The sequence below is a fragment of the Acipenser ruthenus genome, chromosome 23, assembly GCF_902713425.1.
Source record: "Acipenser ruthenus chromosome 23, fAciRut3.2 maternal haplotype, whole genome shotgun sequence".
NCBI classification, from domain to species: Eukaryota; Metazoa; Chordata; class Actinopteri; order Acipenseriformes; family Acipenseridae; genus Acipenser; species Acipenser ruthenus.
Window position 1 is genome coordinate 9,402,463 of NC_081211.1, and position 281,179 is coordinate 9,683,641.

Genomic DNA, 281,179 nt, shown 5'->3' on the forward strand with positions numbered 1-281,179 from the left:
TAAGATCTGCTTTCCATCTCTCTCTTGATTTCTGTTTGCTTTGTTATTCATCAGTAGAACTCATGTGGACTCTCATGTTTCAATTCAATTAAATTCTCTAAATTTGCCAGCTCGTTTTACACCTCTGTAAATTAAACTACAGATGAAAGAGAGCAGTTACCTACCCTTCACTACCTTAGAAAACAATGAAGATCTCTGTTGTAATTTGTCCACTGTTGAGTACACCATGTAATCCACGCTAACTGGGATCAGAGGGAGTTATTAAAATCAGCTTGCTCAGACAACCTAGTTATTACTGTAAAATATTAATAGGACATGCCCAATTAATAATAACATACAATAGGAGGCTAAATATAAGATACTGCAGGTTCAGAATAATTCCAACACAGATATTTACTGCTTCTACTGAATGTTGGAACACAAAGAATTCCTGTCATTGAGGCATTTACTAAAATCAGACAGAATGATCCAGTGGGATAAATGTGCAGATCGAAGCGGATAGGAAGAGACTGATGCAGGCAGGTCTGCACACAAACAGCCAGGGCAGAGACTTCAGTATGAACAGTTACAGACGCTGATAGCACCACTCACCTCAGTATGAACAGTTACAGACGCTGATAGCACCACTCACCTCAGTATGAACAGTTACAGGCTATGATAGCACCACTGGAGAGATTCATCTCATTTGGACAGCTCTTTCCACCCACTCGGAGGATGTGGAGGGTCATCAATTCAATTTGCATCTCATGCAAATCATCAAGCTGCAGTGGCGTCCCTGACAGCGTGCATGGAAATGAACCTGCGCAGGGCTCCGGATTTGCATGCTCAGGTGCAGCAAGCGGAAGCTTCACTTCAATGACTCTCCCAAAGTCTATCGCAAATACCATGGGCTCCATTTACATGATCTCAGCAGAGTGTGATCGCAAATACCATGGGCTCCATTTACATGATCTCAACAGAGTGTGATCACAAATACCATGGGCTCCATTTACATTATCTCAACAGAGTGTGATCACAAATACCATGGGCTCCACTGACATGATCTCAGCAGAGTGTGATCACAAATACCATGGGCTCCACTGACATGATCTCAACAGAGTGTGATCACAAATACCATGGGCTCCACTGACATGATCTCAGCAGAGTGTGATCACAAATACCATGGGCTCCACTGACATGATCTCAGCAGAGTGTGATCACAAATACCATGGGCTCCACTGACATGATCTCAACAGAGTGTGATCACAAATACCATGGGCTCCACTGACATGATCTCAACAGAGTGATCACAAATACCATGGGCTCCATTTACATGATCTCAACAGAGTGATCACAAATACCATGGGCTCCATTTACATTATCTCAACAGAGTGTGATCACAAATACCATGGGCTCCATTTACATTATCTCAACAGAGTGTGATCACAAATACCATGGGCTCCACTGACATGATCTCAACAGAGTGTAATCACAAATACCATGGGCTCCACTGACATGATCTCAGCAGAGTGTGATCACAAATACCATGGGCTCCACTGACATGATCTCAGCAGAGTGTGATCACAAATACCATGGGCTCCATTTACATGATCTCAACAGAGTGTGATCACAAATACCATGGGCTCCATTTACATTATCTCAACAGAGTGTGATCACAAATACCATGGGCTCCACTGACATGATCTCAACAGAGTGTGATCACAAATACCATGGGCTCCACTGACATTATCTCAGCAGAGTGTGATCACAAATACCATGGGCTCCACTGACATGATCTCAACAGAGTGTGATAACAAATACCATGGGCTCCACTGACATGATCTCAACAGAGTGTGATCACAAATACCATGGGCTCCACTGACAGGATCTCAACAGAATGTGATCACAAATACCATGGGCTCCACTGACATGATCTCAACAGAGTGTGATCACAAATACCATGGGCTCCACTGACAGGATCTCAACAGAGTGTGATCACAAATACCATGGGCTCCACTGACATGATCTCAACAGAGTGTGATCACAAATACCATGGGCTCCACTGACATGATCTCAACAGAGTGTGATCATTTATGTTTTATGTGGTGTGTTATTGTTGGTGTGTATGTATTGGTGCACAGGGTATAATGTGGGCTATGTAACACGAGTAATTTAAAAGTGATTAGCAATCGAGTCTCGATACAGCTGCATAAAAGAGTGAGTATTTCACGCACACAGGGTTGTGTGTTCGCAGTGGAGAACGAGAGAGAGAGAGAGAGAGAGAGAGAGAGAGAGGCAAATTAATTAAAATCTAAAGAAATAAACAATTGCTACTCGTGCTGGAAGGACCAGCACGATACTTGTTTGGGGTCTGTTTGTTTTGGCCAACGTGCCGTTTGCTTTGTATAAAGTGTTTCTGTTTTGTTTAAACTTTTTATTTATTAATAAACACGCCGCAGCGCTTTCATACCCCCTTGCTGTCCGAGTGTCAATTTCCTGCCTGGTCTGACATCACCACATGAGCCATCAGGTCACAGATGAATATTAAGAATCTACAGTACAAAGCAAGGCTGACAATAGAGAGATGCACCCTGCATTCCCTCAGCAATCCCCTTACACTACAGAAAGAAATCAGCACAACATCTTATTCATTGACAAAGATTTTTCATTGAAACGCTTGCTCATTTTACAACCCTTTCTTCTCAGTGTTGATATGATTGAGTGTTCAACGCTCCACATGTATCTGCACTACAGAACAGCAACAGTAAATTCAGGCTGAGGAAACACGCAGACAAGGACAGCCGTAATAAACGACTACAGAGACACAAACAAGAAACCCGCTGTTGTAATAAATAGTCTTAATAGTAATACGAAGTCTTTATCAAGGTCTACTTCGTGTTGCCAATTGGAACCCAATTTACGACTTTTGTTTTTAGTACAGTATTACCACTGTATATCTCATGAGCAAGCACTCTGAATGCTGGCTACTGAAACTGGGGCTGTGCTGAAGTGGACAGGTCCCCCGATCACCTTACAGCATCCCTAGGAGTGGTTTAATTGGTCTGCATCCAGTGAAGGCAAGTGTGCTGGCTCTTAATTGGATGTTTTATGATCAAAACCAAGAAAGGTGCCACGAGCAGCATTCTGTGGTTGTCATAGAAACTATGGCTCTGTAGCGGGAGGCAGGGGGCAGTGTTAACCCTTACTGGACCGCACTGGTTTAATGAAGGGTTCTTCACTGCTGAACATGTTTAAACCTTACTCACTGCATTTGAAGTATAGCTGAAACTATAAAGGGGAATTATTATACATCTAACACTGCCGATTTATACTCCACCTTCATCTTGAGAAACGATATGCAGATCAAAGCTGAAGAGCACCTCTTTGATTGTCGTCTTTAAAATCATAAATGGTATAGATACAGTTAACCCAAGACAGGACTTCAAATTTAGCACAGAGAGAAGAACAAGAGGGTGTAAGTGGAAGCTGAGTGAAAGTGAGTTTAGAAAGGAAGGTAGGATCTCAAACACTGGAACATTTAAAAGACTAGATTCTGTCGTATTACATTAGAGATCCTGCCGTATTACATTAGATCCCGCACCAGCGACCCCTACAGGCCTGCCTGTGTGCAATTCAGAACTGTGAGGTCCTCCGACGCTATAGTTCTATAACGGCTTCACGGCGGACTCGCAAAAAAGTGGATGGCTGACGGTACACGTTTCAGAAGACGCGAGTGCTCGTCTTCGTCGCCCATGAGTTAGTGCGGGGGTTGCAGCGGTGAGCTGGGTTGAACAATTGGGCATTCCAAATTGGGAGAAAATCAGGGGTAAAATAACTGGTGATTCCAAATTTATAAAAAAAAAAAAAAAAAGGATTCATTACACTGATGTAAACCAACCCTTTAATAGCTGTGATTTGAGCTCAAATGGTTCAGGAGACACAGCATTCACCAGGAGGGAGGGAAGGGGCTAATCTCCCAAACTTCAGCAGGGATGGAAATAAGACTCCCATTGCATAGCAGTTTGATCCATTCCTGATGAATTTAGAAGGCTTGATAACTATACATTGTGGCTAATCAAGTTCATAGTAACACCTGGAATAAGTGAAACTGCTATGCAATAGGAGCCTTATTTCCATCCCTGTTCAAGGACGTGTATATCATCAAACCACAGGGCTGAGAGAGCTCAAACTGTGGCTCCTTCTAATCCTCATGGGCACCATTCTGAACAAGTACATTCTGAGACATGCCTGTTCCACTGGATTTCAACCCACTGATAGATGGAACGAGCCTGTTAACTGTTGAAGCAGCTAGCGAGACTCTTTCAACCATTCCCTCCCACGTTGCTAAAACACAAACAGTTTTGATGTGGCTGTCTGACTGAACTCTCCATATGGACACCACCACCAGGTGCTTGGAAATGCAGCAAAGAAAAGTTGCTTGAAAGTTTGAGTTTCCTGTGCTTTACAGTACTTGGTCCGTCCTAAGCCTGGAACAGCCAGCCAGTCCTGGGAGGGTTAAACCTGCCTCTCTCTCACACACTGGTTCAGGGGACGTGCTCCTCAGCTAACGCAGCCAGTCCTGGGAGGGTCAAGCCTGCCTCTCTCTCTCACACTGGTTCAGGGGACGCACTCCTCAGCTACTCTCTCTAAGAGTCTTTGTCCCAGCCCCACAACACAGACACTCCATTCATCACAGAAATACAATAAACCTTCCCACTCTGACAGAGTCAAACTCCTCACAAACAAGAGTCAGCGGCTCAGCTTTAATTGAGTTTGGGTCATAAGATCCTGCAGATCAAAAGAGCTGGTGCCACGCAATGAGATCCACATGGTGGGAAGGGAGAGGGGGAGGGAGGGAGGCAGGAAGGGGTGAACCCTCAGTCTCCAGGGTACACCATTGTGTCGTTATTGCTGTTACCTTGGCATGCGACAGCTTTGATACCTGTGGCACACACGCAGAGGTGTCAAATGCACTCCCATCAGCTCTCACTAGATGGCAGTATCAAGTATTGTGGCTCCCACTGATCTAGTCTGGTCTAGTGGACAAAAGCTGTGTTTGGTAGTGCACGTTTCCAGCCCTAATTGTTATATGGGAAATAATCTACCTGTTACTGTCACAATCAATTAGAATCAAAACGCAAGTGACATGTTTGCAACCCCAATGATGAAATACACAACTTCACGAGCAGGACGAAAGTACAGGAAGCAGAAATTCTTTCTCCTTGCAAGCACTGCTGCCAACAAACAAAACCCTTCCCTTCCCACTCCACAAGCACTTCAGACAGGACTGAGGCTTCAGAGACACCTCCCTGTTTAATAGCAGGAGAGGAGACTGAGCTGGAATGCATTAGATGTGGCGACAGACCCTCACACAAGCCGGGGATGTAGGGCACAGATGGAGAACTCCATGTGGAGTCTGGAGCTCCTCCTCCGAGCGTCTTACTGATGTGGTCAGAGAAAATCAATTCGGATCTTGCTTGTACTCCCTATGTTGCAGGTTCTGAAAGACGTCACTCGCTTTATATATGGAAATACACACGTTTTTTGTACATGGTGTAGTAACATGAATGCTCAAAAAGGAAGGGGGTGGTGAACTATATTAGATATTATCCGATTACTTGGGATGACAACATTCTTGTGAAAATCCTCTTTTTTTAAATCGCTACTTTCCTGTTTGTTTTGTCATATGTGATGGTAACACTTTCACATTGTGGCCTTGGTCAAAGAAACAAAAAAGCTAGCTTATCAGCCACTCAGCTTCACCTGTCACTGCTTCCAAGCGCTTGTCACAGCTTCCAAACTATTTCTATGTGCTCTCTTCATGTGGATACGTTTTAAAATTACATTTTGGTGAAAAACATATGTTTCTAAAAATACCCTGTTAAAATTGCTCCAAGCCTAGTACACACTCGTAAAACAGTGCATTTGTAAAATGTACCAATGCTAATTTGAATCCCAGTGCACCACTACAATCTTACTCTGCTAGGCAAATGTTATTATTACTAATGTGATTAAATACAGTCATATGTTTTGGCCATAACTGTATTTAATTTATTTTTTAAGAATTGTTATGTTTTATGTAAATTTTACCACAGATTTCCGTGGGGACTAATAAATGTGATATACAGTATGTAGGGCCCATGACCAACAGACAATAGCCTTTCCACAATATACACCCACTGCCCTCATCCGTGTTTGTGAAATCGGGAGCAGTATTCACCTGAACAGCCTCCGAGAAGTCAAACTGTCTGCAGAGCTTCCCTCTGAGGCCACCACAACTAACCATATTCAAAATGCCAGCAGGAATAATTCAGGCAGTCCACCGCGGACCAGGGACATGCAAGGTGTCACTCATATCAACTGCATATGAAATGCTGCTTATATAGACTGCTCCAGTGGGGTGACGAGAGAGCGAGAGAGAGACAGAGCGCGTGAGAGACAGAGACAGAGGCAGAGTTAGAGAGAGAGACAGAGAGAGAGAGAGAGAGCAAGAGAGAGAGACAGAGAGAGAGACAGAGAGAGAGAGACAGAGAAAGACAGACAGACAGAGACAGAGACAGAGTTTCCAAGCTTGACATGACAAGCTATTCGTTCCAAGCGCTGAAATCTAATCATGTATTTTGAACGGTTCTGGAAATGGGTATTTGGGATCTCAGTGGGTTTAAAACTGGCCAGTAATGCTCAGAGGATGCAGACATTTAAAAATAAAACATTAGCCATAAAATGAAGAAATAATCTAAGACACTTAAAGTTCAATGACAAACATTTTGAGTAGAAGATTTTCTCATGTCTTCATTATCATTTTGGCTTCATCAATCAACACTACTTCTTGTGAATACCACGGCTTTAGTTTAAAATGTGCTGTTTTACCGTGGATTTACAATAGGAAAACATCACTGGTTCACTGTCAGTATCACTAAAGATCTGTGTGTTTACTGGCTTTTCTCTTTATATTAAAATTAGAGATATTCAGCAGCTTTTGTTCAAATACAACTCAATGGGTTTAGAGTTTAAACCACTTCTTCCAGGTAGCTTGTCACTTCAACAGCACTTGGACGCTGAGGGATTGGCCTGTTTCAGATTGTGAACGCTAAGCAGTGAGTGGAAGAGGGAGGGAGGGAATCACGTTGAAATGAGTCCCTCAATCACGGTTTTAGCAGAATTCTAAAACTAAGCCTTTTAAGATTTCATTTCCAATGTCTCGACGCCTCGAAGTCTTGCTGTCATTATTATTTCAGCACGCCTGCAGTTAATCTGTGGGAAGCCAGGAGTCGTCAATCTCACAGCCTCTCCAACAGAGATAGTGAGAAGTGCAGAGCAGGGTCTAATCTCATGAAGTGACACAGGAATGTAATCCTGTGTGTGTGAGAGTCAGGCAGCTTCCAATGGGCAGCATTCACAGAGACTGTGTACAGCATCGCCCCCTCAAGCAGCTTCTAGGATTCCTCAGCTTCTTCAACAACATTTCTTACATTACTCACAAGCCCATGCTCTCTACCGCCGGGCTTCATTGACTGTGCAGTTTGTTTACACTCTCTAATCTACCTGCATATCACTCACTCACAGTCACAGGGGCGGTGCAGGTGTCCTCACAACATTGGATTCTGAGATGCTTGAAAATAGGATTTAATAAGAACATAAGAAAGTTTACAAACGAGAGGAGACCATTCAGCCCATCTTGCTCGTTTGGTTGTTAGTAGCTTATTGATCCCAGAATCTCATCAAGCAGCTTCTTGAAGGATCCCAGGGTGTCAGCTTCAACAACATTACTGGGGAGTTGGTTCCAGACCCTCACAATTATCTGTTTAAAAAAGTGCCTCCTATTTTCTGTTCTGAGTGCCCCTTTATCTAATCTCCATTTGTGACCCCTGGTCCTAGTTTCTTTTTTCAGGTATCGACCTTGTCAATAATAAATCTGCTTTGCTTCAAATTCGCTGCCCTGCTCTTCTTCATATGAAATGGTTTGTGTTCACTCTGCACAGTGCACATGGGGGCTGATTAAGATCAGAATCACTCCACATCTTGATCCCTCGATTTAGGGAATGGGGGCGGGGGTGGGGGTCCAAGAACCAAGCACTGGACAGCTAGCCCCCAGTCCCAGCACAGTCTCACTACATTCATACATTCAATCAGAGAGCGCTTCCCTCCCTGAGGCAACAACTTCAACTAGGCAACCCCCTGACAATACCAGACAAGTAATGAGACCCAACCGGGCTCACAACTAATACTCTCACTGGGAGGGGAGGGACTGAATCCACACTCGCTTGGAATGAGGTAGTACTGAACACAGACTTTAAAAGGAATATTGAACGACTAGAACGATCTAAAGAGCTCGATTCTGTGGGAGCTAGTTATACTGGCACATTTACACTTATCTGAGACAAATTATTACACTGAATAAACGAGAACAGTGATTTGCAGTGACTCCCAGGGAGAGTTTATGAAGATTGAAGACGTACTTATAAGTAAACAAATATAATCATATAACATATCTAATCATGTGTGTACATTAACATCTGTACATGAACTGAATATTTAACTGGGAAATTCAAAACATCGTGCATGAACAAATACTTCATAATCACTTGCTTATATAGGAAAGCAACACAAAAGCATCCCCCAAGCAGCGTTGCTACCACTACTGTACAATGCTAGTACATTACCAGAAGAATATCATTACCGCACCATTTCAATAACCCTGCAGTACACTGAAATGAACTGGAATACATGGGCATTATGGTACTTTTATCGGTCAATACTAATGTTCTATTCAGAAAGTAATGGATTAGCGGGCTTTGTAAATCACATATACTGTATCAATCTAGGACATACGGCACACACACTGAGATGTGACATCCACAATACTGAGACAAGACTGATCAGAAAGGCATTGTATACAGAGAGAGAGAGAGAGCGAGAGAGAGAGAGAGAGAGAGAGAGAGAGAGCGAGAGAGAGCGAGAGAGAGAGAGAGAGAGAGAGAGAGAGAGAGCCCCAGCTCTCCGGGTTTTATAGTTAATACATAAACAGTTGATAAATACCCAGGAGGGTAAATTGGTTAACCAGACTGGAACCTAGGAGTCCCGTGAGGTTCCAACGTGATTTCCCACGGCGTGTCGGCGTGTGATAACACACAACGCTACGATAAGCCAGGATGAGGTCCCACCAGTACTGAAAGTGTGAACGGAGTGCAGGGGGGCTCCAGACCATTGCTGTAGTCTGTACTGCACAATGCTGTTGTGTTTACCATTTCAATTAAACTCCTAATTAAAGCCCCACAGCAGACCACGCTGTTTGAGCACCTATGCTGTATGAACTGATCCGTGTTTCAAGCCAGCCTCAGATTCACAGGGTCACTGAGGTCTGAATTCATGCTGGTGTGCGCAGGAGTTATCCACAATTAATTAAGCTCTCATAGTTCACACTATTTATATATCTTTCTCTCCAAGGAAAATGTCAAGTGTTCCATACTGGGCTATATTTGCATCCACACAATGAATGTATTATAATTGGATGTGAAGGGGAGTGTAGCCAGAATGAATTCAACCCAAAGGAGTGTTTCACAATGAAGTAAGACAACAAACCAGTATGCCTCTCATGAGGAAATGTTTAATAAATCAAAACACAGAAGTCATTTCAACTGGCAGAACAGTCCAAGGGCTTGGCTAAACTAAATGCATCTATCATGAACACCCAGTGATGCCGTCGGGGGGGGGGGGGGGGGGGCAACAAGGACAATGTAATATTGTCAAAACACTTGTCCTTTGAAGTTGTTCACTCATTTCTAACTCTACAGTATGATTCTGTCTGCATTAAAATCATACCCTAAATTTAAATTAAACGTCTTTTTTCGTTTTGAGTGACCTTCGTACTGTTGATTTGATGGACATCAACACCTGTGCCTTCTGCCAGTTCTGTTGTCAATTCAACGCTTGTCTTCTTTCTATTCCAAGGATATTATCTTCAAGTATTGCTCATCCTTGTTCGGCAGCTTTTTGGGTCTTCCAGTCCTGGTTTTGTCAATTACAGATGATGTTTCTTTGTACTTGTTGATTATGCTTCAGATACCACACCTTGAAAATCAAGTGATGCGAGCTATTTCACTCAATGTTTTTTCACAGTGCTCGTATGTTCCAGTGAATAGTATTCAAAATGTTTTTTTTTCTTCCAGTAAAAAAGCGGCAATTTCCACAATTCATTACGTACGTAATTCGAGTAAAACATTCCTTCTCTGAGGGTATTTCGTTTCCGGACTTAAGTTTCCATGGAATCGCGATGGACCAATCAGTTTTGAGCTTACAAGCGATGTTGGTGATGAAGGCCGAACTGTACAATCATATACCCGAGTCAGTAACCGTACAGCAAGAGTTATGAAATTGTATAAGTCCATTTTTTAAAAACAACCAACCTACGTTTTCTGTGTAAGATCGTCTTTTTTTTTTTACTCAAAGTGTACGCAATACACATACATGCCAACAGTCCCTATATGGTCGGGACAGTCCCAATGTCCTAGCAAATGTCTCGCATCCCGATGCATAGGAAGAAAGTCCCGATATTTACCCATAGAAAAAAAAAAATCATTTATTCTGCACAGTAGAGTTAGTGAAAACCACACGCTGTGCTCTGCATGCGGCTGACACATCTGCTGATCACTAACTTACACAAAGGTAAGAATGCATCATTATGTCTATTTTTACTGTCATGATGGTCGTGTCGTGCTGAGTTGGGGGGATACGTCTATTACATGAGACGAGCGTCCCGCTGAGCAGTTTCCAAACGTTGGCAATATGAATACAGCGAGTATGTGTTATAGAATTGTAAAATGTCGTATGCACTGACTTAGAAGATCGATCGGAAACCTAGCATGTACAACTAATTCAGGAAACGATATTTGCATTGCGCAATTAATGAATATGACGATTTTATTTTTATGCGCTTTGTTTTGCGATTCAGTCTTTATTAAAACGCAAAATATCACTATATGAGATACAAGATGTACCGGTCAGATCTTTTGCTGCATAATCACAAAATGTACACTACCGGTCAAAAGTTTTAGAACACCCCCATTTTTCCAGTTTTTATTGAAATTTAAGCAGTTCAAGTCCAGTGTAAACTGCCAGAGATTAAAAAAAAAGTTTAGGTTACCAAAAACTGAAAAATAATGTACATTTCAGAGTTATACAAAAAGGCCTTTTTCAAGGAACAAGTAATGGGTTAACAACTTACAGCTGTTCTGCAGCAATGGAAGTAAATTAAGCCTTGAAAGTTGATGCTAACAATTCTTACAGGTGTCCCAACTTTTGTTGATTACTTACAAACCCTCTGTCTGTATAAAAGCAGTGTTGGAACAGACTGTGTTACTACACCCTCTTAAGCATTATTTGGGCAGTATTGTACTGCAGGAAGTAGTATATTGCTCTCATAATGGCGAGAAAATGGCAATTAACAAAGGAAGACAGACAGACCATTATAACCCTTAAAAGTGTAGGTCTTTCCTTTAGAGAAATTGCAAAGAAAGCCAAGGTGTCAGTGAGTACAGTTTCCTACACCATCAAAAGGCACTTGGAAACTGGAGGAAACTCTGACAGGAAGAGGTCTGGCAGACCCAAAGCCACAACAGAATCAGAAGACAAGTTTCTGAGAGTCAACAGCTTGCGTGATAGGCGGCTCACAAGACAACAGCTTCAAGCACAGCTTAACACTGGTCGAAGTAAGCAAGTCTCAGTTTCAACTGTGAAGAGAAGACTTCGAGCTGCAGGTTTGACAGGTCAAGTGGCAGTAAGAAAGCCATTGCTAAGATGGCAAAATAAGAAAAAGAGGCTTGCCTGGGCCATGAAGCACCGCCAGTGGACTACTGAAGACTGGAAGAAGGTCTTATGGACCAATGAATCAAAATTTGAAATCTTCGGTTCATCACGCAGAGTTTTTGTACGCCGTCGAGTAGGCGAAAGGATGGTTCCTCGGTGTGTGACACCAACTGTCAAACATGGAGGAGGAAGTGTGATGGTCTGGGGCTCTTTTGCTGGATCCAGATTCGGTGACTTGCACAGAGTGGCACCCTAAACCAAAACTGCTACCACAGCATTTTGCAGCGCCATGCAATACCCTCTGGTATACACCTAGTTGGTCAGGGGTTCATCCTACAGCAAGATAATGACCCAAAACATACCTCCAGGCTATGTCAGAACTACCTCAGAACAAAAGAACAAGAAGGTAGGCTTCAAATCATGGAATGGCCAGCACAGTCTCCAGACTTAAACCCCATCGAGCTGGTTTGGGATGAACTGGACAGAAGGGTGAAAGCAAAGCAACCTACAAGTGCAACACATTTGTGGGAACTTCTGCAACAGTGTTGGGAAGAACTTTCCGAACAATATTTGATTTCCATTGTAGAAAGAATGCCACGAGTGTGTTCGGCTGTTATATCTGCAAAAGGTGGCTACTTTAGATTAAATTTTGTTAAACAAAACGATTCCATGATTTCTTTTTTATCTCCAATTGTTTATTTGTTCTATGCTTTAATTTCAGAGTACATTGAGACATTAAACTGCGTAAAATTCAATAAAAACTGGAAAAATGGAGGTGTTCTAAAACTTTTGACTAGTAGTGTATATACAGATAAAAAGTACACCCACACACACACACACACACACAAACAAACTCGCACGTACAAATACACATAAACACACACTGTGATTATCTATCTATGTTTAAATAGGCATGTTACTAAAGATGAAGGTTCTTTATTTTAGAAGACTATCATAATTCCCTTTTAAAGAAGTTCAAATGGAAATTTATGTTCAAACTCATGTACAGTACGAATCTCTTCTATCTCTGTCTCCACTGTCTACTGCGCGTCAAAACAAAAAAAGTGAATTGACGCGAAACGCTGGTGTGTCCGGCCTTTACTAGGGTGCTAAAAGGCAGGGTTCTTCAAGCTAGATACACAGTAGAAATGCCGGCATTAATGAATGAGTTAACTCTCGTGGCCTCTCGTGGCGACACGTTCTGGCAAAATTGAGCTACAAGGGTATGACACCTGCACCCGCGCTGAGGGAGGATCCCCACACCCCCATACCCCCCTGCACCCGCGCTGAGGGAGGATCCCCACACCCCCATACCCCCCTGCACCCGCGCTGAGGGAGGATCCCCACACCCCCATACCCCCCTGCACCCGCGCTGGGGGAGGATCCCCACACCCCCATACCCCCCTGCACCCGCGCTGGGGGAGGATCCCCACACCCTCCTGCACCCCGCGCTGGGGGAGGATCCCCACACCCCCCTGCACCCCACGCTGAGGGAGGATCCCCACACCCCCATACCCCCCTGCACCCGCGCTGGGGGAGGATCCCCACACCCTCCTGCACCCCGCGCTGGGGGAGGATCCCCACACCCCCCTGCACCCGCACTGGGGGAGGATCCCCACACCCTCCTGCACCCCGCGCTGAGGGAGGATCCCCACACCCCCATACCCCCCTGCACCCGCGCTGGGGGAGGATCCCCACACCCCCATACCCCCCTGCACCCGCGCTGAGGGAGGATCCCCACACCCCCATACCCCCCTGCACCCGCGCTGAGGGAGGATCCCCACACCCCCATACCCCCCTGCACCCGCGCTGGGGGAGGATCCCCACACCCCCATACCCCCCTGCACCCGCGCTGGGGGAGGATCCCCACACCCCCATACCCCCCTGCACCCGCGCTGGGGGAGGATCCCCACACCCCCATACCCCCCTGCACCCGCGCTGAGGGAGGATCCCCACACCCCCATACCCCCCTGCACCCGCGCTGGGGGAGGATCCCCACACCCCCATACCCCCCTGCACCCGCGCTGGGGGAGGATCCCCACACCCTCCTGCACCCCGCGCTGGGGGAGGATCCCCACACCCCCCTGCACCCCACGCTGAGGGAGGATCCCCACACCCCCATACCCCCCTGCACCCGCGCTGGGGGAGGATCCCCACACCCTCCTGCACCCCGCGCTGGGGGAGGATCCCCACACCCCCCTGCACCCGCACTGGGGGAGGATCCCCACACCCTCCTGCACCCCGCGCTGAGGGAGGATCCCCACACCCCCATACCCCCCTGCACCCGCGCTGGGGGAGGATCCCCACACCCCCATACCCCCCTGCACCCGCGCTGGGGGAGGATCCCCACACCCCCATACCCCCCTGCACCCGCGCTGAGGGAGGATCCCCACACCCCCATACCCCCCTGCACCCGCGCTGGGGGAGGATCCCCACACCCCCATACCCCCCTGCACCCGCGCTGGGGGAGGATCCCCACACCCCCATACCCCCCTGCACCCGCGCTGGGGGAGGATCCCCACACCCCCATACCCCCCTGCACCCGCGCTGGGGGAGGATCCCCACACCCTCCTGCACCCCGCGCTGGGGGAGGATCCCCACACCCCCCTGCACCCCACGCTGAGGGAGGATCCCCACACCCCCATACCCCCCTGCACCCGCGCTGGGGGAGGATCCCCACACCCCCATACCCCCCTGCACCCGCGCTGGGGGAGGATCCCCACACCCTCCTGCACCCCGCGCTGGGGGAGGATCCCCACACCCCCCTGCACCCCACGCTGAGGGAGGATCCCCACACCCCCATACCCCCCTGCACCCGCGCTGGGGGAGGATCCCCACACCCTCCTGCACCCCGCGCTGGGGGAGGATCCCCACACCCCCCTGCACCCGCACTGGGGGAGGATCCCCACACCCTCCTGCACCCCGCGCTGAGGGAGGATCCCCACACCCCCCTGCACCCGCGCTGGGGGAGGATCCCCACACCCCCCACACCCTCCTGCACCCCGCGCTGGGGGAGGATCCCCACACCCCCCACACCCTCCTGCACCCCGCGCTGGGGGAGGATCCCCACACCCCCCACACCCTCCTGCACCCCGCGCTGGGGGAGGATCCCCACACCCCCCTGCACCCGCGCTGGGGGAGGATCCCCTGCACCCGCGCTGGGGGAGGATCCCCACACCCCCCACACCCTCCTGCACCCCGCGCTGGGGGAGGATCCCTACACCCCCCACACCCTCCTGCACCCCGCGCTGGGGGAGGATACCCACACCCTCCTGCACCCCGCGCTGGGGGAGGATCCCCACACCCCCCTGCACCCCACGCTGAGGGAGGATCCCCACACCCCCATACCCCCCTGCACCCGCGCTGGGGGAGGATCCCCACACCCTCCTGCACCCCGCGCTGGGGGAGGATCCCCACACCCCCCTGCACCCGCACTGGGGGAGGATCCCCACACCCTCCTGCACCCCGCGCTGAGGGAGGATCCCCACACCCCCATACCCCCGCGCTGGGGGAGGATCCCCACACCCCCCACACCCTCCTGCACCCCGCGCTGGGGGAGGATCCCCACACCCCCCACACCCTCCTGCACCCCGCGCTGGGGGAGGATCCCCACACCCCCCTGCACCCGCGCTGGGGGAGGATCCCCTGCACCCGCGCTGGGGGAGGATCCCCACACCCCCCACACCCTCCTGCACCCCGCGCTGGGGGAGGATCCCTACACCCCCCACACCCTCCTGCACCCCGCGCTGGGGGAGGATACCCACACCCCCCTGCACCCCGCACTGGGGGAAGATACCCATACCCCCCATCCCCACCTGCACCCCGCGCTGGGGGAGGACCCCCACACCCCCACACCACCCTGCACCCGCGCTGGGGGAGGATCCCCATACCCCCCTGCACCCGCGCTGGGGGAGGACCCCCACACCCCCCATCCCCCCTGCACCCCGCGCTGGGGGAGGACCCCCCTGCACCCGCGCTGGGGGAGGATCCCCGGACCCCCCTGCACCCGCGCTGGGGGAGGACCCCCCTGCACCCGCGCTGGGGGAGGACCCCCTGCACCCGCGCTGGGGGAGGACCCCCCGCACCCCCTGCACCCCGCGCTGGGGGAGGATCCCCATACCCCCACACCCCCACACCCCCTGCACCTGCGCTGGGGGAGGATCCCCACACCCCCCTGCACCCTGTGCTGGGGGAGGATACCCACACCCCCACACCCCCCTGCACCCCGCGCTGGGGGAGGACCCCCACACCCCCACACCCCCCACACCCCCCTGCACCCCGCGCTGGGGGAGGATACCCACACCCCCCTGCACCCCGCGCTGGGGGAAGATACCCACACCCCCCTGCACCCCGCGCTGGGGGAGGATACCCACACCCCCCTGCACCCCGCGCTGGGGGAGGATCCCCACACCCCCCATACCCCCCTACACCCACACTGGGGGAGGATCCCCACACTCCCCCACACTCCCCACACTCCCCACACCCCGCGCTGGGGGAGGATCCCCACACTCCCCCCACACTCCCCACAGGGGGAGGATCCCCACACCCCTCATACCCCCCTGCACGCCGCGCTGGGGGAGGACCCCCACACCCCTCATACCCCCCTGCACCCCACACTGGGGGAGGATACCCACACCCCCCACACCCCCCTGCACCCCGCGCTGGGGGAGGATCCCCACACCCCCCATACCCCCCTACACCCACACTGGGGGAGGATCCCCACACTCCCCCACACTCCCCACACTCCCCACACCCCGCGCTGGGGGAGGATCCCCACACTCCCCCACACTCCCCACAGGGGGAGGATCCCCACACCCCTCATACCCCCCTGCACCCCGCGCTGGGGGAGGATCCCCACACCCCTCATACCCCCCTGCACCCCACACTGGGGGAGGATACCCACACCCCCCACACCCCCCTGCACCCCGCGCTGGGGGAGGATCCCCACACCCCCCATACCCCCCTACACCCACACTAGGGGAGGATCCCCACACTCCCCACACCCCGCGCTGGGGGAGGATCCCCACACTCCCCCACACTCCCCACATCCCGCGCTGGGGGAGGATCCCCACACCCCTCATACCCCCCTGCACCCTACGCTGGGGGAGGATACCCACACCCCCCACACCCCCCTGCACCCCGCGCTGGGGGAGGATCCCCACACCCCTCATACCCCCCTGCACCCCACGCTGGGGGAGGATACCCACACCCCCCTGCACCCCGCGCTGGGGGAGGATCCCCACACCCCCCATACCCCCCTACACCCACACTGGGGGAGGATCCCCACACCCCCCACACCCTGCGCTGGGGGAGGATCCCCACACTCCCCCACACTCCCCACACCCCACGCTGGGGGAGGATACCCACAGCCCCCATACCCCCCTGCACCCCGCGCTGGGGGAGGATCCCCACACCCCCCATACCCCCCTACACCCACACTGGGGGAGGATCCCCACACCCCCCACACCCTGCGCTGGGGGAGGATCCCCACACTCCCCCACACTCCCCACACCCCGCGCTGGGGGAGGATACCCACAGCCCCCATACCCCCCTGCACCCCACGCTGGGGGAGGATATCCATACCGCCTTCTTAGGATTTGTAGCCTCTTACTTTAAATGAAAATGAAAAGACTGCTACAGAACTAACACATTTTGCTTCATAAAGTCGAATGAAACCTGCTGAATAATGTTAAGGTACCGTATTGAATTACATACCGCTTTGTAGTTTTCCACAGACAATGAAAAATGGAAAAATGTGACAATTCGAAATCTAACATGAAATACTATACTAGTATTATGGCTTCCAGTAGACTTTTGCGATATCATTTTGTAGTTTCTTTGATTACATGATGTTAAATAAAAATATCTAAATTATGTTTATAGTTATTTTTGTTTAATTATGTCTCAATCCTAAAATTCTAATGATGAAAAACTTTTGGCTAGTGCTGTATATAACGGAACGTATGATGAATGTTTACAGTATATATAAATCATTAGGAAATGTATGATTCAGATAGGATTCCTGTATTTTACCAAGCTGAACAGCTATCTTCTTCAGTTCGGGTTTTCTTAACATGCAAAACAAACTAGAAAGGTGTTTATAGGGCAAACCCTGGCAGAGCGCGCTCGCTGGATTAAGAGGGGGCCCTTTTTAAAGGACCTGTCCCGGGCTCCAGCATTCCTGCCTGCGGGTCTCTGAATATCGTATGTTGCCGTGCTGAGATGTGAGCGCGCTATACAGAACAGTAAGCACGTACACATAACGCTATACCAAATCACCCGTATTCTTCCTAGCCGCACATGCCTGCCCTATTGCAACCTGATCAATGTTTTTCACTCGCTCTGTCATGACATCCGAATGCCGATATCCTGCCCTGCCCCCTTTCTTTGAGAAGTCCCGTTCGCGTTTGGGACCCCAGGGACCGCGCAGGGAGCGGGTAAGTGTTTCAGGCTGCTGTAGTGTAAACATCCCCGAGGTACACTCCCGCACGTCGGCATGGAAATCAGCGGAGAGGAGGAGGAGGAGCAGCAAACCACTCCGGGTCTGCTCATGCTAGCGTTTTCAACACAGCTTCAAAAAAGGAATCAAAGCCACTCGGTCCGACAGAACGTACAGATCATCGCGTGCAGTGTGCTCTGTGCAAACCTGGTCACAATAAAGCACATCCGATAACGACTGAAAAACCAAACAAGCACCGATTCCTTCAAAAGAGTCATTAAATTCCGGTATTTTACACATGCACTTGAGTTTTACAATAAGATCAACACTAGCACGCCGACTGCAAGTGCTACAGATTAGGATTTTTTGGTTTAAAATAATGGATACATAAAATAAAAATAAAATAATACAACTGGTATTGTCACTTACCGATGCGACGTCGCTCAAAGCCAGTACAATGGACCCGACCGCAATCCAGCACGGAAGCTTCATGGTGCTCGTGTGTAAGGCAGCAGTCAAATTAAGCCTATTAGCCCGTGTTCGTTGTTTTATGATTGTATCGGTATGGGTATTTAGCGTATAACTTACAAAACAAAGCCCCGCTAAATAAACGAACAGTGCACCGTCCTCAACAGCGCTGATCCCAGGCAGTGTTATTATTGCAACACAGTTTCTCCTTTCCACTCCGTTTTCCACTCGAGTTTTCTTGTGTGTTTTACTAGAGGCGTCCCCTCGTGTGTGGTGTAAAGATGTAGGCTTCTCTCTTTCTATCTCCGCCTAAAGCTCGCTGTCAGCGTTGCAAGCTAGCTGCCTTGCCCCTCTCTCTCTCTCTCTCTCTCTCTCTCTCTCTCTCTCTCTCTCTCTCTCTCTGTGTGTTTAGGGAATGCTGGTCCGCCTCCATTGATTCGATGGAAGTGAAGACGCTGCAGCTCCACAGTCCAGCAGTGCGCTGATAGGAGGAGAGCGAGCGCCCCCTGCTGCACTGTTTACTGGCAGTGCGTTGAGTTCGGTCGGCTAATTTGCAGCTCGCTGCTGCTTGTCAAATTCGATTGTATTCCTTGTAATAATATTCAGCATGATTAATCTAACCACTCCACTGGAAAGTGTGTTACAGTCAAGGGCAGCTTTATTCTTTTTTATTTTTATTTTTTTAATGTACTTGTATTTCGGCTATTTTGTTTTTTGGTCCAAAATGTTTTACCTGCTCGTAAAACTCGTAAAAACTTCACATTCGGCACTAAAATACTCACATCACCTATTGTAAATGTCACAAGCAATTTAAACTGCAGTTTTTCACGCGCTCCTGTTGCAAAAGTCACTGAGTGTCGCCTCAAACCATTCAGCAGTCATGGAGAGGATCTTGGAGATTGGAGGGCTGGCCAGTGGGAGACAGATTATGAGGGCCACTGATCAGCCTGTTTATACTCCCGAATGCAGTGTTAACTCAGCTACCCTTTAGCCCTCCCATACCAGTAAAAGCACGAGGATAGACTTGCAGGTTCAAAGCAAGAGATGACACGAGGACTGAGTTCAGAATATCACTGTGGGGTCAGCTGGGTCTGATGGAGTGAAGCATGCAGGTTCGTGACCTCAATACCTGCAGAGACCGTGGCTGCCATCGCTATGCCTCATTGCTTTAGCTCCACCCTCATTTTGGTTTAATCAGGCCTGTATTCAAACAAGCACGTCAATTCATTAAGGTCCTTTTTCTTTTAAGGGCAGTAGATGTAACAGGCAGTGTTGTGTGATGCACATCCACGGTCTCAGAGAGGCTCTGTGTTTCATTATAGAACTAGGGTGCCAGAGCTCATCAGAAAACTGAGCTGTCGTCCTTTATTCGAAATGTGCCCTATAAACGAAAGTCATTTTGAATTAGTTACAGCACCTGGGAGGATTATGAAATTCACAGTTATTTCAACAGGGTGATTAAAATATAAAGACAATCAACCAATTTGAGCTGCAGCTGCTGTGGAAATAAACACCTCTTACCACAAAGAAGCAACTCCACTACTGTAACACTGTCCCATAGCTAGTGTGGGGGTCAGCTCCACTACTGTAACACTGTCCCATAGCTAGTGTAGGGGTCAGCTCCACTACTGTAACACTGTCCCATAGCTAGTGTAGGGGTCAGCTCCACTACTGTAACACTGTCCCATAGCTAGTGTAGGGGTCAGCTCCACTACTGTAACACTGTCCCATAGCTAGTGTAGGGGTCAGCTCCACTACTGTAACACTGTCCCATAGCTAGTGTAGGGGTCAGCTCCACTACTGTAACACTGTCCCATAGCTAGTGTAGGGGTCAGCTCCACTACTGTAACACTGTCCCATAGCTAGTGTAGGGGTCAGCTCCACTACTGTAACACTGTCCCATAGCTAGTGTAGGGGTCAGCTCCACTACTGTAACACTGTCCCATAGCTAGTGTAGGGGTCAGCTCCACTACTGTAACACTGTCCCATAGCTAGTGTAGGGGTCAACTCCACTACTGTAACACTGTCCCATAGCTAGTGTAGGGGTCCGCTCCACTACTGTAACACTGTCCCATAGCTAGTGTAGGGGTCCGCTCCACTACTGTAACACTGTCCCATAGCTAGTGTAGGGGTCAGCTCCACTACTGTAACACTGTCCCATAGCTAGTGTAGGGGTCAGCTCCACTACTGTAACACTGTCCCATAGCTAGTGTAGGGGTCAGCTGCACTACTGTAACACTGTCCCATAGCTAGTGTAGGGGTCAGCTCCACTACTGTAACACTGTCCCATAGCTAGTGTAGGGGTCAGCTCCACTACTGTAACACTGTCCCATAGCTAGTGTAGGGGTCAGCTCCACTACTGTAACACTGTCCCATAGCTAGTGTAGGGGTCAGCTCCACTACTGTAACACTGTCCCATAGCTAGTGTAGGGGTCAGCTCCACTACTGTAACACTGTCCCTTAGCTAGTGTAGGGGTCAGCTCCACTACTGTAACACTGTCCCATAGCTAGTGTAGGGGTCCGCTCCACTACTGTAACACTGTCCCATAGCTAGTGTAGGGGTCAGCTCCACTACTGTAACACTGTCCCATAGCTAGTGTAGGGGTCCGCTCCACTACTGTAACACTGTCCCATAGCTAGTGTAGGGGTCCGCTCCACTACTGTAACACTGTCCCATAGCTAGTGTAGGGGTCAGCTCCACTACTGTAACACTGTCCCATAGCTAGTGTGGGGGTCAGCTCCACTACTGTAACACTGTCCCATAGCTAGTGTAGGGGTCCGCTCCACTACTGTAACACTGTCCCATAGCTAGTGTAGGGGTCAGCTCCACTACTGTAACACTGTCCCATAGCTAGTGTAGGGGTCAGCTCCACTACTGTAACACTGTCCCATAGCTAGTGTAGGGGTCAGCTCCACTACTGTAACACTGTCCCATAGCTAGTGTAGGGGTCAACTCCACTACTGTAACACTGTCCCATAGCTAGTGTAGGGGTCAGCTCCACTACTGTAACACTGTCCCATAGCTAGTGTAGGGGTCAGCTCCACTACTGTAACACTGTCCCATAGCTAGTGTAGGGGTCAGCTCCACTACTGTAACACTGTCCCATAGCTAGTGTAGGGGTCAGCTCCACTACTGTAACACTGTCCCATAGCTAGTGTAGGGGTCAACTCCACTACTGTAACACTGTCCCATAGCTAGTGTAGGGGTCAGCTGCACTACTGTAACACTGTCCCATAGCTAGTGTAGGGGTCAGCTCCACTACTGTAACACTGTCCCATAGCTAGTGTAGGGGTCAGCTCCACTACTGTAACACTGTCCCATAGCTAGTGTAGGGGTCCGCTCCACTACTGTAACACTGTCCCATAGCTAGTGTAGGGGTCAGCTCCACTACTGTAACACTGTCCCATAGCTAGTGTGGGGGTCAGCTCCACTACTGTAACACTGTCCCATAGCTAGTGTAGGGGTCCGCTCCACTACTGTAACACTGTCCCATAGCTAGTGTAGGGGTCAGCTCCACTACTGTAACACTGTCCCATAGCTAGTGTAGGGGTCAGCTCCACTACTGTAACACTGTCCCATAGCTAGTGTAGGGGTCAGCTCCACTACTGTAACACTGTCCCATAGCTAGTGTAGGGGTCAGCTGCACTACTGTAACACTGTCCCATAGCTAGTGTAGGGGTCAGCTCCACTACTGTAACACTGTCCCATAGCTAGTGTAGGGGTCAGCTCCACTACTGTAACACTGTCCCATAGCTAGTGTAGGGGTCAACTCCACTACTGTAACACTGTCCCATAGCTAGTGTAGGGGTCAGCTCCACTACTGTAACACTGTCCCATAGCTAGTGTAGGGGTCAACTCCACTACTGTAACACTGTCCCATAGCTAGTGTAGGGGTCAGCTCCACTACCTTAACACTGTCCCATAGCTAGTGTAGGGGTCAGCTCCACTACTGTAACACTGTCCCATAGCCAGTGTAGGGGTCAGCTCCACTACTGTAACACTGTCCCATAGCTAGTGTAGGGGTCAGCTCCACTACTGTAACACTGTCCCATAGCTAGTGTAGGGGTCAGCTCCACTACTGTAACACTGTCCCATAGCTAGTGTAGGGGTCAGCTCCACTACTGTAACACTGTCCCATAGCTAGTGTAGGGGTCTGCTCCACCACTGTAACACATTGAAAGAAAGTATGAACAACAAAAATCATCTACCAAGTTAAGGCTTTCTGATCTAGTCATGTTTCAACAACCCACCATACACATTTTGGTGACAATAGGATGATCAAGGGTACATTTAGAGCTTTTTTTTGTAATTTCCACAATTTCCATGTTTTCCATGCGTAGTTTTATTATTTAAACCAATTTTTACAGAAACTGCACCACACTGGCACAGTACAACAGAGCTAATCTTGAGCTGTAGAAAGTAGCTATAAAATGATACACATTGTAGCCGTGTGGCTTAAGGGTCCATTCAAATCCTTATAAACCCTTTTCCGGGTTATCTGCTCACTTATATAGTGAAGGCCGCAGAAAGAGCAGAATGCATGTTTTTCATTCTCTACTGCGCAGAATGAAGGAATATGTTTCACTGCAGAATGAATGAATGTGTTTCGCTGCAGAATGACAGGATATGTTTAGAACATAAGAACATAAGAAAGTTTACAAACGAGAGGAGGCCATTCAGCCCATCTTGCTTGTTTGGTTGTTAGTAGCTTATTGATCCCAGACTCTCATCAAGCAGCTTCTTGAAGGATCTCAGGGTGTCAGCTTCAACAACATTACTGGGGAGTTGGTTCCAGACCCTCACAATTCTCTGTGTAGAAAAGTGCCTCCTGTTTTCTGTTCTGAATGCCCCTTTATCTAATCTCCATTTGTGACCCCTGGTCCTTGTTTCTTTTTTCAGGTCAAAGAAGTCCCCTGGGTCGACATTGTCTATACCTTTTAGGATTTTGAATGTTTGAATCAGATCGCCACATAGTCTTCTTTGTTCAAGACTGAACAGATTCAATTCTTTTAGCCTGTCTGCAGAATTAATGAATGTGTTTCACTGCAGATTGAATGAATGTGTTTCACTGCAGAATGAATTAATGTTTCACTGCAGAATGAATGAATGTGTTTCACTGCAGAATGAATGAATGTGTTTCACTGCAGATTGAATGAATGTGTTTCACTGCAGATTGAATGAATGTGTTTCACTGCAGATTGAATGAATGTGTTTCACTGCAGAATGAATGAATGTGTTTCACTGCAGAATGAATGTGTTTCACTGCAGATTGAATGAATGTGTTTCACTGCAGATTGAATGAATGTGTTTCACTGCAGAATGAATGAATGTGTTTCACTGCAGAATGAATTAATGTGTTTCACTGCAGATTGAATGAATGTGTTTCACTGCAGAATGAATGAATGTTTCACTGCAGAATGAATGAATGTGTTTCACTGCAGAATGAATGAATGTGTTTCACTGCAGAATGAATGAATGTGTTTCACTGCAGATTGAATGAATGTGTTTCACTGCAGATTGAATGAATGTGTTTCACTGCAGAATGAATGAATGTGTTTCACTGCAGTCCCTGGTAAACGAGTACTTTCTTTTTGTTGTGATAGATGTCATTTTCATCTGCGGGACTCACAGGCTGACTTCATTTCAATAAAATTATTTAGAAAGCATTTTCTTGAAACTCCAAATATTTGTTTATTTTTTCATTTTAATGCATGTCTGTGGCAATGTGGTTTGCAGTGCTCAGGTGTACAGGTGATGCAGGTGCTCCAGACAAAGGACAAACACAAAATTCACAGTTCAGGTTCTTTAATCTCCTTGAACAAAGGTTTTAAATAATAAAGCTGGCTCTACCCAGCAATGGGTATTGCCAGCGCCAAAACAAGGGGTTGCAGTCCCGAAATAATAATGCGAACACAAAACACGTAACACAAACACATAATATCTCAGAACAGTGATCAATGAATGCTGTATGTAAATGAAGGGTGTGGCTAACTCAGTCCTTCATGTTCCATTGGCTCCCACATTATACTCATAACCATGCACATCAAATCATATTGCAGCAGCAGTGAGGAAACAAAATGCTTCTGCAATATGACTAGTACGGTGTCCATATTAGGACATCTTCGTACATCAGGCAAAAAGGAGTCATTATGTGCTCCCTCCTCTGTAACTCCCTCTTCCCTCCTCTGAAACTCCCTTCTGAGAGCTGAAGTGGAGGAGGGAGTTTTAGAGGAGGGAGTTTTAGAGGAGGGAGGAGGGAGTTTTAGAGGAGGGAGGGAGGAGGGAGGAGAGAGTTTCAGAGGAAGGAGGAGGGAGATTCAGAGGAGGAGGGAGAGTTTTAGAGGAGGGAGGGAGGAGTTTTAGAGGAGGGAGGAGGGAGTTTTAGAGGAGGGAGGGAGGAGTTTCAGAGGAGGGAGTATTAGAGGAGGGAGGAGGGAGATTTAGAGAAGGGAAGAGGGAGTTTCAGAGGAGGGAGGGAGGAGTTTTAGAGGAGGGAGGAGGGAGTTTTAGAGGAGGGAGTTTTAGAGGAGGGAGGAGGGAGATTCAGAGGAGGGAAGAGGGAGTTTCAGAGGAGGGGGTTTTAGAGGAGGGAGGAGGGAGATTCAGAGGAGGGAAGAGGGAGTTTCAGAGGAGGGAGGGAGGAGTTTTAGAGGAGGGAGGAGGGAGATTCAGAGGAGGGAAGAGGGAGTTTCAGAGGAGGGAGTTTTAGAGGAGGGAGGAGGGAGATTCAGAGGAGGGAAGAGGGAGTTTCAGAGGAGGGAGTTTTAGAGGAGGGAGGAGGGAGATTCAGAGGAGGGAAGAGGGAGTTTCAGAGGAGGGAGGGAGGAGTTTTAGAGGAGGGAGGAGGGAGATTCAGAGGAGGGAAGAGGGAGTTTCAGAGGAGGGAGGGAGGAGTTTTAGAGGAGGGAGGAGGGAGATTCAGAGGAGGGAAGAGGGAGTTTCAGAGGAGGGAGGGAGGAGTTTTAGAGGAGGGAGGAGGGAGTTTTAGAGGAGGGAGGGAGGAGTTTCAGAGGAGGGAGGGAGGAGTTTTAGAGGAGGGAGGAGAGAGTTAGGGAGGAGGGAGTTTTAGAGGAGGGAGGGAGGAGTTTCAGGAGGGATTATTAGAGGAGGGAGGAGGGAGATTTAGAGGAGGGAGGAGGGAGATTTAGAGAAGGGAGGAGGGAGTTTCAGAGGAGGGAGTTTTAGAGGAGGGAGGAGGGAGATTCAGAGGAGGGAAGAGGGAGTTTCAGAGGAGGGAGTTTTAGAGGAGGGAGGAGGGAGATTCAGAGGAGGGAAGAGGGAGTTTCAGAGGAGGGAGGGAGGAGTTTTAGAGGAGGGAGGAGGGAGATTCAGAGGAGGGAAGAGGGAGTTTCAGAGGAGGGAGGGAGGAGTTTTAGAGGAGGGAGGAGGGAGTTTTAGAGGAGGGAGGGAGGAGTTTCAGAGGAGGGAGGGAGGAGTTTTAGAGGAGGGAGGAGAGAGTTAGGGAGGAGGGAGTTTTAGAGGAGGGAGGGAGGAGTTTCAGGAGGGATTATTAGAGGAGGGAGGAGGGAGATTCAGAGGAGGGAGGAGGGAGATTTAGAGGAGGGAGGAGGGAGATTTAGAGGAGGGAGGAGGGAGATTCAGAGGAGGGAGGAGAGAGATTCAGAGGAGGGAGGGAGATTCAGAGGGGGGGTTTGGAGGAGGGAGGGAGGAGTTTCAGGAGGGATTATTAGAGGAGGGAGGAGGGAGATTCAGAGGAGGGAGGAGGGAGATTTAGAGGAGGGAGGAGGGAGATTCAGAGGAGGGAGGAGAGAGATTCAGAGGAGGGAGGGAGATTCAGAGGGGGGGTTTGGAGGAGGGAGGGAGATTCAGAGGGGGGAGTTTCAGAGGAGGGAGGAGGGAGATTCAGAGGAGGGAGGGGGGAGATTCAGAGGGGGGAGTTTTGGAGGAGGGAGGGAGGAGAGAGATTCAGAGGAGGAGGGAGTTTCAGAGGAGGGAGATTCAGAGGAGGGAGGGAGGATGGAGGAGGGTTTTAGAGGAGGGAGGAGGGAGTTTCAAAGGAGAGTGGGAGGAGGGAGTTACAGAAGAGGGAGTTTCAGAGGAGGGAGGAGGGAGATTCAGAGGAGGGAGGAGGGAGATTTAGAGGAGGGAGGAGGGAGATTCAGAGGGGGGAGTTTTGGAGGAGGGAGGGAGGAGAGAGATCAGAGGAGGGAGTTTCAGAGGAGGGAGGGAGGATGGAGGAGGGAGTTACAGAGGAGGGAGGAGAGAGATTCAGAGGAGGGAGCACATAATGACTCCTTTTTGCCTGATGTACGAAGATGTCCTAATATGGACACAGTAGACTGAACATGACATAGGGCTGCTACGATTAAACTGAAAATTGATTTTTCATTCGATCCCATTCCTCATTGAATACATCGATATAAATACTGGATAATCGGTTCAATAATTACTGGAACACAACGGGGGGGGGGGGGGGGGGGGGGGGGGGGGGGGGTTACTATCCTCCCTGCCTAAAAACATGAGTTCATTGTTTTTGTTTAATTGTTTTATTATGAATTACCCCCTGCACCTGCCGATCATTGTAAATTAGAGCCAGGTGCAGGGTATTTAAAGAAAGCAGCCAGTCTGTTCTGGTCTGCTGTGTGAAGAGCCCAACTGTGTGTCGTTGTAAGGAAGGAAGGCAGGCAGGCAGGCAGGCAGGCAGGCACACTGCCTTGAATCCAGAGCAGGACGGCAGGCTTGTATTCCTGGCAAACAGCATATAAATAAATTGTGCACATTGAAGAAAACTGACTGTATATAGTTGGCGCTTCTTTGGAGTTTCAAAATGAACTGTTAAATCTGTGAATAATATGTTGTTTTTTTTACAATGTATTTTTCAAAGCGGGCTGTGTGCTCCGTCTGCATTTCCTGATTGATGACCACATCTATTCAATGCTAGTACAATCAGTGCCGCCCACAGCTGATAAAATATTTTTATGCCAGTAGTATAGCAGTGGTTTTCAAACCCCGTCCTGGGGGACCCCCTGTGTCTGCTAGTTTTCATTCCAACCGAACTCTCAATTACTTGACTAGACCCTTAATTGAACTGATCATTTGCTTAATTAGACATTATTACTTGTTTTCAGCTCTCAAACAGTTGTGGAGTTCAAGTTATTTATATAATGTTATGTGAGAGCTCAGTTGGAATGAAAACCAGCAGACACAGGGGGTCCCCAGGACCGGGGTTGAAAACCACTGTCCTATAGTACCACGCACATAGCTAGAGTACAGTTAATTACCCCTCGCATTCCATTGCTGTGCACAAGCTTTTACTGAACAGCAATATTAAAGTAGTCACGTCGGTGGGACGGGGGAGGGTGCGAAAATTTCTGTGGGCGGTACAATCATCGATATTTTTTGAACAATTATATTTTGTGTGACCAATTAATAGATTGCTTTTTGGAGGCTTAACTGACAGCCCTAATATGACATATGCAAATAAATTGAGAACTGGTCATGTGAACACAATCCCTGCCAGGCAGGCATGAGGGTCAGCAGCCGCTAGAGAGAAAAAACAAAACAGTACTGGCTCGAGAGCAAACGCCCTAGAGCTGGAAATCTCTTTCTTCCTATGCATCAGGACACAGGATATTGGGACATCGGGACTGCCCCGACCATAGAGGCACTGCAGGCATGGATGCATCTCATAACAGTAAACCACTGAACATGTTTACAGATGGCACTCTCATTAAAAATAATGGAGGCTTGGTGGTCCAGTGGTTAAAGAAGGGCTTGTTACCAGAAGGTTCCAGGTTCAAATCCCGACTCAGCCACTGACTCCCTGTGTGTGACCCTGAGCAAGTCACTTAACCTCCTTGTGCTCCGTCCTTCGGATGAGACATAAAACTGAGGTCCTATTGTAAGTGACTCTGCAGCAGCAGTTGTAATGCACAGTTCAACCCCTAGTCTCTGTGAGTCACTTAGGATAGAAGCGTCTGCTGAATAATAGTGCTCCGCGTGGAGTGTAGGATGCGCCCTATAGCCTGGAGGTCGCCGGTTCGAGTCCAGGCTATTCCACTGCCGACTGTGGACGGGAGCTTCCAGGGGGCGGCACACAATTGGCTGAGCGCCGCCCAGCGGGGGTTGGGTTTAGGTCGGCCAGGGTGTCCTTGACCCACTGCACACCAGCGACCCCTGTAGTCTGGCCGGGCACCCTTTTGAATGTCTGTGCATCAAGTAAATAAAAAAAAACTATAAATCAGTTGCATTCGCCTTGTCCCAATTATTATTTGTTTATTTAGCAGACACCTTTTCCAAGGCAACTTACAGAGACTAGAGCGTGTGAACTATGCATCAGCTGCAGAGTCACTTACAATTACATCTCACCCAAAAGATGGAGCACAAGGAGGTTAAGTGACACAATGAGTCAGTGGCTGAGGTGGGATTTGAACCGGGGCCCACCTGGTTACAAGCCCATTTCTTTAACCACTGGACCACACAGCCTCCTAGACCAATGCCAGTGAAACTTTGTTACTGTCTTTAGCAAACTTTTCCAATGTCTACTCATTTAATCCACTGGGGGGCACTACTTGTGTAACCCAGGTCCTTGTATTAAACCCTAATCCATTTTAGCATCTGTCCCTTTTGGTGCTTAGAAATCCTTCAGTAACACTTATCATTATCCACAAGATGGCAGTATTCCCCATATTTGACCCATGGAGGCGGCCACTTGTCAGTCTACGCCTTTTTCTGCTCTCTTGTGCTCCCCCCTTCCACTCTGTACCTAAACTCCATACTAACCCTCGGTTTGTCACTTTCTCTGGATTTGGGTACAATTTAGAAGGCATTTCAGTATCCAGTCCATCTCTATGTCTGCACCAACTGATGCCAATCTTTTGTTCCCACTCTCACTTGGACTCTGCCTTTTGTAAGTGGTACAGAAACAGAGCTAAATCCCTTAACCCTTTAAAGGACCAAGTGTTTTTCAGTGGGATGCGCCCCCAGGACTAGGGAGTTTTTGGCTGTATTTGACTCTTTTTCTATAAAAATTCAGAACACTCTGGGGAACATTATAAATTACTTCAGAAACCATACAAACGTTAGGTTATTATCATAACCCCGGTTCCGTGAAATAGAAATGTAACCATTACCGAATGGGTATTTACCTCCTAAAGACCGTGAGACATCTGTATCAAAGCAGCTCGGAGGAGCCTGTGCAGTCACAGCCCGCCCGTCCCCAAGGACATAAAGGGACTGCGCACACAGATCTCATCAGCATTTGTGCTTCAAGCCTGCTGCAATCATGGATGCAGTGACCTTGAAGGTTAATGGTTACATTTCTATTTCAGGCAGCCAGGGTTGTGATAATAACCTAACATTCCCTTTCAAGTATGAAATGTAACCATTACCGCATGGGTAAGTGTACCAAAGCCATCGCAAGGGCAAGATTGCAGAACGACTGGAATGCTACAAGGCTAAGCCGAGAGGCTGCCCTGTGCTTTACCATTAGGAGCCCCAGTAACAAGTAGCTAGGACTAAAAAACTGAGGGAGAAACTCACCTCTACGCCTGTGTTGTAAAGGCCAACTAAGAAGCTGCCCTTTACACTCTAGTTCCAAAAGCAGGGTTTTGAGGATCCACGACATTAAGTCTGTAGAACCTAGTGAAGGTATGGGGAGTAGCCGACACCGCTGAATAGCAAATGCCCTTGACAGATGCACCCTGGAATAAAGCCCACGAAGTTGCCATGCCCCTGGTGGAATGGGCAGTGAGCTTTTCTGGAGGGGGCAAGTTGGCCAACTCATAGCCACTCCTGACTGTATCTGCTATCCATTTGGACAGCCTGTTTAGACAGGGCTTGACCATGGGACTTTGCCCCAAGCAGACAAAAAATGGTTCAGACTGTCTCCAACTTTTCGTCCTGTCAACATAATATGCTAATGCCTGCACAGGGCCGAGCGTGTGCAGCTGTCTCTCTCTGTCAGACTAGAAAGGAGGTGGATGGAAAGCCTCCAATTCCACAGAGTGGTTGACATGGAATGCCGAGATAGTCTTCGGCAAAAAAGCAGGATTGGTACGGATCGTAACCTTTGTCCTGGCTTCTGTAAAAATGAAGCAGGCTTTTGTAATGGAGAATGCCTGCATCTAACTCACCCGCTTTGCGGAGGCGATAGCTTTGTGCTATAAATATTTCAGCTCAGCTGAATGCATGGGCTCAGACGGAGGCTTCATGAGTGCATTAAGCACCCTGTTTAACCTCCAGTGAGGAACAATGTCCTTCATAGGTGACCAAAGCCACCGAGCCCCTTTAAAAAATTGCTCCGCCGAGAAGCTGGAGTCAATTTTGACATGGCAAACTTAAATAGCTGTCAGATAGACCTTTAATGTAGAGTGGGATTTCCCCTCGTCAAACAGGTCCTGCAAAATTGCAGTATTATTGCCATGAGACAGACACCACGTCTGAAAGACCTCCACTTGTACCCGTTCTGGGAAGGTGTGGACGGTGCTCTGGCATTCTGCAGGGCATCAATCACCCTATTAGAAAGCACCAGGCGGCTCAAATGCAGCTGTTCAGGGGTGAGACCCAGAGCTGCAGACTTGAGGGGTCGGAATGCCATAAGGTCCCCCGTGCCTGACTGAGCAGCTCACGGCACTTGGACAGTCTCCATGGCTGGCCACTCAGGAGCTACATCTGAGTTTAAAACCCAAGTCTCCTGAGCCAATAAGGGGCTACTAGGAGCCTGTTCTCCTCCAGACACAGCGGGAGCAGGGCGAGCGGTGGGAAGGCATATAACAGTTGCCTTGGCCACTGTCAGAGGGTCCCAGTCTCCTATTATGGAGAACCAGAGGGGAAAGTGGGTTGATACCTGGGAGGCAAAGAGAGCTATCTCTGCTCTCCCGAATAAGGTTCACCACTTTTGGGTGAGCCTCCACCCTAAGGGGCTGGGAACTCTCCTTGAGAGGAGGTCTGCCGCCCAGTTTGTCAACTGGGGCAGTAAGGGTTCTCGTGTGCCCAGAGCAAAAGCTTGCAGGCCACACGATGGAGATTGTGCGACCTGAGGCCGCCCTGGTGGTTGATGTAAGCCACCACTGTTGTGTTGTCCGTACGGATAAGCACGTCTTCCTTGAACCTTCTACAAAAAATGCTGCAAGGCCAGGTAAACTGTCTGCAGCTCTAAAACATTTATGTTATGTACACCCCAGTCATTCCACACAGCGCCTCAGCCCAGGCTGGACTCGTCCGTGGTGACAACCTCTCCTGGGGACACTGCCTAGCGCTATCATAGATGGGCCGGCTGTTTCCACCAAGCGAGTGCCTTTAGACAGTGATGAGACACTGTCAACAAACAGCCACGGTTCAACGCGGGCTGAAAAACCCTGCCGTTGAACCAGACCTGCAGAGGGCGCATACGCAGAAGTCCCAAAAGAAGAGTCTGGGAAGCTGCTGCCATCAGCCCAGAAGTTTCTGGAACATCACTACCATGAGCGCTCTGTTGAGCTATTCTCTGGACCTGGAGTCCAAAGACACTCCTAGATAGGAGGTTGTCTGAGAAGGCATGAGCTGGCTGTTCACATGATTCACTGTAAGACCCAACCGTAGGTGGCCGATGACAAATTTCGTGTAGGGCTCTGCCTATGCTGGAGACTGGGTACAAATTAAAATACGCGTCCTTGAAGTCCCACGTGGTGAAGCAGTCACCTTTCCTGATTGACTGTAGCATGCTCAACATTTTGAACCTCTGTCGACTCAGATACAGGTTGACCTGCCTGAGGTCGAGGATTGGTCTGAGGGCACCATTCCGCTTGGGTACCAGGAAGATATTTATTATCAAGAAATGAGTGGATATAAGCACATGTTTCATGAACTAGATTTATCAGGTACTTTTTTTTTTCCTTATTACTGATAATGAAATGAAACTTTTTTTATATATTTATTTTGAGAAAATAATACACAAGTGTCCATTATTGCTTATAAAGACCCCGAGAATAAATGTTTTACGGCATTGCCATCACTCAGACGAAACAATATTTTTCAACAAAACTTTTAGGAAGTATTGTAAGGTCCCTCTGGTCATAGAATAATACGTTTTATACATGTATTTCTAAGCAGAATACATAATAAAAACAAAATACTTAACATTTAAAAAAAATAAAAAGGGAAGTGTTGGAAAAAAAGCTACAAGTTCCCTTTCAAGTACAAAATGTAACCATTACCGAATGGGTATTTACCTCCTAAAGACCGGGAAACCTGAATAATATGTATCAAAGCAGCTCGGATGAGCCTGTGCAGTCACAGCCTGCCCGCCTGTCCCCGAGGACATAAAGGGACTGCGCGCACACCCTTTCAAGATCTGACCTGACAGTACTTGTTGCTTATGACTAATTTTCGCTAATTATTGTGCTATAAATAATTTATGCAATATTTTATTTACACTAATAGTTTTTTTTTTATTATTATTAATTACGTGTATGTTGTGCACTAGTCTGTTGTTTGTTGCATCCTGCAGCAGCCTTGTGCCCCACGTAAAGCCAGTGGCTTGTCGCTCCTTCCCAGGGATAAAGCAACATAACTCAGCTGACTTGTGCTCTCCGGCTGGGGTTTAATTAAAAGTCTCATTTTTAGTTATAAGACATTTATTTCCTGTCAAGTACGAAATGCAACCATTACCAAATGGGAGTTTTTCTAAGCACACACTGGAAAAACGTGTCTCTCGCAGCTCTGCAGAGCGCGGTGTCCTTTTCACTTGGGCAGGGCTCTCCCCCATGGTCTGTTAAAGACATGGCTGTGTCCTCTCCAGATGGCTCTGTGCCAAAGGAGAGTAGAAAAATTGCCTGAGGTAAGAGCCCAGGTAAAAGCCGTTTCTACAGTCTTCATTCTCCTCTGCTTCCCCTTCTCCTAAGTTTTATAAGCCCTGGCAACCCTTTTTAGCACATGTCAATCAACCTAATCATCACTTCCTATAAACCTTATAAGCAACATAAACCTCATTTTTAACTTTCTTTCAATCATTCATGTGATGTATTGTTTGATTGACATCTAAAAAACAAAAAAAACAAAAAAAAAAAGTGGCCAGTGTAATACTGAACATTTTTGGTGTATTCTCCGATATCCCAAAATGATCTTTGATGTTTGAAAACATTGCAAACAGGTGCCTTAAGGAGTTGAGAACGACTCAATACTGCTGTAGCGTATACAGTTTCTGAGGCTTGTTGTAGAACGGCTCATGGAGTGATGTGATCAGATGCCCAAATCAAGGCACATTGATCTCCGGAGCATAGAAATCCATCAAGGAGAACTTCAGAGTTCAAAACGAAACACGCACGTTCTGATAAAATGTACCTTGTGTTTTTAAGAAACAAAGCCATAACATTCATGCTAGAAGCACTATATCTTCCACTGGCATGGGCTCCATATTTGCCAGGTTGTAAACAAATGCAGTGTATGGTGGGATACTGTCATAGTAAGCCCGACAGTCCATTGTGCTGCTAGGAACTGTAACCAGACTTTTAATAGCGTTTGTATGCATTAAGCCCGACAAAACATGAAATGGTACTTCAGTGTGGGCGCTCGGAGCTGCATTAACTAGAACGTTTGAGTATGGTTCTCAAGATTGGTTATGTAGTGTGGACAGGGCCTAAAACCAAAAAAGGGGTAAACAAATGTCGAAGCAATGGACAATTTGGGCATTTATGGCAAATTTCAGTATAGCCCTCACACACGATTCTCAAACCCGGCTAGTACTTTGTTTAAACGTATGCTAAAAAATTCTCTAAAACAAATCATAATTGAATAAGTGGTTCTCCTAGATGTTTGTAAAAATGTAAGTGTGACACACATTCCTGTACATGTGCACATGAAAATAAATACAAAAAATAAACTAATGCAAAAAAATCAGTGTTCTCCATACCAAGAAAAGACCACACATCAAACTCACACAAATTTGAAATTTTGGGTGTTTTTTTTGTTGTTTTGTTTCAAAATAAAGATCACACATTGTTTAGAGACAATCTACAACAAGTTACAAAAAATAGTTGCCCAGGCAGAAGCATACACAGGATTGTGTTAACTATACACAGAGTTACAAGTGTGCTTGCAAAAAAGTTCATTGGAAATATACACAAGGCTTTCATAAATGTACACTGAGTAGTGTTACAATTCTGTATTTCAACAAGGAAAAAAATCGACAGTATGTTACAATCACTTACAAGTAGACAAAAAAAATGCAAAATACAGTTCATCTTCTGTACAAAAAGTGGGAAAGATGTAACCCACAGAGTAAGATGTAAAGGGGCCTAAACTAAAGGATTTTGTATCCATGTCATAGTTTGTTTTTCCTTTAACTGCCACAAAAAGCAAAACCATTACATTTTTTAAAAGATCTTAAAAAAAAAAAACAACTCTACTTGATCAGGATGTTGATTTTCCATAACATTTAAAATAAATCTTTTTTTTAAAACTATGTAACAGGTTAAAATCATGAAGCATTGTTTTTCTGTGTTTTCTTTACAAGTACTATGCTGTATATAAAGAAGGGCTTTTCAAAAACAAAACAAATATTTGATAGATATTACAATTTACAATATACAACAACTATATATGCCACGACCAAAAAAAAAAAAAAAGTGTGAATATACACTGAAATGCACAGGTCTAATATTTTTTGTATTTTTCTTTATACCAAAAAGGGTTGTACAGTTGATTCCAAGTTCTCCACATTTACATTACAGAAGGTTTACAAATGTACAATTATACAATCAAAAGTATGTGTTCACTACTAGGGTACATTATAGTTACAGATTGAACATCAAAAAAAACTACAAATGTAATTTTATATATATATATATGCAAAAGTCTACACCAAGTATACACTATCTATTTATACAAGCAAGACCACAATTATTTTTTAAACTTTTCTCCCGTGCTAAATAATCAAAAAGTCTGCTTTTATGTTAGCAAAAGAAGAATGAGAGAAAGACACAGGAAATGCATCACACCAACCCCTTTCTCTATGATTTATAGGGCGATTAAATTTACTTAATTAAATCTGCAAGCATTAAGTTTTCAATACTATACAAAAAAAATTAATGAAACTTTATAAAAAAAAAAACAAAAAAAAAAACAACTATTTTTGCACTATAGCAGTAAGCACAGCAAAATATTAAATGCGATTTAAGCAAAATATCAAAAGAAAGTAAATTCCTTCTCAGGGTGTGGAGACAGTTGCAGTTCACGGTGGAAACAAATCCAAGCAGCTGTCCTGCAGTGACCACAATGATTACAGACACAACACACTGCCCCACACATGGACGTTTCTCTCTTTAGACCTATGTACAGTAATTCTATACACCAGTGATACAGATTTTTTATTTATTTTTTAAAGAAAAAATAAATAAAACAGGACAGTTGGCTTTACTCTCAATCTTTTTTTTTTTTTACAATAAAAAAAAAAAACTACCAAGTTAGCAGTATATGCATAAACAAATTTAAAATAAATTTACAAAGGCTTCTCGTAAAATAAATTAGCAACCTTACAAAAAAACGAAATGAAATGAAAGCAAGCAAGCCCACTCAGTTTAGAATCACAACGGAATCCGGAAGGTTGCTGGTAGAGCGTGTGGGCCTGGCGCTGCTTCTGGTTGGGCGTTGGTGTGTGTCTGTGTGCGAGAGTGTGAGGAAGGACACAGAGTTGGTGGTGAGACACAGAGTGCGTCATTTACATGATACCGTTGGGTGGTCCACACATGGGTCCCAGGTCCACACCATTCTTCATATAGTACTTCTCCAGTTTGGCCAGAATGTGCTTGCCATAGGTGTACTTGCGCAAGGTGGCGATGTGGGGCCGGATCTGCAATGGAATTCAATAGGGGGTTTAGAGGGGACAGGTGGAGCTTCCAAAATGAGCAGTTTTATTTCTCCTATTAGTTTTCAACTCGCAAAGCTATTAGTTAATACAGTGTCTAGCAGTCAACAGTTAAAAAAACTACTGCCCTCTGACATCATGGGTTTAATTAAAACGATATTGTTTGGAATTTTCACACTATTAGGTCAAAAAAGTGACTTACAGGGGGCAATAAAACCCACAACTCTTGGGGCAATAGTTTTCCACTAGACCTCAGCTCCAGTCAATATGTATGTATTACTATGCTGTGAGCTTTAATGTCACTCAAGTACTTGTACTGTCAGCAACAGCAAGGGAAACAGTCACCAACTCAGGCAAATGCAAATTTCATATTATATGGTTTCATTTTGTAAAAACTATTAATTTACACATCAGATATGTGAGATGTGAGTTATTTCCAGGAGCATACTCAGTGATTCACATAACTGGTACGCCAGTACACATGTGGACTGATTAATAGAAAATGCAGGTTGTTTTGTTTTTTTGTGTGCAAAGGAATGACGTTGATCTGGGGTCAATGAAGCACGAATATACAAGATTTTTTTTTTTGTATTTTATTTATAAGACCATTCCAATTGGTGCATCTTCTAAACCCTGTTTAGAAATGTGCACTTATTATGTTGCATACCAATAATGCCTACTTGTGCTCATGCGAGAACCTAATGGTACAAGTTATGTGAACCAGTGGACAGAACTGCAGTGCATAGCACAAGAGCAGCCACCCCATGTCCCCTCACACTTTCATGCATCTACTGGTACACATCTGCACCTCATCTTTTCTGTATTTCAAACCTTGTACAACACACCAGAAAAAGAAAAGGTTACTTCTATCAGTGCAAACACGTAAAACATCTTCCTAAACCAGGTGGAAATGCATATATGAGAGTTCACCACAACCCTAAAAACACTTAAAAGATCATGAGTTATCCAGTTTGTGATTAGCATGAACCATATCTTATTAGCATTGACCCCAAAGAAAAATCTGCATTTTGGCAAAAGTGGTAGTGCTTTTACTAGCAGAGCCACTAGGGCTCTTCCGCATGCAACTAAACCCAAGTAGGTTCTGCACTTCTCCCACGGATATGCCTCGCTGCGCAACAGTAACAGAGCTGACAGTTTGTGGTTTCGACTGGTTCATCTTTCCACTAAAGACCTTTACCCAGTTTTAAAGCCTCTGTGCAAGTGCAGATCATTACCTGGGTGCAATAAAGAGCCTGTGGACCTGTACTACACAGAGGCTTGGGTTCAAAGCAATACAGCTAGACATAGCAATGGGAATAGTCGGGAACAGATTTAAAACTAAGACATTCCAAAAGACTGGAACTTTTCAATTTTTTCTCTTAGGGTTATCCTCCCATATACATGACTCAAAAGCATAAATACAAACACTGGATGTAGATAAATAAAGAAAACAATACAAAAGCTTTAGAACGGCTGTGACCGGAGGGACTGCTAACTTGCCTGTTCATTCCTCCAGCAGCCTACCTTGTGCATGACAATCTTGCGCTGGGTTGGCTCAGCAACGTCGATCATTTTCTGCACCACGTAGTTAGCATACTGATCCTTCATCATGGTGTATAAGGCACTGTGAGGGCCATCGTTCATGCTGCACACCTCGTCAATCAGCATGGCTCGCTCTGAGCGAGAGGCGTGGGTCACACACTTCTCCACCACATTGCTGTATCCAAGGAAGAAACACAGTCAATACCAACACCAGCAACTAACACTACGGACAGTGAGACACTCAGGACACAATAGCAGCCATATCACAGGAGGTAGCTCTACATACAATTATGTGTAGGTCCTGATGGCCTATGCTTTATGTGTAAGAATATAAATGGAATAAAGGACTGTTCCGTTAAAACTTAGAGATAGAGGGGAGAGCAAGTATTCATGCCAAATGTAAATCACATTCTTCATTGAAGAACCATTTGGTAGTTAGTAGTGCTTTTTCACAACACACTATTTATTCACTGAGAATTGTTTCAATGAATTGTTCAAACACCAACTCTCTACTCCTCTCAAATACCATAACACACAGGGTGAACTGTACACATTAACCGAACACACTGATTCCAGTACCTGGCAAACTTGTGCTGGCTCAGAACCAGGACATTGCCTCGGATTTCAGCCACTATCTTACTCTTGTCCTCTGCACGCCCATGCTCCAGAACATGTTGAATCACATAGTTTCCATACTGGTCCTGAAAACAGACAAAAAAATACCACACATCAGTATGAATTTACGCAAAGCTTAACCAGCTACACAACAAACTACTGCAGCTGATGCAATGTACCGCTCTTCCGCTTTCTGAGCATTTCTCAGAATCCACTGGAGACTACTAGATGAGATTTCTGTTTGAAGATTGAGTCTGCCACGGCAGAATATATAGCAACTTTATAGTAGCCAGAACACACAAAAGGAGCATATAGTTAAATTGCACAGGCAATTGTTTTAACAAACAGCAAATGGTAACATTTAGGAACAGTTTGGTATATAAAACACAGGACGCAGTAGCCGGAGGTGATTTTAACATGACTTCCACAAGTCTATTTCACCAGACAGTCAGGTTGCTCTGGGTGTAAACAGGTTTGTAATGGTTTCGGTGAGCAGCTCAGGTGTTTGTTTAGCAGCTTTGCTTTCCTGGCCTGGGAGCAGATAAGTGATTTATTACAGGCAGATGGCTGGTTACATACAGATTGTTGAACCAACTGTAAGCCTCGTGGTATTGAAAGTCTGCTTCAGAACGTAAGGGCTTTATCAGTGTAGTGACAATTTTCATGCAATGGTCTCTAAATATAATAGTTGGCTCAGTCCATTTAGGCATGTGGTGCAATCGGCAACCTCATTTCTTAATCTATTATCATATACATTAACAGCGAATGGATGCAATCAACATTTTATTTTTCAAAATCAAGAACATTAACCCTTAGCGGTCCATTTATTTAGCGCGTCAGGTCCAATTTATTTTCACACACGCAGTTTATTTTAGATACGCTGTTTAGAAGTATTTTTTTCACAGTAAAACAGGTTTAAAAGGCACTGCATATCAACAGGATACTCACTACTGCATCTAAAGCCCCGCCCAACCCCTTGTTCGCTATATTTTTCACATATCGCTTCATAGTCGTGCATACTGAAAAATCATCTCCTGATCACTCATTTTATCACCAAACTACTCAATAATGCGATCCAAGTCATTATTTTATTACCGTAACATCTCAAAAAGCTCTGCAAATGTCTGTGATATTCTCTGAGCGTTGGATGCAGAAGCAGCTATCTTGTTTGTTTATGTCCGTGTTATCTCTGTGGTGCCCGGGCTATGTGTATTGCTCAGATCCGCCCCCCCCTTTTTTTTTTCAGCTTCTCTCAATTCCTATCGGTCTCACTCAGCCATTGAATGGTTTTCTCTGCTTTTTCCAGAGAAAAAACGACTAGAGATCTGTGTTTTACGTCTTTTTGATGATGTCGGATAGGGTCCGACATTGGACCAGAAAGGGAAAATTTTAAATGTCGGACCTGGTACGACATAGGACCACAAAGGGTTAAGATTTTTAAATCAGAAGACCCAATAACTAAAAATGCAGCTGTGCATAATAGTTCAACAGCAAGGTACAGCTTGCATTCAAATGAGAACACTTGATAAAATAAGTAAAAAAAATCTGAAGGACTTGAGTTCAATTAACTGAAGAGTATGCGTGCATCCGCAGAATATGTCATGTATATAAAACATGCTTGTTAAATTAACATTACTATTACCACTGTCAAAACCATTTACCATCCACACGAAATCCACTAAATTGACAAACAGCTTTTCCATCCCTTTTTACCCCAAAAAATTACTAATATTCATGTCCGATTTTTCCTTTAAAAATAAAATTGTGCAGCTTTAGTTTTTAAATCAGCAAAATGTAAATAAAATATTCTTAACTGATGTGTCCAACGCGAAGCCAGAGGCCGGAAGTTGGTATCCTAGCAACACGCTAATGCTGCTACCTACCGTATTATCACTAATATAAGCACATAACTATATAATTAGGGGTGCCGGTTTTCGATAAAAAAAGATTTTTGCCGATAAATACCTGCCAGATTTAATGTTCAAGTTACCAGCATTTATTTTATGAAACTGATAAAACCAGAATCTCCACTGGTTTTTATTCCATTTCCCAACATCCCCTGCTGAGAAAGAATGCTCGTGAGAAGGCTTCCCGCGTCCGTTTGTATCTGGGTGGTTGTTGTTGCACACTCCTTACATTTTGTGTAATGTCCAGAACGATCCTCAACGTCCGCGTCCAGCTTGGAAATACGTGTGCATTTACTACAATCAAAGCAGACCCATTTTAAAACTGTGCTGACGAAAAGGGAGTTTTGATGTTTATAAAAGTTGGACGTTTCTTTAAGTTGGACGTACAGAGTTCATGTGCAGTGCAGCACTTGTTTTCCACAATGTCTTTATTTGGCCTGGCTTTGGTTTCAGGCGAGTAAATGCCTTCTACTAGTGCCACAAGCTGCGAATATAACAGGTTTTGTTTCATTGATGTTAGTACGGTCCATATTACATTACTGTTTAAGTTGTTGATGTATACTGCTGTTTACCAGTTTCCATTGTGGAATATGGGTAGGAGGGTTGTTTTAACATGTTTTTACCTGTTGCATGGACCTGAAAATAAGCAGCGATAAGTACCTGCTGATTTTTACTTTTTTTTTTTTAAAAACACCAAAAACCAGAAGCCCTGTATATAAAATCGACATTGTAATGCAAGCTGGCAACGGGAAACTTTACAGGCTCTAATTAGATGCATCAATTTATCAATATGTAATCTAAATTAAAGGACAGATGATCAATAATTGATCAAACATCTCTAGTGAAAACTTATTTAAATTTTAGGACAAAAGCAAAAAACATTACAGCTACCAGAAAATTACGTCTGAGAGGGCCGGTTCTATTCAGCATGCTGGATTGCTTGCAACTCGTGGTCAAGACTCAGGACATGGTGGTCCTCAACTACACATTACCTGCTGTTAAGAGTCTGGGATACCCAGCCGTACACCTGCAGCCACCATGATAAATATCGCAGTCTGTCAAAGTGCAACATCACGTGGTTCAGTCTCATGGCAGAGCATACTAAACACTTCCTAATGGTTCCCTGTCTGTCAATAAAAGTGTGTGTGTGTACAACAGCAAGCACTAACAGGGTACAATCCAGGAATTAGCAGCAGGACAGCTACTCTGAGCTCTAGCATGGCTAAGGAACCAGTGCTGTGCAGTCCACACATCACAGGCAGGGTTAGCTAGAAACTCACACTAGCCCTGGGTGTCAGAACTACCCTTAATTGAGGACATTATTTAAATGTTCAAGGGGCATGTGTTTGTGAAAATGAGACCCTGGTTGGCAGGGTGCTGTGATGCCTATGCTCAGGGCAGTGGGAGGTGTCTGGTTGGCAGGGTGTTGTGATGCCTATGCTCAGGGTAGTGGGAGGTGTCTGGTTGGCAGGGTGTTGTGATGCCTGTGCTCAGGGCAGTGGGAGGTGTCTGGTTGGCAGGGTGTTGTGATGCCTGTGCTCAGGGCAGTGGGAGGTGTCTGGTTGCTCATGAAGCAGGGTGCTGTGATGCCTATGCTCAGGGCAGTGGGAAGAGGATCTCTGGTGTGGGGCTGGTTGTTTCTACCTGCACTAGCTGCTCGGTGTGCTGGTGCAGCTCCTCCAGGATGGACAGGGTCTGCTCAGGCAGGCAGTGCTCCAGGATTCGCTGGATCACACGGCAGCCGTACGGGTGGGTGGACAGGGCAAACACCTGCAGACAGATAAGTCAGTCAGTCAGTCAGTCTATCAGGGCTCCATGTATTTGCACTCAAGAGAAAAAGCCCTGGTCAGCATACTTTAACTGGATGCCATTTGGATGAGAGCACTTCTGTATTTGAACAGCCCACTCAGCTGAATGAGCGCAGCGTCCTGCAGTGGGCCTCACCTGGCTCTTGAAAGCGTCGATGATGAACTGTAAGGAGTGAGGCTGCACGCACTCTATGCACTTCTGCACCACATGGTTACCGTTTTGGTCTTTCACACACTTCAGCACGTGGCCGTCCAGCTCTCGTACCATCTCGCTCTGAAAACAGGAGAGAAAAAGGAGTACTGTAAACTCTAGACTGGGATACAACCAACAAAACGGGAGGATTTAGTAACTAGGTTTGTGTACTTCCTTATGCAGTGCATTACTTTTTGAATTCAAGTCGGAATTGTTGTCAAAACATTTGACCATTACACTGCTCTTTTTAAATAAACATTGAATTGCTATTTTTTTTTTTATTCTAAGCTTACTGGCATGCTGTTGGTGTCTGAAATTACAAAAGCTGTTCTTTGCAACAGGCTACACACATCTGAAGGAAAATGAAGCCACCTTGTAGATTAACAAAAGGCTATAGTCTACAACAGTTAAATGAGCTTCATTCACGTACACCAAACTCTTAATCCATCACACACTTATTAATGTAAAGTGTTTAGCCAGAATACAAGTTGATTGCTAACAGTAGTCAATTTTCATTATAAAATGCACATTAAAATAAATTGAATGCATTACACTGCTGCGGAGTGATATGAACCCCTTCGCTGCTAAGGGTTTTTCCACGCCCCCAGTGTTAGAGGTTTTTCTTGAATTTGGGACAATTGTTTACAAGTCAAATTTCTCTCTGATCTCTAAAGGAAACATAGGAAACCTATATATTTTTTTTCCAGCACAATCTGAACTTTGATATAGTTTACTTGGGCATATCTACTCAATTGATTGAGATATTGCAGATTAAACGGGGGAAAAAAATGTAAAATTACAATTTTTGTGCCACTTTAAAACCCTAAAAAAGTAAATGTCCTAACATGGTAATTAGACAAATGTGTCTTGCACTGCTAATGTGTTAACTATCTATGGAGTGAAAAAAATAGGAGTTAGTATGTTTCTGTCATGGCTGCGTCAACATTTATATTAATAAATAATAATAAACATTTAAAACAGATTGTCGGGTCAATATGTAAACTATACATATTTTTAGATGTAGACAAAAACTAAATTCAAAATATAATTTCGAAAGACTAAACCCCCCTACATATGTTCTAAAATTTTGTAAGCGATTACTCACTCGCAGCCTTTAGGGCACCGACATATTTTAGAATATTATTACTGTGGATGGTGCAGCATAGCCTGGGAGAGTATACAGCAATCATAACGATTGATTAGTCTTGAAAATAACTGTTGAAAATAAAATAAAATGACAAAAATGCTATCTCCTGTGGGTCTACTAAATGTTGTAGCCATCAGGATTTGCTCAAATCAAACCACGACCCGAAATAGAAAACACTTCAGTTTGTTTATTTGACTTGCTGGATTCCAGACTGAACATGGAGAAATCCTATTAGGCCAGTTTAGGCATACATCATTCACCGTTTAATTGACGTGATCAATCCACTATTCACGTTTTGAGAGACTAAACCCTCCCACACATATCCTAAATTGTCAGAAGCGATTGGTCAAACACAGTGTGCCCAAGCACCGAGTTACTACTGCATATGCTATGGTACAACAGAGACAGTAATCAATAACGATCAATCATTTCTGAAAATAACTTCTGAAAGTAAGATTAAGTTTGTTAAAAATAGGTCCTTGGATCCCCTAAAAATGTTGTATCCATCAAAAGCTGTGCCAATCAAAGCACTATAAAAAATATAACCAACCTTTTTGTTTGCTTGTTTGACTACGGCCCCTAACACTGAAGGGGTTAATCAATTGTGTATCTACATAATTCTGAATTAGCTGTTTGCGCATAATTTCTAATTAAACTATCAATTTATACAATCATATGATTGCAAGTTGTATTGATTAAGGGATAACTAGCATTAGAGAATTCAACTGATTAAATCGTAAATCATTTCTTCTAGATTGCAGCCATGATCAGCAGGTTCATTTTTCTGCTTGACTAAAGTTTTCTAGTTGAATGTCTTCAGTCTGGGGTAAACTGCTTAATGAGATCCAACCAATCCCTAACGGAAATAATGTATATATTTTGATGCTGTGGACACACTTTTTTACAGAAGTTACTCTTCTCCTCCTTCACTTATTTCAGTGCAACAGGGATCTTATGATCTTCCTGATGTATCTCAAATCAGTTCAAGCCCTCTCCTCTCCCCTGCTCTCCCTCGTGTTATTGCATGGCCAGACAAGACTCATCTCAAGCTCTAGTTCCAATCAGTTTTTATGCTACTGTTACGTTTTTGTATGCTTTGTTTTCTTCAAACACTTTTAGTACACAAACGCTACGGAGCACAGATTAAAAAGACTAAAATAAAAAAAAAAGAAATAGGGACCGCACTACAAATACTAGAGAACGACAGAGTAGATGTGTAAAGACAACAGTAGAAGTAGTATTAAAATGTGCTCTGAAACTTACAATAACCTGCTGGTCCGAGGGAATGAACTCGAGAGCTTTCTGGATCACCCGGCAGCCATACATCTGCAGAGCGAGCGACAGAACGTGCCCGCGGATTCGCTCCGCCAGAGCCAGCTTCTGGTCCAGGCTGCCGAACTGCGGAGGAGAAAACACAACGCATGAGTCTATCTGAGGAGGCATGGCCCTGCAGCGCGGGCAAACTAACATGTGTGCTCATAACCAACACCCCCTGCCACAGCTGGAAATACCTACTAGTGTTTATTTCACAGTACTCAAATTAACATTCATTAACCCTCCACAATACCTGAAAATCTAAAATTGCAGGAGACCATAAATCTCAAAAAACCCTCCAGAGCTAGGGAACGCCCATTCCAAGTCAATACAATTGGATGGTTCGAGTGATACGTGACACACACATCTCCACCTATCTACAAGGACAGAAGCCTCCGTTTCACAGCAGTTTGCAAAACCCTATAACATACACGATTTGCTAATGTTACAAAACTAGTAACAAAAAAATGAATATGCACATTTACTAGTATTCAACAGGGGGGGAAAAAAGTTGTTCTGGTAAACTGAGACCCGCGTGCCAGAAGACAGGTGGTCAAAGAAACACTCACCTCAAAGAACTTCTGGATGACGTAGTTTCCAAAGACATCCACCATGAGCTGGTAGGCAGCCTGCAGGATCTCGTTGAAGACCAGCTGCCGCTCAGCAGGTGTGGCTCTCTCCAGCTTCAGCTGAATGAACCTGGACAGAGAAACAAACATGCATTAGCAATACGGCAGGGATACATGCTCATTCCAGTCTCACAGCCAGAAGAGAATATCCAGTTCAGAAGACTTTAAAATAAGTAAACAAGAAATGTTGCATTTATTTTATTTTTTTGCATTACAAACCAACAACAAAAAATGTACACAGTACTACTGTGACAATACCACTTTGAGTATTGCCGGTTACAAATCTGAACGTGCTCACCCCCGTGCCAGTGATTACTGTAACAGAATATAGATGCACATTTAATATCCACGAGAAAGAAAGTTTTTCTTTTGGTATTTGACTAAATAAATGAACAGACCTCAAGCTGGTCTCCCTCCCCTACCTGGAGCCGTGCTGGTCCTGGGAGAACTCCATGATGTGCCCTGCGATCTCGCGCAGCTGCAGGTTGGGGTAGCGGTTGTTGCGGAAGTCCTCGAGCAGGCGGCTGCGTCCCGAGGGCATGACGTCGGACATGCCATAGCGGAGCCGTGAGGATGGGAAGAGCTGGCTGCTGGGGCTGAACAGGCTGGAGCCGCTGCTAGCGCTGCGGTACTTCGCCTCCGCCCCTGGCGCCGCCGAGATGTAGCGCCCGCTCCCATTGGTCAGACCACCTACCGAAAATCAGACAAAACGCAGGGGTCATAATTACATACCTATAACAGTCTTATAGTAAATGTATTCCTTTTCAGCAGTATTATGACACGCACTGTAAATTAACCTGGAAGTTATTTATTTTGCTATATAGTTGGAATAAATACACACTTTGCTATCCCATTTATTTTGTCTGAAATGCACGTGTGCAGAAGACAGTATACAGGACAACTGTATGAGGTCACCATGAAGCCTTATTAAAAAAAACAACAAAATATACTTGCAAATAAAAACCAGTATAACTATTGAAGTTATTCCCCTACTAACATGATATGCGTTTATTAGGCCTACAATAACAAGTGGGGTCCGACAATCTGACCATTGGGGTTTATTATGGAATGATCTAGTTATCCGTTGACTGCTTGTGGCTGTCTAATCACATTTCGAAGCTGTAACTCCGGCATGTGGCCCGTCCTCGCTCACCCAAGTTGAGGCTGGTTGAAGACCCGTGTGTGGACAGCGAGGGGGGTGGAGTCAGCGAGTGGCTGGGTCCCTGGTTGGGCAGTGGCATGCCCACCGGCCCCGGGGAAGAGGAGAAGCCCAGCCCGTTGTAGAAGCTGTGGCCGATGGGGGTCAGGCTGTTCGAGGCCCGCTTGTAGAGATCTGAGCTGCTGGTCAGGGAGTCCCGACGAGAGCCACTGCTGGTGTTTGAGTTCGGAACTGCAATGAGACAGCAGACATGGAAAATAAAACAAACAGAAAGAAAATGGAAGAGAGCAAAAGAAAGATGCCAAAACCGTTCTGGGGTACTTTTCAAACTGCAGTGCTTCCTCTATTTGACTTGCAGATATTGAAAAATGAATTTATAGGGCCCTTACACTAAAGTATAGTGCATCGCAATTTACTGTTGAACAAGAGAGCACTGGAAATGCACTGTAAAGGAAAGCTTACTAATTTTTCTTGCTTTCTACTTACTATACCTGAAGAACATGGATAATGGAAAGCTTAACTTAGTAGCAGATTAATTCAAAATTCAACATACTAGGCAATGTTCAGCAGGTGTGTCAACCAGCTATTAATTGTAAAACAAACTTTGCAGCAGCACAAGCAGCCCAGGGGCATAAGGACAACATGGGTCACAGTTTTGATACGAGCGCTGCTGTACAGATAGGCATGCTATGAAATGACAGCATCTCAACGCAGTAAAGAGAAATCTCCTATGTTTGATTCCTCTATATTGCCACCTGCATCACCACATTACGTTACTGAAATAACCAGGTGCCAGCAGTCCTGCTAAATCTACTCTAAACTGATCGCACTTCTGAATAAGTGACACTCAAGCCTGTAGCTTTACTCTTAGGAGTTTTAAGGGAGGAATAAACTATTTAACAGGAATCTGATGATTCCACAAACTCCTGGCTCCTGATCATTTAAATGATATACTTCATTAAGGGTAGTTCTGAAACCCAGGACTGGGTGCAGCAGGGCTAGTTGCAGTTTCTATCCTGCCCTGCTCCCACATACCTGCCGTACCAAAGCCCCCCAGTGTGGATCCCAGCGTGGCCCCAAGAGAGCTGCTGCCCCCGAAGCCCAGCGAGTTGTTCCCCGGCTGGCCGGAGCCCTGTGAGAAGAGGGAGCTGCTCTGGGAGCTGGTGTTCAGAGAGCTGTTCCCGTAGAAGGAGCTAGAGGCCAGGTTGCTGCCTGGCTGTTGCTGGGGCTGCGGCTGCTGGTTACCCAGGGTCCGGAAGGGCCCGCTGGCTCCTCCAGCCAGACCTCCATTTGCACCGCTGGCAGAGGCTGCTGCCGCCGCTGCTGCCACCGCTGTGGAGAGGGGGAGGGAGTTTCAAATGAACTATATTAACATGGAGTGCAGACACTAGGGCCATATTTCCCAAAACATTACAAATGGTCAACGTTTTAATCTACAAAGTATACTCATCAGGATGGCTGCCAAATCAAAACTTTGACCATGAAGTTGTTGCATCACTTTTCTTTCATAACAAAACTATATTCTTCCCTATCCCTAAATCCTAAAGAAAACATGTTTTTTTGGTAATGTGAATGCTACTGTTTTTTAAAAGTAAACTATTGCTTTGACATCTAAGCAGATCTGGGTACAAGAACTCCTGTCCCCCCCACAAAAAGGTCAGGTTGGTTACATACCATTTTACTAGGTCCTGATTTACTGGTACTTGTGAATGAGTAAATCAATTGGGCAGCAGTTTTGGCACCCATTTTGTTTTGGGGACATTAAAACACTTTTTTCTGAACCATTCAAAAAAATATGGACAATGGCACTAATCGTCTTGGGCTGCCTTACCTAAGTTAATCAAGGTCTGTGAAACTGGCAGACACCACCACCAACCGCTCTTTCATTTGAAAGTACCACTGTTTTCAGCCACACTGGCGCGTGCTCTTACCTGCCTGTGCAGCTGTAGGACTGATGAGGAGCGGTGCTGGGCCCATAAGCCGAACCGGGCCCCCCAGTCCACTCCGCGCCCCTGCATTCACCACCAGGGCTCCCGTTTGGTCATAATAGGCAGCTGGCGCCAGAACTGGATAGCCTAGAAACAAGGGCAACATCTCTGAATCAGAGGAGCACAACCTTCAACTGTAGGAAATGAGTGGGGTATGAACCTGACTGACCTTGGAACACCCCTGACACAGAGAAACTAAGCTAGCAAAAACAAGGTTTAGCTTCACACACAATTAGGCAAGATATACAAGACAGGCATTTGAGTGCATTTAGAAGCATTCAAAATCCTCTGATACACACACTAGCACCATGTCCGATGCCCTCCCAGAAACTGGTGACATATCATGGCTTAATTTTTGATAATAAGTAGTGGCTTCATTATTGTGTCTAATGATAAAACTGTAAGTGTAACTTTTGAGTATTGGAATCAATAAAGGAAACTTATTAACACATCAATTGGTATTGTGCACACATTTACAGACATATTAGATTCCTAACATAACTGTGGCAACAAAGGGATTAAGCAGTTCCTATCACAGACTTAATCAACTAAATAGGACAGCTACAAATAAAATTGTTTTGGATCGCATTATTGAGGAGTTTGGTGATAAAACGAGTGATCAAGAGATGATTGATCGGTATGTACTATTATTACGAGTTATTTGAAAAATATCGAACGAGGGGAGGGGCGGTGCTGGATATGCAGTACTGAGTGTCCTGTTGATATGCAGTGCCTTTTAAACCTGTTTTACTGTGGAAAAAAATACTTTTAAACAGTGTGTCTAAAATAAACCGGACCTGACGAGCCTGACACGCGCTGAATAAATGGACCACAAAGGGTTAACATCCTTCCCTGCCGGCTGTTCTCACCTGGCACTCCAGCCGCCAGCCCCTGTCCAAAGGCAAGAGCGGAGTTCACAGCGGCAGCCGCTACCAGCTGATCGTTCTGCTGCCCCTGCTGACTCTGGTTCGGGGTCAAAGGCCGCTGGTTGCCCCCTGCACGGAGAACCTAAGAAACAACAAGCAGCAAAGGTCACTCGGGCCAAAGATCAGTCTGCTCCACCCACCTTCAACGTAAAACTGACAAACATTGGTTAATCAAATCTGGAAACTGCAAGGTAGGAAGACTGGTAAAACTATAACCCAGTGCATGCATGTAATAACAACATACCTGAACAGTTAGAAAGGAGTTAATCCGATTACAGCCAAATGCAATCTGAAACTACTATGAGGCTAGGAGTGTATGATAAAAGCTTGGTGAAGACTGGTGCAAAATCAAGGCAGCTATTGGGTTGCTAATGTAGTTTGTGAGAGACTGACAGACTGACGCAATCAGCGCATAAGTGTCCACATTTTTTGAACCCTAAAAAGGAAGACTGGTTACTATAACAGTCAAAGATATTTTGTTTGGATGTTTTTAAAAGTCCAGTTTTTAGAAGGGCACTCGAGTGCTGTTCAATTCCAGATAGTCTTATATTTACTGTATATTAGGTTGACTGTCAGGTTTGAAAAACCTTTAGCACTCTACTAACAGATAAGGTTAAGGCCCACTCGGTATTGCCTGACAGTTGATACCTTCACAAAATCCCCAAATCCTTGGGTCCAGTCAGGTATTTGTCTCCTGAATGTATAGGACAGGGGCAATGTGATTTTACACAACAGCACAGATATGAATACACCTCACATTACAAAACTGCATTCTCAGTGAGTGCCACTATTGCCAGGCTAACATGTCAAAGCCCATCAATGCACCTTACTAAAGAGAACCTGTCCCCACAGCAGCAGAGCCACAGTCCACAGGGTCCTAGTGCCACCCACAAATATGCACGATGGGTTGCCAAGTATTTAAAACATTAGCTTGGTCCAGCAAACTAAGGATGCTTCCCATTCATCGTTCCATGAAGTAATTGAGCTGTAAGCATGCTTGAATTGGCTAGATGAGGCTTGAGGGTTATGTCAAACGTAAATAAAAGTAGTGCTAGGACAAACATGGAATTTTCACGTTCGGACTTCTGGAAGATTGACAAGTATTTGAATATTTGTTCATTTGCAAAAGGTTATCAAAGCCATTATATGTAATATTGTATTAGTTTAAAAATGTCCCATAAGTAAGAATAGGTTGCGACGGCCATACTTCACCCCACTGAATTAACTACAAAACATAAAGGATGCCATGCAGTAGTTCATTAAAAATAATACATTGTGTATTTCAAGTAAAAACAGTATAGAAAGTACACCCTGCATTTATTTTTCAAACAAAAGTGGCCAGACATTCATAAAGTAACATTACTTTTTAACTTCATTAAACTTTTCAGATAAAATACACCTGGAACTGTTACTTCCGTTACTGCATTCTACATAAAAACTAGGTTCGCAACATGAAAGAAAAACAAAAAACATCTTGCATTGTGATCAACATTTCCTTTGCAAGTTGGGCCAGTGTTGCAAAACGTAAGCATTTTGGAGTGACGTACCTGATCTGTATCACATGGCAGACAGAAACGGACCCAAACTGCCTCACAATGTAAAGATCACTATTTGGCAGCTGGTGTTGCATGCACATGCTAATCTGGACTTTACAATGCTGAAGTTTGATAGCCAGAGTAAATAGGAGGCCTATTTTTTTTTTATATATATAAACTCAATTTTAGAAACTGACGCACATATTCTGACAAGGTGGTAAGTCGTGCAAGGCAAAACACGTCCTGATGTATAATCGTGTAATTTCTGGCAGAAACAAATGTTTTTTTTACCATCAAAAGACACGTAAGAGAGTCACACACACACACACACACACACACATAATGTGTGTTCGGATATTTGTCCCAGCATTTAAAATAAACACTTTTTCCCCTAGATCACTGCAAAAATATCCAATTGCAAAAAAACAAAACAAAAACGCAGTGCAACCAGCCCCCACCTCCCAGAGAGAATACATCAGATTACCAGAGCTTCTGAATAAAGCTGCTTGTAAAACACATTACACTGAAATGTTTCAGCGAGTGAAGATAAAGATGTCCCTGAAGATATTTTTTAGCACACTAAAATGAAGGTTACATAAAACACACAAGCAGTCTCTGCTGAATGTATGCACTACACTGCATGCACAACAAGCAAATACACATACTGGATATCAGACAAACAACATACCTGCTGCTGTCCCTGCTGATTCTGGGATGCTGCTTGTTGATTGGCAGAGTTGGTTGCCGCGGCAGCAGCTGCAGCCTGCTGTTGAAAGAGGTTGGCTGGATATACTCCCCAGGGGGTGACTCCATAGTACTGGTGGGGGACCACTGCTGGGCCTGCCAGGCAACAAAGAGGAAGGGCGTTGAGAGGAAGCAGAGACGACAAGCAAGCTGCCCACACAGGGACAGTGCACAGCCAGCGGGAGCCTGAGGCAAGCAGGCTGACCGTAACAAAGGATTGTGTGGAGTAGGAAGCGGTTAAGAAACCAACCCCATTGTAACTCAAACTTGTTTGGGATATTGCTCTGCTAGTTGCCTAGAACTTCTTTCCCCAGTAACCAGTCCTGTGTTTGATAACTACATTGTTGAAATGTGTTACTAAAGGACTTTTCCAACAAGCAGGCCTAGGCCTAGAGTCCGGTAAATTGTTCAAATGTCTTTCCCTCAATAGATCTAATCCTGCAGGTAGTCAGATGAAGACCTGCACTGTCGGAAGCTAATCACTGCTCAGGCTGGATTTCATTATGCAGAAAGCAATGGACCAACTACCAGACAACTGTATCTTTTTTAGATTTTACACCCCTCCCCCTCACAGTATACCGCAGTTATCATGCGGTGCAGCTTGAAGTGTAAAACCAATACCTTCTTTTTCCAGCAGAGTGCGCGGGAGAGCTTTTCAGAATTTACTAAGTTGTATACGGTTGCTCTTTAACAAGATGATTTCTGCTTTATTGTTTCTCTCTGCAGGGGTATCATGTGAGCACTGTATTAAACACACTGGGCAGCAAAAGGGTTCAAATGAATTTGTTGGATTGAGAAAATACTAAAGGAAAAAAAAAAACAGAGAATTCTGCCCATACAAATGCAATTTAAATGTAAAAGTTCAGGGGATTTTTTATTACAATTTTGTTTTTTAATCAATGTGTTATATATCTGAAAAACGTTACCGTACTTCATACCATTTTTGCAAGTATTCAAATCAATAGATGCAATTGTTTTGGCCAAGTTTCATACAATGCGTTACTTCAAGGTTTCTACAAGACCAGATGGTTGAGTGGATTAAATTGTTGTTTATTCACGTAATCCCATGCAAGCAAGTAAACAGATTTAATCTCCAGTTAAAACTCTACAGCCCCACATGGTTTCTATAGGTCACATGTTTAAATGGGTGCCACTTACATGCCCATTTCACTTACACTGTTTCCTGTAAAATGCTGCTGTTACAAGTTTGTAATAACTATTATTATTTACATACTGTTGGAAATGCACTTTTTACAATGTTGTATTTAATGACTCTGTAGTTTCAAATCGTTGTTTATATTATTTTAGATTGCAGGGTTGTGTGATTTTGAACAATAATCTTGCTTGTTAATGTTGTGCAGTTCACTAAAATGATCTCATTTGGAGGGGGGAGGGGCAATCAATCAATCTAGAATGAATGGTATGAAAGTCAGACAGCAGTCTGAAACATGAAATAAAGCTTTGATAATTAAAACCTAAGTGATAATTAAATAAAACACAAAATAAAGCTTTGATAATTAAAACCCTAAGTGATAATAATTCAATAATCTTCTTTACTGAAGTATTACTTCTTGTTCTACGCTAACATAGCCTGACCTCACGACAGGCATTGTAACAAAAGTAGGGTGTTACAATAATAAATATTCATTTTGTTTCAAACATTTGTAAAAAAAATAAAAATAAAATAATAATAATTATAATAATAATAATAATAATAATAATAATAATAATAATAATAACAACAACAACAACAACATTCCAGTTGTCACCATTTTATGTTTCTAGCCAAAGACAATCTAATGTTGCTTTTAGGTTTTATATAATTGTCACTTATCTCCTATCTATCTATCCATCCAACTGCATCTGGTGTAAAGAAAAACGTGCCACTTGCCAGTTCTTCAGGGGATTTTCTACAAATTGAATTGACATGATTTATAAAAATAAAAACACTGCCTGGCGGTGCAGTATCAGCCAGCGCTCCTACCACAGTATTGGGGACATGTTCCATGGAAGCCACTGGTTCCCTTTCACAGTGTGGGGAGTGTGGAGGGGTTTTGTTTATTTATATATTTGTAAATATTAAGGGATTTAGAAATTGTATTGTAGATTGGTTGAATAGTCCATAAGGCACTTCAACACTTATTCAACAGGCTTCCACAAGAGGGTCCAGTGAGAGTCAAGGACAGTAGCTTTGACAGTTTTGTAGAACAGCTGTCAATTATCATTCAATGTCTTTTGTAATACATACACAGAGTGAAATTACAGAATCATGAACTACATTTTGGTACATCCCAGGGATGGAAACAAGACTCCTATTGCATAGCAGTTGCTCCCATTCCAGGTTTTAATCGGTAAATATTTGACCCGGGTAGAAATATCTTCCAATCAAAATGTTTCCATAGGGAAGAAGTCAGGGGCTACACATGCTCGAGAAGCCCCAGTGTCTAGGTAACAAGCTCAGGTGTGTCATTAAACTCATAGTAAACCAGGAGTGGATTAAACTGCTATGCAAGGAGAGCCCTGCATATGAACTTGTAGACAGTTGTTTGTACGTTTGTTTTATTTTCTATCACTCAAGCCTCAAATGGAAGAGCAGAGGGTGTGAGGATCTTCTCTTACCTAGCGTGGCGGCCGCAGCGAGCCCTGCTGCGTAGGGGTCCGTTCCTGGGGGGGCTGCACTGATGATGTACGGGTTTTGAACAAAAGCGGTGGGAGCAAGACCTGCTGAAAACACACCTGTCAGTAAAAACAGACTTCAATAGGATGGCAGTCCCACACATCCCTTAAACTACAGTCTCCACACATCTCTATAAAGCACCTGGCTGTCAGAAGTGACTCGTACACACATCTCATTTAGGGGGGTTCTTGATTTTTTTTTTTTGTATGTGCATTACCTGCTCAGACACTGACCACCCAACATCTTCTCACCTGATGTGTACTTGAACCATCTTGACACTGAACTAGACATGACAATGCAATATCCTTCTCCCAAACAGTAAGGCTATATTGGGTCTGCAAAGACCTTGCCTGCAGGGGACTGAACCTTTCAACAAACATCTGGGAGGACGAAACTACAACCATGAAGAATGCCCCCTTCCCAACCCCACCCCCCCACAAAATCCTAACCTTAACTTTCCTGACTACACAAGTTAATAAATGTAAAGTACATTTGTCTGCAAAGGTTATGTGTCATCCCAGCTAGTCATCAAAATGTAATAGACTTTCCAAGCAGAACGACTCATTCAGATATTCAAATCAGAGGTGTCACAGGTCTGTGTACCCTCATTGTCCTGTGCATATGAAAAAATATTATAAGTGAGCATGCATATGCAATATATATATATATATATATATATATATATATATATATATATATATATATATATATATATATATATATACACACACACACACACACACAGTACTGTGCAAAAGTTTTAGGCAGGTGTGAAAAAAATGCTGTAAAGTAAGAATGCTTTCAAAAATAGACATGTTAATAGATTATATTTATCAATTAACAAAATGCAAAGTGAGTGAACAGAAGAAAAATCTAAATCAAATCCATATTTGGTGTGACCACCCTTTGCCTTCAAAACAGCATCAATTCTTCTAGGTACACTTGCACACAGTTTTTGAAGGAACTCGGCAGGTAGGTTGGCCCAAACATCTTGGAGAACTAACCACAGTTCTTCTGTGGATTTAGGCAGCCTCAGTTGCTTCTCTCTTTTTAAACAGCGCGTCTAAAATTAACTGCGCGTGTGAAAATAAATTAGACCTGGCGTGCCTGACGCGCATTTAATAAATGGACCGCAAAAGGTTAAAAGCAAGCCAGGGATGTTTCTGTGACCAGCCTAATTACCGGTTTCCCCAGATCTGTGCTGTATTTAAAACAAGGTTTCCTATCTCCTGTTTCCATCCACAGTCGTTTCCAGGGCAACGGTCAACTCACCTAGGGACCCTTCACTCCTCAGGGCTAAGTGAAGAAATCATGTCAATTCTCCCTATTAGTTATGTTGTACCAACCAGAGAAAAAGGGACCAGTTATATTTTCAGAAAATCCTGACAGCACAGCACATGAAGAAAAAAAAAAAAAAAAAAGAAAAAACCCAGCTCCAGTGCATTAGTGCCCACCCCCTGAAGGGGGTACATTAACATTAAAAACATGACTTGGCACAGTATGACTGCCCTTATTGTCAAGGACATTGGTTTACACTGGCTTCTTAGCAAAGGGCTCTAAAAAAAACACCTCTGCAGGCTGCACAGGCTGATCATGTGGTAGAGAATTCTAAGCCGAGAATCCTATAGCCCCAGTCCCTCCACCTCCAACTGTGAAACACTCCGGAACTCCCCTGAGATCCCGCTATCTGAATGCAGTCACCATAGAAACAGGGGAACAGAAGAAGAAATGAATCTTCCAAAGAAAATGCAATGTGTCAAGCTGCTCTTGTTGGGTTCATTACTGCACAGATCAGTGGGCGCCTGGAATTGGGTGGGGAGGGTGAATGGGAGCTCAGCTGGTTACAGTGAGTGCATATGGATTCCTACATGAAGAAGCATCCCATTTAAATAAATACAGCTGGCTGACATTGCTGATACATTGATATTCATTAGTAGGAGGTAGCAAAAGTTAACCTTATACAGCTTCACAACCCAGGTGTGCTACCGAGAACAAGAACACAGCATTGAGAACAATACTGATAGAAATGTAATGAGACAGTACAGTGGTCTGAACCTGAGGGGGGTAGAATTCAGACAACTCCACAAACAAGGAAGCAGAGCAAGGTTAGCATGGGGCAGTGCAGGATGAGGCAGAAGCATAGTCCTAGAGAAACAGCATTAGTGGGGATATATATTTGGGGATAAATATTTTTAGTCAGCTGTGCATAGTAGATTATGCACAGCTGACTAAGAACTAAGCCTTCGCATTGCTTACAAATAACTCGCAGCACTCTTAAGAGGTTGACTGGTACCCCTACAATACATATGGGTATTAGTTATGTTGCTACAAAATAAAGCTACATTCAAGGGGAATGTTTATATATAAAAACAAAACAAAGCCAATGAAGACAAGTAATAGTTGGCTAGAGATCAGGCTAAAGCGGAGACTCACAGAACATGCCGACTGCATTGTACGTTAAGTGTTTTGTGGCTACCTTTAGTTCAAGTTGTGCACCTGTTGCTGTGTCAGGTGTCATTCACAGAGTTGCAAGAAATACACATACAAGTCATCAAAACAATAATAAAACGAAGAGCGGATAGGTTTATATCGAACATGATGTGGTTTAAACATTTCAAATGCTTTATCATTGACACAGAGTGCAGATCTACACTCTCACTGAAATCACAAGTGCAGTTGCTGCTCATAGGTTCCATTGGGGGCATATAAAGCAGCTTTACAGTGGGAGTTCTCTATTTAGAGAAGTAGAATGGCACACTAGCTAAATACTGCTCATATATTGTGTAATCTTTATTAAATGGAAAAATAAACAAGCCGTGCATCAGTGTGGGTGGAGTGTTAACAGGCCTTCATTAGAGAGGTGAAATGAGTGAGGTGTGTAGCAGCGTTACAGAGAGTGATAGAGAGCAGAGATCCAGAGAGTGAGACAGGAATGCTGGTCTGTTATCACAGACCCCATTAGAGCACAGGGGAATGAGGGTGGGGAATTATACAGTCCCATTCCAGGACAGAAGGTGGGGGTATTGAGCATTGCAAAGACACACACACCCATGTTTGTGCACTACAGCAGTGGATTCCTCGAAAGCTCTTACCTATGTGAGGTTGCTGGGCAGCTGCTAAGGCATATTGCTGCTGCTGTGCTGCTGTCAGCTGCTGGACTGTCAGGGCGTTGGGTCTCTGGAACAGCTGTAGGCAAACAGGGCACAGAAGCACAGTTAGAATGATTTTAGGGCAGCAACATTTAACTTGTCATGGAACCAAACTGGTATGAACACCCACCCCACCCCCCAATCTCATCTTCCATATTTACAAAAAATGGAAAGGACTTAAAGGAAAGGAGACTGCATTTGTCATGCTTTACACAATATCCTTTTGATTCAGTGAATAATAAAACTACACAAAACAAGGGTATTCGAGTATACCTTTGTATGAACAGTTGAATATTTTGTCACATGCATTATGATCTTCACTGTGAACTGCAGCACCCCTGCCACACCTGTCTCGTCCCCGCCTCTCACCTGCTGCTGGGAGTTGTAGTCAAACAGCCCCACAGTGGCTGCTGTGGCGGAGTCCATGGGAAGCTGGTTCCCGGAGTAGTCGAACTGCAGGGGCTCCATGCCCACAGACTCCATGTGGTCCAGCGGCATGTTATGGGACTCCACGCTGTGGAAGTCCTCCACCTGTTTGGCTCCGTTGCTGTTGGCCAGCTGAGCCAGGCCCTCCAAGCCGTTCTGACTGGGGCCCAGGAGGTCCACCTCACTGCCGGAGGGCGGGCAGTTCCCTGGCGTGCGGCTGGAGGGCACAGAGGGAGGCAGGAGGGCACAAGAGTGTTAGCCAGTCTGGAACTACTGCTTTGTGTTTATTGTGGCTACTTGTAATGATGCTCAGTGTAACAGATTAAATATATGTTGAGTTTTTCATTTGTTTTGTTTAGATTGAATGTGTTGTGGTTAAGAAATCCTTAAAAAAAAAAAAAACTTAAATTCAATGACAAACATTTTGATTAGAATTCTTCTTCAGTGTCATCTTGTGCTTTAAACGTCTAGAATGCTGTGTGATATTCTGCATGTGAGATCTACGCTGTCATAAGAACATAAGAAAGTTTACAAACGAGAGGAGGCCATTCAGCCCATCTTGCTCGTTTGGTTGTTAGTAGCTTATTGATCCCAGAATCTCATCAAGCAGCTTCTTGAAGGATCCCAGGGTGTCAGCTTCAACAACATTGGTTTGAAGGTGTCAGCTTCAACAACGAAGTCTTAAGCGTAGTTGCTGCCAATAAGTGCTAATGGGGACGGGACTTGTAATTCTTTTTTTTAAATTTGCAGTCCAGGACGACAGCAGCAGTTACATACAAATTTTTGTTTGTACTTGTTGGTCTTTGCATTTTAAAATAGCCAACCATGGGCTCCCGAGTGGGGCATCCAGTAAAAGCGCTCCGCTTGGAGTGCAGGATGCGCCCTATATTTCTTATATAAATTAAGAAATGACGTAGATTAACAGAGAAAAAGCATACGTACTCCAAAATGCGTAAGGTGCAAAGTACAAAAAATTAAATGTTGACCAATTTTGTTTTGGGTTAAATATATATTTGCGGAGCACATTAAGTGTGCTAGTGCTTCCTCCTTTTGAATGAAGTATTTCTTTTTCAGTCTGTTTTCTGTGGTACACTGCTCACAATCTATGTATTTGTTTTTCTTTTTAACCCTTTGCGGTCCATTGTCGGACCTGGTCCGACATTGCAATTATTCCTATCCGGTCCATTGTCAGACCCTGTCCGACATCATCAAAAAACAGGTTTCTAGTCGTTTTTTCTCCGGAAAAAGCCAAGAAAACCATTCAATGGCCGAGTGGGAGCGACAGGAGCCGAGACAAGATGATAAAAATAAAAAATAAAAAAAAAAGGCGTCATACTTGCCCCTGGCATCCCATATGGGCGTCATAAGGAAACAAGCTGGCTGTTACTGTATCAGCGCACAGATACTATCACGGACATTTGCAGAGCTTTTTTGAGATGTTATACTAATAAAATAAAAGACTTGGATTGCACTATTGAGGAGTGATAAAACGAGTGATCAGGAGATGATTGATCGGTATGTACGACTATTATTATTATTATTATTATTATTTATTTCTTAGCATATGTGAAAGCGATAGCGAACGAAAGGGTGGGGCGGGGCTGGAGATGCCTAGTGAGTGCTTTGTTGATATGCAGGGCCTTTTAAACCTGTTTGACTGTGAAAAAAAAAAAACTTAAACAGCGCGTCTAAAATTAACTGCGCGTGTGAAAATAAATTGGACCTGCAAAGGGTTAAATAAAGGCTACTTATTTGATGTTTTTGGTAAGAAACAATATCTGCGCAATAACTGTAGATAAAGCAATCCGTATTGGAAGTCACACGGTTATTATTATTAATGGATATCACGGACATAAAGCCAACAGGATGTTGTTTTCTTTCTGATTTAGTTCCTGAGAAGACTAGCTGCCCCAGTTATTCTTATTGAGGTGTACTTGCAGCTGTGTGTTATTGTTTTCTGTAAAACCTTGCTATCCTGTCAGTTAAGAAAAGGCTTAATGCAAAGCTGATAACGTTGTCTTTATTACGCCGGCCAGAGCCATGCGTACAACTGCATTGTCATATTTTCTACATTTCCTTTAAATTCTCAAATTAATAAATCGATACCCGGGTTGGGTAATTTATATCCTGACAGGTACCTGGGTTTTTGGGTACCCGTGTCGGCCTCTAGTTTAAATATAAATAAATGATGCTTTGCCTGACACTGAAGATAATAGCCTTAACACAAGTCATGATGGCAAATCTGTCTCTACTTTTCTTCTGCTCTTTGTGGTGCTTTTTCTATTTTTTGCCGACATGTGGCGAGTTGTATCACGTTTGTGTTTTTGCTGCGAGAATCCACCTGTATAAAGCTGTTTTAAATGTATTTTCATCGTTTATACGGGAGCCATGAGGAATATTGTCATGATATAAAAGGAGAGACCAGGGTAAAATGCTACCCGGGGTACCGATTGGGGTCTCATATCCACATTTTTCTACCTGAAATCCTTCACGTCCACGTCAATGCCATTCTGCACCGGCAGTCCGTTTTGTTTCTCCATGCCGTCGCCCTCCACTTCCTTCAAGTCTCCCAGTTTATCCCCGTCGTAAGTAGTCTTGGTCTTTTTCTCTCTCTTTTCATGTTCCTCTTCCGGGTCTCGAGGCCCCTAGACACAAATCAGTACATTTTAGTGGATCGCTGTGGAAGATTCTGCTGCTCTCTTCTGGTTAATCTATAAAGCGTATCCAAGCAGTCACCAAATTGACTTAATGTACAAAACGTAAAATCTAAATAATGGGTTTTGGTTTAATACGATAACCCACGTTACAGTTACAGCTAATAACTGGCTATTGAAGGAATCGCCAACACACAGTCAGACCAAGTGATTCTGTCTCAATTTCCAGCAAACACTAGAGAAATCCAAACAGAATATAGCTCATGTAATATGAATGTTTCTTTTCTGCATGTGAAGAACATTACATTTGAATCAATGTAGTACAGCCCGGTAAAAGAGTGGATGGTCTCACATTTTACAGGTTTTAATGCAGGAGGGAGCAGTTTCTAAAACACCTGATTGATAACATCTAAAGCAGGGGTGTCCAATCCTGGTCCTGGAGGGCCGGTGTCCCTCCTGGTTTTTGTCTGTGTCCTAAATTATTAATTGGACCAATTACTACCAATTATTGTTTTAAGTAAGTAATTGAGGGCACAGTTGGAACAAAAACCATGAGGGACACCAGTCCTCCAGGACCAGGATTGGACACCCCTGATCTAAAGGGATTATCATCCCACAGCCCAGGGATGAAGTATTTCAGCCGTACAGCCCCATTGCTTACCCGTCTTTGGGCAAGTATTAGCATGGTTTGCAAAAAACTAATTTTAAAACACTAAGTATTCACCTCCCAGACCCAAAGAGAAAACATACCCAACCCTGCCTAATTATCCGTCCCCCTGGTAACCACACACAAGACTGTCTGCTTAAATGAAGGAGGTTAAATGGAGGTGCACAACAAAATATGGCTCCTGAGTTTCTACACTTAGCTACTTGCTCCAACAGCCTTGGTGCTTGTTTACGCACCTTTTATCTTTTGCTGGTGTTTGAAGGTTGTTATTTATACTATGAACATAATTGGAGTAGTGATAAGTAAATCAACTGCTCCGCAACAATATCTTGGATCACTGCCTCTTTCATTTCTTTATCTCGATCATTTCAAGGGGAGTTCTGAAACCTAGGTCACCAAGATGAAAAGGATAATGAACTACTGGTGACAGAGAAAGAATGAATCTTGATTATAAATCTCCCTCTCGACCTGTGAGGGAACTGTGTAAAGGGAACAGTGGTCTGACAATTCATTCCAGGGAAAGGTGGAAGTCGGCCATCTAGAAAGGGGGCGGAGCCACAGTACACCAAGTCATCGTCCCAGACAGGAAGCGATGTGGCAATCGGATTGGAGGAAAAGCAATTGCACTCGCTAACCAAGGGGGCGTGGCTGAAGGTACAAAAGGGGATGTGGCCAAGCGAACTGCCCCTTTGTTATGGTTGCGAGAGAACCGCTGAAGGATTGTAATAAAAGAACCTGAGTGTTTAGTGTTTGTACTTGTTTGTTCTTGTTAGATGGCTAACACTTACTGGGATCTGTCGCTTAAGGCCAGCACCAACATTGCTGTGTATTGCCTCGGATTATTATTTGCGATCGCCAACACGACTTGAATTACAAACAAAACAAATAAAGAATTGCTTGAACCGTGAACTTTGTTGTTTGTCATCTGTTTACACACTGCATCACCTCTACACCTGCACACTGCAAACCACTTTGCCACAACTGCACATAAAAAAAAAAATGAAGTGAATGATAAATTAGTTGCAAGACGGATCAATGTGTGCAAGTGTTTGACACTATACATCATGCTTAAAATCAGGAGATCATGAGACTAAAGGCTGCTACCCACCGGAAGCGATGCGACAAAATGAATAGAACATATACTTCTGATAAGCATCGCGGGAGCGACACCAGGTCGACACAAAATAATTAGGATTGAGTCCTATTTTTTGCGATTTGTCATGCGACTAGGGAATTAACCAATCAGAGAATAGCGTCAATGCATGTGGTCCAGCAGGGTGAAGCAGTATCCAGAATGACAGAGAAAAAAACACCCAGAGCTTTGACAAGGGCCATCGCAAATACAAAGACACAGAATTGAAAGACAATATATGCGAGTCCATTTCGAAGGAATTGGATAAGCCTGGTATGTATGATTTATTTACAGCTAGAACATGTGCACAATTCTCTGAACTTTTCATCAAAGCACTTGTTTCCTGTGGCATTTCAAATTCTACCAACTGTAAGGATATATTAACAGGCCTATTACAATTCAGAAACGTTAAATGTGCCAGCATTATTTGGGGAGCAGCTATAAAGCAGACAATGAGCATGTGGCAGTAAACCCTACAGGAAGCGTACAATGGAACTGAAAGCATTCTGTGCATTACTAAGATGCATACTTTCCATGGCATGCATCCTGTATGCGCTTACATTTCACACGGCAGGAGATGCAAGGCCAGGGACAGGCAGGGTTCTCCACACACTCCACGTCAGGGAAACAGAAAGCTGCATCTGCTGTGTTCAGTCACACATTGCAAGCAGTGCCGATGGCAGTAATAGGAGTGCTCATTCACGACAGGAGACCGATTAGTCTGTAGAGCCAATGATTTTCCCTTTAGAAAATTACTGTTTTCCATTTAACAAAACAGTAATTTCAGTTTTCTATTGATTACTTGCCATTAGTACTTGAACTTTCAAGCTATGTTGTTCAAGTGAAGGCCAATACATGTATTGTTGTTTGTGTTTATTTTAATCACAGCTCATATAGAAGTGAAATATACTAAATACACAAGTTAAAAATATAAACAGTGAATGTCAGCTAATACTAAAACAGCATTTTTAATGCTTTAACCACGTTAACACCATGATGTACCGTATTTGTATCCAATTGCGTGTCATGTAGCGATTCCAATCTACCTGTGGGCGTTTAGACCTTTGCAGTCCATTTATTAAGTGCACGTCAGGCACGTCAGGTCTAATTAATTTTCACACGCGCAGTTAATTTTAGACGCACTGTTTAAAAGTATTTTTTCCCCCACAGTCAAACGGGTTTAAATAGCCCTGCATATCAACAAAGCACTCACTAGGCATCTCCAGCCCCGCCCCACCCTTTCGTTTGCTATCGCTTTCACCTATGTAAGAAATAAGTAATAATAATAATAATAATAGTCGTACATACCGATCAATCATCTCCAGATCACTCGTTTTATCACCAAACTCAATAATGCGATCAAAGTCATTATTTTATTACTATAACATCTGAAAAAAGCTCTGCAAATGTCCATGATAGTCTCTGTGCGTTGACGCACTCAGCCAGCTTGTTTACTATGACCGCCCCGTTATCTGATACCAGGGCCATATGTATGACTATTCATGAGATACGCCTTTTTTTTTTTTTTTTCTTCTTTTCAACTAGTCTCGGCTCCTGTCGCTACCACTCGGCAATTGAATGGCTTTCTCGGCTTTTTCCGGAGAAAAAACGACTAGAAAACCGTATTTTGCGTTGCTATAATGATGTCGGACCCAGTCCGACAAAGCACCCGAGAGGAATAATTGCAATGTCGGACCCAGTCCGACAATGGACCGCAAAGGGTTAGAAGACAGATATATTGCGGGAAGCCATTCAACTTTTACAAATATAATATAATAATAGTGTTTTAAATAATTTGTTTTATTTAGTTTTACTTGTTTAGTTGTAGTTTACATAGTTTACAACGAAAGCTAAACATGGCAATGTATGTGGTCTTTCTATAATGAGCAACAGGAGTGAAGTTGGTTACCAAGATTGATACCAGCGACAGTGATGCTAACTTATCACTTAGCGATGATGATGAAGCGGATGTGGAGCCAATAACAGTACAAACAAAAGAGCATGCAGCTACTTTACAGGTAAACCAGCTGCAAACAGGAAGCTCTTTGGTCTTGAAATGGCAGTGCTGTGACAAAAAAAAAATACTATCAAAACACAGCACTGGGTACAGGCAATAAAGTAGGCGTCTGCAGCAGCCAGATCCATCACGATGCCTGCGCAAAGTAGCCCTGTACACGCATTTGTGACCATCCCTCCAACACAAGGGAAGCAGAGACCGCAAAAAAGATGCAGGGTCTGCTACAAAAATGAAAACAAAAGAAAAGACACAAGAAAAATGTGCAGTGGTTGGAAGGCAACCCCAGGTTCTGTTGTATTGAACACTTAAATAAATGGCACAGAGCAAGTCAATAATGGCACACTTTTTGATGTACTATTTACTGATTATTGTCATTAACGTTATTAGCAGCATTTTTGTTTTCATTGTTCAAAAAAAAAAAAAAAAGTGCATGTGGGGTGTAGTTTTCCAAAAATAAAAATACAAATCTTGACAAAGTAGTCCAATGCTTTAGTACAAAAGGGCAAACACACACTGGTTTATCAAGAGGAATATCTGCCATGGTGCACATTTTAACAAAGCCGAGAAGCTTCTCACATCTTTAGACTAACATACCAAGCGGTACCCGAGGCAGCGCTGTACCCTGGTCTCTCTCGTTCAGTTTACGTATTCCTCAATGCTCCTGCATAATCGATTGTCACAGCGAAAACAAAAACGTAATACAACACGCCTGGCACCAAGAAAATAGAAAAAGCCAGCAGAGAGCAAAAGAAAAGCCTGTATATCTTGAGTCATCATAACTTGTGTAAAAAAGCTATTATCTTCACGGTCTTCATTTTTTCATATTTAAAATGTCAACTTGATTTTATTATAATGATGCCTAACAAAAGCTACTGTAATACAACACGTTATTGGCTTATTCACAGCTCTACTGAATGCAATAGTCAGTTAATTTTAATCTAGAGTGAATGATTACAGTAGTTTGATAATGGTTTTGGGGAAACTGTTAGTGACAGAATTTATTATTAGCAATACAGACAAGCGACTGCACTGGGATAGCCAACTTATTCTCAAAGTGGTTTTGTTTCAACAAGTTTTAGGTAAGTGAAGACTTTTTTTTTTTGTACACACTCTAGATGTGTATAATTTGTAACACTGGAAGGTTACTGGTGCAATGCCAAGTGTCAAACAAATAATTTGATAGAGACGGCAGATTAGCACAGGGTACAAGTTGATTTTAAAATGTTATTTTCTAGCTGCCACTGAAATGCAATATCAAGCACTGACTAGGGTTGGAACAAATATCATAAAAATTATCGATCATCATCGGTTACCCAATGATACGCTTGTGTGCAACAGTAACTGCATTGAATCAGTTAGCAGCACTGAACTGTCTGCGTGAGGCGTAAGACGTGATCTGTGCACACTGTGTAGTGGGAAGTTGTAACAAGTGCAGTAAGCCTTACTGAGTAAGGCGAATGTTTGAAGCTAATGGTGATGGCAGCTGCAGAAAACCCTGAACCGGTTGAACATATTTTTCAATTTGATTTATTTCTTTATTTTTATTTTCAATCAGCACATGACAATGCCATGCAAAGACAATACCACTAATCTCTTCACCCATCTAAAGGTCGCCATCCAGATTCATATTCACGTGAACATGTACACCTGTAGTATTATTTAAGTTAAAACTAGACATAGCTATATATTAGTAATTTGACAGAATGCAATGCAATTACATAAAAAGACCTCTTAGGCCTAACAAAGTATGCAGCTAAAAACAGCAAACTGTGGGTCCAGGAATATAAGTAGCAAACCTCCTAACAAAGAGCTTCACTTGTCACACATACTTTTACAGCTTGTCTTCTGTGTACATGCCTTAAGTTAATAACAGTATCTGTTTATTTTGAGAGAATACAAGACTGATCACGTAACATGGACCCAGCATGTATCCGACTGCAAGGTGAAAAAGCCTGACCTGAAGACAATATAGTGCGATTTGATTCCCTGCTGGCTGCTCCGAAAAAGCAAGCGAAATGTAATGTTGAATCTGATTATTTTACATATTTTATTTATTCAGCCGATAATCAATTAGTGATAATTTACAGCTGATAATCGATAACAAAGTCATTATCGTCCAACCCTAACAAAGGCAATATTGGGATAAAGTATAATCCAATTTACTATGGTTTTTCAAAGGGTCAAATAAGCAAATTCTATAAAAACATTTCCAACAAGGAATTCTATTTCAGCATGCCAGTTCCGTTACTTCAGCGGAAATTCCATTATCGTGGAAAATCATTGGCCCCAAGTCTGTTCCGAGGCCCACCCTGTAAAAAGCAGTGGCACAAGATATCAAACAGAGCGAGAGACTTACATAAGCTCCCTTCCTGAGGCAGGAGTCAAGCTTCTCCCCTGGGGACGAGCTCAGGACGTACTCCACCATGCTGACCCCCAGCCCTCCACTCTCTGACCGCGGAGACAGCACAGAGCCCACCTCACTGCTGCCATGGAAACCCTGGCCAGGCCGCCGCTGCACCATGATTGGCTGAGAGACCGAATGATCTGCACACAGAGGGAGGAGAGCACTCAGTGTCACACTACAGGGGGAAAGAAAGCTTCATAGCGCATTCAATTACCATACAAATCACAGACAATATATTGGAAATTCATTAGCACAGAATATCTACTAATCCAGGGATGGAAGCAAGACTCCCATCGCACAGCAGTTTGATCCATTCCTGGTTTTACTACGATCCACCTGAGCTTGTTACCTTTACACTGCGGCTAATCAAGTTCCTATTAAAACCTGGAATGGATGAAAGTCCTATGGAATAGGAGTATTACTTCCGACCTTGCAATCTAGAAGTCTTTATATTTATATTTATTTATATATAAAAAAAATCCTAATAGTAAAGTAGATAAAATCAACTGTACTAAAACCAAATGGGTTAGATATTGGCCCAGGCTTCTATAAAGATGCGGTCGTTGATAGGTGCAAGTGAGTCAGTGAAGACTGTTAACACAATTCTACTTCTGCTCTGATCTTAGCTTGCAGGTGCCATCAAGCACTTTATCTTAACCTACTGATCAAAAGGCATATAGTGTGACTTCAGGGGAGTCGTTTCACCCTTAATTACATGCTACAGCAGCATATCATACACAATTAAATCTATATCAGTTTGTTAGAAGTAAATACAGGGTAGACTGGGAATCAATACGAGTAATGTTTGATTTTGTACTGCCTTCCCTAGAATAAGGAAAAAGGTAAGCTAAGGCTAGTGTTTCTTACCCGAGGCCCCCCATGCACAGTCCCTCCACTGGTCAAGAAATATCCCTTTTGGTCCGTCTTTACTTGAATCGTCTGACTCCCAGAACTTCTTGCCTGGCAAAAGTTGCTGCACGGGACAAGAAAAGGAGATGTTAGCTGCATTAAAAAAGCATTTATTTATTAGTGCACTTGACAACAATATAGGTTATGGTAATGTGTTTTGTTCTTAATACAAGTACTGTAAAAGCACAGGAGTGCACTGTACAGGAAAAGGAAAGGCAGCTAGATATAGATGTTTATGCTCTGCAGCTGCCTTCAGGAAAAGCTTACAAGAAATACCATGGGCTAAACCATGAGTTTACAGCCAGCTGTAACATGCTGGTGTTTCCCACCAAGCTTTCAAAATTACAAAATATGCAGCATTCATTTATTACTGAATTTCACACTTTACTGGCAACAACTTGTTTTAAGGCAAAATACTAATGGAAGATAATTTGAAAAACCTACAAAATCAAGGCATTGCTAGTGGCGGTATCGATGGACAAGCAGAACTCTCTCAACTCATGGTTTGTGTAGTACCACGTCCCACATTCCCTCCCAAAGAAATAGAGATAAAAGACCTGGAAATATCTGGGCACTGCGGGGGACACTAAGCAGATGAAAGCAGGTGCAATGCATCTGTCCTTGAGATTGCAGGCACAGGCGATTTTGTAGTCAGAGATCACTCTGCTAAACAGGGTTTCCCCTGGGTTCTAGATTTTTGTAGTCACTAGTGACTAATCATTTCTAAAAACATTAGTCACTCCAGATATTCAGTAGTCACTACTGGCGCACAGCTCAAGTTTTCAAGGGTGTTATGAGGCCTGTTTTTATTTTATACCTTAAATCACTGTATTGACCAAAACAATTATTGAATTAAACCATTTTAATAATGCTCTACAGTTTAAATAAATTGGTAATTTACAGCTGTAAAGTTTTAGAACATTAAAACTCAAGAACCAGATTTATTTGCCCTGAAAAGCTACATACAGACACAGAATGCATTATGAATTACTTATACCATGTGTGTCTTTTTACAATAAAAAGGAAAAAAAAAACAGTTAGAATATTATATACAACCCATGGAAACCCATGGAGTTTTGCAATGAGGATGAAACTTTGCTGCTTGTTTTCTTTTTCTTTTATCTGATGCTTGTGAGCTTTGTTTGTTCTTTTTTTTCTGCTGTTCCGAATCCAAGTCTTCATTTTCTACAACTTCTTGTTCTGTTTGTTCTATTTCACTCTTGCTGAAAAAACGAGTGGATTTTCTTCTGCGACATTTTACAGTATTGGCTAACAGTTTTGTTTTTTAATTTGCGTGCAGGTTTACCGCAATCATGTATTTATATTGATGATACAGTTAGAGAAAAGAAGGCAAAGAAAAGTTCACTATCCACGCATCTCTACAGCTGACCTCAATACGAAAACATATTACTGGCATTTTTAAATTATTGGTGACTAAAACGTACAGTACTGATGTCAATTAAAAAATAATAATAAAACGCTTACCTAGTATCAGTGTAATGGATGTCCCTCCTTGTTACCACACAAATCACTGATGATGGCAGGGAAACTGGAGAGAGCTTCAATCGCAAGACATTTTTGGTGTTTTTAATCTTTGATGGTATTTCGTCTTGATCGCCCTTTGCTAGTAATGTACTAGTATTGAGCAAACAATCCACATTTTTTCACTGAATTGAAAGCTAAAAACTCTTACTATTCTCACACCAGACTTAACGGCATATCAAACTAGACCGCATGACAATACTGCGGTTTCTGACTGGCCATACATTCTGTATTTTGAAATGAACCAATAGTACTTAAGTTACAATAAACTTTAATCGGGTCATTGAAACAAATAAATATCGACTTGCAGGCACGAACGCACACAGGAAATAAAATGAGTTAAAGACTAGGCGTTTAGTTTTTAAAATGTCTTTTTTTGTATCCCAGACAGACTGCAGTAACCGCCCAACTGTTTCTATTACATTTAAACAAAAGGGCTTATTTAAAATGTACATATTTAATATGTAAATTAGCCGTGTGTGCACTGAACGCTCTGTAACAGCACATCAGTCTGGTGTTAGCGATTAAACATTGATTACATGACAAAAGTTTGCAATAGATTGGCAAGTGGGACTAAATAAAATGCGTTGTCTGCCATTTCAGAATTTTTCTCGAGTACCCCCAGGGGTACGTGTACCCCAGTTTGAAAACTGCTAGAAGAAACCACATTACCAACAGATACAGTTTAATAGTCGTAGTATTTAAATGCCGTTGTCCTGACTGGTAAATTCTTCCAGCTTCCCCTTTTATTTTGACAATTTCCATATAAAAAAACGGCATTTTTATCTTGACATTTTTCATTCTTAACCACCAAGTAAATATTTTGGACAGTTTTCAAAACAATTGTTTCTTTATTTTTACAACACACGTTGGTGTTGTTGATAATATGATAAACGCGTATATCTGCTTCAGGTTAAACGATAGGCCCGTGTTACACAGAACACTACAAATAAAATGTCAAATATACACTATGTATTTCGTTGGTTTTGTGGATTTTCTATGTTTTGAACTTATTTTAATACTGCACATAATGATATGGTTTTGAAAATGCTACTTACCAAACCATGCTGCACGTGAACTGTATTACATAATTTCCTTTATTTCGATTCCAGTGGTGTTTTCTCAATGCAAGATGTATTGTAGGCATATATAATACAATGCCGTATAAAACCACACACACTATATATATATATATATATATATATATATATAATTTTATCATGCTCGTTATAGGCCTACTGGCGAAATGGTCAAGAGACAGTTGGTGCTTAACATACGGAATAATTTTGGCCCTGAATTTTAGCATTTTTGGGTCATAGAAAAGACACATTTCACATATTTTATAACGTTACCGTAGGCAAATTTTTTTTTTCTTAGTTAATCATGTGTTTTCGTTTCACAAATCTTCTGCACACAGTATTTAAGCACAACTGTAATAACCTATATTTCAACAGTCACTGCCGAAGCTGATTTTATTCTTCCAGAAGTAATGGTCGGGTGTAACAGGGATACAAGGTTATATTTGCGCAATATGAAACTGAGGCGCTGAATGGCTGACTGCATTTACGTCGCCTACCACGGGATGAGAACGTTGCAGAGCACCTCAGGCGTGTCAGGTCCAATTTATTTTCACACGCGCAGTTTATTTTAGACGCGCTGTGTAAAAGTATTTTTTCACAGTAAAACAGGTATAAAAGGCACTGCATATCAACAGAACACTCAGTACTGCATCTCCAGCCCCGCCCCACCCCTTGTTCACTGTATTTTTTACATACCTCTTCAGAGTCGTGCATACCAATAAATCATATCCTGATCACTCGTTTTATCACCAAACTCCTCAATAATGTGATCCAAGTCATTATTTTATTACTATAACAACTAAAAAAAAGCTCTGCAAATGTCTGTGATATTCTTTGAGCGCTGGATGCAGAAGCAGCTATCTTGTTTGTTTACAGACGTGCTCAAATTTGTTGGTACCCCTCCACAAAAAACGAAGAATGCACAATTTTCTCTGAAATAACTTGAAACTGACAAAAGTAATTGGCATCCACCATTGTTTATTCCATATTTAATAGAAATCAGACTTTGCTTTTGATTTTTTATTCAACATAATATTGTAAATAAGAAAACAAATGAAAATGGCATGGACAAAAATGATGGGACTGCTAACCTAATATTTTGTTGCACAACCTTTAGAGGCAATCACTGCAAACAAACATTTTCTGTAGCTCTCAATGAGACTTCTGCACCTGTTAACAGGTAGTTTGGCACACTCTTCCTGAGCAAACTGCTCCAGCTGTCTCAGGTTTGATGGGTGCCTTCTCCAGACTGCAAGTTTTAGCTCTTTCCATAGATGTTCGATAGGATTCAGATCAGGACCCATAGAAGGCCACTTCAAAATAGTCCAATGTTTTGTTCTTATCCATTCTTGGGTGCTTTTAGCTGTGTGTTTTGGGTCATTATCCTGTTGGAGGACCCATGACCTGCGACCGAGACAGAGCTTTCTGACACTGGGCAGTATGTTTCGCTCCAGAATGCCTTGATAGTCTTGAGATTTCATTGTGCCCTGCAGATTCAAGGCACCCTGTGCCAGGCACAGCAAAGCAGCCCCAAAAAGTAACCGAGCCTCCTCCATGTTTCACTGTAGATATGGTGTTCTTTTCTTTGAAAGCTTCATTCTTTCATCTGTGAACATAGAGCTGATGCGACTTGCCAAAAAGCTCCAGTTTTTAATCATCTGTCCAAAGGACATTCTCCCAGAAGGATTGTGGCTTGTCAATATGCATTTTAGCAAATTCCAGTCTGGCTTTATGTTTTTCTGTCAAAAGTGGAGTCCTCCTGGGTCTTCTTCCATGGAGCCCACTTTCGCTCAAAAAGCGACGGATGGTGCGATCAGAAACTGACGTACCTTCACCTTGGAGTTCAGCTTGTATCTCTTTGGCAGTTATCCTTGGTTCTTTTTCTACCATTCGCACTATCCTTCTGTTCAATCTGGGGTCGATTTTCCTCTTGCGGCCGCGCCCAGGGAGGTTGGCTACAGTTCCATGGACCTTAAACTTCTTAATAATATTTGCAACTGTTGTCACAGGAACATCAAGATGCTTGGAGATGGTCTTGTAGCCTTTACCTTTACCATGCTTGTCTATTATTTTCTTTCTGATCTCCTCAGACAACTCTCTCCTTTGCTTTCTCTGGTCCATGTTCAGTGTGGTGCACACAATGATACCAAACAGCACAGTGACTACTTTTCTCCATTTAAATAGGCTGAATGACTGATTACAAGATTGGAGACATGTGTGATACTAATTAAAGAAACTAATTAGTTTGAAATATCACTATAATCCAATTATTTATTATCTTTTCTAAGGGGTACCAACAAATGTATCCAGGCCATTTTAGAATATCTTTGTAGAATAAGCAATAATTCATCTCTTCACAGCTTCTTTGCTTTATTCTATGACATACCAAAGGCATGCAAGTATACATGATAAAATAGCTTTTAATTTCATCACTTTTCAGGAGGAATGAAGCATTATTTCAATAAGCTGTAAGGGTACCAATAAATTTGAGCACGTCTGTATGTCCGTGTTATCTATGTGGTGTCGGGGCTGTCTGTATTCATAAGATACGCCGCTTTTTTTTCGGCTTCTCTCTGCTCCTATCAGTCTCACTCAGCCATTGAATCATTTTCTCTGCTTTTTCCGGAGAAAAAACGACTACAGACCTGTTTAAGTCTTTTTGATGTCGTCGGACAGGGTCCGACATTGGACCGGAAAGGGAAAATTGCAATGTTGGACCAGGTCCGACATAGGACCACAAAGGGTTAAAATAATAATTCAAAAAAGGACACCAGGTATGGTACTCTCAATCAGGGTTGGGGTTAATTCCTTTTTAAAATCAATTCCATTTTTTTTTGTTTGTTTACATATATTCTCATCCCCTACTACATATAGAATGCCTGATCCTGTTGCAACTTACATAATATGAAAGGAAATTCTGTGGCCTTTCATTTGATATGTTACATGCATGCAGTACAAACTATCCAGTAGTTAAACATACATAAATGAAAACAGTGAAAAACAGGCGGAAATAGGGCTGAGTGTAAAGAGTTAAAAAAAAAAAAGGAAAAGAAATGGAGCGCTGGTTAAAAAGAAAAGCACCTTTTTCTTCTGCTGCAGCAAAAATTTCACGTCAGGCAACAGCAAAAGCAATGGAGAGTGCTCTGTCTCACAGTGATGAACAGCTGTTAGGTCTACTGAAAGCAGCTTATTTTAAAGCAACACCATTGTAATTGATGATGCAGTAAAATACAGTTTTTTTTATATGCAAAAGTGCCTTTTCTTTGGCCATTTTCCCCTAAAATTCTCTAATCCCCCCCCCCCCATTGGCTGCAGCATAGGGGGTAAATCCCCCCCCCCCCCCGCACACAAACATGAAATTCAAACCCTGACCTTCAAGCAAAAGTGGTTTGTTTTTAATTGGGCATCTTTTTCATGCATCATACATACAATATCTTGAATCTCAATTTATTATAGGTATTTAAAATTTATTTTGTAAGATTTTTTTTCCATAAGTAAAGATTCATGACAAATTTATATAAAAAAATGTAAAAAAAAAAAAAACACCACACACAGCAGACACACACACAAAAACAAAGGGGTTTTGGTACATAAAAATGACCTAAAATCTCAAGAGAGTAGCCCTTTTTATTGTTTCTCCCCCCACACAAACACATAGATAGCTCAACGTGTTATTTGCATAGGGCTGTCCTACTTGTACCCAACATAGATTTACACTGCACTGGAAACGAATGTCTTTACACTGTCCTTCGGTCCATCCTGTCTACTTTAATCAGAGGATGGAGGGCTCAGTCTATTCTCAGAATGATTGTTCTCTTAATTTATTAACCTCCTGACCCCACACAAAGCTAAAGTTATCCTTCAGACACAGAGTTAATGCCCTTTGGATAAGCCAATGAGGCACACCTTTCCATACTGATTTTTTTCATTCATGTTAATGAAATCTTGTTTAATCCCAATAACGCATTTGATATTTAAAAAGCTAGGCAACTACGGTTTAATTTCATCCACAAACAGTTAAGACAGTTTGCCCTGTTTAAACCCACTGCTATTATTATAAATCAGCCCATTGGTGCCTCTAGTTACACAACTACTATATGCCCTAAACGGAACTTACAAGTTACGCCACATTTTCAATGTTATAGTCAAGTGCTGACAAAAATAAATAAATGAAATCTTCCTACCACAGTGTCATAACACAAAATATCTTGTTATGCTATACAGGTCCATCCTAACCATCATTTGAACCCCCACCCAAATATTCTTTCATGCACTACATACATATTTCTCACCCAGAACACAGAACAGAATCTTCATACTCAAAACATATTTTGTTGACAGGGGGGGGGGTGGGGATTATTAAAAAAATAAAATAAAATCTACCTACAAGTTCAAAAGCAGAGTTGAGTTACAGCAATTATGCATTTCATTTTTGACCCAATTAATGTATGCAAATCCAAACTGGTAATTTGGAGAGAACTGAAAAGCCAATACCTCTGAATATGAAAATGTCCCTGCATCCAGACAGTTACAAATAATAGAATTACATTTCTAGTCTGGAAAAGCAAAGCTAGGCAGAGACACATCCATTAGAGGCCTCTGATGAATAGTAAATATTATTTTTAAGCTGTACTCTTTAATAATTGAACAAAGAAAGACTCCCACAGGCGCACATAAGTCAGCTGCATTGCAGGTACCTAAGACTTCAGCTCCAATAAGCAAAAACAGCCTACTACACACACACTAAACACACACACACCTTAACAGGGTGGAGGAAGGAAATTAAACAACCACAGTGCTTGTGCTCCAGCTTCCAGTGCTGGATTACCACCGCAAATGTATTCCTTAATTGTTTTAAACTATTTCACCCACATTTTGTTATGACACTATTTTCGGGGTTGGAATGGGAGGGAGAGGGTTAAGCCAGGAGAACGTGCCCCGTGACTACAGGAAATACAACAGCACTGTGTGGTCCAAAGTCTTTTGTTCATACCCAACACTTTAAAAATCCTAAATTCACAAGCTTATTACCAACAGTTTAAATAACCAACACATTAACAAATGCCAGGAGTGTACTGCAGGAGATCAGGAGACCATTACAACAATACAAGGTGTGGCACTGAATCCCCAACCCTCCCGCCAACCAGAGACAAGCTGGAAGACAGAAGTTGCTTTTCTGCCCAGCAACTACTGTCTGGAAGACAGAGGCTGCCGAAGCAATCCGCAGCCTGGGTTAATAAATCAAAGACCCTGGAGCTCTGAAAAGGAAGGCTGGAATAACCAATCTACTCACCTCTCCCATTGCTCTCCCCTCGAGTGCCAGAGCTTGAAAATCATGGTTAAGTCCATCCATTGATCGCACCTATGGACACACACAGATTGTACTGAATATTTATTAAAAAACAGTTTAAATAAAATATTTGAATTTAAAAATTCGATTAATAGCCATCAATTAACTTAATTGATATTTTTATTTTAAATTACAGCACTTACATGTTTATTGTAAGACTCACAAAATTAGCAACCTCAGTAAAATGAAGCAAAAAAAACGCACTCAAACCTCTGCATTGTTTTGAGCAGAGCTCCACATAGGCAGAACTTACCTATAGCAGAATGTGGGCCATAATCTCTATCACCTCAAGTTTATCAATGAGATAAACTCATTGATAAACTTGATAAACCACCGTGCCACTTAATATGTAAAGAAAAAGACCACACACACACGGGTAAAGTATTCCCGTATGAACAGAAAGAGAGACAAAAACCTTCACACCGAGATATATCGAAGACTCCCATTGCATAGCAGTTTGATCCATCCCTGGTTTTACTGCAAGTTTAATAATGCCTCTTTTCCACTGTACAACCAAGCCGTGCCGGGCTGTACCGAGCCCTCACGGTGTGGTTAAGGAGAGCCTGGGTTGTTTCTCCACTGCAGAGCAGAGCCGTGCTACTGAAACAAATGGTGTTCAAAAATTGAGAGCTGTATTTTGTATTGCTATATTTTGTAAATATATTTAGAAATGTCTTTATAATCCACAAATTTTACCAATTAAATCGACTGACTAAAGTTCAATTAGTACTGTTGAAGGGGGAAAAATTAAGGTTTTAAAAATATGACTTGCCAAAGATATCCCGTTAAGGATAGTAGTTTTTTCTAGTTGTTTTATTGTTTGGATGCTTTAAAAAAAAAAAAAAAAAGCTGTGCTAGCGCAAGAGCCGTAGTTTTATGTAAGGCACAGCTGTACAGTATTTTGTTTGACTATTTTTGTAAATAAGTTTACAAGTGTTTTACTTTCACTTTTTTTCTTTACATTAATATAATAAAGGTCACGGATGAGAAATTTGGTAGAATTTTGTGTTTGAGTGTGTGTTTTAAGTGTACCGTACCCGCGGTTTATGTTTGCTTCAAAAATCGACAGAAATTCTGGCAAACTTTCTCATTTTTGATGAACGGCTCGAGATCTTCCTGCCCACAGAGAAACTCTCCCGGTGGGGAGCACGATGGATGAAATTGAAATGGTGGAAATGACAAATGACTTCCTAACGCAAGTTGTCAAGGCACCAGCATGCCTTGATTTAGTCTTTTCAAATAACTAAGACAGAATAACCACAACATAGGTCAGAGAACCACTGGCAAACTCAGATCACAACATGGTCTCCTTTGAAGTGCTTTTTAAAACCCAAAAAGTAATGACTAAAGCTAAGGTTTACAATTTTAAAAAGGCAAACTATGAATGAAGGAATGAAACAGAGACTAACAGAAGTAAATTGAAGTAAAATACAGAAAACATCCAGAGAAAGGATGGCTATTTTTCAAAAATGTAGTACTAGAGGCTCAACAAACACATCCCAAAACAAAAAGGCCAAAATGGTTTAATATATCAATTAAAAAAAAATTTGCAGAGAAAAAAGGCACTTTACAGAGCGTTTAAAAGGGACCAACAACAAAGTACATTTGCAAGCGCAAATCAAAAAAGGAAGTTAGAAAGGCCAAGAGACAGAAATGAACATTGCCAAGGAGGCTAAAACCAATTCCAAAAGGTTTTTCCAATATTATAACAGCAAAAGAACATTCAAGGAGGTCGGCCAGGGTGTCCTCGGCTCACTGTGTACCAGCAACCCCTGTAGTCTGGCCGGGCGCCTGAAAATTTTCTGGGAAGTCTGGAACCAACTCCCCAGTAATGTTGTTGAAGCCGACACCCTGGGATCCTTCAAGAAGCTGCTTAATGAGACTCTGGGATCAATAAGCTACTAATAACCAAACGAGCAAGATGGGCCGAATGGTTTCACGGTTTGGTTTTCGCTCGGCTTGACAAATAGCCAGTGGAAAACCGACAGTACCTGTACCGAGCCCTCACGGGTTTGATGTGCCAGTGGAGAAGGGGTATAAAACACAACTGAGCTTGTTACTTTTACACTGCAGCTAATCAAGTTCCTATTAACCCTTTGCGGTCCATTGTCGGACTGGGTCCGACATTGCAATTATTCCTCACAGGTCCTTTGTCGGACTGGGTCCGACATCATTATAGCAACGCAATAAACGGGTGTTTAGTCGTTTTTTCTCCGGAAAAAGCCGAGAAAACCATTCAATTGCCGAGTGGTAGCGACAGGAGCCGAGACAAGTCGGAAAAAAAAAAGAAAAAAAAAAAGGCGTATTTCATGAATAGTCATACATGGTATCAGGTATCAGATAATGGGCGTCCATAGTAAACAAGCTGGCTAAGTGCGTCAGCGCACTGAGACTATCATGGACATTTGCAGAGCTTTTTTCAGATGTTATAGTAATAAAATAATGACTTGGATTGCATTATTGAGGAGTTTGGTGATAAAACGAGTGATCTGGAGATGATCGATCGGTATGTACGACTATTATTATTATTATTATTTATTTTTTACACAGCTGAACGCTATAGCAAACAAAAGGCTGGGGCGGGGCTGGAGATGCCTAGTGTGTGCTTTGTTGATATGCAGGGCCATTTAAACCCGTTTGACTGTGAAAAAAAATACTTTTAAACAGCACGTATAAAATTAACTGCGCGTGTGAAAATTAATTAGACCTGGCGTGCCTGACGCGCGATTAATAAATGGACCGCAAAGGGTTAAAACCTAGAATAGGTGAAACTGCCATGCCACAGGGGACTTGTTTCTATCCCTAGCACAGAGCTCCCCGTGCTTCTGGCCCCTCACCTGGTTGTCGGAGTGGATGTTGTCGCCGGTCGGCCAGCGGTGCTTGCCGTTGTTGTAGCCCCCTCCCCCAGGCTGCTCTCCGTGCTGCCTCTGGAAGAAGTAGTCGACCATGGCGTCGTCCTGCGAGCGGCCGGCTCCCCCCGCAGACCCGGGCGCCTGTCCCGAGTGTGCACCCGCGGGGAGGGGCTGGCTGGGGGGCACGGCCTGGGGGGCCTGCCCCGAGTGGGGCACGCCTGCTCCCGTCGTCAACACCACAGGCATGCTGGGCTGGCTTGTCTCGAGGGGGTACTGTTTAAGGTGGGGGCTGAAGGAGTCCTGCCAGAGCACTGCTTTTCTCTTCAACACACACGCAACGCTCATTCCACCAGCACCTGAGGGAGACAGATAGGAAGGGGAGGGGGTTAGATCACATGCTGTCTAGGTTTGTTCACCCCTGTACTACACCAGACTGCATGCTCTGTATCCTTGTATGTTTTAAAACTTTAACCCTAAATATGCGAATGGCCAGATAAGTCAGCTCACATTGTGAAAGAGGCTAAAGTTCAGCTAAAACCCATCCCACAACAGCAAAATGTCATAATAAGAGCCACACAGATTACAAAATCAGCTATGAGCAACAGAGTTAAGACCTGGTGCAGGCAAAAGATTAACACTGTATGAGAACATCAGGTAGAAACTCTAAATGCTTCTATCAAGCAGCACATTCAGACAACCCAAAACAGCAATGCTCACACACTGGTGTCTCTTTGCTAAATTCAGAAAAAAATACACCAACTAACATTTTAGGTCAGTTTTAAATTCCGCAAATCAATCCCAATCAGTTTTTACACAACAATTATTTGGTGTCTGTTCAAAACATTGTACTGTAGTTTAGCTACCTGTCCACTCTACTTTATCAAGTAGGACACTGTTGGCAGGCCATTTTCCTTACTTCATACTTCATGTTATTTTTTTTAAATTTTTTTTTTTAATCATGTTCTTGAGTGTTTAAAACGTTAAGAACATATTTGTTAATGCCACTATGCAAACAGATGCTCTTAGGACCAGGATTACATACCTAAAGAGCAGGACAATGTCAGAATCGGTGCATTACTGTCAGTAGTCACAAATGAAAGAACACAGTACAAAAACGTTTTTTTTTTTTTTTTTTTTTTTTTTTTTAAAACACAGTAGTGGCTGTACCACCTTACTAATATTATTAAATCACATTAGTACAATCTCGTGTAACTAGAGCTACACTAATAGCACTGTCTACTGGTACAATTTTGCTTTACCGTTCTGTAGTGGAAAGAAAACCGTGTCACAGTCAAAATAATGTAAAGGATTATGCAGTACATGAATATCTCTGCAAACCTATTCAGAATTTAGGAAATCTGTAATGACGTTTCTTCATGTGGGACTAAGTTTTGCATTTATTAAATGGGAATCAGAGTTATAGTGCAATTTAAATACATTATTTGTGTGTTTTGTAAATGGTAGGGTCTGGCATTTAATTATCTACGTGTTTTCAAACAGTATGTTTCTAACTCGTTTATAGTATTGTTAAGTGGCTAAATGCGAGAAGGAGAGCGGGTTGGGAGAGGTGAAGAGAGTATGGGCTTGCTCCAGCTTCAGCTGCCAAAGCGGGGCTGAAGCGTCTCGTCTCCTGGAGAAAGTTGCAGCTCAATAGGGAGAGACAAACGGAAGTTACATTGATAAGTTGTTTACAGTTTGAACACCGGTACTGTATTTACTGTAGAAATATTGCACTTGCATAGGGAATTGGGGGACATGCTGTAGGAGCGTTATATCCGAGGCGAGTTATTATGTATACCTTTAATATGGTCCCCCGTCTTTGCTTCCTTTGTTTAGGTATGTATTACAACGACTCAGCACGTTCATTATGCGTGACGTCTTTCAGCTCGACTCGCCTTTCTCTAGTGTAAACGCAACTCAAGCTACCCGAGCCGTACAAGGCTGGCTCGACTCAGCACCGGCTCGGGTGTGCAGGTGTAAACGTACCTTAAGTGTTAGTACAACACAGCTGTTTAAAAATGGCCAATTTGGAGCACTTTCAGACAACTTATTTTTGTGTGCCACAGGCTGGAAAGTGGTCTTTAGTATAATAGACATGGGATAGGCAATCATGGGCTTTCCAGGTGCTAAATTATTAAAGCGAGCCTCTGCAGGATTATTTCAATAAATTAAAGGGCATGGCTGGAACAAAGTCATCCAAAGGAATGGACTGGAAGAGCCAAGGTTGCCTGCCCCAAGATGTAGAGCCATAGAAAAGCAGCCTCTTCAGGGGTAGACGGGACACGTTTTCTGTTTATTAGAACAACAAGGCCAGCATGGTCCAAGCACCTGAAAAGCACAATGCAGAGCAAAGCCATCCGGATGCCAACAGGAAAGAGTTTGCAAAGGGAAGTAGCTGTGTGAGGTTATCTTGCGCAATGGGCAGAAGTGTTTTTAGACAATAACAATTCACACCCCCTCCCTCTCCCCCAGGATTTCACCAAACCAGATTTTTGAAACACACAACAATACAATAAGAAAGAACATGTACAAATGTGCGAGTGACATGTGCTCAATAACATCCTTACCAAGCTTAATCATAGCTGCAGAAACAACACTCTGTAAATGCAACACTCTAAAGAGCAACATATTTCTTCACTGATCACAGACAGCTGGCACACCCAAGTTGTACAAGTTTATTATACACAATAAACATCACGTTTTCAAAACATTTTACACATATAGTGATGTAATAATTAACAGTATGAATTGTACTCAATATAATGTATTTATTTATTTATTGAAAAAAAAAAACTGCTTGCCACCCAACACTAAAACCTTACAGAAGGTGGAGTGAGGTGCACCTGCTCAGTGATGGATTGGAACTTGTACAGGAATTCTGTCCAAGTTTAAATAAAAAGAAAGCAAAAACAGAGGAGACAGACAGACCTGAGGATGCTCTGCTAACTTTAGATGACTGAACATAACCCCTCATTCCTGAGCCTAAAAAAACCCTAACAATTAACACCTTCACACACACCAGGTGCATTGCAAATCTCAATTATGAATGGACTTTCCAGCCCTTTATCAACCCTGTAACTCGTTAAGAAAGGTGTTTATTGCCTTATCGTCCAGAACCATCAGTAAACATATGCAGCATGCTGTAGCAGGGTTAGAAACTCACGCTCGCCCTCGGCAAATTAAATCTGATGAGGGCTAGTCAGTGTCTCTGTAGTCCTCTGGGCAAGTACTTAAAACAAATGTACACATATACTCTCACGTTCAGTCTTGAATTAAAAAAAATGCAGGGAAGTCAATTTTCTAATGGGGTGTAGTAATGGTGAATAAGCATTCACAAATAATCCTTAGAAAACAGTCACTCGGAACTGAAACCTCCCTTCATCTCCCCTGCAATGCCAACCCCACTTCATGATGTTTTACGTTTGTGTTCTACCTCTGCGCAGGATGTGAAGTTTATCATCTGAATTTACTGAAACACGTTGCATCTTTTGAAGTAAGTATAAAGTCATTTTACAAAAAATTTGGAGATTTATACTGGGTTACGACCCTGACTGAAGATGTCATTAGCAAAGGGGGCCGGTTGTACTAACGAGATCAAACAATAGGCCACGTTTTACTAAACATTTTAAAAATAACAAAACAATTACCATAATGAACATTATCATAGTATGTTGCTTAAAACACAACACAATATATTCATAATAAAGTTGAGTTCTTATTTATAAACAGTAACACATTTAAAGCTTGGGACTCGCTGTCTGTAGCTCGGTGTTGTTTACATTATCGTCAGCATATATGAAGTGATTGGAAGCTGAAATGACTTTAAAACACACTTTTCTTATACCAATATGGTACTGCTGAGCGGTAACCAGTTTGTTTGAAAACCAGGATTTAAAATCGCTGATAATAGGTACAAAGGCGGTGATTCCGTGAACACTCCGGGGCTCAAGCACCAATGGGGGAAAAGAAGGTCCCGCATAGTGCAAATAAATCACTTTTCTGTCAAATTATACTGTGGATGCTTCACAAGCAGAACTGTTATTGCAGAGTTTCAAAATATTAAATTATTATTTATTTCTTAGCAGACGCCCTTATCCAGGGCGACTTACAATTGTTACAAGATATCACATTATTTTTTACATACAATTACCCATTTATACAGTTGGGTATTTACTGGAGCAATCTAGGTAAAGTACCTTGCTCAAGGGTACAGCAGCAGTGTCCACCACCTGGGATTGAACCTACGACCCTCCAGTCAAGAGTCCAGAGCTCTAACCACTACTCCACACTGCTATGTATTTGTTATGCTCTCATTAGTATCTAAACCTAGTAGACACAGTTCTGGCAGACTCTACTGTACTTGCTGAAGCGGTTCTCCCACTGCTAATTATTAAAAAAAAAAAAAAAGCCACCTAGCAAACAATTTCATCCGTCTTTAAATTGGGACTTTAGTGAAGACCACGTGTGTATGAGAGTACATTAATTATTATAGAGTGTAATTCATAGCCAGCCAGCATTTTTGTAAATAGCAACACATGTAATGTACAATAAAATACACATTTTATTTGTGTCATCTGTGTCAATTCCAGGCGGAGCTTCGTGATCGGCATGGTGACATGGCTGATAGAATATTTTCCTCTGTCCTCACGTCTGGTGCTGTCAGTGTCAGTTTCTCAGCACACAGTACAGTTAGGCGCTCAGTAACGAGATGCAAACAGGTGATTGTTCGATCTGTATGAGCGTTTACGAAGGTGCTTTGTTAAAAATGTAAACCTAATTTTATAATGGTGTTTATTTTTTAGAAAAATAAAATCTAAGCCTATTTTAGGGACCCCAACTTGCAAGTTTACATCAGGACTAGCAAGTTTAATAAGGTACTAGTTCTTTTGACTAGTAGCACAACATTGTTAGTTTCTAACCCTGTATAGGCGATAATAAAGGACTTCAGAAGCTGAAAATCTTTGGGTGTGGATTTCTACTTAATAAACATAGGGTCAATATATTTCTGGTTCTGGTATGGAAATGAGACAAATTGTATAGTAGTTTGATCCATTCGTGGTTTTACTGTGAGTTTAATAAAGACACACCTAAGCCTGTTCATCTATAAACAGTGTGGCTAATCAAGCACATTAAAACCCGGAATGGGTGAAATTATTTCAATCCCTGTGGGGAAAATGAAAGGTTGTCTAAACATACAGCAAGGATTCTATGTGCCATACTGTATGGAATATCATTTTTGTTATATAGCAGGTACCAGGTTTATGCTTTAGCTGCATCCAAATTCCAGGTTAATCAGTTGAGAGCACTATTTTTCGTTGCACAAACAGTATCCCCGTTGACCCTTTTATTCCACAGACCTGTTTTTTTTGCTTTTGTTTTATACTTCTATTGGAATATGCAGATCTCTCAAAGCGAGCACTATCACTGAAAAGTCCTCCTGGTTCCTATTCATCTGTCCAGTGATTAAACAGCAAATCAGATTGTCACCAAAATCTACACCGTTGTATTTCAAATACAGTAATCCGCCGTTTATCCGCTATGGTCACGCACTTCAGCAACGTCACGCACGTGTACAGCGTGAATACAAAATGGCTACAGGAAAGCAAAAGTGATTTGTTTTCTTTTTTTCGTAAACCTATGCATTTTGCTACTGTGTAAATTACCTGACACTAATGTAAGTGTATACAGCATTAGTGTACATGTTTATGTAAATAATGTGTATCTATTGTAATTAATGAATGAAGTACCTGATGCTCCAGGGAGAGCCTACCTGCTGTGTGGGATTACCAGGTGTGGAATCTGATCAGCAAGTAGGTGTGTTCCAGCAGGGCATCAGGTATAACAAGGTTCCATTTATTCACCTCAGGCCTGTTGCAAAGCCAAAGACAACTGAGCTAAAGAAGCTGAAATTCGCCAGTATGTGTATGTGTGTGTGTGTGAGAAAGAGAGAAAGAACCAGAACCAAGGTTGGATACCAAAGATTGAGTAAGCAAGCAAGCAAGTCGAAACTGTCGACAGCCGGGCGAGTAGCCATAGTTCATTAATTATTGAACAGAGAAGATTAGTTCAGAGATTGCAGATCCCACCAAAGTTTTTATACACGGTGTTGTATGTGCTCCGTGTGCTGCCATTGCTGGTAGTGTCACGTGAGCTGTTCAGTGTGTTCATATGTAAATAAACCCTGTTTGCCTGCGGGGCGTATCAACTTCAACCTCCATCTCGATCTCCTGCCTGTCACTCAGCAGCAAATGCACACACCCACAGGGCTACACTGTCACAAGCATTAATACCCTGTATCTTTCTAAACAAAGGATAACTGTGTGAATATAGTAATTGTTACAGCTGTGTATGGTGGTATTTAAAACAGGATTCATTATCCGACTTTTTTCATATCTGCCCTTGCTCATTATTATTATTTATTTCTTAGCAGACGTCCTTATCCAGGGCGACTTACAGTCATAAACAAAAAAACATTTCAATAATCACAGTACAGTTACTCTGGTCCCACCGCAGTCGGATATGCGTCAGACTACTGTATGCATACCCCAATTTATTACAGGAAAATGGTGGATAATTTTGAGCACAATAAAGGGGGACCAGTAGTAATGTAAAAAAGAGAACGCATTTCAAAAACATGGTTTAGCACTCCTTTAGGATTCTGAACTGGTCCTAGCAGTCTGCTAGAAGTCCATTGTGACTGTTTGAGTTCCAGTGCTTCAGTAATCCCATCTGGGCAGTGTCGACTGGACTAGGGGGCAGTGCAAACACAGTAGCAGCAGTAACAGCAGGGCTGTGTTCACCACCACTTCCAAACAGCAACTAAGATACCAAACTCAGATGAAAGACGCTTTTCAGAATCCACACACGTGTTAGGTCAGTTTCAATAGCCACAACGGACACAAAACCATGCATGAGGGGAACTATAAGAAATGATAATTACCAAAATAAATATTTTCACCTTGCTTGATCCGTCGAGTTTCTATGCTGATTTAGCTTACTTGTGCCACTTTAAGCTCCTCAACCATTCTTCCACCAAAATGAAATAAATGCTCTCAAGACTACACACATGATGAATATGCAATATCAGAATATAGACAAATCTGTCTTTCCAAGCTTTTAATACTGTTACGCAAGGAAGTTGTCACAAAAAACAGAACTCCCTGTATCTAACCCAGGTGTGAAACCAGTCTGGTCTACATTTTACTACAGTGACTGGCAAGTGTAACTTGGGTACAAAAAAACTACCCCAAATACCACTGGGAGAGAACATGGGCTTTTCATTTTCAAATATTCCTTCAAAATTCAAACTTACAATTGAATATTCAAATGATTTTTAAGTAAGTGGAAAACAAACTAATATTACACTACACACAAGCTCTCGGGAGTAAAATAAACCCAGCAGCACCCCCATCAAATGACCTATTAAAAGAATGGAGAGAAACCCTGTTATACAATAGAACGTGTGTTATTGATTCACACATCACTTAGGCATTTGTTTCTTTTGCACAATCACTTTTTGTTATCATTTATAAACAAACACACACATGATCATTTTTGCCACCGAACATTTCAAGCAGTGCTTGTTTGATACTTGTCCCACCACTAATCTACAATATACATCTTTGAACCTGTCAAAACCAGAATCATTCAGGGCCTATTCAGGGACAGTATCAGCAACTAAAGCAACCTGTGTTGGGGTTATTTGTCATTTGGATGTTAATTGGTGTCAATGGAATCCATTCTGTACAATTCAGCTTTTGAAGCAACTATGCATGTGATATTTCCAAGCACAGCAGTCTTGTTTTGAGCAACTTAAATTGCTTTTAAAATGTCACCATTAAATTATATAGCTATTGTGCTAAATAACATTCCTAAGCAAGTTTCATCCCAAGTGATTTTCTAAATATGTAAACAAGTTTGATGCAGTGTACATATGGCCACCTCCACCATTTATATCTCTGTCACCAGAAACAACAAACCTGGCCTCCCAATTACAGAGCTGCACACTGGCTGGTGAAAATAAACTGCACTGCTTGGGCATAATTGCAAACACACGGGCTGCACAGCAAACTAATCAATGCATCCAGTTTAAATGTTTTTACGCCTTGGTTCAGCACCAGGGCCTGACACTAATGCAGTCAGTGCTTGTGGAGGCAGGATGCTGCCCAGCAGACAAGTTGGAGGACAAATCTACTCTTGCAAGGATGGAAATAAGACTCCCATTGCATAGCAGTTTCATCCATTCCTGGTTTTTCTGGGAGTTGAATAACACACACCTGAGTTTGTTACCTATACACTGTGGCTAATCAAACTTGTATTAAAACCTGAAATGGGTAGGGCTACTGATTTTCCATTCTGGGGAATAGCAAATTCCATTGTTTCAAAAATGACCAATTCTGTTTTTCCCACTTTATCAATGTATTGATAAGCAGGAAACCCAAAGAATTATATTACAGCAGTTCAGAAAACAATGTACAGCACTGTTGACAGAATCACTGTGTCTTCAGTCTACAAATGAAGGCGTTTTGAAAAGACCTGTTTATCTTATTGCTGGCACTGCAATAACAATAAAAAAGTTAGTTTAGTAACAGTGCAGCAAAGTCAAGCGACAGCAAACCTATTTACAGTACGCAACAAATGAAGTTTAGCATTTTACTGGCATTACAATAACCAGGATAAAATATGAAACACTTTGATAAAAAACGGTGTGGTGACTGACTCGTTGCTACACAGGTTCACTGCTCTCTATCACCTGATTGTAATTTAAATAGCGCCTCTTAATGTTAACGCATAATGAATCCTCCCAATTGTTTCTTTGCTAATTCTGCCTTATATGCAAAATTGAACAAGGTGTGTCTCCAGACAGAAACAAACTGTGTGTAGTGACTACATCCTTTCCACAGTAAAGCAATCAATTTCCTTTAAGGAATGTACACCTAGAAAAATAGCTTTGAGCTTGTTTCTTCGTCAGATAATATAATTTAATTAAGAAAAGGCCATGGTTTAACATTGCTAATTATAACTTTATTAAAATGCAAAAAAGAAATAAATTAAACAATAATGAAATACGTAATTAAATTGACCTTACTTACTTCGGGAAAGCCCCGCCTTGAACACAGTACCTTGGGTCTAAGTTTTTCAGCATTGACTAATGCAGTGCTTTGCCATTTTTTGTTGCTGTTTTTTTTGCTTTCTTGTTCTCTACGTGTTTACGACTGTCAATATGATCTTGAATGGTATTGACTCATACACAATCAATCGAAACCTGGAAAATCGTTAGCCCTATGCTATGCAGTCTCATTTCCATCCCTGTCTTGTCTCGAACACCAGCGGCCACTGCCTGAATCCCAGTACCAGAAACTATTCTCTCTTTGAACTGTACTGTGCAACTGCTTGCCCCCTGCAAGGTTCATTACATTCTCTGTATCTCGAATGCAATCATCTCAGAGCATGTAGAGTGAGCACACAGCACAGCTCACAACACAAAAAGCTGTGATTGTAGGTGCTGGGGGTTAAAGATCGCAATCTTCTGCTCCATCAATGTCACACACAATTATCTCCCTGTGTAAAGCAAGGGTTTCTATATAAAAGATAGAGGTCTCGGTCTTACTTCAGGTGGCAACAATCAGAATGTCTCATTATTATTATTGCTGCAGTTTGTGGGCTCAGGGAGCATGTCTGAGTGCAAAAACAATGGAAGTTCAAACCATTTAACCACCTCGAGTCAACACCTGCTCAAACATGTGATGCTACTACAAGCAGAAGGACCCTCCACCTTGGAAGCACCTTGATTCACAATAGGGTCCCACAATCATATTCAATTTCTCTAACCCATTCCCGTGCATTTCTAATCTGTTTTAATACATTCTCTCTGTGCATGCTGTTCATTCTAAAGCATCGTTTCCTAACTGGCTTAGTTCTGCTGCCCTGAAAACTTTAAAACCTGCTTACCACAAAAAAAATGAGCAGTGAGAAAAACATCCTCTGCTACTACACTTTGCTGGAGGAGGTTATGAATGATAACTACTAGCTCTGAGTAAAAGACAGAAATTAGTGGGGGAGGGGGAATTTTCAGTGCAGGTTTTTTAAATGTTTTTATATAAATAACATTTACAGGAAACACCACAGATATCTTCACCAGTTGAGAAACTTCTAAAATGTGTATATAGTAAAAAAATAATAATTTCTACAACCGTCCACTAATCTACCCATCTTGCCTGTGTGACAAAGCAGAGTAGTGAGAACACTTGGTTGTCCCTCTCGGCACCAAGTGCTGTGCATGGCCTTGAACTAGCCTTTCAACTCCAAAAGCAACTGCAAGCAAGACAGCAAGCAACAGCTACTTTTGGCTTTGCAACAGTAAGTGGAACACATTCACTCTGTTTGGGGGAAGACAAATAATTGGGAGTGACAGACATTTAGTTTGACATGGGGGCCCACTGTACATATTAATTACATAGAGAATACTATAAACAAGGCAGTGTAGTAGAGTGCTGTATAATTTCATTTTGAGGATTATTATTATTTTAAACAAAGCCCCATCATACCCATGAACTGAAACAGTTAAAAACGTCTTATGCTTTCTTATAATACACATCTGTTTACCTTTTACAATTCAGCCTCTACATATTAAAAAAAAAAACACACATATTGGAGAAATATGTGTCAGACTGTATTGAAACTAGAATCAATGTAAGTTCTGTACTACAGGGTGCAATTTAATGGTTCTTTTGTTATCAAGTGTATACAGACTTCACACAGCTTCAGTGTGGATTACAACACTATGAATCTGGCGATGGGGTCCTTCTGCTTTCAGTTTCATGCCTTTGGGCACCATGAATAAAGACTACTGTATATGAAATGCAACTTTCGTTTCTAGATACTTGTACAGTATTGTGCACAGTAATTTTTACTGATCCATTACATCAAATGCATCCTCCGATTACCATAATTCCAGACAGGAGCAATATATAATTAGGAGACTAAACAGTAATTCCGTGCAGGTTAGGACAGCCACTTAGTTTCTATGTGTAAACACAACTCACAATGTATGACAAAAACTGGTTTCTTTTCATAAACAAGACAATATATAACAGACCGGGCCCTGAAGTCAGCTAACGATACAAGTCTAGCAATGGCCCGAGAAGTGAGCTTCTTTTCAAAGGAAGGCGTGGGTGGCTCGCTGGTGTAGGTACTCTTAAACAGCGCTGACAAAGAAGTGGAAAATACGAGATCGACCACTGTCCGCTAGGAAACACAGCAAAGACTATTCGACACACACAAATACGACTCGCTTTCATTTAATGATTTGTTACCGTTACAGGTTCTGTGAAGTAACTACGTCCTTAGTTTAATAAATAAATCGCAGAATACAAAAGTGATGAACCCCCGGTGTCAAGCTGCATATTGTAATCAAGCAGAATGGGTTGAAGTTCACCAAACGCTTCGCACAATGTCCGAATAAACTGAATTAAACAGCGGAGAATCCGACACCCGGAAATACACAACCGCGATGTTGTAAATATTAATATTACTGCAGACAACTCCTCCTCAAAAAAACTATTCAGATTAAAAGTCAATATTAAAAAACATAATTAAAAAAGCAACGTTCATAGTGCAACAAAAAACAATTAAATATAACAAAACGACAATCGCATTTAAAAACAAAACGACACGGCGACCAAACTTCAAACTTGCAAGAAACAGCCCCCAGTCCCCTAGCTCCAATACAGTGAAGTGTACTTTAACTCGTTTATAATTAGTTATTTGAAGTACAATTGACAAATGGAGCCGCAGTGTGTTTACACTGCTAGGCTAGATTCAGACTCTGCCCGTCCCCGCGACAATACAACACGGCCTTGTCTGGCATCACTGAAACGAGTGAACCCAAAACAAAGAAAATAACCAAAATACTGCGGATTTGAACAATTAAAATGTTAAGTATGCGGCCGGCGACACGAAACGCTGCTAAAAACGTCTTTCTGTGCCGTTCTTGTGCAACCTGCTTGCGAGCGCTTTTAATATTGATAACAATAGAGGCCGAAAGATTCCGGTAAGGAAGAGACACAGGACGAGGGGAATGGAGACAGACACCACCGTTTGAAAACCCCCGAAAATACACCCCCCAGCCATCCACAACCCCCAAATACCCCGACGGCTTTGAAAAACAGAGGCTACGCTTTATCCCCGTCCTAGTTTGGTTCACTTACTTACAGGCGGAGCGGGTTGATGGAAATAGATTTCAGCCCCAAAACTCTCTGGCTCCAAGCTTTCACTACAACAACATGGCGGCGCAGTAGAAGCTGGTGGGCGCGCTGCATCATGGGAGGGGAGACAGTCTGCGCGAGAGGGGCCGTGGAGCCCGCCGGATATTATTATTATTATTATTATTATTATTATTATTATTATTATTATTATTATCATCTATGCATATAAACATTTAATTGCAGTATTTAAAACAGAAAAAATATTGCACAATACACAGCAGCACAGTACATTATTATTATTATTATTATTATTATTATTATTATTATTATTATTATTACATGCTGGTAGTTTATTATTAGAAGAATATCAAAATAAAGCACCCCTGAAATTCACAGCGCTTGGGAACCCCCTGGATTGCATCAGCCACTGACCATTAGGAGTGAATGCTTGGATGGGAGGTGAGTAATTGCAAATCTATTTGAAGGACTAAAAGCTAATGCATTGATTTTCTGCTTCTCTCCAGTGCAGTGCTATTGTTCACAAGGATTTTTTTTATCAACTCCCTGTAATTTGCAGACATGATTTCCTGGTTTCTGGCAAGGATAACTGGTTGCTGGTTCCAAAGGCTGCTGGGAAACGCAGTTCTTGGGAAGGAACTCTACCTCCCAGCACCCTTTGCTGGCAACATGATTCCAGAAACCAAGCAATTAAAGTAAGCAAAGCATGAGACAAGCTGAAAACAGTTCCCCAAAGTGCTTTTAAGTAACACAATAATTCCATACATGTGTGCTGTCCTGCTCTGTGACCCCCTTTCACTCTCAGGAGGGAAGTTTGGAGAAACACTTATCTGGTACTACACTGGATTAAAGAAATCTCTGTTTGCAGGCCTTGCTTTCGGGTTCTTTTGCACTTCCTTGCTGGAGGGTGTAAATGTCCTCCCCCCTTTAGGGCTTTTTTTCAGCTGCTTGGTTTACAGCCAGTAAGATGCTTTGACTCTGAAGGCACTGTTGAGGTGAAATGACCAGGAAGCAAAACAGTAACAGACTTCCTGAAAAAGCACAGCAAGCCTAGTGGTGCAGCAGGTTGTACATTTGAAAATGCAAATGCATGATTTCTATAATAACAGGTGTTTCTTTCAAAACTAAAGACGTGAGGCCCCACTGTAGTGAATGGAAGGGCACAGCAGGTAAGATATTCTTTTAATTATTGTGTTGACTAATACCACTCTCAATGAAATGCTGCTGATTGCTATGAATCTCTGTTAATAATATATGACTTTCATGAAGTGCTGTTCTTTCACTTACTAAACTGAGCTGCAGCAGCAGTCTTTAAAGGGATACTGCATGTCATCAACATTTTACTGATAGTTCAGGGTTCACCTGTTTAATATCCTAAAATGATTATTATTATTATGTATTAGCAGACACCCTTATCCAGGGTGACTTACAATTGTTACAAAATATCACAATACAACATATCACATTACAAAATCTCACATTGTAAAGTATCACATTTCAGAATATCACATTACAGATAAGAGCAGTTGTAAAGTACAATAAAATCAGTAGCAAAAGATCAAATTCAAATAAGAGCAAAAAACAGAGAATACAGTAAATAATTCCATGTAAGAGCGGGTTCGACTAAGAGCAGTTAACTTATATGAAATATTTGCTGATATGAGTAAAGTCCAGTATGAGCACGTAGTAAGAACAATGAATGGATGAGAATGATTTCAAATAAGAACAATTACAAAAAACGTGAATACGGATATCTATAAGAGTAAAGTCAAATACAATATACAGGAAGTATAATTAAAGTGGGTGCCATATAGTCCAGTATAGTGGAGGGTTGTGAGGTTTACAGATGCTGTATCTTGAGGAGGTGCAGGAAGGTGGTCAAGGACTGAGCAGTCCTGATATCCGTGGGTAGGTCGTTCCACCACTGAGGGACTAGGGTGGAGAAGGAGCGGGCTCTGGAAGCAGCGTGCGGAGAGGGGGTACAGTTAATCTGACTGTATCTGAATGCAGTCCTAGCAGACCTGGCTGGAAACAGACAGACATCAAATGATAAACTATGAGGCGCCGTTAGGGACTTAATTCAAACTGACACCTCATACACTGCACAGTGAAACCTCATACACTGCACAGTGAAACCTCATACACTGCACAGTTGTCACGGGTTTCACACTACTTAGGACACTCAGAACCCCCAAAATAAATAGTCGCCGACTACACCACCTGGTGGTAAGCGCCAGGACTAACTAAAAATAAGTTTAAACCTATAATTAACAACATCAATAACCCACAATAAAACACAAGTTCGTTAGTGATAGTTGGGATATGGACCAGTAGCAACACCACAGAGAGACAGACAAGGCTTAACTCAATTAAAACAATATTTATTAAATATTTAAATAAATATTACATAAAAAATTCAATTTACCAAAAAAAAAGGCAAACACCCACTGGATGGCTAGGGTGTAAAAGTAGCAACACAATAGGCACCCACTAATTAGCTAGGGTGTAAATTATCAAAAAAACAGAAAAGGAAAGAAAAAGAGATTCCCCCACAATGTTGCCAGCACCAACAACCTCTTCAAAAGGAGGGAAGGAAGAGCGGAGGAGAAGCACACGATGGTCAGTAGCAGCACCCCAATCACCAAGCAGGTAGGTCGGGAATTCTAAATAAATATAAAAACAAAAAGAGAGACAGCAGCAAAACCCCAAAACATAAAAACCTTGCCTTCTTCACGGTAACTAATATACAATAATTAACAGAATAAAATACTGGGTTATTTGCTCTAGAATAACTTATGACACACCTACAAAAACACCAAAGAACTCCAACCACAATCCAGCAGCGATAATAAACAAATAGCTATATTGCATAGTACAGTACCAAACTAAAACATTTAGTGGTTCACTTTAAAGTAACATATTCCACACCCACAGAACGCCAGAGGACTCCAACCACAATCCAGCAGCAATAATAAAATAAAACAAACAGCAGCTATATCACTACAGTACAGTATTTCCTTTTCTCTTTCTTCCCCACCAGTCACTGTTTTACAAGTTTCAGGCAGGCTCCGATAATACCACAATGCGTTTATAGCACAGCCTACTAACAAAACAAGAAAAACTTCTTGCCACTCTACCCGAAACCAATTGAATAGGAGGAACAATAGCGGCTGAAAGCGAAACCAACCCCAGCAAACACCGTCAGCTTCGCAACAAAATATCTCCGATCAATATAAAACGTCCAACTCCGCGTCTACCAAACGTCCCTGCTTCAGCTATCCCAAGCAAAACTGAGCTGCGCTCCCGATCTCCGGATAAGCTTGCCTTTTATAGTACGTGGTCCTTAACCCAATAAACCACCACTTAAAGAGGTTAATGGCCCTACGCTAAACTACAACACATTGAAATTATTAGTCGCAGGTTGACAACGTCACTGCACCTTCAGCTTCACAGCTACAACAGCAATGTGAAAAAATAAACAAACAAATATTAAATTCTCAATAACAAAACAATCCATCGTGAAAATATAAATCAAATAAATCCTACAATGTGATTGTGTATACTACAACTCAAATATAAAAATGAACAAAAAGAATTCTAAAAAAAAACGTGCACATTTACTTTACGATCCCGTAGCCGACTCAGCTGTTGGCTCGCAGCACGTAAAGAAGATAAAACACAGGTATGTCCATTTCTTTCGTTACCAAATTACGATATAATAGTGGGGTTAATAGATAAATATAAACTACAAAGACAGTGTTGAAACATTCTTTTCTTTAAAACTAATATATGGCAGCTGACAGGGTACTTATTCCTTTGTATTCCTGCCTCGTGCAACACAGTGAAACCTCATACACTACACAGTGAAACCTCATACACTACACAGTGAAACCTCATACACTACATAGTGAAACCTCATACACTACATAGTGAAATCTCATACACTACACAGTGAAACCTCATACACTATTAGATATTGAGTCGCTGGAATTAATCCCTCTCTCCTGTCCACCATAGCGGTTTCACGGTAGTGTATGAGGTTTCTCCATGTAGTGTATGGGGTTTCACCATGTAGTGTATGGGGTTTCACCATGTAGTGTATGAGGTTTCACAATGTAGTGTATGAGGTTTCACAATGTAGTGTATGAGGTTTCATTATGTGGTGTCAGTTTGAATTATGTCCCTAACGGTGCCTCATAATAAACATTGTGATCCATTTATTATTGAAATTAAGGCATAACCCAGACCAATACACACAAACACACAAACCAGCCAATGGCAGTTCTTTTCAGAGGTCAACAGTCCCAGGGCCATGCCCCCTGCTGCTGCAGCTCTGCGTCTGTTTCCCCTGCTCCGTTACAATGTATTACAATGCAGATGCCCCTTTCACCCTCTTCATTTCTATTGTCCCTGCCCCACCCAGCTTCACTGGAATGTTAATTATGGAGTGCACCATTTCATGAAGGGGTGTCTGGTACAGGTCACATGGCACACTGAAGAGCAGCAGTGGTACTGATCGCTGGGAGGGAGGGCTTGCGTCTCTCTGGGTGATGTTGAAATATACAGGACAGGATCAGAGGTGAAGTACAGGGATCACTTGTGTTGAACTGAGAGATCATCATTCACATCCCTTTCATTGTATATGCATATATTTCAGGTAGAGTGCTGTATGATACACGCTGTATCCACTGCAGCTCAGAGTGTGGTGGTAAATCAGCTGTACTTGCACACACATCTGTACTATATATTTTATAATGTTAGAATATAGCTCATCTTAGTATGATCTAATACAAAGACATTTCAGATGTATCACATCAATATCAGGGTCTACGATCTATATATATATATATACATGCCTTTGTGTTTAGAGCAGTGCAGGGCTTGTAGTATTGCTCCTCTCGCCTTTCTGTTCTGCACATGCTTGCAGCAGAGTCCTGACACTGGAGTGTGACTCCCCCCAGTGGCAACTCTCTGAATAGCATCCCTGAAATATAATAAACTATAGTAATGGTCCTCTGTGAGTGAGGCTGGCTGGCTTAATCCTGTTTGTGATTTCTAATAGTAATTATGGTGATAGCTGACAGATAGAGAGATGGACTGATATAATAGTGATTCTAGTGCTGGATAGATAGATAGGTCTGCAGATGGATTTGTTACAGCCCATGTACTGTACTGTGTTCACACAAGTGCAGCTGTGGGGTGTCCTGGAGGGTATTGGATGATCAAATCTACCCCCTCATGAGTGCATGTGTCTGTTTGACTGAAGCTTCATCTTATTTTACTCCTGACAATTGAGCAATGGTATGAGCGTTCGATAAACACTGCTGGTACCACATCAGTGCCAGACAGACGGCCTGACACCACATCAGCACCACAGGAAATAATAGTTTCAAATCGATTGCTATACCTTTATAGAATGGGTAGGACCACGTGGCTCCCAGCACACAGAGAAGTGAAGGTTTCGCTTGAGACCGGAGCTGTTCATTTCAAGTGGTGGTTTTCTGGTCACACTGTCTTTACAGAAACACTTCTACAAAATGTTATCAGTATTAGATCACTGAGGATTGTATTCTGTGACCTGGGGCTCAAGGGTTCCCATAATCCTTGTGTGTCAGTTAGGGAGCCTGTATGGCAATGACCTGTGAGATATGGAGGATGGACAGAAAGAATGGCGTGAATATACATCGGCATGCTCTGTGAGCCGGCAGATACACGTGGATATGAACATGTACAGTGAGTGGCACGGTATATTTACTAGCAGCGCGTGTCACACCTAGCAGGGAGGGAACAGGCAGCACATTATTAAAGGGTTTCACACCTTGGTACCTGATGGTGGCGCTCTCTCCTGTGGAGCGCTATATGAAAATAAAGATATTATTATTACTATTCAGGTGATGTCAGGTGTTGTGGTGCTGCGGTTTGGAGTAATCCCTGTTAGGATCTGAAAACTCTTTTTGTTTGCATTACTCCTGTAAAAACAGAGAGGCTTTAGGAAAAAAACATTTTAGTTTATTTAAATGCACAATGAAGGTTTTTTTTTTCAAACACACATTTTACAGAACAGTATAAAATACAAAATGAAATCTAAATAAAAAAAGAGGGTACACATGCTAACTTTTTGCTCCATTATTTCATGTGGTCTATTTTAATGATCTAAACAGTGGGGGATCTTAATACCACCATTGCTTCTCTGTGTATTAATCCAGATAGTGTTTTCACACATGACTGATTTAGTAACATTACACCTTACATTACTAATACAGTGAAACAAGATCTGTGAAAATAAATGTGTATGAATTTGAGCTTAATTTAGCTCCGGTACTGTTTAGATAATTAAAATAAACCTGATGCGAATGTTCACAGAGCATTTTCCCCAGTGCTAAGTTCACACCACTTTTTTCTAAATAGAAAATTAATTATACAAACTTTCAGGCAGATAACTCTATATCAAAAAACACCTGCAAGTGAACTAGAGAACTAACACAAATATTAACAGAGAATGTACCAGGTGAGCCCACATTCCTTTCAATTATCAATCAACTGGTAGCCAATAATCTCCAGGTCAATGTAACCCTGTCTCCCCATGTTGTCTGTACCATGCTTTGAGTTGATATCCTTCTCCTCCCCCTCCGACCTCGTCAAGCAATCGAGCTGCCTCCATGCCTGTATCTCAGCGCTGGGGTACAGGAGTTATAACCAGTCCTGGGGTACAGGAGTTATAACCAGTCCTAGGGTATAGGAGTTATAACCAGTCCGGGGTACAGGAGTTATAACCAGTCCTGGGGTACAGGAGTTATAACCAGTCCTAGGGTATAGGAGTTATAACTAGTCCTGGGGTACAGGAGTTATAACCAGTCCTGGGGTACAGGAGTTATAAACAGTCCTGGAGTATAGGAGTTATAAACAGTCCTTGGGTACAGGAGTTATAAACAGTCCTAGGGTACAGGAGTTATAAACAGTCCTCGGGTACAGGAGTTATAAACACTCCTCGGGTACAGGAGTTATAAACAGTCCTGGGGTACAGGAGTTATAACCAGTTCTAGGGTATAGGAGTTATAAACAGTCCTAGGGTACAGGAGTTATAACCAGTCCTAGGGTATAGGAGTTATAACCAGTCCGGGGTACAGGAGTTATAAACAGTCCTGGGGTACAGGAGTTATAACCAGTCTGGGGTACAGGAGTTATAACTAGTCCTGGGGTACAGGAGTTATAACCAGTCCTGGGGTACAGGAGTTATAAACAGTCCTGGAGTATAGGAGTTATAAACAGTCCTTGGGTACAGGAGTTATAAACAGTCCTAGGGTACAGGAGTTATAAACAGTCCTCGGGTACAGGAGTTATAAACAGTCCTCGGGTACAGGAGTTATAAACAGTCCTGGGGTACAGGAGTTATAAACAGTCCTGGGGTACAGGAGTTATAACCAGTTCTAGGGTATAGGAGTTATAAACAGTCCTAGGGTACAGGAGTTATAAACAGTCCCAGGGTACAGGAGTTATAAACAGTCCTGGGGTACAGGAGTTATAACCAGTTCTAGGGTATAGGAGTTATAATCAGTCCTAGGGTACAGGAGTTATAAACAGTCCCAGGGTACAGGAGTTATAAACAGTCCTAGGGTACAGGAGTTATAAACAGTCCTGGGGTACAGGAGTTATAAACAGTGCGGGGTACAGGAGTTATAAACAAGGACCATTCTGTTTACAGCTGCTCCCATTGTCTACAGACTAGAAAATGCCAAAATCCATGTCTTTTATTTCTCACTGTTACAAGTTCTTCCAACCCAAACATATGACAGTGCCACACAGTTAAGAGTGCTCATTGGTGAGATGTGTGAGATAATGATGCACAGCAGAGAAGCGACTTGAAGAAAGAACAGCCAAGGCAATATAACCCACTCCCTGGTCTAGTTCTAGCTTTGGCATAAACAGCTCCCTTTATTTTCAAGCTGAAGATCATTTACCTTTTCACTTCCTGATATGCGGTCTTCTCAAATGCAACACCATAAAGTTACAAAGTGTCTACGGCTGCTTCCTGTGCTGTGGGTCACATGGTCAGATTGCAGCAAGGGAACAATCAGGTACCAGGAAGCAGCAGTTTCATCCTTTACTACGGTGGCTCATTAAGGACAGTGGGGACAAATACAAAGAAATGTGCTATTGTCGAGGTCACAAGATAAATGATCTAGACATAACACATTTTTATTTTGATCTTTTCCATGTCCTGAGTGATGTGCAGTGTCAGTGTACCGTGTGCTGAGACAACCTGATGATTCTTTATTCAGCGGCACTAAAAGCACTTTCAAACTCAAAATGTGTTTGAAAAAAAACATGCAAGTTTGAAAACTGCGGTGTAAGAGATTGCATTGCTCCAGACTCAGCGGATTCATCTTGCCAGGAGAATATTTCTTGTCTTGGTGTTGGGTTGGGGAGGACCCTGTCAGACCCTGTGGTGGAACACGCTCACTCCCCAAAGAGAAACAGGAATGGAGACTGCACTCTGCTGGTCTCCTCAGGGTTGGGTTGGGTTGGGGAGGACCCTGTCAGACCCTGTGGTGGAACATGCTCACTCCCCAAAGAGAAACAGGAATGGAGACTGCACTCTGCTGGTCTCCTCAGGGTTGGGTTGGGTTGGGTTGGGTTGGGTTGGGGAGGACCCTGACAGAACCTGTGGTGGAACATGCTCCCTTCCCAATGAGAAATAGGAATGGAGACTGCACTCTGCTGGTCTCCTCACGGTTGAGTTGGGTTGGGTTGGGTTGGGTTGGGGAGGACCCTGTCAGACCCTGTGGTGGAACACGCTCCCTTCGCAATGAGAAACAGGAATGGAGACTGCACTCTGCTGGTCTCCTCAGGGTTGGGTTGGGTTGGGTTGGGTTGGGGAGGACCCTGTCAGACCCTGTGGTGGAACACGCTCCCTTCGCAATGAGAAACAGGAATGGAGACTGCACTCTACTGGTCTCCTCAGGGTTGGGTTGGGTTGGGCTGGGTTGGGGAGGACCCTGTCAGACCCTGTGGTGGAACACGCTCCCTTCCCAATGAGAAACAGGAATGGAGACTGCACTCTGCTGGTCTCCTCAGGGTTGGGTTGGGTTGGGTTGGGGAGGACCCTGTCAGACCCTGTGGTGGAACACGCTCCCTTCCCAATGAGAAACAGGAATGGAGACTGCACTCTACTGGTCTCCTCAGGGTTGGGTTGGGTTGGGCTGGGTTGGGGAGGACCCTGTCAGACCCTGTGGTGGAACACGCTCCCTCCCCAAAGAGAAATGGGAATGGAGACTGCACTCTGCTGGTCTCCTCAGGGTTGGGTTGGGTTGGGTTGGGTTGGGTTTGGGAGGACCCTGTCAGACCCTGTGGTGGAACATGCTCCCTTCCCAATGAGAAACAGGAATGGAGACTGCACTCTGCTGGTCTCCTCAGGGTTGAGTTGGGTTGGGTTGGGTTGGGTTGGGGAGGACCCTGTCAGACCCTGTGGTGGAACACGCTTCCTTCGTAATGAGAAACAGGAATGGAGACTGCACTCTGCTGGTCTCCTCAGGGTTGGGTTGGGTTGGGTTGGGGAGGACCCTGTCAGACCCTGTGGTGGAACATGCTCCCTTCCCAATGAGAAACAGGAATGGAGACTGCACTCTGCTGGTCTCCTCAGGGTTGGGTTGGGTTTGGTTTGGGCTGGGTTGGGGAGGACCCTGTCAGACCCTGTGGTGGAACACGCTCCCTTCGCAATGAGAAACAGGAATGGAGACTGCACTCTGCTGGTCTCCTCAGGGTTGGGCTGGGTTGGGTTTGGGAGGACCCTGTCAGACCCTGGTGTGGAACACGCTCCCTCCCCAAAGAGAAACAGGAATGGAGACTGCACTCTGCTGGTCTCCTCAGGGTTGGGCTGGGTTGGGTTTGGGAGGACCCTGTCAGACCCTGGTGTGGAACACGCTCCCTCCCCAAAGAGAAACAGGAATGGAGACTGCACTCTGCTGGTCTCCTCAGGGTTGGTTTGGGCCCGGTCAGTACAGAACTGTATTTCCTCTGGGCTGCTTGTGCACTTCAGACTGATTGTTTCCCATAGGAAAGCTGACAGTTCTCTCCCTATGGGCTCCAAGCCTGAGGTGCGCAGGGAACTGGGATCCTTGACCATGGGTAAAATCCCTTCCCCTTTTGGAGAGTCTTCCATTCATTTTAGGGAAATACTGAAATGTATTATTATAATTCATCTGGAGAGTTTCTGTGTTTCTCTTTAAGGGAGTTCAGGATTTGCCACACATCTCTATATGCAACCCCACGATGGCATGAAGCACTATCCTGTAGGGGCTGACTCCTGTGGCAGGTTGTGTGGCCTTTCCGCTGATAATCCACGGTGTGCTGTGGCTCCTGTAGATACTGATCTGTCCTTTAGAGTCTGGACTGAGGACATTCAAACATGTACAAGACAACTCACATTTCTATCCAGATTTGTAATGCACCTTGGAGATGTGTCTGGAGATGCTCTTTCCTTTCTTTATTTTCAAAAGTTGAACTTGGATTTTGTATAAAACACAGCCCCCATGACCCCCCCCCCCCCTCCCCCTCCCCTGGTGTCCCCACCCTCAGACTCTCCTACACTCTCACACATGTTATTAGCACTGAAAGGTCTGTCCGTTCGTTAAGGAAACAGCATCTCTGTTCCTTGCACAATTAAAAAAGTAGTATACGTTCTGTAACAAACAAACAAACAAACAAACAGACTAAGAAACAGAAACCGTCTTTCTCAGCTTGGTCCCTAGCTGGTTTGAAGAGATTCCTCCCAACACTGCCTGCAGAACTGTAAGTATATGCGGTTCCTGGTTTCCTTTATTCATAAATGTGTGTGTATTTATTAGTGTTGTGTTGCAGTTCACCCAGTTGTCCAGCAGATGGCACTCTTGCATTCCCAGACAGCTCTCTGGGGCAGCAGGTTGTTTATGTATCCTCAGGCACAGCCAGGGAGCCACAGGTTATCACAAAAAAAGCTTCTGTATCGATTTCCCGCAGACCTCCTCTTCCTCCTCCTCGGATTGAGATGAGAACGCAGCCCCCCAAGCTCTTCATCGAGACGGCTGGGTTCACCGAGTCCCGGGAGAGCTGCTTTATCCAGACCTGCGGATCAGAGCAGATAGTGATGTTACAATGCTTTCAACAGCAGCAGCAACAAAAAACCAGCCATCTTACATGAAACACCAGCCAGCTTACATGAAACACCAGCCATCTTCCAACATGAAACACCAGCCATCTTACATGAAACACCAGCCAGCTTACAACATGAAACACCAGCCAGCTTACAACATGAAACACCAGCCAGCTTACAACATGAAACAACAGCCATCTTACAACATGAAACACCAGCCATCTTCCAACATGAAACACCAGCCATCTTCCAACATGAAACACCAGCCATCTTACAACATGAAACACCAGCCATCTTACATGAAACAACAGCCATCTTACATGAAACACCAGCCATCTTCCAACATGAAACACCAGCCATCTTCCAACATGAAACACCAGCCATCTTACAACATGAAACACCAGCCATCTTACATGAAACAACAGCCATCTTACATGAAACACCAGCCATCTTCCAACATGAAACACCAGCCATCATACATGAAACAACAGCCATCTTACATGAAACACCAGCCAGCTTACAACATGAAACACCAGCAATCTTACAACATGAAACACCAGCCATCTTACAACATGAAACACCAGCCATCTTACATGAAACAACAGCCAGCTTACATGAAACACCAGCCAGCTTACAACATGAAACACCAGCAATCTTACAACATGAAACACCAGCCATCTTACAACATGAAACACCAGCCATCTTACATGAAACAACAGCCATCTTACAACATGAAACACCAGCAATCTTACAACATGAAACACCAGCCATCTTACAACATGAAACACCAGCCATCTTACATGAAACAACAGCCATCTTACATGAAACAACAGCCAGCTTACAACATGAAACACCAGCCATCTTACAACATGAAACACCAGCCATCTTACATGAAACACCAGCCATCTTACATGAAACACCAGCCATCTTCCAACATGAAACACCAGCCATCTTCCAACATGAAACACCAGCCATCTTCCAACATGAAACACCAGCCATCTTACAACATGAAACACCAGCAATCTTACAACATGAAACACCAGCCATCTTACATGAAACACCAGCCATCTTACATGAAACAACAGCCATCTTACATGAAACAACAGCCATCTTACATGAAACACCAGCCATCTTCCAACATGAAACACCAGCCATCTTCCAACATGAAACACCAGCCATCTTACAACATGAAACACCAGCCATCTTACAACATGAAACACCAGCAATCTTACAACATGAAACACCAGCCATCTTACATGAAACACCAGCCATCTTACATGAAACACCAGCAATCTTACAACATGAAACACCAGCCATCTTACAACATGAAACACCAGCCATCTTACATGAAACACCAGCCAGCTTACAACATGAAACACTAGCCATCTTACAACATGAAACACCAGCCAGCTTACATGAAACACCAGCCATCTTACAACATGAAACACCAGCCATCTTACATGAAACAACAGCCATCTTACAACATGAAACACCAGCCATCTTACAACATGAAACACCAGCCATCTTACATGAAACACCAGCCAGCTTACAACATGAAACACCAGCCATCTTACAACATGAAACACCAGCCATCTTACATGAAACACCAGCAATCTTACAACATGAAACACCAGCAATCTTACAACATGAAACACCAGCCATCTTACATGAAACACCAGCCAGCTTACATGAAACACCAGCCATCTTACATGAAACACCAGCCAGCTTACAACATGAAACACCAGCCATCTTACATGAAACAACAGCCATCTTACATGAAACACCAGCCATCTTACAACATGAAACACCAGCCATCTTACAACATGAAACACCAGCCATCTTACATGAAACAACAGCCATCTTACATGAAACACCAGCCATCTTACAACATGAAACACCAGCCAGCTTACAACATGAAACACCAGCCATCTTCCAACATGAAAAACCAGCCATCTTACAACATGAAACACCAGCCATCTTACATGAAACACCAGCAATCTTACAACATGAAACACCAGCCATCTTACATGAAACACCAGCCATCTTACATGAAACACCAGCCAGCTTACAACATGAAACACCAGCCATCTTACAACATGAAACACCAGCCAGCTTACAACATGAAACACCAGCAATCTTACAACATGAAACACCAGCCATCTTACATGAAACAACAGCCATCTTACAACATGAAACACCAGCCATCTTACAACATGAAACACCAGCCATCTTACAACATGAAACACCAGCCATCTTACATGAAACAACAGCCATCTTACATGAAACACCAGCCAGCTTACAACATGAAACACCAGCAATCTTACAACATGAAACACCAGCCATCTTACAACATGAAACACCAGCCATCTTACATGAAACACCAGCCAGCTTACAACATGAAACACCAGCAATCTTACAACATGAAACACCAGCCATCTTACAACATGAAACACCAGTCATTTTACATGAAACACCAGCCAGCTTACAACATGAAACACCAGCAATCTTACATGAAACACCAGTCATCTTACATGAAACAACAGCCATCTTACATGAAACACCAGCCAGCTTACAACATGAAACACCAGCAATCTTACAACATGAAACACCAGCCAGCTTACAACATGAAACACCAGCCATTTTACATGAAACACCAGCCAGCTTACAACATGAAACACAAGCAATCTTACATGAAACACCAGCCATCTTACATGAAACACCAGCCAGCTTACAACATGAAACACCAGCAATCTTACATGAAACACCAGCCATCTTACATGAAACACCAGCCAGCTTACAACATGAAACACCAGCAATCTTACAACATGAAACACCAGTCATCTTACATGAAACAACAGCCATCTTACAACATGAAACACCAGCCAGCTTACAACATGAAACACCAGCCATCTTACAACATGAAACACCAGCCATCTTACAACATGAAACACCACCCATCTTACATGAAACAACAGCAATCTTACAACATGAAACACCAGCCATCTTACATGAAACACCAGCCATCTTACATGAAACACCAGCCAGCTTACAACATGAAACACCAGCAATCTTACATGAAACACCAGCCAGCTTACAACATGAAACACCAGTCATCTTACATGAAACAACAGCCATCTTACAACATGAAACACCAGCCAGCTTACAACATGAAACACCAGCAATCTTACAACATGAAACACCAGCCATCTTACATGAAACACCAGCCAGCTTACAACATGAAACACCAGCCATCTTACATGAAACAACAGCCATCTTACATGAAACACCAGCCAGCTTACAACATGAAACAACAGCAATCTTACAACATGAAACACCAGCCATCTTACATGAAACACCAGCCATCTTACATGAAACACCAGCCAGCTTACAACATGAAACACCAGCAATCTTACAACATGAAACACCAGCCATCTTACAACATGAAACACCAGCCATCTTACATGAAACACCAGCCATCTTCCAACATGAAACAACAGCCATCTTACAACATGAAACACCAGCCATCTTACAACATGAAACACCAGCCAGCTTACAACATGAAACACCAGCCATTTTACATGAAACACCAGCCAGCTTAACATGAAACACCAGCAATCTTACAACATGAAACACCAGCCATCTTACAACATGAAACACCAGCCAGCTTACGTGTAGACAGAGCTCACAGTGCAGGGCTGTACCTATGTGTAGAGAGAGCTCACAGTGCAGGGCTGTACCTACGTGTACACAGAGCTCACAGTGCAGGGCTGTACCTACGTGTAGAGAGAGCTCACAGTGCAGGGCTGTACCTACGTGTAGAGAGAGCTCACAGTGCAGGGCTGTACCTACGTGTAGAGAGAGCTCACAGTGCAGGGCTGTACCTACGTGTACACAGAGCTCACAGTGCAGGGCTGTACCTACGTGTAGAGAGAGCTCACAGTGCAGGGCTGTACCTACGTGTACACAGAGCTCACAGTGCAGGGCTGTACCTACGTGTACACAGAGCTCACAGTGCAGGGCTGTACCTACGTGTACACAGAGCTCACAGTGCAGGGCTGTACCTACGTGTAGAGAGGCTGCAGCTGCAGGTGTGAGGTCTTCTGAGGGGGCTGGTACCCGTAGGAATCGAATCCTCCAATAAAGTCAACTGCAATAGAGAGGGGGGAGAGAGAGAGACTCTGTGAGATGACGCCAGGGCACAGGGTCAGGGAGCAGAGCGGATCACACAAGGCTAGAGTATGTCTGTGGGAATGATCTAATACTCTGCTAGGGTAAATCTGCATTTCTCCACAACTTTCTCCCAGGCTTATGCAATGCTCTGAGCTTTACCGTGTTTTAAACATGCTTTACCATACTTTGCAGTGCCATTTACCACAGTAAACCTTTTATTCAGCTTTTCTCAGGTTTTGTTACATTGCCAGTATGTCCTTAGAGTCAGTTGCCTGAAGGTTTCAGCACCCTTAGTTGTATACTGTATACATGAAAGGTTCCGCTGTGTAAATCCATCCATATTCAGAGCAATAAGGAAAGCACTAGTGTGTTTACTTGACTTAGTTTCCTTTAAGGTCAACCTTAGAACGGAGCGCTTTGAAGGTATGATTTAGCTGTGGCTCATCACAAGATGAAACAGATTCAGCACACTGAGGAAGCACCAGCAGAACCCTTTGTCTGCTTTGACAACTCCAATATAAGACATCATGGTTTTCAAGTTCAAATGAGTTTTAGTTTTCCAAGCTATGTGTTAATTGTTTGTATGTCTTTATTGTATTTAATAGTGGCCGCATGTTTTTCTTCAGGAGGGAATGTGTTGAAAGTTGAGGTAAAAGCTGCCCCTGTTTTCACTCACAATCCTGCGCTGGAGCAAAACAAGAGCTTTGTAAATCCATCCCAAAACATTTAAGCCGTGACACGCAGTGACACGTCACAATAAATCATTCTGCAATGGGAATATGCTGCTGCATGGCTCACTGCCTTTATTAAAAACAGCCTAACAGCAGTCTTTACTTCTGGGACACTGATAGGTATTGCATCCCTCGTGACACCACACAATTACTTCCACTGTCAGCTCGAAATGTTAGAGTTGCCTACCTCCCAGTCCCTCAGCTCTAACCACTAGACCACACAGCCTCCCTCCCTCCCAGTCCCTCAGCTCTAACTACTAGACCACACAGCCTCCCTCCCTCCCAGTTTCTCAGCTCTAACCACTAGACCACACAGCCTCTCTCCCTCCCTCCCTCCCTCCCAGTCCCTCAGCTCTAACCACTAGTCCACACTGCCTCCCTCCCAGTCCCTCATCTGTAACCACTAGACCACACAGCCTCCCTCCCTCCCAGTCCCTCACCTCTAACTACTAGACCACACAGCCTCCCTCCCTCCCAGTCTCTCAGCTCTAACCACTAGACCACACAGCCTCCCTCCCTCCCTCCCTCCCTCCCTCCCTCCCAGTCTCTCAGCTCTAACCACTAGTCCACACTGCCTCCCTCCCAGTCCCTCTGTTTGTGTTGTATCCTGCTGGCAGAAGCAGCTCTGCTTGCAGTGTCGTGGCAGTGTGTCTGCCCCCCACCCCTCCCCTGTACCCCTAACAGGAAGGGCACTTACAGCTGTCTTCATCATCCAGGAACACTTTGCTGACATAGCAGGCGTACACGAAGCCAAAGAGCTGGAGAGAGAGAGAGAGAGAGAGAGGGGGGATGAAACAGGGTCGAAGGTGGGTAAGCTGTGAAGAGTCTCCCTGTGAAATGGAAAGCACTGTGCTGCACAGGGTGCTGAACGTGTAGACAGAGCTGTGACAGTGCATTCACAGGGTCGAAGGTGGGTAAGCTGTGAAGAGTCTCCCTGTGAAATGGAAAGCACTGTGCTGCACAGGCTGCTGAACGTGTAGACAGAGCTGTGACAGTGCATTCACAGGTTCGGATGGGACTGCAGGCTTTTCTGTACAATCTACAGTACTAACCTGAAGGTAGAACTAAAACAACAAGAAATATACATGCAAAAGGACCAGAGAGAACGTCATTGCTACAGGGAAATGTGAGATCCATGAACTGAAGGTAATTCATATTAGGAAAGATTTACTGGAAGCTTTGTCCTTTGAAGAACAACCTGCTTTGCGTCTGAAATATGCCACATTAAACAATGCATTCTTCTTGTTTAGAATCACTTTGTGTATCACATATCATGCACCCCTGTGCTCTCTATAGAGCACTGTTTCCTCCTTCTAATCTGGCATATAACACGAAACAATGAATTGAAGTGTACCATATTAAAGGTAGGTTTGTTATTGCTTTGTTTAGCTCGCTTCCCTCCCCTCGCTGTCTCTGCACTCACACTCAGGAAGACCTGCAGGGCGCTGCTGAGCACCTCGATGTACTGGTAATCAAGCAGGCAGCCAGACACCGTGATGACGTGGTGGTCGTCGGGCGCCAGGTTCGAGTTCAGCACCGGAGTGACCAGGCAGCCCGGCCCGTTCTCCATCCACCACGAGCGGTGCAGCGACGTGTTGAAGGTCATCAGGAAGTCCCGGTCCTGAGAGAGGAGACAGGAGTGACATCACCAACACAGGGACACCAAGGTGAGGAGTGACATCACCAACACAGGGACACCAAGGTGAGGAGTGACATCACCAACACAGGGACACCAAGGTGAAGAGTGACATCACCAACACAGGGACACCAAGGTGAGGAGTGACATCACCAACACAGGGACACCAAGGTGAGGAGTGACATCACCAACACAGGGATACCAAGGTGAGGAGTGACATCATCAACACAGGGACACCAAGGTGAAGAGTGACATCACCAACACAGGGACACCAAGGTGAGGAGTGACATCACCAACACAGGGACACCAAGGTGAAGAGTGACATCACCAACACAGGGACACCACCAACACAGGGACACCAAGGTGAGGAGTGACATCACCAACACAGGGACACCAAGGTGAGGAGTGACATCACCAACACAGGGACACCAAGGTGAGGAGTGACATCACCAACACAGGGACACCAAGGTGAGGAGTGACATCACCAACACAGGGACACCAAGGTGAGGAGTGACATCACCAACACAGGGACACCAAGGTGAGGAGTGACATCACCAACACAAAACAGGCCAGACTGACCAGCACTCCTACAATGTATTACTACAATGTATGACTTTTCACGGTTAATCTTGGATTCCACCATTTCCGTGAAATGTACCCATTGCTGAGTAATATGTAGTTCCCTGTGAAAACTAACATTTCTGAAAGAATTATATAAATATTTTTGTATCACTTAAAAGAAACACAGCAATAGTTTGCCTTATTGACGCACTACCTGTTACACTGCATTAGGAACCTGGCAGCCGGTTTAGTTTGCTTCCGGTAAATTATTATTATTATTTATTTCTTAGCAGACGCCCTTACCCAGGGCGACTTAAAGTTGTATATGAAATAAAATACATAACAAGAATTACATTACAATTAAGAGCAAATACAATTAAGAGCAAATACAAGAGCAGTCCTAATAAGAGCAAATACAAAACACAGTACGATTTGATACGGGGCAGTTCAAGAGCAGATAACAGTAGTTACATCAGGATTGAACACACACTGCATACAGCTGCACGATTTCTTTAAAATGTCTTCAACGAAACAAACGCTAGCTGCATCAAAGATCGGAAATATTTCTGCTGAAGATCGCTCTGTCCAGTACATGAAGGGGACTTTGCATGTGTCTGTTGTTATTTTTACATGTATTTATGTTTTTATTTTGTTGATAATTCACTGATGGTGAAAATAAAATGTCTTTAAAAGGTGGACATAAAAACAAAATATTATACAAATATTTAACTGTTTTTCAATATTTATGAACATTTGTTATAATAACTCGAGTTAATGTGACAACGCAATTGTTTTCTGCTTTCATAAATATTATGTTTAAATCATGAAATATCTTCAAATACCAGTTTTTTTTTTTAGACCTTAAAATGCTGTGATAAAAGCCATTGTTTACAGTGAAGAAATACATCCCTATTCATGACTTGTTTAAAACAAAACACCACATACATTGTAATGCCAACCTTTATCTGTCAATACAAGTCAAGCTTTTACTTGGCTTTCAAAATACAGATTCTACATCAGACCTGCTCTTACTCATTCAATAGCCCCTTTCAGCACTGGCGACAGAAAGTCTTCCCACTGTTCCAGCGTGTAGCGGGAAAGCGAGCTGTTAAACCCTCACTCCCTCTCTAATCCGAGTGCCTGCAGAGCTGTGATAGCGGGCTGGGGGCTCCCTGTCCGCTGGGCTCCCTGTCAGCTGGCCTCCCCTCTCACCCTGCAGAGACGGGGGCTCTCCTGCACAGTGAGATTGAAACCAGGGCATCAGCTGGACTCCCCTCTCTCCCTGCAGAGACGGGGGCTCTCCTGCACAGTGAGATTGAAACCAGGGCACAGTGCAGGTCACTGTGACAACCGACCTTCAATAATCAGCAGAGGCCAGGAGCTATGGAATACAATGAGCTTCTAACTAAAAGGAACTCCATGAATTCAATGACAAACACTTCACAAAGAAGTCCTTTTCAATGCATATCAGTGCATGTGTGTTGTCTGTGTGTGTGTGTGTGTGTGTGTGTGTTTCTGTATGGCAGCGTGTGTTGTCTATGTTCATGTATGTATGTGTGCAGATTGAAAAAGACTTCTAGTCTAAATGCTTGCCATTGATTTATTTAGTTTCCTTTAGCATTTCTTGATTTCACATTACTGAGTGCTTTACAGTTAAGGATGAACAAGACAATTGAATTGATTGTGCCTATAATCAAATGAGTGAGCAGTTGGACTGCAGTGCAATGCTATTGCAATAAGAGACAATGAAGCAACAGCTCTAGAATGGCATGTGACAGAGTAATGGCATGAAGCGATACACACTGCTGGATCCATTGCAGTACCATGGAACCATCTTTGAATTCCAAATCCATTGCGCAGCCACTGCTGGGAACGCTGTGCCACTGGTTCTGGGGTTTCTTAAGTTTATTGCACTATTGGGATCCCAGTAGGGGGGTGGGGGGAGCATCCATGCACCTCCAATACACACGGCTGGATCCATTGCAGTGCTATGGTACCCTGTGCAACATTTGTTTCAAATCCATTGGGTTGTGGTCTGCTAATGGTTCTCTACAGTAGCTGGGGTTCCTATGGCATTGAGAGAAACAAACAATCGTCCGAGAGATTAATCAAATTGACACTGTGCTAATCCGTAACAGCGGCTTCCTTTACTCTGTTTTGTTATGACTTGAATAAATTGAGAGAATGGATTATTTTATCTTCAGTGCTTTTGTTTTGGACAGTTACCAAGTCAGGTCACCCCAGCAGCACACACACTGAAAGACTTACACTGAAAAACACTGAAAGACACACCTAGACACACACTGACACACACATAGAGACACACACACTGAAACACACACAGACACACACTGACACACCAGAGACACACACAGAGACACACCACAGAGACACACCACAGAGACAAACACTGAAACTCACACTGACCCACACACTTAAACACCAGAGACACACACTGATACACACACACAGAGACACACACATAGAGACACACACACACAGAGACACACACTGACACACACACTGAAACACCAGAGACACACACACAGAGACACACACTGACACACACACTGAAACACCAGACACACACACAGACACACACACTGAAACACCAGACACACACACAGAGACACACACTGACTCTGCGCAGATGGGAGGCCAGCCGTGCGTATTTATAGTAGACTCAGATGCCCCGTTAACTATCATTCACTAACAGCATGCTGACCAGTCACAACAGCATCCTGACCAGTGACAACAGCATCCTGTCCAGTCACAACAGCATCCTGACCAGTCACAACAGCATCCTGACCAGTCACAACAGCATCCTGACCAGTGACAACAGCATGCTGACCAGTCACAACAGCATCCTGTCCAGTCACAACAGCATCCTGACCAGTGACAACAGCATGCTGACCAGTCACAACAGCATCCTGTCCAGTCACAATAGCATGCTGACCAGTCACAACAGCATCCTGATCAGTGACAACAGCATGCTGACCAGTCACAACAGCATGTTGACCAGTCACAATAGCATGCTGACCAGTCACAACAGCATGTTGACCAGTCACAATAGCATGCTGACCAGTCACAACAGCATGCTGACAAGTCACAACAGCATCCTGACCAGTCACAACAGCATGCTGACCAGTCACAACAGCATCCTGACCAGTGACAACAGCATGCTGACCAGTCACAACAGCATGTTGACCAGTCACAATAGCATGCTGACCAGTCACAACAGCATCCTGACCAGTCACAACAGCATCCTGACCAGTCACAACAGCATCCTGTCCAGTCACAACAGCATGCTGACCAGTCACAACAGCATCCTGTCCAGTCACAACAGCATCCTGACCAGTGACAACAGCATGCTGACCAGTCACAACAGCATGTTGACCAGTCACAATAGCATGCTGACCAGTCACAACAGCATCCTGACCAGTCACAACAGCATCCTGACCAGTCACAACAGCATCCTGACCAGTGACAACAGCATGCTGACCAGTCACAACAGCATGTTGACCAGTCACAATAGCATGCTGACCAGTCACAACAGCATGCTGACAAGTCACAACAGCATCCTGACCAGTCACAACAGCATGCTGACCAGTCACAACAGCATCCTGACCAGTCACAACAGCATGCTGACCAGTCACAACAGCATGTTGACCAGTCACAACAGCATCCTGACCAGTCACAATAGCATCATGAGCAGTCACAACAGCATCCTGACCAGTCACAACAGCATCCTGACCAGTCACAACAGCATGCTGACCAGTCACAACAGCATCCTGACCAGTCACAACAGCATCCTGACCAGTCACAACAGCATCCTGACCAGTCACAACAGCATCCTGACCAGTCACAATAGCATGCTGACCAGTCACAACAGCATGCTGACCAGTCACAACAGCATCCTGTCCAGTCACAACAGCATCCTGACCAGTCACAACAGCATCCTGACAAGTCACAACAGCATGCTGACCAGTCACAACAGCATCCTGACAAGTCACAACAGCATGCTGACCAGTCACAACAGCATTCTGTCCAGTCACAACAGCATCCTGACCAGTCACAACAGCATCCTGACCAGTCACAACAGCATGCTGACCAGTCACAACAGCATGCTGACCAGTCACAACAGCATCCTGACCACCAGACACCAGAGACACGCACTGACACACACACTGAAACACCAGAGACACACACTGACACACACACAGAGACACACACATAGAGACACACACACAGAGACACACACTGACACACACACTGAAACACCAGAGACACACTGACACACACACTGAAACACCAGAGACACACACTGACACACCAGAGACACACTGACACACACACTGAAACACCATAGAGACACACACTGACACACACACTGAAACACCAGAGACACACACTGACACACACACTGAAACACCAGAGACACACACTGACACACACACTGACACACACACTGAAACACCATAGAGACACACACTGACACACACACTGAAACACCATAGAGACACACCCTGACACACACACTGACACACACATAGAGACACACACTGACACACACACTGAAACACCATAGAGACACACACTGACACACACATAGAAACACACACACAGAGACACACACTGACTTGGTGCAGGTGGGAGGCCAGCCGTGCGTATTTATATTAGACTCAGATGCCCCGTTAACTATCATTCACTAACAACATCCTGACCAGTCACAACAGCATCCTGACCAGTCACAACAGCATCCTGACCAGTCACAACAGCATCCTGACCAGTCACAACAGCATGCTGACCAGTCACAACAGCATCATGAGCAGTCACAACAGCATCCTGACCAGTCACAACAGCATGCTGACCAGTCACAACAGCATGCTGACCAGTCACTAACAGCATGCTGACCAGTCACAACAGCATCCTGACCAGTCACAACAGCATCCTGACCAGTCACAACAGCATGCTGACCAGTCACAACAGCATGCTGACCAGTCACTAACAGCATGCTGACCAGTCACAACAGCATGCTGACCAGTCACTAACAGCATCCTGACCAGTCACAACAGCATGCTGACCAGTCACAACAGCATCCTGACCAGTCACAACAGCATCCTGACCAGTCACAACAGCATGCTGACCAGTCACAACAACCACCCCCTAGACACGAACTAAACAATGTGACACAGCAACGATCTGCAAGCCTGAGACTAACCACCCCCTAGACATGAACTAAACAATGTGACACAGCAACAATCTGCAAGCCTGAGACTAACCACCCTCTAGACATGAACTAAACAATGTGACACAGCAACGATCTGCAAGCCTGAGACTAACCACCCCCTAGACATGAACTAAACAATGTGACACAGCAACAATCTGCAAGCCTGAGACTAACCACCCCCTAGACATGAACTAAACAATGTGACACAGCAACGATCTGCAAGCCTGAGACTAACCACCCCCTAGACATGAACTAAACAATGTGACACAGCAACGATCTGCAAGCCTGAGACTAACCACCCTCTAGACATGAACTAAACAATGTGACACAGCAACGATCTGCAAGCCTGAGACTAACCACCCCCTAGACATGAACTAAACAATGTGACACAGCAACGATCTGCAAGCCTGAGACTAACCACCCTCTAGACATGAACTAAACAATGTGACACAGCAACGATCTGCAAGTCTGAGACTAACCACCCTCTAGACATGAACTAAACAATGTGACACAGCAACGATCTGCAAGCCTGAGACTAACCACCCTCTAGACATGAACTAAACAATGTGACACAGCAACGATCTGCAAGCCTACGACCACCCCCTAGACATGAACTAAACAATGTGACACAGCAACGATCTGCAAGCCTGAGACTAACCACCCCCTAGACATGAACTAAACAATGTGACACAGCAACAATCTGCAAGCCTCCAACCACCCCCTAGACATGAACTAATCAATGTCACACAGCAACGAAGGAGCACTGCAACACTCTTCAGGAAACCTTGGAGTCTATCCAAACTGATCGGAAGACAGGAGGACACCTAAACACTGCCACCGATCACAGCAGATCATTAAACCAGAACTCTTTGTGTATCATGGCTTTGAAAACCAAAGATCTAACACAGTGGGATGCAAGGTTCTTTGATGTGCTTCTGTCATTAAAACAAAACATGATTTGGAGACCTTGGATTATATTAAAATAACTCATTCGACACTGCAGACCTGGAAAGAGGTCTATGGGAAAAATAACTCTACTCAACACTGTAGAGCTGTATAGAGGTCTATAGGAAAGAGAACACTCAACACTGCAGAGCTGTATAGGAAAGAGAACACAACACTGCAGAGCTGTATAGGAAACAGAACACTCAAAACTGCAGAACTGTATAGAGGTCTATAGGAAAGAGAACTCCCCTCAAAATAGAAACCTGTAAACAAATCTAATACACTACATGTATGACGATTTCCCTGATTACGACACTGACTCGATTTATTTTTCGTTATCCTAAGGTGGAGGATGGACTAAATGCTTTGAAAATAGGTCCTGATGTATTTTTCTGAAGTGTTCATCGGACCAAAAAAAATATATATAAGCCGCTTTCAATTCCACACAGGGCCCCACTTCCATCAGGTAAAAGGGGGTTTGAAAAGAAATAGTGGAGATGATTAAATGTTAAAAAGGGAATCTGAACTTTGCAAAGTGGAACCCAGTTGGACAAACACAGCTGTGATGCTGTGTTGTGTTCTTTATTCCAGTTCATACGTTTGTGCATCGGCGTCTCCTATTGTTATAAGAGATATCAGACAAGACTTCCACTGACAGCAAAGTGTCAATGCATTACATTCTCTAGGGAAGGGGCAGACTGCCTGTGATTTACCTATAGGGTAAATACAGGCAGTTTGGGGGAGAAGACCACATAGCAAGGCTGAGATGAAATGTGTAGTGTGTGCAGGGTTTGTATCGGAAGAGGTTGTTCTCATAGCTACTGCATATAAAAGGAAAGAGAACAACAAGGTTGAAACCAGAAGAGCTGCCCACTGTACCTGTGACAGGTGTCCCACCTCCAGGTAGAAGCAGATGATGAAGGAGTTCCAGCCGACCCACAGCACCAGCCACACTGCATACTGCAAGACACAACCAGAGAGCCCGTCCCCTTTTTAGAGAGTCCCATTGTGAAAGCATGGCACAGCATAGGCTAGCACTGTAAAGCACACAGAGGTGTGGTAAAGCATAGAAACAAACCACGGTAAACGATGGTAAATGCATAGTATAACAAGGTAAAAGCATGGGAAAACTGCAAACATACTGTGCAATATTACGCGGTAAACTTTTATAAGGGCACTGCCTAACCTCCCCCAGCCTTCCACTCCAAGCTCAGCTCTGTACAGGGCTGTGTTAGTGAGGTGGGCTTAGAAATGGCCACTACTGTACTTCCTGCCCCTTCCCAACTGTGGCAACTGTGATTCAGTAAACAGAGAATCTCTATAAAAAGAAACATCACCCTGGAGGTGAAACCACCTCACCTCACCAATTGTGCCCAGAGGCTGCCGAAGAGCATTACTGTGTAATGAGCTCAAAGCTGAGGCAGCAACAGAGGCCAATGGAAAATGTGCCTGTATTGCTTTAAAGGGGTTCTAGCCAATGAAATAATCCTGTCTTACTCTTGTCTCTCCCATTGGCTACGTGGGTCTCACATGGGCAGCTATAACAAAAATGTATTTTCATTAAAAAAGTACATTTGGTATCACTGGAGTACAAAATCCATGCAAACAGAGACGCCTTTAAACTGGTATTCTATCAGATATTATTATTACAAATACAAAATCCATGCAAACAGAGACGTCTTTAAACTGGTATTGTACCAGATATTAAGTGCAGGTAAATCAGGTATGATTTTTTATGTGATATGTTTGTTTTTTATGTGATATATGTTTTTATGTGATAGATGTTTTTTTACTGTTTGGTTGTTTTTATTTTATTGTATATTAATCTGTAACTTCAAATACTTTTAAGAAGACACAGTCCATTTCAATAGTAGAGCTGGTGTGCTCCTGAAAGGAGATGAAAGAGGGCAATGTGACAGCATGGCAGACTGGAGGTGAAGTGTGAATTGGGATGTGATCTGGTGTGATCCTGGAAGGAGATGAAGGAGGGCAATGTGACAGCATGGCAGACTGGAGGTGAAGTGTGAATTGGGATGTGATCTGGTGTGCTCCTGGAAGGAGATGAAGGAGGGCAATGTGACAGTACGGCAGACTGGAGGTGACAGTGTGAATTGGGATGTGAGCTGGTGTGCTCCTGGAAGGAGATGAAGGAGGGCTATGGAAGTGAGACACAGAGCTGGACCAGGCGCTCTCACAGCAAAGATGAATGACTCAGTGGACACCTTCCAATCCCACGACCAAACCAGCTTCCTCTTTTACACCCTGGTGGACAAAGGCCAGCCCTGCAGGTGTCTGCCCGAGCTCACCAGGTGCCTGGCCAGTATGATCTGCTGTATCGAGATGAGGATGAAACAGTGCCTGCTGGTTCTGCCTCCCTCATCCGCTGAAGCACCAGCCACTGCAATGCCAGTGAGCCATCGTGGACCCCGGCAGGGTTCATTTTAAAGTGGTGTTTACTTCCAGATGTGACCCACTTATTAACATCACTACATACACAAAAATACAGTGACATCATGTGTTTAAAAGTTAGGGCAATGATATAGAGACATGCAGAAGTGTTTCACTCACCATGATGAGGTGATGGGAGCGGTACTGCATGGTTCCAAAGATGGCCATAATCACTGCCATGATGTGGATGAAGTTGGCCAGGATGGGCGCCCACTGGTACCCCAGGAAATCAAAGATCTGCCTCTCCAGAGCGGCTACCTGAGAACAGAGAGAGGGAGGGAGAGAGATGAGCAACACACTACTCACCACAGACCCGACACAGCACACACACCCAAGACAAACAGCATGGAGAAGCCACGGATAATTAGTTACAGTGCACTGAGCCACCTGAATGATGCACCGGATGTACAGTGGGGACACACGCTCCTCCCAGCTCTTCCCCTGTCCGCGTGGGGGTTGGTCGTTACTAACACGCTCCTCCCAGCTCCTCCCCCTGTCCGCGTGGGGGTTGGTCGTTACTAACACGCTCCTCCCAGCTCCTCCCCCTGTCCGCGTGGGGGTTGGTCGTTACTAACACGCTCCTCCCAGCTCCTCCCCCTGTCCGCGTGGGGGTTGGTCATTACTAACACGCTCCTCCCAGCTCCTCCCCCTGTCCGCGTGGGGGTTGGTCGTTACTAACACGCTCCTCCCAGCTCCTCCCCCTGTCCGCGTGGGGGTTGGTCATTACTAACACGCTCCTCCCAGCTCCTCCCCCTGTCCACGTCAGGGTGGGTTACTGTTCGTCTGGGTTGAACACAGATGATTTTTTTATTCAGTTTTTCAAGCTAGCCGTGGGCCAGCTTTCAATATTTTTTAAACTAGAAAGGAAAAGCTGTGAGATGAAGCAGTGGGGTTATCATAGTTTATATATATTTTAATACCATTCACATTACTGGATTCCTGTCTAAAAATGTGAATTTCAAGGTTTTTATTTTTTTAAGAAGTGACTTGTAGTAGTCTTTCTACCAAGACAACACAGATACAATATAATACACTACAGTACACTACACTATAATACACTACACTACAATATAATACACTACACTACACTATACTACACTATAATACACTACAGTACATTACAATATAATACACTACAGTACAGTACAATATAATACACTACAGTACAGTACAATATAATTTGCTTTTATATAGCGCTCTTCACGCAGAGCAATCCCAGGGTGCTTTACAATAAATAATCTAAAATAATAATTGGCCAATTAATCCAGCTCAAGAATATGCCGACACAAACACATATTAATTTTAATTTGATGTAAAAGAGTCGACTGTGCCAGCATTCCTGATAGGACTTGGCACTGAATTCCAGAGGCAGGGAGCAGAGCAACTAAAGACCCGCCTCGCCCTCCTGATTTTAGGAGACTTCTAGGAACGACCTTCAGCGTTCCATGTCCTCAGGGTGCGACGAGGAGCATAAGGTACGGCTCTACTCAGCTGATCCAGACTGCGGTGGATGTGAGCACAGCAACCATTCTAATATTTAAAGAAGGTCCAGAACTGTTTTTACAGAAAGAATCCGCCATTCCACCATTTAGAACAATTGAATATACCTCCTTGTTTCCAAGGATGTCCTCCTGTTCCAGTTTACAGGGGAGAGAATGGAAGACGTTTAAGAATTAGTCCGACTGGAGGGACTAGCCCTCTTCCATAGAGTACCATGGGGTCTTTAATACTGGCTAGCCAAGACCTCTTCAATAGAGTACCATGGGGTCTTTAATACTGGCTAGCCAAGCCCTCTTCCATAGAGTATCATGGGGTCTTCACTATAACAGGGTCCACCAACAAACCATGACCTGCATTAACAGCCAGTGCAGAGAGCAAGTCACCATGACATCCCCAGGGTTCCAGAAGGAACCTGGGTCATTCCAGACTCTGGGAATGCGTTTCTGCCATTTGCAATTGGTGTTACATACTGTAAACTACATGTTATGGGAAAAAAGGGCCCCAGGGTAGGTGCTCTGAGCAGGGAGCAGAAGAGCCGTGGAACTCCTTCAGCCCTCACGGGAGAGCGAGGCTGAAGGTGGTAAAAAGGGCCCCAGGGTAGGTGCTGTGAGCAGGGAGCAGAAGAGCCGTGGAACTCCTTCAGCCCTCACGGGACAGCGAGGCTGAAGGTGGTAAAAAGGGCCCCAGGGTAGGTGCTGTGAGCAGGGAGCAGAAGAGCCGTGGAACTCCTTCAGCCCCCACGGAAGAGCGAGGCTGAAGGTGGTAAAAAGGGCCCCAGGGTAGGTGCTGTGAGCAGGGAGCAGAAGAGCCATGGAACTCCTTCAGCCCTCACGGAAGAGCGAGGCTGAAGGTGGTAAAAAGGGCCCCATGGTAGGTGCTGTGAGCAGGGAGCAGAAGAGCCATGGAACTCCTTCAGCCCTCACGGAAGAGCGAGGCTGAAGGTGGTGAAAACAGCCCCAGGGTAGGTGCTGTGAGCAGGGAGCAGAAGAGCCGTGGAACTCCTTCAGCCCTCACGGGAGAGCGAGGATGAAGGTGGTGAAAGTGCCCGTTTTGAAGACCTTTTGACTTCATTGTTCACCATGTGGTGGATGACCTGACCATGGCAATTAATGTGAGGATCATTTTAAAGCAGTTTCAAGGGCTTTTCAACAATAATAAACTAAAGCAGGCTGTTGAGGTAAGAGGTGTTTACACAGAGTTTAACAGGACAGTGCAGCTGGCAGGCCCGATGGCTCACCACAAGCCTTTGCCCAAATACTCATCACTGCCTCCTTTGTGACGGCTTGCTGTTCTCTCAAACAGCTCTAATGACCAAAGCAGCAATCTCACAGCCCAGCCGCTAGATTAGGCACCTAAATGAAGGAGTAACAGCCTCACTTGCTCAGTGACAAAGATCCCGCAGGTGTCTGACAGTAATGGATTGCTGTTTGGCAGATTCCTGATTCAAACACAGCCTCCTCTTCTGCAAGAAGACTCTACATCCTACAGGGTTAACATTCCTCCTCAGAGTCCTGCGCGGGTCCGGTTTTTACAACCCGCTTCCAACCCAGACCCGCTACTACAGGACCCGACCCGAACCCGCAACCCACTGCAGCAGCGTCTTCCGACCCGCTTTAATAAGACCTGCAACCCGACCCAAACCCATGAGTGTTTGTCCTTTACCTACTGTCTGTGTCGACTGGCTCTATCCTTTCTCACGTCCTGTAAACCTGTCCTCTGTGGGAAATTTAATATAATTCCCTGTGAGCTTTAGCAGGGATTTTTTTTTGTAAATTGCAGTTTATTAAATAGGTTGCAGTTAAAGCTGAATGACAGCTTAAAATAAATAGTTACTACTCTAAAGCAGGGGTGTCAAGCATATGGCCCGCGGGGCAATTTTTGGCACTGATGTACTGTATCGTTTTGGAATTCCTCTTTAAAACAACCCGCCTCTTTAATATAACACACGTATTCAACATGTGCAGTCTGCATTGTATGAGTGACATTCCCATTAAGCTCACAGAGGTAGTAAAATAGCCAATCAAATGGCACACAGTATCCGTTTCCTCGTGCATACGTGTAACAGCACAGAACACATCATTTGGATTAGGATAGCGAAGTGAAGGCTTGTTTAAACTATTTATTTTACTTTGTGTAAAATTTAAAATCAGTAGCCAAAAAGTAGTTGGCGATGTCACGGAAGCGAAAGGTGGAGGCGGAACACAGAAGATTCCAAAATCGTTAGCCAGATGATTATTTGTTCAATGAATAATTTTGACGGCAAGGCAAGATGTCTGATTTGCAGTGCAACGGTTGCAGTTATGAAAGATTATAACATACAACGTCACTATGACACGCTGCACAAAGCAACGTATTTTGAGTTTACTGGAAATAAAAGAAGCTTTGGAGTCTCAACTAAAGGTTTATCTGAAAACGAGAAGAAAAAATGAAAGTGCTGTGGATGCCATGAACAACACAACCACAGGAAAGGCAATTTTAACTTCAAGAAGCCATGGAAAGTGCAGAATTACCTTGGAAGAAACTAACTGGGATTACAACAGAGGCTGCACCATATATGACTGGACTGGCTAGCAGAGTGCTGGAAAACATTAAAGAAATTACCCATTTTCTTACACTGGATTCTGCATCAACAGGCATTATGTGGAGAAGTTGCAGAATTAGAACATGCAATGAGCATTGTTATCAAGAGTGTCGGAAAAGAAGTGCCACGTGTCACAACAGAATCCTAAAAAAATCATTTCATACTGTATACTATTTCACATTTAACCAGCTTGTCAGTATCTTTTTTCAGTGCTGTTAAAAACGTTATATTTTGCAATACAAGTTAGTTATTGAGACTTAGCATTATATACATTATATCAGTGTGGAGTAGTGGTTAGGGCTCTGGACTCTTGACCGGAGGGTCATGGGTTCAATCCCAGGTGGGGGACACTGCTGCTGTACCCTTGAGCAAGGTACTTTACCTAGATTGCTCCAATAAAAACCCAACTGTATAAATGGGTAATTGTATGTAAAAATAATGTGATATCTTGTAACAATTGTAAATAAATAATAATATACTCTGACATTTTTTTTTTTTTTTACTGTTTGAGATTTCCATTGAAATAAAATATTCTATTTCCTCCATTATATTACATTTGGAATATTGAGTTTTCTTTTGTCAGTGTTCTAGGAAAGCTGCTTCTAGTTATATCTGCCTATTTCTGTTCTATAAAATACATGAATACTGTATATATATATATATATATATATATATATATATATATATATATATATATATTACGATGCAGCCCACCAAGTCAACAGTCTTAACTTAAATGGCCCTTGCTGCCAGATTTTTCTGTTCAAACAAATTTTCATAACCAAGTAATTCATCAAGATGGATTTATTTCACGTCAGTGAATCAAACAAACAAATCTGTTGAATTGATTCACTAAAACTGAATGAATCAAAGGAATCAAGTCAGTAAAAAGAATCAAACTGCACATCACTAGTTTACAGGCCAGAAAAAGAGGTTTAAACAGCGCTCCTGTCAGTGGATAAAGCCTGGTCTCCATACACACTAATAAATGATCACTTTAATACAAGCACTAAAATGAACACCCTTTAGTAAATACCATGTGAATACAGCTGGATGCTCTTTTAAATACAGCAGCATGCATTACAATAAGAATCACAGATTCATTCTGATTCCCATAGTGTGAAGCACTACATTCAGTGCATGCCATGATATGCCACGTATCGCACGCGATAATGAATACAATTGCAATAGTACACACGGCAATCATTAACGAGCTGCACACTAAATGCAATTATCGCGCACCACATAGTTGTCTTCTTTACAAACACACTTCACAGCCACTGTTGTTACTGACTCCTTGTCATCTTTGCAAACACACTTCACAGCCACTGTTGTTATTGACTCCTTGTCTTCTTTGCTGGGCGTCTTCAGCTCACTTTTAGGCTGAAAATACCTATTTCTTCCTTTTGTGCCACCAGTTGAAAGGGAGCCACACCTGTGCTTTCACAGAGATGATCTACCAGATGACAAAAACACGATGACAGGTTTTTACAAACAACCAATCCAGTCACATGTTCATTATTTTCATTCGCTGTGATTCCACAACGCAAAAAGTTCACCTTCCAACGCGCGGGTGCCGACCCGGTGCAGCACTCCCCCTCCCGGCCGTTTCCTTTCTGGAGGTCCCGCTTTCTAGGGGTTCATATTTAATCATCACAATTGAAGGTGACAGCTATTTCAATTGCTACCTACCTTGTAAAAGTGCCCCATAGTAAAAGCATAGCAAAGTCTAATAAAGCACAGTGTGACATTGCTGACTAAGTGAAATTTGTGGCTGAAAATGCAAGCAGGTTCATGCAGCTTCTGACTTGGTTTGATAGGTTTCTATCCACCAAGCATACGACAAAGTGATTGATCTGATAAGCTGGGTCGAGGATATGGCATCGCAACAACTTTCAGGCTGCCAAGCCGAAAACAGCGGCGGACAACAAGAGTTCCAGACAGTTAAAGACACCTCGATTTAAACAGCATGCTGCCTACGTTTTAAACGCTGTTCATATTTTTGACCCAAGTCAGACATCTTTTCTGTGTTTAGATGCCAGCCTACTTAAAGCCACACCTGGATGGCAGAAAGAGTATGAAAACGAACGTGCTGCGTACTTGAACTATGTCAAAGAATTGCAGATGCCAGTAAAAGTGACTGAGTTTTGGGACTCGATTTCCAACCGCTTTCCATGTCTCTACAAGTTGGCAAAGCGCTGCCTTACAATTCCAGTGAATTCAGTGGATGCCAAACGTGCCATATCAATGTATAGTCAAGTGTTCACACCCCAGAGACAGAGGATGCCAGCTGCAACTGCTGGTGATGCTGCATGCAGATATTTAACAAATAAGACGGCCCGTTTTAAGAAGGTAAGCATAAATGTGTATTCCTGAGCTTTGGAGGGAATATATATTGTATACATTGTTTTCTATATTGTATGAATACAGTCATGAAATATCCGTGAATTTTGCTATTTATGCCGTGACAGACCCACAAAAAATGTTAAATTTCTCTGCGATTTAAGTAGACCCCTATTCATAAACATGGCAAACCAGGGTAAACTATGTAAATGCATAGTATAACCAAGGGAAAAACTGCAACAACACTGTGGTGAAGTTTTACAAGGCACGTGCATCCAGACCCACTGTGTGACAGCACTGGAGGGAAGGATGATGGGATTTTATTTATTGGCTTTGTGAAATTTATATCAAGGAACATTTCCTGGCTGCTGAAATGATGGGGTTTTTTTCAACCTATTTCTCATTTTTCTCAGAGTGTGGTTTTCTGATCTTTTCCTTCCCCAGTCAGCCTCGCTCCTCTATCAAGACTAATGCAATGTCGCTCTCTCCCTCTCTCTCCTTCTCATGCCTTTATTAACTATATCTGTCAGCTACTGGAGCTGGAATGCCATTGCACTGTTAAATTACCTCAGAGATTCCTTAAGCTACTCTCCACTCGATACAACATCGCTGCCCCAGTTGCAGCTGATCCCAGTGCAGAGCCACTCGTTTACATTATACTGTCATTGCACAATTTGCAGACAAGAACAAAGCACTGCCATGGGCCTGCTTTACCCAGGCTGATAGATAATTCAACTTCACTGCATCCACCACAGAAGCAGCCCTGGATTACAACAACAGACAATGCTTCTGTGTGCTGGTGCCTTCATACCCACACAGCACAGACACCTTTCAGCAGATCCAACCAGAAAACAACACACAAGTAACTTAGTATGGATAGGAATTATCAGAGTTATCTTAATGAATCTATTATTGTTCTTGTGTAGATTCACTTTATATTATGACTCATGATGCGTGACTATAAAATATCAATGATAATCGCTTAATTAAAGTACAGTACGTTGCGATTGGGAGTACTCAGTGACTGTAAGACGCAGGGAACACCCTCCAGCATTAATAATATCACCCAGGTTTTGCAGGGACTCTGAAATCATCAATGCACTTGTACCACTGCTTTGACAGGCGTTGATGGATACGCTGTCTCTGTGGTGAGACTGGATCAGTAGTAATGATGTGTGGTGTGTGGGCAGTGGCAGCGCTGTAGAATGGATACGCTGTCTCTGTGGTAAGACTGAGTCAGTAGTAATGATGTGTGGTGTGTGGGCAGTGGCAGCGCTGTAGAATGGATACGCTGTCCCTGTGGTGAGACAGGGTCAGTAGTAATGATGTGTGGTGTGTGGGCAGTGGCAGCGCTGTAGAATGGATACGCTGTCTCTGTGGTGAGACTGGATCAGTAGTAATGATGTGTGGTGTGATCAGAGAGGTGACAGGAGGCTGTGATCAGAGAGGTGACAGGAGGCTGTGATCAGAGAGGTGGCAGGAAGCTGTGATCAGAGAGGTGACAGCAGGCTGTGATCAGAGCTGCAGAGAGGTGACAGGAGGCTGTGATCAGAGAGGTGACTGGAGGCTGTGATCAGAGCTGCAGAGAGGTGACAGGAGGCTGTGATCAGAGAGGTGACTGGAGGCTGTGATCAGAGCTGCAGAGAGGTGACAGGAGGCTGTGATCAGAGAGGTGACTGGAGGCTGTGATCAGAGCTGCAGAGAGGTGACAGGAGGCTGTGATCAGAGAGGTGACTGGAGGCTGTGATCAGAGCTGCAGAGTTTGTTTAGTTTTTATACTTGCTGTCTGTCATGTCTCCGTTCCGCTCGGAATGGCTAGGGGTCGCTGTCAGTCAACTCAGTGGTCCCTTAATAGACTACTGTAATTTCACTGTGTGTTATTTGATCCTGTTCTGACAGATCTCGTTAACTGAAGCAGCACTAGAATGCTCTCATTCGTTTAAATGACTGTCAATCATCATGACCTGCACCGATTTTGCACTTTCATTTGCCAGCTACAGCGCCTGTCATTCTAACCGCCTACTTAAGGTGTAGGTACGCTTTTGCTTTAGGTATATAGTGACAGTTACTAGTTTGATTTGAAAATGGGGTGCAAGAGGAAAACACTTAATGAATATTGTGCACAATACCCTGCCCGATGGCTGAAGTCTCCACGGCAGGACGAAGTGGGCCCGTCTGCCTTGCCTTCCAGTGAGTCCAGCTGTGCTGAAGCTGGAGAGAGGCGGAGCTCAGACTCTTAATAATAAGTGCAAGTTAGTTCTGTTCAACTATCTAATGTTTTGTTCTGAGCATATTATTTTTACTCGGAAATTTATCCTACACATTATGTAATACAGTTTTATATGCTGCGTCTTCTATGGTTTATTTGAGACCATTTTTTAATTTGTGTAGGATCCTTATCTTTAGGTATAGCTCCGCTGTGACCAAACGTTATGTCAATTAGAATGTTGGTAACCATGGTTTTGTTGCACGTTGAATATGATAAAGGGGTCTCGCTAAATGAGACGTTTCTCAGTGGCATAAAAAGTCTGCTTTCTTCACACATTCTCTGCTTGAATTGAAAAATAAAGATCGAAAAAGAACGGTAAATTCTTTCTAAAATAAACGTTGATATTAAATCAGCGATTTCTCAAAAATTAAAATTGAATAGTAGCAAGCCTACTTATAACTAGTGTCTCTGAAATACAATCAAATGCATTTGCAGGACACAGTACAGTATATATTATACGTGCACAGGGAATAACACTCCCATTGTGAAGCTGTTTGAGTCACTCCGGGTTTTCCTGAGTCTCCACTGTGAGTGATTGTCAGAACAGGATTTGTACTAGAAGTCTAATAGTTTAGATTTTAAACGTTTCAGGATTAGCTAAGTATTACATATTTACCGTATTTGCGAGTTGAGAAATTTAACCCCAAAACACAATCCTTAAGTTGGGGGGGTCGACTTATACACAAGCAAAAACCCCCTTATGCTGCAAAAGTCATGGCCGGTGTGTGGTTACCCCAATCCCTGTCTGTACCTAGCAGGGTTTAGGACCCAGGGGAGCCCTGTGGCAGGCATGCATTCAGTGCGCGAGGCAAGCTCACATACAGTACTTAGCCATGCTCGTGCACCCTCCTCTAAACTAAACACTCCTAAACTAGTAAATATAAACCTAGGCTTTATGACAGGGAGTTTACACACTCAATTATAAATATACACAGGCAGCTTTTATAATGGATATTAGACACATTCATGAATAATAAAGTTCAGTCCAGGATGAACCTTACCAGTCACCAAGGCCATGGGGTTATTTTTAGGGCTGTCCAAAGAGAACAGACACTCGTCCAGTTGAAACAGTATTGTAGACATTATGTATGAATGTGGTTTGATATATGTAGAAATGTGGTTATTGTCAATTGCTGGGTAATTGGGTTCTTTGTAACTTTTACTCTCTTTCTAAAAATGTTCTTTAATAAGATTGTTACCCAGATTGCGTTTTTGCTAGGACTCAGTTACCCAGCAACACGGCTGCTGTAGCTGCTAGCAATGTGTCAGGAGTCTGACACTGAATACAGTGTACCTTTAGACTTCACAGCCGGTGGATTTGTAACTCGTCGTGACCCGGTGAGCGATATCATTTCGAGTTTGGAAGAATGATGTATTTCCCATGACTTAAGTCACATTAGTGAGGAAAGTGAGGGTGAAGTGAGGGTGATTGTCCTCCACCGCCATCTGCAGACGAATTAGTAGCTGGAGATGAACATGGTGATATCTGTGCTTTAATGGGACAGTACAAGGAAAGGCTTGAGTCTGTTGAAAATGAGATAAAGGGTTTGCCCTTGAGATTTGTCAGGCAAGAAGACATTTTGCAGTATTACATTGATTGTAAATGTCCTAGACTTGAGCGGTCTTTCAACAAGGCTTTAAAAGATTTACGGCAGTCTGTAGTTGATTGTGTGAAATGGAGGGATATCCAGCTGCAGGCTCAATTTGTATCAAAGACAAAGAGTACTAGGAGTGAAAAAATGACTAGTACCCCTAATGTAAATCTGACAGAACCTAGTTCTACAGATATCTCTGTTAACAGCTGCTTGTAGACCAAACTAAAACAACCCCTAACAGTAAGAATATAAAATATCATCACAAATTGCCCATCAAGCAGGAGTTCCCTACATTTGGTGTTGAGGAAGACAAGGCTGATCCATTACTTTATGTCGAACAGTATGAAGATTTAAGAGGTACAACTAAAGACTGGTGGGTTGCAGTGCGGGCTAATGTCCACTCCTGGACTGAGTTTAAAAAGATCTTTCTGAGAGCTTTCCTATCCAAAGACTGTGAAGCAGAAGTAGAGAGACGCTTGAGAGAAAGAGTGCAAGGCACCAAGGAAAGAATACAGGATTTTGCATTCCATTACCGAACGCTGTGCATGCACTGGAAGCCAGGTCTTGGTGACAGCTGGTACTCATGATTTTATGTCATTTCAATCCAAGGCCAGCAGTGAATGTTAGAGGTGGTGTGCAAACTGTGGAAGGGCCCCTACGGGTTGGCTCTTTGATTGAGAAGGACTGGGCAGGACAGAGAATACTTTGCAACAATTCAACCATCAAAATGGACTTGAGTAATCCTCCTGCAAATACAGCAGTCCTTGAGCAATGCTAAAGTATACAGCAAGTTGGACATGCGAAGTGGATACTGGCAGATGGCAATGAATCCTGTTCATGCCCAGAAGACTGCTTTTATTACCTCTTCTACCATTTCCGCGTCAAGCTGTTTAATTTGAAAAATGCAGCAGCTTCATTCCAAAGACCAATGGAGGCAGTTCTTGGTGAATTAAAGGGAAAAAAATGTTTTTTTTTATATACTGCCAGCCTGCTGAACAACACCTTCAAGACTTGGAGACAGTATTCCAAAAATTATGCAGTGCCAACCTTACACCTGGACAAGTGTCATCTGTTCATTTTTTGGGGCATATAGTGTCTAGCGAGGGGGTTTCCACCAACAAAATAGAGGCCATTCAGCAATTTCCCACACCCAGAAATCCAGCGTTTCTTAGGCATGGCAACTGGTACCAGTTCATCAACAACTTTGCAGAGACTTCTGCACCTTTGAATTGGCTTAAGCGTCAGAATGTGTTGTCATCTGCCCCAGTATTGGCCCATCCATATTTTACACTGCCATTCCAAGTGTATCTGATGCCAGCAACATTGGACTTGGTGCCATTCTGACCCAGCAATTTGGTGCATCCGAAAAAGTCGTCGCCTATGCCTCACGTCTGTTGAACACCGCTGAACAGAACTACTCCACGTCAGAAAATTGTCTGGCAGTTGTCTGGGCGGTAGACTAACCAGGGTGAGTGAACTCAGTGTGTGTGTAACCAGGGTGAGTGAACTTAGTGTGTGTAACCAGGGTGAGTGAACTCAGTGTGTGTGTAACCAGGGTGAGTGAACTTAGTGTGTGTAACCAGGGTGAGTGAACTCAGTGTGTGTGTAACCAGGGTGAGTGAACTCAGTGTGTGTGTAACCAGGGTGAGTGAACTTAGTGTGTGTAACCAGGGTGAGTGAACTCAGTGTGTGTGTAACCAGGGTGAGTGAACTTAGTGTGTGTAACCAGGGTGAGTGAACTCAGTGTGTGTGTAACCAGGGTGAGTGAACCCAGTGTGTGTGTAACCAGGGTGAGTGAACTCAGTGTGTGTGTAACCAGGGTGAGTGAACTCAGTGTGTGTGTAACCAGGGTGAGTGAACTTAGTGTGTGTAACCAGGGTGAGTGAACTCAGTGTGTGTGTAACCAGGGTGAGTGAACCCAGTGTGTGTGTAACCAGGGTGAGTGAACTCAGTGTGTGTGTAACCAGGGTGAGTGAACTCAGTGTGTGTAACCAGGGTGAGTGAACTCAGTGTGTGTGTAACCAGGGTGAGTGAACTTAGTGTGTGTAACCAGGGTGAGTGAACTCAGTGTGTGTGTAACCAGGGTGAGTGAACTTAGTGTGTGTAACCAGGGTGAGTGAACTCAGTGTGTGTGTAACCAGGGTGAGTGAACTCAGTGTGTGTGTAACCAGGGTGAGTGAACCCAGTGTGTGTGTAACCAGGGTGAGTGAACTCAGTGTGTGTGTAACCAGGGTGAGTGAACTCAGTGTGTGTAACCAGGGTGAGTGAACTCAGTGTGTGTAACCAGGGTGAGTGAACTCAGTGTGTGTGTAACCAGGGTGAGTGAACTCAGTGTGTGTAACCAGGGTGAGTGAACTCAGTGTGTGTAACCAGGGTGAGTGAACCCAGTGTGTGTGTAACCAGGGTGAGTGAACTCAGTGTGTGTGTAACCAGGGTGAGTGAACTCAGTGTGTGTAACCAGGGTGAGTGAACTCAGTGTGTGTAACCAGGGTGAGTGAACTCAGTGTGTGTGTAACCAGGGTGAGTGAACTCAGTGTGTGTAACCAGGGTGAGTGAACTCAGTGTGTGTAACCAGGGTGAGTGAACTCAGTGTGTGTGTGTAACCAGGGTGAGTGAACTCAGTGTGTGTGTAACCAGGGTGAGTGAACTCAGTGTGTGTGTGTAACCAGGGTGAGTGAACTCAGTGTGTGTGTAACCAGGCTGAGTGAACTCAGTGTGTGTAACCAGGGTGAGTGAACTCAGTGTGTGTGTGTAACCAGGGTGAGTGAACTCAGTGTGTGTGTAACCAGGGTGAGTGAACTCAGTGTGTGTGTAACCAGGGTGAGTGAACTCAGTGTGTGTGTAACCAGGGTGAGTGAACTCAGTGTGTGTGTAACCAGGGTGAGTGAACTCAGTGTGTGGGAAACTGGGGTCGTCAGTATTACGTTTAAAATAGAAATGAGTTGAGGGGATTTTAAATCCCACAATAAGTTTACTGAGGGTGTGTTAGTTTTATTTACACTTGTGTGTGTGTGTCCTCCTGCATGAGTTAATACCCCTGCTGGTACCCTAGTGGTGCTACTTGAAACAACACCTGAAAATACGGCAAATAAACCCAGGCGGGTTGGTGTGGTGTTTTGACTGCATCCCTCTGTCTCTCTCAGTCTCTCACAGCAGATTCCCACACCCCTATTACAGATACACTAATGTCATGATACAAAAAGTTTCACAGTATGCATGGCCATGATATGATACGCATCACGATACACGTGGTGATCCTGTTGGGCTACTTGTATGATGCATAACAAGATCAAATGGTCGTTTAATGGTGTGAGCCAGCCTGCCCTCCCCTAGCAGCCACGGCACTCACAGGGAGAGAGCAGCACTGTGTGAGCCAGCCTGCCCTCCCCTAGCAGCCACGCCACTCACAGGGAGAGAGCAGCACTGTGTGAGCCAGCCTGCCCTCCCCTAGCAGCCACGCCACTCACAGGGAGAGAGCAGCACTGTGTGAGTCAGCCTGCCCTCCCCTAGCAGCCACGGCACACACAGGGAGAGAGCAGCACTGTGTGAGCCAGCCTGCCCTCCCCTAGCAGCCACGGCACTCACAGGGAATCCACAGCTTCTCACACATTTCCAATTTCAGTGCTTGTTTCATTCACAATAAACAGTCTTCTTAACGCTCTCAGACATCAAATGACAACCAGGGAGAGGGAGGTGGGCTCACTCATGTATTATTCATTCCCCTCAATTAAGGAGATTTATAGCTGCATTTCTGATCGCTGCTCATGACTGGCCCTCTGGGGATAAACTCTATTGCTGTGATTTGATTCAGAGCAGACCACAGCAGGACCACAGGCAATGCTAATTACAGGCAGCCCTGTATAAACTCTATTGCTGTGATTTGATTCAGAGCAGACCACAGCAGGACCACAGGCAATGCTAATTACAGGCAGCCCTGTATAAACTCTATTGCTGTGATTTGATTCAGAGCAGACCACAGCAGGACCACAGGCAATGCTAATTACAGGCAGTCCTGTATAAACTCTATTGCTGAGTTGATCATATTGATCCAGATGAAGAAGCATGTAAAGTCAGGCAAAAAAATCGCGCATTTTCCAAGTTGCTCCCGCATATCTGCAACTTTGAGTGCGGGAAAAACCCGCACAGATATTTTAAGACACCAAGCTACTGTATTTTCCACCCAATTTATAGGAGGCTGTGTGGTCCAGTGGTTAAAGAAAAGAGCTTGTAACCAGGAGGTCCCTGGTTCAAATCCCACCTCAGCCACTGACTCATTGTGTGACCCTGAGCAAGTCACTTCACCTCCTTGTGCTCCGTCTTTCGGTTGAGACGTAGTTGTAAGTGACTCTGCAGCTCATGCATAGTTCACACACCCTAGTCTCTGTAAGTTGCCTTGGATAAAGGCATCTGCTAAAATAAACAAATTTAGAATGTCTGAAATGCTACAACAATCTCTAAGAAAGTGGGTGTCAGTGGCAAAAGCACTATGAGCTGCATTCTGAGTAGTTCTGGTTAAAATAAATAATTTTAAATTTTAAAATAAATAATTTTAACCAGATATTTCGGATAAGTGCCGCGAGACTTTATTTTCTCGTGCGTGATTCTCGGCCGCTATCTTTAAGCATTATAGAAACTCAGTACACTGCAGTAAGTAAACAGTTTTGAAAAAAGAAATACGATATTAAGTCTATCTAGGTGTTGTTTTGCAAGCGGTGACTTTCGCTTTAACTCTTAAAACTCCAGCGCACCGAAGGTTATGCATATATTACTCGGGCACCGTAAACGCCACCTATGACTGAAGGTAAGCCTCTCATCATGTGACACAGTTCACAGCTTAGGTTTCGTTTTGAGTCTATTGCTCCGTCACTGTAGCAGATAGACTGAAAGGGGAGGTATCGTTAGAAGCTCAGCTCCCCCCCCCCCCCCATGTTAATTTCATATTGAGGTTCAATGGGGCAGTGTTTTTATTTTTAGCTATCTATGATTACAACATATATAGCAGTGACCAAACATGATTATTTCTCTATATCATCTCTATCACATATAGTATGCCTGATCCTGTTACATAATATGAAAGGAAATTCTGTGGCCTTTCATTTGATATGTTCCATATCCAGTAGTTAAACATACATACATGAAAACAGGGAAAAACAGGTGGAAATAGGGCTGAGTGTAAAGAGTTTAAAAAAAGAAATGAAGCGCTGGTTAAAAAGAAAAGCACCTTTTTCTTCTGCTGCAGCAAAGACTTCATGTCAGGCAACAGCAAAAGCAATGGAGAGTGCTCTGTGTCACAGTGATGAACAGCTGTTAGGTCTCCTGAAAGCAGCTTATTTTAAAGCAACACCAGAGTGAATGATGATGCAGTCAAATATACAGTTTTTTATATGCAAAAGCGCAATTTTTTCTTTGCAATTCCCCCCTAAAATGTTGGAATCCCCCCCATTGACTGCAGCATAGGGGGGAAAATCCCCCAGCACACAAAAATATAATTCAAACACTGTTCTGTCATTATGGATTTTGGAATGTCGGTCCTGGAAGTTAAAGATGCGATAGTGGAGCATTTGTCTCATCTTTGCACTCAATTTATTTAGTATTTTCTAGAAAGTGAGGCAAATGAATTGCAGGATTTTGCCTGGGTTCAAAATCCATTTTCAGAGAACTTGTAGCAAAGACCATGATTGCTGCGAGTCTAAAAGAGAATCTGATTGACGTTGCTGGTGTTTTGAGAGATTATTTCAAAGTTATGCCTGTTGATCAGTACTGGCTCTCAATTTGAAAAGAGTTCACTGAAACGTCACAAACAGCAGTCGAAATACATGTTCACTTTACCGCAACATATCTGTGTGAAATGGGGTTTTCTTCACTTATTTACAGCAAGAACAAGAGTAGAGACAAGTCTGAGGTTGAAATTCTGAAATCAAGCCGAGATCCCACAAACTGTGCGCTAGCAAGCTGGCTCACCCTGTGCACTGAGGTCAATATGACTCATTAGGTGTTATTTTATATTCCAGTTTATTAAGTGTTTGAATAGGGGTACTGTGCTATGCTGCTTTCTGCCTTCAGAAAAAGATGTTAATATGTTGGGAAAATCATCGTTTTCTAATACTGTACTGTTTATTAGAAGGGGGAGTGCACATGGGCATGCATCTCTGAAGGGGGGACGCAGCAAAACAAGTTTAATCTGACATTAACAGACTGAAAGATTTCAATGTTTCCTTAAAGACGTTTGAAGTGCAATCTAACTTTACTGCTCTGCCCGACATTCGAAATCACTGCTCAGCTCCACTGGATAGCGTTACTGTCTCACACAACCCTGCATGATAACACTGAGAATCACAGAGGCCTGGGTGGGTTAAGAGCAGCTTGAGACTGGATTACCATCTTCAGCCTGTGCTTTGCTTTGTTCAGTGACCTGTGTGAAATGATACTCTGCAACACTAAACCCTGACTCTCTGCTGACACCACTCAACCTACTGAACTGAATATCAAGAACAAACATCAGCTTGAGAAAATAAAGGCCTTACACAGGACAGAAACACGAAATCAGGCAATGTGAAAAAAGCAGCAAGAAAACGTTTTGTTTAATGTTCATGATGCTACATTATAGTCTGTCATCTCTCTTCACTTCACATGCAGCGGGATTCCCAATCCTGTTATCCTGCAATAACACGACACGGCACGGCTTCAACAAACCAACGTCACAAAGGCTCCCATTCACAGCACAGCTCGCCCTGCTGCTGAATGACTGATTCCATTGAAATCAGAGCGGAATCGACTCACGGATAACTTTTTATTAAAACTCAGCACCTTGAAGAAGGAAAGCCAACAGCCCCCAGTACAGTCTTGGTTGTGGTTCCTCCATTGGCCTTGATCACTGTCTGTCTCTCTGTCTGTATTTTTTGGCACTGACAGGGCAGTAGTACAGTGCCTTGCGAAAGTATTCGGCCCCCTTGAACTTTGCGACCTTTTGCCACATTTCAGGCTTCAAACATAAAGATATGAAACTGTAATTTTTTGTGAAGAATCAACAACAAGTGGGACACAATCATGAAGTGGAACGAAATTTATTGGATATTTCAAACTTTTTTAACAAATTAAAAACTGAAAAATTGGGCGTGCAAAATTATTCAGCCCCCTTAAGTTAATACTCTGTAGCGCCACCTTTTGCTGCGATTACAGCTATAAGTCGCTTGGGGTATGTCTCTATCAGTTTTGCACATCGAGAGACTGAAATTTTTGCCCATTCCTCCTTGCAAAACAGCTCGAGCTCAGTGAGGTTGGATGGAGAGCATTTGTGAACAGCAGTTTTCAGTTCTTTCCATAGATTCTCGATTGGATTCAGGTCTGGACTTTGACTTGGCCATTCTAACACCTGGATATGTTTATTTGTGAACCATTCCATTGTAGATTTTGCTTTATGTTTTGGATCATTGTCTTGTTGGAAGACAAATCTCCGTCCCAGTCTCAGGTCTTTTGCAGACTCCATCAGGTTTTCTTCCAGAATGGTCCTGTATTTGGCTCCATCCATCTTCCCATCAATTTTAACCATCTTCCCTGTCCCTGCTGAAGAAAAGCAGGCCCAAACCATGATGCTGCCACCACCATGTTTGACAGTGGGGATGGTGTGTTCAGGGTGATGAGCTGTGTTGCTTTTACGCCAAACATAATGTTTTGTATTGTTGCCAAAAAGTTCGATTTTGGTTTCATCTGACCAGAGCACCTTCTTCCACATGTTTGGTGTGTCTCCCAGGTGGCTTGTGGCAAACTGTAAACAACACTTTTTATGGTTATCTTTAAGAAATGGCTTTCTTCTTGCCACTCTTCCATAAAGGCCAGATTTGTGCATTATACGACTGATTGTTGTCCTATGGACAGAGTCTCCCACCTCAGCTGTAGATCTCTGCAGTTCATCCAGAGTGATCATGGGCCTCTTGGCTGCATCTCTGATCAGTCTTCTCCATGTATGAGCTGAAAGTTTAGAGGGACGGCCAGGTCTTGGTAGATTTGCAGTGGTCTGATACTCCTTCCATTTCAATATTATCGCTTGCACAGTGCTCCTTGGGATGTTTAAAGCTTGGGAAATCTTTTTGTATCCAAATCCGGCTTTAAACTTCTCCACAACAGCATCTCGGACCTGCCTGGTGTGTTCCTTGTTCTTCATGATGCTCTCTGCGCTTTAAACGGACCTCTGAGACTATCACAGTGCAGGTGCATTTATACGGAGACTTGATTACACACAGGTGGATTCTATTTATCATCATTAGTCATTTAGGTCAACATTGGATCATTCAGAGATCCTCACTGAACTTCTGGAGAGAGTTTGCTGCACTGAAAGTAAAGGGGCTGAATAATTTTGCACGCCCAATTTTTCAGTTTTTTATTTGTTAAAAAAGTTTGAAATATCCAATAAATTTCGTTCCACTTCATGATTGTGTCCCACTTGTTGTTGATTCTTCACAAAAAATTACAGTTTCATATCTTTATGTTTGAAGCCTGAAATGTGGCAAAAGGTCGCAAAGTTCAAGGGGGCCGAATACTTTCGCAAGGCACTGTATGTGCTTGAGTATTCTCTCAGCCCAGTTCTTGACCCAGATCAGTCTACCAGATGATTACTGTTGGATGCCGAGATGTTACTGTAGTTTTGTATTACTGGAAATAACAAGTGATGCAACATTCCTAGATGGTTCTGTAATCATTTGTTCTATCTAAGAATTAACAGCTCAAGTTTTTCTGTCCTCCAAGCCGGGCTGCAAATAATGTGTTATTGATCTCTCAGCCCGTTCCAGTCCCTCTTATTAAAAGGTCACTCTTCCATTGATCAGACAGTAAATCAAGTGAATTAGCGCTCGTTAGCAGGGTTAATGAGCTCTGTATGAGTGTTGGGCTGTGGCAGGGAAGGGTGCAGCGCTGGCTCTCTGAAGGTCAAGGGTTTGAATCTCAGCACGGAGCAACATATTCTTAGAGTCGCCTAATCCGGCACAATCGAAAAAAAAAACTATGTATGTTTGACTCATCTCTCAGTCACTATGCATGTTTGACTCATCTCTCAGTCACTATGCATGTTTGACTCATCTCTCAGTCACTATGCATGTTTGACTCATCTCTCAGTCACTATGCATGTTTGACTCATCTCTCAGTCACTATGCATGTTTGACTCATCTCTCAGTCACTATGCATGTTTGACTCATCTCTCAGTAACTATGTATGTTTGACTCATCTCTGTCACTATGCATGTTTGACTCATCTCTCAGTCACTATGCATGTTTGACTCATCTCTCAGTCACTATGCATGTTTGACTCATCTCTCAGTCACTATGCATGTTTGACTCATCTCTCAGTCACTATGCATGTTTGACTCATCTCTCAGTCACTATGCATGTTTGACTCATCTCTCAGTCACTATGCATGTTTGACTCATCTCTCAGTCACTATGCATGTTTGACTCATCTCTCAGTCACTATGTATGTTTGACTCATCTCTCAGTCACTATGCATGTTTGACTCATCTCTGTCACTATGCATGTTTGACTCATCTCTCAGTCACTATGCATGTTTGACTCATCTCTCAGTCACTATGCATGTTTGACTCATCTCTCAGTCACTATGCATGTTTGACTCATCTCTGTCACTATGCATGTTTGACTCATCTCTGTCACTATGCATGTTTGACTCATCTCTCAGTCACTATGCATGTTTGACTCATCTCTCAGTCACTATGCATGTTTGACTCATCTCTCAGTCACTATGCATGTTTGACTCATCTCTCAGTCACTATGCATGTTTGACTCATCTCTCAGTCACTATGCATGTTTGACTCATCTCTCAGTCACTATGCATGTTTGACTCATCTCTCAGTCACTATGCATGTTTGACTCATCTCTCAGTCACTATGCATGTTTGACTCATCTCTGTCACTATGCATGTTTGACTCATCTCTCAGTCACTATGTATGTTTGACTCATCTCTGTCACTATGCATGTTTGACTCATCTCTCAGTCACTATGTATGTTTGACTCATCTCTCAGTCACTATGCATGTTTCACTCATCTCTGTCACTGTTTTTTTTCTCTTGAATAATCCCTTCAGTACCCTCCAAAAGTGTTGCACAAGTACAGAGCAGGGGGAGGCTGTTCAGAGAGTGTAAGATCCTCTCTGTGGCAGGATGGAAGCCCTGCTGGTGTAAATAAGTGTAAGGTTGACATGGATGGGGTTAAATCTATCCCTGCCAACAATCACAGGTGTGGCCATTCCCCAACCATTTGAATTCTCATCCCATTACTACAAAGTACATACTAGCAGATTAATAAACAGAACGCTGTCGATGGCTACTGACATTTATTTAGCCTTTACATCCCTGTGAATACGTAGAACAGGATTTTAAAAGGGCGTTTTGTTTCAATATTATTTCAGAGAACTCATAAGTGTGAATACATTATTTATAGGTTTTAATTTACCAGTACACTTTTATGCAAATCATTTCATAAAAAAAGACATTTTCTTGATATCTGGATCTCACCAGGCACAAATATATATTTCGTCAACAGAAGAGAAGATATTGTTTTTTGTTTTTTTTTAACATATGTGAGCTGTGTTTATTTACTTTTTATTTGTTTTGTTTTGTTCTTTGAAAATAATGTAAAAATAAATAAATAAATAAATAAATAAATAAATAAATAAATAAATAAATAAAAACTTGTTCATAAGAAGCCCATAAGCATTACTTAGAAAAAAAGAAAAACAAATCTCTTCTCAGTCCTTGTGCATTATATATTTTGCTATTAAACTTCAGCATCGTCAGTTGGATAGCCGGTCTTCTTTCATGGATTAACATTGCTCTGTGAAAATTTGTCCATATGAAGAAACGCTTCATTCAACATCCACAGAATTGGTAACAACTAACAAATATATTTGAGCCTTTCTTGCTAAATTTGGAAATAGTTCTTATGCATTTCTCTAAAATTCGGTCAGTGAAATTCCACTACGGTTTCTTTTGTATATAGTTGATATCCCTCCATTTCTGATTTACAGTCAGCATCTAATGGGAGGGGTTCTTTATCCAAACTACAAACATGCTGTGGGTCTAAAATCCTCACTGCTTTCACAAACTTTGAGCTGGTTAAATAAAACGTGGTTTTATTTGGCATTGATCAGGATTGTAGTATCTCGTCAATTTTTCAAAAACTTGAAAAATACACACTGTTTATTCTGCCATCTGTGCTGTGCAACTCTTCATCACATGTATTATACATTTCATGAATTTGGCTAAAGTCCAATTACAGCTTTCAAAATAAGTTCTACCCATCAGTGTGCTGCACAGCCGGTGGATGTTGCTGCCTGCGATCTCTCAAGGAAATGCTTTTGATTTGTTGGTGCATCTATCTGTTGTAAAACAGCAAGTCTCGAGGTAAGCTTTTTCTTTAAACACATCAATGTCTAGAATGGCAATAATTGTTCCTCGTAATTAGGGGGTGCTTTCTAATTAGCCAGAATTTAATGTGTTGATTACTTAATTATTCTTTTGATCAGTTTAGCTGGAGTGGCTACACAGACATCTTGAGGTTTAGGACTGAATTGCAGGTTAGTCATGTCGTTTGAATTCTCCCGTGAATTTCACAGGCTCTAATAATGAAGCTCAGTAACATGGAATAGAACACGTCTCATACATAATGAAGTGCTCAGTAACATGGAATAGAACACGTCTCATACATAATGAAGCTCAGTAACATGGAATAGAACATGTCTCATACATAATGAAGTGCTCAGTAACATGGAATAGAACACGTCTCATACATGATGAAGTGCTCAGTAACATGGAATAGAACATGTCTCATATATGATGAAGTGCTCAGTAACATGGAATAGAACACGTCTCATACATGATGAAGCTCAGTAACATGGAATAGAACACGTCTCATACATAATGAAGTGCTCAGTAACATGGAATAGAACACGTCTCATACATAATGAAGTGCTCAGTAACATGGAATAGAACACGTCTCATACATGATGAAGTGCTCAGTAACATGGAATAGAACACGTCTCATACATAATGAAGTGCTCAGTAATTGGCCAATTAAGTGCAACTGTTTGCACTGGCGCGCTGTGAAGCATGCTAATTAGGCCGTAGCGAGGAACAGGGAAGGGTCACTGAATTAGTGGAAACAACACCTGCTTAGCCACCATTGATCTCAGAGAAATGCATAATGTCAGAGCCTGTGACTGCAAGAGAGAGAGAGAGGGGGAGACACAAGAAAAGAGCAGGCGGATTCAGATTGAAAACTGAGCAGCGTCCTCCCAAGTTAAAGGACACAGTGTTAAACTGTTGACATAATCTAAGAGAAAACACTGCAGTGATAACATAAACCAGGAATTCAGATATCAGGGAGAAAGTTTCACTGCAATGTGTTCTTAGCTTCAGAAGCAGATCACTTACAAATATATAGCTCATTTCAACATAACAAAGATGATTTCTAAAGTGTGTTGATACAATATTGAGAGTTATACTGTACTTACTTTTCTGGGTGTTTTACTAAGTATAGCAGAACAAAATCCACTGATCGGCCATTAAAGGGTCCTTGTGCATCTGTCTTTCAAACTCACTGCCATTGAAGCCTGTTTAACGAGATTTCAGCTTCCCAACGAGATCAAAACAGGACGTCCCCTGGCCAGAGAAAGGCAGTGTGTTTTTAAAGAAACACGCTTGTTCTCTGATCTCTCCAGCGCTGTCATTACCAGCACCTTAATAATAATGAACACTAAACACTCCCCTCTCATCTCTCCAGCACTGTCATTACCAGCACCTTAATAATAATGAACACTAAACACTCCCCTCTCATCTCTCCAGCGCTGTAACCTTGCACTTTAGGAAGCCATGATTCAAAGCATTAGAAAAAAAACAACACACAAAAAACCTGCTGCTTTAACTGATCTGCATTGTTTAAGTGCTTAGAGGAATATAAATGTGTCTGTCTGAACGGGTGAAACTGCACCGCTGATAAATAAATATTGATTCCCTTCTATTCTTCCTCTTTTTAAAGTTGATGTATTGAAGGGGAGGTAACAAAATTGCACAGGAGCGTGTTTACAGATTATCGGACGTCTTTTAAAGACAGTGTTCTGACTGGGATTAGTATGGGAAACAGCAAGAGGAAGAGAGCCATTATATCCACACAGGGATTTCACTGCTGCTTCCACTGCCGACACAACACCGTCTTACACTTGGGAGCCCCAGCTGCTCTGGGTGGCAATATCATTCAGCGCTCAGCCATTAAGGATTTTTAAAAAATTGTTTTATCCCTCTGCTCCTGATTTTTTAGAATGTCCAATTATGTTCCCTCACTTCAGCAACTCGCTAAAAATGCTGTGGACAATGGAAGGTCAGTGGGTGACCTCTGACCCCACCAAGCCAATCGCCTCTCTACACCCGGGAGCACTTTGAGGGACAAACAGGAGATACAATTATCCAATTCTAAGGTTACTACAGGGTGCATTCAGCGTACAAGGATGCATTCAGCGTGGATAAAGTCCGAAATGGAGTCACAAAAAAAGCACTTTTGGCTTTCCATACACAGTCAGACACAGACTCAGAGAGGTAAGACAACTGCAGTACCTCAAACTTCACTTCACTTCATTTTATGGCTCACGTTGTCAGGATATTCAGACTACTCTCTGTCCCTGCCTGCCTGCCTCTCTCCCTGTCTGCATCTCTCTCACTGCCTGCCTCTCTCCCTGCCTGCCTCCCTCCCTGCCTGCCTGCCTCTATCTGCCTGCCTCTCTGCCTCCCTCCCTCCATCTGCCTCTCTCCCTGCCTGCCTCTCTCTCCCTGCCTCTCTCTCCTTGCCTCTCTCCCTGCCTCTCTCTCCTTGCCTCTGTCACTGCCTGCCTCTCTCCCTGCCTGCCTGCCTCTATCTGCCTGCCTCTCTCCCTGTCTGCCTCTCTCTGCCTCCCTCCCTCCGTCTGCCTCTCCCTGCCTGCCTCTCTCTCCCTCCCTCCTCTCTCTCCATGTCTCTCTCCCTGCCTCTCTCCTTGCCTCTCTCCCTGCCTCTCTCTCCTTGCCTCTCTCCCTGCCTGCCTCTCTCTCTTTTTCCTCTCTCTCCCTGTCTGCCTCTCCCTGCCTCTCTCTTTCCCTGCCTCTATCTCTCTCCCTGCCTGCCTACCTCTGTCCCTGCACCCCTGCCTCTCTCCCTGCCTGAACTGAACCCATCGAACCCCCTTAGAGATAACCCTAAATATTATATGGACACTACAGGATACTATTGTAAACGACAGTGGTTTTGATCGTACTGTATTATTTTACAGGAAATGTGGTTGTACCTCAGCTGCACAGTGTGAGTGTGAGCTTAATGCTCCTCCTTTTCAGAGTTTACTCCAGTGTTTGTCAATGGAAAACGTTAGATTATTATCCCTGGTTCCCTGAAATAGAAATGTAACCATTACCGTATGGGTAGTTACCTTCGAAGGACCCGCAGCCTGAATAACATATATCAAAGCTGCTCGTAGAGCCTGTGACGCAGTCATGGCCCGCCCCCGAGGACACAAAAGTACTGTGGTCACAGACCTCTGCGTCATGTTTCCTTCAAGCCTGCTGCAAACATGGACGCAGCGACCTTGAGGTTAATGGTTACATTTCTATTTCAGGCGGCCAGGGTTATAATAACCTAACGTTCCATTTCAAGAATGAAATGTAACCATTACCGCATGGGTAAGTGTACCAAAGCCATCGCAAGGGCAAGATTGCATAATGACTGGAATGTTACAAGGCTAAGCCGAGAGGCTGCCTTGTGCTTTACCATTAGGAGCCCCAGTAACAAGTAGCTAGGATGAAAAAATTGAGGGAGAAACTCACCTCTTTGCCCGTGTTGTAAGAAGCCGCCCTTAACACTCTAGTTCCAAAAGCAGGGTTTTGAGGATCCACGACATTAAGTCTGTAGAACCTAGTGAAGGTATGGGGAGTAGCCCACACTGCTGAATAGCAAATGCCCTTGACAGATGCATCCTGGAATAAAGCCCAAGAAAGTTGCCATGCCCCTGGTGGAATGGGCAGTGAGCTTTTCTGGAGGGGGCAAGTTGGCCAACTCATAGCCACTCCAGATCATGTCTGCAATCCATTTGGACAGCCTCTGCTTAGACAGGGCTTGACCATGGGACTTAGCCCCATAGCAGACATAAAGTTGTTCGGCCTGCCTCCAACTTTTCGTCCTGTCAACGTAGTATACCAGGGCCTCCAATTCCACAGGCTGGTTGATATGGAATGCCAATATCGTCTTCGGCAGAAAGGCAGGATTGATTCAGAGCGAAATCTTTGTCCTGGCTCTGTAAAAGCGAAGCAGGCTTTTGTAATGGAGAATGCCTGCATCTAACTCACCCGCTTTGCGGAGGCGATAGCTTTGTGCTATAAATATTTCAGCTCAGCTGAATGCATAGGCTCAGATGGAGGATTCATGAGTGCATTAAGCACCACGTTTAACCTCCAGCGAGGAACAATGTCCTTCATAGGTGACCAAAGCCACCGAGCTCCTTTAAAAAATTGTGAAGCATTGACATGGCAAGCCGAAACGGCTGCCAGATAGACCATGGAGGAGGATTTCCCCTCGTCAAACAGGTCCTGCAGAAACTGCAGTGTAACTGCCATGGGACAGGTCATGGGGTCGAACCCACTTCTGAAACACACCCCACTTACACCCGTACTGGGAACGTGTGGACGGTGCTCTGGCATTCTGCAGGGCGTCAGGCTCGGTGGGTCTGGATGGTATAAGGTCCCCCGTTCCTGACTGAGCAGCTTGCGGCGCTTGGGCAGTCTCCACGGCTGGCTACTCAGGAGCTGCATCAGGGTTGAAAACCAGAGTCTTCTGGGCCAATAAGGGGCTACTAGGAGCACCTTGGTCTGGTCTTGCCTGATTTCCTCCAGACACAGCAGGAGCAGGGCGAGCGATGGTAAGGCATATAACGCCAGCGGGTCTCAGCATCCTATTATGGAGAACCAGAGGGGACAGTGGGTTGATTCCTGGAAGGCATAGAGATCTATCTAGAGATCAAGAAGCCTGACTTCTATTATATGTAAACTTATTGTATTACTTGTATTGTAACGCTTGAAATGTTTTTGCTTACGATTGTAAGTCGCCCTGGATAAGGGCGTCTGCTAAGAAATAAATAATAATAACTTATGGAAAATTACCCATATGGTAACAGTATCCTGGGAGACAGTTTTAGGAAAGGGAGATTGTATCTAACTAATGCATATGACATGCTTTATTTAGATTTCCAGAAAGCTTTTGACAAAGTCCCACATAAAAGATTAATTCTCAAACTGAACGCAGTAGGGATTCAAGGAAATGCATACACATGAATTAGGGAGTGGTTAACAAGTAGAAAACAGAAAGTACTGATTAGAGGAGAAACCTCAAAATGGAGCGAGGTAACCAGTGGTGTACCACAGGGATCAGTATTAGGTCCTCTGCTATTCCTAATCTACATTAATGACTTAGATTCTGGTACAGTAAGCAAACTTGTTAAATTTGCTGTTAAAGAGTGGCAAATACTGTTGCAGCAGCAAAGGTCTTTCAAAATGATCTAGACAGCATTCAGAACTGGGCAGACACATGGCAAATTACATTTAACAGAGAAAAGTGTAAGGTACTGCACGCAGGCAATGAAAATGTGCATTAAAAATACTATATGGAATCTATAAGGAATCTATGAAAGATATCTAGGAGTATATGTTGACTCAAAAATGTCTTCATCTAGACAATGTGGTGAAGCTATAAAAAATCTAGACACCTGAGTGTGCTCAGTACAGACGTGCTCAGTGTTGAATGTACAGGTGTGTTCAATGGCGCTTGTATAGCTGCTGCAGTAGAGCCATTAATGTGCAGCTATGTCTGGAGACTGTCCAGTAGCTGGATCCCAGTGCTCCCCTCCCCCTCACCCCTCAAGCTGTAAATAATCCCAGGCTGAGTTATGTGCAAACCAGGCGGTGTAAAACTGCCTCATAAAATATTCGCGAGCCTCTCTAGCAGTGCCAGGGATGGCAGCGGAACAGCAGGGAGCTGGATTGAATGATACCGGCTTACTTACTGCAGCAGAACCACACACCCCAACATCCTTCAGGAGAACCACACACCCCAACATCCCTCAGGAGAACCACACACCCCAACATCCCTCAGGAGAACCACACAACCCATCATCCCTCAGGAGAACCACACACCCCAACATCCCTCAGAAGAACCACACGCCCCAACATCCCTCAGGAGAACAACACACCCCAACATCCCTCAGGAGAACCACAAACCCCAGCATCCCTCAGGAGAACCACACACCCCAACATCCCTCAGGAGAACTACACACCCCAACATCCCTCAGGAGAACCACACACCCCAACATCCTTCAGGAGAACCACACATCCCAACATCCCTCAGGAGAACCACACAACCCAACATCCCTCAGAAGAACCACACGCCCCAACATCCCTCAGGAGAACAACACACCCCAACATCCCTCAGGAGAACCACAAACCCCAGCATCCCTCAGGAGAACCACACACCCCAACATCCCTCAGGAGAACCACACACCCCAACATCCCTCAGGAGAACCACACACCCCAACATCCTTCAGGAGAACCACACATCCCAACATCCCTCAGGAGAACCACACAACCCAACATCCCTCAGGAGAACTACACACCCCAACATCCCTCAGGAGGACCACACACCCCAACATCCCTCAGGAGAACCAGACGAGCACCCTCCCCCCCCCCCCCCCCCCCCCCCATCCCTCAGGAGAACCAGACAAGCACCCTCCCCCCCCACATCCCTCAGGAGAATCATACAAGCCCACCCTCATCACTCAACAGGACCACACCCAGCCCTCCTGCATCACTCAGCAAAACCACATCCAGCCCCCTCCCCTCCCCCGCATCACCCAGCAGAACCACACCCACTCCCCCCGCATCACTCAACAGAACCATACCCAGCCCCCCAGAATCACTCAACAGAACCACACCCAGCCCCCCCGTATCACTCAACACAACCACACCCAGCCCCCCCGCATCACTCAACAGAACCACACCCAGCCCCCCCGCATCACTCAATAGAACCACACCTAGCCCCCCCGCATCACTCAACAGAACCACACCCAGCCCCCCACATCACTCAACAGAACCACACCCAGCCCCCCCGCATCATTCAACAGAACCACACCCAGCCCCCCCGCATCACTCAACAGAACCACACCCAGCCCCCCCGCATCACTCAGCAAGGAGGGCTTAGGTTGGCCAGGGTGTCCTCGGCTCACCGCGCACTAGCCACCCCTGTGGTCTGGCCGGGCACCTGCGGGCTTGCCTCTATGCTGCCCAGAGCTGCGTTGTCCTCTGATACTGTAGCTCTGAGGTGGCTGCATGGTGGGCCTGCAGTGTGTACAGAAGCGGGCGGCTGACTACACACGCTTCGAAGGACAGCGTGTGTTCATCTTCACCGCTCCCGAGTCAGCGCTGGGGTGGTAGCGGTGAGCTGAGCCTAAAAATAATTGGCTATTCCAAATTGGGGAGAAAATGATAAAAACAACTGGTGACTACTAAACTGAAAAAATAAAAAAATGGAGGGATGTAGTTAATGCATACCTCATAAGTTAGCATTACAGTATGTACAGTATTTATTGAAAGTACTCCTGATTTCAAGGTAATTTTGGACCCAAAACTTTATCTGGCGTACTGGTTTCTAATATATATATATATATATATATATATATATATATATATATATATATATATATATATATATATATATATATATTTTCCAAACCCTGTGATTTATCCGGGTCAGAGTTTGCTACCTGTATGGTGAATCTGGCTAGCCAGGACACACTGAATTTTGGAAGGTAGAATTGCCTCCTGTTGCACTCCAGTGAGTCCCTACAGGGGGCGCTGTAAGTGTCACAATGCATAGCTCATGATGAGGTTCCAATACATCCCTTTTCCAATCTCACTTTTGAATGATGAGGCGATGGATAGTTAGCACCTTGAAAGGCGCTGCAGTCTGCCGGGTCTGTGCGTGTGGACCATGCACATGCACTAGCCTAACTGAGATTTACTCGCTTAGCACAGATTGTGACCCTCTGAACTAAAAGCACCAAATAAATGAGTTAATCTGCTGATACCCACCACTCATTTCAACGAGACATTCCGGAGGGGTGAGAATGCAGATTGCAAGCCCTCAGCATGCCGGATCTGTGACTCTCGAATGTATCTCAGAGCCTCAGGGCTCCGTTTGTTTCAGACGTACCATGCCTGTAATACTGGGCAAGTGATCCTGTGAAGCAGCTTGTGATGGGAAATGAAAGACTGCTCAGCCTGCACCACACCCACACTCCCGCCCGCATCGGCTTTTAATGAGCAATTCATTTACCCCCAGGGAATGCTATTTCTTTCTTTTCTTTATATAACACAAGGCCTTGTTTTATGAAGAAGATCTCTGCGATTAATTGGCAGCGTTCAGGACGAGGGAGGCGCTGAAGAAAGCGCTCTGTCTGTAGAGGAGAGCCGACCCGTGGCAGCAGCAGCAAGCCTAGATAAGCATTAAGAGTCTGGAAGAAAAGGGAAGGTTCTGCACAGACGCCTATGGAGATGGAGCCCAGGATATATTATTGATTGATTTGCTTCATTATTTATTTGAATGAGTCTGTCATAATGATCTTCGATGACAGTGGCGCTGCCGTGGCAGAAGTTCAATCCCTTACAAGCATGCTGAACCTTGGCATGCGGGCAGGTGCACACAGGGAATCACAAACTGGGACACGGGCAGGGAAGTGCACTGGCACTCAGAGACACAATTCAGCAGGGACACAAAAAAACACCAGCAAAAGCAATGCACGCAATTCAATAGTAACCAAACAATTCCATTCATCGACCCAGAAAACAGAAGCTAGACGTGATAAGAATCTTACAGACAGCCATTCGAACGGCGTGCTTGGTCCAGCTTCCTGTGCAGCTCTAAAGCAGTGAAGGCATTGCCTGAAACCTGGATTTGCTCAACTTTGCAAAGAGGGGAACTCGTACATAATAAAAGGGGCTCCGTCTCTTTAAGAGTCCAGACATACACATTTCAGGGAGCCCAGCTTTCCCAGGGCACTCTGCTGCAACTGTTTCCATGGCAACCCATGGACCTTGGCCTCCTATTCAGCCAGATCTGTGGCGGGGGGGGGGGGGGGGGGGGGGGGGGGGGGGTCTGCTAGTGCTTCTATATAGACACACATTGGCCATTCCACAAAGATTATGACTGAACTCTCAGTGCATATGAAAGGAGAAATGCCATGGTGACTGAACAATAAGCGGATCCATTAAACACATTAGAACACATGAAACTAATGAAAGCAATTACAGGTAACTGGAACGCAGCACTGCTCTCCTGCAGTCAGTGCACACGCTTCTCCGCTGTATGATTTATTTCTTAGCAGATATATAAAAAGCCATTCCAATTTGGAACATTCTACCCCATAATGAGGTATTGTCTACTTCCATTACATTGTTGTAAACCCCCTATTTTCTCTTGTGTTCTACACGTTTGAGATCATTGAGTTATGTCTAGTTAATGGCTATCTTTCTTAAATGGATGCTACATGTACCTTGTTCCTTATTGCTAATGTCCTAGTTAAAGTCAAGTGAATGAAAACAGGTGTTCAAAATGACAAGAACAAAAGCCACGAAACACTGCTGCTATGAGAAATACCTAGCTGGAGTGTGTACGTATTTCAAACAGCATTCAGCAAGTTCATATCTGTAGCAAAACTGCATACAAACTCAACAACGGTATCAAAGAAAACCACACAAAAACACAACATTAATAAGTGCAGCACATAAAAGTCTAATCATAAGCATAGCGAACAGAGAGAGCAATTCGACTCCACCCGCTGGTGTGCAAACAAGGGGAGCGCCTTGAGGGGCTGAACAACTTCTCTCTCTCTGTGTGCTTCAGGACATCGCTAAAACTTCTCATCAAAACAAAGAATCTTACTGGCTTCTTTTTAATATTTCTACATATCTCACAACCGTAGCAGTGCAGCATCCTTTTCCGATGTGTATACATGAGCGATAACAAGGTAGACAATAAGAGAAATCCAACTGAAAACACCAGACAAGGTGACACTGACCAGCTCCCATTTACAAACATGCTTCTCAGGGCTGTTCCAGGCAACAAAACACATTGACGCTTTCACACTGATCAGGTCACAGGGTCAAGAGTCATTGAGACGTCAAAAGTGGGTTCTTAGGGTTAACCTGCCTTTAGAAAATATGTTCAGCTTTTGAGGACACTTTGCTGCTACATTCAGTTCAAAGGGTCAATTTCTTTGTATTTGCTGATCAATTACCAGTTTCCAAAATGGAAAGTCTTTAGACTAAAAGTTCCCAAAGATGACAATGAGTACCTGTCTGTTTTAACAGGCCTATGTCTGTCTTCAATCCAGAACACCTGTCCTCATCAGGAGCAGACATCACTGAAGAGGGTGTCAACCCACAAAAAGAAATGCAGGAATCCTTTTGGAAAACTCCAGAACTCCCGATGCAGACAGTTTAAATAGTCGATATTCTGTACAACAAAATGGAAGATGTTGCTGCCAGTGCTGCCCCAGGGGAGAGCTCTGTGTACAGTGTAACATTGAAGCCCACTGTCTGGATCCAGTGCTCGGGTGATCCTTCTGAGATTACAGGCAACATTGAAGCCCACTGTCTGGGTCCAGGGGTCATGTTATCCTTCTGAGATTACAGGCAACATTGAAGCCCACTGTCTGGGTCCAGGGGTCGGGTGATCCTTTTGAGATTACAGACAACACTGAAGCCCACTGTCTGGGTCCAGGGGTCGGGTGATCCTTCTGAGATTACAGACAACACTGAAGCCCACTGTCTGGGTCCAGGGGTCAGGTGATCCTTCTGAGATTACAGGGACGTGAATCTCATCTGACGTGTAACAGGAGGCTAAGAGACACTTCAACACTATGTAGCTGGGTTTCTAATGCATTTCTCCTTTCATGGCTCCCCACTCTCTACCAAGAGTCTCATACAAGTGCCCTCACTTATTAGGAAGATTATACATTATTATTAATAATATATTCTGTTCTATATTACACTACATTTAGTTGTTTGCACCAAAAACAAATACAAATACTGAACTTTCCCTGCAGTGTAATCATAAGTAGCTTTTCACAAACAGCAGAGTGATTGCAGAGGCCAACAGGAGGTAATGGAAGCAGAAATGAAATAAAGAGATTGTGTGAGCCCCGGGCAGCAGGATCTCCGGATCACTATCTCCGTTATTACTCAAGCGTTTAACAGCTACCTGTCTCATAAATGTCATGCATTGGAGCTTCTCTGAACCATGCTGTGCAAGCTCACCCCTGGGCTGGGATTCACAAGTTCAGCAGCTGCACTGGAACTGCTCTGTACCAGGACTGCAGTCTAACATCTCTACACTGACCTTGTAAATGAGTCTCGTCTCCAGATTAACAATGGAGGCACAGGGTGCAAAGAGCACGGTACGGCTGCTTAGCATTTTTAAATATTGAGAAAACCAGACAGCTGTGTTGGACATTCCTAAGCACATGTTCTTCATAGGATCCGAATCAAGGTTATGGCACTACAATGGCAATGCAGACAAACAGGGGCACTACAATGGCAATGCAGACAGACAGTGGCACTACAATGGCAATGCAGACAGACAGTGGCACTACAATGGCAATGCAGACAGACAGTGGCACTACAATGGCAATGCAGACAGTGTCGGTTGTAAGTGGCAAATCACATGCAAATCACGTCTGAGTAGAACCGCAGCTCATGGTTTTCACAATTGCAATCATTTAATCAACATGCTGGCTTCAAAGTAACGGATGAGGAAACACTTCTAATTTAACTCAGGCCCGCCGCCAGCCCCCCCAAAAACATATGCAAAGTTCTCATTTACTATGCTGGTTTATTACAGCCTGTTACTACAATACATATGATAAAGCCCTTCCACTTGAATTCAATCAATATGCTGGTAGAATGAAGCAACAAAGTAATCAGACAAACTAGACTCATTTCAATACATGCACAGTAAATGCAGCTGCCTTAATAAAGTGCCCTGCTCACAGAGGCATCTCATTTAAAGCAGCTTCCACATACTAGATCACAGCATCCGTTTAGCTTGCAGCTTCGCCTATTTCACTGTTTATTCCACTTTCAAAGGGTTTTCATTTCTTTCAATATTTTTGCATTCGGCTGTTGTAGTCAGTTTAGTATCATTATTTCATTTTGTATTAGGTCTACACAGACTCATTAAACAGGCAGACTCAACCATTTTATTTATTTATTTATTTTACTCAAAAACATCCATCTTCAGTGTTTCACTTGTGACGGTGTGTTTCGGAGGGCTTGTGTATGTGTGCGAGTACGAGTCCCAGCACCAGCAACGCTTATCAGCAAAGCGCTTTAGAAACCTGAAGAGGAAACCCGAGACACTGAACACCAGGCTCAGTTTGAAGCTGCAGTCACCCCTACTGAGGACAGCCACAATCAAGCAAACCTCTCATAACAGTCATCTCTACTGAGGACAGCCACAATCAAGCAAGCCTCTCATAACAGTCATCTCTACTGAGGACAGCCACAATCAAGCAAGCCTCTCATAACAGTCATCTCTACTGAGGACAGCCACAATCAAGCAAGCCTCTCATAACAGTCATCTCTACTGAGGACAGCCACAATCAAGCAAGCCTCTCATAACAGTCATCTCTACTGAGGACAGCCACAATCAAGCAGGCAAGCTTCTCATAACAGTCATCTCTACTGAGGACAGCCACAATCAAGCAAGCCTCTCATAACAGTCATCTCTACTGAGGACAGCCACAATCAAGCAAGCCTCTCATAACAGTCATCCCTACTGAGGACAGCCACAATCAAGCAGGCAAGCCTCTCATAACAGTCATCCCTACTGAGGACAGCCACAATCAAGCAAACCTCTCATAACAGTCATCTCTACTGAGGACAGCCACAATCAAGCAGGCAAGCTTCTCATAACAGTCATCTCTACTGAGGACAGCCACAATCAAGCAAGCCTCTCATAACAGTCATCTCTACTGAGGACAGCCACAATCAAGCAAGCCTCTCATAACAGTCATCTCTACTGAGGACAGCCACAATCAAGCAAGCCTCTCATAACAGTCATCCCTACTGAGGACAGCCACAATCAAGCAAGCCTCTCATAACAGTCATCCCTACTGAGGACAGCCACAATCAAGCAGGCAAGCCTCTCATAACAGTCATCTCTACTGAGGACAGCCACAATCAAGCAAGCCTCTCATAACAGTCATCTCTACTGAGGACAGCCACTGTCAAGCAAGTCTCTCATAACAGTCATCTCTACTGAGGACAGCCACAATCAAGCAAGCCTCTCATAACAGTCATCTCTACTGAGGACAGCCACAGTCAAGCAAGCCTCTCATAACAGTCATCTCTACTGAGGACAGCCACAGTCAAGCAAGCCTCTCATAACAGTCATCTCTACTGAGGACAGCCACAGTCAAGCAAGCTTCTCATAACAGTCATCCCTACTGAGGACAGCCACTGTCAAGCAAGTCTCTCATAACTTCTGATGACTATATTAATTATAAAGGCATGTCAATATGAACCATCTACATGCCGTGAAGTGTGCGATTAGCTCACTTTCAGGTCAGATGTTTCTTTTGTAACAAGATGGATTATGACGCAGACAGACTGTGTGGGCCTGGGTTAGACCACCTATGGGTATGATCCTTCTCTCTTCCTCTTGGAATGCCCTCACTCTTTCTTTCTCTCTCTCTCTCTCTCTCTCTCTCTCATGAGTGTTTCTCATGGTCTATCCCTCTTCTCTTTCTCTTTCCTTCTTTACGACTCCTCTCCTAATTTCATACGCACTTTCATGTGTGTGTCTGTGTAAGTTGTGCTATATTTTTGAAGCATGTATCAAACCAAATAAAATGTCATTTATGTATCGCCTTTCATCTCAAAACAGCCAACAATTAGACCACTACATTAAAAAACATTCTAAGAAGTAGCAATTTAAAAATAGATTTAAAAAGTGGTTTTAATTGTAAAAAAAAAAAAAAAAAAGCTAGCTTGTATCGATTAAACAATAAAAAGAGTTGAAAACTAAATGTAATTCAATTTTAAAAAAGGACAAAAAGAAAAAGCAGTTTAGATTGTACAACAGGAACGTTAAGATAAAAATGCAATTTTATAAAAATAAGTTTTCAATCTTGACTTAAAAATCTGTTGACTTTTTCTGGTTTTACTCAGAATTCTAGTGGCAGTGTTCTGAATGAGCTGTAAGCGAGACATCGCACGTTTTGGAATGCCAGAGAAAAGTGCATTACAATAATCAATTCTACATGAAACAAAGACATGCATTAGTCTTTCAGCATCAGATACAAAGATAATAGGTCTATTCCTAATCTACATTAATGATTTAGATTCTGGTATAGTAAGAAAACTTGTTAAATTTGCAGACGACACAAAAATAGGAGGAGTGCCAAACACTGCTGCTGCAGCAAAGGTCATCCAAAATGATCCAGACAGCATTCAGAACTGGGCAGACACATGGCAAATGACATTTAATAGAGAAAAGTGTAAGGTATTGCACGCAGGCAATAAAAATGTGCATAATAAATATCATATGGGAGATACTGAAATTGAAGAAGGAATCTATGAAAAAGACCTAGGAGTTTATGTTGACTCAGAAATGTCTTCATCTAGACAATGTGGGGAAGCTATAAAAAAGGCCAACAAGATGCTCGGATATATTGTGAGAAGTGTTGAATTTAAATCAAGGGAAGAAATGTTAAAACTTTACAATGCATTAGTAAGACCTCATCTTGAATATTGTGTTCAGTTCTGGTCACCTCGTTACAAAAAGGATATTGCTGCTCTAGAAAGAGTGCAAAGAAGAGCAACCAGAATTACCCCAGGTTTAAAAGGCATGTCGTATGCAGACAGGCTAAAAGAATTGAATCTATTCAGTCTTGAACAAAGAAGACTACGCGGCGATCTGATTCAAGCATTCAAAATCCTAAAAGGTATTGACAATGTCGACCCAGGGGACTTTTTTGACCTAAAAAAAGAAACAAGGACCACAGGTCACAAATGGAGATTAGATAAAGGGGCATTCAGAACACAAAATATGAGGTACTTTTTTACACAGAGAATTGTAAGGGTCTGGAACCAACTCCCCAGTAATGTTGTTGAAGCTGACACCCTGAGATCCTTCAAGAAGCTGCTTGATGAGATTCTGGGATCAATAAGCTACTAACAACCAAACGAGCAAGATGGGCTGAATGGCCTCCTCTCGTTTGTAAACTTTCTTATGTTCTTATGTTCTTAAATTTAGCTATATTTCTCAAATAATAAAAGGATACTTCAGTAACTTTTCTAATATGAGTCTCGTATGATAGATCAGGGTCAAAGATGAGCCCCACATATATCATTTCTAGTTTTAGTTCTGATGAGAGACGGCTAAAGTCTAACTCACGTATTCCCACATTTTCTTGTTCGGAAAGTCCATTAGCATAACCTCTGATTTATCAGAATTCAACATTAAAACGTTTTGCAACATCCAACACTTGATGTCTACAAGTCAAGCAGCTACTAACACCCCAGCAGAAGTATTTCCTGGCTTTAAAGACAAATATGACCTCAACCTTAAAAAGATGACATTTAATGTATAGTTTCATATGCAGTGCAGTCTATTTTTCCTCAGTACCTCGTACAGGGAGCCCCGGCTTGCCACTGACTCTCTCTCAATTCAAGAGCTCCCTCTGCTAGCTCTAGCTCTCCATTAAGATTCTTTGCTATTTGTAATAGAGACTCTTCACAGTATAATCCAGTTCTGAGAGTTCACATTGCACCTGTAGGCAGGCGTTATCAGCAGACGCAGTCCGTTTTCATCATGTCAGTCGGGGATACCATTGCATGGAACTGGTTACCAGTAGGAAAGCAGCTGGTAGTGGGCAGCTGAGAGAGTTGTGCTGGGAAACAAACCCCACCCCTCTTCCTGCAACTCTTACCAATGGCAAAAAAAAATCCAATTGACAGATTCCTCCCGTGATATCTCCGTGATGAGGTTTTATCTCGTAATGGCTTGGTGATTGCAGCTGATGCAGTTGCTATGGAAACTATTGCTCACCTACCAGAATTGTACCTACACAGCTAGCAACAAAGCAGACTCACACAAAAGCACACATTCTGACACGTACACACACAAAGTGACACAAACTGAAACACACGCACAAAGTGACACACTGAAACACACACAAAGTGACACACTGAAACACACACACAAAGTGACACACTGAAACACACACACAAAGTGACACACACTGAAACACACACACAAACTGACACACTGAAACACACAAACTGATACACACTGAAACACACACACAAAGTGACACACTGAAACACACACAAACTGACACACACTGAAACACACACACAAATTGATACACACTGAAACACACGCACAAAGTGACCACATCACCTCACTGACTGAGCGCAGCGCGGCAGTCACCACATCACCTCACTGACTGAGCGCAGTGCAGCAGTCACCACATCACCTCACTGACCGAGCGCAGCGCGGCAGTCACCACATCACCTCACTGACCGAATTTCTACCAGTGAGCCACAATCCTAACTTGGGATGGCAACAGTTTTATCTTAGTCTAAAACTAAGAGGTCCCATTTCAGCTTGCTTTTAACTTGGTCCAGGTGGCTGATGGAAACAAGGCATCATGGTTGGAATCAAAGCCGGTCCCCGTGAGGAAGGCAGCCTAGACAGGGGCATTTCCACTGCGGCACACAGACTTACAAGCTTCTTCACTATAGACAGGGGCATTTCCACTGTGGCACACAGACTTACAAGCTTCTTCACTATAGACAGGGGCATTTACACTGCGGCACACAGACTTACAAGCTTCTTCACTATAGACAGGGGCATTTCCACTGCGGCACACAGACTTACAAGCTTCTTCACTATAGACAGGGGCATTTCCACTGCGGCACACAGACTTACAAGCTTCTTCACTATAGACAGGGGCATTTACACTGCGGCACACAGACTTACAAGCTTCTTCACTATAGACAGGGGCATTTACACTGCGGCACACAGACTTACAAGCTTCTTCACTATAGACAGGGGCATTTACACTGCGGCACACAGACTTACAAGCTTCTTCACTATAGACAGGGGCATTTACACTGCGGCACACAGACTTACAAGCTTCTTCATCTTACGACTGAGTGCTTGAAGCGACGCCATTAAGAGATGCACTCTACACATCTTGAAGTGACAGCATTAAGAGATGCACTCTACACATCTTGAAGTGACAGCATTAAGAGATGCACTCTACACATCTTGAAGTGACAGCATTAAGAGATGCACTCTACACATCTTGAAGTGACAGCATTAAGAGATGCACTCTACACATCTTGAAGTGACAGCATTAAGAGATGCACTCTACACATCTTGAAGTGACAGTATTAAGAGATGCACTCTACACATCTTGAAGTGACAGCATTAAGAGATGCACTCTACACATCTTGAAGTGACAGCATTAAGAGATGCACTCTACACATCTTGAAGTGACAGCATTAAGAGATGCACTCTACACATCTTGAAGTGACAGCATTAAGAGATGCACTCTACACATCTTGAAGCGACGCCATTAAGAGATGCACTCTACACATCTTGAAGCGACAGCATTAAGAGATGCACTCTACACATCTTGAAGCGACAGCATTAAGAGATGCACTCTACACATCTTGAAGCGACAGCATTAAGAGATGCACTCTACACATCTTGGTTCCCTATCCAGGCTGTGACAAGGTGTTTCCATTATATTTGCCTTCTTCCACAAGGAAATTAGAAATGCAGATGAATCTCCACAAACCTTATCACAGTCCAATAGACTGTGAATCTCCACAAACCTTATCACAGTCCAATAGACTGTGAATCTCCACAAACCTTATCACAGTCCAATAGACTGTGAATCTCCACAAACCTTATCACAGTCCAATAGACTGTGAATCTCCACAAACCTTATCACAGTCCAATAGACTGTGAATCTCCACAAGCAAAAAGAGCAACTAAAGACCGCTCCTAATCTGAACGATGAAGAGCAACGGCACTAAAGACCGTTCCTAATCTGAACGATGAAGAACAACGGCACTAAAGACCGCTCCTAATCTGAACGATAAAGAGCCATGCTACTAAAGACTGCTCCTAATCTCAATGATGAAGAGCAATACCACTAAAACTTGCCTAATCTCAGCGATGAACGCCACATAAAAAATTGGGGAGAAAATGAGAAAAAATAACTGCCGATTCCAAATTTATAAAACTTTTTTTTTTTTAAAAATCAGATGGATTATAACCAAATCTGAAATGTCTGTAGTAGGCCAATGAGTTCCCTCAAAAGTGCGATACAAGCATATCTATAATAATACTAATAACATTACAAGAGCGAAAGCAGTTGGAAATAAGCGCGGCATTGATTATGCCGATATTAGATTTGCACATCAGGAGTTCAGAATGCTCAAGGCTGCAGACCCAGCGTACAATTACAGCATCTCAGCATTGCAAACCCTCAGAACATCTCAGCATTGCGAACCCTCAAAACATCTCAGCATTGCGAACCCTCAAAACATCTCAGCATTGCGAACCCTCAGAACATCTCAGCATTGCGAACCCTCAGAACATCTCAGCATTGCAAACCCTCAGAACATCTCAGCATTGCGAACCCTCAAAACATCTCAGCATTGCGAACCCTCAAAACATCTCAGCATTGCGAACCCTCAAAACATCTCAGCATTGTGAACCCTCAGAACATCTCAGCATTGCGAACCCTCAGAACATCTCAGCATTGCGAACCCTCAGAACATCTCAGCATTGCGAACCCTCAAAACACCTCAGCATTGCGAACCCTCAGAACATCTCAGCATTGCGAACCCTCAGAACATCTCAGCATTGCGAACCCTCAGAACATCTCAGCATTGCGAACCCTCAAAACATCTCAGCATTGCGAACCCTCAGAACATCTCAGCATTGCGAACCCTCAGAACATCTCAGCATTGCGAACCCTCAGAACATCTCAGCATTGCGAACCCTCAGAACATCTCAGCATTGCGAACCCTCAGAACATCTCAGCATTGCGAACCCTCAGAACATCTCAGTGCTGCTTATTACCAAACACAATCTGATACTGCAATAATATTGTAATTATATATCTAGCAAAAAGGAAATAGCACTGGCAGCTGTGGAAATATGAAGTCAAAGCCAGGGCGAAGAAATGATCCCACCTCTTAGACACCAGTCACTGGCCACAGTCTCAGACCTGGAAGGGAAGGCAATGACAAGAAACACGTGCTAACCAGGCTCAATAAAACATCTTCTAACCGCTTATTAACACAGTAAGGGAGGGATTTTCAAAAGGTCGTAAATGATAACTCCAATCAACAAATCGATATGCAGCATTGACTTTGGCATTTTCAAGAGGTTGTTATGCCTCTCTTGTTATTAAATAATCATGCTTACGTGATTTCCGATATTATGTTGATTTATGAAATAATGTTAATATCTTAACGAGCAGGGCTTCTTGTGACTATTTCTTTTGTTTGCGTGGGAATTTAAAAGCAAATCCGTGTTAATTGTCATAATTTACCAGGAGTTAATTTGCACTTGGAAAAGGAGGGTTCATTAACGAAAGACTATAACTCACCTTGAAACAGAAATGTAACAGACCGCGGGTGTGACGCCGACGATACAGAGAGAGAGAGCGAGTGTACAGGATCAGAGTTCATTTCTTACAGACTACTTAGATAATTCAATATTTGTAGTTATGAAAATATTTAAGGCTTTTCTATACTTGTGGTTCACTTGTTTTAATCATTTGTAACCTTACGGAATGTTTGTTGTATTGCTAAATATTATTTGTTATTTGCACCTCATGTATTGTTACAGAAATGATCAATGTAACCCTATCTAAACTCTGGATACGTACATTATATGACAACTGATCTGTACTGTAGATTGTATTTGAATTATACAAATACAAACCTAAGAGTACATAATGAAATCATGGTATAGAAAACAGCATACTACATATTACAATAAAGTTTCCTTACAGGCCATGAGGCTGGAGGAGAGCAAACAGTACCAGAGAAAATGCATTCAACATGATTAGAGGAATTCACCGAACAATATAAACTAATTGTGTATTGGGTAGGGAGTTTAAAGGCTTAATAAATGTAGAATGAAGTGTTACATACACGGTATACATGTATAATATTAACAGCTACAAACACACATGACACTTCAGACGTATCTTTATAGCCTACAATCGTACACACTAAAATACAGACAAAAGTAGAGTCAACATAAGAAAATAAATTCCAGCCAAGCCTACATTGATAAATGGCTTACCACACCCCCATCCCCCTCCCATCCAAAAAATAAAAAAATTGCAAAATGCACAAAGAGTTGTAAGAGCTTCCATTCATTGTTCTTCATCTCGTTAACATGCATTTTGATTAACGAGTTTGTGATGTACGTGACCTGCGACAATGAAGCTTTATAACAAGAAATGCGTTCATTACAGACCTCACCGACTCAATTCCAAAGCAATTTCAGGAAACAATACAGCTTGTGTTCTGATTTTTAAGAAAATTAATTTGTTATTTAATGGGTTAAGATTAGTAATATTATGAATATATTCATTATCATTATTCTTTTTTGACTGTTGATAACAACATATATTATTTTGTATTGGTGAAATCTGCTTATAAACAAATATCAATACCTTCACATTTTAATTTTGTGTCTATTTAATACACATATTATAAAAAGAATAGCAGTTTACTGATTTATTTTATTTATTTTTAAGTGAAAAGGATCTCTCTGAGAATGCCCCTGGTTTATAAAAGCTTGAAGACTTTACTGACAGGCTCTGTCAGATTGAATTTTCAGTTGAAATTGGGTCAAATCCTAATTTTGGAAATCTGGCTATATTAGGTAAAGCTGTGAATGTGAAGAATACTCACGATAAGCCTGACAGCAGGCCTTACTGACAACGAGTAGCAGGTTAAAATAATCCTAAATGGCGCTGCGGCAGATCCAGTTCATAATAAAAGTTTTAAACAATGCTCCTTGGCTATAGATCTGATCCCCGCTGGCTCTGAACGCTGCTCCCTGGGGCCCCTGTGCTTTAAAGCATGCTTTCAGCGAACGCATGCCTTCATGCCTGCAAGCCTGCAAGCACGATCCGAGATAATGGCTGTTGGAAAACATGGAACAAGAATTGCGTAGCAGTTTGCTATGGATGCGGACTGGCAGAGCTACACTTGTGTTATTTTCTGAAACGTGACTGACACAGATAGCAGACTGCTAGTTCCAAAATGCACGTACTGCTGACAATTGATGAGGGCCGGAGTCATAGACTCTGGGCCTACAGCTTATTTGCCCAGCATTGACTACAAGCAGGGAATAAATAACAGCACTATGGGCTGGAAGGTGTCCAGGCTTTTTAGAATGCAAAGCACAGTGGACCACGAGGATCTCAAGCACATTAGGAGATAATAAATAACAGAACTGTGAGGCTACAAGGGGGCCCAATTAGAGATATAGTCACAATAGGCCATAAGATAAGAGTCCAGTTTTAACTGGCTGGATTGCTTGCACATGACACTACTCACATGGCACATGGACCCTGAAACAGACAGGACTGGGGAGGGGAAACCCAATCTGGGCTTTGCTATAAAAATGCAATGTACCTGTTGTTCATTGAATCAATCTTTGGGTCCGAGAATGATTCCCTGCAGATATTAAAATAAACCTAACATTTATTAAAGAAATGCATTTTATTATATCTAATTACTCACCTTTTAAGTTACATCAAATGGCATTGTTTTGTGTTCAAGCTTTTCAAAAAAACCTAACATCTTAATTATTATTGTTTTTTAATTGTCATTTTTTTTAACTTCAGAACATTAAGCACTGAAATGTCTTTATGCACTAATGTAAATACTAAAGGTGAATTGTATAAGAATATGTTCCCATTTCCTTAACCCAAATTCACATGTGTAACCTGACTTTCCTAAAACACCACCGAAATTTATGAAGCTGCGTTAGAGGATAAACACAACTTGTAGGATCAAAGGTGTAAATCGAATCAGAAGTGCTAACGACATATTTTAGGTGTAGCCTATACAAGTTTAATTTCTCAGTACATCCATACGAAGGCAAGTGTAGGCAGTAGTCTTGTAATGGAGCAAAAACTTTATTTCATAGAGTGTATAAAATATTGTATTGAACCTGTGGAGGATGGCCGAAAGGATTCCACCGCAATTCTGCAGCGCACAGCTGCACGGGATACAAGCAGATTTAATGCTGCCTTCCCTGTGGAAGAGGCTGAAAGCAGAGACACAGGATGGTCATACTAGAATTTCAGCGGGAGCACGACAGATTACAAAGCAGAAGAAAAATCATTGGAAACACACACAATAAATACCAGATATGGATTCATTTTTAATTCAAAACAACAAAACCCACAGAATGATGATCCAGAAGTTCCTTCAACAAGTTCAGCTGCAAGGGCCGAAGAACAGCGAGGAGGTGGTGTTGTGAGTAAAAAAACATCAAGCCGTTATTAACCCTGCAAAATGAAGGTAATACGAAGACAGCTACTTGCATTTCAGTTTTATTTGTACTGGAAGTGGAGATATACCTCAACCGCACAAGTACTGTCCAATGAATGTTTGAAACCCTCCAAATTACAGAGACATTTAATTACCAAGCATGCAATATATAGTTCAACTTACTTATAAAATGTTATAGCTATCGTGAAGTGTAAGAGCTGAAAACAATTAAAAAGGTATAATTAAGCAAATTATTAGTTTAATTAAGGGTCTAGTTAAGTAACCGAGAGCTCAGTTGGAATGAAAACCAGCAGCCACAGGGAGTCCCAGGACCAGGGCTGGGAACCACTGCTCTAGAGGGCAGGAGCAGTCACTTTGGGTTCACTGCAGTTGAGACACATTTTAATACGCAGCTATTTTGAGCTGCTTGGTTCGTTGCGATTGCTATTAACTTGCGTACTAGTTTAGTACCGTCCTCCGTACTAACCACGGGATCATCGCCAGTTAGTATGCTGCTTTTAACCACGGGATCATCCCCAGTTACTACGCTGCTTTTAGTTCGTTGCAATTGACCCACACACCCACACACACACTCACACACACACAGACACTCATACACACCCACACTCACTCACACACACACACACACACACACACACACACACTCACGCAGACACTCACTCACACACAGACACTCACACACACACACACCACTCACACACACTGACACACACACACCGACACCCCACTCACACACACACACACACTCACGCAGACACTCATACACACACACTCACAGACACTTACTCAGACAGACACACACACACAGAGACACTCACTCACTCACACAGACACACACACAGATACACACACACACACACACACACAGACACTCACACACAGATACTCACAGACACACACAGACACTCACATACACACGCTCATCCTATTGTGCACTGATTACAAGGGAGGGTTATAATTGCATCTGTTAGTGTGGGACACGCTGGTTTCCATGGCAATATGTAAATGGAGAGCCCTAGTTGGCCATTAGGGAGGACAGACGATTCCACGCTTGTCAGAGGCAGCGGCGTCCTCGCTCGGAGGAGCACGGTTCGGTTCACATTTGAATGGTGTGTCAGAGTCGGGGCCGCTCTGTCTGAGACGGCTTGCAGAGCCAGTGCTGAAAGGCTCAGGAGCTCTGCAACAGCCAGCCTAAAACTTAAACAGAAAGGCTCAGGAGCTCTGCAGCAGCCAGCCTATAACCTCCAAAACAGAAAGGCTCAGGAGCTCTGCAGCAGTCAGCCTATAACTTAAACAGAAAGGTTCAGGAGCTCTGCAGCAGTCAGCCTATAACTTAAACAGAAAGGTTCAGGAGCTCTACAAACCTGACTGTGCTACAGTATGCAATGGTCCTTGTGTGTGTGTGTGTGTGTGTGCTCAGATGCTTCACTAGTTTCTAGGTCACCATCTGCCACACAACACACACACTGTACACACACATACAACACACACACACTGTACACACACATTATTCACACATACAACATACACACACATTATACACACATACAACACACACACACACTGTACACACACATTATCTGTAATGCTCAAACAGACCCAGGTCAAACTGAGGTTTGAGTATTGCAGTGAAAACGCTTGTCTGTGTTATTGTCGAGATGACAAGATAAATGATCCCAAGATCTCGACAGAACACATTTTCCATGTCCTCCAGGAGCCACAGTACTTACCAGCCAGCAAACCTCAGAAAAGGAAGGTACAGATGTGCCATGAAAAAGCAGCTTTACTTGTCTTAAGAGGCAACCACTCTAGTCCCTGTGAAGGTGGAGTTCATTCATTCTGTGTTTTTGCACTGGTGTAGCTGTAAAGAATGGAGCAGCCTCTGTGACACTCCGCATCGCGCTGGAAACCCTTCCAGCTGCTTCAAGCCTGTTTTATGAGATGATTGTGTAAGGTCAAGCCTGCAGAGCTGGAGTGAGTTTCCTTTTACAGAACACACAAGCGGTGCTGAGTAAAGAGAAATATTCTACCACCGAGCATTCGCAATGTAATTGTCTGCGCAATGAAATAACTGAAGATCAAGCAATTTACTTTGTCAAATGGCTTAGAAACAATTAAGACATGCTTGAATGATTAGGGTTGTGGCTGACGTTTGTAATGCAGTATTAAAAGGGGGAGATGTCCCCTAATCTAGGTAAGGTCACACCTCATGTACTCTCCAGTTAACGGGACTGTTCCTTAGTGACTATTCTACACACATTATAAATCACAGCTAGCTTTTAAGAATTCAAAGAACCTACAATGTAAGATCAGTCTAGTTCATTCATTCCTAATTCAGTTTTGAAATGGCACAAACTCAAGCAGAGGAGAGAAGGAGGATCAATCATAGAAAGCTCTGAAGTGTTGGGATCCCTGTTTCAACAGAAGGCTTAATAAGTGGCATAATTCAGGCACTTTTATCCTTCATGTGTGGGTGTTCCAAAGCAAAATAATTTTCTATGAACTGATGATGCGCACGTGAGCAGAAAAACCCGTTCAAACACAAGCCAGCCCTGCTGAGTTTCAGCTGCTTCGATAGGAAAATCAGCTTAAACATTACAGTGCAAGTATCTTCTGCGTGCCTGCTTCCAAATCCAATCAAACCCCAATGCACTGTCCTGGACTGTCTGAATACTGACACCTTTCTTATAACTGGATCAATCACTTTGCAACCACAACTAACCTTGGAGTTTGTTCATTTCAAAGACAAATGCCACACCCTTGTAGAACCTCTGTCTGTCTGCATTACCAGTGTAATGCCGCTGTCTGTCTGTCTGCATTGCCAGTGTAGTGCCACTGTCTGTCTGTCTGCATTGCCATTGCAGTGCTGCTGTCTGTCTGCATTGCTATTCAGGATCACTGGGTAAGTGCAGGAGTGGGACACTTTAATGATCTTGTTAGGGGGTCACTTTTACTTTCACAGTCACTGCCTCCTGGGTGCTCAATTAAATTGATCCACCTGTAATATCTGTCAGTGGAGCAGGCAGTGCTGACTGGCTGCTGGAGATAGAGGCAGGGTAGAGGAACACTGTGACACTCCACAGCCCGCCTGCTCCTCAGTGCAGAGGAACACTGTGACACTCCGCAGCCCGCCTGCTCCTCAGTGCAGAGGAACACTGTGACACTCCGCAGCCCGCCTGCTCCTCAGTGCACAGGAACACTGTGACACTCCGCAGCCCGTCTGCTCCTCAGTGCAGAGGAACACTGTGACACTCCGCAGCCCGTCTGCTCCTCAGTGCAGAGGAACACTGTGACACTCCGCAGCCCGCCTGCTCCTCAGTGCAGAGGAACACTGTGACACTCCGCAGCCCGCCTGCTCCTCAGTGCAGAGGAACACCACTGTGACACTCCGCAGCCCGCCTGCTCCTCAGTGCAGAGGAACACTGTGACACTCCGCAGCCCGTCTGCTCCTCAGTGCAGAGGAACACTGTGACACTCCACAGCCCGCCTGCTCCTCAGTGCAGAGGAACACTGTGACACTCCGCAGCCCGCCTGCTCCTCAGTGCAGAGGAACACTGTGACACTCCGCAGCCCGCCTGCTCCTCAGTGCAGAGGAACACTGTGACACTCCGCAGCCCGCCTGCTCCTCAGTGCAGAGGAACACTGTGACACTCCGCAGCCCGCCTGCTCCTCAGTGCAGAGGAACACCACTGTGACACTCCGCAGCCCGCCTGCTCCTCAGTGCAGAGGAACACTGTGACACTCCGCAGCCCGTCTGCTCCTCAGTGCAGAGGAACACTGTGACACTCCACAGCCCGCCTGCTCCTCAGTGCAGAGGAACACTGTGACACTCCGCAGCCCGCCTGCTCCTCAGTGCAGAGGAACACTGTGACACTCCGCAGCCCGCCTGCTCCTCAGTGCAGAGGAACACTGTGACACTCCGCAGCCCGCCTGCTCCTCAGTGCAGAGGAACACTGTGACACTCCGCAGCCCGCCTGCTCCTCAGTGCAGAGGAACACTGTGACACTCCGCAGCCCGCCTGCTCCTCAGTGCTACCATGGGGGGGGCCTTCACCACTCATCAAATGGACCAAGATCTTTTTTTCTTTTTTAAATTGTTTATACTTATCATATTGTTCCTTTACAGGCAATTTTATATAATACAAATAAAAAAGGGGGGGGTTACAGTATATAGGTTGAAATGCTTTTCTCCTTTGGAATGATCTACGTGGGCTCAAGGACATTAGCTTGATCAAACTCTGACTCAAACGCTGACTCTCCCCACAAGCCAGAAACAATGAGCTTCAACACAGCACCTTGAGCTCCAGTGACTGCAGTGTTCAAGAATATCTGTACATTTATTAAAAACTTGATTTCATTAATGAAAACACCCTTTAAAAAAACAGCCCTTAAAGTTGTGTGACTGGGGCCCATAGCCGCATGCTCATGGTCCCGTGGGTTCGCGTGCTCATGGTCCCGTGGGTTCGCGTGCTCATGGTCCCGTGGGTTCGCGTGCTCATGGTCCCGTGGGTTCGCGTGCTCATGGTCCCGTGGGTTCGCGTGCTCATGGTCCCGTGGGTTCGCGTGCTCATGGTCCCGTGGGTTCGCGTGCTCAGTCTCATCACAGCGCTGAAGGGTCAAGGCTAACGCCACCATCCCGGCAGCAGCTCTGCTCTTCAAACGATTCAGCTTTCAGGCTTTTATTAGAGTCACAAGCCACAGCTCCACTTAGGGGAGCAGGAAGAAGCACAGCTGACAGACAGTGGAAGACAGACTTTCTTTAAACTGGCAAGTAGACAGCGTTCAGTGAAATTCTTTTCCAATGAAAGAACGTTTTCATTCAATTACACCCTGTGGATATTTGTTTTGAGCGCCGAGATTTATTTCAATAAGACTCCTGCTGTTTATTAAACCCTTAAAAAGTCCTGCTGCCAATTAGGTGCAAACCACTATAAACATCTTGTGTGACCCTAGTAAGGAAATAATGAAACTGAATTGGTTTCCAAGCTTCTCCTCCCGTGTGGTTCACTGGTCACCCTGGTTTCCTTCTAAACTGAACTCCTCAGCTCTGCCTCGAGAATACATTTACTGAGGTTTCACTGAAAACGTCTTCCTCTAAATCAGGGTACTGCTTCCTGTCTGTCCTGTATATACTGTGCACATGCTGCTGCACTCCATGTAGGTACCTGGCGTGTCTTGGTGTAACGATTCATCCTGTATCGATACCTTGTCTAGATGATGTATTGTATCGTAATGGAGGGATGTATCCCAATTAAAGGATATGCAACATGAAAATCAATGTAATTTGCCATTTAAAGACCACTTTGAAGCAGATGTAATAAAAGAAGGCATGATTAGCATGTTGTAGCAGCCTGGAGAAGGACAAGAGCCTGCAAGATGGAAGTGACGGCCAACAAGAAAGTATTTCCCCTGGAAGTTGGAAGTTGTTTTACCTTTATTGAATGTTCACTTGTGCAATGTTGTTTATTTTTCCTCATTTGCATCCAGGTATCCTTTTCTTATTCTATGTTGCTTCGTATCAAGAGATGTATTAACCCTTTGCTCCAACTTCCTGGTGTGCAGGAACTCATCCCTTCACAGGGCTCCCAGGCTCACCTGCACTCATCCCTTCACGAAGCTCCCGGGCTCACCTGCACTCATCCCTTCACGGGGCTCCCGGGCTCACCTGCGCTCATCCCTTCACGGGGCTCCCAGGCTCACCTACACTCATCCCTTCACGGGGCTCCCACGCACTCATCCCTTCACGAAGCTCCCGGGCTCACCTGCACTCATCCCTTCACGGGGCTCCCGGGCTCACCTGCACTCATCCCTTCACGAAGCTCCCGGGCTCACCTGCACTCATCCCTTCACGGGGCTCCCGGGCTCACCTGTACTCATCCCTTCACGGGGCTCCCAGGCTCACCTGCACTCATCCCTTCACGGGGCTCCCAGGCTCACCTGCACTCATCCCTTCACGAAGCTCCCGGGCTCACCTGCACTCATCCCTTCACGGGGCTCCCGGGCTCACCTACACTCATCCCTTCACGGGGCTCCCGGGCTCACCTACACTCATCCCTTCACAGGGCTCCCAGGCTCACCTGCACTCATCCCTTCACGGGGCTCCCGGGCTCACCTACACTCATCCCTTCACAGGGCTCCCACGCACTCATCCCTTCACGAAGCTCCCGGGCTCACCTGCACTCATTCCCTTCACGGGGCTCCCAGGCTCACCTGCGCTCATCCCTTCACGGGGCTCCCAGGCTCACCTGCACTCATCCCTTCACGGGGCTCCCACGCGCTCATCCCTTCACGGGGCTCCCGGGCTCACCTGCACTCATCCCTTCACGGGGCTCCCGGGCTCACCTGCACTCATCCCTTCACGAAGCTCCCGGGCTCACCTGCACTCATCCCTTCACGGGGCTCCCGGGCTCACCTGTACTCATCCCTTCACGGGGCTCCCAGGCTCACCTGCACTCATCCCTTCACGGGGCTCCCAGGCTCACCTGCACTCATCCCTTCACGAAGCTCCCGGGCTCACCTGCACTCATCCCTTCACGGGGCTCCTGGGCTCACCTACACTCATCCCTTCACGGGGCTCCCGGGCTCACCTACACTCATCCCTTCACAGGGCTCCCAGGCTCACCTGCACTCATCCCTTCACGGGGCTCCCGGGCTCACCTACACTCATCCCTTCACGGGGCTCCCACGCACTCATCCCTTCACGAAGCTCCCGGGCTCACCTGCACTCATTCCCTTCACGGGGCTCCCGGGCTCACCTGCGCTCATCCCTTCACGGGGCTCCCAGGCTCACCTGCACTCATCCCTTCACGGGGCTCCCACGCGCTCATCCCTTCACGGGGCTCCCGGGCTCACCCGCGCTCATCCCTTCACGGGGCTCCCGGGCTCATCTCTTAAGAGCTGACAGCTCTCAGCAGCTCTGAAGGCTGACAGAGTTTTTGATGTGTAGTGGAAGGTTTAGGCCTCCGAGTCCTGCAGGACGTGTCCGGCTTTCAAATGAACTCCGGTCAATACAGAGCTGGAAGATACTATTCAAAGGGATGATCCCAATGGGATCCCATTATTATTTCAGTGTATTACTCTGAAAAAGAAACGCTAGCAGAACCATTAGCAGACCACAGCATTACCAGCAAGGGCAATGCAAGGGATCTGGAGCAAATTCTACACACTGTCTGGTGCTGATATGGTACCATCGGTCCTGCAAAAGATCACCATTGTGTAATGTTTGTTCATACCAGCGCATGCCAAAATACAAACATGGTACCGTGCTCCCTCAGTATTTCACCGTTTGATCATTCACAAATTAGACAGAATATTGTACATGCACTATACTAGAAGGACCTTCCCCATATTCATTGTTTTTATTCTCAATTAGTTCTTGTCTAAAGGAACGATGCAGAGCTGTATATTAACCACTGTGATGCAGTTCTACCAGTGCCATTGCACTGCTTTGAAGACCATTTGGCTGGGCAGCCTCTCTCTTCACTCCCTCGCTGATAAGACCAGGTTCAACAGAAATGCTGCATCTGCTAATCCTTTAAAATCTCCCTCGCCCCGTCGAGCGCTCTCCCCCCAAGCTCCTCTTCTCCGTGACAGGTGTCACTCAAAGCTCATTCACCACCCCACTCCACTCCACTCCCTGCCGAAAGCTCCTGTCAAAATCCACTCTTTAATCACTCAGCCTCCAGCTGTGAACAGAAGCCATTCAATAAATATTTATCACTCAACAGTAACCAGACAACGCAGTGCCAAATTCACTGCTACTGTTGTGAAAGCCTTTTCAATCCCAGGTGGGTATTCAGTCCTGACTAGTTAAAGGGGTGCTAACCAAGGTTTTCAAATCAAACCCCTTTAGCTCTTATGAGCAGCAGCAGCAGCACTAGCATTAGCATTCTTCTACTCAAAGCCTTTTGTTTTTTATACTTCAATTTGGAGCATGAGGATGTTTTAAAGACACGCTATACAAGTTGAAAACTGCTTCCTAGTCAGAATCAAATCAAAGCTGTAGTTCAGTTTCACTCCAATGGTCATTTGACCTACAACACAGGCAGTGATGAGATACAATGAAGAAAGTGTTTTTTTGTTTTTTTATAAACACAAGCAGACTCAAAGGGGGAGCAGTGAGAACTCTGCAAATAGGAGGCAAGATGATTGATTTTAAACACCGTGGCAAGCACTCCTCTGATGCACACTGCTTCCTTGTCTCCTTTACAATAGCGAGGTAGACTAGAGCTGGCAGCACATTCCATTCCAGCTACAATTTATCTCAGGGATGAAACAAGGCTCCAATTGCATAGCATTTTCACCAGTTCCACATCTTCTTGATTAGCCCCAGTGTATAGGTAACAAGCTCAGGTGTGTCTTATTAGACTTAGTAAAACCAGGAATGGATCAAACTGCTATGCAATGGGAGTCTTATTTCCATCCCTGTATCGGCCTTGTAAAAGTAGTATTCCTGGCCACACTCATACTGGTTGCCCAAGTGGCTCATTGGTGTTTCCTTCCGCCCGCCCGCCCGCCCTCACAGTCGACCAATCATTAGTTATCTTCAGAGGAGTTACCTTGAAGATGTGTGAAACAGTGCTCAGTGATTTCCTGTTTGCATTCTGGGATGCGCTCCCCTATCCTGCTCCTCTCAAACTCTTATGAAACCCTGCTGCTGTACATGGTGTGGGTGTGGGAATGGAAGGTTGGCAGGGAAGGGGTTAAATCAATCCCTGACAGCAATCACAGGTGTGGCCATTCCCCAATTAGGTAATTGGTGCTGACTGGGGAGTGGCCACATGTATATAAGGAAGGATAAATCATTTGTCTGGTGGAGGAGTTTGTGCTGTGAGTTTTGTAACTTGATAGTGAAGGCTAATGCCCAGCCTACAAGCCCACACCCAAACCAACCAGCTTCCTGATCGTCCCTAATAAAGTGGCCACACCCTATCACATATGTGTGGCTCTGTTGAATAACCAGTAGCTGGAGACGGGGTTTAAAAGGTTTTGAAAGTGCCTGCCTGTCTGTCTTCAATGTGCTTTAATAACGTTGCAGCTGAGCTGTGTTAGTCACACTGAATTTTAAAAGGCTTGCACATGAAGCTGCTGCTGGCACTGCCCATTGTCTCTCCAGCAGCAGGAGAGGGATGTACGCCCGGCTTCCAGACAGCCTGCCCCCAGCCCCAGACTACACCTTCTGTGCTTTACAGTGCTTTCACTGTGCTTTATTACACTTGGCTACGCTTTTGCCATGGTATTTTTTGAGAGGGTGCTCTATTAAGCACCTCATGTACCATTACAGTACTAGAAGGATAATGCTTATTTAAAATGCAACATTACAAAAAAAATGTTTGAATCCATAATCAGTCTGTGACAGGGGGCCCTGTCGCTGGTCCTGCGCAAGTCTGTGCAGCGGAGACACGTTGCTAGGCAACCAATTGGGCAGTGAGGCTAAGCGGATCAGGAGGTCCGGATTGGCTAGGTGGCGTGCCCAGGGAAGCTGCGCAGAGTTGACACAATTCAGGGATACTGTAAGGCCATTGCCACACAGAGGGGCGCCTTGTTGACATCAAGGAGGAGAGAGTCCGCTCTGCAGGACAACTACGGAACCCCTCAACTGCAAGACGGTGCCTGTGAGAGCTCTGCTAGGCCAGGACCATCACAACGACCCGGAGTCGCTGGGAGGCCGGGACTTCGGGAGCAACAGCAGTAGGTCAGTTTAGAGGATGTTGATCCCAAACAGTATAGAGAGGGTTACCGTGGAGTAGTAGGTTCCTGGAACAGGACGTTCCTTTTAGGGTTCTGTGTCTGCCTCAGTATTATTCAGTGACGACCCACACATGTAACACTCCCCCCTTGTTACAGCATGTTATTGTAAATTTAACGTTGTTAGGAAATTGTGTTTTTACACAGAGCGTATGTGCTTTTGGTGATTATCTCTGGTATAATGGGGTTAGATATTTTGTTCAGTTGTTTTCTGGTTCAGGATAATTTCATAAAACGTTTCATAAAACCGCCTGCATGGTTTAAATTGGAATAAAATTAAGAAAAAACAAAACCAAAACAAGTTTCTACCATTCACTCCACAAAAGCATTTGCACCAGTGCTAGTGACCGGTACTGGAGAGTACCACCCCCATGGAGAGTAGACAGTGCGAGGGGGGCTAGGCTGGCAGGGAGTCCCCCAGGCTGGGAGATGCAGCAATGCCACCCTGGGTTGTGTTTTGGGCAGTCAGGGGCAGCGCTGCACAGGCTATGGAAATCGTTAATTTGAGAGACAGATCTAAGCTGGGGGGGTGATTAGCTAAGCGCCAGTTTAGGGAGGGTGAGCCTCAGGCCACAGCGCCAAGCAGCCATCTAGATCTGGCAGCAGGGAGCACAATTACTGAATTCAAACTAATTGCTGTTCTATGTGGTCCCGACTAATTGTGGATTAAATGTGAAAACAGATTGTTATAATAAGGAATGGAGATGAAAGACACAGCCGCACATACCAGCAGCAACCACAGTGCCTTCCCAAGATCTCATGCAACTCATTTCATGAATTAATAGCTCACATTTTGGTTTTTTATTCTTTATTTGACATTCCAAATTGAAAAAGTACATTTTCATTTCTGTGGCTATTAACTGCACCACTGCTTAGCACATGATCGTGCAGCAAAATGCTGAAATTGCAGCTCTACAATATGTGTCACTGATAGTCTTGCTGGTCCCTGTGTGACAGACAAGCTCCAGTCATCTTTGTACATTTGAATGAACTCGTAACATCCCTGAAGTCAGGAAGCAGCGAGAACGCAGCTGGACAATAAAACAATGGCACCTGCAATGTGGATAAGCAACAGCAACCTGCTGGCACGCAACACAACCCCTCCACTCAGTATTCATCCTGGCCGCAGGCGCTGGTATCAGTTAATATGTACTGTTGACCCACAGCAGTGTGTCTTCTCTGGGGAAGAGGACTGCAAAGCTTAGCAATTCTGTCACTCAAGTGGGAATCGAGAAGAGACACTCTTACACCATAAAAGACATGGTAAACTGTGCATGTGACTCATTCTGAACGGTGTTGAAATGGACTGAAAAGGGGGGCTCCCGAGTGGCGCATCCAGTAAAAGCACTTGCATAGAGTGCCGGATGCGCCCTATAGTCTGGACGACGCGAGTTCGAGTCCAGGCTATTCCTTTGCCGACTGAGGACGGGAGCCCTCATGGGGCGGCACTCAATTGACAGAGCGTCGCCCAGGGGGAGGGAGGGTTAGGTCGGCCTGGGTGTCCTCGGCTCACCGTGCACCAGCGACCCCTGTAGTCTGGCCGGGCGCCTGCGGGCTTGCCTGTAAGCTGCCCGAGAGCTGCGTTGTCCTCCGACGCTGTAGATCTTGGGTGGCTGCATGGTGAGTCCGCAGAGTGTAAAGAAGCAGTCGGCTGACGGCACACGCTTCGGAGGACAGTGTGTGTTCGTCTTCGCCCTCCCGAGTCAATGCAGGGGTGGTAGCGGTGAGCTGAGCATAATAAAGTAATTGGCCATTCCAAATTGGGAGAAAATAATAAAAATAATTGGCAACGACTAAATTTAAAAAAAAAAAAAAAAAAAAAGAAATGAACTGAAAAGAACAGAACACAACACAGTCAATGCCATTGACAGTCGGTAGTCTGTGGTGCACAAGACAACTCTTTTTATTAGATGCATTTCTTTAGTTTGATGGTGAACCTTTGTACACTTCCACCCGTCTCTACAGAACCCTGCAGGGAATTTCATCAGTCTGCTCCAGTTCTGGGCAGTCTGTGCAGCAAAATGCTGGTGCATTGATTGGAACCCCCCGGCACTAGCAGTAAATGTCAAAGACCTCTTTCCATTACAGAACACACACACACACACACACACACACACACACACACACACACTGAACCCATCAAACAAAGCAAGGCCTAAACCTAGGGTTGGGCGATATATCGTATATCCCAGTATCATTTTATTCACAATAAAAATATTGTGGGGTTAGATTATATCACCGTTTTTTTTTTGTTTTTTTTTTGGCCAGTATACAAAAGACGCAGCTAAATGAAAAATAAATAAATAAAATAAACCAAAATAGTAGTATGTGAGAAAGTAACGAGGTGTTGATGTTTGAGTTAGGCACAGCGCACAGACGGTGTTTGGGCATGGCGTTTAATTCTCCAGGCACTCCACTGACTCGCCTCTCCAGCCAATCCTATCCACCCAGAGGCTCAGAAACGTGACGGCAGCGACGAGTAAGCAGGGGGAAACAGACGAGAGCGGCAAAGTGTTAACTTCCCAACCAAACGAAGGAGATGACCTGGTACCAAAGAAAGGCATGAGCTCAGAGTTTGGATATTTTTCGGTTTTAAACCAACTGACACTGAGCAAAGCACGGTCATTTGTAAACTCTGTTCAAGGGCTGTGCCACTGAAAAGGAGGCAAGACAGCAAACCTCTTTCATCACCTGAAGCAACGGCATCTAGTTGAACTCGACACAATGAGAAACGCCAGTCTGGATGCACAAGACTGTCAAGCCAAAATCATCCTTGAAGCAGAAATCAATATCGGAGGCATTTTCAAGTGTCGTGCCCTATGCCATTGACATTACGGAGGCAGCTACCTACCATATCGCAAAATATATGGTTCCTGTGTACACTGTGGAGAAAGAAGGCTTCCCAAAGATATGGTTCCTGTGTACACTGTGGAGAAAGAAGGCTTCCCAAAGATATGGTTCCTGTGTACACTGTGGAGAAAGAAGGCTTCCCAAAGATATGGTTCCTGTGTACACTGTGGAGAAAGAAGGCCTCCCAAAGATATGGTTCCTGTGTACACTGTGGAGAAAGAAGGCTTCCCAAAGATATGGTTCCTGTGTACACTGTGGAGAAAGAAGGCTTCCCAAAGATATGGTTCCTGTGTACACTGTGGAGAAAGAAGGCTTCCCAAAGTAGAAAACTATCGATAAGAAATACCAGCTTCCAAGTCGCAAGTACTTTCACAAACTGCTCTGCCAGCATTACACACGGAGTGTCATGGGCAAGTAGCTAACGAGCCGAACGACAGAGTCACACCTCAGTGTAACTGTGCCGAACGACAGAGCCACACATCAGTGTAACTGTGCCGAACGACAGAGCCACACATCAGTGTAACTGTGCCGAACGACAGAGCCACACATCAGTGTAACTGTGCACGACACCGACTCCGTCACGCATCAGTGTAACTGCGCACGACACCGACTCCGTCACGCATCAGTGTAACTGCGCACGACACCGACTCCGTCACACATCAGTGTAACTGCGCACGACACCGACTCCGTCACACATCAGTGTAACTGCGCACGACACCGACTCCGTCACGCATCAGTGTAACTGTGCACGACACCGACTCCGTCACGCATCAGTGTAACTGCGCACGACACCGACTCCGTCACACATCAGTGTAACTGCGCACGACACCGACTCCGTCACGCATCAGTGTAACTGCGCACGACACCGACTCCGTCACACATCAGTGTAACTGTGCACGACACCGACTCCGTCACGCATCAGTGTAACTGCACGACACCGACTCCGTCACACATCAGTGTAACTGTGCACGACACCGACTCCGTCACACATCAGTGTAACTGCACGACACCGACTCCGTCACACATCAGTGTAACTGTGCACGACACCGACTCCGTCACACATCAGTGTAACTGCGCACGACACCGACTCCGTCACACATCAGTGTAACTGCGCACGACACCGACTCCGTCACACATCAGTGTAACTGTGCACGACACCGACTCCGTCACACATCAGTGTAACTGCACGACACCGACTCCGTCACGCATCAGTGTAACTGCGCACGACACCGACTCCGTCACACATCAGCGTAACTGCGCACGACACCGACTCCGTCACACATCAGTGTAACTGTGCACGACACCGACTCCGTCACACATCAGTGTAACTGTGCACGACACCGACTCCGTCACGCATCAGTGTAACTGTGCACGACACCGACTCCGTCACGCATCAGTGTAACTGCGCACGACACCGACTCCGTCACACATCAGTGTAACTGTGCACGACACCGACTCCGTCACGCATCAGTGTAACTGTGCACGACACCGACTCCGTCACGCATCAGTGTAACTGCGCACGACACCGACTCCGTCACGCATCAGTGTAACTGTGCACGACACCGACTCCGTCACACATCAGTGTAACTGTGCACGACACCGACTCCGTCACGCATCAGTGTAACTGTGCACGACACCGACTCCGTCACGCATCAGTGTAACTGCGCACGACACCGACTCCGTCACGCATCAGTGTAACTGCGCACGACACCGACTCCGTCACGCATCAGTGTAACTGCGCACGACACCGACTCCGTCACGCATCAGTGTAACTGTGCACGACACCGACTCTTGACTGGAACCTGTGCAACAAGCGCTTGCAAACGTCTTCCTTCCCTGAAGAGCACATTGGTGAAACAATCGCTCCAGGATTGAGAGATGCTCAGTCTTCCTGGGGTCTGCGAGAAGAGCAGCAAACCTGCATTACCACACACAGCGGATCAAACGTCGTCAAAGCTGCATGACTCGGTGCCTGGACTACACTTCAATTAATTATTAAAAACGTACAAGACAGTGTTATTAAGAATTAATGCACATATAGTAACCGCATGTATTATTTAAATATTGAATTATATTTATATAAAAAAAATTCTGTTAATATTGAAAAAAGTAAAGTTAAATAATATATATATATATATATATATTTTATTATAAAATTTAGTCGTTGCCAATTATTTTTATTATTTTCTCCCAATTTGGAATGGCCAATTATTATTTGAAGCTCAGCTCACCGCTACCACCCCTGTGCTGACTTGGGAGGGCGAAGACGAACACACGCTGTCCTCCGAAGCGTGTGCCGTCAGCACACGGACTCACCATGCAGCTACCCAAGAGCTACAGCGTCGGAGGACAACGCAGCTCTCGGGCAGCTTACAGGCAAGCCCGCAGGCGCCCGGCCAGACTACAGGGGTCGCTGGTGCGCGGTGAGCCGAGGACACCCTGGCCGACCTAAACCCTCCTCCCACCGGGCGGACCTCGGCCAATTGAGCGCCGCCCCCTGGAAGCTCCCATCCTCGGTCGGCTGTGGAATAGCCTGGACTCCACGTGGAGCGCCTTTACTGGATGCACCACTCGGGAGCCCCAAAGTTAAATAATATTTGAAATATTTTTTCAGTCATTCCAATCCATGTAAAAACTGAAAAGAGAGCGTTGTTTTATTAGGATTAAACGTGGTTCTTCTACATAAAGAATCAGTGCAAATGGTACTCACAGATTAGAAAGCCTTGTGTAAAAACGTCATAAAGAGTTACCGTTACTGTTCCTCATACTGTATTTGAAAACAGACTGAGAGGGGAAAAAGTTCCTGTGCTGTGGAACTTTTTTTCTCTTCTTTTCTTTGGGTATTTGTTTTTAAACAGACCGACAACAAAACGTTATAGACGATGATTTTTAAATAATCTAATCTACAAAAACAGCTTTTTTTCCCCCCAATAGTACTTACGGAAAAAAAGTGATTATTATTTGAGGAAACATTAATATGTGTACATGTAATAATTTGTTTCCCATTTCTAAAAGAATAGCTATACAGTTTTACATTCTATAAAGATTCCTCAGATTTACTTTTCTTCATTTTTTTTTTATAGAAAACAGTGTGAAAGGTGATTCCCGCATTGACTGTGCTGTTGGTGTGTGCAAGACGGTGGTGAGCACTTCCTCTTACAGCTGGAAAAAAACAAGGACACTGGCTTCAGCTCAAGATGAGCTCAATCTACCTCAGCACCAGCTGGTAACAGAGTCACCCACACGCTGGTGATCTCGTCACAAAATGATCCAAAGGGTGCTGGAACAGGAAAAAGCAATAACCCAGGTCCTAGCTGCAGATAAAAAACACAGACACCTAATTCCTACATGTCAGGACACTGCTGCCCGGGATTCAGTGAACAAGTTTCTGAGCCCCCTGCTGGATTTTACTGATGTTCTTTCAGGTGAAAACTATGTGAGGGTCTCTTACCTGTCTTACATCTTCTCAACAACAGTGCTTTAGCCTTGAAAGAAGATGATACAGAACTCACAACGTCCATTCAAATTAAGATTCTGACTTATCTCAACGATAAGTACTCTGACACCCAAGATCTTCTGGACATTGCATCTTTTGTCGAGCCAAGATTTAAGGTGCATTATATCAGCGAGGACAAGGTTGCCATCATCCAAACAAGAGTGGTGTCAGAGTTGGAATCACTGGCACAGCAGGAGAGGAGCTCCGCTGGCATTGCCAGCAGCAGCAGCACGGAGACCGATCCCCAAGGAGAAGGGGGAGCACCAGACAAAAAGACCAAGACCACCTTGGGCAGCTTTTTCAAGATGAGCAGCATGCCAGGAGCTACAGCTGCCCCCAATGTGCCTGAGAAGGAAGCAATAGAGCTGGAAGTGAATCACTACTTGCTCACTTCTCTGGCTGACAGCGAATCAGATCCACTGCATGCATGTGTGATTTTTTGTTTGTTTGACTCCATTTCAGTATATATATATATATATATATATATATATATATATATATATATATATATATATATATATATTATTTTTAATATATACGTTTTGCATTCTGTGTGTATAATAAAATGCCATTTGATAATAAAATTGCATCTCCCCCCCCAATTCTTACACTGGTGTTAGATCTATGTAGAGCACACACACATACAAACACTGACACACATATACATAAACACAGACACACATACATATGCACACACCAGCCCCTGTGCACTGAGGTCTGCACACTGATACCCAGACCAGCCCCTGTGCACTGAGGTCTGCACACTGATACCCAGACCAGCCCCTGTGCACTGAGGTCTGCACACTGATACCCAGACCAGCCCCTGTGCACTGAGGTCTGCACACTGATACCCAGACCAGCCCCTGTGCACTGAGGTCTGCACGCTGATACCCAGACCAGCCCTTGTGCACTGAGGTCTGCACAATGATACCCAGACCAGCCCCTGTGCACTGAGGTCTGCACGCTGATACCCAGACCAGCCCGTGTGCACGGAGGTCTGCACACTTATACCCAGACCAGCCCCTGTGCACTGAGGTCTGCACACTGATACCCAGACCAGCCCCTGTGCACTGAGGTCTGCACGCTGATACCCAGACCAGCCCTTGTGCACTGAGGTCTGCACAATGATACCCAGACCAGCCCTTGTGCACTGAGGTCTGCACACTGATACCCAGACCAACCCCTGTGCACTGAGGTCTGCACGCTGATACCCAGACCAGCCCCTGTGCACTGAGGTCTGCAGCTGATACCCAGACCAGCCCCTGTGCACTGAGGTCTGCACACTGATACCCAGACCAGCCCTTGTGCACTGAGGTCTGCACACTGATACCCAGACCAGCCCCTGTGCACTGAGGTCTGCACGCTGATACCCAGACCAGCCCCTGTGCACTGAGGTCTGCAGCTGATACCCAGACCAGCCCCTGTGCACTGAGGTCTGCACACTGATACCCAGACCAGCCCCTGTGCACTGAGGTCTGCACACTGATACCCAGACCAGCCCCTGTGCACTGAGGTCTGCAGCTGATACCCAGACCAGCCCCTGTGCACTGAGGTCTGCACACTGATACCCAGACCAGCCCCTGTGCACTGAGGTCTGCAGCTGATACCCAGACCAGCCCCTGTGCACTGAGGTCTGCAGCTGATACCCAGACCAGCCCCTGTGCACTGAGGTCTGCACACTGATACCCAGACCAGCCCCTGTGCACTGAGGTCTGCACACTGATACCCAGACCAGCCCCTGTGCACTGAGGTCTGCAGCTGATACCCAGACCAGCCCCTGTGCACTGAGGTCTGCACACTGATACCCAGACCAGCCCCTGTGCACTGAGGTCTGCACGCTGATACCCAGACCAGCCCCTGTGCACTGAGGTCTGCACACTGATACCCAGACCAGCCCCTGTGCACTGAGGTCTGCACGCCGATACCCAGACCAGCCCCTGTGCACTGAGGTCTGCACACTGATACCCAGACCAGCCCCTGTACACTGAGGTCTGCACACTGATACCCAGACCAGCCCCTGTGCACTGAGGTCTGCAGCTGATACCCAGACCAGCCCCTGTGCACTGAGGTCTGCAGCTGATACCCAGACCAGCCCCTGTGCACTGAGGTCTGCACACTGATACCCAGACCAGCCCCTGTGCACTGAGGTCTGCACACTGATACCCAGACCAGCCCCTGTGCACTGAGGTCTGCACACTGATACCCAGACCAGTCCCTGTGCACTGAGGTCTGCACACTGATACCCAGACCAGCCCCTGTGCACTGAGGTCTGCACACTGATACCCAGACCAGCCCCTGTGCACTGAGGTCTGCAGCTGATACCCAGACCAGCCCCTGTGCACTGAGGTCTGCACACTGATACCCAGACCAGCCCCTGTGCACTGAGGTCTGCACGCTGATACCCAGACCAGCCCCTGTGCACTGAGGTCTGCACGCCGATACCCAGACCAGCCCCTGTGCACTGAGGTCTGCACACTGATACCCAGACCAGCCCCTGTACACTGAGGTCTGCACACTGATACCCAGACCAGCCCCTGTGCACTGAGGTCTGCAGCTGATACCCAGACCAGCCCCTGTGCACTGAGGTCTGCAGCTGATACCCAGACCAGCCCCTGTGCACTGAGGTCTGCACACTGATACCCAGACCAGCCCCTGTGCACTGAGGTCTGCACACTGATACCCAGACCAGCCCCTGTGCACTGAGGTCTGCACACTGATACCCAGACCAGTCCCTGTGCACTGAGGTCTGCACACTGATACCCAGACCAGCCCCTGTGCACTGAGGTCTGCATGCTTTCTGTAGAAATTGCCACACTCTGCAAACACATAGTTGTCTGGATGGACAGATTAAACACGAGGTATCACGGTTTATATATATATATATATATATATATATATATATATATATATATATATATATATATATATATATATATATTGTTTTACACAGGAAACAAAACGATACCATAATGAAAAATACACTGCATTAATACACTGTAGCACAATGTGATATTGTCCAGAAAGACTGTACAGTGCATGCAGGGTAAGCTATTTTGAAAGTATTGTATTACAGTATTTTTGAATATGCGATGAAGCTAGAGCACATCAGTAATGCGTAAGGTATATTATTAAATCAAATGACACACCAACCTTTAAATACAGTATAATGAAAAGAACAAAATATATCACTTACCAGCTGCAACCCGCAGATCACCACCAAAGCGCATCTTCCATTGCACTTGCCCATGCTGAAGGGTTAGTGACCTTATCCACAAATATCCACGATATTCTCCCAGTCTATAGCAACAAAGGCTGCTGCTGATAATTCTAATGTTAATATGAATAACAATGACCTGTCTCGCTCCAGTCGCACAGCACGAGCCGCCCTGTGCAGTCACACTTTCACTTGAGCGCGAGCTAGCACGGCGCGACGCGAGCACTTCCCGAGGAGAGTCCCAACAAAACGCTTTCCCTGCGCTGAGTAGCTAGCATCAGCGGCCGTGATGTTCGTGAAACACGGATCTGCAGTACCCAGAAGCCGTTTACATGCTGTGGGCGTCTCTCGGCTTCCTATATCTTCTGCTGTTTCCCCCCTCTTGGTTCATTCCAGACAGCAGCACGAATTCCACAAACTGCTACTGTATACTGTTAGTACAGTAATACACGGCGGAGGGATCCTGCGTTAGACTGAGCGATCATCTGAGATTTATTGCCACACCTTCGTCAGATGCTAGAGAGAGAAAGAAACAAAAAGGAGAGAGAAAGAAAGAGGGGTTGATGAGAGCCTCGTGATTTTGTGCATCATCTCCACTAAAAAAGAAAAGGGTTCAAACAAAAAACACACCCGATCGTGCTTTCTTTTCGTGCATTTAAAAACAATGTTAAATAGCAATAGCGATGATGAAACACAGAAGCACGGCTGTTGTAACTCACGCATCGCCTTGTGTCCAGTGGGCTGCATTCATTTCAGTGTGTCCAGACTGAAAGATAAAGCCGGAGACTCAAGTGGCACTGGAGCAGTACGCGGGGTCTTTGTCAATTTGCCTGCCGTCTGCCTTTCTCTGTGTGTAGCATGCGGAACGAGCGGCAGCCAAGCCGTCTCATTTGATATAATAAATTCTGCAGCCTGCCCGAGGGAGCGAGGGCGAGTGACCACGTGGGTCGGATTTGCCTTCTCCCAGGCGGGGCGTAAAATGACTGCGATACTACAGTGCCGTGGGGAATGGAAACGGAAAAGAACTGATAATCATTCATGGAAAGAGCAAACAGCAATATACGTGTGTAACATACACATACAGCAAACAGGAAACATTGTGTGCAGTCTGTCCAGATAAGAAGCGCCACTACAACACAAACACGCTTCCTCTCTGGATGGAAGTACAGTTTACCAGTACAGTAGTTCTGTTTGTACAACCTTAAGCCCGTCTCCTGACTTTAGAATATATATATATATATATATATATATATATATATATATATATATATATATATATATATATATATATATATATATATATATATATTAATGCAATGTGTGTCCTAAAATATTGTCTTGAGAAAGAATATTGTATAATATCGAAAACTACAATAATATACATATATCAGCTCTATCTATTAAACTGTTATAAAAGAACATCAATAATCCAACGTCACATTAACAATCCAACGTATTAGATTCCGAGTTAAAAAAAATGAACTATTTGTATAATTAGATATTCTCCCTCCCTCTGTCCCCGTTTCAAAACCGCGCCTAACACGCAGCCGCAGCCTCTCAGTTTGTATCCAATCACAGCAGTCTCTCAGTTGAAACCACACCCTCGACACGCCCCCAGCTTCATTGGGGCGTGTCTCTTCAGGAATACGGGTAGGAAACGTATTTAGAGCACTTAATGCAGTAAACGGGGCGTCACCACAAGCCCAATGAAGTCGTGCTGGGACTCTGACTTCAGAGACCGCTCTAATTAATTCAGGTGTGACTCATTAACGGGATGAAACGGCTGAACCGCTGCTATGCAACGCGAAGCCTGTCATACAGCACGCACAGAGCTGAGGCTGGTGGTTTGTGTGGAGGAAAAAACGATTTTATTTAAAGAGAGAAAAAGAAATTCATATATATTGTAATATTATATACTTGTGTGTACTCACATGTTATGCCTTATAATATACGTGTATATTACATTTACATCTCTTTAAATGACCGGTAATTGTGTTTTTCATACTGCGTTTAATAACGTATGATCTGAGCAAGGCACGTATAAAACAGACCCTAAAATTAACCCATTAAGCACCAAATTCATTTTTCTTTCAAAAAATCAGACCACAAGCAGTATTTCTGTAATTTGATAGATCACATTTAGACCTAATGTTTACGGTAACGAAATTAGTTATCATAACAATGTAGTTAAAGAGAAAATTAAACTAACAGGTCAGTTAAAAATTACAATGTCCTGAAATGAGGACAAAGGCACTGAACGGGTTAAAAATAATCAAAAACCTCCGAGGACTCTGGAGCTGGAGGCCCAAAAGGTGCGGAAAGAGTTGTCGGTCTGTAGTTCAGCTCACAGTGCTTCAGCGCCCCCTGCTGGTCTGGAACCCAACATGTCCAGGCAGGCTGAGGTCCTGCAGCTTGGTAACTTCCATTGCTGAGGGTCAGCAGTTGAAAAGCGGTGATGTGCTTCACAGCAGGGTCGGAGTTCACCCGTTCATCTTCAGCCCTCTTGATTGGTTAGTGGGTTGCAGTGGAGAGGCAGCATTCACATTTGGAATTACAAACTGGGTTGCAAAACTGGAGTAAAAAACTCTTTAACAGGTCCATGTTTTGCCAAACAGCAGATTGACGTCATTGGCTTTTAGAAGTTAAGATGTATTTCTAATAACATAGTCAATGTATTTTGACACATACCAGAACAGTGTGTGCCTCTTTACATCTGGGGAGGGGGGGTGTAGGGATCTGTCAAGCCCGCAGCAGTAAAACACACAGCTGCATTTACCTGGCCTAACACATATTGTTAGTGTTTAGTCACTGCCAATAGAAGCTTCAAATCACCATGGCAATAAAACAAGCATTCCGACACAGCTCCCAGCACCTGGAACAGCAGCATCAGGGAGTGTGCCTCCAGACAAGCTTCCAGGAGCACCTGGAACAGCAGCATCGGGGAGTGTGCCTCCAGACAAGCTTCCAGGAGCACCTGGAACAGCAGCATCGGGGAGTGTGCCTCCAGGCAAGCTTCCAGGAGCACCTGGAACAGCAGCATCGGGGAGTGTGCCTCCAGGCAAGCTTCCAGGAGCACCTGGAACAGCAGCATCGGGGAGTGTGCCTCCAGACAAGCTTCCAGGAGCACCTGGAACAGCAGCATCGGGGAGTGTGCCTCCAGACAAGCTTCCAGGAGCACCTGGAACAGCAGCATCGGGGAGTGTGCCTCCAGGCAAGCTTCCAGGAGCACCTGGAACAGCAGCATCAGGGAGTGTGCCTCCAGACAAGCTTCCAGGAGCACCTGGAACAGCAGCATCGGGGAGTGTGCCTCCAGACAAGCTTCCAGGAGCACCTGGAACAGCAGCATCGGGGAGTGTGCCTCCAGACAAGCTTCCAGGAGCACCCGGGACAGCAGCATCGGGGAGTGTGCCTCCAGACAAGCTTCCAGAAGCACCCGGGACAGCAGCATCGGGGAGTGTGCCTCCAGACAAGCTTCCAGGAGCACCTGGAACAGCAGCATCGGGGAGTGTGCCTCCAGACAAGCTTCCAGGAGCACCTGGAACAGCAGCATCGGGGAGTGTGCCTCCAGACAAGCTTCCAGGAGCACCTGGAACAGCAGCATCGGGGAGTGTGCCTCCAGACAAGCTTCCAGGAGCACCCGGGACAGCAGCATCGGGGAGTGTGCCTCCAGGCAAGCTTCCAGGAGCACCCGGGACAGCAGCATCAGGGAGTGTGCCTCCAGACAAGCTTCCAGGAGCACCTGGAACAGCAGCATCGGGGAGTGTGCCTCCAGGCAAGCTTCCAGGAGCACCTGGAACAGCAGCATCGGGGAGTGTGCCTCCAGACAAGCTTCCAGGAGCACCTGGAACAGCAGCATCGGGGAGTGTGCCTCCAGACAAGCTTCCAGGAGCACCTGGAACAGCAGCATCGGGGAGTGTGCCTCCAGACAAGCTTCCAGGAGCACCCGGGACAGCAGCATCAGGGAGTGTGCCTCCAGACAAGCTTCCAGGAGCACCTGGAACAGCAGCATCGGGGAGTGTGCCTCCAGACAAGCTTCCAGGAGCACCTGGAACAGCAGCATCGGGGAGTGTGCCTCCAGGCAAGCTTCCAGGAGCACCCGGGACAGCAGCATCAGGGAGTGTGCCTCCAGACAAGCTTCCAGGAGCACCTGGAACAGCAGCATCGGGGAGTGTGCCTCCAGACAAGCTTCCAGGAGCACCTGGGACAGCAGCATCGGGGAGTGTGCCTCCAGGCAAGCTTCCAGGAGCACCTGGAACAGCAGCATCGGGGAGTGTGCCTCCAGACAAGCTTCCAGGAGCACCTGGAACAGCAGCATCAGGGAGTGTGCCTCCAGGCAAGCTTCCAGGAGCACCCGGGACAGCAGCATCGGGGAGTGTGCCTCCAGACAAGCTTCTTATATTATCGCTTAGGGCTGCACTATATTATTATTATTATAGCTTAGGGCTGCACTATATTATATTTCAATGGCTGAAACTCACAGGGTAGAAAAGCTTAGTGTTTTGCTGTTTGTTTGTTTATTTCCCAGATATTTTATTTTCACTTTGGTGAAGCCCTCTCCCCACTCACTTCCTGTGTTACATTTAATGGAGCTCCACCTGACACGTCAGCACTTCCTCTGTGCAGTGACATTATAGTGTTGTGTGAAAGGGAAGCATTGGGGTCTGCTGAGTCACAATGAAAGTCTAGTAAACATTGATGATATGAACAGTCAAACAAGAGACTTCTCCATTGTTACTGCCATTGTAAAACACGGGCGAAGCACTGTAGAAATCACGGTAGTACTTTTTAAAAACATGGGACAGTATTGTGCACTTGAAACTATCATGGTAGTACATTGTGAATGCATGGGACAGTATTGTGCACTTGAAATTGACTGTGCCGAACCTTTCTCAGCTGTCCAACCGTTGTGATTAACAAAGCCAGACCAGTGACTGGGGAGCACTTGATGAGCCATGCAAAATCACGAACAAAAACAAGCTTGGTTTGCTAAAACGCTGACTTAATATTAGAAACTACAGCTATGGCCAAAAGTGTTGTTTGGTTTGGTTTGTGCTCATGACAGCCCTGGTTAGAGCAGTGTTGTTTGGTTTGTACTCATGACAGCCCTGGTTAGAGCAGTGTTGTTTGGTTTGTGCTCATGACAGCCCTGGTTAGAGCAGTGTTGTTCGGTTTGTGCTCATGACAGTCCTGGTTAGAGCAGTGTTGTTTGGTTTGTGCTCATGACAGCCCTGGTTAGAGCAGTGTTGTTTGGTTTGGTTTGTGCTCATGACAGCCCTGGTTAGAGCAGTGTTGTTTGGTTTGTGCTCATGACAGCCCTGGTTAGAGCAGTGTTGTTTGGTTTGTACTCATGACAGCCCTGGTTAGAGCAGTGTTGTTTGGTTTGGTTTGTGCTCATGACAGCCCTGGTTAGAGCAGTGTTGTTTGGTTTGTGCTCATAACAGCCCTGGTTAGAGCAGTGTTGTTTGGTTTGTGCTCATGACAGCCCTGGTTAGAGCAGTGTTGTTTGGTTTGGTTTGTGCTCATGACAGTCCTGGTTAGAGCAGTGTTGTTTGGTTTGTGCTCATGACAGCCCTGGTTAGAGCAGTGTTGTTTGGTTTGTGCTCATGACAGCCCTGGTTAGAGCAGTGTTGTTTGGTTTGTGCTCATGACAGCCCTGGTTAGAGCAGTGTTGTTTGGTTTGGTTTGTGCTCATGACAGTCCTGGTTAGAGCAGTGTTGTTTGGTTTGTACTCATGACAGCCCTGGTTAGAGCAGTGTTGTTTGGTTTGTGCTCATGACAGCCCTGGTTAGAGCAGTGTTGTTTGGTTTGTACTCATGACAGTCCTGGTTAGAGCAGTGTTGTTTGGTTTGGTTTGTGCTCATGACAGTCCTGGTTAGAGCAGTGTTGTTTGGTTTGGTTTGTGCTCATGACAGTCCTGGTTAGAGCAGTGTTGTTTGGTTTGTGCTCATGACAGCCCTGGTTAGAGCAGTGTTGTTTGGTTTGTGCTCATGACAGCCCTGGTTGGAGCAGTGTTGTTTGGTTTGGTTTGTGCTCATGACAGCCCTGGTTAGAGCAGTGTTGTTTGGTTTGTGCTCATGACAGCCCTGGTTAGAGCAGTGTTGTTTGGTTTGTACTCATGACAGCCCTGGTTAGAGCAGTGTTGTTTGGTTTGGTTTGTGCTCATGACAGCCCTGGTTAGAGCAGTGTTGTTTGGTTTGTACTCATGACAGCCCTGGTTAGAGCAGTGTTGTTTGGTTTGGTTTGTGCTCATGACAGCCCTGGTTAGAGCAGTGTTGTTTGGTTTGTGCTCATGACAGTCCTGGTTAGAGCAGTGTTGTTTGGTTTGTACTCATGACAGCCCTGGTTAGAGCAGTGTTGTTTGGTTTGTGCTCATGACAGCCCTGGTTAGAGCAGTGTTGTTTGGTTTGTACTCATGACAGCCCTGGTTAGAGCAGTGTTGTTTGGTTTGGTTTGTACTCATGACAGCCCTGGTTAGAGCAGTGTTGTTTGGTTTGTACTCATGACAGCCCTGGTTAGAGCAGTGTTGTTTGGGTTGTGCTCATGACAGCCCTGGTTAGAGCAGTGTTGTTTGGTTTGTGCTCATGACAGCCCTGGTTAGAGCAGTGTTGTTTGGTTTGTGCTCATGACAGCCCTGGTTAGAGCAGTGTTGTTTGGTTTGTGCTCATGACAGCCCTGGTTAGAGCAGTGTTGTTCGGTTTGTGCTCATGACAGTCCTGGTTAGAGCAGTGTTGTTTGGTTTGTGCTCATGACAGCCCTGGTTAGAGCAGTGTTGTTTGGTTTGGTTTGTGCTCATGACAGCCCTGGTTAGAGCAGTGTTGTTTGGTTTGTGCTCATGACAGTCCTGGTTAGAGCAGTGTTGTTTGGTTTGTGCTCATGACAGCCCTGGTTAGAGCAGTGTTGTTTGGTTTGTGCTCATGACAGCCCTGGTTAGAGCAGTGTTGTTCAGTTTGTGCTCATGACAGTCCTGGTTAGAGCAGTGTTGTTTGGTTTGTGCTCATGACAGTCCTGGTTAGAGCAGTGTTGTTTGGTTTGTGCTCATGACAGACCTGGTTAGAGCAGTGTTGTTTGGTTTGGTTTGTGCTCATGACAGCCCTGGTTAGAGCAGTGTTGTTTGGTTTGTGCTCATGACAGTCCTGGTTAGAGCAGTGTTGTTTGGTTTGGTTTGTGCTCATGACAGTCCTGGTTAGAGCAGTGTTGTTTGGTTTGTACTCATGACAGTCCTGGTTAGAGCAGTGTTGTTTGGTTTGGTTTGTGCTCATGACAGTCCTGGTTAGATCAGTGTTGTTTAGTTTGTACTCATGACAGCCCTGGTTAGAGCAGTGTTGTTTGGTTTGTGCTCATGACAGCCCTGGTTAGAGCAGTGTTGTTTGGTTTGTGCTCATGACAGCCCTGGTTAGAGCAGTGTTGTTTGGTTTGTACTCATGACAGCCCTGGTTAGAGCAGTGTTGTTTGGTTTGGTTTGTGCTCATGCCAGTCCTGGTTAGAGCAGTGTTGTTTGGTTTGGTTTGTGCTCATGACAGTCCTGGTTAGAGCAGTGTTGTTTGGTTTGTGCTCATGACAGCCCTGGTTAGAGCAGTGTTGTTTGGTTTGTGCTCATGACAGCCCTGGTTAGAGCAGTGTTGTTTGGTTTGGTTTGTGCTCATGACAGTCCTGGTTAGAGCAGTGTTGTTTGGTTTGGTTTGTGCTCATGACAGTCCTGGTTAGAGCAGTGTTGTTTGGTTTGGTTTGTGCTCATGACAGTCCTGGTTAGAGCAGTGTTGTTTGGTTTGTGCTCATGACAGCCCTGGTTAGAGCAGTGTTGTTTGGTTTGGTTTGTGCTCATGACAGTCCTGGTTAGAGCAGTGTTGTTTGGTTTGTGCTCATGACAGCCCTGGTTAGAGCAGTGTTGTTTGGTTTGGTTTGTGCTCATGACAGCCCTGGTTAGAGCAGTGTTGTTTGGTTTGTACTCATGACAGCCCTGGTTAGAGCAGTGTTGTTTGGTTTGTGCTCATGACAGTCCTGGTTAGAGCAGTGTTGTTTGGTTTGGTTTGTGCTCATGACAGCCCTGGTTAGAGCAGTGTTGTTTGGTTTGTGCTCATGACAGCCCTGGTTAGAGCAGTGTTGTTTGGTTTGGTTTGTGCTCATGACAGCCCTGGTTAGAGCAGTGTTGTTTGGTTTGTACTCATGACAGCCCTGGTTAGAGCAGTGTTGTTTGGTTTGTGCTCATGACAGTCCTGGTTAGAGCAGTGTTGTTTGGTTTGGTTTGTGCTCATGACAGCCCTGGTTAGAGCAGTGTTGTTTGGTCTGTGCTCATGACAGCCCTGGTTAGAGCAGTGTTGTTTGGTTTGGTTTGTGCTCATGACAGCCCTGGTTAGAGCAGTGTTGTTTGGTTTGTGCTCATGACAGCCCTGGTTAGAGCAGTGTTGTTTGGTTTGTGCTCATGACAGCCCTGGTTAGAGCAGTGTTGTTTGGTTTGTGCTCATGACAGCCCTGGTTAGAGCAGTGTTGTTTGGTTTGTACTCATGACAGCCCTGGTTAGAGCAGTGTTGTTTGGTTTGGTTTGTGCTCATGACAGTCCTGGTTAGAGCAGTGTTGTTTGGTTTGGTTTGTGCTCATGACAGCCCTGGTTAGAGCAGTGTTGTTTGGTTTGTGCTCATGACAGTCCTGGTTAGAGCAGTGTTGTTTGGTTTGTGCTCATGACAGCCCTGGTTAGAGCAGTGTTGTTTGGTTTGTACTCATGACAGCCCTGGTTAGAGCAGTGTTGTTCGGTTTGTGCTCATGACAGTCCTGGTTAGAGCAGTGTTGTTTGGTTTGTGCTCATGACAGTCCTGGTTAGAGCAGTGTTGTTTGGTTTGGTTTGTGCTCATGACAGCCCTGGTTAGAGCAGTGTTGTTTGGTTTGTGCTCATGACAGCCCTGGTTAGAGCAGTGTTGTTTGGTTTGTGCTCATGACAGCCCTGGTTAGAGCAGTGTTGTTTGGTTTGTACTCATGACAGCCCTGGTTAGAGCAGTGTTGTTTGGTTTGTGCTCATGACAGCCCTGGTTAGAGCAGTGTTGTTTGGTTTGGTTTGTGCTCATGACAGTCCTGGTTAGATCAGTGTTGTTTGGTTTGTACTCATGACAGCCCTGGTTAGAGCAGTGTTGTTTGGTTTGTGCTCATGACAGCCCTGGTTAGAGCAGTGTTGTTTGGTTTGTGCTCATGACAGCCCTGGTTAGAGCAGTGTTGTTTGGTTTGTACTCATGACAGCCCTGGTTAGAGCAGTGTTGTTTGGTTTGGTTTGTGCTCATGCCAGTCCTGGTTAGAGCAGTGTTGTTTGGTTTGGTTTGTGCTCATGAGAGTCCTGGTTAGAGCAGTGTTGTTTGGTTTGTGCTCATGACAGCCCTGGTTAGAGCAGTGTTGTTTGGTTTGTGCTCATGACAGCCCTGGTTAGAGCAGTGTTGTTTGGTTTGTGCTCATGACAGTCCTGGTTAGAGCAGTGTTGTTTGGTTTGGTTTGTGCTCATGACAGTCCTGGTTAGAGCAGTGTTGTTTGGTTTGGTTTGTGCTCATGACAGTCCTGGTTAGAGCAGTGTTGTTTGGTTTGTGCTCATGACAGCCCTGGTTAGAGCAGTGTTGTTTGGTTTGGTTTGTGCTCATGACAGCCCTGGTTAGAGCAGTGTTGTTTGGTTTGTACTCATGACAGCCCTGGTTAGAGCAGTGTTGTTTGGTTTGGTTTGTGCTCATGACAGTCCTGGTTAGAGCAGTGTTGTTTGGTTTGTGCTCATGACAGCCCTGGTTAGAGCAGTGTTGTTTGGTTTGGTTTGTGCTCATGACAGCCCTGGTTAGAGCAGTGTTGTTTGGTTTGTACTCATGACAGCCCTGGTTAGAGCAGTGTTGTTTGGTTTGTGCTCATGACAGTCCTGGTTAGAGCAGTGTTGTTTGGTTTGGTTTGTGCTCATGACAGCCCTGGTTAGAGCAGTGTTGTTTGGTCTGTGCTCATGACAGCCCTGGTTAGAGCAGTGTTGTTTGGTTTGGTTTGTGCTCATGACAGCCCTGGTTAGAGCAGTGTTGTTTGGTTTGTGCTCATGACAGCCCTGGTTAGAGCAGTGTTGTTTGGTTTGTGCTCATGACAGCCCTGGTTAGAGCAGTGTTGTTTGGTTTGTGCTCATGACAGCCCTGGTTAGAGCAGTGTTGTTTGGTTTGTACTCATGACAGCCCTGGTTAGAGCAGTGTTGTTTGGTTTGGTTTGTGCTCATGACAGTCCTGGTTAGAGCAGTGTTGTTTGGTTTGGTTTGTGCTCATGACAGTCCTGGTTAGAGCAGTGTTGTTTGGTTTGTGCTCATAACAGCCCTGGTTAGAGCAGTGTTGTTTGGTTTGGTTTGTGCTCATGACAGCCCTGGTTAGAGCAGTGTTGTTTGGTTTGTACTCATGACAGCCCTGGTTAGAGCAGTGTTGTTTGGTTTGTGCTCATGACAGTCCTGGTTAGAGCAGTGTTGTTTGGTTTGGTTTGTGCTCATGACAGCCCTGGTTAGAGCAGTGTTGTTTGGTCTGTGCTCATGACAGCCCTGGTTAGAGCAGTGTTGTTTGGTTTGGTTTGTGCTCATGACAGCCCTGGTTAGAGCAGTGTTGTTTGGTTTGTGCTCATGACAGCCCTGGTTAGAGCAGTGTTGTTTGGTTTGTGCTCATGACAGCCCTGGTTAGAGCAGTGTTGTTTGGTTTGTGCTCATGACAGCCCTGGTTAGAGCAGTGTTGTTTGGTTTGTACTCATGACAGCCCTGGTTAGAGCAGTGTTGTTTGGTTTGGTTTGTGCTCATGACAGTCCTGGTTAGAGCAGTGTTGTTTGGTTTGGTTTGTGCTCATGACAGCCCTGGTTAGAGCAGTGTTGTTTGGTTTGTGCTCATGACAGCCCTGGTTAGAGCAGTGTTGTTTGGTTTGTACTCATGACAGCCCTGGTTAGAGCAGTGTTGTTTGGTTTGGTTTGTGCTCATGACAGTCCTGGTTAGAGCAGTGTTGTTTGGTTTGGTTTGTGCTCATGACAGCCCTGGTTAGAGCAGTGTTGTTTGGTTTGTGCTCATGACAGCCCTGGTTAGAGCAGTGTTGTTTGGTTTGGTTTGTGCTCATGACAGTCCTGGTTAGAGCAGTGTTGTTTGGTTTGTGCTCATGACAGCCCTGGTTAGAGCAGTGTTGTTTGGTTTGGTTTGTGCTCATGACAGCCCTGGTTAGAGCAGTGTTGTTTGGTTTGTGCTCATGACAGCCCTGGTTAGAGCAGTGTTGTTTGGTTTGTGCTCATGACAGTCCTGGTTAGAGCAGTGTTGTTTGGTTTGGTTTGTGCTCATGACAGTCCTGGTTAGAGCAGTGTTGTTTGGTTTGTGCTCATGACAGTCCTGGTTAGAGCAGTGTTGTTTGGTTTGGTTTGTGCTCATGACAGTCCTGGTTAGATCAGTGTTGTTTGGTTTGTACTCATGACAGCCCTGGTTAGAGCAGTGTTGTTTGGTTTGTGCTCATGACAGCCCTGGTTAGAGCAGTGTTGTTTGGTTTGGTTTGTGCTCATGACAGCCCTGGTTAGAGCAGTGTTGTTTGGTTTGTACTCATGACAGCCCTGGTTAGAGCAGTGTTGTTTGGTTTGTGCTCATGACAGTCCTGGTTAGAGCAGTGTTGTTTGGTTTGGTTTGTGCTCATGACAGCCCTGGTTAGAGCAGTGTTGTTTGGTCTGTGCTCATGACAGCCCTGGTTAGAGCAGTGTTGTTTGGTTTGGTTTGTGCTCATGACAGCCCTGGTTAGAGCAGTGTTGTTTGGTTTGTGCTCATGACAGCCCTGGTTAGAGCAGTGTTGTTTGGTTTGTGCTCATGACAGCCCTGGTTAGAGCAGTGTTGTTTGGTTTGTGCTCATGACAGCCCTGGTTAGAGCAGTGTTGTTTGGTTTGTACTCATGACAGCCCTGGTTAGAGCAGTGTTGTTTGGTTTGGTTTGTGCTCATGACAGTCCTGGTTAGAGCAGTGTTGTTTGGTTTGGTTTGTGCTCATGACAGCCCTGGTTAGAGCAGTGTTGTTTGGTTTGTGCTCATGACAGTCCTGGTTAGAGCAGTGTTGTTTGGTTTGTGCTCATGACAGCCCTGGTTAGAGCAGTGTTGTTTGGTTTGTGCTCATGACAGCCCTGGTTAGAGCAGTGTTGTTCGGTTTGTGCTCATGACAGTCCTGGTTAGAGCAGTGTTGTTTGGTTTGTGCTCATGACAGTCCTGGTTAGAGCAGTGTTGTTTGGTTTGGTTTGTGCTCATGACAGCCCTGGTTAGAGCAGTGTTGTTTGGTTTGTGCTCATGACAGCCCTGGTTAGAGCAGTGTTGTTTGGTTTGTGCTCATGACAGTCCTGGTTAGAGCAGTGTTGTTTGGTTTGGTTTGTGCTCATGACAGTCCTGGTTAGAGCAGTGTTGTTTGGTTTGTGCTCATGACAGTCCTGGTTAGAGCAGTGTTGTTTGGTTTGGTTTGTGCTCATGACAGTCCTGGTTAGATCAGTGTTGTTTGGTTTGTACTCATGACAGCCCTGGTTAGAGCAGTGTTGTTTGGTTTGTGCTCATGACAGCCCTGGTTAGAGCAGTGTTGTTTGGTTTGGTTTGTGCTCATGACAGCCCTGGTTAGAGCAGTGTTGTTTGGTTTGTACTCATGACAGCCCTGGTTAGAGCAGTGTTGTTTGGTTTGGTTTGTGCTCTTGACAGTCCTGGTTAGAGCAGTGTTGTTTGGTTTGTGCTCATGACAGCCCTGGTTAGAGCAGTGTTGTTTGGTTTGGTTTGTGCTCATGACAGCCCTGGTTAGAGCAGTGTTGTTTGGTTTGTGCTCATGACAGTCCTGGTTAGAGCAGTGTTGTTTGGTTTGTGCTCATGACAGCCCTGGTTAGAGCAGTGTTGTTTGGTTTGTGCTCATGACAGCCCTGGTTAGAGCAGTGTTGTTCGGTTTGTGCTCATGACAGCCCTGGTTAGAGCAGTGTTGTTTGGTTTGGTTTGTGCTCATGACAGCCCTGGTTAGAGCAGTGTTGTTTGGTTTGTGCTCATGACAGTCCTGGTTAGAGCAGTGTTGTTTGGTTTGGTTTGTGCTCATGACAGCCCTGGTTAGAGCAGTGTTGTTTGGTTTGGTTTGTGCTCATGACAGCCCTGGTTAGAGCAGTGTTGTTTGGTTTGGTTTGTGCTCATGACAGTCCTGGTTAGAGCAGTGTTGTTTGGTTTGGTTTGTGCTCATGACAGCCCTGGTTAGAGCAGTGTTGTTTGGTTTGGTTTGTGCTCATGACAGCCCTGGTTAGAGCAGTGTTGTTTGGTTTGTACTCATGACAGCCCTGGTTAGAGCAGTGTTGTTTGGTTTGTGCTCATGACAGCCCTGGTTAGAGCAGTGTTGTTCGGTTTGTGCTCATGACAGCCCTGGTTAGAGCAGTGTTGTTTGGTTTGGTTTGTACTCATGACAGCCCTGGTTAGAGCAGTGTTGTTTGGTTTGTGCTCATGACAGTCCTGGTTAGAGCAGTGTTGTTTGGTTTGTACTCATGACAGCCCTGGTTAGAGCAGTGTTGTTTGGTTTGTACTCATGACAGCCCTGGTTAGAGCAGTGTTGTTTGGTTTGTGCTCATGACAGTCCTGGTTAGAGCAGTGTTGTTTGGTTTGTACTCATGACAGCCCTGGTTAGAGCAGTGTTGTTTGGTTTGTGCTCATGACAGCCCTGGTTAGAGCAGTGTTGTTTGGTTTGTACTCATGACAGCCCTGGTTAGAGCAGTGTTGTTTGGTATGGTTTGTGCTCATGACAGTCCTGGTTAGAGCAGTGTTGTTTGGTTTGGTTTGTACTCATGACAGTCCTGGTTAGAGCAGTGTTGTTTGGTTTGGTTTGTGCTCATGACAGCCCTGGTTAGAGCAGTGTTGTTTGGTTTGTGCTCATGACAGCCCTGGTTAGAGCAGTGTTGTTTGGTTTGTGCTCATGACAGTCCTGGTTAGAGCAGTGTTGTTTGGTTTGGTTTGTGCTCATGACAGTCCTGGTTAGAGCAGTGTTGTTTGGTTTGGTTTGTACTCATGACAGCCCTGGTTAGAGCAGTGTTGTTCGGTTTGTACTCATGACAGCCCTGGTTAGAGCAGTGTTGTTTGGTTTGTGCTCATGACAGCCCTGGTTAGAGCAATGTTGTTTGGTTTGTGCTCATGACAGCCCTGGTTAGAGCAGTGTTGTTTGGTTTGGTTTGTACTCATGACAGCCCTGGTTAGAGCAGTGTTGTTTGGTATGGTTTGTGCTCATGACAGCCCTGGTTAGAGCAGTGTTGTTTGGTTTGTACTCATGACAGCCCTGGTTAGAGCAGTGTTGTTTGGTTTGGTTTGTGCTCATGACAGTCCTGGTTAGAGCAGTGTTGTTTGGTTTGTGCTCATGACAGTCCTGGTTAGAGCAGTGTTGTTTGGTTTGTGCTCATGACAGCCCTGGTTAGAGCAGTGTTGTTTGGTTTGGTTTGTGCTCATGACAGCCCTGGTTAGAGCAGTGTTGTTTGGTTTGTACTCATGACAGCCCTGGTTAGAGCAGTGTTGTTTGGTTTGGTTTGTGCTCATGACAGTCCTGGTTAGAGCAGTGTTGTTTGGTTTGTGCTCATGACAGTCCTGGTTAGAGCAGTGTTGTTTGGTTTGTGCTCATGACAGCCCTGGTTAGAGCAGTGTTGTTTGGTTTGTGCTCATGACAGCCCTGGTTAGAGCAGTGTTGTTTGGTTTGGTTTGTACTCATGACAGCCCTGGTTAGAGCAGTGTTGTTTGGTATGGTTTGTGCTCATGACAGCCCTGGTTAGAGCAGTGTTGTTTGGTTTGTACTCATGACAGCCCTGGTTAGAGCAGTGTTGTTTGGTTTGGTTTGTGCTCATGACAGTCCTGGTTAGAGCAGTGTTGTTTGGTTTGTGCTCATGACAGTCCTGGTTAGAGCAGTGTTGTTTGGTTTGTGCTCATGACAGCCCTGGTTAGAGCAGTGTTGTTTGGTATGGTTTGTGCTCTTGACAGCCCTGGTTAGAGCAGTGTTGTTTGGTTTGTACTCATGACAGCCCTGGTTAGAGCAGTGTTGTTTGGTTTGGTTTGTGCTCATGACAGTCCTGGTTAGAGCAGTGTTGTTTGGTTTGTGCTCATGACAGTCCTGGTTAGAGCAGTGTTGTTTGGTTTGTGCTCATGACAGCCCTGGTTAGAGCAGTGTTGTTTTGTTTGGTTTGTGCTCATGACAGCCCTGGTTAGAGCAGTGTTGTTCGGTTTGTGCTCATGACAGCCCTGGTTAGAGCAGTGTTGTTTGGTTTAGTTTGTACTCATGACAGCCCTGGTTAGAGCAGTGTTGTTTGGTTAAGTTTGTGCTCATGACAGTCCTGGTTAGAGCAGTGTTGTTTGGTTTGTGCTCATGACAGCCCTGGTTAGATCAGTGTTGTTTGGTTTGGTTTGTACTCATGACATCCCTGGTTAGAGCAGTGTTGTTTGGTTTGGTTTGTACTCATGACAGCCCTGGTTAGAGCAGTGTTGTTTGGTTTGTGCTCATGACAGCCCTGGTTAGAGCAGTGTTGTTTGGTTTGGTTTGTGCTCATGACAGTCCTGGTTAGAGCAGTGTTGTTTGGTTTGGTTTGTACTCATGACAGCCCTGGTTAGAGCAGTGTTGTTCGGTTTGTACTCATGACAGTCCTGGTTAGAGCAGTGTTGTTTGGTTTGGTTTATGCTCATGACAGTCCTGGTTAGAGCAGTGTTGTTTGGTTTGGTTTGTACTCATGACAGCCCTGGTTAGAGCAGTGTTGTTCGGTTTGTACTCATGACAGCCCTGGTTAGAGCAGTGTTGTTTGGTTTGTGCTCATGACAGCCCTGGTTAGAGCAGTGTTGTTTGGTTTGTGCTCATGACAGTCCTGGTTAGAGCAGTGTTGTTTGGTTTGTACTCATGACAGTCCTGGTTAGAGCAGTGTTGTTTGGTTTGTACTCATGACAGCCCTGGTTAGAGCAGTGTTGTTTGGTTTGGTTTGTGCTCATGGCAGTCCTGGTTAGAGCAGTGTTGTTTGGTTTGGTTTGTACTCATGACAGCCCTGGTTAGAGCAGTGTTGTTCGGTTTGTACTCATGACAGCCCTGGTTAGAGCAGTGTTGTTTGGTTTGTGCTCATGACAGCCCTGGTTAGAGCAGTGTTGTTTGGTTTGTGCTCATGACAGCCCTGGTTAGAGCAGTGTTGTTTGGTTTGTGCTCATGACAGCCCTGGTTAGAGCAGTGTTGTTTGGTTTGGTTTGTACTCATGACAGCCCTGGTTAGAGCAGTGTTGTTTGGTTTGTACTCATGACAGCCCTGGTTAGAGCAGTGTTGTTCGGTTTGTGCTCATGACAGCCCTGGTTAGAGCAGTGTTGTTTGGTTTGTACTCATGACAGCCCTGGTTAGAGCAGTGTTGTTTGGTTTGTGCTCATGACAGCCCTGGTTAGAGCAGTGTTGTTTGGTTTGTGCTCATGACAGCCCTGGTTAGAGCAGTATTGTTTGGTTTGTGCTCATGACAGCCCTGGTTAGAGCAGTGTTGTTTGGTTTGTGCTCATGACAGTCCTGGTTAGAGCAGTGTTGTTTGGTTTGTGCTCATGACAGCCCTGGTTAGAGCAGTGTTGTTTGGTTTGTGCTCATGACAGCCCTGGTTGGAGCAGTGTTGTTTGGTTTGGTTTGTGCTCATGACAGCCCTGGTTAGAGCAGTGTTGTCTGGGTTGTGCTCATGACAGCCCTGGTTAGAGCAGTGTTGTTTGGTTTGTGCTCATGACAGTCCTGGTTAGAGCAGTGTTGTTTGGTTTGGTTTGTGCTCATGACAGCCCTGGTTAGAGCAGTGTTGTTTGGTTTGTGCTCATGACAGCCCTGGTTAGAGCAGTGTTGTTTGGTTTGTACTCATGACAGCCCTGGTTAGAGCAGTGTTGTTTGGTTTGGTTTGTGCTCATGACAGCCCTGGTTAGAGCAGTGTTGTTTGGTTTGTACTCATGACAGCCCTGGTTAGAGCAGTGTTGTTTGGTTTGTACTCATGACAGCCCTGGTTAGAGCAGTGTTGTTTGGTTTGTGCTCATGACAGCCCTGGTTAGAGCAGTGTTGTTTGGTTTGTACTCATGACAGCCCTGGTTAGAGCAGTGTTGTTTGGTTTGTACTCATGACAGCCCTGGTTAGAGCAGTGTTGTTTGGTTTGTGCTCATGACAGCCCTGGTTAGAGCTGTGTTGTTTGGTTTGTGCTCATGACAGCCCTGGTTAGAGCTGTGTTGTTTGGTTTGTGCTCATGACAGCCCAGGTTAGAGCAGTGTTGTTCGGTTTGTGCTCATGACAGTCCTGGTTAGAGCAGTGTTGTTTGGTTTGGTTTGTGCTCATGACAGCCCTGGTTAGAGCAGTGTTGTTTGGTTTGTGCTCATGACAGCCCTGGTTAGAGCAGTGTTGTTTGGTTTGTGCTCATGACAGCCCTGGTTAGAGCAGTGTTGTTTGGTTTGTACTCATGACAGCCCTGGTTAGAGCAGTGTTGTTTGGTTTGTGCTCATGACAGCCCTGGTTAGAGCAGTGTTGTTTGGTTTGGTTTGTGCTCATGACAGTCCTGGTTAGATCAGTGTTGTTTGGTTTGTACTCATGACAGCCCTGGTTAGAGCAGTGTTGTTTGGTTTGTGCTCATGACAGCCCTGGTTAGAGCAGTGTTGTTTGGTTTGTGCTCATGACAGCCCTGGTTAGAGCAGTGTTGTTTGGTTTGTACTCATGACAGCCCTGGTTAGAGCAGTGTTGTTTGGTTTGGTTTGTGCTCATGCCAGTCCTGGTTAGAGCAGTGTTGTTTGGTTTGGTTTGTGCTCATGACAGTCCTGGTTAGAGCAGTGTTGTTTGGTTTGTGCTCATGACAGCCCAGGTTAGAGCAGTGTTGTTTGGTTTGTGCTCATGACAGCCCTGGTTAGAGCAGTGTTGTTTGGTTTGGTTTGTGCTCATGACAGTCCTGGTTAGAGCAGTGTTGTTTGGTTTGGTTTGTGCTCATGACAGTCCTGGTTAGAGCAGTGTTGTTTGGTTTGTACTCATGACAGCCCTGGTTAGAGCAGTGTTGTTTGGTTTGGTTTGTGCTCATGACAGCCCTGGTTAGAGCAGTGTTGTTTGGTTTGTACTCATGACAGCCCTGGTTAGAGCAGTGTTGTTTGGTTTGTACTCATGACAGCCCTGGTTAGAGCAGTGTTGTTTGGTTTGTGCTCATGACAGCCCTGGTTAGAGCAGTGTTGTTTGGTTTGTACTCATGACAGCCCTGGTTAGAGCAGTGTTGTTTGGTTTGTACTCATGACAGCCCTGGTTAGAGCAGTGTTGTTTGGTTTGTGCTCATGACAGCCCTGGTTAGAGCTGTGTTGTTTGGTTTGTGCTCATGACAGCCCTGGTTAGAGCTGTGTTGTTTGGTTTGTGCTCATGACAGCCCTGGTTAGAGCAGTGTTGTTCGGTTTGTGCTCATGACAGTCCTGGTTAGAGCAGTGTTGTTTGGTTTGGTTTGTGCTCATGACAGCCCTGGTTAGAGCAGTGTTGTTTGGTTTGTGCTCATGACAGCCCTGGTTAGAGCAGTGTTGTTTGGTTTGTGCTCATGACAGCCCTGGTTAGAGCAGTGTTGTTTGGTTTGTACTCATGACAGCCCTGGTTAGAGCAGTGTTGTTTGGTTTGTGCTCATGACAGCCCTGGTTAGAGCAGTGTTGTTTGGTTTGGTTTGTGCTCATGACAGTCCTGGTTAGATCAGTGTTGTTTGGTTTGTACTCATGACAGCCCTGGTTAGAGCAGTGTTGTTTGGTTTGTGCTCATGACAGCCCTGGTTAGAGCAGTGTTGTTTGGTTTGTGCTCATGACAGCCCTGGTTAGAGCAGTGTTGTTTGGTTTGTACTCATGACAGCCCTGGTTAGAGCAGTGTTGTTTGGTTTGGTTTGTGCTCATGCCAGTCCTGGTTAGAGCAGTGTTGTTTGGTTTGGTTTGTGCTCATGACAGTCCTGGTTAGAGCAGTGTTGTTTGGTTTGTGCTCATGACAGCCCAGGTTAGAGCAGTGTTGTTTGGTTTGTGCTCATGACAGCCCTGGTTAGAGCAGTGTTGTTTGGTTTGGTTTGTGCTCATGACAGTCCTGGTTAGAGCAGTGTTGTTTGGTTTGGTTTGTGCTCATGACAGTCCTGGTTAGAGCAGTGTTGTTTGGTTTGGTTTGTGCTCATGACAGTCCTGGTTAGAGCAGTGTTGTTTGGTTTGTGCTCATGACAGCCCTGGTTAGAGCAGTGTTGTTTGGTTTGGTTTGTGCTCATGACAGTCCTGGTTAGAGCAGTGTTGTTTGGTTTGTGCTCATGACAGCCCTGGTTAGAGCAGTGTTGTTTGGTTTGGTTTGTGCTCATGACAGCCCTGGTTAGAGCAGTGTTGTTTGGTTTGTACTCATGACAGCCCTGGTTAGAGCAGTGTTGTTTGGTTTGTGCTCATGACAGTCCTGGTTAGAGCAGTGTTGTTTGGTTTGGTTTGTGCTCATGACAGCCCTGGTTAGAGCAGTGTTGTTTGGTTTGTGCTCATGACAGCCCTGGTTAGAGCAGTGTTGTTTGGTTTGGTTTGTGCTCATGACAGCCCTGGTTAGAGCAGTGTTGTTTGGTTTGTACTCATGACAGCCCTGGTTAGAGCAGTGTTGTTTGGTTTGTGCTCATGACAGTCCTGGTTAGAGCAGTGTTGTTTGGTTTGGTTTGTGCTCATGACAGCCCTGGTTAGAGCAGTGTTGTTTGGTCTGTGCTCATGACAGCCCTGGTTAGAGCAGTGTTGTTTGGTTTGGTTTGTGCTCATGACAGCCCTGGTTAGAGCAGTGTTGTTTGGTTTGTGCTCATGACAGCCCTGGTTAGAGCAGTGTTGTTTGGTTTGTGCTCATGACAGCCCTGGTTAGAGCAGTGTTGTTTGGTTTGTGCTCATGACAGCCCTGGTTAGAGCAGTGTTGTTTGGTTTGTGCTCATGACAGCCCTGGTTAGAGCAGTGTTGTTTGGTTTGTGCTCATGACAGCCCTGGTTAGAGCAGTGTTGTTTGGTTTGGTTTGTACTCATGACAGCCCTGGTTAGAGCAGTGTTGTTTGGTTTGTACTCATGACAGCCCTGGTTAGAGCAGTGTTGTTTGGTTTGTACTCATGACAGTCCTGGTTAGAGCAGTGTTGTTTGGTTTGGTTTGTGCTCATGACAGTCCTGGTTAGAGCAGTGTTGTTTGGTTTGGTTTGTGCTCATGACAGCCCTGGTTAGAGCAGTGTTGTTTGGTTTGTGCTCATGACAGTCCTGGTTAGAGCAGTGTTGTTTGGTTTGTGCTCATGACAGCCCTGGTTAGAGCAGTGTTGTTTGGTTTGTGCTCATGACAGCCCTGGTTAGAGCAGTGTTGTTCGGTTTGTGCTCATGACAGTCCTGGTTAGAGCAGTGTTGTTTGGTTTGTGCTCATGACAGTCCTGGTTAGAGCAGTGTTGTTTGGTTTGGTTTGTGCTCATGACAGCCCTGGTTAGAGCAGTGTTGTTTGGTTTGTGCTCATGACAGCCCTGGTTAGAGCAGTGTTGTTTGGTTTGTGCTCATGACAGTCCTGGTTAGAGCAGTGTTGTTTGGTTTGGTTTGTGCTCATGACAGTCCTGGTTAGAGCAGTGTTGTTTGGTTTGTGCTCATGACAGTCCTGGTTAGAGCAGTGTTGTTTGGTTTGGTTTGTGCTCATGACAGTCCTGGTTAGATCAGTGTTGTTTGGTTTGTGCTCATGACAGCCCTGGTTAGAGCAGTGTTGTTTGGTTTGTGCTCATGACAGCCCTGGTTAGAGCAGTGTTGTTTGGTTTGGTTTGTGCTCATGACAGCCCTGGTTAGAGCAGTGTTGTTTGGTTTGTACTCATGACAGCCCTGGTTAGAGCAGTGTTGTTTGGTTTGGTTTGTGCTCATGACAGTCCTGGTTAGAGCAGTGTTGTTTGGTTTGTGCTCATGACAGCCCTGGTTAGAGCAGTGTTGTTTGGTTTGGTTTGTGCTCATGACAGCCCTGGTTAGAGCAGTGTTGTTTGGTTTGTGCTCATGACAGTCCTGGTTAGAGCAGTGTTGTTTGGTTTGTGCTCATGACAGCCCTGGTTAGAGCAGTGTTGTTTGGTTTGTGCTCATGACAGCCCTGGTTAGAGCAGTGTTGTTCGGTTTGTGCTCATGACAGCCCTGGTTAGAGCAGTGTTGTTTGGTTTGGTTTGTGCTCATGACAGCCCTGGTTAGAGCAGTGTTGTTTGGTTTGTGCTCATGACAGTCCTGGTTAGAGCAGTGTTGTTTGGTTTGGTTTGTGCTCATGACAGCCCTGGTTAGAGCAGTGTTGTTTGGTTTGGTTTGTGCTCATGACAGCCCTGGTTAGAGCAGTGTTGTTTGGTTTGGTTTGTGCTCATGACAGTCCTGGTTAGAGCAGTGTTGTTTGGTTTGGTTTGTGCTCATGACAGCCCTGGTTAGAGCAGTGTTGTTTGGTTTGGTTTGTGCTCATGACAGCCCTGGTTAGAGCAGTGTTGTTTGGTTTGTACTCATGACAGCCCTGGTTAGAGCAGTGTTGTTTGGTTTGTGCTCATGACAGCCCTGGTTAGAGCAGTGTTGTTCGGTTTGTGCTCATGACAGCCCTGGTTAGAGCAGTGTTGTTTGGTTTGGTTTGTACTCATGACAGCCCTGGTTAGAGCAGTGTTGTTTGGTTTGTGCTCATGACAGTCCTGGTTAGAGCAGTGTTGTTTGGTTTGTACTCATGACAGCCCTGGTTAGAGCAGTGTTGTTTGGTTTGTACTCATGACAGCCCTGGTTAGAGCAGTGTTGTTTGGTTTGTGCTCATGACAGTCCTGGTTAGAGCAGTGTTGTTTGGTTTGTACTCATGACAGCCCTGGTTAGAGCAGTGTTGTTTGGTTTGTGCTCATGACAGCCCTGGTTAGAGCAGTGTTGTTTGGTTTGTACTCATGACAGCCCTGGTTAGAGCAGTGTTGTTTGGTATGGTTTGTGCTCATGACAGTCCTGGTTAGAGCAGTGTTGTTTGGTTTGGTTTGTACTCATGACAGTCCTGGTTAGAGCAGTGTTGTTTGGTTTGGTTTGTGCTCATGACAGCCCTGGTTAGAGCAGTGTTGTTTGGTTTGTGCTCATGACAGCCCTGGTTAGAGCAGTGTTGTTTGGTTTGTGCTCATGACAGCCCTGGTTAGAGCAGTGTTGTTTGGTTTGTGCTCATGACAGTCCTGGTTAGAGCAGTGTTGTTTGGTTTGGTTTGTGCTCATGACAGCCCTGGTTAGAGCAGTGTTGTTTGGTTTGGTTTGTGCTCATGACAGCCCTGGTTAGAGCAGTGTTGTTTGGTTTGTACTCATGACAGCCCTGGTTAGAGCAGTGTTGTTTGGTTTGTGCTCATGACAGCCCTGGTTAGAGCAGTGTTGTTCGGTTTGTGCTCATGACAGCCCTGGTTAGAGCAGTGTTGTTTGGTTTGGTTTGTACTCATGACAGCCCTGGTTAGAGCAGTGTTGTTTGGTTTGTGCTCATGACAGTCCTGGTTAGAGCAGTGTTGTTTGGTTTGTACTCATGACAGCCCTGGTTAGAGCAGTGTTGTTTGGTTTGTACTCATGACAGCCCTGGTTAGAGCAGTGTTGTTTGGTTTGTGCTCATGACAGTCCTGGTTAGAGCAGTGTTGTTTGGTTTGTGCTCATGACAGCCCTGGTTAGAGCAGTGTTGTTTGGTTTGTGCTCATGACAGCCCTGGTTAGAGCAGTGTTGTTTGGTTTGTACTCATGACAGCCCTGGTTAGAGCAGTGTTGTTTGGTATGGTTTGTGCTCATGACAGTCCTGGTTAGAGCAGTGTTGTTTGGTTTGGTTTGTACTCATGACAGTCCTGGTTAGAGCAGTGTTGTTTGGTTTGGTTTGTGCTCATGACAGCCCTGGTTAGAGCAGTGTTGTTTGGTTTGTGCTCATGACAGCCCTGGTTAGAGCTGTGTTGTTTGGTTTGTGCTCATGACAGCCCAGGTTAGAGCAGTGTTGTTTGGTTTGGTTTGTGCTCATGACAGTCCTGGTTAGAGCAGTGTTGTTTGGTTTGTGCTCATGACAGTCCTGGTTAGAGCAGTGTTGTTTGGTTTGGTTTGTGCTCATGACAGTCCTGGTTAGATCAGTGTTGTTTGGTTTGTGCTCATGACAGCCCTGGTTAGAGCAGTGTTGTTTGGTTTGTGCTCATGACAGCCCTGGTTAGAGCAGTGTTGTTTGGTTTGGTTTGTGCTCATGACAGCCCTGGTTAGAGCAGTGTTGTTTGGTTTGTACTCATGACAGCCCTGGTTAGAGCAGTGTTGTTTGGTTTGGTTTGTGCTCATGACAGTCCTGGTTAGAGCAGTGTTGTTTGGTTTGTGCTCATGACAGCCCTGGTTAGAGCAGTGTTGTTTGGTTTGGTTTGTGCTCATGACAGCCCTGGTTAGAGCAGTGTTGTTTGGTTTGTGCTCATGACAGTCCTGGTTAGAGCAGTGTTGTTTGGTTTGTGCTCATGACAGCCCTGGTTAGAGCAGTGTTGTTTGGTTTGTGCTCATGACAGCCCTGGTTAGAGCAGTGTTGTTCGGTTTGTGCTCATGACAGCCCTGGTTAGAGCAGTGTTGTTTGGTTTGGTTTGTGCTCATGACAGCCCTGGTTAGAGCAGTGTTGTTTGGTTTGTGCTCATGACAGTCCTGGTTAGAGCAGTGTTGTTTGGTTTGGTTTGTGCTCATGACAGCCCTGGTTAGAGCAGTGTTGTTTGGTTTGGTTTGTGCTCATGACAGCCCTGGTTAGAGCAGTGTTGTTTGGTTTGGTTTGTGCTCATGACAGTCCTGGTTAGAGCAGTGTTGTTTGGTTTGGTTTGTGCTCATGACAGCCCTGGTTAGAGCAGTGTTGTTTGGTTTGGTTTGTGCTCATGACAGCCCTGGTTAGAGCAGTGTTGTTTGGTTTGTACTCATGACAGCCCTGGTTAGAGCAGTGTTGTTTGGTTTGTGCTCATGACAGCCCTGGTTAGAGCAGTGTTGTTCGGTTTGTGCTCATGACAGCCCTGGTTAGAGCAGTGTTGTTTGGTTTGGTTTGTACTCATGACAGCCCTGGTTAGAGCAGTGTTGTTTGGTTTGTGCTCATGACAGTCCTGGTTAGAGCAGTGTTGTTTGGTTTGTACTCATGACAGCCCTGGTTAGAGCAGTGTTGTTTGGTTTGTACTCATGACAGCCCTGGTTAGAGCAGTGTTGTTTGGTTTGTGCTCATGACAGTCCTGGTTAGAGCAGTGTTGTTTGGTTTGTACTCATGACAGCCCTGGTTAGAGCAGTGTTGTTTGGTTTGTGCTCATGACAGCCCTGGTTAGAGCAGTGTTGTTTGGTTTGTACTCATGACAGCCCTGGTTAGAGCAGTGTTGTTTGGTATGGTTTGTGCTCATGACAGTCCTGGTTAGAGCAGTGTTGTTTGGTTTGGTTTGTACTCATGACAGTCCTGGTTAGAGCAGTGTTGTTTGGTTTGGTTTGTGCTCATGACAGCCCTGGTTAGAGCAGTGTTGTTTGGTTTGTGCTCATGACAGCCCTGGTTAGAGCAGTGTTGTTTGGTTTGTGCTCATGACAGCCCTGGTTAGAGCAGTGTTGTTTGGTTTGTGCTCATGACAGTCCTGGTTAGAGCAGTGTTGTTTGGTTTGGTTTGTGCTCATGACAGCCCTGGTTAGAGCAGTGTTGTTTGGTTTGGTTTGTGCTCATGACAGCCCTGGTTAGAGCAGTGTTGTTTGGTTTGTACTCATGACAGCCCTGGTTAGAGCAGTGTTGTTTGGTTTGTGCTCATGACAGCCCTGGTTAGAGCAGTGTTGTTCGGTTTGTGCTCATGACAGCCCTGGTTAGAGCAGTGTTGTTTGGTTTGGTTTGTACTCATGACAGCCCTGGTTAGAGCAGTGTTGTTTGGTTTGTGCTCATGACAGTCCTGGTTAGAGCAGTGTTGTTTGGTTTGTACTCATGACAGCCCTGGTTAGAGCAGTGTTGTTTGGTTTGTACTCATGACAGCCCTGGTTAGAGCAGTGTTGTTTGGTTTGTGCTCATGACAGTCCTGGTTAGAGCAGTGTTGTTTGGTTTGTGCTCATGACAGCCCTGGTTAGAGCAGTGTTGTTTGGTTTGTGCTCATGACAGCCCTGGTTAGAGCAGTGTTGTTTGGTTTGTACTCATGACAGCCCTGGTTAGAGCAGTGTTGTTTGGTATGGTTTGTGCTCATGACAGTCCTGGTTAGAGCAGTGTTGTTTGGTTTGGTTTGTACTCATGACAGTCCTGGTTAGAGCAGTGTTGTTTGGTTTGGTTTGTGCTCATGACAGCCCTGGTTAGAGCAGTGTTGTTTGGTTTGTGCTCATGACAGCCCTGGTTAGAGCAGTGTTGTTTGGTTTGTGCTCATGACAGCCCTGGTTAGAGCAGTGTTGTTTGGTTTGTGCTCATGACAGTCCTGATTAGAGCAGTGTTGTTTGGTTTGGTTTGTGCTCATGACAGTCCTGGTTAGAGCAGTGTTGTTTGGTTTGGTTTATACTCATGACAGCCCTGGTTAGAGCAGTGTTGTTCGGTTTGTACTCATGACAGCCCTGGTTAGAGCAGTGTTGTTTGGTTTGTGCTCATGACAGCCCTGGTTAGAGCAGTGTTGTTTGGTTTGTGCTCATGACAGCCCTGGTTAGAGCAGTGTTGTTTGGTTTGGTTTGTACTCATGACAGCCCTGGTTAGAGCAGTGTTGTTTGGTTTGTACTCATGACAGCCCTGGTTAGAGCAGTGTTGTTTCGTTTGGTTTGTGCTCATGACAGTCCTGGTTAGAGCAGTGTTGTTTGGTTTGTGCTCATGACAGTCCTGGTTAGAGCAGTGTTGTTTGGTTTGTGCTCATGACAGCCCTGGTTAGAGCAGTGTTGTTTGGTTTGGTTTGTGCTCATGACAGCCCTGGTTAGAGCAGTGTTGTTTGGTTTGTACTCATGACAGCCCTGGTTAGAGCAGTGTTGTTTGGTTTGGTTTGTGCTCATGACAGTCCTGGTTAGAGCAGTGTTGTTTGGTTTGTGCTCATGACAGTCCTGGTTAGAGCAGTGTTGTTTGGTTTGTGCTCATGACAGCCCTGGTTAGAGCAGTGTTGTTTGGTTTGTGCTCATGACAGCCCTGGTTAGAGCAGTGTTGTTTGGTTTGGTTTGTACTCATGACAGCCCTGGTTAGAGCAGTGTTGTTTGGTATGGTTTGTGCTCATGACAGCCCTGGTTAGAGCAGTGTTGTTTGGTTTGTACTCATGACAGCCCTGGTTAGAGCAGTGTTGTTTGGTTTGATTTGTGCTCATGACAGTCCTGGTTAGAGCAGTGTTGTTTGGTTTGTGCTCATGACAGTCCTGGTTAGAGCAGTGTTGTTTGGTTTGTGCTCATGACAGCCCTGGTTAGAGCAGTGTTGTTTGGTATGGTTTGTGCTCTTGACAGCCCTGGTTAGAGCAGTGTTGTTTGGTTTGTACTCATGACAGCCCTGGTTAGAGCAGTGTTGTTTGGTTTGGTTTGTGCTCATGACAGTCCTGGTTAGAGCAGTGTTGTTTGGTTTGTGCTCATGACAGTCCTGGTTAGAGCAGTGTTGTTTGGTTTGTGCTCATGACAGCCCTGGTTAGAGCAGTGTTGTTTTGTTTGGTTTGTGCTCATGACAGCCCTGGTTAGAGCAGTGTTGTTCGGTTTGTGCTCATGACAGCCCTGGTTAGAGCAGTGTTGTTTGGTTTGTACTCATGACAGCCCTGGTTAGAGCAGTGTTGTTTGGTTTGGTTTGTGCTCATGACAGTCCTGGTTAGAGCAGTGTTGTTTGGTTTGTGCTCATGACAGTCCTGGTTAGAGCAGTGTTGTTTGGTTTGTGCTCATGACAGCCCTGGTTAGAGCAGTGTTGTTTGGTATGGTTTGTGCTCTTGACAGCCCTGGTTAGAGCAGTGTTGTTTGGTTTGTACTCATGACAGCCCTGGTTAGAGCAGTGTTGTTTTATTTGGTTTGTGCTCATGACAGTCCTGGTTAGAGCAGTGTTGTTTGGTTTGTGCTCATGACAGTCCTGGTTAGAGCAGTGTTGTTTGGTTTGTGCTCATGACAGCCCTGGTTAGAGCAGTGTTGTTTTGTTTGGTTTGTGCTCATGACAGCCCTGGTTAGAGCAGTGTTGTTCGGTTTGTGCTCATGACAGCCCTGGTTAGAGCAGTGTTGTTTGGTTTAGTTTGTACTCATGACAGCCCTGGTTAGAGCAGTGTTGTTTGGTTTAGTTTGTGCTCATGACAGTCCTGGTTAGAGCAGTGTTGTTTGGTTTGTGCTCATGACAGCCCTGGTTAGATCAGTGTTGTTTGGTTTGGTTTGTACTCATGACATCCCTGGTTAGAGCAGTGTTGTTTGGTTTGGTTTGTACTCATGACAGCCCTGGTTAGAGCAGTGTTGTTCGGTTTGTACTCATGACAGCCCTGGTTAGAGCAGTGTTGTTTGGTTTGGTTTGTGCTCATGACAGTCCTGGTTAGAGCAGTGTTGTTTGGTTTGGTTTGTACTCATGACAGCCCTGGTTAGAGCAGTGTTGTTCGGTTTGTACTCATGACAGCCCTGGTTAGAGCAGTGTTGTTTGGTTTGTGCTCATGACAGCCCTGGTTAGAGCAGTGTTGTTTGGTTTGTGCTCATGACAGTCCTGGTTAGAGCAGTGTTGTTTGGTTTGTACTCATGACAGTCCTGGTTAGAGCAGTGTTGTTTGGTTTGTACTCATGACAGCCCTGGTTAGAGCAGTGTTGTTTGGTTTGGTTTGTGCTCATGACAGTCCTGGTTAGAGCAGTGTTGTTTGGTTTGGTTTGTACTCATGACAGCCCTGGTTAGAGCAGTGTTGTTCGGTTTGTACTCATGACAGCCCTGGTTAGAGCAGTGTTGTTTGGTTTGTGCTCATGACAGCCCTGGTTAGAGCAGTGTTGTTTGGTTTGTGCTCATGACAGCCCTGGTTAGAGCAGTGTTGTTTGGTTTGTGCTCATGACAGCCCTGGTTAGAGCAGTGTTGTTTGGTTTGGTTTGTACTCATGACAGCCCTGGTTAGAGCAGTGTTGTTTGGTTTGTACTCATGACAGCCCTGGTTAGAGCAGTGTTGTTCGGTTTGTGCTCATGACAGCCCTGGTTAGAGCAGTGTTGTTTGGTTTGTACTCATGACAGCCCTGGTTAGAGCAGTATTGTTTGGTTTGTGCTCATGACAGCCCTGGTTAGAGCAGTGTTGTTTGGTTTGTGCTCATGACAGTCCTGGTTAGAGCAGTGTTGTTTGGTTTGTGCTCATGACAGCCCTGGTTAGAGCAGTGTTGTTTGGTTTGTGCTCATGACAGCCCTGGTTAGAGCAGTGTTGTTTGGTTTGTACTCATGACAGCCCTGGTTAGAGCAGTGTTGTTTGGTTTGGTTTGTGCTCATGCCAGTCCTGGTTAGAGCAGTGTTGTTTGGTTTGGTTTGTGCTCATGACAGTCCTGGTTAGAGCAGTGTTGTTTGGTTTGTGCTCATGACAGCCCAGGTTAGAGCAGTGTTGTTTGGTTTGTGCTCATGACAGCCCTGGTTAGAGCAGTGTTGTTTGGTTTGGTTTGTGCTCATGACAGTCCTGGTTAGAGCAGTGTTGTTTGGTTTGGTTTGTGCTCATGACAGTCCTGGTTAGAGCAGTGTTGTTTGGTTTGGTTTGTGCTCATGACAGTCCTGGTTAGAGCAGTGTTGTTTGGTTTGTGCTCATGACAGCCCTGGTTAGAGCAGTGTTGTTTGGTTTGGTTTGTGCTCATGACAGTCCTGGTTAGAGCAGTGTTGTTTGGTTTGTGCTCATGACAGCCCTGGTTAGAGCAGTGTTGTTTGGTTTGGTTTGTGCTCATGACAGCCCTGGTTAGAGCAGTGTTGTTTGGTTTGTACTCATGACAGCCCTGGTTAGAGCAGTGTTGTTTGGTTTGTGCTCATGACAGTCCTGGTTAGAGCAGTGTTGTTTGGTTTGGTTTGTGCTCATGACAGCCCTGGTTAGAGCAGTGTTGTTTGGTTTGGTTTGTGCTCATGACAGCCCTGGTTAGAGCAGTGTTGTTTGGTTTGTACTCATGACAGCCCTGGTTAGAGCAGTGTTGTTTGGTTTGTGCTCATGACAGTCCTGGTTAGAGCAGTGTTGTTTGGTTTGGTTTGTGCTCATGACAGCCCTGGTTAGAGCAGTGTTGTTTGGTCTGTGCTCATGACAGCCCTGGTTAGAGCAGTGTTGTTTGGTTTGGTTTGTGCTCATGACAGCCCTGGTTAGAGCAGTGTTGTTTGGTTTGTGCTCATGACAGCCCTGGTTAGAGCAGTGTTGTTTGGTTTGTGCTCATGACAGCCCTGGTTAGAGCAGTGTTGTTTGGTTTGTGCTCATGACAGCCCTGGTTAGAGCAGTGTTGTTTGGTTTGTACTCATGACAGTCCTGGTTAGAGCAGTGTTGTTTGGTTTGGTTTGTGCTCATGACAGTCCTGGTTAGAGCAGTGTTGTTTGGTTTGGTTTGTGCTCATGACAGCCCTGGTTAGAGCAGTGTTGTTTGGTTTGTGCTCATGACAGTCCTGGTTAGAGCAGTGTTGTTTGGTTTGTGCTCATGACAGCCCTGGTTAGAGCAGTGTTGTTTGGTTTGTGCTCATGACAGCCCTGGTTAGAGCAGTGTTGTTCGGTTTGTGCTCATGACAGTCCTGGTTAGAGCAGTGTTGTTTGGTTTGTGCTCATGACAGTCCTGGTTAGAGCAGTGTTGTTTGGTTTGGTTTGTGCTCATGACAGCCCTGGTTAGAGCAGTGTTGTTTGGTTTGTGCTCATGACAGTCCTGGTTAGAGCAGTGTTGTTTGGTTTGGTTTGTGCTCATGACAGTCCTGGTTAGATCAGTGTTGTTTGGTTTGTGCTCATGACAGCCCTGGTTAGAGCAGTGTTGTTTGGTTTGTGCTCATGACAGCCCTGGTTAGAGCAGTGTTGTTTGGTTTGGTTTGTGCTCATGACAGTCCTGGTTAGAGCAGTGTTGTTTGGTTTGTACTCATGACAGCCCTGGTTAGAGCAGTGTTGTTTGGTTTGGTTTGTGCTCATGACAGTCCTGGTTAGAGCAGTGTTGTTTGGTTTGTGCTCATGACAGCCCTGGTTAGAGCAGTGTTGTTTGGTTTGGTTTGTGCTCATGACAGCCCTGTTTAGAGCAGTGTTGTTTGGTTTGTGCTCATGACAGTCCTGGTTAGAGCAGTGTTGTTTGGTTTGTGCTCATGACAGCCCTGGTTAGAGCAGTGTTGTTTGGTTTGTGCTCATGACAGCCCTGGTTAGAGCAGTGTTGTTCGGTTTGTGCTCATGACAGCCCTGGTTAGAGCAGTGTTGTTTGGTTTGGTTTGTGCTCATGACAGCCCTGGTTAGAGCAGTGTTGTTTGGTTTGTGCTCATGACAGTCCTGGTTAGAGCAGTGTTGTTTGGTTTGGTTTGTGCTCATGACAGCCCTGGTTAGAGCAGTGTTGTTTGGTTTGGTTTGTGCTCATGACAGCCCTGGTTAGAGCAGTGTTGTTTGGTTTGGTTTGTGCTCATGACAGTCCTGGTTAGAGCAGTGTTGTTTGGTTTGGTTTGTGCTCATGACAGCCCTGGTTAGAGCAGTGTTGTTTGGTTTGGTTTGTGCTCATGACAGCCCTGGTTAGAGCAGTGTTGTTTGGTTTGTACTCATGACAGCCCTGGTTAGAGCAGTGTTGTTTGGTTTGTGCTCATGACAGCCCTGGTTAGAGCAGTGTTGTTCGGTTTGTGCTCATGACAGCCCTGGTTAGAGCAGTGTTGTTTGGTTTGGTTTGTACTCATGACAGCCCTGGTTAGAGCAGTGTTGTTTGGTTTGTGCTCATGACAGTCCTGGTTAGAGCAGTGTTGTTTGGTTTGTACTCATGACAGCCCTGGTTAGAGCAGTGTTGTTTGGTTTGTACTCATGACAGCCCTGGTTAGAGCAGTGTTGTTTGGTTTGTGCTCATGACAGTCCTGGTTAGAGCAGTGTTGTTTGGTTTGTACTCATGACAGCCCTGGTTAGAGCAGTGTTGTTTGGTTTGTGCTCATGACAGCCCTGGTTAGAGCAGTGTTGTTTGGTTTGTACTCATGACAGCCCTGGTTAGAGCAGTGTTGTTTGGTATGGTTTGTGCTCATGACAGTCCTGGTTAGAGCAGTGTTGTTTGGTTTGGTTTGTACTCATGACAGCCCTGGTTAGAGCAGTGTTGTTCGGTTTGTACTCATGACAGCCCTGGTTAGAGCAGTGTTGTTTGGTTTGTGCTCATGACAGCCCTGGTTAGAGCAGTGTTGTTTGGTTTGTGCTCATGACAGCCCTGGTTAGAGCAGTGTTGTTTGGTTTGGTTTGTACTCATGACAGCCCTGGTTAGAGCAGTGTTGTTTGGTATGGTTTGTGCTCATGACAGCCCTGGTTAGAGCAGTGTTGTTTGGTTTGTACTCATGACAGCCCTGGTTAGAGCAGTGTTGTTTCGTTTGGTTTGTGCTCATGACAGTCCTGGTTAGAGCAGTGTTGTTTGGTTTGTGCTCATGACAGTCCTGGTTAGAGCAGTGTTGTTTGGTTTGTGCTCATGACAGCCCTGGTTAGAGCAGTGTTGTTTGGTTTGGTTTGTGCTCATGACAGCCCTGGTTAGAGCAGTGTTGTTTGGTTTGTACTCATGACAGCCATGGTTAGAGCAGTGTTGTTTGGTTTGGTTTGTGCTCATGACAGTCCTGGTTAGAGCAGTGTTGTTTGGTTTGTGCTCATGACAGTCCTGGTTAGAGCAGTGTTGTTTGGTTTGTGCTCATGACAGCCCTGGTTAGAGCAGTGTTGTTTGGTTTGTGCTCATGACAGCCCTGGTTAGAGCAGTGTTGTTTGGTTTGGTTTGTACTCATGACAGCCCTGGTTAGAGCAGTGTTGTTTGGTATGGTTTGTGCTCATGACAGCCCTGGTTAGAGCAGTGTTGTTTGGTTTGTACTCATGACAGCCCTGGTTAGAGCAGTGTTGTTTGGTTTGGTTTGTGCTCATGACAGTCCTGGTTAGAGCAGTGTTGTTTGGTTTGTGCTCATGACAGTCCTGGTTAGAGCAGTGTTGTTTGGTTTGTGCTCATGACAGCCCTGGTTAGAGCAGTGTTGTTTGGTATGGTTTGTGCTCTTGACAGCCCTGGTTAGAGCAGTGTTGTTTGGTTTGTACTCATGACAGCCCTGGTTAGAGCAGTGTTGTTTGGTTTGGTTTGTGCTCATGACAGTCCTGGTTAGAGCAGTGTTGTTTGGTTTGTGCTCATGACAGTCCTGGTTAGAGCAGTGTTGTTTGGTTTGTGCTCATGACAGCCCTGGTTAGAGCAGTGTTGTTTTGTTTGGTTTGTGCTCATGACAGCCCTGGTTAGAGCAGTGTTGTTCGGTTTGTGCTCATGACAGCCCTGGTTAGAGCAGTGTTGTTTGGTTTAGTTTGTACTCATGACAGCCCTGGTTAGAGCAGTGTTGTTTGGTTTAGTTTGTGCTCATGACAGCCCTGGTTAGAGCAGTGTTGTTTGGTTTGTGCTCATGACAGTCCTGGTTAGAGCAGTGTTGTTTGGTTTGGTTTGTGCTCATGACAGCCCTGGTTAGAGCAGTGTTGTTTGGTTTGGTTTGTGCTCATGACAGCCCTGGTTAGAGCAGTGTTGTTTGGTTTGGTTTGTGCTCATGACAGTCCTGGTTAGAGCAGTGTTGTTTGGTTTGGTTTGTGCTCATGACAGCCCTGGTTAGAGCAGTGTTGTTTGGTTTGGTTTGTGCTCATGACAGCCCTGGTTAGAGCAGTGTTGTTTGGTTTGTACTCATGACAGCCCTGGTTAGAGCAGTGTTGTTTGGTTTGTGCTCATGACAGCCCTGGTTAGAGCAGTGTTGTTCGGTTTGTGCTCATGACAGCCCTGGTTAGAGCAGTGTTGTTTGGTTTGGTTTGTACTCATGACAGCCCTGGTTAGAGCAGTGTTGTTTGGTTTGTGCTCATGACAGTCCTGGTTAGAGCAGTGTTGTTTGGTTTGTACTCATGACAGCCCTGGTTAGAGCAGTGTTGTTTGGTTTGTACTCATGACAGCCCTGGTTAGAGCAGTGTTGTTTGGTTTGTGCTCATGACAGTCCTGGTTAGAGCAGTGTTGTTTGGTTTGTACTCATGACAGCCCTGGTTAGAGCAGTGTTGTTTGGTTTGTGCTCATGACAGCCCTGGTTAGAGCAGTGTTGTTTGGTTTGTACTCATGACAGCCCTGGTTAGAGCAGTGTTGTTTGGTATGGTTTGTGCTCATGACAGTCCTGGTTAGAGCAGTGTTGTTTGGTTTGGTTTGTACTCATGACAGCCCTGGTTAGAGCAGTGTTGTTCGGTTTGTACTCATGACAGCCCTGGTTAGAGCAGTGTTGTTTGGTTTGTGCTCATGACAGCCCTGGTTAGAGCAGTGTTGTTTGGTTTGTGCTCATGACAGCCCTGGTTAGAGCAGTGTTGTTTGGTTTGGTTTGTACTCATGACAGCCCTGGTTAGAGCAGTGTTGTTTGGTATGGTTTGTGCTCATGACAGCCCTGGTTAGAGCAGTGTTGTTTGGTTTGTACTCATGACAGCCCTGGTTAGAGCAGTGTTGTTTCGTTTGGTTTGTGCTCATGACAGTCCTGGTTAGAGCAGTGTTGTTTGGTTTGTGCTCATGACAGTCCTGGTTAGAGCAGTGTTGTTTGGTTTGTGCTCATGACAGCCCTGGTTAGAGCAGTGTTGTTTGGTTTGGTTTGTGCTCATGACAGCCCTGGTTAGAGCAGTGTTGTTTGGTTTGTACTCATGACAGCCATGGTTAGAGCAGTGTTGTTTGGTTTGGTTTGTGCTCATGACAGTCCTGGTTAGAGCAGTGTTGTTTGGTTTGTGCTCATGACAGTCCTGGTTAGAGCAGTGTTGTTTGGTTTGTGCTCATGACAGCCCTGGTTAGAGCAGTGTTGTTTGGTTTGTGCTCATGACAGCCCTGGTTAGAGCAGTGTTGTTTGGTTTGGTTTGTACTCATGACAGCCCTGGTTAGAGCAGTGTTGTTTGGTATGGTTTGTGCTCATGACAGCCCTGGTTAGAGCAGTGTTGTTTGGTTTGTACTCATGACAGCCCTGGTTAGAGCAGTGTTGTTTGGTTTGGTTTGTGCTCATGACAGTCCTGGTTAGAGCAGTGTTGTTTGGTTTGTGCTCATGACAGTCCTGGTTAGAGCAGTGTTGTTTGGTTTGTGCTCATGACAGCCCTGGTTAGAGCAGTGTTGTTTGGTATGGTTTGTGCTCTTGACAGCCCTGGTTAGAGCAGTGTTGTTTGGTTTGTACTCATGACAGCCCTGGTTAGAGCAGTGTTGTTTGGTTTGGTTTGTGCTCATGACAGTCCTGGTTAGAGCAGTGTTGTTTGGTTTGTGCTCATGACAGTCCTGGTTAGAGCAGTGTTGTTTGGTTTGTGCTCATGACAGCCCTGGTTAGAGCAGTGTTGTTTTGTTTGGTTTGTGCTCATGACAGCCCTGGTTAGAGCAGTGTTGTTCGGTTTGTGCTCATGACAGCCCTGGTTAGAGCAGTGTTGTTTGGTTTAGTTTGTACTCATGACAGCCCTGGTTAGAGCAGTGTTGTTTGGTTTAGTTTGTGCTCATGACAGCCCTGGTTAGAGCAGTGTTGTTTGGTTTGTGCTTATGACAGCCCTGGTTAGAGCAGTGTTGTTTGGTTTGGTTTGTACTCATGACAGCCCTGGTTAGAGCAGTGTTGTTTGGTATGGTTTGTGCTCATGACAGCCCTGGTTAGAGCAGTGTTGTTTGGTTTGTACTCATGACAGCCCTGGTTAGAGCAGTGTTGTTTGGTTTGGTTTGTGCTCATGACAGTCCTGGTTAGAGCAGTGTTGTTTGGTTTGTGCTCATGACAGTCCTGGTTAGAGCAGTGTTGTTTGGTTTGTGCTCATGACAGCCCTGGTTAGAGCAGTGTTGTTTGGTATGGTTTGTGCTCTTGACAGCCCTGGTTAGAGCAGTGTTGTTTGGTTTGTACTCATGACAGCCCTGGTTAGAGCAGTGTTGTTTGGTATGGTTTGTGCTCATGACAGTCCTGGTTAGAGCAGTGTTGTTTGGTTTGGTTTGTACTCATGACAGCCCTGGTTAGAGCAGTGTTGTTCGGTTTGTACTCATGACAGCCCTGGTTAGAGCAGTGTTGTTTGGTTTGTGCTCATGACAGCCCTGGTTAGAGCAGTGTTGTTTGGTTTGTGCTCATGACAGCCCTGGTTAGAGCAGTGTTGTTTGGTTTGTACTCATGACAGCCCTGGTTAGAGCAGTGTTGTTTGGTTTGGTTTGTGCTCATGACAGTCCTGGTTAGAGCAGTGTTGTTTGGTTTGTGCTCATGACAGTCCTGGTTAGAGCAGTGTTGTTTGGTTTGTGCTCATGACAGCCCTGGTTAGAGCAGTGTTGTTTGGTTTGGTTTGTGCTCATGACAGCCCTGGTTAGAGCAGTGTTGTTTGGTTTGTACTCATGACAGCCATGGTTAGAGCAGTGTTGTTTGGTTTGGTTTGTGCTCATGACAGTCCTGGTTAGAGCAGTGTTGTTTGGTTTGTGCTCATGACAGTCCTGGTTAGAGCAGTGTTGTTTGGTTTGTGCTCATGACAGCCCTGGTTAGAGCAGTGTTGTTTGGTTTGTGCTCATGACAGCCCTGGTTAGAGCAGTGTTGTTTGGTTTGGTTTGTACTCATGACAGCCCTGGTTAGAGCAGTGTTGTTTGGTATGGTTTGTGCTCATGACAGCCCTGGTTAGAGCAGTGTTGTTTGATTTGTACTCATGACAGCCCTGGTTAGAGCAGTGTTGTTTGGTTTGGTTTGTGCTCATGACAGTCCTGGTTAGAGCAGTGTTGTTTGGTTTGTGCTCATGACAGTCCTGGTTAGAGCAGTGTTGTTTGGTTTGTGCTCATGACAGCCCTGGTTAGAGCAGTGTTGTTTGGTATGGTTTGTGCTCTTGACAGCCCTGGTTAGAGCAGTGTTGTTTGGTTTGTACTCATGACAGCCCTGGTTAGAGCAGTGTTGTTTGGTTTGGTTTGTGCTCATGACAGTCCTGGTTAGAGCAGTGTTGTTTGGTTTGTGCTCATGACAGTCCTGGTTAGAGCAGTGTTGTTTGGTTTGTGCTCATGACAGCCCTGGTTAGAGCAGTGTTGTTTTGTTTGGTTTGTGCTCATGACAGCCCTGGTTAGAGCAGTGTTGTTCGGTTTGTGCTCATGACAGCCCTGGTTAGAGCAGTGTTGTTTGGTTTAGTTTGTACTCATGACAGCCCTGGTTAGAGCAGTGTTGTTTGGTTTAGTTTGTGCTCATGACAGCCCTGGTTAGAGCAGTGTTGTTTGGTTTGTGCTTATGACAGCCCTGGTTAGAGCAGTGTTGTTTGGTTTGGTTTGTACTCATGACAGCCCTGGTTAGAGCAGTGTTGTTTGGTATGGTTTGTGCTCATGACAGCCCTGGTTAGAGCAGTGTTGTTTGGTTTGTACTCATGACAGCCCTGGTTAGAGCAGTGTTGTTTGGTTTGGTTTGTGCTCATGACATTCCTGGTTAGAGCAGTGTTGTTTGGTTTGTGCTCATGACAGTCCTGGTTAGAGCAGTGTTGTTTGGTTTGTGCTCATGACAGCCCTGGTTAGAGCAGTGTTGTTTGGTATGGTTTGTGCTCTTGACAGCCCTGGTTAGAGCAGTGTTGTTTGGTTTGTACTCATGACAGCCCTGGTTAGAGCAGTGTTGTTTGGTTTGGTTTGTGCTCATGACAGTCCTGGTTAGAGCAGTGTTGTTTGGTTTGTGCTCATGACAGTCCTGGTTAGAGCAGTGTTGTTTGGTTTGTGCTCATGACAGCCCTGGTTAGAGCAGTGTTGTTTTGTTTGGTTTGTGCTCATGACAGCCCTGGTTAGAGCAGTGTTGTTCGGTTTGTGCTCATGACAGCCCTGGTTAGAGCAGTGTTGTTTGGTTTAGTTTGTACTCATGACAGCCCTGGTTAGAGCAGTGTTGTTTGGTTTAGTTTGTGCTCATGACAGTCCTGGTTAGAGCAGTGTTGTTTGGTTTGTGCTCATGACAGCCCTGGTTAGATCAGTGTTGTTTGGTTTGGTTTGTACTCATGACATCCCTGGTTAGAGCAGTGTTGTTTGGTTTGGTTTGTACTCATGACAGCCCTGGTTAGAGCAGTGTTGTTCGGTTTGTACTCATGACAGCCCTGGTTAGAGCAGTGTTGTTTGGTTTGGTTTGTGCTCATGACAGTCCTGGTTAGAGCAGTGTTGTTTGGTTTGGTTTGTACTCATGACAGCCCTGGTTAGAGCAGTGTTGTTCGGTTTGTACTCATGACAGCCCTGGTTAGAGCAGTGTTGTTTGGTTTGTGCTCATGACAGCCCTGGTTAGAGCAGTGTTGTTTGGTTTGTGCTCATGACAGTCCTGGTTAGAGCAGTGTTGTTTGGTTTGTACTCATGACAGTCCTGGTTAGAGCAGTGTTGTTTGGTTTGTACTCATGACAGCCCTGGTTAGAGCAGTGTTGTTTGGTTTGGTTTGTGCTCATGACAGTCCTGGTTAGAGCAGTGTTGTTTGGTTTGGTTTGTACTCATGACAGCCCTGGTTAGAGCAGTGTTGTTCGGTTTGTACTCATGACAGCCCTGGTTAGAGCAGTGTTGTTTGGTTTGTGCTCATGACAGCCCTGGTTAGAGCAGTGTTGTTTGGTTTGTGCTCATGACAGCCCTGGTTAGAGCAGTGTTGTTTGGTTTGTGCTCATGACAGCCCTGGTTAGAGCAGTGTTGTTTGGTTTGGTTTGTACTCATGACAGCCCTGGTTAGAGCAGTGTTGTTTGGTTTGTACTCATGACAGCCCTGGTTAGAGCAGTGTTGTTCGGTTTGTGCTCATGACAGCCCTGGTTAGAGCAGTGTTGTTTGGTTTGTACTCATGACAGCCCTGGTTAGAGCAGTATTGTTTGGTTTGTGCTCATGACAGCCCTGGTTAGAGCAGTGTTGTTTGGTTTGTGCTCATGACAGTCCTGGTTAGAGCAGTGTTGTTTGGTTTGTGCTCATGACAGCCCTGGTTAGAGCAGTGTTGTTTGGTTTGTGCTCATGACAGCCCTGGTTGGAGCAGTGTTGTTTGGTTTGGTTTGTGCTCATGACAGCCCTGGTTAGAGCAGTGTTGTCTGGGTTGTGCTCATGACAGCCCTGGTTAGAGCAGTGTTGTTTGGTTTGTGCTCATGACAGTCCTGGTTAGAGCAGTGTTGTTTGGTTTGGTTTGTGCTCATGACAGCCCTGGTTAGAGCAGTGTTGTTTGGTTTGTGCTCATGACAGCCCTGGTTAGAGCAGTGTTGTTCGGTTTGGTTTGTGCTCATGACAGCCCTGGTTAGAGCAGTGTTGTTTGGTTTGTACTCATGACAGCCCTGGTTAGAGCAGTGTTGTTTGGTTTGTGCTCATGACAGCCCTGGTTAGAGCAGTGTTGTTCGGTTTGTGCTCATGACAGCCCTGGTTAGAGCAGTGTTGTTTGGTTTGGTTTGTACTCATGACAGCCCTGGTTAGAGCAGTGTTGTTTGGTTTGTGCTCATGACAGTCCTGGTTAGAGCAGTGTTGTTTGGTTTGTACTCATGACAGCCCTGGTTAGAGCAGTGTTGTTTGGTTTGTACTCATGACAGCCCTGGTTAGAGCAGTGTTGTTTGGTTTGTGCTCATGACAGTCCTGGTTAGAGTAGTGTTGTTTGGTTTGTACTCATGACAGCCCTGGTTAGAGCAGTGTTGTTTGGTTTGTGCTCATGACAGCCCTGGTTAGAGCAGTGTTGTTTGGTTTGTACTCATGACAGCCCTGGTTAGAGCAGTGTTGTTTGGTATGGTTTGTGCTCATGACAGTCCTGGTTAGAGCAGTGTTGTTTGGTTTGGTTTGTGCTCATGACAGTCCTGGTTAGAGCAGTGTTGTTTGGTTTGGTTTGTGCTCATGACAGCCCTGGTTAGAGCAGTGTTGTTTGGTTTGTGCTCATGACAGCCCTGGTTAGAGCAGTGTTGTTTGGTTTGTGCTCATGACAGCCCTGGTTAGAGCAGTGTTGTTTGGTTTGTGCTCATGACAGTCCTGGTTAGAGCAGTGTTGTTTGGTTTGGTTTGTGCTCATGACAGTCCTGGTTAGAGCAGTGTTGTTTGGTTTGGTTTGTACTCATGACAGCCCTGGTTAGAGCAGTGTTGTTCGGTTTGTACTCATGACAGCCCTGGTTAGAGCAGTGTTGTTTGGTTTGTGCTCATGACAGCCCTGGTTAGAGCAGTGTTGTTTGGTTTGTGCTCATGACAGCCCTGGTTAGAGCAGTGTTGTTTGGTTTGGTTTGTACTCATGACAGCCCTGGTTAGAGCAGTGTTGTTTGGTATGGTTTGTGCTCATGACAGCCCTGGTTAGAGCAGTGTTGTTTGGTTTGTACTCATGACAGCCCTGGTTAGAGCAGTGTTGTTTGGTTTGGTTTGTGCTCATGACAGTCCTGGTTAGAGCAGTGTTGTTTGGTTTGTGCTCATGACAGTCCTGGTTAGAGCAGTGTTGTTTGGTTTGTGCTCATGACAGCCCTGGTTAGAGCAGTGTTGTTTGGTTTGGTTTGTGCTCATGACAGCCCTGGTTAGAGCAGTGTTGTTTGGTTTGTACTCATGACAGCCCTGGTTAGAGCAGTGTTGTTTGGTTTGGTTTGTGCTCATGACAGTCCTGGTTAGAGCAGTGTTGTTTGGTTTGTGCTCATGACAGTCCTGGTTAGAGCAGTGTTGTTTGGTTTGTGCTCATGACAGCCCTGGTTAGAGCAGTGTTGTTTGGTTTGTGCTCATGACAGCCCTGGTTAGAGCAGTGTTGTTTGGTTTGGTTTGTACTCATGACAGCCCTGGTTAGAGCAGTGTTGTTTGGTATGGTTTGTGCTCATGACAGCCCTGGTTAGAGCAGTGTTGTTTGGTTTGTACTCATGACAGCCCTGGTTAGAGCAGTGTTGTTTGGTTTGGTTTGTGCTCATGACAGTCCTGGTTAGAGCAGTGTTGTTTGGTTTGTGCTCATGACAGACCTGGTTAGAGCAGTGTTGTTTGGTTTGGTTTGTGCTCATGACAGCCCTGGTTAGAGCAGTGTTGTTTGGTTTGTGCTCATGACAGTCCTGGTTAGAGCAGTGTCGTTTGGTTTGGTTTGTGCTCATGACAGTCCTGGTTAGAGCAGTGTTGTTTGGTTTGTGCTCATGACAGTCCTGGTTAGAGCAGTGTTGTTTGGTTTGTGCTCATGACAGACCTGGTTAGAGCAGTGTTGTTTGGTTTGGTTTGTGCTCATGACAGCCCTGGTTAGAGCAGTGTTGTTTGGTTTGTGCTCATGACAGTCCTGGTTAGAGCAGTGTTGTTTGGTTTGGTTTGTGCTCATGACAGTCCTGGTTAGAGCAGTGTTGTTTGGTTTGTGCTCATGACAGCCCTGGTTAGAGCAGTGTTGTTTGGTTTGGTTTGTGCTCATGACAGTCCTGGTTAGAGCAGTGTTGTTTGGTTTGTACTCATGACAGTCCTGGTTAGAGCAGTGTTGTTTGGTTTGGTTTGTGCTCATGACAGTCCTGGTTAGATCAGTGTTGTTTGGTTTGTACTCATGACAGCCCTGGTTAGAGCAGTGTTGTTTGGTTTGTGCTCATGACAGCCCTGGTTAGAGCAGTGTTGTTTGGTTTGGTTTGTGCTCATGCCAGTCCTGGTTAGAGCAGTGTTGTTTGGTTTGGTTTGTGCTCATGACAGTCCTGGTTAGAGCAGTGTTGTTTGGTTTGTGCTCATGACAGCCCTGGTTAGAGCAGTGTTGTTTGGTTTGTACTCATGACAGCCCTGGTTAGAGCAGTGTTGTTTGGTTTGGTTTGTGCTCATGCCAGTCCTGGTTAGAGCAGTGTTGTTTGGTTTGGTTTGTGCTCATGACAGTCCTGGTTAGAGCAGTGTTGTTTGGTTTGTGCTCATGACAGCCCTGGTTAGAGCAGTGTTGTTTGGTTTGTGCTTATGCCAGTCCTGGTTAGAGCAGTGTTGTTTGGTTTGGTTTGTGCTCATGCCAGTCCTGGTTAGAGCAGTGTTGTTTGGTTTGGTTTGTGCTCATGACAGTCCTGGTTAGAGCAGTGTTGTTTGGTTTGTGCTCATGACAGCCCTGGTTAGAGCAGTGTTGTTTGGTTTGTGCTCATGACAGCCCTGGTTAGAGCAGTGTTGTTTGGTTTGGTTTGTGCTCATGACAGTCCTGGTTAGAGCAGTGTTGTTTGGTTTGGTTTGTGCTCATGACAGTCCTGGTTAGAGCAGTGTTGTTTGGTTTGGTTTGTGCTCATGACAGTCCTGGTTAGAGCAGTGTTGTTTGGTTTGTGCTCATGACAGCCCTGGTTAGAGCAGTGTTGTTTGGTTTGGTTTGTGCTCATGACAGTCCTGGTTAGAGCAGTGTTGTTTGGTTTGTGCTCATGACAGCCCTGGTTAGAGCAGTGTTGTTTGGTTTGGTTTGTGCTCATGACAGCCCTGGTTAGAGCAGTGTTGTTTGGTTTGTACTCATGACAGCCCTGGTTAGAGCAGTGTTGTTTGGTTTGTGCTCATGACAGTCCTGGTTAGAGCAGTGTTGTTTGGTTTGGTTTGTGCTCATGACAGCCCTGGTTAGAGCAGTGTTGTTTGGTTTGTACTCATGACAGCCCTGGTTAGAGCAGTGTTGTTTGGTTTGGTTTGTGCTCATGACAGCGCTGGTTAGAGCAGTGTTGTTTGGTTTGTACTCATGACAGCCCTGGTTAGAGCAGTGTTGTTTGGTTTGTGCTCATGACAGTCCTGGTTAGAGCAGTGTTGTTTGGTTTGGTTTGTGCTCATGACAGCCCTGGTTAGAGCAGTGTTGTTTGGTCTGTGCTCATGACAGCCCTGGTTAGAGCAGTGTTGTTTGGTTTGGTTTGTGCTCATGACAGCCCTGGTTAGAGCAGTGTTGTTTGGTTTGTGCTCATGACAGCCCTGGTTAGAGCAGTGTTGTTTGGTTTGTGCTCATGACAGCCCTGGTTAGAGCAGTGTTGTTTGGTTTGTACTCATGACAGCCCTGGTTAGAGCAGTGTTGTTTGGTTTGGTTTGTGCTCATGACAGTCCTGGTTAGAGCAGTGTTGTTTGGTTTGGTTTGTGCTCATGACAGCCCTGGTTAGAGCAGTGTTGTTTGGTTTGTACTCATGACAGCCCTGGTTAGAGCAGTGTTGTTTGGTTTGGTTTGTGCTCATGACAGCGCTGGTTAGAGCAGTGTTGTTTGGTTTGTACTCATGACAGCCCTGGTTAGAGCAGTGTTGTTTGGTTTGTGCTCATGACAGTCCTGGTTAGAGCAGTGTTGTTTGGTTTGGTTTGTGCTCATGACAGCCCTGGTTAGAGCAGTGTTGTTTGGTCTGTGCTCATGACAGCCCTGGTTAGAGCAGTGTTGTTTGGTTTGGTTTGTGCTCATGACAGCCCTGGTTAGAGCAGTGTTGTTTGGTTTGTGCTCATGACAGCCCTGGTTAGAGCAGTGTTGTTTGGTTTGTGCTCATGACAGCCCTGGTTAGAGCAGTGTTGTTTGGTTTGTGCTCATGACAGCCCTGGTTAGAGCAGTGTTGTTTGGTTTGTGCTCATGACAGCCCTGGTTAGAGCAGTGTTGTTTGGTTTGTACTCATGACAGCCCTGGTTAGAGCAGTGTTGTTTGGTTTGGTTTGTGCTCATGACAGTCCTGGTTAGAGCAGTGTTGTTTGGTTTGGTTTGTGCTCATGACAGCCCTGGTTAGAGCAGTGTTGTTTGGTTTGTGCTCATGACAGTCCTGGTTAGAGCAGTGTTGTTTGGTTTGTACTCATGACAGCCCTGGTTAGAGCAGTGTTGTTTGGTTTGTGCTCATGACAGCCCTGGTTAGAGCAGTGTTGTTCGGTTTGTGCTCATGACAGTCCTGGTTAGAGCAGTGTTGTTTGGTTTGTGCTCATGACAGTCCTGGTTAGAGCAGTGTTGTTTGGTTTGGTTTGTGCTCATGACAGCCCTGGTTAGAGCAGTGTTGTTTGGTTTGTGCTCATGACAGCCCTGGTTAGAGCAGTGTTGTTTGGTTTGTGCTCATGACAGCCCTGGTTAGAGCAGTGTTGTTTGGTTTGTACTCATGACAGCCCTGGTTAGAGCTGTGTTGTTTGGTTTGTGCTCATGACAGCCCTGGTTAGAGCAGTGTTGTTTGGTTTGGTTTGTGCTCATGACAGTCCTGGTTAGAGCAGTGTTGTTTGGTTTGGTTTGTACTCATGACAGCCCTGGTTAGAGCAGTGTTGTTTGGTTTGTGCTCATGACAGCCCTGGTTAGAGCAGTGTTGTTTGGTTTGTGCTCATGACAGCCCTGGTTAGAGCAGTGTTGTTTGGTTTGTACTCATGACAGCCCTGGTTAGAGCAGTGTTGTTTGGTTTGGTTTGTGCTCATGACAGTCCTGGTTAGAGCAGTGTTGTTTGGTTTGGTTTGTGCTCATGACAGTCCTGGTTAGAGCAGTGTTGTTTGGTTTGTGCTCATGACAGCCCTGGTTAGAGCAGTGTTGTTTGGTTTGTGCTCATGACAGCCCTGGTTAGAGCAGTGTTGTTTGGTTTGGTTTGTGCTCATGACAGCCCTGGTTAGAGCAGTGTTGTTTGGTTTGGTTTGTGCTCATGACAGTCCTGGTTAGAGCAGTGTTGTTTGGTTTGGTTTGTGCTCATGACAGTCCTGGTTAGAGCAGTGTTGTTTGGTTTGTGCTCATGACAGCCCTGGTTAGAGCAGTGTTGTTTGGTTTGGTTTGTGCTCATGACAGTCCTGGTTAGAGCAGTGTTGTTTGGTTTGTGCTCATGACAGCCCTGGTTAGAGCAGTGTTGTTTGGTTTGGTTTGTGCTCATGACAGCCCTGGTTAGAGCAGTGTTGTTTGGTTTGTACTCATGACAGCCCTGGTTAGAGCAGTGTTGTTTGGTTTGTGCTCATGACAGTCCTGGTTAGAGCAGTGTTGTTTGGTTTGGTTTGTGCTCATGACAGCCCTGGTTAGAGCAGTGTTGTTTGGTTTGTGCTCATGACAGCCCTGGTTAGAGCAGTGTTGTTTGGTTTGGTTTGTGCTCATGACAGCCCTGGTTAGAGCAGTGTTGTTTGGTTTGTACTCATGACAGCCCTGGTTAGAGCAGTGTTGTTTGGTTTGTGCTCATGACAGTCCTGGTTAGAGCAGTGTTGTTTGGTTTGGTTTGTGCTCATGACAGCCCTGGTTAGAGCAGTGTTGTTTGGTCTGTGCTCATGACAGCCCTGGTTAGAGCAGTGTTGTTTGGTTTGGTTTGTGCTCATGACAGCCCTGGTTAGAGCAGTGTTGTTTGGTTTGTGCTCATGACAGCCCTGGTTAGAGCAGTGTTGTTTGGTTTGTACTCATGACAGCCCTGGTTAGAGCAGTGTTGTTTGGTTTGTGCTCATGACAGCCCTGGTTAGAGCAGTGTTGTTTGGTTTGTGCTCATGACAGCCCTGGTTAGAGCAGTGTTGTTTGGTTTGTACTCATGACAGCCCTGGTTAGAGCAGTGTTGTTTGGTTTGGTTTGTGCTCATGACAGTCCTGGTTAGAGCAGTGTTGTTTGGTTTGGTTTGTGCTCATGACAGCCCTGGTTAGAGCAGTGTTGTTTGGTTTGTGCTCATGACAGTCCTGGTTAGAGCAGTGTTGTTTGGTTTGTGCTCATGACAGCCCTGGTTAGAGCAGTGTTGTTTGGTTTGTGCTCATGACAGCCCTGGTTAGAGCAGTGTTGTTCGGTTTGTGCTCATGACAGTCCTGGTTAGAGCAGTGTTGTTTGGTTTGTGCTCATGACAGTCCTGGTTAGAGCAGTGTTGTTTGGTTTGGTTTGTGCTCATGACAGCCCTGGTTAGAGCAGTGTTGTTTGGTTTGTGCTCATGACAGCCCTGGTTAGAGCAGTGTTGTTTGGTTTGTGCTCATGACAGTCCTGGTTAGAGCAGTGTTGTTTGGTTTGGTTTGTGCTCATGACAGTCCTGGTTAGAGCAGTGTTGTTTGGTTTGTGCTCATGACAGTCCTGGTTAGAGCAGTGTTGTTTGGTTTGGTTTGTGCTCATGACAGTCCTGGTTAGATCAGTGTTGTTTGGTTTGTACTCATGACAGCCCTGGTTAGAGCAGTGTTGTTTGGTTTGTGCTCATGACAGCCCTGGTTAGAGCAGTGTTGTTTGGTTTGGTTTGTGCTCATGACAGCCCTGGTTAGAGCAGTGTTGTTCGGTTTGTGCTCATGACAGCCCTGGTTAGAGCAGTGTTGTTTGGTTTGGTTTGTGCTCATGACAGCCCTGGTTAGAGCAGTGTTGTTTGGTTTGTGCTCCTGACAGTCCTGGTTAGAGCAGTGTTGTTTGGTTTGGTTTGTGCTCATGACAGCCCTGGTTAGAGCAGTGTTGTTTGGTTTGGTTTGTGCTCATGACAGCCCTGGTTAGAGCAGTGTTGTTTGGTTTGGTTTGTGCTCATGACAGTCCTGGTTAGAGCAGTGTTGTTTGGTTTGGTTTGTGCTCATGACAGCCCTGGTTAGAGCAGTGTTGTTTGGTTTGGTTTGTGCTCATGACAGCCCTGGTTAGAGCAGTGTTGTTTGGTTTGTACTCATGACAGCCCTGGTTAGAGCAGTGTTGTTTGGTTTGTGCTCATGACAGCCCTGGTTAGAGCAGTGTTGTTCGGTTTGTGCTCATGACAGCCCTGGTTAGAGCAGTGTTGTTTGGTTTGGTTTGTACTCATGACAGCCCTGGTTAGAGCAGTGTTGTTTGGTTTGTGCTCATGACAGTCCTGGTTAGAGCAGTGTTGTTTGGTTTGTACTCATGACAGCCCTGGTTAGAGCAGTGTTGTTTGGTTTGTACTCATGACAGCCCTGGTTAGAGCAGTGTTGTTTGGTTTGTGCTCATGACAGTCCTGGTTAGAGCAGTGTTGTTTGGTTTGTACTCATGACAGCCCTGGTTAGAGCAGTGTTGTTTGGTTTGTGCTCATGACAGCCCTGGTTAGAGCAGTGTTGTTTGGTTTGTACTCATGACAGCCCTGGTTAGAGCAGTGTTGTTTGGTATGGTTTGTGCTCATGACAGTCCTGGTTAGAGCAGTGTTGTTTGGTTTGGTTTGTACTCATGACAGTCCTGGTTAGAGCAGTGTTGTTTGGTTTGGTTTGTGCTCATGACAGCCCTGGTTAGAGCAGTGTTGTTTGGTTTGTGCTCATGACAGCCCTGGTTAGAGCAGTGTTGTTTGGTTTGTGCTCATGACAGCCCTGGTTAGAGCAGTGTTGTTTGGTTTGTGCTCATGACAGTCCTGGTTAGAGCAGTGTTGTTTGGTTTGGTTTGTGCTCATGACAGTCCTGGTTAGAGCAGTGTTGTTTGGTTTGGTTTGTACTCATGACAGCCCTGGTTAGAGCAGTGTTGTTCGGTTTGTACTCATGACAGCCCTGGTTAGAGCAGTGTTGTTTGGTTTGTGCTCATGACAGCCCTGGTTAGAGCAGTGTTGTTTGGTTTGTGCTCATGACAGCCCTGGTTAGAGCAGTGTTGTTTGGTTTGGTTTGTACTCATGACAGCCCTGGTTAGAGCAGTGTTGTTTGGTATGGTTTGTGCTCATGACAGCCCTGGTTAGAGCAGTGTTGTTTGGTTTGTACTCATGACAGCCCTGGTTAGAGCAGTGTTGTTTGGTTTGGTTTGTGCTCATGACAGTCCTGGTTAGAGCAGTGTTGTTTGGTTTGTGCTCATGACAGTCCTGGTTAGAGCAGTGTTGTTTGGTTTGTGCTCATGACAGCCCTGGTTAGAGCAGTGTTGTTTGGTTTGGTTTGTGCTCATGACAGCCCTGGTTAGAGCAGTGTTGTTTGGTTTGTACTCATGACAGCCCTGGTTAGAGCAGTGTTGTTTGGTTTGGTTTGTGCTCATGACAGTCCTGGTTAGAGCAGTGTTGTTTGGTTTGTGCTCATGACAGTCCTGGTTAGAGCAGTGTTGTTTGGTTTGTGCTCATGACAGCCCTGGTTAGAGCAGTGTTGTTTGGTTTGTGCTCATGACAGCCCTGGTTAGAGCAGTGTTGTTTGGTTTGGTTTGTACTCATGACAGCCCTGGTTAGAGCAGTGTTGTTTGGTATGGTTTGTGCTCATGACAGCCCTGGTTAGAGCAGTGTTGTTTGGTTTGTACTCATGACAGCCCTGGTTAGAGCAGTGTTGTTTGGTTTGGTTTGTGCTCATGACAGTCCTGGTTAGAGCAGTGTTGTTTGGTTTGTGCTCATTACAGTCCTGGTTAGAGCAGTGTTGTTTGGTTTGTGCTCATGACAGCCCTGGTTAGAGCAGTGTTGTTTGGTATGGTTTGTGCTCATGACAGCCCTGGTTAGAGCAGTGTTGTTTGGTTTGTACTCATGACAGCCCTGGTTAGAGCAGTGTTGTTTGGTTTGGTTTGTGCTCATGACAGTCCTGGTTAGAGCAGTGTTGTTTGGTTTGTGCTCATGACAGTCCTGGTTAGAGCAGTGTTGTTTGGTTTGTGCTCATGACAGCCCTGGTTAGAGCAGTGTTGTTTTGTTTGGTTTGTGCTCATGACAGCCCTGGTTAGAGCAGTGTTGTTCGGTTTGTGCTCATGACAGCCCTGGTTAGAGCAGTGTTGTTTGGTTTAGTTTGTACTCATGACAGCCCTGGTTAGAGCAGTGTTGTTTGGTTTAGTTTGTGCTCACGACAGTCCTGGTTAGAGCAGTGTTGTTTGGTTTGTGCTCATGACAGCCCTGGTTAGATCAGTGTTGTTTGGTTTGGTTTGTACTCATGACATCCCTGGTTAGAGCAGTGTTGTTTGGTTTGGTTTGTACTCATGACAGCCCTGGTTAGAGCAGTGTTGTTTGGTTTGTGCTCATGACAGCCCTGGTTAGAGCAGTGTTGTTTGGTTTGGTTTGTGCTCATGACAGTCCTGGTTAGAGCAGTGTTGTTTGGTTTGGTTTGTACTCCTGACAGCCCTGGTTAGAGCAGTGTTGTTCGGTTTGTACTCATGACAGCCCTGGTTAGAGCAGTGTTGTTTGGTTTGGTTTGTGCTCATGACAGTCCTGGTTAGAGCAGTGTTGTTTGGTTTGGTTTGTACTCATGACAGCCCTGGTTAGAGCAGTGTTGTTCGGTTTGTACTCATGACAGCCCTGGTTAGAGCAGTGTTGTTTGGTTTGTGCTCATGACAGCCCTGGTTAGAGCAGTGTTGTTTGGTTTGTGCTCATGACAGTCCTGGTTAGAGCAGTGTTGTTTGGTTTGTACTCATGACAGTCCTGGTTAGAGCAGTGTTGTTTGGTTTGTACTCATGACAGCCCTGGTTAGAGCAGTGTTGTTTGGTTTGGTTTGTGCTCATGACAGTCCTGGTTAGAGCAGTGTTGTTTGGTTTGGTTTGTACTCATGACAGCCCTGGTTAGAGCAGTGTTGTTCGGTTTGTACTCATGACAGCCCTGGTTAGAGCAGTGTTGTTTGGTTTGTGCTCATGACAGCCCTGGTTAGAGCAGTGTTGTTTGGTTTGTGCTCATGACAGCCCTGGTTAGAGCAGTGTTGTTTGGTTTGTGCTCATGACAGCCCTGGTTAGAGCAGTGTTGTTTGGTTTGGTTTGTACTCATGACAGCCCTGGTTAGAGCAGTGTTGTTTGGTTTGTACTCATGACAGCCCTGGTTAGAGCAGTGTTGTTCGGTTTGTGCTCATGACAGCCCTGGTTAGAGCAGTGTTGTTTGGTTTGTACTCATGACAGCCCTGGTTAGAGCAGTGTTGTTTGGTTTGTGCTCATGACAGCCCTGGTTAGAGCAGTGTTGTTTGGTTTGTGCTCATGACAGCCCTGGTTAGAGCAGTGTTGTTTGGTTTGGTTTGTGCTCATGACAGTCCTGGTTAGAGCAGTGTTGTTTGGTTTGTGCTCATGACAGCCCTGGTTAGAGCAGTGTTGTTTGGTTTGGTTTGTGCTCATGACAGCCCTGGTTAGAGCAGTGTTGTTTGGTTTGTGCTCATGACAGTCCTGGTTAGAGCAGTGTTGTTTGGTTTGTGCTCATGACAGCCCTGGTTAGAGCACTGTTGTTTGGTTTGTGCTCATGACAGCCCTGGTTAGAGCAGTGTTGTTCGGTTTGTGCTCATGACAGCCCTGGTTAGAGCAGTGTTGTTTGGTTTGGTTTGTGCTCATGACAGCCCTGGTTAGAGCAGTGTTGTTTGGTTTGTGCTCATGACAGTCCTGGTTAGAGCAGTGTTGTTTGGTTTGGTTTGTGCTCATGACAGCCCTGGTTAGAGCAGTGTTGTTTGGTTTGGTTTGTGCTCATGACAGCCCTGGTTAGAGCAGTGTTGTTTGGTTTGGTTTGTGCTCATGACAGTCCTGGTTAGAGCAGTGTTGTTTGGTTTGGTTGTGCTCATGACAGTCCTGGTTAGAGCAGTGTTGTTTGGTTTGGTTTGTGCTCATGACAGCCCTGGTTAGAGCAGTGTTGTTTGGTTTGGTTTGTGCTCATGACAGCCCTGGTTAGAGCAGTGTTGTTTGGTTTGTACTCATGACAGCCCTGGTTAGAGCAGTGTTGTTTGGTTTGTGCTCATGACAGTCCTGGTTAGAGCAGTGTTGTTTGGTTTGTACTCATGACAGCCCTGGTTAGAGCAGTGTTGTTTGGTTTGTACTCATGACAGCCCTGGTTAGAGCAGTGTTGTTTGGTTTGTGCTCATGACAGTCCTGGTTAGAGCAGTGTTGTTTGGTTTGTACTCATGACAGCCCTGGTTAGAGCAGTGTTGTTTGGTTTGTGCTCATGACAGCCCTGGTTAGAGCAGTGTTGTTTGGTTTGTACTCATGACAGCCCTGGTTAGAGCAGTGTTGTTTGGTATGGTTTGTGCTCATGACAGTCCTGGTTAGAGCAGTGTTGTTTGGTTTGGTTTGTACTCATGACAGTCCTGGTTAGAGCAGTGTTGTTTGGTTTGGTTTGTGCTCATGACAGCCCTGGTTAGAGCAGTGTTGTTTGGTTTGTGCTCATGACAGCCCTGGTTAGAGCAGTGTTGTTTGGTTTGTGCTCATGACAGCCCTGGTTAGAGCAGTGTTGTTTGGTTTGTGCTCATGACAGTCCTGGTTAGAGCAGTGTTGTTTGGTTTGGTTTGTGCTCATGACAGTCCTGGTTAGAGCAGTGTTGTTTGGTTTGGTTTGTACTCATGACAGCCCTGGTTAGAGCAGTGTTGTTCGGTTTGTACTCATGACAGCCCTGGTTAGAGCAGTGTTGTTTGGTTTGTGCTCATGACAGCCCTGGTTAGAGCAGTGTTGTTTGGTTTGTGCTCATGACAGCCCTGGTTAGAGCAGTGTTGTTTGGTTTGGTTTGTACTCATGACAGCCCTGGTTAGAGCAGTGTTGTTTGGTATGGTTTGTGCTCATGACAGCCCTGGTTAGAGCAGTGTTGTTTGGTTTGTACTCATGACAGCCCTGGTTAGAGCAGTGTTGTTTGGTTTGGTTTGTGCTCATGACAGTCCTGGTTAGAGCAGTGTTGTTTGGTTTGTGCTCATGACAGTCCTGGTTAGAGCAGTGTTGTTTGGTTTGTGCTCATGACAGCCCTGGTTAGAGCAGTGTTGTTTGGTTTGGTTTGTGCTCATGACAGCCCTGGTTAGAGCAGTGTTGTTTGGTTTGTACTCATGACAGCCCTGGTTAGAGCAGTGTTGTTTGGTTTGGTTTGTGCTCATGACAGTCCTGGTTAGAGCAGTGTTGTTTGGTTTGTGCTCATGACAGTCCTGGTTAGAGCAGTGTTGTTTGGTTTGTGCTCATGACAGCCCTGGTTAGAGCAGTGTTGTTTGGTTTGTGCTCATGACAGCCCTGGTTAGAGCAGTGTTGTTTGGTTTGGTTTGTACTCATGACAGCCCTGGTTAGAGCAGTGTTGTTTGGTATGGTTTGTGCTCATGACAGCCCTGGTTAGAGCAGTGTTGTTTGGTTTGTACTCATGACAGCCCTGGTTAGAGCAGTGTTGTTTGGTTTGGTTTGTGCTCATGACAGTCCTGGTTAGAGCAGTGTTGTTTGGTTTGTGCTCATTACAGTCCTGGTTAGAGCAGTGTTGTTTGGTTTGTGCTGTGGCGGAGTGTCCCGCCCCTATTTATTATTATTTGTATTTTTGTTTGCGGCGCGGGTAAAAGCGCCGCGTCTTTTATTATTATTTAAAAACCCCGTGAGGATGCATGGCTGATCAGCTACTGATTACTTTAAATAGCTGACAGTCATGCATCCTTACCAAACGCGTGCAGACTCTGGCCGGGGGATAATAAGATAATTACTAACTAGTTAATCCCTCGGCCAGAGTATATAAACCTGCAGCTCTCTGCACTTGATGTTGGGGTGTTGGAGTAGAGAGTACGGGGAGCGGAGAGAAGGTATAACATTTAAAAACAATTGCTAATACGTGCTGGATTATCCAGCACGGCACTTACTTGTTTGTTTATTCGTTTGGCCCTCGTGCCCTTTTGTTTGTATTTTGTTTAAATCTGTTGTTTGTTTATTATTAAATACGCCGAGTGCTTTTGCACTCGGTTTCACCCGCCCATCCACTGTTTGGAGTCAGTTACTTCCTGGTCCGTGACGTCATCCACCACACCACTGCGAGCCAGACTGTCACATATGGTGTCCTGCGTGGGACAAAACAAACGCCTCCAATAGCCGGACCAGGAAAGAAAAGCTCGTTTTTTCGTTTTTTTTTTTTCCAAAGTGTTTTTGTGTGTTTTTGGGGAGAAAAAAAAAAAAAAAAAAAAAAAAAAAAAAATATGGGAAGAAGCGGACGGAGGAAGCAGCAGCTACAGCAGCGTGGGGCCGGTCGCAGGTCCCACTGTAGCTCAACCATGCTGGACGTCTGCCCCACCTGCTTGAAAGGTGAGGAGTGGTGCTTCGCTGTTGGGGAGGTGGGTCACGTAGCACCCGACCAACCCCCTCCATGGCAGGAGAAAGAGGAGCCAGAGCGTCCAGTGAGGGAGGACCTGCATCCTCCAAAGAGGACGAATGCACTCTCCTCTGAGGGAGTCTGGGACTGGCTGGTGGAGCCGGGGAGGGATTATGAGGAAGCCCTCCCTGCAGTGATCAACCTCCTGTGGGCAAGAGATGGGGAGCGCTGGGAGGCCTGGGAACAGCAACACCACCCAGCTTCCCTCCCAGACATCGCAGCCATGGTGTTCAACTACCTGGCTGCGGATATGGGAGAGACCCTGCTGCTGCCATCTCCAGCACAAAAGGGAGAGGAGCCATCACTACCGTCTCCACCAGCAGAGGGAGAGGAGCCATCGCTGCCGTTTCCAGCGCCAGAGGGAGAGGAGCCATCGCTGCCGTCTCCAGCGCCAGAGGGAGAGGAGCCATCGCTGCCGTCTCCAGCGCCAGAGGGAGAGGAGCCATCGCTGCCGTCTCCAGCGCCAGAGGGAGAGGAGCCATCGCTGCCGTCTCCAGCGCCAGAGGGAGAGGAGCCATCGCTGCCGTCTCCAGCGCCAGAGGGAGAGGAGCCATCGCTGCCGTCTCCAGCGCCAGAGGGAGAGGAGCCATCGCTGCCGTCTCCAGCGCCAGAGGGAGAGGAGCCATCGCTGCCGTCTCCAGCGCCAGAGGGAGAGGAGCCATCGCTGCCGTCTCCAGCATCAGAGGGAGAGGAGCCATCGCTGCCGTCTCCAGCATCAGAGGGAGAGGAGCCATCGCTGCCATCTCCAGCATCAGAGGGAGAGGAGCCATCGCTACCGTCTCCAGCATCAGAGGGAGAGGAGCCATCGCTACCGTCTCCACCAGCAGAGGGAGAATGCCTGCTGGTTTCGCCTCCACAGCCTGGGGAGGAGCCCGAACGTCCTACGCCCGAGTGGGAGGAGCCCGAACGTCCTACGCCCGAGTGGGAGGAGCCCGACCGTCCTACGCCCGAGTGGGAGGAGCCCGACCGTCCTACGCCCGAGTGGGAGGAGCCCGAACGTCCTACGCCCGAGTGGGAGGAGCCCGAACGTCCTACGCCCGAGTGGGAGGAGCCCGAACGTCCTACGCCCGAGTGGGAGGAGCCCGAACGTCCTACGCCCAAGAGGGGGGAGTCGGTGCGTCCACAGCCCAAGAGGGAGGAGTCGGTGCGTCCACAGCCCAAGAGGGAGGAGTCGGTGCGTCCACAGCCCAAAGAGGGGGGAGTCGGTGCGTCCATAGCCCAAGAGGTGGAAGTCTGCGCTTCCACAGCCTTAGGACCCAAGCTGCAGTCCCAAGAGCCAGAAGGGGAGGAGTTACAGGCTCAACCCCCTGAATTTTTCTGGGGGGGAGAAGGGCAGGATGCTGGTGTTCCCCAGCAGCCTCTATTTATGCTGCTGAAGGGAGCACGGCACACACCAGCCCAGCCGCCACAGCAGAGGGAGCCAGCACCGCCACAGCCTCCCTCTGAGTGGCCAGCATCCGCCCCATCGCCTCTGCCTCCACCACCACCAGGAGCAGAGCAGCAGGAGCTGCCTCTGTCTCCACCACCACCAGGAGCAGGGCAGCAGGAGCTGCTTCTGTCTCCACCATCACCAGGAGCAGAGCAGCAAGAGCTGCCTCTGCCTCCGCCACCTCCACCAGCAGAGGGTGAATGCCTGCTGGTTCCACATCCACCGTCGTGGGAGGACTGCTTGCCCCTCCCACCTCCACCAGCAGAGGGTGAATGCCTGCTGGTTCCGTCTCAGCCGCTGTGGGAGGACTGCTTTCCCCTCCCACCATCGCCATTGCCTGGGGATGGCTGTTCTGCATCGCCTGGGGCTGCCTTTTGTTCTCCACAGGACACAGGGTACGAGGGAGAAGTGGAGCTCCCGCTGCCGCCTCCATGGCCAGGGGCTCCCCTCCCGAGTTCGCCTTCCGAGGGTCCGCTGCTGCTGCCGTCGCCTTCCGAGGGTCCGCTGCTGCTGCCGTCGCCTTCCGAGGGTCCGCTGCTGCTGCCGTCGCCTTCCGAGGGTCCGCTGCTGCTGCCGTCGCCTGGGGTCGCCAGGGATCCTGCTTCGCCTGGGGTCGTCGAGGGTCCGGCTTTGCCTGGGGTCGCCAGGGATCCTGCTTCGCCTGGGGTCGCTACACGATGGCCGGAGCTCCATGAAAGGGAGCTGCCAGAAATGAAGAAAGGGGGGGAGGTCAGGAGACCAGCTCCCCCAGCCGCACTTTCGCGGCTGGAGATCATGTGGTCGGAGCCCCACGGAGGGGAACTGCCGGCCATGAAGAAGGGGGGAGAGGTCAGGAGACCAGCTCCCCCAGCCGCACTTTCGCGGCAGGATAGAGTGTGGCGGGAGCCCCGGAAGAGGGAACTGCCGGCCACGAAGAATGGGGGGGTGCCAGAGATTCCACCATGGCCACCCCCCAGAAGTAACTTGCTTCCTCCTCTTCCGGGACTTTAAGACTGAGGGGGGAGGTGGCCGTTGGGGCCATGTGTGCTGCGCACAAGGGGGGGCATGTGTGGCGGAGTGTCCCGCCCCTATTTATTATTATTTGTATTTTTGTTTGCGGCGCGGGTAAAAGCGCCGCGTCTTTTATTATTATTTAAAAACCCCGTGAGGATGCATGGCTGATCAGCTACTGATTACTTTAAATAGCTGACAGTCATGCATCCTTACCAAACGCGTGCAGACTCTGGCCGGGGGATAATAAGATAATTACTAACTAGTTAATCCCTCGGCCAGAGTATATAAACCTGCAGCTCTCTGCACTTGATGTTGGGGTGTTGGAGTAGAGAGTACGGGGAGCGGAGAGAAGGTATAACATTTAAAAACAATTGCTAATACGTGCTGGATTATCCAGCACGGCACTTACTTGTTTGTTTATTTATTCGTTTGGCCCTCGTGCCCTTTTGTTTGTATTTTGTTTAAATCTGTTGTTTGTTTATTATTAAATACGCCGAGTGCTTTTGCACTCGGTTTCACCCGCCCATCCACTGTTTGGAGTCAGTTACTTCCTGGTCCGTGACGTCATCCACCACACCACTGCGAGCCAGACTGTCACAGTGCTCATGACAGCCCTGGTTAGAGCAGTGTTGTTTGGTATGGTTTGTGCTCATGACAGCCCTGGTTAGAGCAGTGTTGTTTGGTTTGTACTCATGACAGCCCTGGTTAGAGCAGTGTTGTTTGGTTTGGTTTGTGCTCATGACAGTCCTGGTTAGAGCAGTGTTGTTTGGTTTGTGCTCATGACAGTCCTGGTTAGAGCAGTGTTGTTTGGTTTGTGCTCATGACAGCCCTGGTTAGAGCAGTGTTGTTTTGTTTGGTTTGTGCTCATGACAGCCCTGGTTAGAGCAGTGTTGTTCGGTTTGTGCTCATGACAGCCCTGGTTAGAGCAGTGTTGTTTGGTTTAGTTTGTACTCATGACAGCCCTGGTTAGAGCAGTGTTGTTTGGTTTAGTTTGTGCTCACGACAGTCCTGGTTAGAGCAGTGTTGTTTGGTTTGTGCTCATGACAGCCCTGGTTAGATCAGTGTTGTTTGGTTTGGTTTGTACTCATGACATCCCTGGTTAGAGCAGTGTTGTTTGGTTTGGTTTGTACTCATGACAGCCCTGGTTAGAGCAGTGTTGTTTGGTTTGTGCTCATGACAGCCCTGGTTAGAGCAGTGTTGTTTGGTTTGGTTTGTGCTCATGACAGTCCTGGTTAGAGCAGTGTTGTTTGGTTTGGTTTGTACTCCTGACAGCCCTGGTTAGAGCAGTGTTGTTCGGTTTGTACTCATGACAGCCCTGGTTAGAGCAGTGTTGTTTGGTTTGGTTTGTGCTCATGACAGTCCTGGTTAGAGCAGTGTTGTTTGGTTTGGTTTGTACTCATGACAGCCCTGGTTAGAGCAGTGTTGTTCGGTTTGTACTCATGACAGCCCTGGTTAGAGCAGTGTTGTTTGGTTTGTGCTCATGACAGCCCTGGTTAGAGCAGTGTTGTTTGGTTTGTGCTCATGACAGTCCTGGTTAGAGCAGTGTTGTTTGGTTTGTACTCATGACAGTCCTGGTTAGAGCAGTGTTGTTTGGTTTGTACTCATGACAGCCCTGGTTAGAGCAGTGTTGTTTGGTTTGGTTTGTGCTCATGACAGTCCTGGTTAGAGCAGTGTTGTTTGGTTTGGTTTGTACTCATGACAGCCCTGGTTAGAGCAGTGTTGTTCGGTTTGTACTCATGACAGCCCTGGTTAGAGCAGTGTTGTTTGGTTTGTGCTCATGACAGCCCTGGTTAGAGCAGTGTTGTTTGGTTTGTGCTCATGACAGCCCTGGTTAGAGCAGTGTTGTTTGGTTTGTGCTCATGACAGCCCTGGTTAGAGCAGTGTTGTTTGGTTTGGTTTGTACTCATGACAGCCCTGGTTAGAGCAGTGTTGTTTGGTTTGTACTCATGACAGCCCTGGTTAGAGCAGTGTTGTTCGGTTTGTGCTCATGACAGCCCTGGTTAGAGCAGTGTTGTTTGGTTTGTACTCATGACAGCCCTGGTTAGAGCAGTGTTGTTTGGTTTGTGCTCATGACAGCCCTGGTTAGAGCAGTGTTGTTTGGTTTGTGCTCATGACAGCCCTGGTTAGAGCAGTGTTGTTTGGTTTGGTTTGTGCTCATGACAGTCCTGGTTAGAGCAGTGTTGTTTGGTTTGTGCTCATGACAGCCCTGGTTAGAGCAGTGTTGTTTGGTTTGGTTTGTGCTCATGACAGCCCTGGTTAGAGCAGTGTTGTTTGGTTTGTGCTCATGACAGTCCTGGTTAGAGCAGTGTTGTTTGGTTTGTGCTCATGACAGCCCTGGTTAGAGCACTGTTGTTTGGTTTGTGCTCATGACAGCCCTGGTTAGAGCAGTGTTGTTCGGTTTGTGCTCATGACAGCCCTGGTTAGAGCAGTGTTGTTTGGTTTGGTTTGTGCTCATGACAGCCCTGGTTAGAGCAGTGTTGTTTGGTTTGTGCTCATGACAGTCCTGGTTAGAGCAGTGTTGTTTGGTTTGGTTTGTGCTCATGACAGCCCTGGTTAGAGCAGTGTTGTTTGGTTTGGTTTGTGCTCATGACAGCCCTGGTTAGAGCAGTGTTGTTTGGTTTGGTTTGTGCTCATGACAGTCCTGGTTAGAGCAGTGTTGTTTGGTTTGGTTGTGCTCATGACAGTCCTGGTTAGAGCAGTGTTGTTTGGTTTGGTTTGTGCTCATGACAGCCCTGGTTAGAGCAGTGTTATTTGGTTTGGTTTGTGCTCATGACAGCCCTGGTTAGAGCAGTGTTGTTTGGTTTGTACTCATGACAGCCCTGGTTAGAGCAGTGTTGTTTGGTTTGTGCTCATGACAGCCCTGGTTAGAGCAGTGTTGTTCGGTTTGTGCTCATGACAGCCCTGGTTAGAGCAGTGTTGTTTGGTTTGGTTTGTACTCATGACAGCCCTGGTTAGAGCAGTGTTGTTTCGTTTGTGCTCATGACAGTCCTGGTTAGAGCAGTGTTGTTTGGTTTGTACTCATGACAGCCCTGGTTAGAGCAGTGTTGTTTGGTTTGTACTCATGACAGCCCTGGTTAGAGCAGTGTTGTTTGGTTTGGTTTGTGCTCATGACAGTCCTGGTTAGAGCAGTGTTGTTTGGTTTGTACTCATGACAGCCCTGGTTAGAGCAGTGTTGTTTGGTTTGTGCTCATGACAGCCCTGGTTAGAGCAGTGTTGTTTGGTTTGTACTCATGACAGCCCTGGTTAGAGCAGTGTTGTTTGGTATGGTTTGTGCTCATGACAGTCCTGGTTAGAGCAGTGTTGTTTGGTTTGGTTTGTACTCATGACAGTCATGGTTAGAGCAGTGTTGTTTGGTTTGGTTTGTGCTCATGACAGCCCTGGTTAGAGCAGTGTTGTTTGGTTTGTGCTCATGACAGCCCTGGTTAGAGCAGTGTTGTTTGGTTTGTGCTCATGACAGCCCTGGTTAGAGCAGTGTTGTTTGGTTTGTGCTCATGACAGTCCTGGTTAGAGCAGTGTTGTTTGGTTTGGTTTGTGCTCATGACAGTCCTGGTTAGAGCAGTGTTGTTTGGTTTGGTTTGTACTCATGACAGCCCTGGTTAGAGCAGTGTTGTTCGGTTTGTACTCATGACAGCCCTGGTTAGAGCAGTGTTGTTTGGTTTGTGCTCATGACAGCCCTGGTTATAGCAGTGTTGTTCGGTTTGTGCTCATGACAGCCCTGGTTAGAGCAGTGTTGTTTGGTTTGGTTTGTACTCATGACAGCCCTGGTTAGAGCAGTGTTGTTTGGTTTGTGCTCATGACAGTCCTGGTTAGAGCAGTGTTGTTTGGTTTGTACTCATGACAGCCCTGGTTAGAGCAGTGTTGTTTGGTTTGTACTCATGACAGCCCTGGTTAGAGCAGTGTTGTTTGGTTTGTGCTCATGACAGTCCTGGTTAGAGCAGTGTTGTTTGGTTTGTACTCATGACAGCCCTGGTTAGAGCAGTGTTGTTTGGTTTGTGCTCATGACAGCCCTGGTTAGAGCAGTGTTGTTTGGTTTGTACTCATGACAGCCCTGGTTAGAGCAGTGTTGTTTGGTATGGTTTGTGCTCATGACAGTCCTGGTTAGAGCAGTGTTGTTTGGTTTGGTTTGTACTCATGACAGTCATGGTTAGAGCAGTGTTGTTTGGTTTGGTTTGTGCTCATGACAGCCCTGGTTAGAGCAGTGTTGTTAGGTTTGTGCTCATGACAGCCCTGGTTAGAGCAGTGTTGTTTGGTTTGTGCTCATGACAGCCCTGGTTAGAGCAGTGTTGTTTGGTTTGTGCTCATGACAGTCCTGGTTAGAGCAGTGTTGTTTGGTTTGGTTTGTGCTCATGACAGTCCTGGTTAGAGCAGTGTTGTTTGGTTTGGTTTGTACTCATGACAGCCCTGGTTAGAGCAGTGTTGTTCGGTTTGTACTCATGACAGCCCTGGTTAGAGCAGTGTTGTTTGGTTTGTGCTCATGACAGCCCTGGTTAGAGCAGTGTTGTTTGGTTTGTGCTCATGACAGCCCTGGTTAGAGCAGTGTTGTTTGGTTTGGTTTGTACTCATGACAGCCCTGGTTAGAGCAGTGTTGTTTGGTATGGTTTGTGCTCATGACAGCCCTGGTTAGAGCAGTGTTGTTTGGTTTGTGCTCATGACAGCCCTGGTTAGAGCAGTGTTGTTTGGTTTGGTTTGTGCTCATGACAGTCCTGGTTAGAGCAGTGTTGTTTGGTTTGTGCTCATGACAGTCCTGGTTAGAGCAGTGTTGTTTGGTTTGTGCTCATGACAGCCCTGGTTAGAGCAGTGTTGTTTGGTTTGGTTTGTGCTCATGACAGCCCTGGTTAGAGCAGTGTTGTTTGGTTTGTACTCATGACAGCCCTGGTTAGAGCAGTGTTGTTTGGTTTGGTTTGTGCTCATGACAGTCCTGGTTAGAGCAGTGTTGTTTGGTTTGTGCTCATGACAGTCCTGGTTAGAGCAGTGTTGTTTGGTTTGTGCTCATGACAGCCCTGGTTAGAGCAGTGTTGTTTGGTTTGTGCTCATGACAGCCCTGGTTAGAGCAGTGTTGTTTGGTTTGGTTTGTACTCATGACAGCCCTGGTTAGAGCAGTGTTGTTTGGTATGGTTTGTGCTCATGACAGCCCTGGTTAGAGCAGTGTTGTTTGGTTTGTACTCATGACAGCCCTGGTTAGAGCAGTGTTGTTTGGTTTGGTTTGTGCTCATGACAGTCCTGGTTAGAGCAGTGTTGTTTGGTTTGTGCTCATGACAGTCCTGGTTAGAGCAGTGTTGTTTGGTTTGTGCTCATGACAGCCCTGGTTAGAGCAGTGTTGTTTGGTTTGGTTTGTGCTCATGACAGCCCTGGTTAGAGCAGTGTTGTTTGGTTTGTACTCATGACAGCCCTGGTTAGAGCAGTGTTGTTTGGTTTGGTTTGTGCTCATGACAGTCCTGGTTAGAGCAGTGTTGTTTGGTTTGTGCTCATGACAGTCCTGGTTAGAGCAGTGTTGTTTGGTTTGTGCTCATGACAGCCCTGGTTAGAGCAGTGTTGTTTTGTTTGGTTTGTGCTCATGACAGCCCTGGTTAGAGCAGTGTTGTTCGGTTTGTGCTCATGACAGCCCTGGTTAGAGCAGTGTTGTTTGGTTTAGTTTGTACTCATGACAGCCCTGGTTAGAGCAGTGTTGTTTGGTTTAGTTTGTGCTCATGACAGTCCTGGTTAGAGCAGTGTTGTTTGGTTTGTGCTCATGACAGCCCTGGTTAGATCAGTGTTGTTTGGTTTGGTTTGTACTCATGACATCCCTGGTTAGAGCAGTGTTGTTTGGTTTGGTTTGTACTCATGACAGCCCTGGTTAGAGCAGTGTTGTTTGGTTTGTGCTCATGACAGCCCTGGTTAGAGCAGTGTTGTTTGGTTTGGTTTGTGCTCATGACAGTCCTGGTTAGAGCAGTGTTGTTTGGTTTGGTTTGTACTCATGACAGCCCTGGTTAGAGCAGTGTTGTTCGGTTTGTACTCATGACAGCCCTGGTTAGAGCAGTGTTGTTTGGTTTGGTTTGTGCTCATGACAGTCCTGGTTAGAGCAGTGTTGTTTGGTTTGGTTTGTACTCATGACAGCCCTGGTTAGAGCAGTGGCGTTCGGTTTGTACTCATGACAGCCCTGGTTAGAGCAGTGTTGTTTGGTTTGTGCTCATGACAGCCCTGGTTAGAGCAGTGTTGTTTGGTTTGTGCTCATGACAGTCCTGGTTAGAGCAGTGTTGTTTGGTTTGTACTAATGACAGTCCTGGTTAGAGCAGTGTTGTTTGGTTTGTACTCATGACAGCCCTGGTTAGAGCAGTGTTGTTTGGTTTGGTTTGTGCTCATGACAGTCCTGGTTAGAGCAGTGTTGTTTGGTTTGGTTTGTACTCATGACAGCCCTGGCTAGAGCAGTGTTGTTCGGTTTGTACTCATGACAGCCCTGGTTAGAGCAGTGTTGTTTGGTTTGTGCTCATGACAGCCCTGGTTAGAGCAGTGTTGTTTGGTTTGTGCTCATGACAGCCCTGGTTAGAGCAGTGTTGTTTGGTTTGTGCTCATGACAGCCCTGGATAGAGCAGTGTTGTTTGGTTTGGTTTGTACTCATGACAGCCCTGGTTAGAGCAGTGTTGTTTGGTTTGTACTCATGACAGCCCTGGTTAGAGCAGTGTTGTTCGGTTTGTGCTCATGACAGCCCTGGTTAGAGCAGTGTTGTTTGGTTTGTACTCATGACAGCCCTGGTTAGAGCAGTGTTGTTTGGTTTGTGCTCATGACAGCCCTGGTTAGAGCAGTGTTGTTTGGTTTGTGCTCATGACAGCCCTGGTTAGAGCAGTATTGTTTGGTTTGTGCTCATGACAGCCCTGGTTAGAGCAGTGTTGTTTGGTTTGTGCTCATGACAGCCCTGGTTAGAGCAGTGTTGTTTAGTTTGTGCTCATGACAGCCCTGGTTAGAGCAGTGTTGTTCGGTTTGTACTCATGACAGCCCTGGTTAGAGCAGTGTTGTTTGGTTTGGTTTGTGCTCATGACAGTCCTGGTTAGAGCAGTGTTGTTTGGTTTGGTTTGTACTCATGACAGCCCTGGTTAGAGCAGTGTTGTTCGGTTTGTACTCATGACAGCCCTGGTTAGAGCAGTGTTGTTTGGTTTGTGCTCATGACAGCCCTGGTTAGAGCAGTGTTGTTTGGTTTGTGCTCATGACAGTCCTGGTTAGAGCAGTGTTGTTTGGTTTGTACTCATGACAGTCCTGGTTAGAGCAGTGTTGTTTGGTTTGTGCTCATGACAGCCCTGGTTAGAGCAGTGTTGTTTGGTTTGTGCTCATGACAGCCCTGGTTAGAGCAGTGTTGTTTGGTTTGTGCTCATGACAGCCCTGGATAGAGCAGTGTTGTTTGGTTTGGTTTGTACTCATGACAGCCCTGGTTAGAGCAGTGTTGTTTGGTTTGTACTCATGACAGCCCTGGTTAGAGCAGTGTTGTTCGGTTTGTGCTCATGACAGCCCTGGTTAGAGCAGTGTTGTTTGGTTTGTACTCATGACAGCCCTGGTTAGAGCAGTGTTGTTTGGTTTGTGCTCATGACAGCCCTGGTTAGAGCAGTGTTGTTTGGTTTGTGCTCATGACAGCCCTGGTTAGAGCAGTATTGTTTGGTTTGTGCTCATGACAGCCCTGGTTAGAGCAGTGTTGTTTGGTTTGTGCTCATGACAGCCCTGGTTAGAGCAGTGTTGTTTAGTTTGTGCTCATGACAGCCCTGGTTAGAGCAGTGTTGTTTGGTTTGTGCTCATGACAGTCCTGGTTAGAGCAGTGTTGTTTGGTTTGGTTTGTACTCATGACAGCCCTGGTTAGAGCAGTGTTGTTCGGTTTGTACTCATGACAGCCCTGGTTAGAGCAGTGTTGTTTGGTTTGTGCTCATGACAGCCCTGGTTAGAGCAGTGTTGTTCGGTTTGTACTCATGACAGCCCTGGTTAGAGCAGTGTTGTTTGGTTTGTGCTCATGACAGCCCTGGTTAGAGCAGTGTTGTTTGGTTTGTGCTCATGACAGTCCTGGTTAGAGCAGTGTTGTTTGGTTTGTGCTCATGACAGCCCTGGTTAGAGCAGTGTTGTTTGGTTTGTGCTCATGACAGCCCTGGTTGGAGCAGTGTTGTTTGGTTTGGTTTGTGCTCATGACAGCCCTGGTTAGAGCAGTGTTGTCTGGGTTGTGCTCATGACAGCCCTGGTTAGAGCAGTGTTGTTTGGTTTGTGCTCATGACAGTCCTGGTTAGAGCAGTGTTGTTTGGTTTGGTTTGTGCTCATGACAGCCCTGGTTAGAGCAGTGTTGTTTGGTTTGTGCTCATGACAGCCCTGGTTAGAGCAGTGTTGTTTGGTTTGTACTCATGACAGCCCTGGTTAGAGCAGTGTTGTTTGGTTTGGTTTGTGCTCATGACAGCCCTGGTTAGAGCAGTGTTGTTTGGTTTGTACTCATGACAGCCCTGGTTAGAGCAGTGTTGTTTGGTTTGTACTCATGACAGCCCTGGCTAGAGCAGTGTTGTTTGGTTTGGTTTGTGCTCATGACAGCCCTGGTTAGAGCAGTGTTGTTTGGTTTGTGCTCATGACAGTCCTGGTTAGAGCAGTGTTGTTTGGTTTGTGCTCATGACAGCCCTGGTTAGAGCAGTGTTGTTTGGTTTGTGCTCATGACAGCCCTGGTTAGAGCAGTGTTGTTCGGTTTGTGCTCATGACAGTCCTGGTTAGAGCAGTGTTGTTCGGTTTGTGCTCATGACAGTCCTGGTTAGAGCAGTGTTGTTTGGTTTGTGCTCATGACAGTCCTGGTTAGAGCAGTGTTGTTTGGTTTGTGCTCATGACAGCCCTGGTTAGAGCAGTGTTGTTTGGTTTGTGCTCATGACAGCCCTGGTTAGAGCAGTGTTGTTTGGTTTGTGCTCATGACAGTCCTGGTTAGAGCAGTGTCGTTTGGTTTGGTTTGTGCTCATGACAGTCCTGGTTAGAGCAGTGTTGCTTGGTTTGTGCTCATGACAGCCCTGGTTAGAGCAGTGTTGTTTGGTTTGGTTTGTGCTCATGACAGTCCTGGTTAGAGCAGTGTTGTTTGGTTTGTACTCATGACAGTCCTGGTTAGAGCAGTGTTGTTTGGTTTGGTTTGTACTCATGACAGCCCTGGTTAGAGCAGTGTTGTTTGGTTTGTGCTCATGACAGCCCTGGTTAGAGCAGTGTTGTTTGGTTTGTGCTCATGACAGCCCTGGTTAGAGCAGTGTTGTTTGGTTTGTACTCATGACAGCCCTGGTTAGAGCAGTGTTGTTTGGTTTGGTTTGTGCTCATGACAGTCCTGGTTAGAGCAGTGTTGTTTGGTTTGGTTTGTGCTCATGATAGTCCTGGTTAGAGCAGTGTTGTTTGGTTTGTGCTCATGACAGCCCTGGTTAGAGCAGTGTTGTTTGGTTTGTGCTCATGACAGCCCTGGTTAGAGCAGTGTTGTTTGGTTTGGTTTGTGCTCATGACAGTCCTGGTTAGAGCAGTGTTGTTTGGTTTGGTTTGTGCTCATGACAGTCCTGGTTAGAGCAGTGTTGTTTGGTTTGGTTTGTGCTCATGACAGTCCTGGTTAGAGCAGTGTTGTTTGGTTTGTGCTCATGACAGCCCTGGTTAGAGCAGTGTTGTTTGGTTTGGTTTGTGCTCATGACAGTCCTGGTTAGAGCAGTGTTGTTTGGTTTGTGCTCATGACAGCCCTGGTTAGAGCAGTGTTGTTTGGTTTGGTTTGTGCTCATGACAGCCCTGGTTAGAGCAGTGTTGTTTGTTTTGTACTCATGACAGCCCTGGTTAGAGCAGTGTTGTTTGGTTTGTGCTCATGACAGTCCTGGTTAGAGCAGTGTTGTTTGGTTTGGTTTGTGCTCATGACAGCCCTGGTTAGAGCAGTGTTGTTTGGTTTGTGCTCATGACAGCCCTGGTTAGAGCAGTGTTGTTTGGTTTGTACTCATGACAGCCCTGGTTAGAGCAGTGTTGTTTGGTTTGTGCTCATGACAGTCCTGGTTAGAGCAGTGTTGTTTGGTTTGGTTTGTGCTCATGACAGCCCTGGTTAGAGCAGTGTTGTTTGGTCTGTGCTCATGACAGCCCTGGTTAGAGCAGTGTTGTTTGGTTTGGTTTGTACTCATGACAGCCCTGGTTAGAGCAGTGTTGTTTGGTTTGTGCTCATGACAGCCCTGGTTAGAGCAGTGTTGTTTGGTTTGTGCTCATGACAGCCCTGGTTAGAGCAGTGTTGTTTGGTTTGTGCTCATGACAGCCCTGGTTAGAGCAGTGTTGTTTGGTTTGTGCTCATGACAGCCCTGGTTAGAGCAGTGTTGTTTGGTTTGTGCTCATGACAGCCCTGGTTAGAGCAGTGTTGTTTGGTTTGTACTCATGACAGCCCTGGTTAGAGCAGTGTTGTTTGGTTTGGTGTGTGCTCATGAAAGTCCTGGTTAGAGCAGTGTTGTTTGGTTTGGTTTGTGCTCATGACAGCCCTGGTTAGAGCAGTGTTGTTTGGTTTGTGCTCATGACAGTCCTGGTTAGAGCAGTGTTGTTTTGTTTGTGCTCATGACAGCCCTGGTTAGAGCAGTGTTGTTTGGTTTGTGCTCATGACAGCCCTGGTTAGAGCAGTGTTGTTCGGTTTGTGCTCATGACAGTCCTGGTTAGAGCAGTGTTGTTTGGTTTGTGCTCATGACAGTCCTGGTTAGAGCAGTGTTGTTTGGTTTGGTTTGTGCTCATGACAGACCTGGTTAGAGCAGTGTTGTTTGGTTTGTGCTCATGACAGCCCTGGTTAGAGCAGTGTTGTTTGGTTTGTGCTCATGACAGTCCTGGTTAGAGCAGTGTTGTTTGGTTTGGTTTGTGCTCATGACAGTCCTGGTTAGAGCAGTGTTGTTTGGTTTGTGCTCATGACAGTCCTGGTTAGAGCAGTGTTGTTTTGTTTGGTTTGTGCTCATGACAGTCCTGGTTAGATCAGTGTTGTTTGGTTTGTGCTCATGACAGCCCTGGTTAGAGCAGTGTTGTTTGGTTTGTGCTCATGACAGTCCTGGTTAGAGCAGTGTTGTTTGGTTTGGTTTGTGCTCATGACAGCCCTGGTTAGAGCAGTGTTGTTTGGTTTGTACTCATGACAGCCCTGGTTAGAGCAGTGTTGTTTGGTTTGTGCTCATGACAGCCCTGGTTAGAGCAGTGTTGTTTGGTTTGTACTCATGACAGCCCTGGTTAGAGCAGTGTTGTTTGGTTTGTACTCATGACAGCCCTGGTTAGAGCAGTGTTGTTTGGTTTGTGCTCATGACAGCCCTGGTTAGAGCAGTGTTGTTTGGTTTGTGCTCATGACAGCCCTGGTTAGAGCAGTGTTGTTTGGTTTGTGCTCATGACAGCCCTGGTTAGAGCAGTGTTGTTTGGTTTGTGCTCATGACAGCCCTGGTTAGAGCAGTGTTGTTCGGTTTGTGCTCATGACAGTCCTGGTTAGAGCAGTGTTGTTTGGTTTGTGCTCATGACAGCCCTGGTTAGAGCAGTGTTGTTTGGTTTGGTTTGTGCTCATGACAGCCCTGGTTAGAGCAGTGTTGTTTGGTTTGTGCTCATGACAGTCCTGGTTAGAGCAGTGTTGTTTGGTTTGTGCTCATGACAGCCCTGGTTAGAGCAGTGTTGTTTGGTTTGTGCTCATGACAGCCCTGGTTAGAGCAGTGTTGTTCGGTTTGTGCTCATGACAGTCCTGGTTAGAGCAGTGTTGTTTGGTCTGTGCTCATGACAGTCCTGGTTAGAGCAGTGTTGTTTGGTTTGTGCTCATGACAGACCTGGTTAGAGCAGTGTTGTTTGGTTTGGTTTGTGCTCATGACAGCCCTGGTTAGAGCAGTGTTGTTTGGTTTGTGCTCATGACAGTCCTGGTTAGAGCAGTGTCGTTTGGTTTGGTTTGTGCTCATGACAGTCCTGGTTAGAGCAGTGTTGTTTGGTTTGTGCTCATGACAGCCCTGGTTAGAGCAGTGTTGTTTGGTTTGGTTTGTGCTCATGACAGTCCTGGTTAGAGCAGTGTTGTTTGGTTTGGTTTGTACTCATGACAGCCCTGGTTAGAGCAGTGTTGTTTGGTTTGTGCTCATGACAGCCCTGGTTAGAGCAGTGTTGTTTGGTTTGTGCTCATGACAGCCCTGGTTAGAGCAGTGTTGTTTGGTTTGTACTCATGACAGCCCTGGTTAGAGCAGTGTTGTTTGGTTTGGTTTGTGCTCATGACAGTCCTGGTTAGAGCAGTGTTGTTTGGTTTGGTTTGTGCTCATGACAGTCCTGGTTAGAGCAGTGTTGTTTGGTTTGTGCTCATGACAGCCCTGGTTAGAGCAGTGTTGTTTGGTTTGTGCTCATGACAGCCCTGGTTAGAGCAGTGTTGTTTGGTTTGGTTTGTGCTCATGACAGTCCTGGTTAGAGCAGTGTTGTTTGGTTTGGTTTGTGCTCATGACAGTCCTGGTTAGAGCAGTGTTGTTTGGTTTGGTTTGTGCTCATGACAGTCCTGGTTAGAGCAGTGTTGTTTGGTTTGTGCTCATGACAGCCCTGGTTAGAGCAGTGTTGTTTGGTTTGGTTTGTGCTCATGACAGTCCTGGTTAGAGCAGTGTTGTTTGGTTTGTGCTCATGACAGCCCTGGTTAGAGCAGTGTTGTTTGGTTTGGTTTGTGCTCATGACAGCCCTGGTTAGAGCAGTGTTGTTTGGTTTGTACTCATGACAGCCCTGGTTAGAGCAGTGTTGTTTGGTTTGTGCTCATGACAGTCCTGGTTAGAGCAGTGTTGTTTGGTTTGGTTTGTGCTCATGACAGCCCTGGTTAGAGCAGTGTTGTTTGGTTTGTGCTCATGACAGCCCTGGTTAGAGCAGTGTTGTTTGGTTTGGTTTGTGCTCATGACAGCCCTGGTTAGAGCAGTGTTGTTTGGTTTGTACTCATGACAGCCCTGGTTAGAGCAGTGTTGTTTGGTTTGTGCTCATGACAGTCCTGGTTAGAGCAGTGTTGTTTGGTTTGGTTTGTGCTCATGACAGCCCTGGTTAGAGCAGTGTTGTTTGGTCTGTGCTCATGACAGCCCTGGTTAGAGCAGTGTTGTTTGGTTTGGTTTGTGCTCATGACAGTCCTGGTTAGAGCAGTGTTGTTTGGTTTGTGCTCATGACAGCCCTGGTTAGAGCAGTGTTGTTTGGTTTGTGCTCATGACAGCCCTGGTTAGAGCAGTGTTGTTTGGTTTGTGCTCATGACAGCCCTGGTTAGAGCAGTGTTGTTTGGTTTGTGCTCATGACAGCCCTGGTTAGAGCAGTGTTGTTTGGTTTGTACTCATGACAGCCCTGGTTAGAGCAGTGTTGTTTGGTTTGGTTTGTGCTCATGACAGCCCTGGTTAGAGCAGTGTTGTTTGGTTTGTGCTCATGACAGTCCTGGTTAGAGCAGTGTTGTTTGGTTTGTGCTCATGACAGCCCTGGTTAGAGCAGTGTTGTTTGGTTTGTGCTCATGACAGTCCTGGTTAGATCAGTGTTGTTTGGTTTGTGCTCATGACAGTCCTGGTTAGAGCAGTGTTGTTTTGTTTGGTTTGTGCTCATGACAGTCCTGGTTAGATCAGTGTTGTTTGGTTTGTACTCATGACAGCCCTGGTTAGAGCAGTGTTGTTTGGTTTGTGCTCATGACAGCCCTGGTTAGAGCAGTGTTGTTTGGTTTGGTTTGTGCTCATGACAGCCCTGGTTAGAGCAGTGTTGTTTGGTTTGTACTCATGACAGCCCTGGTTAGAGCAGTGTTGTTTGGTTTGGTTTGTGCTCATGACAGCCCTGGTTAGAGCAGTGTTGTTTGGTTTGGTTTGTGCTCATGACAGTCCTGGTTAGAGCAGTGTTGTTTGGTTTGTGCTCATGACAGCCCTGGTTAGAGCAGTGTTGTTTGGTTTGTGCTCATGACAGCCCTGGTTAGAGCAGTGTTGTTTGGTTTGGTTTGTGCTCATGACAGTCCTGGTTAGAGCAGTGTTGTTTGGTTTGTGCTCATGACAGCCCTGGTTAGAGCAGTGTTGTTTGGTTTGTACTCATGACAGCCCTGGTTAGAGCAGTGTTGTTTGGTTTGTGCTCATGACAGCCCTGGTTAGAGCAGTGTTGTTTGGTTTGGTTTGTGCTCATGACAGCCCTGGTTAGAGCAGTGTTGTTTGGTTTGGTTTGTGCTCATGACAGCCCTGGTTAGAGCAGTGTTGTTTGGTTTGTACTCATGACAGCCCTGGTTAGAGCAGTGTTGTTTGGTTTGTACTCATGACAGCCCTGGTTAGAGCAGTGTTGTTTGGTTTGTGCTCATGACAGCCCTGGTTAGAGCAGTGTTGTTTGGTTTGTACTCATGACAGCCCTGGTTAGAGCAGTGTTGTTTGGTTTGTACTCATGACAGCCCTGGTTAGAGCAGTGTTGTTTGGTTTGTGCTCATGACAGCCCTGGTTAGAGCAGTGTTGTTTGGTTTGTGCTCATGACAGCCCTGGTTAGAGCAGTGTTGTTTGGTTTGTGCTCATGACAGCCCTGGTTAGAGCTGTGTTGTTTGGTTTGTGCTCATGACAGCCCTGGTTAGAGCAGTGTTGTTCGGTTTGTGCTCATGACAGTCCTGGTTAGAGCAGTGTTGTTTGGTTTGTGCTCATGACAGCCCTGGTTAGAGCAGTGTTGTTTGGTTTGGTTTGTGCTCATGACAGCCCTGGTTAGAGCAGTGTTGTTTGGTTTGTGCTCATGACAGTCCTGGTTAGAGCAGTGTTGTTTGGTTTGTGCTCATGACAGCCCTGGTTAGAGCAGTGTTGTTTGGTTTGTGCTCATGACAGCCCTGGTTAGAGCAGTGTTGTTCGGTTTGTGCTCATGACAGCCCTGGTTAGAGCAGTGTTGTTTGGTTTGGTTTGTGCTCATGACAGCCCTGGTTAGAGCAGTGTTGTTTGGTTTGTGCTCATGACAGTCCTGGTTAGAGCAGTGTTGTTTGGTTTGGTTTGTGCTCATGACAGCCCTGGTTAGAGCAGTGTTGTTTGGTTTGGTTTGTGCTCATGACAGCCCTGGTTAGAGCAGTGTTGTTTGGTTTGGTTTGTGCTCATGACAGTCCTGGTTAGAGCAGTGTTGTTTGGTTTGGTTTGTGCTCATGACAGCCCTGGTTAGAGCAGTGTTGTTTGGTTTGGTTTGTGCTCATGACAGTCCTGGTTAGAGCAGTGTTGTTTGGTTTGGTTTGTGCTCATGACAGTCCTGGTTAGAGCAGTGTTGTTTGGTTTGGTTTGTGCTCATGACAGTCCTGGTTAGAGCAGTGTTGTTTGGTTTGGTTTGTGCTCATGACAGTCCTGGTTAGAGCAGTGTTGTTTGGTTTGTGCTCATGACAGCCCTGGTTAGAGCAGTGTTGTTTGGTTTGGTTTGTGCTCATGACAGTCCTGGTTAGAGCAGTGTTGTTTGGTTTGTGCTCATGACAGCCCTGGTTAGAGCAGTGTTGTTTGGTTTGGTTTGTGCTCATGACAGCCCTGGTTAGAGCAGTGTTGTTTGGTTTGGTTTGTGCTCATGACAGTCCTGGTTAGAGCAGTGTTGTTTGGTTTGGTTTGTACTCATGACAGCCCTGGTTAGAGCAGTGTTGTTTGGTTTGTGCTCATGACAGCCCTGGTTAGAGCAGTGTTGTTTGGTTTGTGCTCATGACAGCCCTGGTTAGAGCAGTGTTGTTTGGTTTGGTTTGTGCTCATGACAGCCCTGGTTAGAGCAGTGTTGTTTGGTTTGTACTCATGACAGCCCTGGTTAGAGCAGTGTTGTTTGGTTTGTGCTCATGACAGTCCTGGTTAGAGCAGTGTTGTTTGGTTTGGTTTGTGCTCATGACAGCCCTGGTTAGAGCAGTGTTGTTTGGTCTGTGCTCATGACAGCCCTGGTTAGAGCAGTGTTGTTTGGTTTGGTTTGTGCTCATGACAGCCCTGGTTAGAGCAGTGTTGTTTGGTTTGTGCTCATGACAGCCCTGGTTAGAGCAGTGTTGTTTGGTTTGTGCTCATGACAGCCCTGGTTAGAGCAGTGTTGTTTGGTTTGTGCTCATGACAGCCCTGGTTAGAGCAGTGTTGTTTGGTTTGTGCTCATGACAGCCCTGGTTAGAGCAGTGTTGTTTGGTTTGTGCTCATGACAGCCCTGGTTAGAGCAGTGTTGTTTGGTTTGTACTCATGACAGCCCTGGTTAGAGCAGTGTTGTTTGGTTTGGTTTGTGCTCATGAAAGTCCTGGTTAGAGCAGTGTTGTTTGGTTTGGTTTGTGCTCATGACAGCCCTGGTTAGAGCAGTGTTGTTTGGTTTGTGCTCATGACTGTCCTGGTTAGAGCAGTGTTGTTTGGTTTGTGCTCATGACAGCCCTGGTTAGAGCAGTGTTGTTTGGTTTGTGCTCATGACAGCCCTGGTTAGAGCAGTGTTGTTCGGTTTGTGCTCATGACAGTCCTGGTTAGAGCAGTGTTGTTTGGTTTGTGCTCATGACAGTCCTGGTTAGAGCAGTGTTGTTTGGTTTGGTTTGTGCTCATGACAGCCCTGGTTAGAGCAGTGTTGTTTGGTTTGTGCTCATGACAGTCCTGGTTAGAGCAGTGTTGTTTGGTTTGGTTTGTGCTCATGACAGTCCTGGTTAGAGCAGTGTTGTTTGGTTTGTGCTCATGACAGTCCTGGTTAGAGCAGTGTTGTTTTGTTTGGTTTGTGCTCATGACAGTCCTGGTTAGATCAGTGTTGTTTGGTTTGTGCTCATGACAGCCCTGGTTAGAGCAGTGTTGTTTGGTTTGTGCTCATGACAGTCCTGGTTAGAGCAGTGTTGTTTGGTTTGGTTTGTGCTCATGACAGCCCTGGTTAGAGCAGTGTTGTTTGGTTTGTGCTCATGACAGCCCTGGTTAGAGCAGTGTTGTTTGGTTTGTACTCATGACAGCCCTGGTTAGAGCAGTGTTGTTTGGTTTGGTTTGTGCTCATGACAGCCCTGGTTAGAGCAGTGTTGTTTGGTTTGTACTCATGACAGCCCTGGTTAGAGCAGTGTTGTTTGGTTTGTACTCATGACAGCCCTGGTTAGAGCAGTGTTGTTTGGTTTGTGCTCATGACAGCCCTGGTTAGAGCAGTGTTGTTTGGTTTGTACTCATGACAGCCCTGGTTAGAGCAGTGTTGTTTGGTTTGTACTCATGACAGCCCTGGTTAGAGCAGTGTTGTTTGGTTTGTGCTCATGACAGCCCTGGTTAGAGCAGTGTTGTTTGGTTTGTGCTCATGACAGCCCTGGTTAGAGCAGTGTTGTTTGGTTTGTGCTCATGACAGCCCTGGTTAGAGCTGTGTTGTTTGGTTTGTGCTCATGACAGCCCTGGTTAGAGCAGTGTTGTTCGGTTTGTGCTCATGACAGTCCTGGTTAGAGCAGTGTTGTTTGGTTTGTGCTCATGACAGCCCTGGTTAGAGCAGTGTTGTTTGGTTTGTGCTCATGACAGTCCTGGTTAGAGCAGTGTTGTTTGGTTTGTGCTCATGACAGCCCTGGTTAGAGCAGTGTTGTTTGGTTTGTGCTCATGACAGCCCTGGTTAGAGCAGTGTTGTTCGGTTTGTGCTCATGACAGTCCTGGTTAGAGCAGTGTTGTTTGGTTTGTGCTCATGACAGTCCTGGTTAGAGCAGTGTTGTTTGGTTTGTGCTCATGACAGACCTGGTTAGAGCAGTGTTGTTTGGTTTGGTTTGTGCTCATGACAGCCCTGGTTAGAGCAGTGTTGTTTGGTTTGTGCTCATGACACTCCTGGTTAGAGCAGTGTCGTTTGGTTTGGTTTGTGCTCATGACAGTCCTGGTTAGAGCAGTGTTGTTTGGTTTGTGCTCATGACAGCCCTGGTTAGAGCAGTGTTGTTTGGTTTGGTTTGTGCTCATGACAGTCCTGGTTAGAGCAGTGTTGTTTGGTTTGGTTTGTACTCATGACAGCCCTGGTTAGAGCAGTGTTGTTTGGTTTGTGCTCATGACAGCCCTGGTTAGAGCAGTGTTGTTTGGTTTGTGCTCATGACAGCCCTGGTTAGAGCAGTGTTGTTTGGTTTGTACTCATGACAGCCCTGGTTAGAGCAGTGTTGTTTGGTTTGGTTTGTGCTCATGACAGTCCTGGTTAGAGCAGTGTTGTTTGGTTTGGTTTGTGCTCATGACAGTCCTGGTTAGAGCAGTGTTGTTTGGTTTGTGCTCATGACAGCCCTGGTTAGAGCAGTGTTGTTTGGTTTGTGCTCATGACAGCCCTGGTTAGAGCAGTGTTGTTTGGTTTGGTTTGTGCTCATGACAGTCCTGGTTAGAGCAGTGTTGTTTGGTTTGGTTTGTGCTCATGACAGTCCTGGTTAGAGCAGTGTTGTTTGGTTTGGTTTGTGCTCATGACAGTCCTGGTTAGAGCAGTGTTGTTTGGTTTGTGCTCATGACAGCCCTGGTTAGAGCAGTGTTGTTTGGTTTGGTTTGTGCTCATGACAGTCCTGGTTAGAGCAGTGTTGTTTGGTTTGTGCTCATGACAGCCCTGGTTAGAGCAGTGTTGTTTGGTTTGGTTTGTGCTCATGACAGCCCTGGTTAGAGCAGTGTTGTTTGGTTTGTACTCATGACAGCCCTGGTTAGAGCAGTGTTGTTTGGTTTGTGCTCATGACAGTCCTGGTTAGAGCAGTGTTGTTTGGTTTGGTTTGTGCTCATGACTGTCCTGGTTAGAGCAGTGTTGTTTGGTTTGTGCTCATGACAGCCCTGGTTAGAGCAGTGTTGTTTGGTTTGTGCTCATGACAGCCCTGGTTAGAGCAGTGTTGTTCGGTTTGTGCTCATGACAGTCCTGGTTAGAGCAGTGTTGTTTGGTTTGTGCTCATGACAGTCCTGGTTAGAGCAGTGTTGTTTGGTTTGGTTTGTGCTCATGACAGCCCTGGTTAGAGCAGTGTTGTTTGGTTTGTGCTCATGACAGTCCTGGTTAGAGCAGTGTTGTTTGGTTTGGTTTGTGCTCATGACAGTCCTGGTTAGAGCAGTGTTGTTTGGTTTGTGCTCATGACAGTCCTGGTTAGAGCAGTGTTGTTTTGTTTGGTTTGTGCTCATGACAGTCCTGGTTAGATCAGTGTTGTTTGGTTTGTGCTCATGACAGCCCTGGTTAGAGCAGTGTTGTTTGGTTTGTGCTCATGACAGTCCTGGTTAGAGCAGTGTTGTTTGGTTTGGTTTGTGCTCATGACAGCCCTGGTTAGAGCAGTGTTGTTTGGTTTGTGCTCATGACAGCCCTGGTTAGAGCAGTGTTGTTTGGTTTGTACTCATGACAGCCCTGGTTAGAGCAGTGTTGTTTGGTTTGGTTTGTGCTCATGCCAGTCCTGGTTAGAGCAGTGTTGTTTGGTTTGTACTCATGACAGCCCTGGTTAGAGCAGTGTTGTTTGGTTTGTACTCATGACAGCCCTGGTTAGAGCAGTGTTGTTTGGTTTGTGCTCATGACAGCCCTGGTTAGAGCAGTGTTGTTTGGTTTGTACTCATGACAGCCCTGGTTAGAGCAGTGTTGTTTGGTTTGTACTCATGACAGCCCTGGTTAGAGCAGTGTTGTTTGGTTTGTGCTCATGACAGCCCTGGTTAGAGCAGTGTTGTTTGGTTTGTGCTCATGACAGCCCTGGTTAGAGCAGTGTTGTTTGGTTTGTGCTCATGACAGCCCTGGTTAGAGCTGTGTTGTTTGGTTTGTGCTCATGACAGCCCTGGTTAGAGCAGTGTTGTTCGGTTTGTGCTCATGACAGTCCTGGTTAGAGCAGTGTTGTTTGGTTTGTGCTCATGACAGCCCTGGTTAGAGCAGTGTTGTTTGGTTTGGTTTGTGCTCATGACAGCCCTGGTTAGAGCAGTGTTGTTTGGTTTGTGCTCATGACAGTCCTGGTTAGAGCAGTGTTGTTTGGTTTGTGCTCATGACAGCCCTGGTTAGAGCAGTGTTGTTTGGTTTGTGCTCATGACAGCCCTGGTTAGAGCAGTGTTGTTCGGTTTGTGCTCATGACAGTCCTGGTTAGAGCAGTGTTGTTTGGTTTGTGCTCATGACAGTCCTGGTTAGAGCAGTGTTGTTTGGTTTGTGCTCATGACAGACCTGGTTAGAGCAGTGTTGTTTGGTTTGTGCTCATGACAGCCCTGGTTAGAGCAGTGTTGTTTGGTTTGTACTCATGACAGCCCTGGTTAGAGCAGTGTTGTTTGGTTTGTGCTCATGACAGCCCTGGTTAGAGCAGTGTTGTTTGGTTTGTGCTCATGACAGCCCTGGTTAGAGCAGTGTTGTTTGGTTTGTACTCATGACAGCCCTGGTTAGAGCAGTGTTGTTTGGTTTGGTTTGTGCTCATGACAGTCCTGGTTAGAGCAGTGTTGTTTGGTTTGGTTTGTGCTCATGACAGTCCTGGTTAGAGCAGTGTTGTTTGGTTTGTGCTCATGACAGCCCTGGTTAGAGCAGTGTTGTTTGGTTTGTGCTCATGACAGCCCTGGTTAGAGCAGTGTTGTTTGGTTTGGTTTGTGCTCATGACAGTCCTGGTTAGAGCAGTGTTGTTTGGTTTGGTTTGTGCTCATGACAGTCCTGGTTAGAGCAGTGTTGTTTGGTTTGGTTTGTGCTCATGACAGTCCTGGTTAGAGCAGTGTTGTTTGGTTTGTGCTCATGACAGCCCTGGTTAGAGCAGTGTTGTTTGGTTTGGTTTGTGCTCATGACAGTCCTGGTTAGAGCAGTGTTGTTTGGTTTGTGCTCATGACAGCCCTGGTTAGAGCAGTGTTGTTTGGTTTGGTTTGTGCTCATGACAGCCCTGGTTAGAGCAGTGTTGTTTGGTTTGTACTCATGACAGCCCTGGTTAGAGCAGTGTTGTTTGGTTTGTGCTCATGACAGTCCTGGTTAGAGCAGTGTTGTTTGGTTTGGTTTGTGCTCATGACAGCCCTGGTTAGAGCAGTGTTGTTTGGTTTGTGCTCATGACAGCCCTGGTTAGAGCAGTGTTGTTTGGTTTGGTTTGTGCTCATGACAGCCCTGGTTAGAGCAGTGTTGTTTGGTTTGTACTCATGACAGCCCTGGTTAGAGCAGTGTTGTTTGGTTTGTGCTCATGACAGTCCTGGTTAGAGCAGTGTTGTTTGGTTTGGTTTGTGCTCATGACAGCCCTGGTTAGAGCAGTGTTGTTTGGTCTGTGCTCATGACAGCCCTGGTTAGAGCAGTGTTGTTTGGTTTGGTTTGTGCTCATGACAGCCCTGGTTAGAGCAGTGTTGTTTGGTTTGTGCTCATGACAGCCCTGGTTAGAGCAGTGTTGTTTGGTTTGTGCTCATGACAGCCCTGGTTAGAGCAGTGTTGTTTGGTTTGTGCTCATGACAGCCCTGGTTAGAGCAGTGTTGTTTGGTTTGTGCTCATGACAGCCCTGGTTAGAGCAGTGTTGTTTGGTTTGTACTCATGACAGCCCTGGTTAGAGCAGTGTTGTTTGGTTTGGTTTGTGCTCATGACAGTCCTGGTTAGAGCAGTGTTGTTTGGTTTGGTTTGTGCTCATGACAGCCCTGGTTAGAGCAGTGTTGTTTGGTTTGTGCTCATGACAGTCCTGGTTAGAGCAGTGTTGTTTGGTTTGTGCTCATGACAGCCCTGGTTAGAGCAGTGTTGTTTGGTTTGTGCTCATGACAGTCCTGGTTAGAGCAGTGTTGTTTGGTTTGGTTTGTGCTCATGACAGTCCTGGTTAGAGCAGTGTTGTTTTGTTTGGTTTGTGCTCATGACAGTCCTGGTTAGATCAGTGTTGTTTGGTTTGTACTCATGACAGCCCTGGTTAGAGCAGTGTTGTTTGGTTTGTGCTCATGACAGCCCTGGTTAGAGCAGTGTTGTTTGGTTTGGTTTGTGCTCATGACAGCCCTGGTTAGAGCAGTGTTGTTTGGTTTGGTTTGTGCTCATGACAGCCCTGGTTAGAGCAGTGTTGTTTGGTTTGTACTCATGACAGCCCTGGTTAGAGCAGTGTTGTTTGGTTTGTGCTCATGACAGTCCTGGTTAGAGCAGTGTTGTTTGGTTTGGTTTGTGCTCATGACTGTCCTGGTTAGAGCAGTGTTGTTTGGTTTGTGCTCATGACAGCCCTGGTTAGAGCAGTGTTGTTTGGTTTGTGCTCATGACAGCCCTGGTTAGAGCAGTGTTGTTCGGTTTGTGCTCATGACAGTCCTGGTTAGAGCAGTGTTGTTTGGTTTGTGCTCATGACAGTCCTGGTTAGAGCAGTGTTGTTTGGTTTGGTTTGTGCTCATGACAGCCCTGGTTAGAGCAGTGTTGTTTGGTTTGTGCTCATGACAGTCCTGGTTAGAGCAGTGTTGTTTGGTTTGGTTTGTGCTCATGACAGTCCTGGTTAGAGCAGTGTTGTTTGGTTTGTGCTCATGACAGTCCTGGTTAGAGCAGTGTTGTTTTGTTTGGTTTGTGCTCATGACAGTCCTGGTTAGATCAGTGTTGTTTGGTTTGTGCTCATGACAGCCCTGGTTAGAGCAGTGTTGTTTGGTTTGTGCTCATGACAGTCCTGGTTAGAGCAGTGTTGTTTGGTTTGGTTTGTGCTCATGACAGCCCTGGTTAGAGCAGTGTTGTTTGGTTTGTGCTCATGACAGCCCTGGTTAGAGCAGTGTTGTTTGGTTTGTACTCATGACAGCCCTGGTTAGAGCAGTGTTGTTTGGTTTGGTTTGTGCTCATGCCAGTCCTGGTTAGAGCAGTGTTGTTTGGTTTGTACTCATGACAGCCCTGGTTAGAGCAGTGTTGTTTGGTTTGTACTCATGACAGCCCTGGTTAGAGCAGTGTTGTTTGGTTTGTGCTCATGACAGTCCTGGTTAGAGCAGTGTTGTTTGGTTTGTACTCATGACAGCCCTGGTTAGAGCAGTGTTGTTTGGTTTGTACTCATGACAGCCCTGGTTAGAGCAGTGTTGTTTGGTTTGTGCTCATGACAGCCCTGGTTAGAGCAGTGTTGTTTGGTTTGTGCTCATGACAGCCCTGGTTAGAGCAGTGTTGTTTGGTTTGTGCTCATGACAGCCCTGGTTAGAGCTGTGTTGTTTGGTTTGTGCTCATGACAGCCCTGGTTAGAGCAGTGTTGTTCGGTTTGTGCTCATGACAGTCCTGGTTAGAGCAGTGTTGTTTGGTTTGTGCTCATGACAGCCCTGGTTAGAGCAGTGTTGTTTGGTTTGGTTTGTGCTCATGACAGCCCTGGTTAGAGCAGTGTTGTTTGGTTTGTGCTCATGACAGTCCTGGTTAGAGCAGTGTTGTTTGGTTTGTGCTCATGACAGCCCTGGTTAGAGCAGTGTTGTTTGGTTTGTGCTCATGACAGCCCTGGTTAGAGCAGTGTTGTTCGGTTTGTGCTCATGACAGTCCTGGTTAGAGCAGTGTTGTTTGGTTTGTGCTCATGACAGTCCTGGTTAGAGCAGTGTTGTTTGGTTTGTGCTCATGACAGACCTGGTTAGAGCAGTGTTGTTTGGTTTGGTTTGTGCTCATGACAGCCCTGGTTAGAGCAGTGTTGTTTGGTTTGTGCTCATGACAGTCCTGGTTAGAGCAGTGTCGTTTGGTTTGGTTTGTGCTCATGACAGTCCTGGTTAGAGCAGTGTTGTTTGGTTTGTGCTCATGACAGCCCTGGTTAGAGCAGTGTTGTTTGGTTTGGTTTGTGCTCATGACAGTCCTGGTTAGAGCAGTGTTGTTTGGTTTGGTTTGTACTCATGACAGCCCTGGTTAGAGCAGTGTTGTTTGGTTTGTGCTCATGACAGCCCTGGTTAGAGCAGTGTTGTTTGGTTTGTGCTCATGACAGCCCTGGTTAGAGCAGTGTTGTTTGGTTTGTACTCATGACAGCCCTGGTTAGAGCAGTGTTGTTTGGTTTGGTTTGTGCTCATGACAGTCCTGGTTAGAGCAGTGTTGTTTGGTTTGGTTTGTGCTCATGACAGTCCTGGTTAGAGCAGTGTTGTTTGGTTTGGTTTGTGCTCATGACAGTCCTGGTTAGAGCAGTGTTGTTTGGTTTGGTTTGTGCTCATGACAGTCCTGGTTAGTGCAGTGTTGTTTGGTTTGTACTCATGACAGCCCTGGTTAGAGCAGTGTTGTTTGGTTTGGTTTGTGCTCATGACAGTCCTGGTTAGAGCAGTGTTGTTTGGTTTGGTTTGTGCTCATGACAGCCCTGGTTAGAGCAGTGTTGTTTGGTTTGGTTTGTGCTCATGACAGTCCTGGTTAGAGCAGTGTTGTTTGGTTTGGTTTGTGCTCATGACAGTCCTGGTTAGAGCAGTGTTGTTTGGTTTGGTTTGTGCTCATGACAGTCCTGGTTAGAGCAGTGTTGTTTGGTTTGTGCTCATGACAGCCCTGGTTAGAGCAGTGTTGTTTGGTTTGGTTTGTGCTCATGACAGTCCTGGTTAGAGCAGTGTTGTTTGGTTTGTGCTCATGACAGCCCTGGTTAGAGCAGTGTTGTTTGGTTTGGTTTGTGCTCATGACAGCCCTGGTTAGAGCAGTGTTGTTTGGTTTGTACTCATGACAGCCCTGGTTAGAGCAGTGTTGTTTGGTTTGTGCTCATGACAGTCCTGGTTAGAGCAGTGTTGTTTGGTTTGGTTTGTGCTCATGACAGCCCTGGTTAGAGCAGTGTTGTTTGGTTTGTGCTCATGACAGCCCTGGTTAGAGCAGTGTTGTTTGGTTTGGTTTGTGCTCATGACAGCCCTGGTTAGAGCAGTGTTGTTTGGTTTGTACTCATGACAGCCCTGGTTAGAGCAGTGTTGTTTGGTTTGTGCTCATGACAGTCCTGGTTAGAGCAGTGTTGTTTGGTTTGGTTTGTGCTCATGACAGCCCTGGTTAGAGCAGTGTTGTTTGGTCTGTGCTCATGACAGCCCTGGTTAGAGCAGTGTTGTTTGGTTTGGTTTGTGCTCATGACAGCCCTGGTTAGAGCAGTGTTGTTTGGTTTGTGCTCATGACAGCCCTGGTTAGAGCAGTGTTGTTTGGTTTGTGCTCATGACAGCCCTGGTTAGAGCAGTGTTGTTTGGTTTGTGCTCATGACAGCCCTGGTTAGAGCAGTGTTGTTTGGTTTGTGCTCATGACAGCCCTGGTTAGAGCAGTGTTGTTTGGTTTGTACTCATGACAGCCCTGGTTAGAGCAGTGTTGTTTGGTTTGGTTTGTGCTCATGACAGTCCTGGTTAGAGCAGTGTTGTTTGGTTTGGTTTGTGCTCATGACAGCCCTGGTTAGAGCAGTGTTGTTTGGTTTGTGCTCATGACAGTCCTGGTTAGAGCAGTGTTGTTTGGTTTGTGCTCATGACAGCCCTGGTTAGAGCAGTGTTGTTTGGTTTGTGCTCATGACAGTCCTGGTTAGAGCAGTGTTGTTTGGTTTGGTTTGTGCTCATGACAGTCCTGGTTAGAGCAGTGTTGTTTTGTTTGGTTTGTGCTCATGACAGTCCTGGTTAGATCAGTGTTGTTTGGTTTGTACTCATGACAGCCCTGGTTAGAGCAGTGTTGTTTGGTTTGTGCTCATGACAGCCCTGGTTAGAGCAGTGTTGTTTGGTTTGGTTTGTGCTCATGACAGCCCTGGTTAGAGCAGTGTTGTTTGGTTTGTACTCATGACAGCCCTGGTTAGAGCAGTGTTGTTTGGTTTGGTTTGTGCTCATGACAGTCCTGGTTAGAGCAGTGTTGTTTGGTTTGGTTTGTGCTCATGACAGTCCTGGTTAGAGCAGTGTTGTTTGGTTTGTGCTCATGACAGCCCTGGTTAGAGCAGTGTTGTTTGGTTTGTGCTCATGACAGCCCTGGTTAGAGCAGTGTTGTTTGGTTTGGTTTGTGCTCATGACAGTCCTGGTTAGAGCAGTGTTGTTTGGTTTGGTTTGTGCTCATGACAGCCCTGGTTAGAGCAGTGTTGTTTGGTCTGTGCTCATGACAGCCCTGGTTAGAGCAGTGTTGTTTGGTTTGGTTTGTGCTCATGACAGCCCTGGTTAGAGCAGTGTTGTTTGGTTTGTGCTCATGACAGCCCTGGTTAGAGCAGTGTTGTTTGGTTTGTGCTCATGACAGCCCTGGTTAGAGCAGTGTTGTTTGGTTTGGTTTGTGCTCATGACAGCCCTGGTTAGAGCAGTGTTGTTTGGTTTGTGCTCATGACAGTCCTGGTTAGAGCAGTGTTGTTTGGTTTGTGCTCATGACAGCCCTGGTTAGAGCAGTGTTGTTTGGTTTGGTTTGTGCTCATGACAGTCCTGGTTAGAGCAGTGTTGTTTGGTTTGTGCTCATGACAGCCCTGGTTAGAGCAGTGTTGTTTGGTTTGGTTTGTGCTCATGACAGCCCTGGTTAGAGCAGTGTTGTTTGGTTTGTACTCATGACAGCCCTGGTTAGAGCAGTGTTGTTTGGTTTGTGCTCATGACAGTCCTGGTTAGAGCAGTGTTGTTTGGTTTGTGCTCATGACAGCCCTGGTTAGAGCAGTGTTGTTTGGTTTGTGCTCATGACAGTCCTGGTTAGAGCAGTGTTGTTTTGTTTGGTTTGTGCTCATGACAGTCCTGGATAGATCAGTGTTGTTTGGTTTGTACTCATGACAGCCCTGGTTAGAGCAGTGTTGTTTGGTTTGTGCTCATGACAGCCCTGGTTAGAGCAGTGTTGTTTGGTTTGGTTTGTGCTCATGACAGCCCTGGTTAGAGCAGTGTTGTTTGGTTTGTACTCATGACAGCCCTGGTTAGAGCAGTGTTGTTTGGTTTGGTTTGTGCTCATGACAGTCCTGGTTAGAGCAGTGTTGTTTGGTTTGGTTTGTGCTCATGACAGCCCTGGTTAGAGCAGTGTTGTTTGGTTTGTACTCATGACAGCCCTGGTTAGAGCAGTGTTGTTTGGTTTGTGCTCATGACAGTCCTGGTTAGAGCAGTGTTGTTTGGTTTGGTTTGTGCTCATGACAGTCCTGGTTAGAGCAGTGTTGTTTGGTTTGTGCTCATGACAGCCCTGGTTAGAGCAGTGTTGTTTGGTTTGTGCTCATGACAGCCCTGGTTAGAGCAGTGTTGTTCGGTTTGTGCTCATGACAGTCCTGGTTAGAGCAGTGTTGTTTGGTTTGTGCTCATGACAGTCCTGGTTAGAGCAGTGTTGTTTGGTTTGTGCTCATGACAGACCTGGTTAGAGCAGTGTTGTTTGGTTTGGTTTGTGCTCATGACAGCCCTGGTTAGAGCAGTGTTGTTTGGTTTGTGCTCATGACAGTCCTGGTTAGAGCAGTGTCGTTTGGTTTGGTTTGTGCTCATGACAGTCCTGGTTAGAGCAGTGTTGTTTGGTTTGTGCTCATGACAGCCCTGGTTAGAGCAGTGTTGTTTGGTTTGGTTTGTGCTCATGACAGTCCTGGTTAGAGCAGTGTTGTTTGGTTTGGTTTGTACTCATGACAGCCCTGGTTAGAGCAGTGTTGTTTGGTTTGTGCTCATGACAGTCCTGGTTAGAGCAGTGTTGTTTGGTTTGTGCTCATGACAGCCCTGGTTAGAGCAGTGTTGTTTGGTTTGTGCTCATGACAGTCCTGGTTAGAGCAGTGTTGTTTGGTTTGGTTTGTGCTCATGACAGTCCTGGTTAGAGCAGTGTTGTTTGGTTTGTGCTCATGACAGCCCTGGTTAGAGCAGTGTTGTTTGGTTTGTGCTCATGACAGCCCTGGTTAGAGCAGTGTTGTTCGGTTTGTGCTCATGACAGTCCTGGTTAGAGCAGTGTTGTTTGGTTTGTGCTCATGACAGTCCTGGTTAGAGCAGTGTTGTTTGGTTTGTGCTCATGACAGCCCTGGTTAGAGCAGTGTTGTTTGGTTTGTGCTCATGACAGTCCTGGTTAGAGCAGTGTTGTTTGGTTTGGTTTGTGCTCATGACAGTCCTGGTTAGAGCAGTGTTGTTTGGTTTGTGCTCATGACAGCCCTGGTTAGAGCAGTGTTGTTTGGTTTGTGCTCATGACAGCCCTGGTTAGAGCAGTGTTGTTCGGTTTGTGCTCATGACAGTCCTGGTTAGAGCAGTGTTGTTTGGTTTGTGCTCATGACAGTCCTGGTTAGAGCAGTGTTGTTTGGTTTGTGCTCATGACAGACCTGGTTAGAGCAGTGTTGTTTGGTTTGGTTTGTGCTCATGACAGCCCTGGTTAGAGCAGTGTTGTTTGGTTTGTGCTCATGACAGTCCTGGTTAGAGCAGTGTCGTTTGGTTTGGTTTGTGCTCATGACAGTCCTGGTTAGAGCAGTGTTGTTTGGTTTGTGCTCATGACAGCCCTGGTTAGAGCAGTGTTGTTTGGTTTGGTTTGTGCTCATGACAGTCCTGGTTAGAGCAGTGTTGTTTGGTTTGGTTTGTACTCATGACAGCCCTGGTTAGAGCAGTGTTGTTTGGTTTGTGCTCATGACAGTCCTGGTTAGAGCAGTGTTGTTTGGTTTGTGCTCATGACAGCCCTGGTTAGAGCAGTGTTGTTTGGTTTGTGCTCATGACAGTCCTGGTTAGAGCAGTGTTGTTTTGTTTGGTTTGTGCTCATGACAGTCCTGGATAGATCAGTGTTGTTTGGTTTGTACTCATGACAGCCCTGGTTAGAGCAGTGTTGTTTGGTTTGTGCTCATGACAGCCCTGGTTAGAGCAGTGTTGTTTGGTTTGGTTTGTGCTCATGACAGCCCTGGTTAGAGCAGTGTTGTTTGGTTTGTACTCATGACAGCCCTGGTTAGAGCAGTGTTGTTTGGTTTGGTTTGTGCTCATGACAGTCCTGGTTAGAGCAGTGTTGTTTGGTTTGGTTTGTGCTCATGACAGCCCTGGTTAGAGCAGTGTTGTTTGGTTTGTACTCATGACAGCCCTGGTTAGAGCAGTGTTGTTTGGTTTGTGCTCATGACAGTCCTGGTTAGAGCAGTGTTGTTTGGTTTGGTTTGTGCTCATGACAGTCCTGGTTAGAGCAGTGTTGTTTGGTTTGTGCTCATGACAGCCCTGGTTAGAGCAGTGTTGTTTGGTTTGTGCTCATGACAGCCCTGGTTAGAGCAGTGTTGTTCGGTTTGTGCTCATGACAGTCCTGGTTAGAGCAGTGTTGTTTGGTTTGTGCTCATGACAGTCCTGGTTAGAGCAGTGTTGTTTGGTTTGTGCTCATGACAGACCTGGTTAGAGCAGTGTTGTTTGGTTTGGTTTGTGCTCATGACAGCCCTGGTTAGAGCAGTGTTGTTTGGTTTGTGCTCATGACAGTCCTGGTTAGAGCAGTGTCGTTTGGTTTGGTTTGTGCTCATGACAGTCCTGGTTAGAGCAGTGTTGTTTGGTTTGTGCTCATGACAGCCCTGGTTAGAGCAGTGTTGTTTGGTTTGGTTTGTGCTCATGACAGTCCTGGTTAGAGCAGTGTTGTTTGGTTTGGTTTGTACTCATGACAGCCCTGGTTAGAGCAGTGTTGTTTGGTTTGTGCTCATGACAGCCCTGGTTAGAGCAGTGTTGTTTGGTTTGTGCTCATGACAGCCCTGGTTAGAGCAGTGTTGTTTGGTTTGTACTCATGACAGCCCTGGTTAGAGCAGTGTTGTTTGGTTTGGTTTGTGCTCATGACAGTCCTGGTTAGAGCAGTGTTGTTTGGTTTGGTTTGTGCTCATGACAGTCCTGGTTAGAGCAGTGTTGTTTGGTTTGTGCTCATGACAGCCCTGGTTAGAGCAGTGTTGTTTGGTTTGTGCTCATGACAGCCCTGGTTAGAGCAGTGTTGTTTGGTTTGGTTTGTGCTCATGACAGTCCTGGTTAGAGCAGTGTTGTTTGGTTTGTGCTCATGACAGCCCTGGTTAGAGCAGTGTTGTTTGGTTTGGTTTGTGCTCATGACAGTCCTGGTTAGAGCAGTGTTGTTTGGTTTGTGCTCATGACAGCCCTGGTTAGAGCAGTGTTGTTTGGTTTGGTTTGTGCTCATGACAGCCCTGGTTAGAGCAGTGTTGTTTGGTTTGTACTCATGACAGCCCTGGTTAGAGCAGTGTTGTTTGGTTTGTGCTCATGACAGTCCTGGTTAGAGCAGTGTTGTTTGGTTTGGTTTGTGCTCATGACAGCCCTGGTTAGAGCAGTGTTGTTTGGTTTGTGCTCATGACAGCCCTGGTTAGAGCAGTGTTGTTTGGTTTGGTTTGTGCTCATGACAGCCCTGGTTAGAGCAGTGTTGTTTGGTTTGTACTCATGACAGCCCTGGTTAGAGCAGTGTTGTTTGGTTTGTGCTCATGACAGTCCTGGTTAGAGCAGTGTTGTTTGGTTTGGTTTGTGCTCATGACAGCCCTGGTTAGAGCAGTGTTGTTTGGTCTGTGCTCATGACAGCCCTGGTTAGAGCAGTGTTGTTTGGTTTGGTTTGTGCTCATGACAGCCCTGGTTAGAGCAGTGTTGTTTGGTTTGTGCTCATGACAGCCCTGGTTAGAGCAGTGTTGTTTGGTTTGTGCTCATGACAGCCCTGGTTAGAGCAGTGTTGTTTGGTTTGTGCTCATGACAGCCCTGGTTAGAGCAGTGTTGTTTGGTTTGTGCTCATGACAGCCCTGGTTAGAGCAGTGTTGTTTGGTTTGTACTCATGACAGCCCTGGTTAGAGCAGTGTTGTTTGGTTTGGTTTGTGCTCATGACAGTCCTGGTTAGAGCAGTGTTGTTTGGTTTGGTTTGTGCTCATGACAGCCCTGGTTAGAGCAGTGTTGTTTGGTTTGTGCTCATGACAGTCCTGGTTAGAGCAGTGTTGTTTGGTTTGTGCTCATGACAGCCCTGGTTAGAGCAGTGTTGTTTGGTTTGTGCTCATGACAGTCCTGGTTAGAGCAGTGTTGTTTGGTTTGGTTTGTGCTCATGACAGTCCTGGTTAGAGCAGTGTTGTTTTGTTTGGTTTGTGCTCATGACAGTCCTGGTTAGATCAGTGTTGTTTGGTTTGTACTCATGACAGCCCTGGTTAGAGCAGTGTTGTTTGGTTTGTGCTCATGACAGTCCTGGTTAGAGCAGTGTTGTTTGGTTTGGTTTGTGCTCATGACAGCCCTGGTTAGAGCAGTGTTGTTTGGTTTGGTTTGTGCTCATGACAGCCCTGGTTAGAGCAGTGTTGTTTGGTTTGTACTCATGACAGCCCTGGTTAGAGCAGTGTTGTTTGGTTTGTGCTCATGACAGTCCTGGTTAGAGCAGTGTTGTTTGGTTTGGTTTGTGCTCATGACTGTCCTGGTTAGAGCAGTGTTGTTTGGTTTGTGCTCATGACAGCCCTGGTTAGAGCAGTGTTGTTTGGTTTGTGCTCATGACAGCCCTGGTTAGAGCAGTGTTGTTCGGTTTGTGCTCATGACAGTCCTGGTTAGAGCAGTGTTGTTTGGTTTGTGCTCATGACAGTCCTGGTTAGAGCAGTGTTGTTTGGTTTGGTTTGTGCTCATGACAGCCCTGGTTAGAGCAGTGTTGTTTGGTTTGTGCTCATGACAGTCCTGGTTAGAGCAGTGTTGTTTGGTTTGGTTTGTGCTCATGACAGTCCTGGTTAGAGCAGTGTTGTTTGGTTTGTGCTCATGACAGTCCTGGTTAGAGCAGTGTTGTTTTGTTTGGTTTGTGCTCATGACAGTCCTGGTTAGATCAGTGTTGTTTGGTTTGTGCTCATGACAGCCCTGGTTAGAGCAGTGTTGTTTGGTTTGTGCTCATGACAGTCCTGGTTAGAGCAGTGTTGTTTGGTTTGTGCTCATGACAGCCCTGGTTAGAGCAGTGTTGTTTGGTTTGTGCTCATGACAGCCCTGGTTAGAGCAGTGTTGTTTGGTTTGTACTCATGACAGCCCTGGTTAGAGCAGTGTTGTTTGGTTTGGTTTGTGCTCATGCCAGTCCTGGTTAGAGCAGTGTTGTTTGGTTTGTACTCATGACAGCCCTGGTTAGAGCAGTGTTGTTTGGTTTGTACTCATGACAGCCCTGGTTAGAGCAGTGTTGTTTGGTTTGTGCTCATGACAGCCCTGGTTAGAGCAGTGTTGTTTGGTTTGTACTCATGACAGCCCTGGTTAGAGCAGTGTTGTTTGGTTTGTACTCATGACAGCCCTGGTTAGAGCAGTGTTGTTTGGTTTGTGCTCATGACAGCCCTGGTTAGAGCAGTGTTTTTTGGTTTGTGCTCATGACAGCCCTGGTTAGAGCAGTGTTGTTTGGTTTGTGCTCATGACAGCCCTGGTTAGAGCTGTGTTGTTTGGTTTGTGCTCATGACAGCCCTGGTTAGAGCAGTGTTGTTCGGTTTGTGCTCATGACAGTCCTGGTTAGAGCAGTGTTGTTTGGTTTGTGCTCATGACAGCCCTGGTTAGAGCAGTGTTGTTTGGTTTGGTTTGTGCTCATGACAGCCCTGGTTAGAGCAGTGTTGTTTGGTTTGTGCTCATGACAGTCCTGGTTAGAGCAGTGTTGTTTGGTTTGTGCTCATGACAGCCCTGGTTAGAGCAGTGTTGTTTGGTTTGTGCTCATGACAGCCCTGGTTAGAGCAGTGTTGTTCGGTTTGTGCTCATGACAGTCCTGGTTAGAGCAGTGTTGTTTGGTTTGTGCTCATGACAGTCCTGGTTAGAGCAGTGTTGTTTGGTTTGTGCTCATGACAGACCTGGTTAGAGCAGTGTTGTTTGGTTTGGTTTGTGCTCATGACAGCCCTGGTTAGAGCAGTGTTGTTTGGTTTGTGCTCATGACAGTCCTGGTTAGAGCAGTGTCGTTTGGTTTGGTTTGTGCTCATGACAGTCCTGGTTAGAGCAGTGTTGTTTGGTTTGTGCTCATGACAGCCCTGGTTAGAGCAGTGTTGTTTGGTTTGGTTTGTGCTCATGACAGTCCTGGTTAGAGCAGTGTTGTTTGGTTTGGTTTGTACTCATGACAGCCCTGGTTAGAGCAGTGTTGTTTGGTTTGTGCTCATGACAGCCCTGGTTAGAGCAGTGTTGTTTGGTTTGTGCTCATGACAGCCCTGGTTAGAGCAGTGTTGTTTGGTTTGTACTCATGACAGCCCTGGTTAGAGCAGTGTTGTTTGGTTTGGTTTGTGCTCATGACAGTCCTGGTTAGAGCAGTGTTGTTTGGTTTGGTTTGTGCTCATGACAGTCCTGGTTAGAGCAGTGTTGTTTGGTTTGTGCTCATGACAGCCCTGGTTAGAGCAGTGTTGTTTGGTTTGGTTTGTGCTCATGACAGTCCTGGTTAGAGCAGTGTTGTTTGGTTTGGTTTGTGCTCATGACAGCCCTGGTTAGAGCAGTGTTGTTTGGTTTGGTTTGTGCTCATGACAGTCCTGGTTAGAGCAGTGTTGTTTGGTTTGTGCTCATGACAGCCCTGGTTAGAGCAGTGTTGTTTGGTTTGGTTTGTGCTCATGACAGTCCTGGTTAGAGCAGTGTTGTTTGGTTTGTGCTCATGACAGCCCTGGTTAGAGCAGTGTTGTTTGGTTTGGTTTGTGCTCATGACAGCCCTGGTTAGAGCAGTGTTGTTTGGTTTGTACTCATGACAGCCCTGGTTAGAGCAGTGTTGTTTGGTTTGTGCTCATGACAGTCCTGGTTAGAGCAGTGTTGTTTGGTTTGGTTTGTGCTCATGACAGCCCTGGTTAGAGCAGTGTTGTTTGGTTTGTGCTCATGACAGCCCTGGTTAGAGCAGTGTTGTTTGGTTTGGTTTGTGCTCATGACAGCCCTGGTTAGAGCAGTGTTGTTTGGTTTGTACTCATGACAGCCCTGGTTAGAGCAATGTTGTTTGGTTTGTGCTCATGACAGTCCTGGTTAGAGCAGTGTTGTTTGGTTTGGTTTGTGCTCATGACAGCCCTGGTTAGAGCAGTGTTGTTTGGTCTGTGCTCATGACAGCCCTGGTTAGAGCAGTGTTGTTTGGTTTGGTTTGTGCTCATGACAGCCCTGGTTAGAGCAGTGTTGTTTGGTTTGTGCTCATGACAGCCCTGGTTAGAGCAGTGTTGTTTGGTTTGTGCTCATGACAGCCCTGGTTAGAGCAGTGTTGTTTGGTTTGTGCTCATGACAGCCCTGGTTAGAGCAGTGTTGTTTGGTTTGTGCTCATGACAGCCCTGGTTAGAGCAGTGTTGTTTGGTTTGTACTCATGACAGCCCTGGTTAGAGCAGTGTTGTTTGGTTTGGTTTGTGCTCATGACAGTCCTGGTTAGAGCAGTGTTGTTTGGTTTGGTTTGTGCTCATGACAGCCCTGGTTAGAGCAGTGTTGTTTGGTTTGTGCTCATGACAGTCCTGGTTAGAGCAGTGTTGTTTGGTTTGTGCTCATGACAGCCCTGGTTAGAGCAGTGTTGTTTGGTTTGTGCTCATGACAGTCCTGGTTAGAGCAGTGTTGTTTGGTTTGGTTTGTGCTCATGACAGTCCTGGTTAGAGCAGTGTTGTTTTGTTTGGTTTGTGCTCATGACAGTCCTGGTTAGATCAGTGTTGTTTGGTTTGTACTCATGACAGCCCTGGTTAGAGCAGTGTTGTTTGGTTTGTGCTCATGACAGCCCTGGTTAGAGCAGTGTTGTTTGGTTTGGTTTGTGCTCATGACAGCCCTGGTTAGAGCAGTGTTGTTTGGTTTGTACTCATGACAGCCCTGGTTAGAGCAGTGTTGTTTGGTTTGGTTTGTGCTCATGACAGTCCTGGTTAGAGCAGTGTTGTTTGGTTTGGTTTGTGCTCATGACAGTCCTGGTTAGAGCAGTGTTGTTTGGTTTGTGCTCATGACAGCCCTGGTTAGAGCAGTGTTGTTTGGTTTGTGCTCATGACAGCCCTGGTTAGAGCAGTGTTGTTTGGTTTGGTTTGTGCTCATGACAGTCCTGGTTAGAGCAGTGTTGTTTGGTTTGTGCTCATGACAGCCCTGGTTAGAGCAGTGTTGTTTGGTTTGTACTCATGACAGCCCTGGTTAGAGCAGTGTTGTTTGGTTTGTGCTCATGACAGCCCTGGTTAGAGCAGTGTTGTTTGGTTTGGTTTGTGCTCATGACAGCCCTGGTTAGAGCAGTGTTGTTTGGTTTGTGCTCATGACAGTCCTGGTTAGAGCAGTGTTGTTTGGTTTGGTTTGTGCTCATGACAGCCCTGGTTAGAGCAGTGTTGTTTGGTTTGGTTTGTGCTCATGACAGCCCTGGTTAGAGCAGTGTTGTTTGGTTTGGTTTGTGCTCATGACAGTCCTGGTTAGAGCAGTGTTGTTTGGTTTGGTTTGTGCTCATGACAGCCCTCGTTAGAGCAGTGTTGTTCGGTTTGTGCTCATGACAGTCCTGGTTAGAGCAGTGTTGTTTGGTTTGTGCTCATGACAGCCCTGGTTAGAGCAGTGTTGTTTGGTTTGGTTTGTGCTCATGACAGCCCTGGTTAGAGCAGTGTTGTTTGGTTTGTGCTCATGACAGTCCTGGTTAGAGCAGTGTTGTTTGGTTTGTGCTCATGACAGCCCTGGTTAGAGCAGTGTTGTTTGGTTTGTGCTCATGACAGTCCTGGTTAGAGCAGTGTTGTTTTGTTTGGTTTGTGCTCATGACAGTCCTGGTTAGATCAGTGTTGTTTGGTTTGTACTCATGACAGCCCTGGTTAGAGCAGTGTTGTTTGGTTTGTGCTCATGACAGCCCTGGTTAGAGCAGTGTTGTTTGGTTTGGTTTGTGCTCATGACAGCCCTGGTTAGAGCAGTGTTGTTTGGTTTGTACTCATGACAGCCCTGGTTAGAGCAGTGTTGTTTGGTTTGGTTTGTGCTCATGACAGTCCTGGTTAGAGCAGTGTTGTTTGGTTTGGTTTGTGCTCATGACAGTCCTGGTTAGAGCAGTGTTGTTTGGTTTGTGCTCATGACAGCCCTGGTTAGAGCAGTGTTGTTTGGTTTGTGCTCATGACAGCCCTGGTTAGAGCAGTGTTGTTTGGTTTGGTTTGTGCTCATGACAGTCCTGGTTAGAGCAGTGTTGTTTGGTTTGTGCTCATGACAGCCCTGGTTAGAGCAGTGTTGTTTGGTTTGTACTCATGACAGCCCTGGTTAGAGCAGTGTTGTTTGGTTTGTGCTCATGACAGCCCTGGTTAGAGCAGTGTTGTTTGGTTTGGTTTGTGCTCATGACAGCCCTGGTTAGAGCAGTGTTGTTTGGTTTGTGCTCATGACAGTCCTGGTTAGAGCAGTGTTGTTTGGTTTGGTTTGTGCTCATGACAGCCCTGGTTAGAGCAGTGTTGTTTGGTTTGGTTTGTGCTCATGACAGCCCTGGTTAGAGCAGTGTTGTTTGGTTTGGTTTGTGCTCATGACAGTCCTGGTTAGAGCAGTGTTGTTTGGTTTGGTTTGTGCTCATGACAGCCCTGGTTAGAGCAGTGTTGTTTGGTTTGGTTTGTGCTCATGACAGCCCTGGTTAGAGCAGTGTTGTTTGGTTTGTACTCATGACAGCCCTGGTTAGAGCAGTGTTGTTTGGTTTGTGCTCATGACAGCCCTGGTTAGAGCAGTGTTGTTTGGTTTGTGCTCATGACAGCCCTGGTTAGAGCAGTGTTGTTTGGTTTGTGCTCATGACAGTCCTGGTTAGAGCAGTGTTGTTTGGTTTGTGCTCATGACAGCCCTGGTTAGAGCAGTGTTGTTCGGTTTGTGCTCATGACAGCCCTGGTTAGAGCAGTGTTGTTTGGTTTGGTTTGTACTCATGACAGCCCTGGTTAGAGCAGTGTTGTTTGGTATGGTTTGTGCTCATGACAGCCCTGGTTAGAGCAGTGTTGTTTGGTTTGTGCTCATGACAGCCCTGGTTAGAGCAGTGTTGTTTGGTTTGTGCTCATGACAGCCCTGGTTAGAGCAGTGTTGTTTGGTTTGTACTCATGACAGCCCTGGTTAGAGCAGTGTTGTTTGGTTTGTGCTCATGACAGCCCTGGTTAGAGCAGTGTTGTTTGGTTTGTACTCATGACAGCCCTGGTTAGAGCAGTGTTGTTCGGTTTGGTTTGTGCTCATGACAGTCCTGGTTAGAGCAGTGTTGTTTGATTTGGTTTGTGCTCATGACAGCCCTGGTTAGAGCAGTGTTGTTTGGTTTGTGCTCATGACAGCCCTGGTTAGAGCAGTGTTGTTTGGTTTGTACTCATGACAGCCCTGGTTAGAGCAGTGTTGTTTGGTTTGTGCTCATGACAGCCCTGGTTAGAGCAGTGTTGTTTGGTTTGTGCTCATGACAGCCCTGTTTAGAGCAGTGTTGTTTGGTTTGTGCTCATGACAGCCCTGGTTAGAGCAGTGTTGTTTGGTTTGTACTCATGACAGCCCTGGTTAGAGCAGTGTTGTTTGGTTTGGTTTGTGCTCATGACAGTCCTGGTTAGAGCAGTGTTGTTTGATTTGGTTTGTGCTCATGACAGCCCTGGTTAGAGCAGTGTTGTTTGGTTTGTGCTCATGACAGCCCTGGTTAGAGCAGTGTTGTTTGGTTTGTACTCATGACAGCCCTGGTTAGAGCAGTGTTGTTTGGTTTGTGCTCATGACAGCCCTGGTTAGAGCAGTGTTGTTTGGTTTGTACTCATGACAGCCCTGGTTAGAGCAGTGTTGTTTGGTTTGGTTTGTGCTCATGACAGTCCTGGTTAGAGCAGTGTTGTTTGGTTTGGTTTGTGCTCATGACAGTCCTGGTTAGAGCAGTGTTGTTTGGTTTGTGCTCATGACAGCCCTGGTTAGAGCAGTGTTGTTTGGTTTGGTTTGTGCTCATGACAGCCCTGGTTAGAGCAGTGTTGTTTGGTTTGTGCTCATGACAGCCCTGGTTAGAGCAGTGTTGTTTGGTTTGGTTTGTGCTCATGACAGTCCTGGTTAGAGCAGTGTTGTTTGGTTTGTACTCATGACAGCCCTGGTTAGAGCAGTATTGTTTGGTTTGTACTCATGTGTGGCAGGACAAAGTTGTCCTGTCCCTTTAATGGAAGGGGTCACGTGATGGGCGACCATTCTGGCTCTGGAGTGGAGCTACAGACCAGAGCTGGAATGGCCACCAATTAAACACATGATCCCAATCACCAAATTGGAGGATTATATTATTAATTGTTTAATTGGCCCAGCTGGCCAATATAAAGCTGGCCATGCTGCAGCATCGGGGGAGGAAGGAGAACAAATGAGAAACACTGGAGTGCTGGGGGCCTGTGTGTTTGCTGGTTCCATGACTGTGAGTTTTTTATATTTAGTTTAAGATATTTCTGTTTTGTTTAAATCTTTGTTTTGGCCATTGTGCCCTTTATTTTGCCGTGTGGCATTTCTTTGTTGTATTTATGTTTTGGTTCATTAAAAATAAACCCCCATTTCTAAAATACTCTGCCTCTGAGTCTTGAGAACACCAGTATCCTCTGCCATCGTGTCACATATGGTTTCAGAAGTAGTATGTAACGGCCCCGCTGTACTGGAAAACGACCACAGGCAAGAAAAAAAAAAAGAAATGGGTAGAAAACAAAGAGAGGTCCGGCCACAGCAACCACAATGGCGGCACCCGCAGCAAGTGGGGGCGGAGCCCTGGGACGTCTGGCCCGGGTGCACGTGGTGTGGCCAGGAGGAGCACCGCTGGTGGGGATGTCCGGAAATTCCCCCAGATTGGTGCGCCCGCTGTGAGGGGTATGGGCATGCCTGGCTGAGGTGCCCCTACATGGGAGCGACTGGAGCAGAGGCAAAAGTGTGGTGCACTTACTGCTGCCAAGTCGGGCATGAAGAGGAGAGATGCCTGGAACTCTATGCAGAGGATGGGGAGGAGCCATCGCTGCCGTCCCGAGAGCTAGAGGGGGAGGAGCCATCGCTGTTGTCCCGAGAGCTAGAGGGGGAGGAGCCATTGCTGTCGTCCTGAGAGATAGAGGGGGAGGAGCCATCGCTGCCACCCCGAGAGCTAGAGGGGGAGGAGCCATCGCTGTCGTCCAAAGAGCTAGAGGGGGAGGAGCCATCCTTGTCGTCCCGAGAGCTAGAGGGGGAGAAGCAATTGCTGCCATCCTGAGATCTAGAGGGGGAGGAGCCATCGCTGCCATCCCGAGAGCTAGAGGGAGAGGAGCCATCACTACCATCCCAAGAGCCAGGAGGGGAGGAGCCACTATTGTAGTCTCCAGGGCCAGAAGGGGAGGAGTTACAGGCTCAACCCCCTGAATTTTTCTGGGAGGGAGAAGGGCAGAATGCTAGTGTCCCCCAGCAGCCTCTATTTATGCTGCTGAAGGTAGCACGGCGCACACCATCCCAGCCGCCACAGCAGAGGGAGCCAGCACCACCACCACTCTGTCTCCGACATCTCCACCGCCAGGAGCAGAGCAGCAGGAGCTGCCTCTGTCTCCGACATCTCCACTGCCAGGAGCAGAGCAGCAGGAGCTGCCTCTGTCTCCGACACCTCCACCGTACAGGAGCAGAGCAGCAGGAGCTGCCTCTGTCTCCGACACCTCCGCCGCCAGGAGCAGAGAAGCAGGAGCTGCCTCTGTCTCTGACACCTCCACCGCCAGGAGCAGAGCAGCAGGAGCTGCCTCTGTCTCCGACACCTCCACCGTACAGGAGCAGAGCAGCAGGAGATGCCTCTGTCTCCACCACCATGGGACAACAGCTTACCGCTCCCACCTCCACCAGCAGAGGGTGAATACCTGCTGGTTCCACCTCCACTATCATGGGAAGAACTGCTCCTGCCCTGCCTTGTACCACCCAAGGGTGCCTGCCTTGCATCGCCCAAGGATGCCTGTTGCTCCGCATCGCCTGGAGAGCCACCAGTTACGGGGTACGAGGGAGAAGTGGAGCTCCCGCTGCCGTCTCCATGGCCAGGGGCTCCCCTCCCGAGTTCGCCTCCCGAGGGTCCGCTGCTGCCGTCGCCTCCCGAGGGTCCACTGCTGCTGCTGCCGTCGCCTCCCGAGGGTCTGCTGCTGCTGCTGCCGTCACCTCCCGAGGGTCCTGCTTCGCCTGGGGTCGCCAGGGGCTCTGCTTCGCCTGGGGTTGCTACCTGTCACCTGCTTCGCCGGGGGTCGCTACTGTGGCTGGAGTCCCATGAAGGGGAGCTGCCAGCCATGAAGAAGGGGGGAGAGGTCAGGAGACCACCTCCCCCAGCTGCACTTTCGCGGCAGGAGATAGTGTGACTGAAGCCCCGGAAGAGGGAGCTAGCCACAAAGAAGTGGGGGGTGGAGGACATTCCACCATGGCCGCCCCCAGAAACACCTTGCTTCCCACTCTTCCGGGACTTTGAGACTAAAGAGGGAGGTGGCCGTTGGGGCCAAGTGTGTGTTCACACAAGGGGGAGGATATGTGGCAGGACAAAGTTGTCCTGTCCCTTTAATGAAAGGGGTCACGTGATGGGCGACCATTCTGGCTCTGGAGTGGAGCTACAGACCAGAGCTGGAATGGCCGCCAATTAAACACATGATCCCAATCACCGGAATATAATGCACTTGCCCGTTCATGACTTTTCCTAAATATATGTATTAGATATTGTCACAAAGACGGCCGGAGTGGGTGGTGTCAGACCAGAGCCAGGAAGTAACACACAGAGACTTGGATTTTGGTTAAGCTGAGCGCGTGATCGCGCTCAGCATTTAATAATTAACAGCACAGAAAATAAAAGGTTTGAACACACAAAACAAAACAGGACACGGCACTTGCGCCAAAATAAATAGACAGACAAAACGAACTACACTTAAACAGACAGACGAACAAACACGGTGAGTGAAAACACTTCTAATTTACGTTCTTACTTTGTTTTATTTTCTCCTTCTCTCTCTCCCGTTCTCCACTCACCGAACACCCAACCCCGACTGAATGAAACGTGCATCTATATATACTGTTGTGCTGGGATTCAATTACTAATTAATTATTCACTTGAATCCCAGCACGTGAATTAATTCTGTGCAACCCCGTGCTCACATATTACATTTAACCAGCACGTGAAGTGATTTGTGCTCTCCTCGTGACTAAATACAAATCTACACTTTTTAAATATACGTGAAACACAGACCCGTTTACATCCCATGTACCAATAACTATACACCAACATTAACACACGCACGCAACATACAACATATAACACACAAATGCACACAGGGGCGGGGCACATTGCCACAGATATACTGACAGCGTTTGAGTCGCATATTCACAAGACATTGATAATTATAAACACGTTTACCTAGAAGCGCCAAAACCAGTCATTTTAACCGGTTATTTCAATACATATTTATTTATCAAATATAGCCTATAATCCTGCCTGTCCTTTTCAATACAATCACCTGTCCTTTTCAATACAATCAGTCCCGTGATCAACTGGCGTCTACCTGTCTACATTCTTTGAGTGCTTGAAAAACACGCAGCGTCACATTGCAGGGTCATTCTCAGCTCTGTGCACAAAACAGTGGCGATCAGAACCGATGGCAAAAAACAGCCTGAGACAGTGGAATACTACAATGCCACATGTTCGGTGTGGATGTGCTGGACCACATATGCACATATGGATGAGAAAAGGGCAGAGACAGATGTCCCTTCTGGCAGTGCTGCAGCCCCTGCACCCACATGCAAGAGGAAACAGTGCCAGGTTGCAAAATGAAACAAAACTTTGGTAAAGCGTGTGGTAAATGCTCAGGGAAAGTGGAGAAGCGTGTATTGTGTGTGGACTGTACAGGTTACAAAGCTGCCAGGTATGTAGGCTAAATAAATATGTTATGTAAATAGTTTATTGTATTATACTTATTTATGTTTTGAAGCAGTGCAATATATACTATTTTTGAATAAAAGAGGTTCAAACACAGTGGAGATCACTTTGAAAGCTTTTCACTTCAAAGAGGAAATGACATGAAAAGAGCCATGCCTCAGTTTGTGAGTTTGTAACCTTTGAATAAGCACACAGGCATTTATTTTAAGACCCTTTAATCATTCTGAAGCGCTTATATATTTCTCATTTAGTAACTTGAAAGCGTTTGTTGCTATTAATTTGTACTGTGTTTGGAAACCTTTGGGAGGAAACACACACACACACACAGCGCACACAGGCTCACACCACGCTCACCCTGAGACGCTTGCAATCGCGATTAATGAAGGCAGTCGAATGTACTCACAGCACGCTTTGCATTTTACACATAACTGGAAGACTATGTAATTGTGATGAAACTTAGTATTACAGTGAGTATTGAGAGTATTATATTCCTGGGATATATGGAGCTGCATGTCTGTCCGTACACGTGTTCATCATGGATGGATGAATGTTATCAATAAATACAGACGGCATCACCAGTACATCCCAGTCAGTGGTGCAGTCAAGTCAGAACACTGGTGCTTGTTTCTATGGTCAGAACCTTGACTAAACTTAAGAAAATGCTTATATAGTGCCTGATCTCTCTAATTTCAGTGCCTGGGCATCAATGAAGTGATCTATTTTCCATTGGGAAATCAAATTAATCTTTCCATTGAATATGCAGTAGGAACAAAAAAAAAAAGTGTCCGATTCCCTACGTACCAGAGGCTTGGTGGTCCAGTGGTTAAGAAGGTCTTGTTACCAGGAGGTTCCCAGTTCAATCCCAGCTCAGCCACTCGCTGTGTGTGACCCTGAGCAAGTCACTTAACCTCCTTGTGCTCCGTCCTTTGGATGAGATGTAAGACAAACAAAGTCTTATTGTAAGTGACTCTGCAGCAGCAGTTGTTGATGATTCATAGTTCACCCACTAGTCTCTGTAAGTCGCTTTGAATAAAAGCATCTGCTAAATGACTAATTCATTTTTAATGTTTGCAGAGTCAAATCTCCCGCGCAATCGTCTGATTCACTCAGTCGTCCTTGTGATGCAATGAAGAACGTTAGGGACTTCTATTACAAACTACACTACTACTTTAGAAGGCTCACTTTTTTTTTGGTAAAAATGCTGACGAAGACAGCTGACAGCAAAAGTGCATCCTACGACTGTGGCCATAAACACGGATTTAAAACAGTTTTGTACATCGGTCACAGAGACCCGGGGATTGGAGTGAGTGACTGCCTTGCAGTTTGTATAATTTGTTTTAGAAAAACCTATATCTTAATTGGAGTTCCGGTACTTTAATAGGACTACACCACTGATCCCAGTCAGCAAGAATATACATCTCACACGCAGATAGCGGGGATGTCTTTAAGTGAAGTGTAAATATTGACTACACTTGGAAGGAAATCAATTCCTATTTTTGTAGCAACTGAATTTGCAGGACTTGCTGTAAATGTAAGCGGGAGGGGGGGGGGGGGGGGGTGCTAAACTCTGTCTGTTTTATCTTATCTGTCAAGGATTCGACTGTGATGCCAAAGAGCGGCAATCAAACCACCTCCTGTTCACAATGGACACCACATGCAATTCTTCACCTCCTATCACAGCTGCAAGCCTGCCTGTAATACTGGATTTCCACCATGGCCCCTACTTCCAGCACATTTCCACAGTCCCACAGGGCCACCCTTTGGCTTTGTAGACTTGTGACAGAGAGCGAATGATTCTTGGTGTTAGATCTCCTTCCCGACCTGTGAGGGCACCGAGTAAAGGGAACAGAGTACCCTGGACTGGATGGCCCGACAGTTCATTCCCAGGGTTAGGCAGAAGTTGGCCATCTAGAAAGGGGACTGATCTACGGTACACTAAATCATCGACCCAGAAGGTTAACGGTGTGGCATCCGCGGATTGTAGAAGCGGGGCGCTCGATAACCAAAGGGTCATGGTTGACGGTATATAAAGGGGACGTAGTGTGGTGATCTGTTCCTTGTGATGGTTACGCTAAACCGAAAAGACCTATATAGAGAAAAGTACTGTGAGTGTTTTGTTTGTTTTTGCCAGTATTAAACCCAGACAACACTGCACATTGTATCACAGATAACTTGTACTTCACCACGAGCACTACAGCACTCACTTTGGACTTCTGACCATGTTTGTGTTTTGTGTGTATGTTCTGGAATATTGTTATTATTTACGGGACTGCAACCCATAATTATCCACTGTGCAATACGCATCGCTGTGTACTGCCAACCAGCCCTCCTTTTATTTACTGTTTGGTCATCAGACCGTTTGGATTTACAGAATAAAACAGAAACCATTTTACCCATACTTTGCTGTCTGTCTCATTGTTGGATTACTGCACCGGCTCTGCACCTGCGCACTAATTACCACTTTGCCAGAAGACTGCCACATCTTAAAGCAATTTGCTGGTTTCCTAAAACAATTCAGTGATCTAAACCTAGGCACAGTTCAATCTGTCCACCTCCAGATTCCGATAATAACGTGTTAAAGTTTGTCCTTAGCGAGGTTCTCAAATAAGAGCTGGTGTTGTATTTTAACAGGAAGCTAATCTGTGAAGGCAGCGTAGCACCTTTGTTTTGTGATAGACCAGTCATTGTCTCAGAGCTGTAGCAGAGCTCAGTCTCCCAGACAGCTCCAGTTTCGTATCAGCTGCCTCTTATCTGGAAAAAAAAACTGCTGCAAAAATAAAAGCAATTTTTAGGCAACTGCATTACTGAACCCAATCATAATGAAACCCCAAGCCAACGTAAACAAACCGGACTGCCAACCTCTCCTTTTGCTGCAGTGCGGAGTATATAAGGTTAAACTATGGAAGTCTGTAGGATGCATTTGGTAGCTTTTTAAATTACTGCAAGGACAGCAGCGCTGTAATCCAGCAGACAGGAAGTTTCATCCATCAGCCCCCCTCAGTGTGATGAAGTTTCAAACAGGAGCGCGATGGACAGGCAAACCTGGAGATCCACACCTTGTCTGATATCTTTATCTGACGTCATTCACGCAGTAAGTCTTTTTGCAAGACCAACATTTTAAACACCAGTATTAGGATTAAGAAATCATGACCAGCAAAATCTAGTCTCTTATATTATTACTGAAAAATCTTGCATGACAAGATCTTGTGTAATATGTCATGCACTTTGCACATATTGACTACACAAATTCAGTAAACTGTACAGGAACCTCATGAAATACAAGGTACAGTAATTCAAATTCTTAGCTGACTTTAAACAGAACTTATTGCTTATTGCAGATTGGTATTCCTGTGTAAAGCACCATGTGGTTTAGGTATGTAATCACAATGTAACAATGGGTTTGGCGTCCAAAATCCTAGGAAACCTTGTGACCGCTTCAGACAAGTTTTGTCTACCAATGTCACATGAGGAGACTGGGCTCTAGTATTACACTATGTAACACAATTTTTGTTCCTGGGTAGTAAGTGTTATTTCCTAATTGCTTATGCATCAAAAGTATAGAAAATGGCTATTATTCCCCACAAACTTTGCTTTTGTGACCAGGAGTGATATTTTGAAATTTACCTATTTCCAATGAGAAAACGGGCAAATTTGTGTCTTTTCGTTCACATAAAGTCAGAAAAAAACAACATATGAATCCAAATTAGCATGTATTTATACTAAAGTAATACAAAAATGACTACAAAAGATTTAGAAGTGAGTGGTTTTTCAAGATTTACGATTATACTGTAAATCACTTTCACAAATCAGCCCCCAAATGTAGTCTCCCATCATGTTCTCGTTATACTGTCCTTCATTGACAGCTCATCCAGGAGCCTCAAAGCCGTGCTGCTCCATAATGGTAACAAGTACACGTCTCTTCCCCTGGCTCACTCGGTGCACCTCAAAGAGGATTACAACAGCATCAAGACCTTGCTGGACGCCTTGAAGTATGATGAGTACGGCTGGGACCCACGGAAGGTGCTAATGCCACCACTGCACATCAAATTGGGCCTTATGAAACAATTTGTCAGAGCTCTAGATAAGGAGTCGGCAGCCTTCAAGTACCTTCAAGACTTCTTCCCTAAGCTGTCTGAGGCAAAGGTCAAAGCCGGTGTCTTCGTCGGACCACAGATAAAGAAGATCCTGGAGTGCAATGAATTCCCCAAGAAGCTCACTAGTAAGGAGAAAGCGGCTTGGAACAGCTTTGTCGCAGTGGTTCGGGGTATCCTGGGCAATCACAAGGTCAAAAACTATGTGGAGCTGGTTGAGACTCTGGTGAAGAACTACGGCACAATGGGCTGTAGGATGTTCCTCAAGGTCCATATCCTTGATGCTCATCTTGATAAATTCAAGAACATGGGAGCGTACTCGGAGGAGCAAGGCGAGCGCTTCCACCAGGATATACTGGACTTTGAACGCCGCTACCAAGGACAGTATAACGAGAACATGACGGGAGACTACATTTGGGGGCTGATTCGTGAAAGTGATTTACAGTATAATTGTAAATCTCGAAAACTACTCACTTCTAAATCTTTTGTAGTCATTTTTGTATTACTTTAGTATAAATACATGTTAATTTGGATTCATATGTTGTTTTTTTCTGACTTTATGTGAACGAAGACACATTCGCCCGTTTTCTCATTGGAAATAGGTAAATTTCAAAATATCACTGTCCTGGTCACAAAAGCAAAGTTTGTGGGGAATAATAGCCATTTTCTATACTTTTGA

At 45.4% G+C, this 281,179-nt stretch overlaps 3 protein-coding genes across 8 annotated transcripts in view; all 3 read right to left on the reverse strand.

Annotated features, from left to right (window-relative positions):
* LOC131699748 (syndecan-3-like) overlaps nucleotides 1–19,170 on the reverse strand; it is a 90,571-nt gene extending 71,401 nt beyond the window's left edge. Inside the window, exon 1 of the mRNA XM_058997731.1 lies at nucleotides 18,653–19,170. Within this exon, the coding sequence (XP_058853714.1) occupies nucleotides 18,653–18,715 (63 nt within the window). The 5' untranslated portion in view covers nucleotides 18,716–19,170. The remainder of the gene's footprint in view (nucleotides 1–18,652) is intronic.
* Nucleotides 19,171–34,574: 15,404 nt separating this feature from the next.
* LOC117969783 (pumilio homolog 1-like) lies at nucleotides 34,575–91,198 on the reverse strand. Of its 6 annotated transcripts, none has more exons than XM_058997737.1 (22): nucleotides 91,074–91,198; nucleotides 78,846–79,216; nucleotides 75,952–76,020; nucleotides 67,996–68,101; nucleotides 67,081–67,268; nucleotides 60,733–60,899; nucleotides 58,198–58,471; nucleotides 57,772–57,865; nucleotides 54,622–54,738; nucleotides 51,947–52,098; nucleotides 49,667–49,805; nucleotides 48,741–48,884; nucleotides 47,845–48,141; nucleotides 46,804–47,040; nucleotides 46,073–46,340; nucleotides 45,591–45,720; nucleotides 44,971–45,105; nucleotides 42,504–42,641; nucleotides 42,204–42,329; nucleotides 38,617–38,738; nucleotides 37,996–38,212; nucleotides 34,575–36,480 (listed from the first exon to the last, which is right to left on the reverse strand). In XM_058997737.1, the coding sequence occupies exons 2-22, from the start codon at nucleotides 79,203–79,205 to the stop codon at nucleotides 36,349–36,351; spliced, it is 3,612 nt and encodes a 1,203-aa protein (XP_058853720.1). In that variant the 5' UTR covers nucleotides 79,206–79,216; nucleotides 91,074–91,198; the 3' UTR covers nucleotides 34,575–36,348. The 6 variants fall into 6 exon arrangements, with proteins under 6 accessions (XP_058853720.1, XP_058853719.1, XP_058853717.1 ...); XM_058997736.1 differs by having other exon boundaries at nucleotides 38,020–38,212; nucleotides 54,622–54,723; nucleotides 91,070–91,198; XM_058997734.1 differs by having other exon boundaries at nucleotides 54,622–54,723; nucleotides 91,070–91,198.
* A 10,453-nt stretch (nucleotides 91,199–101,651) lies between these two features.
* Nucleotides 101,652–182,156, reverse strand: LOC117414221 (sodium/potassium-transporting ATPase subunit beta-1-interacting protein 1). Its single transcript, XM_058997738.1, has 8 exons — nucleotides 181,943–182,156; nucleotides 181,203–181,739; nucleotides 118,054–118,191; nucleotides 116,365–116,445; nucleotides 108,537–108,734; nucleotides 107,811–107,871; nucleotides 106,278–106,359; nucleotides 101,652–102,184 (listed from the first exon to the last, which is right to left on the reverse strand). The coding sequence occupies exons 2-8, from the start codon at nucleotides 181,254–181,256 to the stop codon at nucleotides 102,175–102,177; spliced, it is 624 nt and encodes a 207-aa protein (XP_058853721.1). The 5' UTR covers nucleotides 181,257–181,739; nucleotides 181,943–182,156; the 3' UTR covers nucleotides 101,652–102,174.
* Between the last annotated feature and the right edge of the window lie 99,023 nt (nucleotides 182,157–281,179).

Excerpts from the sequence above, each read along its gene's own strand:
- LOC117414221 (XM_058997738.1), bottom strand. The coding sequence starts at position 181,256 with ATGGGCAAGTGCAATGGAAGATGCGCTTTGGTGGTGATCTGCGGGTTG. Across the intron at positions 116,446-118,053 it reads GCTCCCATCACCTCATCATG|TATGCAGTGTGGCTGGTGCT; the intron begins GTGAGTGAAACA and ends TGTGTCTTGCAG. Across the intron at positions 108,735-116,364 it reads AGGTGGGACACCTGTCACAG|GACCGGGACTTCCTGATGAC; the intron begins GTACAGTGGGCA and ends CTCCTCTCTCAG.
- LOC117969783 (XM_058997737.1), bottom strand. The coding sequence starts at position 79,205 with ATGAGCGTTGCGTGTGTGTTGAAGAGAAAAGCAGTGCTCTGGCAGGAC. Across the intron at positions 68,102-75,951 it reads AGGGGAGAGCAATGGGAGAG|CAACTTTTGCCAGGCAAGAA; the intron begins GTGAGTAGATTG and ends TGTCCCGTGCAG. Across the intron at positions 38,213-38,616 it reads AGCCAGCACAAGTTTGCCAG|CAATGTGGTGGAGAAGTGTG; the intron begins GTACTGGAATCA and ends CCTTGGATACAG.